This window comes from Lathamus discolor, chromosome 15 (genome assembly GCF_037157495.1).
Source record: "Lathamus discolor isolate bLatDis1 chromosome 15, bLatDis1.hap1, whole genome shotgun sequence".
Classification (NCBI taxonomy): domain Eukaryota; kingdom Metazoa; phylum Chordata; class Aves; order Psittaciformes; family Psittacidae; genus Lathamus; species Lathamus discolor.
In genome coordinates this window covers 2,020,849-2,309,206 of record NC_088898.1, presented here as the reverse complement: position 1 = coordinate 2,309,206, position 288,358 = coordinate 2,020,849, and the positions used below count along the sequence as shown (strand labels likewise).

General features: G+C 47.4%; 3 protein-coding genes across 24 annotated transcripts; 1 reads left to right on the top strand and 2 right to left on the bottom strand.

Moving 5' to 3' along the window:
* Window positions 1-9,391: 9,391 nt before the first annotated feature.
* On the bottom strand, window positions 9,392-41,991 carry LOC136022235 (carboxyl-terminal PDZ ligand of neuronal nitric oxide synthase protein-like). Of its 2 annotated transcripts, XM_065695249.1 has the most exons (11): window positions 41,778-41,991; window positions 37,910-37,981; window positions 17,468-17,560; window positions 16,740-16,798; window positions 15,416-15,524; window positions 15,009-15,150; window positions 14,442-14,596; window positions 12,920-13,087; window positions 12,204-12,369; window positions 11,354-11,711; window positions 9,392-11,274 (listed from the first exon to the last, which is right to left on the bottom strand). In XM_065695249.1, exons 1-11 carry the CDS (start codon window positions 41,880-41,882, stop codon window positions 10,785-10,787), a joined length of 1,917 nt encoding a protein of 638 aa, XP_065551321.1. In that variant the 5' UTR covers window positions 41,883-41,991; the 3' UTR covers window positions 9,392-10,784. The 2 variants fall into 2 exon arrangements, with proteins under 2 accessions (XP_065551321.1, XP_065551322.1); XM_065695250.1 differs by lacking the exons at window positions 37,910-37,981; window positions 41,778-41,991 and adding an exon at window positions 21,983-22,181.
* An 8,957-nt stretch (window positions 41,992-50,948) lies between these two features.
* TTLL11 (tubulin tyrosine ligase like 11) lies at window positions 50,949-113,111 on the top strand. 15 transcript variants are annotated; one of them, XR_010616099.1, is made up of 13 exons: window positions 50,949-51,314; window positions 57,763-57,859; window positions 59,175-59,308; window positions 64,747-65,322; window positions 65,922-66,017; window positions 66,554-66,672; window positions 79,107-79,211; window positions 89,289-89,546; window positions 91,943-92,049; window positions 95,374-95,666; window positions 95,826-97,120; window positions 98,347-98,497; window positions 112,910-113,111. XR_010616099.1 is itself a non-coding variant. In XM_065695248.1 (10 exons), exons 1-10 carry the CDS (start codon window positions 50,988-50,990, stop codon window positions 95,619-95,621), a joined length of 2,067 nt encoding a protein of 688 aa, XP_065551320.1. In that variant the 5' UTR covers window positions 50,949-50,987; the 3' UTR covers window positions 95,622-97,813. The 15 variants fall into 15 exon arrangements, 1 of the variants encoding a protein (XP_065551320.1); XR_010616097.1 differs by having other exon boundaries at window positions 95,769-97,120; XR_010616098.1 differs by having other exon boundaries at window positions 95,374-95,718.
* DAB2IP (DAB2 interacting protein) lies at window positions 106,608-253,501 on the bottom strand. Of its 7 annotated transcripts, none has more exons than XM_065695241.1 (16): window positions 253,117-253,501; window positions 235,095-235,198; window positions 214,175-214,293; window positions 150,178-150,331; window positions 143,830-143,928; window positions 141,114-141,668; window positions 131,805-131,949; window positions 129,434-129,578; window positions 125,291-125,527; window positions 123,528-123,729; window positions 123,144-123,322; window positions 120,716-121,589; window positions 117,890-118,042; window positions 114,516-114,718; window positions 113,258-113,345; window positions 106,608-111,730 (listed from the first exon to the last, which is right to left on the bottom strand). In XM_065695241.1, the coding sequence occupies exons 1-16, from the start codon at window positions 253,256-253,258 to the stop codon at window positions 111,563-111,565; spliced, it is 3,567 nt and encodes a 1,188-aa protein (XP_065551313.1). In that variant the 5' UTR covers window positions 253,259-253,501; the 3' UTR covers window positions 106,608-111,562. The 7 variants fall into 7 exon arrangements, with proteins under 7 accessions (XP_065551313.1, XP_065551314.1, XP_065551319.1 ...); XM_065695242.1 differs by having other exon boundaries at window positions 120,716-121,523; XM_065695247.1 differs by lacking the exons at window positions 214,175-214,293; window positions 235,095-235,198; window positions 253,117-253,501 and adding an exon at window positions 184,666-184,914.
* Window positions 253,502-288,358: the final 34,857 nt, after the last annotated feature.

The window sequence follows — 288,358 nt, the reverse complement described above, 5'->3', positions numbered from 1 at the left end:
TGGAACCTCTCCCATCGCTGGGAGAAAAGGACTGGATGGAGCCTTTAAAAGTGAATCACATTGATCCCAACCATCTCCCTCCCCATCACCGCTCCTGTCCCCAGCCTCCAGCTCTCTCCATCCATCTCCTGCGCCAGAGCTCTGCCCTGCTGCTCCTTCGGGATACTGTCAGGTGTGGCCCGTCTTGGCTTGGGCTGTCAGGAAGCTGCTGACAGCAGGGCTGACCCTGGCCATGTGCACGCAGCGGGAGGCTCTGCCTGTCCCCAGGCACGGCCTCAGGCGCTCGTGGCAAGCCTGTGCTCCAGGCTAAACAGAGGAAGGTGAGGGTCAGCAGCAGAGAGCTCTGCCCAAGGCTCAGGAAGCACATTTTGGCAGAGGAAAGAAATACAATACAAGCAGGGAGGGAAACTCAACTTCCATCCAACCCCCTCCAAGAAGCTTTTGGCTTCCCTACAGCTGCTGGAGTTTTTACTATCAGTTATTGGGCTTTTTATTGTTACAGGCTTTCGTGTGTTTGTTTTCTGTCTTTTACACCAGCGTGTTGTAAACGGGAGAGAGCGGAGCAATACAGGAGTAGCATAGACCAGAGGGTAGAGCCCTGCACTGGGGTACAGGCAACCCGGCTTCCCTTTCCTGCCTGTCACTATCTCATTGTGTGGCCTTGGGGCATGTCACTTCCCTCTGTGCCCTGGCTCCTTGGTGCGATGCGGTGGTTCCACCCAACAGAGCACTCTGCTTGTTTACTCATCTTTGTCCTTGTGAGGAGCCTTAGAGGAGTCTTAGGGGAAGCTCTGCATGGCCATGGCAGGCACAGCCCCATCGCTCCAGGGGAGCTGCAGACCAAGCGCTGCTCCCCTTCCCCAGCGCAAGCAATGGGAGAGGAGTGTTGGGTCCATCACCCTGCCCTTGTTGCTCAGTCCAGTGGCTGCCTGCTGTTTGAAATGCTTTCCTGTACAGACTGCCCTCAGTAAGCACATCAGCAGGCAGACAGCTCTGTGATGGGAAAGGCAGCTGTGCATCTCGCTGTCTGAAGGACAGAAGGTGAGAAGCGTCACTCCAAGCAGTCCTGGATGGATATTCCCCAATTCCAGCCAGCACGGGACCCTCCTGCCTTTCAGCAGTGCCATCACTGTGTGTAGGGAGCCGAGGAGCAAGGGAGCTGGTTACAGAAGCAAGAGTCCCCAAAACACAGGCACTACCAGTGCAGTCTTGTCCTTGCAAACCCCGCTCTGCTCAGCAGGCCGAGCGCTGTCGGAACAGCACTGAATCGAAGCGATTCTTTTCCTCTCCCGTTGGCCTGCAAGGAAATCTTTTTCCATTTACTATAAAACATGGTCCTTAATAGTGCTGAAGTGTTCTACATATTTTAAATAAACATGAGTGGATTTGAGCCCGGGAGGACATGAAAGAATGCAGCGTTCGCGGGGTACCGGCCCGGCACACATGTCAGCAATTTGGCTGCCTTGTGTACTTTGGCTTTTAAAAAAGCATTTAAAAGTAAACAAATGAAGAAAAATCTGGCAGCTGGATTTCCAAGTAAATTGCTTTCAGCTGATATGCCCCATTTCCAGCTTGCTTGGGTAGTATCAAGCCGTACGCATCCAGCAAGGAGAGCGAGCGGCCAAGGAGAAGGAGCGGGGGTGGGAGAGAGAACAAAAGCAGGGAAGTTCTGTGGATTTAATTCTTCCATTTCCTTCCTTTGCACCGAACACTCCCTGCCTGTCACTGCCCTCGTGTCAGACAGGCAGGTTAATGCTCCAGACAGCAAACTGTGCTCCGACTTCTCTTGGCCTCTGTTCTGCCGGGCTCTGCTTCCCTTCCATCAGGCCTGAGGATGGGATGGGAGTAGCATCAAAGCAGCATCCTTAGGATGGTGTCAGTTGGCAGAGCTGAGCTCTATGCTCATCTATGACCTGGGATAGCTCTCGGGCTGCTCCATCAAGCCCTCATCCCTGCTGCTGCCCACCGATGGGGAGAGCCCCATCCCACAGCCCCACATGGCCCCAGACCCCAGAGACCACCAAGAAGAACCCGTCCCTCGAGGGGCCGGTGCAGGCAGGGACTGGCAGCCTGGGGAGGGCATCACCTGCCGCCGGCGGAGGGAAACGGCAGAGATAAGAGAGCCATTGAAGAAGCTGGGGCTGTGGCAGGGCCCCGCTCCTCCGGAAGGGCCTGGAGCATCCCCCGAAGGAGGGGACTCAGCACATGCTGACAGATGATACCGAGGTCCCAGGCTGGACAAAGGGGGAGGTTGCCAAGGTCACGCTTTGGCTCAGCCTTGGGCTCCTTCTGCTTTGACTCGCGTTTCCTCAAGTTTATACAACTTTGTGCGCGTTGGTTCAGCGGAAAGGGCAAAGGAAACTGGTGGGTCCCAAATGCTGGAGGTGTGGGGCCGGGGCAGGGCTGCTCCGAGCCCTCCCTGCACACAGGGAAATGTGCCCAGAGCTGTGAGCGGTGCCCCAGGGGTGCGATGCTGTGGGCAGGGCTGCCCGGGCCTCAGCACCACTGCAGAGCCCAACCGGCCTGAGCAGAGCACAGAAAGCCCTGGGGCAGCCACAGTGTGAGCACAGTGGCTCATATCCCTGTGGGACAGCTCATGGAGGCAGTGCAAATAGCCAGTGGGACCTGCAATGCCTGCCTGCATGGGGAGCCATAGCCACGCTGCAGGCAATGCCCTTCTGCCAGCCATGTAGTACTCCTTGAGCACCCATGAGCTGGGAAATAGGAAGGCAGCAGCAGAGGAGATGGTGTCCCTGCACCTTGCTGCGAGAGCCAGCTCTGCTCTCAAGCCATGCTTGTGGCTGTGGACATGGCTCTGTGATGCTCTGTGTGCTGCTCTATGTGATGCTCTATGTGATGCTCTATGTGATGTTCTATGTGATGCTCTGTGTGCTGCTCTATGCGATGCTCTATGTGATACTCTGCGTGATGCTGTACGTGATGCTCTATGTGATGCTCTGTGTGATGTTCTGTGTGCTGCTCTATGTGATGTTCTGTGTGCTGCTCTATGCGATGCCCTATGTGATGCTCTGTGCGATGTGGTTCAAGGGAGTGATTAGTTGGAATGATCCCCTCTGATGGCTTCTCTCCTCCCTGTAACTCATCAGATGAGCTCCCTTTCCTGGCACAGGACAGAGCCTCTCAGCTCCTGGCAGTGCAGAGGTGCTGCCAGCTGTAAGGCAATGGGTGAGCAGTGGGAATGCAGCCGGGGCTCAGGCAGTGTCCTCGGCACACGCTGCAGCGATGGAAGCCAGCGGCGCTGTGCCTGTGCTCCGTCATTATCCCTTGGCACGGGAGGGCCCTGGCACTGGTGTCGGGAGCTGGCAGCACCCGCACGCACCTGCCAGCACCAGTGAGCTCACCGGCAGTTGCTTGGCTCTCATTATTGTGGCAGAAAGGCATTTTTGGGCCCTTTCCGCTCTGACACCCACCTGGGCTGCAGCACCTGCCCTGGTTACTGGGGGCATTGGGGGCAGCTTCTCCCTTCAGGCAGATTGAGATGAGGGTGCTGAGGCGCTGGCACAGGGTGCCCAGAGAAGCTGTGGCTGCCCCATCCCTGGCAGTGCTCAAGGCCAGGTTGGACACAGGGGCTTGGAGCAAGCTGCTCCAGTGGAAGGGGTCCCTGCCCGTGGCAGGGGTTGGAGCTGGAGGAGCTTTAAGGTCCCTTCCAACCCAACCCATTCCATGATTCTTTAATCTTCTGTTTAAGACGGGCAATTGGATCCTGCCTGGGCCCTGGGGGTAGCTGGGGGTGCTGCTGAGCTTTGCTCCACCCGGGGATGCAGGTCTGCACCCTTGGGTCACACCAGCGTTTAATCACTGCCTGGGTGCTGGTTTTGGAAGTGAAGCAGCAGAACAGGGCCCCCACCTTGTCTCTCCTGAGCTGCAGGGTGCTGGGAATGTCTGGGAAAGCTGCCCCTGCAGCAGTGCTCCCCGGGGACACCTTGTTCGCCCCCTTCACACAGGGTTTGTGCTCTCTCTGCTTGGCCTTTGCTGCCTGCTGTGGCTGAAGCAAAACGTGGAGGTTCACCTCCACCTTCACATCCTCCATGCCAGGGGGTTGTGTTTGGTCCCAAAACGCCAATGGGCAAAGGCAGCTGTGGTGGGTGAAGGGGGGAAATCTGGCGCTGTGGTGGGGTTGATGTGAATAAGTGTGAACATCACCATCTGATCCAACCGCTCCGGGTCCTTTACCAAGGGCAGAGGTCAGACAAAGGCATTGCGAGCAGCCAAGGGCTTGATGCTTCTCCTCCTGATGGGTTTCACCCAGGATTTGGTACAGGGACGTCACTGCTGAGGGTGCCAGCGTGCCTGGATACAGGCAGCTTCCCATAGGAACAGGGAAGGGGTGGCAGAGGGGAATGGCCCCAGGTATGAGGTGGGGAAGCTGCAGCCCTTCTGCAGGGTGGGAGCAACCCGGTGAGGACACTTGCTCCGATGTCCCTGTGATTAACAGCAAGAGTAGGTACATGTATATGGCCGTTGCCATGGTTACCGCAGGGACCCTGGCTGGTGCTGGGGGGAACCGAGCCCCTGGCCCAGCCTGGGTCAGGATTTGCCTTCCCGGTGCAGCATTCACCCAGGGTGCTGCAGCCTCTTGCCAAGGTGGGTGCACCCCCAGCCTGGTCATGGGGTCCCCAGGGAGAAAACACCCTCATGGGAGGGATGTGCCTCAGGTCCCCGAGCAGCAGAAAGCTGGGTGCAACCAGGAGATGAGGCTGAGGATGAGGCTGAGGATGGGGATGGGGATGGAGATGGGGATGGGGTTGAGGATGGGGATGAGGATGGGGATGGGGTTGAGGATGAGGATGAGGATGGGGATGGGGATGAGGATGGGGATGGGGATGGGGTTGAGGATGGGGATGAGGATGGGGATGGGGATGAGAATGAGAATGAGAATGAGAATGAGAATGGGGATGGGGATGGGGATGCGGATGCCCGATGTGCCCTTAACCCCCCTGCTCCAGGTGCACTGAATCCCCAGCTCCACCCAGCCCACATCCCACCAGGCCAAGGAGCAGCTCTCCCCAGCAGCTTGTTTCTGGCTGATCCTATAAAGCTGGGGAGGAGAATGGGCTCCTCCTGTATGGAGCCTGTGCTGCCTCCCTGCCTGCCTGCGGCTCTGGTGAGTGCTGAGGGCTGCAGGGGGTGGGCTGTGCCCCGGGTCACTCACCAGCGTGGCTGTCAATGGGCTGTGCCCCGGGTCACTCACCAGCGTGGCTGTCAGGAGCCCTGGCATTGCGTGTGCTCTGGGTGAGTGCTTTGTGCCCATGCACAAGCATGGTGGCTGTAGCCAGAGGGTGAGGTTGAAACCCGCTGGTGTTCAAGCACTCGTAACCAGCAATCTCCTGGTTACCGGCTGTTTGCACATCTCCTTCCCCCTGTGGGGTGAGCAAAGGGGGTTTAAACCTCTCTAGAAGAAGCTGGTTACTCCTATAAAGCAAGAAACGCGGGAGGAGCGAGTGGTGCGCGGCCCTTTTGGAGGTGAGGGCTGCTCAGGGCTGTCTTTCATGCTGAAAGCCTCTGGCTTTGCATTGACTCTCAGGTTATCTTGCAAACCTGACCTGAAGCAACTCTGTGGTCACTGATCCCCAGCTGCAGCCCCTCGAGGTGCTGCGGATGGGGTAGGGCAAGGCTGCCCCTGCGCCCAGTGCATCCCCTCCTGGGGCTGGAGGGCAGCAGGGGCACAGGGACCCCCGGTCCTGCAGCCCCCTCCCTGTCCAGCCCCCTGCTCCTGCTCCATCCCGGCGCTCACCATTCCCGATGCAGGCGCGCGCGGCCGGGCTCCGTCTGCTCTTCCCTTACAATTTAGGGGCCTTCCTCACATTAATCTTTTTGTTTTTATTTTGACAAATGCGTGTTTCCAGGAAGTTGCTGGGGTCAGAGCAGCATCTGTTGCTCGTTATTCGGGGGGATGCAGAGGGTCTTTGTGAGGGTTTCCAAAGCAACAAGGAATTAAGTGGTTTGTAAAGCAGAGAGCAGGACCGAGGGGACGGGCTGGGGCTTCCCGAAGATGCTGATGAAAATCAGATCAGTTCGCCTCTATTTTCTTGGGAACTCGATCTATTTTTCTTGTCCCGCTGTCAGCCCGGCTCCCGAATTTCCAGTGCTTGGCCACCGCGCGATCCGGGTTTCCGTGCTGGGATTAGCATGGCCGCGGGCAGATTTGCTTCCCCCAGGCCCGTGCCGGGTCGTGCTGTGCCAATGGGGAGGGTTTGGGCTGCGTGGGATGCGAACAGTGCAGGTCCCCTGGTGCGGGTCTGGTGGGGGCATGGGACAGAGACCCCCGGGATGGGCACAGCCCCAGGGATGTCCCTGGTCCCCCCCCAGTCACACCGTGAATTACCCTGTGCTAAAGCTGCTTTCTCTGTCAAAACAACCCGAGGAGGGTCCGGTGCCAAGGCGAGGAGCCCAGGAGATTTATCGCTGAGGAAATACTTTCTCCAGCGAGGGCTGACGGCCGCAGCAGGAACAATGGGAGATTCGCAACGTGAACAAAGCTGATTTCGTTCTTCTTTTTATCAATGCGTTTTCCTTGCGGATCCTCCCTTCCTGGAAGTGGGAGATGCAGCTTCCCCCCGCGCGCCGGCCGTGTAATCAGCAGGAATGGCCATATCCTGGCTGGGAAGCGAGCTGTGAAACGCTGTCGCCCGCTGTGATTTATGAGCCCGTGGCAGCGGCCAGCGGCGGGGCTGGCCCGGGGACAAGGTGCCAGGGCGCGTGCAATATCCATGTATTCTTTCTGCTCCTCGCCGGGTCCCCGGGGAGCCGCCAGAGGAAGTGAATGGCTCAGACACACACGTTCCACTTGGGGTTTTATTTCTTATTGCCGTGTCTTTCCAAATGCCTTTCGCAGACGCACGAGCACAATGGGGCCGGGCGGTGCTGAGCATCCCGGCCGGGTGGCAGCAGCCTGCCTGGAAAGGTCAGCGCAAAGGGTGTTTGCCTGGGGACATGGGGACAGCCTGTCCTGAGCGGGTAGAGCCCTTCCCTCGCAGTGAGGGCTCGCAGGGGCCGTGCTCATTGCCATAGAGGGGCAGAACAAGGTGACTCCATCTCCTCCAGCGCTGACCAACAGCCTTGTTGGCACCCATCGGAGGCAGCCAGCACCGAGCGGGTCTCTTACCACGTCCGGAGCTGTAGCACCATCCCCAGGGATCCAGTGCCCGTAAGAACGGCCAGTTTCCGTCCCAGGCTCCTACCACCCCGCATTATGCAATCCTCACCCAATAGTGAGAATATGAAATAATTATTCCAAGTGATCAGATTTTAATTATGCAACACAGAGGATGATTATTGCGTGCCAAATTGGTGCCGAGTGCTTAGTTATGTATATGCCAAATTTAGTCTATACCATTATACCCAGTGGGTGGCCGTAGACAATCAGGAAGTAATTAGTTTTGCTGGAGGTTGCTCGCCTGCCTGGGTCGCTGTGCTGTCTGGGGAGCGTCTTGCTGCGCTCCGTGAATACCGCGGGCTGCGAGTTCAATACCGTCTTTTTGTGAGGAGCTAATAAGCTGTCTGCATGGCGGCCTGTAATTAGCGCTGTCGATATTCATTTGGAGACGGAGCCCGCGCTCCGCCGGCAGCGCTTCCCTTTGTCGAGGCGCTCGGTCCCTCCGTGGTGATGGGAGCGGAGGGATGGAGATGCGGCTGGTGCTGGATGCGGCTGGTGCTGGATGCGGGTGCGCAGCATCCGTGGGTGCCCGCTGAGGGAAGCACCCAAACGTGAGGGGTTGAGACCATGAGACTGCCTCATCGCCGTCCCTGTGCCGCCCTGGACCCGTGCTCTATGGGGGGAGCTGCTGTTGGTCCCTGGATATGGGGTGTCCAATGGTGCCCTGTCCTGTGGCTCCAGCAGGGAAGACTGAGCTGGTGCGTGATGCAGGGGAGATGAGGATGTGCAGGGGCTTTGGCTGGGGTGGCCATTCCCTTCCCAAGGCCATGGGCTGCTTTGGGCACCCTGAGCATCACTGGGAGATGATGCGGTGCTGCACAGTTGCACCTTTCCAGGCGGCCTGATCCTGCATGGTCCAGGTTCATCTGCTGGGGTCTCACACCTAGAACTGTTGGTGTACATTGACTGGGAGGCCCCCAGGGCATTGTCCCCCAGGATGCTGTTTGCAATGGGTCGGTGTTGTGGGGCACTGGGAATGGACCGCTCCATGGGAGCAGCCTATGGATCTGCCAGGCGGGAATTGTCCGAAGTACGGAGCAACTTTTACCTCTGTTACACAAAGGAAACTTTCCTCCTCTTTTTGTCGGAGATGCTCACTCCATTGAGATGATTGGCAGACTGGAGAGCTGAGAAACTAAATTGTTTATACACTAATGAATAGAAGCTTGATTGCAAGATCCTGTTTGGAAAATTATAGTGCTGAATTGAAGCCGTACAATTACATCCAAAATGCTGCATATTCATTTCATCTGCTTTGCATAGAGATTAACAAGCGAGCCCTAAAGCAGACTCTGAAATTAAAGCTAACACCAGATTTAGTCACAGGTTACAAACTAAATGGCATTGTTTGATGGATGTGAATCTTTACCACCTGCCTGCCTGATGATTGCTAGCAGCTTACCAGACAGCAGAGGAAAAAGTTTCTTCCCATGAAGGAAGCATAATAAGATGCTGGGCTGGAAGTGCCCCCTCCCCGTGCAGGCAGCCCCCCCGGCAGATGTCTGCAGTGGGCCTAGGGAAAGGGCTCCCTGCTCCTGGCTCCATCGCGCTGGAGGCTGCATCCGCTCCATGGAGGGTGGCTCAGGACCACCGCGGAGGCTGTTGGTCCATCCAACACCCAGGGCCGGGCTGGGTCCCGCGCAGCAGGAGTCTCATGGGGTCCCCATCACCCTCTGCGCTGTGTCACCCATGGGTTCCCTTCCTCACCTCAAAGGGGCTTTGCCGCCTGCCTCTGATCCGCCTCCTCCCTGCTCTATTCCCATCCTGAGCGTGGGGCCAGCGGTTGCCTTGGGAGCAGAAATGGGGACAAGAAAGGGCAATGGGGGTGTGTGGGGAGCAGGGGCTGCCTGTTCTGGTGGGGCTGCGGCAGGCAGCAGCAGCACTTGGTGCCGTGCGGCACGGTTTGAGTGCTGCTGGCCTTGGGGTTCGCATTGGAAATGGGCCCCATCCCTGACGGAGGAACCTGTTGGATGTGTGGCAGCTTGTGTGGGGACACGGGACCCACTATGGGGCTGCTGGGAGCTGTGTTTGAACTGGGGCTGCGGATGGGAGGGTGCAGGGGACAGGCTGGTGGCCCGGGGCAGCCTCCAATCACAGCAGGGCTCACTCTTCTTTGGGAATACCTGGAGGGTCCCAATCCGCATCCAAGGGCATCGGCACAGCTTGGGGCTCCCTGCGCGCATCCCCCGGCGGGGCAGAGACCACAGCACTCACTGCAAATTGGACACCTTTATTTTATAGCCTTTAAAAGTCAGTTACCAGCTGCAGTGACCTCATCCCTAGGCTGGGCCGTCTCTACTGCACTAGGGGACAGCCCAGCCCCAGCTTTACAAGCCCCAGTGGGGATGCTGCCAGCTCCCACCCGGCTCCTCCCGGCCATGGCTGGCTTTGGGGTGCGTGTCCCATCTCGTCCCATCTGCCCCCCACGGGAGCAGCACCGTGCCCGGGTCGGGCACTGTGGCTGCTCCCAGGCTCCATTCCCGCTTGGCACGTTCCCATCTCGACCCTCCAACACTTTCCCAACGCCCTCTTGCAACCAACCGAGGTGGACGAGCATCTCCTTGGGTCCCTCCCCAAACCCTGCCCGGGGTCAAGGGGCCATTTGGTGCCCTTCACCCAGAGCTGGGCTTCTCTTTTACACCTTAACTCCTCCCAGGACACTCGCACTTCCGAGACCAAACCCCAACCACACCGCAGCACCCTGAAACCAGCGCGATGGAGCAGCCACCGGCGGCCCGAGGGGCACGGGAGGGCTCTCCCCACCCTGACCCCAAGGCACGGGGTGCACCCTCCCTCTGGGGGGGTCACCCACTGTAGCCCAGGGCTCCAGTGGCCAGCCCTGCACCCAGTCATTGGCCCCAGTGCTGGGCCATGGGAAAAGGCACCTGTGGAGGGAGGCAGTGGTGGCTTTGCCCTGTGGGGACACAGCATGGACCATCCCTGGCACCCACCTTGGGGTGCCGGGTGCAGGAGCAGCACTGTGCCTGTGCTGCCTGCTCCCACTCGCAGGTGACAACCGATGAATGGGGTTATGACAGCATCCTCGTGTCCGGGTGTTCACAGCCCTGCACCGTGCCATGCCCCTGCCTGGCTGCTCCCATTGTTCAACCCCCAGGGATGTTTCTGCTGCAGAGCATCCCAAGGGAATGCTGTCTGTGTGGGAGCCTCCCCAGGGCGAGTCAAACCAGCACCATCCCTGGCTTCCAGCAGTGCTGTCTGCCTGCTCCTGGCCCTCTGGAGCTGCAGGGCAGGTGATGGCACACATCCTGCCAGAGGCTGGTGTGGGGCTGCCTGCAGCCACCCGGCTGACAGAAGGGATGTAGTGATGAATACGAATTGTCTGCCTGGAGCAGGGACTCCGAGCAGCACCCTGCTGTGTGAGCAGGGACAGGACAGGATGGGGCAGCAGGAAGGCAGTGTGAGCTGGTGCAGACCGAGGGCATGAGCTGGCCAGGTCGCATCCTGTGTGGCAGCCCCATACGTGGGATGGGCACAGCAAAGGGACCTGCTTCCCAGCCAGGGCACCAGGACCCTCAACTCCAGTGTGGGCTGGTGGAGCAGTGTGGATGGAGCTGCTGGGAGCCAGCTGCCACCTACTGCAGTCCCACTAAGAGGGGACCCTGGTGGGCCCCAGGGCAGCGTGCGGCTCTGGTTCAAGCAGCTCATCTTCAGAGAAGCTGATGTGCAAGCACGTGTCGTCCGCAGGGGAGAAGGGCAACGTGCTGTCCATAGGGCTGGCCAGGGCAGCCAAGTCCCTGGCCAGGGCCTCAGTGGCTGCAGGGTCATGGATGCTGGCCAGGGGGGACATGTGCCCGCTCTCCCCAGTCCTGTCCTTGCCCAGAACACGCTGGCAGGTCCCAGCTGGGATGGGCTCCGTGCTGGAGGCACTGCTCCGTGCGGGAGTCCTTGCCTCAGGGTCCACGAGGGTGAGGGAGCTGGCAGTGATGCTGGTGAGGCTGGAGATGCTGGGGCTGGGCAGGCTCATGTGGGCAGCGCTCTCGGGCTTCACCTCCACTTCCAGGCTCGGGGAGGTCTTGCTTGACCTCTTCCGTAGGATGGGAGGCGGCGGGTTCAGCTTGGGAATGGGCTGCGGCCGCCTGGGAAGGAAAGCAGAGAGGAGGTGATGGGCAGGGGTGTTCCCACTCCAGCTGGGGAGGTGGTGGTGGCACATCCTACCTGTCCTCGTCCCCTCTGTCCGCGTCGTCCCCCTTCTGCCGGCTGCTCCCATTGAGCAGAGCGAAGTCGCTGACCTCAGAGCCCTCCACGCGCCGGCTGAGCCCGTCCTGCCCCTCCAGCACCGCCAGGCACTCGTCCCCATCCTTGCTGCTGCAGTGGTGGCCGCCCCTCTCCAGGTTGATGAGGTTGAGGTAGGAGTCCCCAGTGCCCAGGGCCGGCAGTGAGCCGGGGGCCACGGGGCTGCCCAGGATGCTGGCGGGGCTGGAGGTGGACGGGAGGTGGATGTCCAGGCTGTAGTGGTTCTTCAGGTTCAGGGACAGGGACTGAGCCAGGGACAGGTTTTGCAGGGAGCGGTCAACTGGTGAGAGAAGGACAAAGGGGGGTGTGAAGAGCTGGGGACCTGCAACACAGCGGCTGCCCTGGACCATGAGGGGTGCAGAGATGCTCCAAAGGCCCCCCAGAGCCTGCTGGGCTTGTACTGGGAGCATCCCAACTGCTCCCTGGAACCATAAGGATTGCAGGGGTGCTCTGAAGGGCTGGTGCTGGGAGCTTCCCACCTACATCCCAGGACCCCAAGGGGTTCAGAGATGCTCCAAAGCCCACCAGAGCTTATTGGGATGGCACCAGAGAGTGCCCAAATTGCTCCCTGTGACTGCAAGTAGTGCAGTGATGCTCCAAAGTGACCCCAGAGCCTGCTGGGAGCATCCCAACTGCTCCCTGGGACCATAAGGAGTGCAGAAATGGTCCAGAGGGATGATGCTGCGCGCACCCCAGCACCCAATCCCCTTACCCCAGGGTGAGGCTGGGCACAGTGGACGTGCCACCCATGGCTTCCCCGCGGTGCACTCACCCGGCTGCCGGTGCTCGTCCCGGGCCTCCAGCGCCGTCAGCTGCCGCACCAGCAGCGAGACGTGCTGCAGCAGGTCCCGGTTGGTCAGCAGGAGCTGCCGCACCCGGGCCTGCGCCTCGATCCGCGCCGCCGTTTCGGCCGCCAGTTGGTCCTTCAGGAGCTGCACCTGCGGGACGGGGCGGTGGGGACCGGAATGAGGGGGACCGGGAGGAGCGGGACCGGGATGAGCGGGACCGGGCGATGGGGACCGGGATGAGCGGGCCGGGGCGATGCGGGGCAGACACAAGGAGCCGCGGCGCTCCGGCGCCCCCTGCCGGCCCCGCCGCGCACCCCACCGGGACCCCCTGAGCCGGTCCAGCGGCGGCCGGGAGGATGCTGCTGCATCCCGGGCCTGGTGGAATAGGATGGAGGGGATCTGCCGATCCCAGGTAACGTGGAATGTCGAGGTGGGGGGCCCGCTCTGATGCCGGTTTGCAGGAAGAAGCTTGGTAGGGATGGCTTCTGAAACTTGGATGAAACGGGAACTGGCGGCTCTGCTGGGCCCCTTGTGACCCTGTAAGCAGCTTGGGCTTATGCATGCAGCCAGCTCCGTGTCCATGAACTCCCTGTACCATTCCCACTGTGTCCCCTTCATCAGCCCAGCCTGGCCGGAGGCTGAAGCAGGGAGAGGAGAAGGGTTGGTGCTGCCCCGGGGAAGGGCAGGAAACAACACGTACCTGGGCCACGGCCACCTGTGTCTGCTGCTGCTGCTGGAGGAGCTGCTGCTGCAGCAGCTGGAGGCAGTGCTGGGAGGCCAGCGGGGTGATGGAGGCCGCGGAGCAAGGGCTGCTGGGGCTGAGCAGCGGCTGGGAGCCAGCAGGGTGCAGCGAGCAGTTCTCAACATCCTGGGCACAAAGGAACAGGCAGGGTGAGTGGAGAGACCAGGCAGGGATTTGGATTGTGTGTCCCCATGGCACTAAGGGTCTGTTGAGGGGACAGCCCTGGGCTGTGTGTCGGGCATACACTGGATCTGTGTGATCCATGGGGGATGTGTTTTGGAGTGAGTCTGCTCCCAGAGAGCTGTGGGGCTGAATCATCTGCGTCCGACTGCACCTTCAAACAGGGAGGGCAGGACCCAGGGAGGAGGTGGCAGGGAGTGACACAGATACCCCATCACTTTCCCCATGATGGGGCTGCCCAGGCTGCACCGTATCCCATTGCCTGACACATTTGCCAATGGCAGCAGTGGCTGTGTCGAGGCCATCAGTGTATTAAAAGTAGTCCCAGCAGTGGAGACACTGGCATGAGAAGGGCAGTGCTCCCACTGACTGCTTCCAGAGCAGCTCCTGACAGCCATGAGCCCCCTGCACCTCACTGTGGTGCTCAGAGCCTGGTGCTGCTGGGTTGGCACAAGGTGGGTGAGGCCCCATGCATGGCACTGGGGGTCTCAGCAGGGAGCCTCCCACCCTGGCAGGGGGTGTTTAGGGACAGTTTAGAGGGTGCTGCCTTTCTGCCTCCTGCTCTCCCTGCTTGGGCAGCTCCAGCCCCCGAAGGAAGCTGCAGGGAAGCTCTGCCTTTCCAGGCATGGAAATGAATCCCATTGAGTGCGTTTCACCGCAGCTGGTTCCAGGCAGGCCCTGCAAGCGATCCGATTGTGTGAGATGAAGCGATGCCATTCAGGCCGCTGGGAAGTGTGCACAGGGGAGCTCTGCAGAGCAGCTATTCATTAGGGTGAAACCACTGCTCGTGCTGAATGCACCCTGGGTGTCTGTGCTGCCAGGCTGGGACCCCTCAGGGATGCTGCTCCCTAAGCCTTGGGGTGAGGGAAGCCGGGTGTCACTGTCAGCAGTCAGATGAGCAAACAGGGGCACAGAAATGCACCCTGAATGGCAGGGAAATGGTTGTCTCATCAGACACCTCCATTTAGTTTCTGCCTGTTGTGTGGATGCTGCTGCAGGAGGAAAGTCCTGCCTCGCCTCTCCCTAGCACTGGGTGATCACTCCAGCAGAGCCTCTCTGCGCCCTGCCCTACCTGTGCTCACCCAGGCTGTTTGAAGCCTGCTCAGCCATGCGCCGTGCCTCTTGCCTCTCTCCTTGTTCCAGCACTGGGACACAGCTTAGTTACAAGGAGCAATAGGGGGATCTGCAATGGGGTCTCCATGAAAGGCCCTTCAAATCAAGCTATGATACAATGACCCCGAGCAGAGGGACCCCAGCAGAGGCAGAGCACATGGACTGTCCCCCAGCCCACCCCCATTACCTGGCAGTTCTTATCCTTTGAGGCTTGCCCAGGTTTCAGCAGGCCGAGGTCCCCCCTGGCACCTGGCAGCTCTCCAGGTCCCCTCTCGGACACACAGATGCCATCAGAGTCGATGCCAATCTCATCCCTGATCTTGGAGCCCTTTATCTGGTGAACTTCAAACGAGACGGACACATAAACCCAAGCCCCCTCTGTGCAGGATCACAGCAAGAACCCAGGGCCTGGAGCAGGGCTGGCAGCCAGGGTGACAGCCCAGGGACAATGGCCAGGACATGCCTCAACCCTCTCCATGCTGCAAAGAGGCAGGAGGAAGGGAACAAGCCAGATGAAGGGCTGGTGTCTGCAGACCCTCAGCGTGTTGGACAATGGGGCTTAACCTCTGTGCTCTTGGTGCCCAGGATGAGAGGGCAGAGAGGGCAGAATCCCCATGCCCCCCATCTGAATGGAACCAGAGGTCTCGCCATCATTAGAGCTGGCCCTTGAAGAACCTGCCACTCTGCAGGTCCCCCCCCAAAGCCCCCCGCTGCAGAGGGGTCTGCCCTTGCCCCACAGGGACCCACACATCACCTTCCAGCGGCTGCTCCTCGGCTGACTTGTCGCTGGCACCGTCCGCCTGCCCGTCGGCGTTCTGCAGCGCGTGCTGCAGGCTCAGCTTGTGGCACACCTCGAAGGCCTGTCCCACCGTGCGCACCACGCGCATCGCCTGGCTCTGCGGAGCAAGCCCATGGCATGCTCAGACCCACTGTGGCCACCGCCACAACCCCCCCACCCCGCTCCCCTGCTCTTGGAGACGGGTGCTGTTATCTCCCTGCAGGATGAGGCCCAGGGGCAGGAGGGGACAGACACCAGGCACGTTATGCTGGGGACATCCAGCACTTGGTCTCTGCCCATGGATCTGCACCCAGTGGTTACTCTGGCTCCCTTGGAGACCTCCCCCCAGGGATGACCTGGCCGTAGCCCCAGGAGCATCCTACCTTCTTCTTTGACTTGAAGACGTTGCACCTGAAGGAGTTGTTAGCGCCATCCCTTGCGATGTAACTGAATATTTTCAGGTCTTGCGAGTCATGAGACACGTAGAAGATTCTGGATGGGAGAGAGACAAAGGGAATTAAACACCCAGGGGAGCCTCTGTCCCCAAACAACCTCAGAGGGACCCCAGTGTCCCCACACGGGCTGGCTTGGCACTCAGGGCTCGAGGCACGATGCGGTGCTGGTGCACAGCCCCTCTTGCAACTGCCAAGCAGGAGGTGATGGATTTAGAGTGTTTCTGCCTTGATGGAAAATCTGGTTTCTGAAGTAGAAAAGGCTTTTTAAAGATGCTGTGGGAAAGCTAAAACCTATAGTACTGGAAAGCTCTCCTGTTCAGGCTGACTCCTTCCCCTGCCTGCGCTGCAAAACCATTTTAAAAGACCTCTTTCTATGTTTGATTTAATTGGGGGAAAACGTGACAAGAGAGTTCAGGTCTGACTAGAGAAGAAACCAAAGGGATTCCTGAAATGTTGTTTTCTTTTACTCTTTCCTGTCACCGGGATTTTTTTGTGTTGAACCTGCAGTTGGAGCAGTTATTGCTGTATATATACCATGTCTTGTAATCATCTTTAAGGATCGCTGGAAGTGAGAGGTAGGCACAGATAATGCTCCTTATCTCCTCACCAAGGGCTCTGACACAGAAAACCAGTGTCCGTGACCCCGGTCCTTGAGGCTGTGGGCTTTGTGCTCATGGGACGACTATTCACTGGTGCAACCTGTGCTCGGAACTGTCCCAGGGGCTACACATCACTGCTGAGGTTGCCTGATGGCTCCTGAGGCATCAGGTTTCCAGGCAGTGTAAGCCTCTGCATGGGGCTTGTGGTCTGCTGAATACTTGGAGATCCCATGGCAAGTGCTGTGGAAAGTCAGTGTTGTCTTACCATGTCCTGCAGGGGTTAATTCACTGTAAGCATTTACACCTTAGAGTAAGGCTCTTCTTCAGAAGCCCACAGCCAGCCATGCTCTGAAGAAAACCACAGGAAGCCTGTCTTCAGAGTCAGAATCAGAGTAATGCGAGCTGAAGGCATCTCTGGGGGTTACCTAGTCTAACCCTGTTCAAAGCAGAGCCAGCTTCAAAGCTACATCAGCCCACCTCACCCTTAAAAATGTATGAGAAGGATCCTCCATCAGCAGCAATTCTGCATCCTCGTTAATGTTTCATGGTGGGCTGGAAAGACAGCCTTGGTGGAGGGAACTCAGCAAGGGGGAGGATGGATGCACAATGCTCGGGGCTGATGGGACCTACTGGTGTAACCCCCCTGCACCTACCTGTACACGGGATCGTGCATCACCACCATCTTACTTTCATCCCAGGTCCACTCCTTCCTCTGTAAACAGAGGGCAGAAACAAAGTTGGTGTGTCAGGTAAGAATGAAACTCCACCATGATGATGGGCAGGAACCCTGAGAACGGTGCCTTTGGCCCAAGCTGGAATCTAGGCTACAGTCTGGCTACATGAGCAATGGCTGTTTCAGTGGTATCTTGGATAAAAATAGATTTTGTTGCTCATTTATCATAGCTGGTTATATGATCCCAGCCTTCAGGGCTGCAAATGGCCCCTAAGATTGATTTATAGCATCAAATATGCAGGAGAGTAACACGTTTTGGGGAAGAAGGCTCTGAGCCAGGGCTTAGGAAGCTCTGCCTGGGCGGGGAGCTGAGGGATGCTCAGCCCAGGCAGTGCAGAAAAAGCCTACTGGTATTAACAAGAAAAAGAACCTATTTCCTGAAAGCTTGACAGTTTTGATGGGAAAACCAACAATATATCCTCTTCCCACAGTGTCATTTCCCTATGCTTTATTCAGTGAGGTTTTGTTATTAGTTTGATGGGAAATGGAGTGTTTTCTTGTGAATATTTGGGGCATTTTAAGAAAATTCAGGGGTTTTAAGAGAAGGCCAGTTTTGGTTTAAAGTGTGACCATTCTGAACAGTGGTGATACCCAGACATGGTTAGAGCCAAGATCCCAGGTGCCCCAGTGGGGCTGGGGAAGTCTCACCTTCTGCTTCTTGCGCAGAATCACCTTCACCCCATCCACGGACACAATGATGCTCACTTTCTTCTTCTTGATGTTCTTGGCTTTGAATTCGTACTGATGGGAGGAAAAACCCAGGTTAGAAAAGAGAGTACCTAGGGCAGTGTGTGCTATTAGTGTTTTCCATTAAAGTGTTGGATTTGTGTTTAGTGCCAGGGAAGTGGGAATTCGTTTTATCCTGCTAAGAAAATCCATGTTGGGAAGGGCTCACTGCCATAGCTGGGATGCTGGGCAGGATCCTGGCTTTGTCAGGAGCATCCATTGGGAGAGGATAAGCATAGCTCAACCCTCTGGACTACACCCAGAGACTGTTAATGCGGATCCAGGAAGAACTTTCCTGATGCATTGGCCATGCCCAGTCCAGCGGGACTCTGCCCCAGAGGCTTGACAGGAGATTGCACTTGCAACAAACACCACGCAGTGATTTATGGCATCTCCAGCGCCCTTGTATGTCAGTGCTGCAGTGCATGGGGAATATGAAATCACTGGTGAACTGCAGGGAGGGCCAGATGGGTGGCAGTAACGCAATTACACCTCAGTCATTTCCATAATCACATTAACCTCAGTGGGCTCAGGAGAACAACCCAGCTCTCACCTGCAGGTGTTCGCAGCCTGAACTCACCTCCGCTTGTGTTAAAAATTAAACTTATGGCTTTTAAGCATTGCTTTTGCTGACAGCCACAGGCATGGCAGAGCCCTTCTGCTCTGGAGACCTGTGCTCACAGCACTGATCCCTACCGGCTCCAGTTTAGGCACTACATTTGGTTTCCAAACACAGCATTTCCATGCCTTGTATTTTCCACGGTCCCTATCAGAAATCCAGCATTCCTGAGCCAGATCCTCAATGTCTCTAAATCAGCACATCCCTTACTGTCAGTGCAGCTACAGGAACAGCCACCATGTATCTATTAGAGACAGAATCCTTTGGATTAACTCAATGTACAGTTCCCATAGTGGAAAAGCAGAGGTTACAAATCCCATTTTAATAGTCTAATACCATCAATGGTGCTGTAACAGAGCCGGGATGTAGCAAATGGGACATCGTGGCAGAGCCGCAGGTAGCAATGGGGATGTTAAGGGAGTCCAGGCACCTCTTTCAGGAGCCTGAAAGTGAAGGACTCTGTGTGTAGCTCCATGTCAGCACTGCAGAGAAGATAACGCATCTCTCCAGCTCCTCAGCACCCATTGTAAGCCACACCAGCATCCCAGGCAGAAAATCGGGTGGCTTTTGTGTTTATCAGGCTTTTGATGCTGCTCATTGAATCCTTAGCACTCTGCAAGGTTTATGGTATCAGAGAGACCCCAGATTAAACCGCAGCCTTTTGATCTCCCCATGAATTATTACTCTGAGACAAGCTCTTTGAAAACCTCTCTCTAGCACCGCTGCGTGTGAAGCCAGGGCTAAGTCTGCCATACACATCTCTATAGGGAGGAGTGAGATGATGGGAGAGGTGGGGGGAGCATCCTACAGGTTGCTGTGGGCCAGGGGGACCCTCAGGAGATGCACACATCTGGGGGGCTGCTGGTCTCAGCACCCAAATGGTGCTGGCGACCCCAGCCCAGCCTCACTGCGTGCTCCCATCTCCACCAGGCTGGAGCTTCCCCCTCCCCTGTGCTCAGCAGCACCAAACTGTTTCTCCCTGTCTGCTTGCATGCATGTCAATAAAGCCGGGATGGATTGTTCTGCCCACTAAAGAGCTATTTATCTTTCTTTATGCACAAATGGCTGGGAAAATACTAGCTGAGCTTTCCAAGAAAGAGAGAGCAATCCAGTTTATTTTCCCTTTGTAGCAACAGAGGTGCAATTACATTCAAACAAGGCTCTTTACTCAAAGGCTTTAAGCAAAGTCCAAGTCTGGGTTTTGCAGAGATGCTTTTTCCTTCTCTCTTGGACAGAAAGGAACAATCGGGAGCAGCAGCATCCCTGGCTGCTGCCAGGAGTGACGGCAAGTCTCTGTAGAGCCAGGGAACTCCAGCCAGCTACCACACCACACCGCAGCCTGACTTTGGGATTGGTACGGAGCTTCAGCTCCAAGCAGAGCCATACAGCCAGCAGGAGCAAAATCATAGCATCAACTAGGTTGGAAAAGGCCTTCAAGATCATCAACCATAAACCATGTCACTAAGGATGAAGGCACTCTCTGCCCTGAGCCATATTGGGGTGGCTGGGGCTGCACATGGGGCAGGCAGGAGCAGAGCTCGGAGCTTCTCCCCTGCCCCAGTGACACACCCCCCCCCCCTTCACACAGCATCTGAGGCAGTTTTGACCCTTGCAATCTGCAGGCAGAACCCTCGGGCTCTGCTCTGCATTGGGCCCTTTGCCATAGCATCATTGAGGAAGGAGGCGCATGAGTTCACTGGTCCTTCTTGCTCCATGCAGCTCATAGCTGCTGCTGCTTGTGCCTTGCTCCTGCAGCCTCATCAGAGCACCTACAAATGGCGAGTGCATGTTCCCCACATGCTGGGGTCCCAGCCATGGGCACAATTAGCTTGGCCTGAAGGTAAAACTGATTGGGCCCTAAAATCCCTTCTAAAGGAGCTGTAGGATGGCCTGGACCCAACTGGCTGCTCAGTAACACCAGCTGGGAGAGCACCATGCTCCCAAGAGCAGGGCTGGGCGAAAGCCCTGTGAGCCCACGCTGCACCAGCTCAGACTGGGCTCTTTCCCCATCTCCACACACAAGAGGCAGATGGGATACAGCTACAGTCATTTAATTGCTTCCTAGCAAGCAGGAATCGGTGTTTTAATTAAATGTGATTTACGTAAGGACAAAAAAGCACATGGAAAAAGGCACTGCAAGGTAGCAGACTTCATGTATAAAAATCTTGCTGTAAAAACCACCATACAGCTGAGCCCGAGCTCCTGGCTAACCCGGCACTGACACAGAGAACATCCAGGCACTGATTTTTGTTCTCTTACTACTGAATTGATGTGATTTTCCCCCAGATTTGTCAAGGTTACCAACAAACCCAAACCCACACAGCAGCGTGCATCTGCTCTGCTGCCTTCTGCGAGCCAGTCAATACTGTCTTGCTGCTTGTGCTATCCTATGGGGAAAAGCTTTCTGGATGTTAAAGGATGTGGAGTTGCCCTCACAAGCAGTGATTCAGCATCAAGCCTGGCAGCTTTCTTTACCATGGGGACAAGATTGGACGTTGTATAAGAAAATGCAGGTCAAAAAAGGGGCAATGCACCTCATCTAATTCAGCAATGTCATTAATTCTCTATCTGACCTGGAATACTTCCCAATTTCTGCTTTTAAATCCCTGTGTTAAAGTCCTTGCCTTTCCTACAGTCCCACACACTGTTGGCATGTAATCTTAACTTACCCAGGAGCTAAAGACTCTATGACTAGAAATGTTAATGGTGCTGCGTGATGCATATTTCATCTGATAATTCCACCCAAGCAGATATAAATTACACATGCAGTTACCAGCTTCCATCTGCTGATGAAAGAGATGGGCTAATGCACATTGGAAATCATATGCAGTTTCTAGCACTAAGAACAACTTGCATGAATAGAGTTATTCAAGGAAGCAATTCTTAATGTGATTAATTACTGAAGGTATCAGGGCTTTCATTATGCAAATGGAAACTGTCATAAAATAGAGAGTTTGAAGGTCTTAAAGGCAGCCTCTGTTTCCCAAAACCGCATTTCCCTCATTGACAAAGAGCAGAAGGGGTGGACTCGGGAGAGCAGCAGAGCCAGGACACGCTCCTGCCATGGTTCAAACGGTGGCTGCTGCTGTGCATCAGTGCTCCCAATCGCTGCTGGGTAAGTACTTTGTGCGCCCAAAGATGCCACAAGCTTGGATATGGACGACTTCTCCCTGCAGCTGTAAATCCTCCAGCCAGCCCTTAACCTGCTGTCCTGCCCCTAACCTCCCCTTGCCCTGTCCCGGCCTGGCAGGCTGCAGGATGGATGTGTCCATAAACAAACCCCAACAATAAGCAGTCCCAGCCCCTTCCCAACCTCTCCCGCTGGACGGACACAGGGAGCATGGCAATGAGGAGGTGGAAATACACTCGGCTCTGCCCCCCGACAGACCGGCTCCGGGCACCCCAGCAGGACCCAGCGCCCCTGCTCCTGCTCCTTGGCTGTATCCCAGCCCTGTGGGATGCATCCTTCCCTCCTGCTGCCGTGCGCAACCTCCGGTACCGTGTGAGCGCCGCTTTAGGAATTAAAGCCAGGATGAATCCAAGTATTTCAAGCTGAGGAATGTAATTAATTTCAAACCCAACTGATCCGCACGGCATGAGGACACGGTGTTATCTTGACTGCTGTTTGAATTACGGATGCTTGGAATGCTGCCGCTTGGAACCGATGCTACAGAAAACTCCCACGTTCTGCTCCCAGCAAGTGCAGCTTGGCCAAGCACAGCCGCCCTGGAGCTGACAAACCAGCGCTGTCAGTTCCCATACCCTTTGGACCACAGGCTGTGGTCCAGCCTCCATCCCCCTTCTGCATCACATCCCACCTTCATGCAACAGCCTTGCGGGCAGTGGCATTCCAGCGGCTCCCTCGTGGCCTCTGGCTGGAAACCGCTGGGTTATGGCCTTGCCTTTGTTCCTCTTGGGAAGCATGTGCCTGTCTGCATCCTATGAACTCCCAGTGCACGCCGGCGGGGCGCACGCTCCCGGGGACATGGCTGGGGTGAATGTGGCCGGGCATAGTCTGGGTCTGTGCTGCAGTAACTGGGCAACACGGACACAAAAGCGACGCAGGAAGCGGTGGAGGCCGGGAGTGCACCTCCTGCCCAGTGGAAAAATGAGAATTTATGATCCTTGGAAACATAAAACTGCCCAGTGGAAAGCAGAAACCGAAGGGGGAGGACAATGGGCAAGGAGAATGCTGGCAACGTACCCAAAGTCCGTTTTTATCCCCTCTCATTTCAATTAGCTCCTTTCAGCATCCAACAAGTTCTCTGTAGATACTGCAGCCCAGTCCCCACACAGGGAGCTGGAGGGGGCCAAGGAGCTATCACAGCCCTGCTGGGTTTCTGGGTGTCCCTGGAAGGGCAGCAGGGAAATGTGACCGTGGTTCATCACATGGGGTTTATTGATGTATTCCCAGTTCCGTGCTCTGGCAGGGCTGCCTGCGGGGCCAGCTGGGACTGAGGATGGTGAGGATGGAAACAGGCTCCCCAGCGAAGCTGTGGCTGCCCCATCCCTGGCAGTGCTCAAGGCCAGGTTGGACACAGGGGCTTGGAGCAAACTGCTCTAGCGGAAGGTGTCCCTGACAGTGGCAGGGGTTGTGGAACTGGATGAGCTTTAAGGTCCCTTCAACCCAAACCATTCCCTGATTCTGTAACTTCTCCAATCATGTGCAGGTTTGTGCTCCAGCTCTGCTGATGCTCTGGACCCCGGCATTTCTGGTGGGTTGTGCGGACACAGCCTGTGGTTGAGGCTGAGTCCTCAAGGAGCACATGGAACTCCCCAGGGACAGCATCCCGTGCCAGAGCCCCTGCATCCGCACTGGACCAGCACTGCTGATGTCCCTTGCAGCAGCCTGACCTGCAGAGATCTGCTTACGGACTAGGCGTTGATTAGCCCTGGCAAGAAAGCACCATGGGATGCACTGGCCACGGATCATTTATTGACAGGGATTACTGCGGCCAGCCTGGAGCTGGTGCCCTGCACATGTGGATCTGCAGGTGGATCTCCTCCGTGCAGGAGCTGGAGACAATTTGCCCCATGGCTGTGATGAAAGGATTAATGTGAAACTCCAGTCTATGTGCTCAGACTCTGCCCATCAGGCCACAGAATCATCTGCACTGGCTTGATCAGGCTTCTCTCACCTCTGGCTCTTCTCACATTGACCAACTGTGAAGAGGTGTTAATGGTCCTGACCAGCCCCACCTGAGGTCTCTCTCCACACTCATAAGCAGAGGCTCCATTTAAGCTCAGGTCTGGGCCCTTACTCCTTTCCTGAGCTCCAGGGTAGGAAGGTTGGTCTCCAGTCATGCCTGGCCACAGACCTGCTCATCCCAACCTGAAGACTGACTTCCCAGCTTGGAAACAGGTCTGTCCCGTCAGCATGGACCTGCCTGATGATGTGGACCCTTGGCTGAGCCTGGCTGCTCCCCAGGGTCTGCTCTGCCCATCCTGCTCAGGTATGATGTGGTGGGCTCCTGGCTGACAAGGGCCATGTTAGCAGCTCCTCCTTACTGAGCAAAGCCACCCTGGCTGCTCCCTGACCCCGGGGCAGTGTGTGGCCGCTGATACTTGTCTTGGTGCAAGGAGATGCACAAACACCTCCCTTATGAGGGATGTGTTGGCCAAACCCTTCACTAATGCCCAAACTCGGTGGTCAGCCCCTCACTGCAACTGGAGGATTGAGGGATGAAAGACATTGGGGGAAATGCAGAAACCTGAAACTAAGCTCAGAAAACATTTATGCTTCTGGAGCCTCCTGCTTGGCATCATCAGCACTGTTTTAATTGGCCTAACCTGCAGGTCTTCTTGGACCTGTGCCCCACAGCCCCTCAGCCAGCATGAGGACACTGGAGCTGTGTTGAGCCAGTCCCTGACTTAGCTTGAAAAGCAGCTTCTTGGAAGTTGCCTCTTAGTCCTGGCTCTGGCTGTGTTTGAGCTCTGCAGAGATGCAGGTGGTTCCTTTCTCTTTTTAGGATGCTCTTTATGAGACAGAGGTTTCTGGAAGAGGTAACAGTAGGAATGATGGGCATGTCTGGTCTGGCTGCTTCCTTCTGCCTCCTGTTTTGGTTGGAGATGCTCTGGGGTCGTGTGTGAGTGAAGACACAAAGTCCAAGGCGAAAAACAGTCCTTTAGGAAGCATCACCAAGCATCACCCTCCTGCCAGGGTTTGGAAGCTGCAGAGAAGCAGCTTGTGAATGACAGGAGAGCATCCTGTGGATCCAGCCTCTCCGGACACTCCTTCTGCAACACCCATGGGGCAGAGCAGAGCTCCTGCAGGTGATGGGAGCTGGTGGGGAGACCAGCAGTGGCTCTTTAATTAGTCCTTTCCACCTCTGAGAACAGGCAGACTGTGCTGGAACAAAGCTGCTCCGGCTTTTAAAGAGGGGTGGGATAAAGGCAGCCTTTTCATTGCCTCCTCCCTTAGAGAGACAGTGCCGAGCTCCATCCCGAGAGGCACAAGGTGACATCATCTGGCCTTTGGTGCCTCTCTGACAAAAGCCCCTTTGTGTGACTGTCACTTCCAGGGAACCCCCGCTGTCCCCAGGTTTAATAGGGAGCTTTCCCACACACAGCCCTTGTCCCACCAGGGCAGGCCAAGCCCGGCTCACAGGGAAGCTGGGGTTCATTTTCCTGCCTACCTCTACTCACTCTGCAGGAGAAAACAAATTACCTTTTCCATCCGCACTGCTCTGGGTGATTAATTGCTTTCAGTAATGAAGTAGTGTCTTGGGACCCCACCCTAATGGAGTTTCATGTACCAGGCACTGAATGCACATGAGCATGGAAATGGTGCCTACCTCAAAGAGCTGCTAGGTTACTGCGGATAAAAAGTGCTAATTTCATTAGAAGCAGGTCAGAGTCACCTGAAATAACCCTTACAAGTGAAACTGCAATTATACACTCTGATACCGGCAAGTAATTCTGTATTTCCCTATAAACATCAGTGTCAAGAGGCCCTGCAGAGAAGGCCCTGGTTTTGTACACAGTGTTCATATCCTCGTTGCCCTCCAGCCTGGATTGTAGGACAGGAGGTGAGTTAGGAGATTGAATTGTTCTAAACCTTGTTCATCAATGTTCAAACAACAAAGCTCATAAGAGCAGGAGCCAGGACTCTGTGGCAGGCTCAGAGCTCTGTCAAGAAGCCTCAGACCCCCTACCTGGCTGTGGGAAGGTAATGGAGTATTTTGTGTCTTGGTTTCTCATCCCCAAAGCAAGGATGTTCGTTTTCTGCTTCATTCATTCGGTTGTTCTGGTTACAGCCAGTCCCCTGCTAAGCAACAGCCACCCAGCACCCAGCCAGCAGGACCAGGCCATCAGATACTGCTCACACAAAGACATGAGCAGGGAGCAACTGAGGATTCCTGCTCATTGTACATTTGGTCTCAACCCACTGAGCCATCCTGGTGTGGTTGTGCAGGTGGAGGGAGCTGCAATGCATGAGATGGGGCCTTCAGGGGTGCTTACTGAGGGCCCTGGCAGGGGCTCACACTGGCACAGCACAGAGATGGGGAGAAACCCTGATCCGGCTGCCATGCTGGGGCTCTGACAAAGGCAGGTACCAGGATTTCAGGCCCCTAAATAATGCAACACTTCATGTTTATGTAATGATGCTATTTTGGTGCTGGTAGTCCAGAGGAGGATGGCAAATTGGAGGTGAAGGCAGCTTGAGAGGCAGGCTTGGGGAGCCATGCTCTGTGTGTGGGGATGGAGAGCAAGCACCAGTGCTCCCGAGGCTGAGAACAGGTGAGGTTAAGATGGAGAAGGTCCACGTGTTCAAACAGGTAACTAAGTCCCAAGAGGACCAGGGGTGATTTACTGTGGTTCTCCACATCCAGCATCTATGCTGCTCTGTGGCCAGGAGAAACTGTGTGGCTGCAGCCTCCTCCTTAAAGCCTCTGTGACTTCAGGATGCGGAGGAGAGTGATGCTGAGCATGCCCACCCGGGGTGGATGCTTATCCAAAGGAGGAGGAGGAATCTAGTTTGCCGTTGAGAATCTGGAGAAGCTACATCTGCATGACTAACACCTGCTTTTGGTAAATGCTGCAGGGAGGGACCATCTCCTGGCTTCTAAACTTGTTATCACACACCATATGCATCTTGGGTGCTGTCTTCCAGCTCTGTCTTGTAGTTTCTCTTAGCCACCTACTAGAGAAATTAGCATTTTCTTTGCCTGTCTACGGCAGAGGTAGGAAGCTGGACTTGGCACGTCTATTTTTGAGCAAGCAGGATTCAAGCTAGAACGAAAACTCAGTCTCCATTTGCATTCAGAAACAGCTTTGATTACAAACTAGACCAGGATGAAGACGGGAGGGATGCTGAGCTGTGTAGTGTGCTGCTATGTGCAGACCAGGTTCATGGCTCATTTGCTAGGTGCAATCAGGCTTTGTTCTCGTTGTTAGCTCAAGCCCTGGGTGCAGCTCAACCTTTCTACTTCTCAATGCCAACAGTTTCCATGAGCTATGAAAGCTATGTACTGGTCTGAGACAGTCAAGGACTGAAATAATCTGCTTTATTCCCAGCCAAGGAGACTTTTTCTGTGCAGCTCTTAATTCCATCGATCTCCAACAGCTCTGCTTGAGAAAACCTTTCTTACACAAAGCCCAGTGACTTATAGCTGACCTCCAAGCGCTGCACAGAAAGGATGTGTCTGCATCTAAGAGCACCAACAGTACAGCAATTCCAGCCTGGAACAGGCCATTGATCTTGGAGGGGGTCAGGCACTGTAGGACTGCAATGACTGTGTATGTAAGGTCTGTTGGTAGACTTGGCATGCAGTACTGAAAGATCCTGCCTTAGTAGAAGCAGCAGAGCCAGGTCTGATATTTGGATACAGCCATTAAGAGGGACTTTTAAAGTACAAGTGGTCCTTGGTTAGAAATCACTGAATGCTAACGAAGTTGCCAATAGACTGTGGTACCCCTTCTCTGGGCAATCCCTAAATCTAAAGGAAGGTCTATGGGTTCTCCTCAAATTGTCCATGAAATCTTACTCAAATTTGGAAACAAGACTATTACTGTAAGAGAAGGAGAATTCAACACTAATTGTGTCATTCCAGAACTCCAGATTATTAAGCAGTTCAAGGACTTTGCTAGCCTCAGGGGAACTACCAAGGTGAGTGAATCATGATGAGAGAAAGAGCCTGGGTTTAGTTAGTCGGAATTATGGATAAAGAGGGGTTTATGGTATTAATATTTATTGTTACAGAGGTCTCATCATCAAAACTGTACCAGAGCATCACTGCCAAGTGCCAAGGCAGAGGCAAGCAGCTTGGACTGGGTTTTCAAGCTCCTGGATAAGAGGCTGCTGGATGATTTGTCAGTTGTTTGCAGGCTTGTGGTGCTGGGCACTGTATGTGCCCATGTCTCCTGGAGGCACACAAGGGTCCTCAGCTGGGTATGCAGCTACTTTATATATGGGTAAATAAAGGTGAAGAACTTGGTACAGACAGCCTCTAAAGCAGCCACAAAGAGTAGCATCCTGCACTGCTCATGTACAGGTCAATGATTAACCACAGTGTTCCCTACCCCAGCTCACAACTGCTCCTGCCCCCTGCTTGGATGCAAGGAAGCAAAACAAGCAGGAGACCAGCAGTGCCCTGGGGGGGGGGGGGGCAACAGAAAATGTGTCTGGGCTGGAAGTTTAAACCCCATAATCATTAATGGCAGGAGCACAGGCTGCAGCAGGACCAAACTGGTCCATGATGGCTTAGGATCACTGAACCCAGTGCTTCGTGAGCTGCATTTGGTTCTGTGCTAGGTACAGGGCATTCAGATGTAGTTGGTCTTGACGGCAAGCACCAGCATCTGGGACAGTTCTACCAAAGGACCCATGTGCCTGAAGAGTAACTGTGTGCCTTACACCCTCCTGGAGCCAGCTGTAGATGCCCAGTCCTCCATCAGACTGCATCCAGTCTCAATGTGTCCAACTGCTCTTCCTCCATGACAAAAATCCTTTGTTTTAGAAAGGAAACCCTGGAGCTCAGAGGGTTTGGGGGTTCCTGGGGGTACACTGGATGTGGCTGTGCAAGTAGAAGGTTGACTTGGGGCCTGGCCAGTGATGCTCTGCATTGTGAGGGCTGCATCCTCCCCCCTCAGCAGACCCACCGCATGGCAGCATCTCTGCAGCAACACAGTGACAGAAGGATGGAGGAAGGGGGAAGTGACTCTGGTATCCTGAAAACAGGCAATTGCCAAATAGTCCAAATAACCCATCTGGCCCAAAAAAAGACCATTTAGAGGCTGTCTAATCACTGCTGAAGGAAAGAAAGAAACCCGTTCTGTAATGCCTTTGAAAAATCCCTTCTCCCTCATCAAAGTATCCTTCCCTCCAGGGAGCCATTCAAGGTTTTGATTCTGTAGATTTATCACAGAGTTATTTGGTCAAAACATGAAGCAGCTTGTCAAAGTATTATGTTAAGTAGCACCAATTCTGTTTGCCTTCAGGCCTCGTTTAGTACAGAGCCAAAGCAGAATTAAGAAAGCAAGCATAGAACCAAGCTATTGTTAGCAAATCTCACTTTACTAGGCAGAATTTTGCTTTCTTGTCATGGTTCCTTCTCAGAACAGTGATCCATAAAGTACAAAGGGCTTCTGCATTGGACAAAATCAAGACAGCATCTACACATCACTGTTGTGGCACTAGATCTAGCCTTCTTCCTGTGTCCAGCATGGACCCTCTTAACCTAAGAACCAGAAAGACCGAGGCTGCACCACAGCTACAAGCTGATATTTTTGTTTTAGCTCTTTCCCTGCATGTAGATAACTTCACCCACAGGATAGCCTTAAGTGTTTGTACTTTCATGGACTTTTCCATTTTGTTCCTGTTCCTGAAGCATGTCAACTTGCTCTAATGGAAATGAATGCATGCACTTGTAGGAGGGTCTCTGCTCCACCAGCATCTCCACACCATGGACAACCCCAGTTTCTGCCCATGCAATTGTCACTGAGATTGAGGCACCTCATCATTGACAAGTTAATCCAATGTGCTCCCTACTACTCTGGTTGCCATCTCAATTGCATTTTCTCAGTAATAAAGCAGCAGCTTTGAGTGGTGGCTGATTGTTCTACACCAGAATGTCACTTGAAAGCCGTTATATTTAATCTCTGTAATAACCTACACCCAGTAACATAATTGGTGAGAAAAGCTACTTTATTTCAAACTAGATAAAAGATCTGCAGAGATCTCATACACTGGTACTTTTGCTACTGAAATCAAATGCTTCAGTAATATAATGATAATACTGTTAAAGCCACTCTGTTTTACAATTAAAAGGTACCTGCCTCATTGCCAAGATACAGCATGAGACAAAAAGCTCGTCTTGTTCTATTTAGTACTAACATTTTAATTTAGCTTTCATCTGTTTAACTGCTGCTTTTATTAGCAGCTTCATCTAAACTCCAATCCATCATGACTCTTATGCAAACCAATATTAATATGCCTCACTATTTCCACCCCCTCGCCGGAGAAGCCATCCAGTTCTCAGTGCACTGAAGAAGGCACTGAAAGGTTGCTGTTGCTAAGAGATGGCACACTGCAGTGAGTGATCCCTCTATCCATCCGTCACCAATCATACACAGCACACACTGAACAGGGTGTAAGAACTGAAGCATCTGTAGTCACCGGTCACTTCTCAAACCTAGGTTGTAGCACATGGATACCGATAGAGTTCCAAGCTGTCTTCTGTTACAGTGGCCTATTCACAGCTGGAACAGTGCCCACTCGTTTCAGCTCACAAGTGGCAGAAGATAACTTATCACTATTGTGTGGCGAGAGTCCAGCTGTGATTTAGGGTTGGGGATGAGCAGGGTGGAAACTTGCAAGCTTCTAAATCAGTGGGGCAGCTCTAGGGCATGACAAGATGTCCCCAAGCAGTGAGCAGAAGGCTGGATTCTTGTGCTATCTCAGAGGTGTTTATTCCTCTCCTCCTACTCAAGATGTACAAGCACAGAGTAGTGAGTCCTCCACCACAGCCACATGATACTGCCTAGAAACACTGCATGATGCCACTACCAAAACATCTCATTAAGAGCTTCTCTCCTTTCTGTTATGATAACACAAAGAGCAGAAATGGGATAAACCAAGCCTGGGTTAGTCTGAGACGTGGCAGGCTCAATTCTAGAGAAGCAGATTCCACACTTTTAAAGCTGTTTCTTCAGCTTGTGAAAATTCCATGTTCTGTAAGGCCAGTAAAGCAGGGTATGCATGAAACAAGCCTGCTAAGGTGACCATGGGCTGGAGAACATGTGTAGACAGGCCTAAGGAGCTGCAACTGCATCACCCATCCTTCCAAATCCAGCCTTCTCCCTTACTCAGGCCTTCATGGCAAGGGAGCTTTGGGAGACACCATCCCACCTGGTGTTTTGGCTGATTAAGGTTGCAGGGAATACTGGGAAAGGAGATAGGATATAAAACTATGGGGCAGGGTAGGAAGCCCTTTCTGAAGGTAGGGCGGGAGGTTGCAGCTCTGTGGCTCTGCCTATTGCAAGAGGAGGCCCTGCAGTGCTAAGCTGCTTGTTTTGCCTGGAGAAATGGATTCCTGCCAGACCTTGTCCCAGAGGGCTCATCTCTTTCCTCAGCACCCGTGCTGCAGAAAGGTAAGACCCATAATGTGTCTGTCATCTCCTAATGTGAGGTGGCTTCCCCGCCCAAGGGCATCTCTCTCCGGTCCGTTATCTTCTCCGAGACCAGCAAACAACCTGTGGGAACCAAACCCGGGGGCTGTTTGCAGTGTGGAAGAGTTAAAGTCCTTTTCAATAGGGCAGGACACTGAACAGTAGTAGCTTCAGTACTGCCTGCCCTTCTTAAAGTCACTGACTAGCCCTGGGGCATGGGAGATGGCAAAGAACCTGCAGTGGGGGCTGAGGTGGTGAAGGTTCCAGCAAAGGTGTAATAGGAAGAGATGCAAAATCCACTGTATCATGAAAATGGGCTGATGTGTGTGTTGGGCAAACCAGAGACCCTGCAGAGCTGCTGCCTAGATGCTATTTAGAGCATTGAGGTGTAAGGGTCTCTGTCTCACCCAGGGCTCCTCCTGTTGAGAAGGAGATGGTAAGAGGCTTCCTGATAGGACCCTCACAGCATGCTGTAGGACTCTTCTGCCTCCCAGGAAGCCCACCCTGCTCCCCATCCTTGTGCAGGAGCCTCTGCTCTAGCTGCAACAATTAGAGGAAAACAAACTAATGAGGCATTAGGGCTAAACTTAGCTGCAATTAACACTTAATTACCAACCTGAAAACACTTGCTCTATTTTGCCAGGGCCTGGAAAGGTAGAACCAATTAGCTTAATCTTGTGTGGTAGAAACTTTCAACTGGCTCAGATGCCTGTCATGGATAGGACCCTGAGAGTAACTGGTGGTTGAGACCACAGTGCCTGGACCTGAGCAGTCCTGTATGTGGCAGGTAATGGGACACAGCCCTGCCTGGGGAAGAGAAGGGCTGTATGGCAAGGATGCCCTCAGCCAAGTCATCTCCTCTGCTCTTGATGCCCTTGTGCCAATCTCTGTTTTCTTAGCCTGCTTGTCTGAGAGACTGTTCTCTGCCTATAGCTTTGTTGTGTATCTTCCCTTCAAGTAGACGGCAGGTAAGGTGGGCTGCTGGACAGGGAGACAGAAATACAGAGAGATCTAGAGAGTAGGCAGAAGACAAAGTCACCCATGCTTGCCTGTAAATCTCCTTCCGAGTCACTAGTGCAAGTTCCTCAGGGCTTGTTTGGGTAGGCTTGTATGCTGTGCTGAGGGCTGACTATAGTCTGATCACGCACTGCCTGTGTGAAGCTGCATGAGCCTTTCTTAAGCCTCTGCTTTGGAGAAGAGCCCAACCTGATACCAGAGTTTCTGCAGAAGGTGTCAGAGCAAGTTTGCACGTGCTCATGTATACTTGGTTTGTATACCACTGCTCTCTCCTGGAGGCTGCAGGCTCTGTCTAATACATATCGGTGTCAGCAACCCTTGTGTGGTTCTCCAGAGAAGCAGGGAAGGTATCCTTGAAAAAGATGCTCTCTCGAGCATACTTTGTGGTAAATGCATAGTCCTTTTGGTATGGGGGAAGAGGAACACAGAGACTTGCCTTCCTCTCATCTTCCCACAAGGCCTGGTGTATGCTGGTCAGTATGAATGCTGATTGGACCCATAACTGCAACATGTAATAAATGAGATTTGGTTACCAACATTTCCCCCCCACCGTGTGCTACCAGGTCAGAGCAGACACCTGAGATGCTTGTGTCTCACACTCCAACCACATAAGAACTGTCATGTTTTCCTTCACCCTCCTGTAAATGGAAGGAAGGTGTGTGGCATTCTGAGAACTAAAGAAAGGTCCACACCAGCAGTGTGAGGACTGATGAAACATGTTCAGATGCTGGGATTATTTCCTTTCACAGCCCAGGGCTGTCATTTGCTGAGCATTTGGATGCTCTTCCGAGGAGGCTGGAAGGAAAAGCCCTCCAGGAACGGCAGCAGAACAAACTCCCATCCAGTAACAACAGACCCTGGCATGGAGCTACCAAGGCCTGTACCAGGGCAAGTGCTGCAATAGTTTGTGCTCCCACATTTGAGCCTGTGCCTCAGCTGCAGAGGACCAAACAATGTCATTATAGTGGGAGAGGCTGTGAAGGCTAACCAAGAACCCAGCAGCTGGGAGCTCAGCTTCTGTCTTGTCTTAGTCCTGATCACAAACTCCAGCCCAGATTAACATGAAGCTGGCAGGAAAACTTAGCTCCAAGCATAATAATAACAACTCAGGAAGGGCTTACAGGCAGAATGTATGAGAGGAATCTGTGCAGCGGTTAGCTTGGTGAGCTTCTCTTCTGTAGTAGGAATGCTGCCTGGGAGAACTGAAGGAGCTGTATTCTAGAAGGATCTCATGAACAAGTCTATTACACACCTCTGAAGTCTGCCACACAGTGATAAATTAAGCTGAGATGGCTGAAGGCAGTCACCCTGCTCTGTGCCAGCTGTCTACCTGGTTCTTCTCCTTCTGTAGCAGGAGCAGATAAATGATACCTGTATTTGCTCCTGAATTGTTGCAGTTTATAGCCTGGGCTGGCGTTAAGTGAAAGCTGCTGCATGAAGCCAGCCCAGCTATCAGACTGGCTGCAGGAGAGTTCTGTCGCTGCTGCCTCTGCTTCACATGGTTGCACTTGTAGGACTGTAACTTTTACTCATCCTGATTTAAACTGCTGTCATGTCACACTTCAAGACTACCAGTTGATACTTGGCAGTCCGTGTGACTTATAGTGTGGCTAGATTACACCTCCTCACTGGAACACCATGTGGAGAAACTGCAAAGAGGTGAGGCTCTGCTTAGGAGCTTACATGCAGCAAGAATGATCAGGATAGGAGGGAGGCTGAAGGGAGAAGCCAGCTCTAATGCCAAGGAGAACTCGGGCATTTCAGATGCATCCTGTGCCAAGATTCAGGAAGGTTTCTGCTTCTCTGGGACACCAACCTCTGAGGAAAAAGACTTCTCAATTAAGTAAAGCCTAAGAAATGTGGAGGTAACAGAAGAAACACATTAGTCAAGATGCCTCCCTCTTGTTTGTTCATCCTGGTGCTTGGATCAGCAAAGCACCAGTCGGCTGTTCCCTTATGAAATGATTTAATAATCCAACATCTGGCTCCTTTGAGTGTTAGTGCTTGCTTAGGTCCCAGCTAGACCTTCCAAACAGACCTCAAACTTTTAGGCTTTGTCAAATCTTTAAGTGCAAATTCCAGGGAAAATGATTCTGTGCCTTAAAGGTAATTAAATGGAGTGACTTGGGGATTGCAGTCAGCAGGCTGGCTGTGGGGATGACAGGCTTTGACACTTGCTCCTGCAGTGTCCTTGTACAACTCACCACTCAGAACAGCAGCTTTTCTCTAGGGCTGTTTGGCTCTGAAGCCCTGGGCTGAAGGTTGTGTTGCTTGAGGAAGGAAACAGCTGACTGATTCTCCTCTGATCAGTGCTAGCTCTGGGGAACAGATGCAGGATGTGTGATGTTAACCCTTCACATAAATAGGACAAGGGGTAGTGGGTTCAAACTTAAAAAGGGGAAGTTTAGGTTAGACGTAAGGAAGGTTCGATATAAGGAAGAAATTCCTCCCTGTGAGGGTGGTGAGGAGCTGGAACAAGTTGTCCAAGGAAGCTGTGGCTGCCCCATCCCTGGCAGTGTTTGAGGCCAGGTTGGATGGAGCGTTGAGCAACTTGCTCTAGTGTGAGGTATCGCTGCCCATGGCAGGGGGTTGGAACTGGATGACCTTGAGGTCCTTTCCAACCCGACCCATTCCACAATGCCTCCTATTCCCTGGTCTCCTAGGGCAAGATTTCCCAAGCAACCTCAGGAGCTTTGTGTTTTACAAACCCCATCTTTACCCCCAGGCTTGTACCCATAGGCATCTTTAGCAAAGCTTTCCTGTTACTGTTTCCAGGCTGTGTGGGCTCTACAATATCTTTCCTCTTAAATTGCATGAGAGCCTTCACCTGGCTAAGGGGGGAGCTTGGCTAGTTAGCTGTTCACAAAAGGAGTTGTGTGTCAAGGGAAAGGGTGACTCTGCTGAACTGAGGAGCTATTTGGACCCTTGAGAAGGACTGTCACGTTCCTCACTTTAGCTGCCACTTATGCAGGAAGAAAAACCTCGTGTTGTACATAAGCTCCTTAAAACACCTGCAGATGAATCCACTTCAGCAGAAAGCCAGCTCCACCAGAACACTGGCTGTGAACACAGGAACATGAGCTGCCTGACACCCAGACCTGGATGGCCTCAGGCAGCAGGAGAGGGCAGACTGGCTTCTCCCTGGGAGGTGGAGGAACGCCTGCCTGCACAAGGAGTTGGGCTCATAAAGAGCAGCCGGACGTGCCTGTCAGAGCACACAGTGCTTATCCAAGTACCAAACTAATTTCATCACCTCCCCTGCCAGGGCAAGAGGAGTAGAGGGATTAGTTTGAACTCTGATGATCATATAATAACAAGCTGTATGCAGCTGCTAATCCACTGGAAGGATTAGCAAACTTCAAGTTGTCTAGCTGTGCATAATGGGCAGCGAAGAACAGCAGCTTCCCTGTTGTATCTATTGAGTCTGCATTCCCTTCGGTGGAAGCATAGAACATGATGAGACAAGGTTTTCCAGTCTGTTATGAAATGGGAACCTAATGTATGACTAATGGAGTACTGCTAGCGATTCTACAAGCGTCCATTCAGCCAGGAATATGGATTTAAGCTTTATTGTAAGAGTGCATCTTAAATACCTACCACAAAAGAGCAGATTGATTTCAGCAGGCTAATGTTAAAACTTGTCATTTGAGGCTCTCTGGGAGTGATGTCCTACAGCCTATGTGCTCTGCATGTCCTCAGTCTCCAAGTAGACTGCTCTCCTAATACAGAGTGAAGAATACCACTGAACCTCCCAGCTTCCCTGGCATAATCCATATGCAGCTGGCAAAAGAGCCCAGTACAAAACACAGGACAGTAATATGCCAAGGAGCAGATAATAGCAACTGGAGTTGCTGCTTACTGCCCTCTCTCCTCTCAAACTCCAAGAACAACTCTGAGTGCTAGATAGCTCAAGGTTTTTTCCCTGGGAAAGCCAGACTAGAGACCAGAATCAGACATGGTAGTAAGAAGGCAGTTTCAGGGCTTGCCTCAACTTACTCATGAATAACTAGAGTAACCAGCCCTGTCGGAGCCTGGAAAAGAGAACTGTGACTCCTCGTCCTCCTCCCTGGATCCCTTCTAGAGTAGCAGAAGCAATGAGTAACAACCTGCCTGTGCTGGCCCCGTCACCGACCGCTCCAGTGGTGGCTCATGCTGCCTCCTCCCATGTCGCAGGGCACTGAGAGCAGCATAGGAAATGTTGTGCTGGGGCTTGTACTGGGCGACTTCTCTTCCGCTCCAGTAGAGAATTCCAGTGGAACACTGGAGTGCACAAAAGATGAAAGCTTCAGCACAACGTGCTCCTGCCAACACTTGGCAGGGCCACAGGAGCTTTCTTGCTCTCGCAGTGCAAACAGGCACTACCACTCACAATAAGATGGTAGCAAAATGCTAGTTTCCACCAATAGCTTCTTCCACTGTTTCCTCCCAGTTGCAACTGGTGCCGCTGAGAGTCCATGGGAAAAAGCTCTAGTATAGACAAGGCCTCTGCATGTGAATGAACACTACATAAATAACCCCCATCTTCCCTCAGTTCCTAGGTTGTGTACTCTATGCACCAGAATTCTCTTCAAAGACCTCCCAGTTCATTCTTTATGCTCTAATTAAGGATCAGTGCCAATTAACTATCTTCAATAGAGAAGCATCTTCCGCTCAGCAGCCAGGAAGTGTCTGAATAAGATCCTGCTGTACAATACGCCCATGAAAAGGGAAGCCCTCCCTTTTTGGAAAGGGCTTCCAAGATTAAAAACCCAGTATAGAATACAGGATGCCTCCTTTAAAAATATTGTGTGATAAGATTAACCAATGGCATCCATCAATGCAGAGTGGTTTCTTATATGCTTCATATAGCACTCAAGCATGCTATTGCATTGCCAAGGCTGAGCTAGGTACCATCATGGCACTAGCAGGTGGGAAAATAGAATGCAAGACTTTCTAGAAGCTGATATTAAAACACTGTCTGCTTTTCGTTCCAAGGGTGTTATTAGTCAAGATCAGCAGTGCAGCGTCAAATCTGATTGTAAATATTGATTCAGATCAAAAATTACCAATAGTTATGCCAGCTTCTAAACTGCCCTGGTAGTCATCACCTCCTGCCTTTCCTTGCTATAGCTCTTCACCTGTTCCATAAATAACCAGGGCAATTTAGATTGCTGCTGCACTGTGTTCTGAGCAAGAGCTGTACTAATCGTCTGAGCAGGCAAAGGCAGGGAAATGTCATTTCTGAGCCTGGCTGGAGATGAATACATCAGCTCCCCAGCCAGTTACAGGCTAAGTTTAAATAGCACTATTCTAAATGAAAATTAGATGGGTTAAATACTATGGGGGGAGGGAGAGAAACGGGATAATCCCTTCAAAGCTTTAAACGGAAAATTCTCAAACCTGCTTTAGCTGCTGTGAGACACAGGAACAGCCTCAGCATTAAGACCCCTGCAAAACTTCAGCCAGGCACAGGAGCTGCACTGCCTTTTGGGGTACATACACTTGAACTGGTTATACGTGAAGCAGATGTAAGTTAGCTCACCCTGCTAATGGTAGCTCAATCTGGTGACCATTCACAGCCTGTTCTGAAGAATAAAAGGCTAGAGGAGGAACAGTGCAGACTTTATGATGAGAAACAGGAACTGTAAAACTATACTGGGGGTGTGGGAGAACAGCAAATTACTCCATGAGCAGCAGAATCCACAAAGTCTAGTCTGATGGGATTTACATCCATCACATCTGCCAGGTAGTTCAATATATAACATATTTGGAACTAGCAATGAATACAGCTGCTTTTGTGGAGCACATTGTGTGTACATCTCATTTTTCACACACATAAAAACCCAAACAGGCTAAATAAATCTCTTAGGTTCAAGGAGAATCCCCATGCCTGCTCAGCACAGGCTAGGGTTTGCTATTTGAGTTTTCCTAACTGATCCCTTTGCAAAGAGCAGGGGATGGGTCTATCCTGAGATGCCTTGGGAATTTCTGGAGTAGCTTGTTACAATCCTGATTGTGCTGAGATTTGAGCTCCAGACAGGAAGGCTGGGGAAGGGCGATGTAGAACAGTGCACTGCAAACAAGTCACTCCAGTGAATGTAACCTTTTATTCCATGTGGGTTCAGCTCTTTTGAACTTACCCGAATCCTTCTCATGGCTGCCACAATCTCCACGCGGCTGTTGGGCCTGGGTACGTCCAAGCTACCGATGTACTGCAAGACACAACAGTGAGATGTCTGTAAAGCAATGCACAAGTTAATGGTGTCGGCTTCTTCCAAACAAACACCACCTCTCATTTAGTCCTTGCTTGGCTAGGCTCTCTTGACCTAGGACACAACAGGAATATCTGTTGTGGGCAATGTTATCAAAGTCAGGGAGAAGTTCAAGGATCTCTAATGTCAGGTGTGAGCTTCTGACCTCATGCAGACTCTGGATGCTCCTTTACCAGTGCTCTGCAGGGCAATGCCTGTTGCTGATCAAGTCACAATTCTGTGGGTCTGAAAATGAGACTGTCCATCCCTTGTCATTCCTCACTACACCTGCTTTTACAAGACTCAAAGCTAAAAGCACATAGGAGTTGGGAAGTTGCCGGGATGTGCAACAACTGCCTTTCCTGGAAAACGCTCATGACTCTGGTCCTTCTGATCTGGACCACCTTCCCTCCGGACACCACTGTCTCTGCTCGGTTGGACCAGCTCAGCTGTCTGCAGAATCCTGGTAAACCCACTCAAATCTGCATCCTACACCAGCAGGTTTTAACTATGCTTAGGGGAGCTGCTATGCTAAACAAGCTGCCTGACTAAGCTGTGATCGCACTGCCCTTGGCATTGGGTGCTGCACTGAAGTGAGTGTAAGCATCAGTCCTAGCAGGGCCTTTTACTCAAAGGCTGAGACATGGGCAGATGGTGTGTTCTCAGCACCTCCGCCTCTACCACTTCACTACACCTACAGCTTCTGCCAGCCGGCCGCCTGTTCTCTTCCATGCAATGGCTGTATGCGGCTGATGCTACTCGGGTTGTTAGGGAAGACCTGCAGGCAGGCAGCTTCCTGCTGCTGCTGTTTCTCCCTCCAGTGTGTTCTTCCCTGTGCTGCCCGTACTCCCCCCTTACGCTGGGTTGTAGCGCTTGTGTACCAAAGCAGGCTCTGGTTGTGCACTTGCTGGCAGGAGGTGGTACTTGTGACAGCACAGATGCACAGAGTGCTGCCTGCACCACTGCCAAGTGGAGGAGGCACAAAGCTGCCAGCTCAGCCTTGGGAATGAGGAAAACATGCAGTGTCCTGGATGGCCAGCTCATGTGTGGAGCAAAAGGCCATTAATGTTGTGAAGCTGTGGCTCACAGCTCTGAGGAAAGACCTGCATGTCAGAGGCATGTTGGTGAGGGCAAGAAAAATGCCTTGTGAGTGAGGTGGTGAGTGGCCCGATGAGAAACATCACTGTCCTGCCAGCACAGGCTGGTGCTGAAGGCAGAGTGCTGGACTCCTTGCTGGTGGATTCCCAGGGGAACCCGTCAGCTCCCTCAGTGTAACACAGCCCATCTCTGCATGGCTGTCACAGGCAGGTTACAAAGCTTGGCTTACAAATGCTCTCGAGCATTTGGTTCATGAATCGCATCTGGGTTTGAGTGTGTGGTTTCCAGTTGGGGAGTTTTTGGAAGTTGTTCCCTATGGAGAGGGGAGGAGGAGAAGGGGCAACTGATCAGGAGGCCCTTCCAAACACTAAGTGACAGACACACGAACAGAGATATAATACTTCCCCAGAGCAGCCCCATTGCCATCACTGTTCCTGACTTAGTTCTGGTTTTATTTCTCAAATGCTTGTGGCTTGCAATGTGTTTTATCTTTAAAAACTTCTACTTAAAAGGGCTTTCAGAGAAGAGTTCTCCCGGCTCAGTATTTACTGCTCTTCTGCCTGCCTTGAAATAAACACCACAAGCAATCTGAAAGGTCATCAGGCTTTCCTGATGCTTCTGTAAATGCCTTTGCAAAATGGCATTTTTAAGAGCAGTTAAGTTCAGCTATAGCCTTTGGTAAACCACAGCAGAGTCAAACCGCTCTGACCATGAAAGCTTGAGGGCAGTGGGGAAGGGAGTGACTGCGCCAGGATTTCCCTCTGCCCTGGTGGTGAGGACATATCCATAATCACTCCCCATCTGAGGTCTCTTTGGTTGGCAGGCACCTCCTTCCCTGCTCCGCAGTGGCTGTCAGTGCAGACGCAGGTAATTCAGATTAATTTAGTGTGGCTGGCTGGCTTTTTGTCTGCGAACAACAGGGCTGAAGTGGGGAGCAGGCCATGCTACCGAAGATAAATTGATAGGTTGGGACAAGAAGACATCCTCCAAACCCCCCTGGCTTTGGCCTTGCTGCAGTTTGGGTCCTTGTGCTCCCGTGCTGAACCCTTCCTGCTTGTGAAGCATGGCACAAACAGGCACCTCTCCACAAGCAGCTCCCAGTACTGACCTCCTGAAGTTTGTCCCTGAAGATTATAGGGCGAGTAAGGCAGTTTGGTATGTGGAGATTAGAGACTAAATGTGGTCACTAAGATTGCCTGGTGCGAGACACCTGGCACTGGTTACAGCCCTGTCATTGTCAGTTGTGGCTGAGTGATGTGCCCACAATGCACGTCCTAATTGGAAGAGTCAGATTTTAGAGCAGAACTGAGCAAGCATGTTACTGAGGTAATGCAAACCCCATCTCAGACCCACACGTCTTAACAGCGTGGTAGCCACTTTCTGAACAGCTCTGGCTGCTTGAAGCTGTCAATCTGAAGAAGCCAGCTCCACTCAGTTCAAGGTACAGTTGCTTCATGTGTTTTAAAAAATCAAAATGAGGAATTTTCTTCCTCAGCACAGCAAATCTTAGTTTAAAATAAAGAAATCAAAGATAAATTGTTCTTCTCCCCTAAGGAAGAGAGCTATTATTAAAATGTGATTAACTGTCCATTCAGATCCATCCTCCAACCTGCTTAAATCTTACAGCTCTTAGCAGGAAAACCAAACCACACAAAATCCTCATTTCAAAGCTTTATTTGAATATATATGCCCCTTCTCTGCAGCTCAGGAGACAGCAGGCATGAATTCCATTTCTAATCTGTGCTAGGCCACCTGCAAAGAGGGAAAGGGAACCCTAGAGTTGCTCCAGCAAAATGCAATTCTTCTTGTCAGCTGAATTATAAACCCCGCACCGTCTTCAGAATGTCAGTTCCAATGGAGTCACTTTCTGAGAGTGATGCTGCCAGACCGCTCATGATCAATATGGAATCAATTTATGGCTGTTCAGTGTTTCTGATACCTGAAGACTGCATTTAAATGAGGACCTGCACAGCTTCCCATGCGATGAGCAGGTTGGATGGAATAAGGCACTAGCATGGTTTTAAGCAGCACATAAGAGCCTGCTGGTTTCCAGGGGAATACAGAGCTGTCACTCACTGCAGCAGGAACACGGTCCTACCCAACTGATGACAGGCACCAGGTCGAGCAAGGACATGCCACAAGCAGTGTCCATTGCGCTGTCAAGAGGGGTCTTTCCAGATCAGTTCTCATATGAAGCGCACAAGGCAGCTTATAAGGATAAACAGATGGAAAAATACTAGGAGAAAAGCAAGAACCTGTTTGATTGTGCTAAAGTGTAAGGCTTTGCTAATTTATTGATGTTTTCTTTAGAATTCCTTAAACCTGGCACCAGAGGAGCTGAAGAACGCACAGTGGGCATAGCTGGAGGGGGCACAGCAAGCCCCGGGCTGAGCCTATGGGGCCATCGACCCATGGCCAGCAGGTACCCAGGACAGGACCGGCCCGGAGGACCCAATGCCCGGGGCTGATCTGCAACGGGCGAGGGCACGGAGAGCCCAGCACTGCAGGGGCTGCCCGGGGAGCCTCTGCCGAAGCCCCCGGAGCCCGGGCGGGACCATGGGCTCTGACAGCCGGGGAGGGAGCCGCGCTGCACCCCCAGACTGACGTCCCCACCGTCCCCGCCGCCGCCCGGGGCTGGGGGAGCGCGTCCGGGGCTCACCTTGGCCTGGAAGTGGATGCCGTGCTGGAAGGCCTCCTCGTTGTGCAGCGGGACGCGGGAGTCGCAGCCATCGTCCACCAGGTTGTACCGGTTCTTCACCGGCATGGCGGCGGGCGGACGGGGGCCGCCTCAGGCCGCGGCCCCCCCGGGCATAGCCGGCGGCGGCGCCCGGCCCCGCGGAGCCGAGCGCGGGTTCGGGTCCGCGGCTGCCCGAGCCCGGCCGCGTTTTGAATGAGCGTCCGCGGGTGCGAGCGGGGCCCCGGCCCTCGCCGCGCCGCCATTGGCCCGAAGTTCCCTCACGTGATGCGGGGCGGAGGGGGGGCCGGTAAAGCTCCGCCCCACCGGCAGCCGCGGACCGGCGGGCCGGGCCCGGCGGAGGTAGCCCCGGGGCACCGAGCCGACCCGCGTTAGATCGGCCGTGGGCCGGCCGCCGGGGGCGGCCACCCCGAGCGGGCCTGGTGGAGCCGGGATTCAGCACTGGCCTGGGCCCGCTGGGAGAAGAGAGCCTGCAAGGGAGGTTTTGCCTGGGGGAGTTCTCTGTGGGTCTGACAGGGAGCGCCCGAAACACCCTGCTGAGGCTGAGCTGGTGCCGGGCTTGTCTTCCTGCGTGTCTGGGGCTGTCCTGGCCTGATGGCTTTGATGCGGAGGAGCAATGCCATGTCTTAACTTCCGAGGGCATAAAGTACCAAGCCCTTGTTCTCGGTTGTAAATACACCGCAGGGAAGTGTCCGACTGTATTCTGGAGCAGGTGGTGTTCCCTTGGGTGTAGTGCTGTGCTCCCGGTGCAGGGGCCACGGATGGAGTCACACCTTAATCGAATTACTTGCGGTTTTGGACAGTGTAAGTGATGCTGCCTCAGGTCAGCAGCACCCGCTCCATTTCCTGTGTTAGAGGACAGTGTACACCACGATCTAGGATCTCACTGCAGCTCCTGCACAAGAGTAGTTGACTAAACCCATTGCATATGTCCAGTGTTAATGTGACCGCTCTGCTAGCGATTCACATGTAAGCTTTGTCAGAAGCCGGTTGCACAGCTGATGCCCACTGTCTGGCTCAATGCTGTGAGGATTTTGGGTGCTCTGTGCACTCAAAGTCTTCTTTCCTTCCAGCTTCATCTTGCTGGCATGGCCCCACCAGTGTGGAGTAAGGTCCTTGTGGATGCTGCTCTGGAATACCCACCATGCCTGAGCGTGCCGTTACCAACACAGGTAAGGGATGAAGCACATGCACAGTGGTGGTGTTGAGACCCAAAGACATGTCAGTAAGTCCGTGCTCTTTGCCGCTTACAGGAATGATCAGAAATGTGAGTTGTGTAGGATCCAACGGGCCAAGGCTTATATGTGCTCCAACCGACCCCATCTGGGTTCCCCTGATTTAACTTTTGAGTGATCAGTTGTAACTTTTTGTCACACAAATAGCTCCCAGCCATATGCTTGAACATTGTTGGACACCACCTTTTATGTGGCTTTCACATTATCAGGAAAGAAAGTTGTGGCCGCAGGCGGACAGTGCACAGCTCCCTGTCTCCATCTCAGGAGCGTTATTGTCCTGAGTTTCGTGGCATCTCTGAGTACTTGGAAGTCAGTGGGAGACTGGCAAGAGCCAGAAATCCAGAAACTTATGGGAGGGAACAAAAACCCAAAGAATTCCTCTTGGTTCACTGGCTGTGACCCTACATGTTCAAGTACTTTGTGGGATTAGCAGCTCATTCTGGCACCTGAGCTGGGATAGGTTCTGTGGTCAGCCTCCTCTCATTGCTAGGTTTTGTTTCCAGGCAGGCTTCTCTTTTTTTTCCTTCCAGTATTGCATTACCTTCCATTTAAATATTCCCATGCTTATGCTGATACCCCTTTTATAAAGCATAACTCAAAATAGGAGTTGTTTCAGGTATGTAAATACACACATTGGTTTCTGTCCAATATGTTAGTCTAGATACACATCTTGCCTGCAGATTCATCAGTTTAGCTCTCTGTTGGTGATTTTGTGTGGTCTTCATGCTGTTTAGCATATACTTAGAACATTGCATGGTGCTTTTCTTATCTTGTACGAATCTTCATTTAAAAGTATCTGTTGACCTGAATGAATAACCTAGATTTTGTGTGCAAATGTCCTTGGATTGATTGAGCAAGATTCAGGTCTTTGGTTCTCCTAAGCCCAAAGAGAAGGAGATGCCACCCAGTCAGCCTATCCTTGTGCTTCTTTTGATGCTAACGCCAGCAATGCTCAACTAGTGAGGGGAAAAACCCCAGCACAGCCACTACTGGTGAGTCTCTCCATTGATTCTGCAATACTGTGTTTTAACTGGGGCACGCATGAACCTGCCAGGGTGCTGAGCTGCTCAGAGTTTCTCCTCGTTACCCTCCCATTCCCACAAGAGCATTCCTATATAAGTGGGAGCATAAGGGCTCTGCTTTGGGTAGTTACATTTTTTAATCTCATAAAAAGAATAGGATGAAATAACAAGAATGGTCTTTTTATTTTTATCCTGGTGCTCTCCAGTATCCCGCAGATTATAAAATCCTTTGGGTAGGGGGAAAGGAACATCTCATGGGAATCCTGAGAAAAAGAAGGCAACTGTGATTTAATAAAGCTTGCGGTGCCAGGCTGTGTTAGATCACAATTGAATGGAAGTGTTTAATATTCCATGTTCATTAACTTCCATGAACTTTTCATAGGGCTTAGCTCTTCTAAGGTTAATGGTTTGGATCTGTGTTTGAGAATTGAGTTTGAAGGCTGCTAAACTTAAAAAGCTGTTAACTTTCCAGTCTGCTTGTTAGACAAAGAAAATGCTTGGACTCCACTGCAGGTAAGAAAGCTGTGCCTTTTCTTTTGGATAATAAAACTGGCCAAATACGTGGAATTAAACAGTTTCACAGTACATCATCACGGATTTAGTATAAACCCCCACTAGCATTATCCCTTCTTGAAGCAAACAGTTAGCCAAACTTCATAGTGGGTGTTTGCATCAGATGGAGGGACTGTGCTAGTTATTCCTTTGATGTGCAGAGCACACATAGAAAGTCCCATTTCTCTGAACACAGTAGGAGTGAAGTACCAAAGACAGCTTCTTGGCACATAGCTTCAAGTGTTTTTGCAGAGAACAGGTTTGTATCAGCTTTCTTTTTCAGGCGCAGGCTACCAAGATTTCTTCCCTTCTCTTTCTCTCACATGGATGCACATTTGTGACTGCATTGACATTTACTCTGCATGGAAATCCCTCTTACACAGATGTGGATTTTTAGAGACCTCAAATGTGGTGTAAATTGGACAGTGCGTATTATATGCAAGGTGTTCTTTAATCCTTTTGTCAGTTGGCTTGCAGGAAAGGTACCTGTTGCTCTATCTGATACTGTCAGGTTTCTTCCAAACCCACCTTCACAACTCAGATGAAGGAGTTGCAGAGGCAGTGTGTGCTTTCCACAGGAGATCTGGTCTTGATGCCAAGGAATTTTCCCCCATTCTGCACTTATTTCAGCACAGCAGAGCTGCAAAGATTTTAAGTGACAAATAAGATGTGACATAGCAAGAATGATGAGACAGACAACCAGTAATGGCAGTCAAAACCTCTGTTACAGGAAATCACTTCCATATCATACTTTCAAGATCTGAGAGATGTGTGCATGCTTACTATCTTAGCAGATCTGGTTTTGTCATGCAGCTTTATCAATGTTGTTAATACTTATTTGTGCTGGTGCAATTCTTAGAGTAAAGCCTCCAGTGTGCTATCATGCTGGCAGCTTTGCAGTGTGCCAGTGGACACCCCTTTGAGATTTCACAGCTGAATCCACTTGCTATTCTTCAGGATTTCCAGAACTTCAGACACATTCTCCTTCCCTTACAATTGCTGTCCTCAGGGAAGGAAAATTAAGCAATACTAGAAGAGAACAAAATCTGTTAGCTTTTTTTGGTATCTTAAGACAATTGGTGATCCAAAGTTAAGATGCAGACTTAAGGGGAGCAGCATGTCACGAGATCTCCACAACTGTGAAACATTGTCATATGAAGCTATTGCAAAGTTAGAGGGTTCTGTATGTGTTTTTCCTCCTGTTCTAGGAAGCTGTGCTCTCCCCTAGTGAAAAAAAGATCTGGAAGCAAGGGGAGGTAAAGAGTTACATTCCCCAGTATGTGGCTGCCCAACCTTCATTTAAATGAATTAATCTTGAGCTTCCATTTAATTGAAAAAATGGGAACAAATCAGAAATCCCAACTGTTGCCAGGTCTGAACTTTTCTGTGTAAGCGAATTAGCAAACTAAAGTTGAAGTAGTTCATGCGTGTGTTTTGACCTGCACTGCCTCTTGTTTGCTTTACATCAGATAACTATCACTTGTGATCACTAGGTGATAAACTAACATCTTTGTTTAAACAAGCAAGCCCGGGGGCACCAACTCATTTGTGACATGTGGAACTGTCCTTATTTCAGCCCCCTCAGTGTCATATGTGTCCTTTGCAAATACAGGGTCTGCTCAGTTAGATGGTTGTGCCAGATTTGCATTGCTCAAGAAGAAACAGAAGCTTAATGTCTTGAAGGTTCAGCTCAGCAGCGTGGCCAGGCAGCCTGCCTGTTAGGGTTGCAAGCCTCTTTCATGCATGGCCAGTTCCAAAGCTCTGTGCAGCAGGACTCGGGAATGAAAAATGTCATCCACAATTATGCATATTTTCATCATCTTCTGTCATGTAAATCCCCCTGCCCCAAGTGTGCAGCAAATGTTTTGTTTGCATATGTAGGTCAACCACAAATATTCAGTGGTCTAACATAAGCATTGGAAGCATAGGTTGATGTATATAGATTTAAACCTGGTCTGAAGCACAGCACCACCACGGACGTTTTCCAAGTGGAGTATGTTTACTCGATATGTTTTCTTCTGACTTTTCATTTTATAAAGCATTGCTTGCTTAATGGTTTGTGAAAGCACAACTGACGGAAGATACTCGCCATCATTGCAAAAGGAACTATTAACTTCAGACACAGATGGATGGTTCTCAATGAGTAACTTTTACAGTGATAGCTTGAGAAGCGTGTTCTTTTTCAGAAATACATTAAAGTGTTTCTGCAAATAGTTTTTCTTTTGCCACTGGCAGGAGGCCAGTGCTATATGATTTTAAAGAGATTGCATGTTCTTTTTGCACATTACATGCTACTTAGTTTTTCTTGTCTTGGCTATCTTAAAAGAAAAATACAGAAATAAATACGTTTATTGTCCTTGTGATGCTAGATAAAAGCTACAAATTCTGCCTCAGTAACCAAAAATCAGGCACATTTATTATTTAAGAAAAATGTTATCTATTAAATTTAAAAGCTTGTTGACTTCCCAAGTCTAACTCCTGAATTCTGTACACCACGAGCTGGCAGTGCCGTTCCCCTCCAGTATGAGTTGTGTGGATCAGCCCTGATGTGAAACTCAAACTGCTCAGTTTACTTGTCTGGGAATGTGTAATTCTTAGAATGAGGTTTTCAGTGAGAATATTCCTGCAAATACATGTGGAATGTCTGCTAGCACAGTTCAGACAAACAGGTTGATGTCTGCAGTGGTACTCCACTGGTGCTCTGCAGCTGTGTAACAGCTTTATTACCAAACTCCCCCTTGGATCTGACCATAACAATACACATCACGGCAAGGTGTATATTTGCACACGCAAACATCAGATTAACCATTTCCTGGTGTAATGGCCCAGTAAGTTTTGATTTAGGATGAATAAGAGTGAAGTTGTTGGCTTAAGAGATGAGTAAAATACTGTACAGTATCCTTCCCAATTCCATAAAATCAGACTGGCACCTCTGCTAGATTTGATATCCTGAATTTAACTAATGGAGGTATAGGGACACTACATTAGGAGTCAGATCACGGCTCTTACAAGGCTGGAATACTGTGAGATTGGAATTGAGGTATTTCTTGAGGGTATGTGATACTGTGCCAATAACGGTACATGTATACCGACCCTTATCAGGTTCCTTCCTGTGTAGGAGCGCACACCTTGTTCTGTCCCGCCTACAAACACCATCGCCACTGTGATGCTGAAAGATGATTCAGAAGAAGCAAACATTGCTGTTTTCCCCAGCATAGCTTTAACAGATGCACAGTTCTCCTCGACAGAACACACATCCTTGGTCATTATTATCACCAGATAACAATTCATTCTCATTAACAGCTCCCTCTGAGCCAGGCTCTGGGGAAATAGGCTTGTGTTTAAGAGCACACAGTAACTTTAAATTTCCCTTCTCCTCACAGGGGACAGATGATCTAAAGTTTCCTATTTCTCTCCTGCTGCTTGCAGTATTCAGCAGGATACACTTGCCTTCTGCATTACCTTGCTACCTTATTACTGCTCAACCTATATTTTACTCCCCTACCTTGCTGTACCTGAATACCACGTGCAGTCTGACTTCATGCTGCACACTGCAGACCATCTCTATTTATCTCAACATGAAATGAAGGCTTTACCCATACAGTACAGTGCAAACCATGTATCTGGTATATCACAGCTTCTCTGGTAGAGAAACTACTAGTACCTTATTAACCTGTAAGAAATGTGGCTATATCATAATTAGATATAAAAATATTTCCCCTTTGCAATCACTTTGTTTGGTATTTCTTATGTTCCAAAGCCTCTCAATGCCGTGGCCCATCTTAGCTGTTTCTCTGGCTTCTTTTGACACTGCTGACATTGGTGAGGATGAATCTCTAATGTATGTTAGTTAAGAAGTGCTCATCCAGGGGCCTGGAGGTAAGATAAGGGACAGTCGGAGTCAGGGCACCATTTTAAATCACACTCTGGTGGCAGACACCAGCAGCCGGTGGTGGCTGGGAGACAACCAGGCTGTGCCCTCAGTGATGGACACAGAAAAGGCAGCACCAGCACAGCTCATCCTTGCTAAAGTCACCGGCTCCTCCGAGCTCCTGCTTGCATGGGGAAACGCTCCCAAGTTTTTAATGATGAACCATCTCAGCTATAAAAACCCAATGCACATCATTCAATAGCAATCTTAGAGCAACAGAGAGCCAGCTCAGCCTTCCCGGGCACTTCACACCACTGTAATTCATTGGTCTTTTTGTTGCCTGCACGGGTGAATGGAGGAAGATGGGTGACGCACTGAAAACTATGGGCAGTGTTAGGCTTGCGGGTGAAGCTCTGGTTTGCTGTTGAAATGAGGCAGTATCTTGGTGATGAAACCTTCTTTATAAACTACTGCTGACTCGTGGAGAAGGATCCGCGTGCACAGAACCACAGATACCAGCACACTGTGTCTCATGGCTTGGGTTTGTGAGATACCAGTGAACACGTGAGGAGAGAATGAGAAATTAATCCTGATGTTCCTAAAGCCTCATGGCGCCGGGCAGATCTGTTCCCATCTCCTCCTAGTCCCAGGAGTTCCACAGGAAGGAGCTTAGCCTGGACATGCCCTTTCCATTTTAATGTGCAGCTAAACTTTTTTGCTGCATTTATTTAACTTTTCCTTTCATTTAAACGCTTTCTTCTGCTGTCCTGTTGCGGTCGTGCTCTGTACCAGGAGCACAGCTCCTTCACACAGCATCCTCGTTATTCCTGCCTTTCCCCGCTTCCCCAGCCTCTCTCCTCGGCATTCCCCACAGCCACGCCGCATTTCCCAGCGTCCAGCGCCACCGCCTGCCCGTGCTTCTTCAGTGCCATAAACCCGCTCCTGCTGCCCTGCGGTCAGGCGGCAGCGCTCCCGTGTTCTGCGTTCCCTCCCCTAAGGAACGCTGAGGCCTCACTGTTTTACACTGCGAAAACAGGTTTTGTGTTGTAAAGAGAATGATTCGTGTCAGGAACTTGGCAATCACTGTTACCAATGCACCTGTGACCAGCGTACCGTGTATGGGATGTATAAAACCGACTTTGATTACAACAAATGTTGCTGTCAATATAATGGAGAGAAGCAGCAGCAAAGGAATAGAATAGTCTTTAATCATTTTTGACTGTTAAAATAATAAGGTTTTGTTTTACTGCTTCAGTGCTTTAAGGAAGGGGTTTGTGAAGCCTATGCTTTGACTAAATACCCATATAAGGATAGAACCAGGGCAGTGATTAAGCTTGTGATAAACGATTCTTTATTAATACATTACCAAGGGGTTCAGTTCCTCTTCCAAGCAGTTTCTTCACCGAAAAGCAGACCTCGGCAGCAAGAACAGGACAATGAAAAGGGGCCGCGTCGGCATCCGGGCACACATGAAGAAGGGACTGGCTGAGACCCAAGACCAAGAAGTATAAGAGACTGGACCCCAAAGACCCCGGCGTGCGTCTTGGTGGAGCAGAGACTCCCCTACGCACCCAGCGCTGCTTGCTTATTGCCTCTCGATATGAATCAATTGTAATAAAATCATTAAATCAGACCATGGCCAAGATGGAGTTTTTATAACAGCGTGTCCCGGCTGGGCGTTTGCCTCCCTCGGGCACTGTGAGTGTGTAACTCCAGAGAGATGCTGGCAGCTGGGTGTTCGGCTGGAGCTCTGCAGGCAGCTCCATTACAGGACACAAATGTACTCCATTACAGAGGAATTGCACTGATGGTGGAAGCACCTGCCTGGGGAGGCGTTTCCAGCTCACCCACAGGGTCTGGAGGCCCAGGGCCCTTTGGCCAATGTGCCTTACATGGCCCCTTGGAACGAGGAGCCCAGTGCTGCTCTGCTCACCCCGGCAGGGGCTTTCCACTAAGAATAATTACGAAAAGATAGAGAAACTCGTCCAACCACACGGCAGGCATCAGTCCACGGTGTTAAACTGGTCATTATGGGACAAGCGTGAGGAAACTTGAGGAGCTGAGCCAGCCCAAAGCAGAGAAGCAGCGCTTTGTCTTGGCGTAACGGCTCCCACCTCACATGAACATCACCCCACCGCACGATAAGGCGTTGATTTAACTTCTAAACCAGCGGGCACGGGTTTCGGTGCAAGGACAGCGGCTGCCACAGCCGCCCCGCCCGCCGCAGCCATCACCGCCATAGCGGGCTGCTTTCCCGCTTCCAAGATGGCGGCCGCGCCCCGCGCCGGGCCGTTCCGAAATGGCCTCCCCGGCAGAGGCCGGCGGCGCTGCCCGCACTCAAAATGGCGGAGGCGGCCGCAGCGCGTGGCGCCGGCGGGGCGGGGCGAGCGGGGTCAGAGGCCGCGCGGGGATTGGCCCCTCGCGCGCCCCGTCGGTCGCGGCGCTCTCATGGCAACGGGCGGGGGCGGCGGCCCAGCGGAGGCAGCGCCGCGGGATGGAGCCGGCCCGGGAGGCGGAGGAGCCCCCGGGGTCCCCGGCGCTGCCCGCCGAGGAGCCGCAGGGCGGCCGGCCCTCCGGGGCGCCGCCGGCAGATGGGCCGCTGCCCTCCGCTGCCGGCCGGGGGCGAGGCCGCCGCGGTGCCGGCCCGAAAGGCCCCCCCGGGCGGGCGGTGCGGGGCAGGGGGCGGCGGGCCCCGGGCCGGCGCGGAGGGGAGGAGGGCGGCCGCGCCGGCCGGCGGCCCCGCGTCACGGTGGACAGCTCCAAGGCCAAGACCTCGCTGGAGGCGCTGAAGATCAGCCTGCGGCAGCTCCACTGGAGGGAGGTGAGCGCCCGACCGGCCCTCGGGGGCCTCCTGGGTCTCAGGCCGGGCCGCTGCCCCTTCCCCGCCGGTTCCTGCAGGGCCCACCCGGCCTGGTGGTGACCGCATCCCGCTGCTCTGCCGGCCCGCCGCGGCCTCCTCTCCAGAGCAGGCTCGGTCATCCCGGTTGGTGTAATCTCCTCCATGGGGTTATTTCTAATTAGGTTTCAGATCTGGAGGCTCGTTTGATTAATGATCGAAGCTGCCATCGTCAGTTATGCAAGCCAGAATAGGGGTAATCGGATATTATGCTTCAAAGCTTAAACTGGTCGCTGGAAAGGGCAAAAAAAGAAACCTACCGCTATGGAGAAATTGTACTGCTTATATATATATATAAGCAGTATATATATATAAGCAGTGTTTTCTCCATATATATATATGGAGAAAACACACTGCTATGTTGTTTTGCATCTTTCTATACACCCTTCCCTCATAGTAAGGGTATGTGAAATAAGGCTTATGACAGCAGACATCTGGCGGGTATCACCTGATACATCAGCTGTTTGATCTGGTGGCAAAGCCTCTGCGTCACAGGTTATCTAGAAGGCATGTCAAAGAGCATTGTGTATGAATGAATATTAAACCACTTAACAAAGCATACGTGACAGGCTTTACGCTTCTAAATCAGTGCGTGCAGAGAAGGTATGGCCTCCCCCCACCTTCCCCTGCAGCTTGAGTCATCTGTTTTCTCTGTTCTGTGTGAGGAGTTCAGTGCCTGCCTGTCTTTGCTGAGCCAGAGTCATGGCAATATGGGAGCTGGCACAAAAATGATGCCTTGGAACTCTTTATTTAAATCCTGAGGAGATTTCTAATATCTATCTTATAGATGCTGATTTGTTCTTAAATTGTAATGACTTTCTTTCCCTGATAACTTTATAGAAATGGAAGGAGGATGGAGTGGCAGTAAATGTTACCTGTGTTAATTTATAATGTCCTAAATACTTAATACCACAAAGACATTTACGCTCATTGCCAGGAAGAGTAATGCTTCCTCATCCTCTGGCTGCATAAAATTTAATTTCAACATTTTTAGTATTTAAATCCAGTGGGAGAATGTCACAATCTCATTGCACAAATGCTCCAGTTCTCAACTCCTGCTCTTGCAGCAAAGTCATAAGGAAACTCCAGAGGTGTGAAATTAAAGCCTGTTACTCTCTTACTCCTCAGTGCCCCTGTGCAGTGTCTGTCAGCAGCCTTGCGCTGTGCTTTAACTGGTGACATACAGACCAAAGGGGACTTCACACCTAATTTCTCTGTTCTTATGGTTAAGTTTTATTTTCAGAGCTCCTGGTGCCATTGCAGGGACTGTTGCTGAATTACTGATAGAAGTTAGCCTCGCAGATTACACTGGTAATGAGCCATTCGTACTGGTTAATTTTGCCTTGTCTGTTTCCTGAGATTTTACCGTTGTGCATATCTGCCTGGCACTTGATATTCTGTTCTACAAATCATGTTTCACATGCTCTTGTTCCTCTCTTGAATTTCTGCACTGTGTTAATCAACATCCTCCTTCCTGCTCTGCATCCCCCAGCAGCAGTTGCTTCTGCCTTTGCTTCATCTTTCTTTGCTTACTGCCTCCTTCAATATTCTTTCTCTTCCATTCATTAGTTCAGTCGATATTTTTCATTTAGTCTGTTGCTTCCTCTTCTGGCCCCTTTGAATAAAGAGGAGACTTAATATGGAATTTTGTGATGCTTGACTTTACCATCTAGATGGCCCATAATTCATTCCCTGTGAACAAGTCACTGTAATGTATTCAGCTTATAAATAGGTTGATAACTGTGAATGTGATGTTACTTTTTGTCAAGGAAATACTTTCTTGTACCAATGTATGTGTGATAGTCAGTTTTCTCTCTTTTTTTATTTCCCTCTCACCCCCCACCCTGAAGGGGAAAGAGTAGGGAAAGGGGACCCAATATTAGCTGTGACTCTTCACTGGTACTGCTGACATGATGGAAAATATGAAGGTGAAAGTCTTCTAGGATGGGAGCAGGATGAAGTGTTGACCTCAAGCTTGCAGACTTCAGTAGGCACAGAAAATCAGTAAGCAAGATCTTGTCTAGAGTTGAAGGAAAAAATACCATTAAGATGAGGAAAATCCAAGAAAATATCTTTTCTTCAAGTTATGTCTAATTTTGAAAGCTCTCCCTTTCAAATGTTTAGAAAAACAGCACTAAAATATTTGTTCAGACAGCTGTCAGTGATGACCAAAGAGCTTTGAAAATCGGTGCACTGTTACAGCAGGCCCAGCAGAGGGAACACAGATGTTGTTTCTTGTAGGATCCATGCGAATAATGCAGAAAGAAATAATCTTGGAACTAATAATGAAATGAGTGTATTTTAAATACTGATGTTTCAGGGGCTGGTATTCTACTGTCACCCCTTGTATAACACTTTTCAAGGTGATTGCACCTTGGACTCTGATTTCGTGTATTTAATCCTTTTCCCTCATCACTTCTTTTACATTTTTTCCCCACTGCTTTGTTTCTGTTCTTCTCTCTGTTTGCTGCTGGATGTGTTGGCTTGAATATTTTGTTGGGCAGGAGATGCTATCACAGGCTTTTTAAAGTGGTCTCATTTTTGTTGATAGCTTTGTCTAATGCATAGTATTACAGACTCATACAGCCTTTTGGTTTGGTCTGCTTTTTGTTTCAAGTTGTATGTTCTGAAATCTGCTCGCTGTAGTTACCCTCATTTGCCAGAAGAGCTTTGTTTCAGTAACAGCCTATCACTGCAATACACTCCCTGATAATGCATAGAAGTAAGTCATAATGCACTGTGTGATTACAGAATTGTCCACATGGTAGTAGTTCATTTTAGTAAACTGGCATATGGGAAATGCCATTACAAGACACACACAAAAAAAAAAAAAGGAAGAATACTCAAAACATGGCTAATGCTGCTGAACAGAGTTTATTCTATTGCACTGGTAGATGAGGAAGAATGAAAGCATCCAACAGACCAATTTAACTATTGAAGTTCTGTTATTGGAAGCAAAAGACAGAAAAAACCCTTCTTTTTTTTTTTTTTTCAGCTGTGGCAATTCTAGGTAAATTAAATTATCACCCATGATAGCCCTGTCTGGAGTAACACACATGGGGGACCTTTTAAAAGCATTGCAGGACTCTAATGTGTGTGCCAGTGAAGCAATTACTCCCCTGACTAGATTGGACTATCTGATTCAGTGTGTCACATTTTTTAAATGAACATGATATGCCAAATGAAATAATGGGCACAAATTGAGCTTGCATCCTGAGTTTATTCATCACTTAATAAATTATTTCTTCACCTAGCTTTCAATTACCAGGGAAGTGGAAGAAGCAGATGTCTCAGGCATCAAATATCCCAGCATTAAGCGTTTCATTTGTCTCGCTGTTCAGTAGCTGGATGGAGGCGTAGAAATAGGTTGAAATTTTACGCTGGGACAAGCTGACTAGAAGATGAGTCATTTAACTTGTCATTAAACATGATGGAACAGACTGATGTGACCCGTGAGACAATTTAAATGATTTGCTTCTAATCAAAAGGTAGGATTGACCTGTCAGGCAAATTTGACCATGAAGGATTATTAGTTGTGTCAAAGTGGTGGAAACAACTTTGGAAACAAAGCTCCTTGTGGCTCCTTGTTTGTTCTGACAAATACACCCTGAATCTGAATAGAAAAAGATTTAAAATGAATTGTTCAAAGAGTTAGTGAATTGACTGCAACCTTAAAGTTGTTTGCAGTGATTGATCCTAGGGCTAGACTCTGGTTTTCTGCACAGGGCAGTCATGCAGTGACAAGGATGGCTCCAGTCACATTCCTGACCTCCGCCCCTCTGTGGCTGTGAGCACCTTGGCTTTGGCATTGGTTAGCGCAGATCTGAGGCTATTCCAGCTGCCACAAGGTAGATGAGATGGAAGCTACTTCAATTGCCCGCCTTTCCTTTTAGCTAGTCACCTGCCCTGGGAGCTGGGAGGCAGCAGGAAGGGCTCTTCTACCAAAATCAGATTAATTTCTATCTGCCTACTGCTGCCAGAGGGACCCAAATAATTGAACTTCCTTTTTCGTTTCCAAACACTATTCTTAAGTAAAAGTTTAGTGCAGATGATAAAGAATCCTTTCCAGCTCATTCAGGAGGTGAATTCGATCTCCTTGTTGGATAAATCCAAATAATCTCAATTAGTCAGGAGTAGGGAAGTTGCTGTGCTATCTGAACCGCTGGTGCGGGAGTGCAGTGCTTCCATTTTCCAGTCCAGAGCTGCTCACTCTTCATCTGTTGTGAAATGATTTCTGTGTGGTGTTTGTAAAGTGCTTTGATATCCTCCATAGATGAAAGGTGTTATATAAATGCAAATTCCATTCCTTTCATTTCAATTTCATTTAATAAATAAATAAATTGCTGAGATTTTAGTGGGAAGGGCGCTCGGAGACCCAACGCTGCATCTGTATTCCGGATATACCTGCAGAGAGAGGTTGAGGCCACTGATTGTCTTTTGGAGCCTAACAGAATTAATTTTCACTTGTAGAAAACCAGATTTTGCAGGCTGAATAATAATGAAATAAGTGAGGAAGCCACTGGCTCTGTTAAATTTGGTATCTCATCCCTATGAGTGAGGAAACAGAGAAAGGATGCGTTGCTCAATTAGCATTTGAAATTAAATTTTTCAAGGCTATTTACTGAGGAAACTGAAATTTTAATTAAAATAGCAAATAAAATAATTCCCTCAAAAGCGTTATGAGAGTCTTTTATTTTTCCCTGTCATATTGAAGAAAAAAAAAATCCAGTGCTTAAAGAAATGTTTTAAAGGAAGAAAAAAGACATTTGGAGTAAAGAAGATGTTTCTGCAAAATAGGATGGCTCTTTCTATGAGTGGTACTGAAGTTGCTGAGTGATGGGGGTGATTGATACGTAATACAAAAGTGTCTTAAAAATGCTGTGGGCAGAAATACAGCATGTTAATCTGAAAAGGATGCAGCCTAATAATAGAAGGGATTCCTGAGAGTGTGTTCCATATGGTGTTAAAGCACTATCTACATGGAGTTGAAGATAAAATGGGTGGTGTTTTTGACTGGTAAGTGGGTCTCTGTCTGAGAGAACAAGCATAAAGGAGTTCCTTTTTTACATAAAACTTTATAACATGGTTTACAAATGCTTGGATTTTAACTTGGGTTTCTTTTTTTGCTCTGAACTGTTGATACTGCTAATTCATGGGGCTTTTTGTTCTTACTGCTGGTAGTCTCAATTTAAACCCACTTTACTACTATTAGAAGCTGTTGCCATTGGTAATTGGCAGTGCTGTTCCAGAGCTCTTCAGGCTGCTTTAAAAAAGGTTGATCTTTGATAATAGGAAACTCTATCGTTTTCCAATTTATGGTGAGATCTTGTATGAATGGGAAAAGAAGCTGGAATTAATATTGTTGAAGTAATTGCCTTTGTTCTCAGTAGTTGAAATATTTATGTTCAACAAACCATTAACTGAATTGCAAGCTTTTCTTTTAATTACAGGCTACTAGTACCAGAAAAGGATTAATACTGTAGAAATGAATACATATAACCGAATATATATAAATGAATAATACACTTATTTCACTTAAGTATCTTTGAATATCCATTTTGAATTTATTGGACACCACTAAACCAGCTTGCTTTGCAGTTACAACTTACTATTAAGTTACAGCAATCTTACTAACCCCATGTATTCCCTGAAACGAAGTACTAGGGAGCAGAAATGCTTCATGCTCGTGTGAAACTGGAAGGGAGCACATGGAAATGTTATATGGTTGAGGGTGACCATGGGAATGGGTGATAGCTGGGAAAGGAATGTGGGTGGCCAGCTTGCAGAGATGGAGCAATAACAGCAAGTCATGGGGCTCTAGTGATCTTTGGAAGAGCAGGAGCAGATTTAGTAACCGCCAGTAATGATAATTTCTCCAGGATCTCTCCTGTTTTTTTCCCTTGATGGTTGCTTATCACCCCTTAAACTGAGGAGGAAAAAAACCCAACCCAAAGCTCCATCAGAGTGTGTTTACTTCCCAGCTGTAGCACTTGCTCTTGCTGTGTCTTCATGTGCCGGAATTAAGTGCTGCTTAATGAAATTTTATTCCCTGTAATAGTATTTTAAATTACAAATGAGTCATGCCTTAATTGTGGTTGATAACAAGCTCGGAGTTTCTCCATACACATTATGCCTCTCAGTCATTTGTTTTTAGTTTCTGGAAACCTTTCCTGGCTTGTTAACATCTTGAACTTGAGAGTGTTGAACCCATCAAAATATTCTTAGTTTTGCAACCAAAATACAGAGTGTATTTCATCTGACAGTCAAAAGACTGTTCTTGAATGGTTTGTGTTTAATACGAGCATTTAGAAAAGTAAGGAATGAATGAGTATTGCCAGATTGCTTCAAAACTTGTCTTCTATCTCTTTTCCAGTATCCTTTTGGCAGACGCTTGCCGTGTGATATCTATTGGCACGGGGTATCATTTCATGACAATAATATATTCTCAGGTCAAGTCAACAAGTTTCCAGGTACCTTACTTCTGTTTCTAGTTTAAACAAATGCTTTAAAAATATGATTATTTTAACCTTTTCTGTGCTTTGCTGTTTTTTAATGTGAATTATCTGCCTAAGCAGCTGATAGTATTTTCAGCATGTTACTGGTTTTTGGTAGGTGATTTCTGCTTAGGGGGTAGGACTATCAGGATGGGTGTCTAACAATTTTTTATCTAAGATTTGTTTTGAAGAGAAAGGGTTTTTGATGAAAAGAATACTTCATATGTATGAATTTAGGAAAAATAAGTGTTGGGCTATAATTTAAGGGAAGTCTGTAATTGTCAGTTCTGTAGCATTGATAACTGTGTCTTTGGATTTGGTTTTGATTCAAAGTGCAAAGAATCTGTTCTGTTTCGTCCTCTGGCCTATGTTGGGGAGAAGCTCAAAGCAAAGTTCCTCAAATGAATGTTTTAATATTGAAGAGTTCATGGCAGCCCTTGTTTGATGATGACTCTTCAACTTTTTTAAGCTCTTTTATTTATTTTTCCCTCTTGTTTAATCCCTGTTGAGATGTGTCTAAATAAGAGCGAAGAGCTTAGGTACTGACTTACCTAAGCCCTTTACTTCAGATTTATTGCTGCCGTTTGTATGCTGCGAGAATAAGAGCTCTCAGACATGTAAATTTATGCTTTTATTTACCCTGACTTTCTCCTGTCTGTGAGAAGTTCACCCTCAAGTAGTGGACAGTGTAGTTTTCTGGTGGTTTAAACCTGTGTTAGATGAATGTTACCCTCTGTGTATTCTGGCTTCTACCTGGTAAGCAAGTGCCCTGCACAGCTGTCAAACCCAGTCCTTCAGAGCTAGACCTGATTCCCAGGAACGTTTCAAAGCTGCAGGAAAACAGCAAAGTTGGGCTCCTCACAACATTCTGTTCTTTCTGACATAGTTACTTAAATGAATGCAAAGTAAAGACAGAGTGGTTGGTTGTATTTAAATGACATTTTTTGCCTGTTTCTGGAACGATAGCAGGCTAGGGCCGTTATTGTGGATTATGGCAAAGATAGTAGTTACTGTTTGACTAAAGCTTTCCCTCTATTATTGTGTGCTGTATTTTTGATAATTGATTTTTTTTTTCTAATGTGATACAGTAATACCTATAATATGAACTACGGCAGGGGAATGGTCCAAATATTTTGTCAGCTTTTACCTTTTAAAAGCTTTTCAGTTTTATTAAAGCAATGACTAGAGTGCCTTACCAGTAGCATGAGTAATAGTATAACAATTTACTTTTAGGATGAGGCTTCAGTGCAGGTTTTACATGGCTTTTAGACACTGTGTGTTCGTTTCCCAGGTATGACAGAGATGGTACGAAAAGTTACCCTGAGTCGGGCAGTGCGAACAATGCAGGATCTATTTCCTCTTGAATACAACTTCTATCCTCGATCCTGGATTCTGCCAGAAGAACTTCCCCTCTTTGTGGATGAGGTAGATTGCCTTTCCTCTCAAAATAGTATTACTTGTTGGTTGTTGTCACTATGGCATTCTTTACTTCTTCATACCTACCAGGTTGTTTAAAATCCCACTTGGGTGCTGGGGATGACATCTTCAATGTGAGATCAGGCATAGTTTGGATGAACTGCTTTTGTTTGTTACATTCTGGAATAAACTTAAAACCAATTACACATCTTTCCAATGCCAGAAGAGATCTCTGAATAGTAAATATGGTAGAACCATAAGCCCTTTCCCTGCATTTTCTTCTGAGTTTAAAAGGGCTGAGGAAGCTGCAATGCAGTGTGTGGGGTGTGGTACTTCACCAGGTTCATTGTCACTGAAGTCTTTTTAGTCCATCAGGCCTGTTCTATCCAAATCCTTCAAAAGAGCATTTTGTACTGTGCTCTGTTAAATACACTCACACCTTCCTGAAAAATTGTTTGACTCTCTCACCAGACTGTAGTTGTGTTGTTTAAATATTCAGAATGTAATAAAATGCCATTCTTTTTCATCTGTTTTGAGAAGAATTGGTGCTGTGTTTTGGTGTTTGGTTGTTGTAGCTATCTTTAAAAATATCGTATGTGTTTGTTTTAACCCTTTCTGACCCACCCAGTGCATTCTTCTGTTCCACAGTACGCTCTGCTTGGAAAAATGAGAGAAAAAGGTATGGACCTTAATAGACTTCTGCAATGTGTGTTGCTTTTTAGCTAATTACTATATCCACAATCCAATTAAATCCATGAACATCCTCTAATACATACTCTTCAAGTGTGCTGGGTCACTGCCGTGGCACTGCCACTAATAGTAAAAAGCAGCAAAATCCCAACAGTACTTCAGCCTTATTGCTTTAGAGGCAGGACCGGTTTGTAAAAGGAGGGTAAATTATCCAATCAGTTTAGCAGTGACAAGTAAATAAGTGCAAATGACTTGGATGTAAACTTTCAGAATGGTGCACTGGGGGTTCTGGTGATGGTTCTCCTGAGAATCATCCTGGTCTTGGTTGCAAGGCGCTGATGAACATTGATGAGCATTGGTAGCAGCGTGGTCTGTACCTCAGGTTCCACGCACAGACCTGCACTCTGTCACCAGGTGGCACTGCAAATAAATACTTTTCTCTGGTTGAACGGTTGCTGGAGTGAAAAATGGTTCGTTTTTTGTTCCAAGAATAACAGATGTCCAGTAACACACTCCTAGGAGTTTCCTTTGCATATGTTCTTCCATCTGTGTTTGAGAAAAGCATAGTTCTTGTTATCAAACATATTTTATGTTGTAAAAGTTTATGTTCTACTTAGCGCAAGTTTGTAATGTAACCCCTTCAAAACAAGAAAAACTACAAACAAGAACATTCCAAATCACTGTGAACCATAAATGGTTCAGAACACTTTTCACTTGTTCCCTGAGCTATCAGTAGGAGCTCTCCAGTCTGTTGTGTTGTTTACTTGTTCATATGTAGGTTTGTTTGCTTTACAACCAAGGGACCTTAATGCTGCGGAAAACATCAGCTCTTGGAGACTGAATTTTCAGCTTATTCACAAACGAGTACAATACAGCATTGGCAGTGCCTGTGTGTTAGACATAGCCCCATAGGAACTGGCATACACTTGACTATGTGAATGTCGTGTACATATTTCCCTGAGCACAAGATGATTTAGTCATCTCTGGTACTTCTGGAAGTAAAGCTGTGTTGTCAAGGGCTGCAGCTACTGTGTATATATTCTAGATGTGTCATGCTCAAGCTAGTGTTGCTGTACCTTCACTATTACTAGTATTCATGTCCTTTGGGGCACAGTTAATTACTGAAAATAAATTCTCTGTCAGTGTAGGTGTAGCTTAGACACGAGAAGACGGTTTGGTGCTGTCTGTGGTATAGGATTTTGTCCCAAAGGGCTGGGCTGAGACATGAACACCTGGAGGCTTTGCCTATAAAAGAAATGACAACTGAAAGATTAAACTCTTGAGACCTTAAATTTCACTGCCTCCTCCTGAAGCACTGTGACATTTCAAGACAACTTCTCTCTCAAATGTTCTTACTGTGTCTCACTTCTGTAAACAGGATCATGAACTATTAGCATACATTTGTATCAATAACTAATCAAATGCTGTTGGCTTTTCCCACTTTCCTGTAAATCCAGGTGGTAAATGGTATGGCTAATCTAATATTAATCTTCTGTGCCTTAAAAGCCAATAGTTGTTGAGAAAGCTGTACTTCTGAGCTTGTGGATGACCTTCATTTGGGAAATACCAACAAAATGGTAGTTCCTTTAGTATCATTTGTATTGGAATGAAATGGTGATTAATTTCTATTGGAATGAAATGGTGATAGGTGTTTTTCGTTATTCACCTATTTTTTTACCTTCTAAACCATTTTATACTGATGTTTCACCATAACAGAGGGTGAATTACAGATAAGCAAACTGGTCAGGTGCTATGGTAACCACCCCTTAACTACCAGAGATGAATCTGTTGGAATCTGTGTGCTAAAAACATATTTCTAATAGGAAATTCCAATTTCTGAAAAGCAACTATCTTGGGATTCAAACCAGGGCCTTTACTGCTCTCATACTGCCTTCTTTGTGTTGTCTGTGAGGATGATGAGTAGGCCTAATATGATTAATTTTTAATAAGAATCTAATTTGGACAGTCTGATTTCCAGCACAGCATATTTTTGGTGGTTTAATCAGGTTTTCAGCTTTTGGATACCTCTTAGGCATTGATATGAATATTCGAGTCTTTGTGCTGTCAAATCTTATCACCCATTGTATGCATGCTTTTCAGAACGCTGTGTGCATTCAGCCTGTGCTTCCTCACCAAAGGCAAACCTGCAACTGGATCAGATTTTCATGCCCTTAGACATCATACTCCCCTCTTGCTGTTGACTGTAAAACTGTTAATGTGCTTTTAAAGATAATTTCCTTCTGTCAAGCTCAGTACACAGAAATACCTCATTTTGTATGAATTAATTTTCTTATATGACTGAATTCTCTGTATCTGGAGAAGCTTCCTCGTAAGTAGACCTTGCAAGAACATAGTTGAGGGGATTGTGGAGAATTTGAAGGTGACTGTCAGAAATTTCCTTGAAGATGAAGAAACCATCTGCTTTCTTCAAGAGAGTCGATCTGCTCAAAACGAAACTGATTCTGGATTACTGTTACCCATTTCCCCAGTGTTCTGTGTTCATCTGCCATGTGTAAGGTTTGGACTTAACCTGGACTAGAAAATGATGGAGGAAATTATTTCCTTTCCAGCTAAGTGGAAGGAGTTAAGTATGAGATCTATGAGACCAGGGATTGTTACGCTGCAGTGCTTCAAAAGCAGGCTGCTGTTGCATCTGTAACAATAGTTCCCAGAAAGCTTTATCTCTTTTGAAAAGGTGCTGCTGTAGCAGAGCAGAAGTAGCCTGAGGCGTGAACAGCAGAAGTGAGAATGGGAGGCAGATTGCCCTGGCTGGTTTCATAGAGGTTCTTTATTACTTTCTGCCCTCATAGACCATGATTGGCACTTCATGCATACAACTAGAGTCATAGAAAGGGTATGTTTAGTCATGGAGGTTTAAGATTAAGCAAGTATCTTTCTGAGATGCTGACTTTAACAACCAGAGAAGCTCCTCGAGTATGCAGAGAAATGTCATGTCAAGGGAATGCTATTCTGCAGTGGTAAAAAGACTAGGGCATAAATCCTGCTATCCTTCTTTGCACATCTAGGTCTGCTAATCTACTCAGACCTATTTATCCCCATGCAGTTTATGTAGCCTGACCTCCACTGTGGTGTTTGATCCCTCGAAGTGACCTGTTGTGAAGAAGGATCTTTCACTGAGTTAGTGTGGCACTTGGCCATGGCAGAAATCCTAGTCTAAATAATTAATCTTGAATTTCTGCTGTAGTCAATAGAAAGGCTTTTAGCAGGGTGATTCTCAATGAAATAAGTAACTGGATAGGATAGAGCCAGAAGTCCTTCAGGCCTTGGGAACGTTGTGGCTGGCAGAGCTCTCGTGTGGGTCTGCAGCCTGATGTAGTGCAGCAGAAGGTGCTGTCTGAAAATCACCATGATCTCGCTGGTGCTCAGCTTTCTCCTATCTGCTGATTTCTTCTCTTTCATTCTGTGGGGTCAGGGCTGATAGTGGCAATTGATTGGCTTTTTTCTTTGTGAGCTTGTATCCTCAGGCTTCTTAAAGTCAATCTCAGTTGTTGCTGGCAAGCCTCAGGCTTGTGTAAAACCAGATCACTGCCGCCGTTCAGCAGTGTCTGGCTGAATAGAGAGAATAGCAGCTGCAGGTCTGGTGCTGTAAAACATGTGAATGCAAGAAAAGAGTGATCTCTGCTGTGACATCCCTCCATTTTGAAAAGAACAGATTTTAAGTGCTTTATTCTTTCAAATCCCATGAGTAGCTGATAAATGTATTAGCCTGTGTCCTGCGTTTTCTGTAGCTGTATTCTTTGTTAGGGCTCCCTTTCAGTGCTGTACGGCAGTTAGGTTCTGACAAACCCCAGATACTTCCCCATCACTCTTACCATAATTTCTGTCAGTGAACCATTTAAACCTTTTCCCTCATATGTCCCAAGAATCTAGGGCACAGTGTGGAAAAAAACCTTGAGATATGGGTATAATGGCTTATACTGTACTCATGGATATCACAAAGCACCAAGAGAATTGGATAGACGAATATTGAGGTCCACGCTGCTGTAAACAACACAGAAATAGGTCACAGAGTCCTCCAGCGACATTCTTACAAAGTATTAAAGTTGACTTTAACAAACAGAGCTCTTTCATGGCAAGGCACTACAAACAATGGAAAGAAACTGATCCTGAAGGCTACTGGTTTGCTGACCTTTTTCCTCCTCGTTTTTTCCTCTTTTCTCCTTTTTCATGCTGTTTCTGTGTCTTGTTGACCTTTATACACGTGCTCACAGAGTGTTAGTAGGTGTCAAAATTTCTTATCTCCTATTGCCTTTCTAGTGGGGGCATCTCCCATCACCCATGTGTAGTAAGTTCAGTTGGTAATGTATCTCTTCAGGGAAAAAACCATTTCTGGAATGATTCTATTAATTTAACTTGTTAGCAGTGATGAGTATTTGACAGAACTCTTTAAGAGATCTGTGAACTGGACGCACTTCTCTGTGCAAGAGATATACAGCATTTCAGTGTGTAAATTGGTATGTAACATTAAAAAGTTCTTGGCGTAGTTTATACAGTGGCTTGTTAAATAAAATGACCTTTTACCTGTACTACTAATTCCCTACTCATGATTTTTGGTTTGTCTCTGTGCTTGTCAGCGCTGTTTATACTCTGCCTTTTTTTCCACAGTGTTTACTGCTGTAGTGATGTGATCCTGTTATTTTTGTGTCTTTCTGTTTATAAATGCAATTTGTTGGTTTTCATCAGCCCTTTTCCCCTTCCTCAGTTAATGTCTTTCAGTGTAATCCTTTTCCTTCCAGGTTCGTATGATGAAAGACAGCGATCCATCCTGGAAGCCCACTTTTATTGTAAAACCTGATGGAGGGTGCCAGGGGGATGGAATCTACCTCATTAAAGACCCAAGTGACATCAGGCAGACAGGGAGCATCCAGAGCCGGCCAGCTGTGGTCCAGGAGTATATCTGCAAACCACTGCTCGTTGACAAACTGAAGTTTGATATTCGTCTTTATGTCTTACTGAAATCTTTAGAACCCTTAGAGATTTACATAGCCAAAGATGGACTTTCTAGATTCTGTACAGAGCCCTACCAAGAACCCACGCTAAAAAATTTGCACCAGGTTTTTATGCATTTAACCAATTACTCACTAAATATCCATAGCGGGAATTTCATCCATTCTGACAATGTGAACACTGGCAGCAAGAGGACTTTTTCCAGCATTCTATGCAGGCTGTCTTCCAGAGGAGCTGATGTCAAAAAGCTGTGGTCAGATATAATTTCACTGGTGATTAAAACAATTATTGCACTGACACCAGAACTGAAAGTTTACTATCAGTCTGACATACCAGCAGGAAAGCCTGGGCCAACTTGCTTCCAGGTAGGTTGGAATTTCTGCCAGGAATGCTGCTGTTTCTGTGCATGGATTAATTTTCTGGATGTTTAATTCCTTTTCTAAAAGCTTTCTCTATTTATGCTGATCACTGGTTGGGTGTACTGCATACACTGAGTAGCATTGCATGAGCTTGGACCTTAGGTTCTCACCCCCAGGTTTTACCTTACAAATCTCTGTCTCCTGACCTGTGTTACTACTAGGCATAAACGTATATGGAGAATTTTCAATGGGTATCATTCGTTAATAGCAGTATTCACTTGTTTCCATCTTTTAGATGTAATAACTATGAAGCTTTGGAGCTTCCTAATGCTGCTAAGATGATGTAAGTTGTAAGACCCACTTGTCATAGGTGCTAAGATTCCATGTTGACAGATGCAGTATTCTGAGATGGGAGTAGCATGAAAGTAGCTATTAATATTGAAGACAAGTGGCTTCAGGAGTTGTTCAGCCATTTGGCATGTTTCTTAGTTATTTCTTTTGTCCCTCATGTTTCTTCCTCCTGATCGTTGACATATGGATGACCATGGCATTCTCTAGAAAAGGACTGAGTAGAACTGAAGTAACACAGTGCTTGTTATGTACAGATTTTAGGGTTTGACATTCTCCTGATGAAAAACTTGAAGCCGATGTTACTTGAAGTAAATGCAAACCCCAGCATGAGAATAGAACACGAGCAAGAGGTAAGACCTCTCAAAATGACAGTGATATTGGAATGAAACTGTTTAGATTTGGTTTGCTGGTCTTTTTTCCTTGTTTGAAAGATGAAAGCTGTCTACTAATACGAAACTGCCAAGGTTCTCTGTAATTTTCTGCTTTGAAATCATTGCTAATCTTATACACTAGAAATATGACTTATTGGAATTGTGAAAGCTCTCCATCATCTTTGTCATGAATACATTTATTCAGCATCCCCTGCAGTTGGCTTAATTGTGTTTAGGGGATTGCTAATAATTTTTTTCATGTTTGTATACACAATATAAATGGTAACATTGGCAGGAATCTGTTTCTTAATACTTCAATTTACTAGAGAAAATTGCCAAAAAATGTTATAATATCATACTGAAAATACGAAGGTATTTGTGTATCCTGTTAGAAGTATTTTGTTGTCAGTCACTGTGTATTTAAAACATACATGACATGCATGAAGTTTGAGGAAATGTGGAATAAATAATCTTCAGGTCCTTGTTGAGTAATTGCATCCCTTTGTAATTGAAAGCTTTCTCCTGGAGTATTTGAAAACGTCCCAAGCCCCGTTGATGAAGAAGTAAAAGTAGCTGTTATCAGAGACACTCTTCGTCTGATGGACCCTCAGAATAAAAAGAGAGAAGATACCCAGTAAGTGTGTTGACTTTGAGTTATTTTGTAGCAGTACCTTGTAGTAGTTCTAAAAGTGAACTGTTTTCACCCAGTTATGTCAGTTTATCCAGGATGATGACTTCCCACTGTCTGTGTGACTCCTGCATCCACGGTGGTTACTCTTTCAGAAAGGCTTGTAGAATATGGATTGGTGGCATGGTGCAAAAAGAGTATTTGGGTTTGTGGATCTGCCAAGGGAAGGTCAGGGAAAGAAACCAATTTGTTACACTCTGTGTTTAGTAGCAGCAAATCCCCCAAATGGGGGTCTCACAGCTTGGCTCTGATCACTTCATGTGCTGCTTTCTTAGAGCAGTGGTGGAAGTGTGCAGGGAGCCATGCAAGTACTCAAGGAATTGAAAACATCCGCAAACTGGTAGTAAATCAGGGTTTATCAGTTCCCTTAGAATATCTTACCTTTGCTTCAGAACTGGTGCAAACAATTTAGTAACTCAGATTTATTTACTTGTACTTTTACTTGAGGCCTCTTTTTCATTCCGAAGTCATGAGATGTAAATTTTGTGTGTTAATTTGCTTGAAAGTCACCAATTACTCTGAGTGAATTGCCCCACTGGAGCTGAAGAATATAAATATTGTATTTAGAAATTGCTTGCTTGATCTGCGATAATAAATATAGTTAAATCTATGATCTAGAAACGAGAGGAACTGCCTGGAGCAGCTTGCACAGCACTGCTTATGGTGGGGATCAGGCTGAGGGAAAGGGTGTCTTCTTTTTTGATGAAATGCCTTGTTTTAAGCAGATCCTCGGAGATTTAAAAGGGAGATTTCTTTTTTTCCCCTAGAAATTCTTGCTTATAGGCCTGCCTTCATACTAAAATATTGATCTTGTTCTTCTCTTGGTGCTTAGTGGCAACCTTAAATATGGTATTCATGTTCTGTAATGATTTCAAGCACAAACCTGCTGTCCTTTTGTAGACAGAGTCCCAAACAAGTCATGAGACATGACTGATACTACAATAATACAGATTTTTTTTTAATATTAATACTATAAGATCAAGCTATTCTTTCAGAGGCAGTGCCACACAGAGAGGTTGCTGTGGTCTGTGTACAGAATGTCTTGCAAAGCAATCTGTACTGTGTGTGGCCTGTACTTAACCTTCACCCTTAAGATTCCTTCAGTGCATGGAGCTGAAAAAAGATCATTTTTAACCTGTAATTATGTAACTAGTCATGTCTTTTTTTTCATGCTGAAGTTATGTCAGGCATTCATTAGCTAAATATTAGATAGGGAAAAAAGGAAAGTGATAACTACAAATAAATTCCTTGAGAACGCTGGTGTGTGTGGAACGTTCATTCTGCTGAGGGTTCTTCTCTGATACATTTCAAGTCCTGAATAATTTATAACAGGATTAGTGCGTGATGAGAGAAACTGTTGGCTGGTCACAAGAGGAATTCGTCAATGATGCAGCTTTTTTTGAGGATACTCTGGTTAACAGAGCATCTTGTTGATGAATATCTGCCGGTTTTCACCATAAGTCAGTCCTGTTTCTTGCTGCAAAGGGCAATCTTCTGATAATGTTTTGTGTGGATATACAGGAACTCATGGGTGACAGCTGCCCCCGCCCTTCAGGTGAGAGTTACCCCTTCTACTCCCAAGTGACTATTCATTGAACTGGGGATGGTGCACGCAACTTTGGGAGAGACACGATCTTTGTGAGCTTCATGTAAAGGACCTCATTCTGATTGCCTATGGAGATTTACGTCAAAGACAGGAACTGAGCACCGGTTGCTTTTGCCTTGCCTTCACTAGCAAAGGTTTTGCAGTGCTTTTGCTTTGTGTCCCACCTCTCTCTTGTTTTGGTGCATTTCAGCCGGTTCTGATGTATGCTCCCACATTCCCTCTCCAAGCACTCCTACAGGTAACTGCAGATAAATGGCATCATTCCTCTGTCTGCAGGCCAAAGATAATAACTCAGTAATTGGCTAGAGATAGAATGCTGGACACTAGTTCACCTACCCATTGTAATCTTTTTGCTGGTCTAATTGTGCCTGCCAGCAGGGAAAGCAAAATTTGGCCTATTAATAGTAAAGAAATCAGAAAGAATTCCTGTTTTGACAGCTGACCAGCAGCAAACATTGCGGACTCCAGTTTTGATGCTCATTAAGTAATGGACATTAATCTAAGTAAAGTTTTAATGATATCTATAGCACTGGGTTTGAACACACAGGGGAAATACTGCGAAGTCTGAGCTGCATCTCAGGTAAACATTCTGCTGTAGAGATGGATTTGATTTCCCTCTAATTATCTCCCAGATTAAAATAAATGAAGCATCTAAATGAAAGCGAGTTTCAGGAGTCATCCTCAAGTACTTCATTATCAGGAAAGATTAATAGCTCAGAAATATTCTTAGTTTCATTTTTCCTATCTTTTAGAGTTTTGATGATTCCCCCCCCCCCTTCTTTTCATGTGATGTGTGATTCTGAAAGAAAGTTAAGTTGAATAAGACCAGTTTATTGTGCCATACATAACTCTTGGTTTTTAGAACACAATTCCAGTCTCTACATGCCCCAACCACTGGTAATTTCCTTTAGTCATTGAAAATCTCCAGTGATCCATGTTCAAATGAAGATACTTAAATATACTTAGTGGTTGTTGTTCCACATATGAATAATCTTTTCTTAGTTGTAAGAATTTGCCCAGGCCATTTAAGTACTGAGGTGTACGTGGTTAATATTTTGTGCATGTAACATGGTTAAACAGAAACTTTAAATTCATGCAAATATTTTGATTTTATTTTGAAATGGAGGAAGTATCTTCTGTTGTAGAGATGAGGGAAGGTTTTGTGATTTTCCATGATGCAAAGAAGATAAGGAATTAAAGCAGGATAAAAAGTGACCTAGGCACGTGTGACCCTTTTGGGAGGGATCCTGAAGTCAGCAGGCATCCTGATGAGCATTGATATCCTGCTTTGCTGCTTTAATTTTCTTGTTGCTTCCAAAGCCTTTACATTGGCCTGATTTTAGCCAAAGTCTGATGACAGCATAGTTCCAAGTAGCTATTAATAGGGAGCTTTGGAGCCATGCACTGCTCTGCAGGGTGAAGATGTATGTCAACAGCTCAGAGCCCCACAAGAGGAGAATCTGAAAGCGGCCCTGTGGGTTACTTTGTTAGCCTGTTTTCAAGCCATTCTGTAACCCAGAGGGTGAGTGGTGCCTGGCTCTGCCTGCCCAAGCAGAGCTTGGATAGCCCTTTGGAATGAAAGGAGGCAGCTCATCAACTGCATGGTGGGTGTTTTGTTTGGTTGTTTTTTGCCCTTTATAAAGGAAACAAGAAATCAGCTGAAGATGGATGGTTATAAAAAGAAATGCAGGGTCCTTTTTGCCCTAGCTTTGGTTTCTAGACTTGTCCTCTTATCCTTAGGCATCCTGAATTTGGAACTCAAATTTCACTCATAATTAAGAAATTAATAAATAATTTGGAAGATGCCTACTCTTTGCTTTTGTTTGTGTGGCAGTGCTGTTCTCATGGATTGTAAGCCTTGAGCAGATCATTGCAATCATCCATGCTGATGACACGCTGGAACAAGCACAGTCATTTGTGGCCAAGCTGTTTTCTTGGAAAGGTGGAATTTTAAGCTCTGTAAATCTGCAAATATTGCTGAACAAACCTTACTTTATTCTAGCATCACTACAGAGTGAATTCAGGGGGTAGTGATAGCCACTGGTCTTGATTTCTGTTCTGAACATCTGCCACTGCTCATTTCAGAGTTATCCTGGTGTTTTTTCCATCTAAGATTGGGGTTTTCATCTCTTTTGGTTCAAATTTATGACCTAGCGAAGACTTTCAGCACTGCATGAGCCAGCTGATCACTGCAGCATCAGGAGGGAGCTTTCCTCCTTGAGTGAGAAATATAATGTAGAAAAACGAAGGCAGGGAACGTAGTTTCTTTTTACTTAACACATTCAAAGCATCGTGTATAGCAGGGGTGGCACGTGTTCCCTCACAGGATCACAGTATGCATTCAGCATCGTCAGAAAACTTGGCTACACCCAGCTTGAAGAGTGAAATCCCTGTCACAACTAGTATAGTGTAAGGCTCTGAAACGTGCTCCATAATGTTTGTACAGAGACAGTTGTATAAGTCTTCCAAGTAACTATTTTCCTCCTTACATTTAACTCATGTTAAGATTGCAGCTTCTTTAGATGTCTCCTGCTGTGCTTGTGACCAGTGGGTCTAACCTTGTCTGTTAAACTGCAAGAGGAATGTGGGTCTTTACTTAAGCTTGTATAGGATTAAATTTGCTCTGGGTTTACTTCTTGTAGCAGAGTGCTGTTCACACCCTGCTGAAGGTGGGAGGAGGCTTCAGCTAAAGGAAATGTGCACGATTAAATGAGTGGTCTAATGACACCGAACAACATTTAAAGTAAATCAAGGTTACTTATGTAAACAGCAGTTTAATTAAGATAATCACTGATGCAAATCATTGTTGATGTTGCACCTCCAGCAGAAAATCCATTTTAAAAGGCTTCACAAACTTCTGGGTTTCTGTGCTTGATTTTGACTCGTTATAGCAGTAAAAGGTTTTAGTTTTGGTGTTTAATTATTAGCAATTAATTCCTTTTAAAATTCCATTAGATTTGAGGAGCAAAAAGGAATCTCAGTCTTGTATGCAAATACTGTATGTTCGCCACTGGATGGTAGATGTAAAGTGTTTGACTGGTGGTATAATTGCAAGGCGCGAGTATCATTTGGAGCGGGTCTGCTCTAAATGTCTTAGGAAGATCATTTATATCATCTCATCAATGCTAATGACCTGCTTTCCTGTGAGGAATGTTTGCACCCGAGTTTATTTATCGCTGGATTAATTAGCATTGTAAGAGACTTCTTTGTATTTGTGCTGCTGTTGTTTATTCTGTGTCCCAGTGTGATCTCTTGCATTCACATGCCTAGTTTCTTACATATTTCAAGACAGAAAGTAAGCATTTCTTTCTCTGGACAAAGAAAGCATAGTATTGTGACATGCTTGTAATTAGAAATATGAGTTGCTCATGGAATAAAATCTGCTTTTTACTTGCTAGAGTTGAAGAAGATGCAGCACTCTAAGTGATAGAATGACTTTTATTCAGCACTGAAATAGCCATTGACAGAAGAAAGAATTGAAACACTTTGGAAATGAAATGTAATTTAATCTATGGCTATTACAAAACCAATCAAGTCATTGTGGCCACAAAACTGAGTGCTTTTGGTTTATTACCTGTTACGGCATTCCGTTTCGTTGCTAGTTTATCTTTCCTTGGGTGCTATTTGCTGTACAGATCGCTTCTCTATTTGAAGTCAGCCTTGAAATTTATGATATTCTGATTATTTTTTCCTTCTGTTAAATATATGTCAGGTACAATTCTCTTCTGTGGAGTGCGTGGCTCTCACAAATGTCGAGTGTGATTAACTCATTCTCTGAGCAGGAAGAACCCCAATGTGGTGTCTCTCAAAGTTTTGCAAGATCAGCAGCCAAATAATGGCGAATGTCACTCTGTTCAGAGAGCACCCTGTAAATATTAATGTATGTCAGTTTGACTCTTTATCTCCACGTGTTATGTAGTTAGGAAGAAATTCCAGTCAAGGGCTTGTAGAACTTGCTTCCCAAGAGATCTTACTCTTTTCTTGCACAAACCAAGATGGTTCCTTTTTTCTGCTGTGTGGATTCTTCATTTCTTGCTATTGAGAGGCAATTTTGTACTTTCTTAAAGGTTGGGGTTAGGGTTCTTCACTTAAAGAACGGGAAAAAGTTAGGAAATAACCTGTGCAGCTGTATTCCATTTAGCTTCCAGAGATTTTTTTATTAAATTTCATAACTTCCCCTGATGTTTGTGTCATGTTTAATGGAAATAGGAAAATACACTTTGCAAAGATGTCTCGAGTGTATGATTGTCCTACATTTTGATGATGATAAAGTCATTCTTGCCATTGATTACTGTGTTTATCTCACTATACATATTCTAAGGTTATGATTGTGTGACAGGGGTTGTTTAAGAGGGTCAGAAATTCAGTGCACAAGCACATGGAGAGACTGAATGGGAGAACGCTGCTGTTGCAGCTATTGCTGATCAGAAACTAATGTAATGTATCTTAGTTTCCACTTCTGTGTGTAACTGTACTGTATTCCACAGGGATTCATTTCTCAGGGTTGTCAGTGCTTTTTGCATTATACAGGCTGTTTAGTGCTTATAAAAATAAGCACGCACTAAACCTGGCTGTGGTAGTATCAGTATTTTGGTTTCCATTTGCTAATTGACTTTATGAGCTGACTGCTAGAGCTTTAGGTTGATTCCTTATCCCTTTGCTCTCACTTGGAAGTCTGGTCAGGTTTTCAGCTATTCAAATGCTTCTCAAGTACCACCTCTTCATTCCAAGCCTTATTTCTGCCTGAGAGTGTATAAACTCATATGTGTGGCTTTCTTGAGATTGATCTTTCTGCTGTGGTTCATTTTGGAGGCTGACACAATTTTTTTCTCCATCAGTCAAAATGACCCAGCATTCATATTCAGGATCATTCTGCCAGAGCCTTTTGAAAGCACATTGAATTAGACCCTTTCTCTTTCCTAGAGGGCTTTTTGGTTTATTCCTTCATCAGGCAGTCTGCCAACTTCAGAATCAATTCTTGTCTGTTACATTAGCCCATGCGGCTTTTGATGAGTTAGACATGTGAGGGAGACTTTTAAATGTGGCGTTTGTCAATGTAACTTCAGTTCAGTTTATTGAAATGTTTGTTTTTCTGTAGTTGGAGAGTATTTATTTCTACTGCTATTTCTCATCCTGCTCAAGAACTAGCTTCAGCTACTCCGTTCAGTTCTGTGAAGCAAATGGTACAGGTGCCTTGATCTTTGCTCTCTGTTCTTGCTTTTCCAATTATCTGCTTCATCCTTCAGAGCTTTTAACCTTACTTGTATTGATTAGACAGGCCCTGTTGGAAATTCTACCAGCTACAATGTGGGATGTCCCTCCATGAAGGGAAAGGAAGGATGTGGTAGTGCTTGACTCACAGAACAGATCTATGTTGGTTTTAAGAGCCACTTAGAGGAGAGTGCCACAAGAGTGTTTAATACAACAGAAAATAGAATACAGGGTGCAGAACAGTAGCAAATAATTTGAATGTGCTGTGGCAGCAGTCCTAACATGGAAAACAAAATCTGCTGATAGAAAGGTCAGATCTTTTAGTTTACAAGTAGCTTGTAATCTGGAATGTTTTAATTGCCTACTAATGCATAAATACATGAGCAATAATAATGTTTCTTCAAAAATAGCTAGCACCATATCCCTACATAAATACAGCAGGAATTCAGTAATTCACTTCAACGTTTATCAAACCATTACAGGGGAAGCTGGTTTTGTGAAAATGCCTCTGGACTAGGACATAAAAGATGCAATTTTTGTTCCTGATTCAACCAGTTTTACTCTGTGACCTTTAGACAAAATATCTTCCTCCTGTTACCATTTTCATTCTGTGAAAGGAGGACGATGTCTTGCTTCTCCCATGCACTGGCAGTCTTTCTAAGCTAATAACATTCAGGGTATGGCCTGTTAGTAGTGTATGAGGTCAGTTTATGTATTGTTGATGTATAAAAATATTACAGAAAAGCTTCAGTTTTCTTCTCTGGAAGACTCTAGGTCTGATTCTGTGTTTTTCAGTAAATACTCCTGGTCATTGCTAAGGTTTGCAAAGCATTCTTCACCTTTTGCCAACCTTATTGTCATTATTGAGCTCTTTATCTTTTGCTTTCTCCCATACAGTGTGTAGAGCCATTGCGTTTCCTATACAACATAGGATATATATATGGTGCATGGTGTGCTCTTTAAATATTTGGGATGTTAGGATTTTAAAAGGGATTTTTCTTAGTGTCATTCTTTGGTGTTATTTTCATCTTCTCGTTTTTACAGTCCTTTGCTAATAAAATGGAGAACTCATGGAATATCATTGGTATGCACGCAAACATGACACTAAATGACCCCATGCTCAACAACAGATTAATGTACAATTATCCCATTTTGTTATTCACAGTCCAGGTTTGCAGGATTGTCTGTGTTTGCTCATGTATTGTATTCTAAGCACCAACATCTTGAATGTAAAGACTATATTTTAGCTTCCACATAAAGAGTGAATTCAGTCTTATTTTGTATCTCTTGAAATGACCCATATTAAGGGACAGCTGGAAGTGCTTATAATGTACTCCGCAAGCGAGTTGATGACATGACCAGGTTATTTAAACGTGTTAATTGATATGGGCTGAATAATTTTTAAAGGTTTCATTTTCAGCCTTGTGAAATGAATTAGTCCAAAGCAACCGTTGCTTCTGAAGTAGCTGGTGTTATGTTACCAAATTAGCAAAGGAGACTAGTTTGTCCAATTAGGCTTGAATCGCCATGTTTTGAGATGCAGTTAATCTAATTACACTTTTATTGGCATCTCTTTCTTTCTTCTCTTTACAAATTCTAGTGAGCAGTAGAGGAAGGATTGGAAATAAACTGAGGAATGTGACCTGTCAAGAGTGTTTCCATAAAATCTGAACTTTCCAACCATCCTAATATATAAAAGCAATTACATCTCTTAGAATGTAATACTATGTGAATACCTGTGTTGATCATTAAGAAGTCTTTCTGGTTTTTTTTCTTTTTAGGATTATTAAATGAAAACCTTTGTAATAAAGTCCAGCAACAAAGAAAGTTTTGTCAGAATATGTCACTTTCCTCAAGTCTTTGTAGTGCAGCCGCAAAAGTTGCTGTAATCTTCAAGGTTTGCTCCAGGAGAAGGGAGGTCAGGAATAAAGTGGGGTGGCTGCTTAGTCTCCTTCCAAATGGTCTGACTGGTAACAGAGTCTGCCGTAAGGCACGCTGTATTTTGCATCCCTCATAGCCAGCAGTAATGACTGGGGCAAGAGGCTTCACCGATCTGCAATACAAAGACTTTGCTGCACTGGCAGCTGATCAAGCCTCCTTCTGTATCTGACAGCATAAATGTTGGAGCTCCTTTGGTGTGTGCTCCTCCTTTGACTGAATTCTAACTGAGTAAGCTCCTTTTGTGTTGTGTTGGTTTGGTTTTGTTTTTCTTTAAACATGAACTCAGGAATACTTCAAAGCATCCCTGGGAGATTTGCTGTGTACAGTTGTTGGCTGTATCCAGCCATTGCAGATGGCAGGCTTCAGCTGAAACCAGTGAAAACTTGCATTAAGCATGGTCAGAAACTTGCTCAGTATACATTGGATAGGATATAAAACAAATAGCAATTTTCACCTTATTCATAGAGTACTTAAGTGCATAGTTAAGTCTTTTGTGGAGTTAGCCCTTAGAGGGTGAAATTGCTGTAGTTATGGCTGTTCGCTTTTTCCTTTTACCTCAGAGATGTAAACTGGCTTGAAAAAATAATATGGTAGAGAAGTCCTTGATGTTCTTAGATGTTATTTCCACTATTCAGGGCTTCTTGTATGTACTCTTTAAGGCTGACATTTCTTCAGCCTGAAAAAGGTTTGTGTTTTTGTGTTGGACAAGGGCTTAATTTCCAACTAATTTTCAGTACTTGTCTCAGGTTGTTTTGCGCTTCTCTGCCTCAGTGATCCAGGCATCCATCCAGCTCTGCAAGTGCAGTACATGTTGTCAAAGAGTGTTAATCTGAACTAACTCTTGAGTTGAAAACCTGCCATGTAGTAAAAGCTAAACAAATGTGTTTGTGCCTAGTGAATCCACTGAAGAGAGTACAGGGCAGAGGAGGACATGGTGTAATGTGCTGTCTAACTGGAAACCAGGCTGTCCAGCAGCGCTCTACATAAGGAAGTAACTTTCTGCTTATAAAATTGATTTGATTGAAACCTAATTTGTACCTCATATAAGGAAAGAAGTTTATTCTGTTTTCTGTACACATTCTACAAGTGCCATCTCCTCTCTTGCTCTGCTTGACTGCATTAATCTCAGCCCGTCTAGTGCAAAGAGGAGGAGGAAAATGAGCAGTTGTCTCCTTTGTTGAGAAAACTGCTTAGTTGTTTTTAAAGTACATTTTTAAGTGATAGTACTCCATCTTCTTTCTTTGCATGTGCTATAATTTCCTCCTTTATTTTCAATACAGGAAAGCTCTTGTGATTTGAACTTAAAGCTGCCTTTTTTCTCTCTGTCTTAAAGTATAGGGTAGAGGCAGCATATGTGTGAGCCTTCTCTGTCCAAGTGGGTTCACTGAATTTGGATGTTCATACAGGGAAGGTGATTAGTAGTTAGGCTGGAGTGCAAATTTTTTTTGGCCTGACACTTCAATATGCTAATCATTAGAACTGAGTTTCTGCTATCAGCAAAATAATCTTCACCTCTGCTCACCCTGTAGCTTGCTAACATCATCTAGTCTTTTGGGTGATATCTTGACTTACTGCAGGAGTAGCAGCACCACCCTCACAGGGAAGAACTTCCTAAGAGCTCATCTCAATCTCCCCTCTGGCAGGTTAAAGCCATTCACTTTAACCTGTCCCTACAAGCCCTTGTCAACCCCCCCCCCCAGGTTTCTTGTAGCCCCTTTAGGCACTGGAGCTGCTCTCAGGTCTCCCCTTCAGGAGCCTTCTCTTCTCCAGGCTGAACCAGCCCAACTCTCTCGGCCTGGCTCCAGAGCAGAGCTGCTCCAGCCCTCGCAGCAGCTCCATAGCTTCCTCTACTCGCTCCAAGAGCTCCATGCAACTCCACTTTTAAATTAATTTTTCCAGTTGGTTTATAATGTAAACTTCAGGAAATTCCAATTTTCTGTAATCTTTCTGATACTAAATTGCTTCCCAGCAGATAGTTTTCATGGAATATGTGTGCAGGTATTTAATACAAAAATAAATGGTAGTATACCTAATGCGTATTTGTATATATGTCTGTATATGCAGCATGCCTATGTGTGTATTTGTACCTAGTATAAAAATGTCTCATTTCTTACCTGTCTCCTTGCCATCTTTACAATCTGTACATTACGTGTACCTAAAACTACGACCAACTGTAATAGCTTTGACAGCGTGAAATCTGTGGGGTGAGCCTTGAATACTTTGTCTTGGTTTCCAGTTAATATCTGTAAGTTCCTCATGTAGCTGCTGAGCTGCAGTGTATACTTTATGTTCTCTCAGGGATGGCACAACCCACGAACAAATTGATTTAAAAAAATAAGATTTCATGCAAGCAGGAAGATGTTATAACAAATCGATCAGCCAAGGGCATACTAAAGTACATCACCTTCCTAATAAAAGAAACAAATTCCTGTGGAGTAGGGCTCCTGGGCCACATAACAGTGTTTTATTAAGGTAACAGTAAAATGGAATAAATGAATGCTAATGCATGGATTATATCCCTTAACACCAGTGGAAAATTCATACATGCAAATGCCTTCTAAGAGTTATGTTTTTGCAATGTTTTGAGATGTCAGGGTTCAGAATGGGAGAACTTAGAGCAAATAGTTGTCAGTGTTGGTACAGCAGTGAGTTACAGAGCAGATTGAATGATCCAATTACCCCATGTCATTATAAGAAATAACACAGTTCATTTCTGTATTTCCATTTGATGCAAACCATTAATTCACTGCACTGGAACATGAAAGCCCAAGTTTGGAACTGTTAGTTTGAACAAAGCACAATCCTTTCTTTTCTTATGGCAGGCTGAAGTAACTGATGGGACCTTTCATTGACTGCAACGTGTGTCTCAGCCAGCAGGTTTCACTGTCTTGGGTATGTGGTTTGAGGAGAACACTGAAAAAAGGCAGCTCAGTTCTGAAATTAATTGAATTTCTTCTGATTTGAAAAAGCCCTCTTATTTCTAGAAGGCTGTGAGTAAAGCTGTTAAGATATGTGGAGGGAGATAGAAAAGATCCTTTTCATTACAGATTTGCTTTCATGCAACTGAAATTGCTGAGATCTCAATTCTTTTTCATCCTTTGGAGTAAAATAAAGACTCCCTAGATTTTTCTTTACTCAAATAAAACCTGAAGTGGGATATCAAAATGTGATGTAGGAGAAAATACCTTCTCAAGAAAATACCAAAGCAAGAAGGATTAGAGGCTTGATAATTCCTTAACAAGTATGTCCTATACATGTAAGTTGTGTGACAATCCTTAGAGGGGAACCATGAGGAGGGAGAAGCAAAATCAACCTAAGGGACCACAGAAGTTGAAGACAGAGATACATGAAAACAATAGATTTCTTGAGGTAAAACTGGATAGACTAGGGAAATGCATGAATTTCCTATTAACTCAACTTTTCCACATGGGCACTTAACTGAACTTGTTCCTTAGATGAATTCAGTGGCTAGAAAGTGCCAGAGTTTAAATGCGTGTTCCTAGTTTGTGACAGTGAACTTCACTCTGCCTTCTTGTGATTCTGTGTTTAAGTGCATTCGCTGTTCCATGCTTTGTACGTGGGTTGGTGTGGTGCTACATTACACGTGTGTTCGCTGTTCTAGATCTGGAGCCTTGCCTTGCCTGAGCAACTGTCTGTGCTGCCTGTTCCCCGGCCATCAGGGCAGTGATCTGTGGCAGGATGGACCCAGTCAACGGCTGCGGAACAAGTATGTCAGAGAACAGAGCCATAGAATGGGTCCAGCTTGTGCTGCTCGTGCTCAAACTGTTCTGCTGCTTTACTGCAGAGAAACATCTATAATTTATACTCACAATTTAATATAAAGATATAGCATTAATAAGGTTTTTGAGGGTATTTCTAATATAACAAGGAGGTTTTAGGCCTGAGGAAATGATTAACGATGTGTGTCAGACATTCTTACAAGATACTTGATACAGTATTGGAGTTTAAATATTACTGCACTGCTTTTACATGTTTTCGGTATTATTGGTTAATGCGTAAATGCAAGTTGTTCTAGGGAGACTTACCCTTTTCAGAAACAGTTTTAGATTAAGCACTTTTGTTTTTCTTTTGCCACTTGACTTCAATTTATGTTCTAGGTCTTCCTCCCTCCATTCTGTGTTGCTTGGAACTTCCATGGATTTTTCCAGTGTGTGATAGTATTCCTGAACTGCTTTGTAATAATCTCTGGTAGCTGCTTTCCTTCCTGGAAGAGCATCCCTTTAAAATAACATGGATATACATAGCAGCTGGAAATACCATTCTTTGCTGTGTGTTTTCTTGCCTTGTACAGAAATATTGTGATTTGTCGGCATAGGGTTGGCAATGATCTGTTTTCCTGGCAAGATGTTTACTCTTCAAGACTTTTTTTTTCCCTGCTGTAACTATAGGGTAAATGCAGGCATTTATTTTGGTAACATTTGGTCTTAGATGGAATGGAATGAGAAATGGAGGAAAAATTTATATTATTGCTTTGTTTTTTTTGCAGGAGCCTTATTACTCTCATTAGCTTCAGGCCATCAGAAAGTTCTGTATTGTCAGATACTGTGCATAATGAGTATGAATATTAGATCATAACCATGTCTGAGAACTGTTTGCTTATTCCCCTGTTTGTACTCACATACTAACGGCGAGGGAGTGCAAAGCAGGTTTTAAAGGGACAGCAAAATGAAGGGCTTGGAATTTTGGTTTGAGTTAAGCAAAGGCATTGAGCAGGAAAAAAAAACGTTTTCCCTCTTACAGATATCCTTCAGGTGTTTGTTCTGCAGGATCCTGGTTTTATTACATCAATCACAAGCAGCTTAAGGCTTCCAAAAACATAGTCACAGACAGATGTTGAGCCTGTCTGGGGATTAGAAATATCCTCTTCCATTAAGTATAAATTAACTTAATCACCAGGTATGAAAGATAAGCAGCATAAACATCATTCCCTGAAGCTTTCATTAAAATTAAAGTTCTATTTAAAACTAGGCTTGTACTTTCTATGACTTGATCCCCCTTCAAAGAGATTATATCTATCTGCTGTAAATTCTTACAGTGACAGAGTGACAGAAATGAATGTATTGGGGGCAGTGATGTTCTCTATAATTTAACTTCTGCTGCCAGTCATCTTTTAGCAGGAGAGATGATTGGCTTATTTTTAAGTAATAATTGGTCTCTAGTCTCTGAAAAATGAGAGAGCTGTAAAACTGCCTAGCACCCAGTTGCCACAGAAGGAAAGCATAAAGCCACATGACTTAACAGGAGCATAATCACCAGCAGTGTTGTTTTGTGTGTGTGGAATTCACCTGCTTTAATAGGAGGATTACTGCTGATAGAAAGCAATTGCACTGCTGCTTCCTACTCTGTTGGATGACAGGGTAAAGCTCCTTTTCTATCCTACCATAATCACGACTGCTTTCTAAGAATCGTTTCCACAGGGGAAGAAATTCCATGGGGTTCAGGTTTTTTTCTCTTCTGCTCTTAAGGCATTTGGTGGTCTAATGTTGGTTTCAATACATCATCAGGCTTTACAACTGGTTTGCCTTGGCAGTATCCTGTATTACTACTTTTAAGGCACACTTTTCTAAAGAAACGAAGGAAACTCTGGAGGAGTAATGAGGCGCATAAGTACCTTAAAAGCAAATAGTGAACACAAATAAATCTACTAGGAATAATAAAAGCTACCTCCACACAAAGTAAAGTATTGGGGACAATACATAATGATCTTTGTTCTATAATAATTCTTTGCTACAGTGGAACGAAGTTTTTCGATGCAGGTTTTGCATTGCTTATCCATTATTTCATTGTAGTAATGCTGTGTTTCTGCAGCACTCAGACTAGATGACAGGTAATAGCACAAGCATTCACTGTTTCTGTTACATTGAAAGTAATAAATCTTTAGCTGATGCAGACTGATATTACCATTATTCTTAGAAAGTTGGAAATAAAGAATCTCAATTAATAACTAGGAAATAACTTTTTTTTCAGCAGTTTGCATCTGAGACTCCTCAGGTGCATTTCTTCAGTGATTTAAACTATGTATTAGGGAGCTCTATAGAAATAAAAACAGAGCTCAAGTGCAACTATTACATGCAGTTGGATGTTCATCCCATGTGTGCAGTATCTGCTTTGTATCTCTAAAGGATGTCCCTTCTCTCTATGGTGTGCTGCTGCACTGATTCCAGTCATCACCTAGTAAGGTAGGAGTTTAATGAAACTATTTAATCACAGTATCACTGTTGCGCACTTTCAGTTTTGGTTATGAAGTTTGAAATGGTTTATTGGATTGAGCTTTAGTTTAAAATACAAGGGAATTAGCACGGCCTTTCTGACTTCTGATTTGTTGAAAACCTAAGCGCTTCTTTTCATACATGTTTCTCAAAAACTCCTCTGATCCATGATGATTCAGCCAGGAGAGCTCTGTACAACTCCTTTGAAAGGGAAGTGTTAGTCTTTGAATAGTACTTGTTGATAACTGCAGTGTCACTGCTTGTGTGGCTGTTGGACATTATCTCATACAAACTTCATTTCTTTCCAGGCAAAATGTGTAGGACAGCACATGAGTTTGTCTAAGGTTCTGAGTTTGAAGGGTGGCTCTAGTCTTCTCTGCAAATGATATGAAAACATCAGAAGTATTCTCATCCATCACTTTGTGTCCCTGGTGTGGAGCAAGTGAGGATCCACACAACGTTTCAACATCTTGCAAACATTCATTAGCAATGTGTTAAGGTGTCAGACTTGCACAGTCTTCTGTTTTCTTTCAAAAGCTATTTAATCTTTCATGAGAAGTGGTTATTTTTATAAGAAACCCACCCACTCTGAAGAAGCAGTGAGCCATCCTTCTCTGAAAGAGGACTGATGTCTGTGGAACTTAGAGTATGATATGCAGTAAACAGATAATACTCCTGGGATGGCAAATGGAAAGGCTGCAATGAGCAGATGGCTGGGCATGAGAGCTGCTGGGATTGTAGATGACAGGCTGCAGGGGCTTGGATTTAACTTCTTCAAGAATCTGATAAATTATTTTGCTTTTGTTAAGCAAATGGCAAGGCGATGGAGTACATTCTCAATTTGTCCTTGGAGTCACCTAAAATGTGTTTGCCAGCTCACAGACAAACTTAGTGGGCTCCACTTCTTTCACCCTTGTAGAGTGAATGCAACATTAGGCCTTGAAAGTGCACGCAAAGTTAGACATGGTCATGCTCACAATAAGGTTAAAATCTAAGTGATGTGATTTATTCCTTTTGAGATACGGATTCTTTTTTCTTGGAGAGAGATGGAAATTCTAACTGCTTCCAGGAGACAGGGCAGCTGCTGCATTTTCAAGCTGTGTTTTGTATGATGGTTATCTGCCAACAACATGGTGATTATCAGTCCTTATTTCTGATGCGATGGATTCTGCTCTTTGAAATATGGACTCTACTGTGGTTGCTTTGACTACCTCAAAGCATTCTCCAAATGTTGAATAAACTATGTGGAAGAGCAGTAATGCTTCTAACATAACTTCCAAAATCTCCTTACTCTCTGGGGTTTAATCTTCTTTTAATACTTTTATCTTTGCACTACTTTATTATTATTTTGAAAGGAGGAAATGCCTATTGATGGTTTTTACTTTGCCAGAGGGCAAAAGAGGAGATGAATATTCTGTTTCTTTAATGAAACTCACAAGTGGCCAGGACAAAACAAAAGATGCTGATTATTCACACAAGATGCTGTCAAACTATGGCACTTCTTGTTGTCACGTACTGTGAGGGCTGGAAGTCTCTGTGCATTAATAAAAGCAATGGGATTAGTTTGTAAGAGAAAATTCATGAATGGTTGATAATGCAGAGCCACTGCTCTGGCTTTGACTTAGTTTCCTAAATGATTTGTTTCCATGAATGAGCACACAAACATATTTCGTACCTCCACACCCCAGTAACAAAGACGTACCTGTTTCTTGGGAGGTCCGTAGACTGTGGTGATAAATGGGTGGATAGATAGATTTGTCATGCAAATTATTCTCTGTTTTTAACTATGTTAACATAGTTCTTGCTTTGAGAATAGAGGCTCAGCTGAGGGAATAATTATACCTTCAGAACCCAGAACATAATATTTTCTTTTATTAGGTAAGCAGTCGTCAGCTGATACCAAAATTGCTTAATTTATACTTCTAGCAATGCCCTAGATGTTAAATACACCACGTGAGCATTCCTAAAAATATGAATATTGCAATTCTTACCCAATTCTACTCTGAACTTGGCAGGTAACTTTATATACAAGCAGACAAAATGCTGTGAATTCTGAAGCCTTTAATTAGTAGTTGCAGATTTGTTTGTCCCTCAGCAACTCGTATTTGCATAAAGATTAAGGCTGGTCAGAATGAAAGGGATAAACCATAGATGGAGGAAACATTAATAAATTAGTAATCATGTATAAAAGATAAGTAGTCTTAGATGTCATTTCCATAAGCTTTATTAAAATTTAAATTCTTTTTTAAAGATGCAGTTAATATTTTCTCCACAGTTGATCATTTCTAAAGAGAGATCTGTCATGAGCTGCAGAATGAGAGAAATTAATGTATCGGGGTCAGACATTAGTATGTAAATGAAGCTTTGCTTTTATTCTGTACAGCAACAGAAGCATTACCTTATGTTTGACCTTTCATTCATTTAGCCTGACTCAGCTGTGTCAGTCAAAACAATTAATTCTAAGGAGCAGCTCTTAAGTGTGGGGCTCAGCTTGCTTCTCCTGCCTGTGCCTGTAGGGAATCCCTGGAGAGAAGAGGTAATGGAGGGGACCAGTGCACGAGTCTCTTGCTGGAGGTTTGGATTTTCTGATCCCTTCCCCACAGCTGCACTGTCCATAGACATTTTGCAGGGTATTCAGGGAGAACCCTGGGTGTTGTACCCAAACTCTCAAGGTGAAACCTTGAATGAGACAGTAAATAAGATGTGCGTTGGAAGTCACTTTCTGGAGTGAGAAGGAACTGGATGGTAAATATGCATAGGAGTTTTCAGCAGCTCTTTGAATCTGACAGGTAACATTACAAAAAGGTGAACTTCTCTGTTTTCCTATTGTCCAATGAGTTAATGGTAGAAAGGGAGGTGGAAATCCCCCTTGCATTTTTGTTGTTGCTGGACCTTGAGCTGTATTTCTGCTTCTCGTAGCTGTTCTGCCAGTGCTCATAGTGGCCTTGGATTGCATGACCCTTGGGGAGTTGTCATCCGCTTCACCCTTATGGTGTGGTGATGGCAGATGGCAGTGAAACACAGCAGAAAATGTAATGGCGCATTGCAAGTGAGCGTAATTCAGCCAGCACTAGGGCAAAAAATAGGATGTGCACTGTTCCCTTGCAAAAATGTGCAGCTCACAGTCAAATCCTGCTTTTATAGATCCTGAGTCTGGCTGTAATATCCCTGAGCTAAGCAGCTTTCCTTAATGAGTCATGTTGAGACCACGTAGAGATTTGGTGCATACATGTGTGCCCATAGATCTACAGGAAATAAACTTTTATTGAAGCAGTGTCTCTGGTAGCAGTGGAGAATTACAGTCAGAGTATAGTCAGTGTAAGTGCTTGCAGTTAAGGTGAGTCTGCAGAATGGGCGAGTCTATCAATTCAGTTTTACAGATAGGGACAAGCTCTTGTGCAGGTTTGCTTTGGAAGGAGGTAGTTCTTTTAAAATTGCAGAAGGTGACTTTCACTGTAATCCAGATCATGATTAAATTATATGTGCTTTAGGAAATTAAACTTCAGGAAATCTTGGGGGATAGGGGCTAGGCTAAAGAATGAAAACGAATCATTAAACTTTATAAAAGCAGTAAACTATAAAAGCAGATTAAAGAGTACATTCTCTTTTTTTGCTTAATGGAAGTACAAGATTTGGCAATGCAGATTGAATTACATTTTTCTTGTTCCGATGTATATATTTTATGGACTTTCCCAGTATATGAGTGGAAAGGAATGAGGCATGCAGTAACGTACATGGTTTTATTTTTAAAACACCTTTCTAATAAGAAACATGTTTTTAAAAGCTATTTCAGTAAAAGTTTGGGATGCTGGTTTTGAGTTTTTATCCATGACCTCAAAGGCAGCTGTAGGCTTTTCTCCATACAAAGGGAAAAAGGAAGTTCTCGGTGATAATTTAGAGCCTCTGGTTTCTTACATTCAACAATATAATTTTTCTTTCACCATAATACAGTTTTTTTTTTCTACAAACACAGTTTTCTCTGACCTTTATACAAACCCAGCATAGTTCTGCTTAATAATTTGACGTGTGTCCATTGTGTCCATTTGGAATTGTGCCCATTCCCGCTCAGTCAAGGAGACAAGAGTCTTTTGTGGCTCCCATCACTAATGTGTCCAGAGTATTTGTTAGTAGTTTGGGTGTTCTTTTCATGGCCATTTCACATTTCTTTTGAGGATGGTTTGAAAAATGGGAGGCTGGAAACCCCCCTTGTTTAAACTATTGCACTTCCTCAGAAATTCCAGGGACTGTTGCTTCAGCAAAAAGTCCTGTGAGGGTGCTGAGGCGCTGGCACAGGGTGCCCAGAGAAGCTGTGGCTGCCCCATCCCTGGCAGTGCTCAAGGCCAGGTTGGACACAGGGGCTTGGAGCAAGCTGCTCCAGTGGAAGGGGTCCCTGCCCGTGGCAGGGGTTGGAACTGGATGAGCTTTAAGGTCCCTTCCAACACAAACCATTCCATGAAAGAGGTATGGATTTGTGAAAGAAGGACAGATTTGCAGATGAAGACTGTGGTGAGAGATGCTGATCCCCAAAGTCAACACTCCAGCCTCCTGCCTTGGGCAGCATTCGCACCAAAGAGCACTGGGGCTATAATTAATTTATCTGAAGCTGATCCCTTTAGCAGTCTCTTCAGCATTTTCTGTAAGAAATGTAATGAAATTTCCTCAGCTCTACTTGCACCTTTTAAAGCAAAGCTTTGTATTTTATTAAACTGAAAACATTAAATGATGAATGAATAATGTACAATCCAAAACACTCTGGAATTTAGAATGAGAAAGGGCTTGGGGCTTCCAGGCATCATTAAAATGAGAGTTACATTACAAAGAACACAACCTTCTCTCCTCCTGGGTACAAGGTTTCACATTTGGTCAGGGTCTAGCTCAACTGGCTGAAGATCTGAATTTTTAAATTAAGGAACAGACCTTTTGAGATTAAAAATAGAAGCCTGCATGCTTACTGTTTCTTGGCTTTATGTAGTCTCAGTTTTGGTAATCGCAGGGTACTTGAAAGCAGTGAAACACCATCCAGTCTTACATGAGAACCCCCCAAAACTAATCATGTATTGCTTTAAGCTTTACTTAACTAATGACAGAAATAACGTTCTTTTCCTTGCTATCTGCAGCAAAGAGGAACATTATCACAGCACTACTCAAGATCTGCATTTATTCTTTAAAGACTTTTTAGAGCCTTTTAGCTCAAAAGTGATCGCATTTATTTATTCAACACCACTGAACATAAGTGTGGATGCTTTTTACAAAGAACTGTTGCAATGGCTGCTAACATTCAGCATCTAAATAAGCTTGGAGCTGGCATTTGGTGCAGGGAGATGTTTCCAGCCTCAGGTCTGTGTGAAGTGGTCGCGTGTGGTGTCACATATGGGGGGTGCTGCAGTGAATGGTGATCCCCTGCCATTTGAAGGTGACATCTGGAGGTATGAATGAGTTCAGAGCCCAGGTTCAAGCAGGGTTGAAAACTTGGGTTCAAAAATGTCTTTTAGAAATCAGACATCACGATTTAGTTCATACTAATTAAAACTTTATTGCTTTCCTTGCAATTCTCACTTCTTTTTTTCCGGTAAGGGGCCTTTGTCTTGCACTTGCTGTACATTTGTTTTCAACATACCTCTCTCTAGAAGTTCAAGGTATAACTTTGAAGTACTCCATACTAAAGGGGACGTAGCGTGGCAATGGAGTAATGTCTTTCAGGGAAATGTAGTAGAAAAGAAAGTCTACAAATCCATGGGGATATTGGTTTTGGTTGAGTGACTACAGGCTGGCTGTGAGAGGGCTAAGGAAATCTGCTGCCTTTGCAACCGAAGTCGAAGGTACAGATTTACTGGAGATTTGACTTGATAAGTTCTCCGGTGCTATGGGTGGATAATAACCATGTTGATTGTTATCCCCTGCTGGAACAGAACTTTGTGAAGGATACTAAATCTGCTCAGGAACACAAAAGATCAATGGAGTAAAAGCACTAATTTTTTTACTACCTAGTGTGAATTATGCTTATTCTCCATGATGGGTAATTAGAAAAATGACTGGAAAGAAAATGAAAACCTGCATATGCTTATGTGTGTGCCAAATAATCACCGTCAGCTCTCAGACTTCCTGAACTTGGGAGAAGAGCAATCTTTAATTTTATCTGTGTATGTCAAACACAGACAAAGAAGTAAAACTATGTCATGCTGAATAAACATGTAACATCTATTTTGGAACACCATTATCTCGATCAGCTTTATTTAGAGAATTTGGCAACAACAATGAAGATGAAATAATGTATTTTGACAGGATGCAGAGAGGATTTGAAGGCAAAATAATGGGATTGCCTAGAAATTGTCTCCTGAATAGTGCCAGTCTGCATTTATATGAACAGTATTGCTTCTGAATGTATCATTACAATTTCTTCTCTGCAAATATATCTTGCTGAACTTTTTGTACTATATTTATCAGAGAAGGTAAAGGCTTCTAATCATCAGTGGGAAATAAGTTTAGTCTTAGATTATTACAATCTCTAAACATTTCCCATTAAATGTTCCATGCAATTCCGTGAAACTCATCTTTTTCTACATACCTGAATTTGTTTGATGCTGACAGTAACTACACATTGGTGGTTCCTTGTCTCTGGGGAAGAATTGAGCCTATTACTTTCCATGAGGTTGTAAAGACCTTTTGAATATGGATGTTCTGCAGTATCACAAGGGATCTGCATTGAGGAGAACAGTAAGTTATGGGGGGAGATTGAAATGTGTAACTCCTAATGTTTAACTCTGTGGACTGAAACCAATCTTCTGCTCTTTTAGATAAAAACAGTCTGGTGGGGCCTGATTTTTGTTGAGAATTCAAAAAAAAAAGGTGATGAGAGAAAAATACTGTTCCAGATCAGGGATGCAGAAAGGAGCAGTGCAACCTGATGTCCATGCAGGCTTTTTGTTACTAAACTAAAATGTCTTTATCGGTGAATGCACTATAAATGTTTCTATAGGAAAGGGAATTGTAAGGGAATCAATCGTACAGGCATATCTTGTTACTAGTGTTTCAGTTTTGAAATGTTTTAGATTAAATAAGTGGAGGGAGTATGATTTTCAGGAAGGACTGAACAGTCACATCAAATGTAATGTCTTAAATTGCCATAATTTGAGGTTCTAAAATCACCCATCTTTTAAAAAATACTCATGTATATAATCTGGTAGCTGGGTTGATGGCCATCCCCCTGAGTTTCTGAACTCTTGAGATGTTTTCCATCTGTTTCTACAGCTGGGGCTGTGCCCAAAAGGCACACAGCTAGAATGTGTTGCAGTTTAATACCTGTGTAGGAAACTGATGACCTCTTCCTAGGACAAAATAGCCAAGGGTCTATATAGAGAGAACCACACAGGGTGATTGTGCTGTTGCGACCAGGGGATGGTCATCTTATCCCTTGAACTCTTAAAACATGATTTCGGCCTTAGGGAACCTTAATATTTGTTCTTGATTTTTCATGATTGTAAAGATCTCATAATGTTTTTACTTAAAATCAGAAAGAATATTTAATCTCTTAAGACGAAGGTTAACATAAGATAAAATTATTCTATGTGCTGCAGGTGTCAGACTTCAGAGCATGTGTCGGAAGCAAACGAAGACCTGCTGGACATAGGACCAGCAGACGGCCCAGAACACGAGACCACCAGAACTCTGGAGCCTGAACTCCCGTCTCTCTGTCTCAAGCAAGTGTTCCCCAAGTACGCGAAGCAGTTTAACTACCTACGGCTTGTGGACAGAGTGGCTGCGTTGTTTATCCGATTTCTTGGTGTGAAAGGGACAACAAAGTTGGGGCCAACAGGTTTCCGGACATTCATAAGGTCAGTAAGGTGAAGGTTGCTTTAGGAATTACTTAATGTGTAGTCGAGAAGTTACAAACGGGTCCTGCGGAGTAGGACTGCTGTCCCTGTGCTTACCATCGATTCTGCTGACTAAAAGCAGGCCCTAACAGTAGTACGTTTTTAGTTGTAGGTTGAGTAATGCTTTCTAAAGAAACTTTTCCCTGTAAGTTCCACTGGATCGTTGCAAATTTTTTATAAAATAGATAATTTTTTATCATTCTGAGCTCCCAAAATACATGACGTGTGAAGCCGTGTCTAGTAGGAACCCGGGTCTTTATTCTGCAGCAGCTCAGTGATACACTGGGAGATACTATTTGCAATCTTTGTCAGCATGTCATGTTCTAGTAAATTGTAGAGATATCAGTGTGAGAAAGTGACAACTGAAACTGGGTCACTTCATCTGGTTCTGTTGGCTGTGGGGCACAGCCATCTGCCCCAGGCCACCCGAAAGCCTTTCCAAATGCCAGTTGCTGCTGCATTGTGCACTAAGGATTTGCATTGTGAAATTGCAACTTGCAATGGCAAGGAACTCTATTTATTTTTTCCACGTATTTTTTATTTGTGAGGGTTTTCTTTTCATTGTTTTTTATGGATAGATCTGTTCTAGTCATGGTACAAATATCTCATTTTCTGTCTTTCACTGGCAGCGACAAAAGAAATAAGCAGCAGCAGCAGATGTACCCTTAAAATACGGATCCTGTTTCTATGCAGATGCATTTAGCATTCAGGAATGAATATAAACAATTTGATTTATACAAATTATGATATATAGAAAATGACTGAAGGCATCTGCTCTTTCCATAGACCAGTACAGGATTGTTTCCAATTCTGTATTTGCTATTGTTTAGTCCAGCCTTAATTTGGCACTTATAAGAGGAACACAGAATAAATGCCAACATTTTAAGAATGTGAAAATAAATTGCCATATCTCAATGCAGTAGTGTTTGCAGCTTCTTAATGCATGTTAAATGAAACCTTTTAATATTGGCAAATATGTTGTTTATTTTTCCCAGGGGATCTATAGCAACTATTTGGCCCTTCTCTGAATGCTGACATTACTGCTTATTTCAGAAATAAGGTCATGATTCTAAGAAGTGTTTTGTATCACTTTTCAAGAAGCAAGTGTCACACAAGTGTGATTTTGGGCGTATGGCAAGTGGTTGCGGAGACAATCCAGTCAACTTTTAGCTAATCACAATCTGTTCCCCTTCAATAATGTCTTCATTATAAAAAGTAGCTCAAAGAAAAGCACTGATGGTGGCTCCAGTCCTTGCTTGTGTTCTGCCTAAGATTTCTTTGGGACTATCTAGGCCAGACCTTAACTTTGTTTTAAGGGAGCTCTGCTTATGCTATTAAAGAGTAAGACTGTTTTAGATTATCCAGGTTTTGGGGGGATTTGTAGGGGTTTTAGGGTATGTGTGTGGGGTTTTTGTTGTTGGGTTTTTCTCTTTTCTGGCTAGAAATTTTGGCCCGCTCTTTGGCATGTGTTCTTGTTCCAGCCAGGCTGCCAGACATCTGGAAATCCTGGACAGATGGCTAATGCTCAGAGACTGATCAACACCACTGCAGGCTCAGACCACACAAGTGTCAGATCTCCTGCATGTGCTTATCACTGAATGCCCGAGATACATCCAGAGATGCTGCTGTTTTCCATGCAGCCTTCAGGAATGCACAGGGCAAATCTGCTCAGTGTTCAGGCATGAAGAAGTAATTCTGTGCTTGAAAGCTCTCCTCCAACCTTTTTCGACCAGGATCAGTCAAATAAGAGAGCATTTTTCTGTGCAAACTGCCTGATGTTGATAGTCTGTGCTGATTTCTGTTGGGTTTTCCAGTGTACCAATGAATTCCAGTCTGTTATGGCCTCAGAAAGAGTGCTGGCAATAGGTGGGAGAAAGTAGTGTTATAACAGTTAAGTCATATTTTTAATTGAAATATCCGGGCTTTTCTCTTTTTTTCCTGCTTTGTTGCAAAACCCAAATAAACCAGATAATCTATAATCTGACCTGCTGCCTTTCTGTGGCTAGAGACTGACATGAGATTGCACATGGAAATTGGATTTAGGTGCACATCTCTGAGGGGGATACTTCTCTTGTTTAGGGTCACTTCTGGCAGAGGTGGTGCTGGTGTGATCTGGACAGGCAGGAGGACAAGGCACATACAAGAGATGTTCTGCACATGAAAAATTCAGGCCTGTACTATTTCAGATACATATGCTTCATAGGTGCTTTATTTGACCAAGCATGTTACAGTGTGTACACATGACATGGGTAAACTTTTCTCCCCAGTGTTCTCTCAGCTGCCTTTGCAGAATTTTTCCTAACTTGGAAGTTTGGATGTAATCAGAATTTCTTCTTTGTTTGGTCTGTTTTTAACAGAAACTGCAAACTGAGTAACAGCAATTTTTCAATGGCTTGTGTGGATATCTTATATATTGATATCACAAGAAGGAGGAACGGCATGGGAATTGACCACAGAGAATCAGGTAACAGTGTTCTGTATTTGAAAACTATGGAAGCTGGGGTTTTCCTTGCAATTTTGGTAGCTCAAGCATATCCCAGACATTCAGGGCCTTTACTAAGGATGAGTAGCAGTGCTACAACCACTCCTTGCTGTAATTGTTTTGTTCATACAGCAGCTAGGTCAATCAGCCAACCCAGCCTTCAGCAGTGAATTACCTCCCCATCTGCTTTGGTCACATTTTCACATCTGAGACAGTAATCTATCAAATAGCAGAGTTCAGGGATTATTTTCTTGTTATTTTAATGGCCTAAGTACACCATTTATTATATAACTGAATTTCTAAAATTCCTATTACACCTTTGTATGAAATTGAGTGCATAAATTTGGCAACTTCTCCAACAGCTTCTGTAAAATGTTGAACAATTTCAGCTGCTCTGATATTCCCATCTCAACCAAAAAGAAAAATGTGTCTGACAGCAGTTTTTGGAGCCATTTATAGCAGGGAAACAGCAGCTGGAGTATTCTGGAAGGTTTTATGTCACTGCTCCTTGTGGCCATCAAGGAGGATTGTCAAGGTTCCATTTAAATCAGTGTGGGATAAAGAGATGCACCTTGATGCTGCTGGTATAACTAGCATGCTGGTCACAGAGCTGCAGGCTGGCATCTTCCCAGAAACTGGTTCAAAATACAGTTTAATATAAGAAGTTGAACACGGACATGGATCTATATAATCATGCTTTTTTTTAATGCTAAAATAGCAGAAGAATCAAAAGTCTCCAAGTAGAGACTGACTTATCCCCCCCCCCCAAATACATCTATAGTTCCCTTCTGCATAAACATCAATACATGTACCAATTTGTGACAGCGTGGTAAGGTGTGACACCAGGAAAATTAGTTGTATATAACCTTTTTGAATATTTGAAGGTGCTTCAGAAATGTTAATGAAGCTTATATTTGTATGAAATAGATAAGTATTATGCGTATTACTTGAATATGGGTATCCTACAGTATAGAGTCTGTGTATATGAAGTCAGGTAAGATAAGGCAAAAAGGGAGTAAGTAGAATATAGACTGTTCATGCGGCTGACAGAAAGAATAAATCTAGACCTAAGAATAGAAGGGAGAAAATGAAGGTATGGTGCAGAGGAGACAGTGTGGTTTATTGTGCGTGAACTCCCATACTACCTTAAGTAGGTTTGGGTCACCTTAGTTTCACAGGTATGTAAAATCTGAGTATTTGCAGTTAGCATTTCAGTGTGGGTAGAAGCCATTTATGTGGTGAGCTGATAGAATTCCACGAGCAAAAGTAATAGAAATGCAAATGAACCTTCAGGCTTTGAGAAATTAAAGAGATTTGTTGATGGTTTCAGCAAACCAGATGTTGTGTTAAAACACAAAATACTCTCCATTTCTGCTGGCTCTGTGTCTGGCCCACTTCCAGCTGTAACCAGTACAGAAACTCTAGCTGTTGCTCTACAACACCAGCTTCTAACTTCCTCCATTATACGCTTCACATGAGTGTCACTTCTGGGGGAGAAAGTGCGTGTGGTACCAAAGGTGCTTTCCCTGCCTGCAGCTCACCGTGACTGATAAAGTAATTTACTGAGCTGGCAGCTGCTGCTTTCAGATAACAATTCCTTTGCAAGCTCTTTTACAGGCAGGGTTGTAAGCAACCCCACCTGCAGCCTGAGTGGAGAGAAATTATACTTCACAATGTAATTGTAATATTCTGAAAAGGTCCTTTCCTGCAGCATCAATGAGCCAACATCCAGTTAAAAAAACCCAAAGCTTTCAACATCTCATCCTAAAATAATCTCCTTAAAGTGTATGTTCAGACTGGGAGAGCCAGTTAAAGCACAAAGCAGCTATAACAGTTCCTGTTGCTGGCATTCTGCAAACCAAATTGTGGTCTGGCTTCTTAATTAAGAATTAAACAGGTATTACTTCAAGGGTTTAAATACAATAATTAGTGTTAACATGCAGCCCCTCTTTCCATTGGCTGTGGTAGTGGGTTATTAGTAAGATGTGATCAAACAGCACCTGAAGAGGCTGTACTGAAGCACATGGTTTCTGCAGGGGACTTTTGTTTGTGAAGGGGCAGAGCAGAGTTCTGTTATAGCAGAGAAATGTTTTGGCACTTGCCCTTAGTACACACTTCAGCTGTTTGTTTTTCATTCAGTTGAAACAAAATTACTAGTGCAGAATTAATGGGTATGGCTGAAAAATGGCTTCTTCACCTGCAAAAGGAGGGCTGAGGATTCGTACCCACCACAGTCTCTGCAGAAGGGAAGCAATACTTCAAATAAACTCACCTCTGTGATAAGGTGATACTTGGTAATGGGGTTACCGCTGCAGTGCTGCAGACTGAAATAACAAACTGTTTAAGTAGTTCTGCATTTGAACTTTTGGTTTAGGTCCATGTCTCAAAATACAAGGTTTAAATGACCCAATTCAGTTGCCAATAGAAACTTAGTTTTTCTCTTCAGGTGGATTGTTTTCCTGGAAGCTCAATATGTTACTGTGTGTCTGACTTGGTTTCTACTTAATGTTTGAGGCAGCAGAAATTGAGGCTGATATTATATCAATTTATCATAGAATAATAGAATAGTTAGGGTTAGAAAGGACCTCAAGATCATCCAGTTCCAACCCCCCTGCCATGGGCAGGGACACCTCACACTAAACCATCCCATCCAAGGCTTCATCCAGCCTGCCCTTGAACACCGCCAGGGATGGAGCACTCACAGCCACCCTGGGCAACCGATTCCAGTGCCTCACCACCCTCACAGTAAAGAATTTCCTCCTTAGATCCAATCTAAACTTCCCCTGTTTCAGTTTGAACCCGTTACCCCTTGTCCTGTCACTACAGTCCCTGATGAAGAGTCCCTCCCCAGCATCCCTATAGGCCCCTTCAGATACTGGAAGGCTGCTATGGCTGCAATTTAATTGTACAACATCTTAAAATCAGTTGTTGCTGTACCACTTTGCCTCCTGATGCCAGGCTGTTGGATAGGCTGATGTCTGATACCAGGAATCCTCCATCACTGAGGCTACCACCTATCTATAACCCAGCCAGGTCTTACCCTGTACTAAAACACTAAATGAGCTTTTGTGTGTTACGTACAAATAAAACCTTTCCTTTTGGTCTTTGAAGGCCAGATGGTTTCTAAGTGAGCATTCTAGATGGTCCCTGTGTAAATGAAAAACATTAACTAACACTAACCCAGCACATACACATTTGGCCTTGCTGCCAAAAGAAACAAAGAGATAGTTTTATGCTTAAAGAACATAGTTTGCTAGGAAGCAGTGAGCTATGAATCTCCCTCCTATAAACACCTTTTCCTTGCAGGAATGTGTTTGCAAGCCTTTGTGGAAGCTTTCTTCTGTCTGGCTCAGAAGAAATACAAGTCCCTCCCACTCCACCAGCAAGTGACATTGCTGATTGATTTCTGTGAGTATCAGCTCGCTGTCCTGGATGAAAAGCGCCGAGCTGTTTGTCACGCAGATGGACCTCACCTCACACCAGCCGCACATCCATCCCTCCTGGGTCGCTCAGCCTCAGCTAGTAAACTCTCAGATTATAGAAATCATCGTTAGTAACAGTGCTCATTCACCAGCGCAGAACTGAGATTTAATCCCCAGGTATGTGCATGTACTGCAGGAGGAGAGACCGACTCCTGTATCCCTTCAGCTGGTAGGCATAGTTACTTATTTCAGCTTTTCTTATTTATGCTCTTCAAAAAGCCTCCTGCAAGCTCCCATTCTCAAATAACAACCCTGGCAACGGCTGTTTATTTACAGCTCTGTTGGACCTGCAGCACACCTCACATGGCAAACTGTGCATTCATCTCAAGTATATAGAAAACCACGTCTGAATACAAGGACCAAAATACAGCGGGATAATAACCAGCATCATGGAGTTGCAGTGACTGAGAGGTACCCTTATGTCAAAGGAATTACATTGCTCTGTATACACTGGACACATTATGGAAACCAAGTGAGGAGCTGCAGTCTCAAATACCATTTGCAGACTTTGGAAAACTGAAGCCTGGAGTTAGGTTTGTGGTCAGACTTCAGGCTTTGACTCTCTTCTTCCGGTCACTTGGACTGTACATGTTGGAATCAGTACAGATTTGGTCATTGACTTTGTACTTCTTTTCTAAAGTTGGTCTTAAAACACTGAAATGATATTTTGGCTTCTACTCTTTGTACGTGTCTCTGCCATGACAAGTACTGTTAATTTTTTAAAGAAAACCTAAAAATATTTATCCTTTTGCTTCCATAGAACTGATAAGCTCACACTTAGAGGAAAAATGTACTTCATGAAGTCCGATTCAGTGAATCAAGCGGTGGTTTTGTCTTCAGGTACTAAGCACTGCTTCTGCAAATAGCTTTACTGTGTAAAGAGTTCATTTAAATTCCAGTGAAACCAATCCTGTCACTGACTTTAGGCTGAGCTATTGTATTCTAGGTTTGCTGATTTTTTTGCCTTTGCATGTTTGTTGCCCTCTCTGGACCTGCAGTAACATCTAGAGCAGATTTTTCTTTCGTCTTTGCACATATTCTTCATTTTTTCCCCTTAAATAACTGTATAATTCTGTAAAAATGAGATCTGTATTATTTAACAGGATATTTTGTCAGGAATGCTGGGCTATACCACTGCAGTTGTACAGAAGTGGTCTTTATTTTTCAAGGAGGAAGCCATGACATTGATAATCCCACTCTTTGGAGGGGAGGCTGAGCACAATGTGACACTGTCTGGAATGACAGGAATAACTTGGAACTTCAGGGCTGTTCAGTCAAATCCTTTTCAGTCTCGTATTATATTACAAGAATGTATGTCTACATCCAAGTTTGATTTTCCTCCTTTGCTCTGTTCTTTAATGTTAATGAGTCTGCTTATGTTCCAGTGTCCCTCATGCTGTCAGGAATCACAAATGGCACAGGCATTTAGCTTTGGAGAAAATTACCCAAGCTCGAGGTCACAACGTTCCAATGGCTGGTGTGTTAGAGGAGTGACGTTGCAGGAAGCACACTGCCAGTGCGAGGAAGCCCACCCACTTAACGCCATGGACTAAATGCACACACCGTATCGAGTGAGTTGTTGCTTCAGGAGAAGTTTAGAGTTTCTTTCTGATTTTTTTTTCTCTTAAGCAGCATGGCACTACAATGCAGAAGGCAAGCTGAGCCCATAAGAAAGTAATACGTAGCATGTGCTAATACCAGATGTGGGCATCCCTTCTTCTCTTTGTCTTTTCTGTAACACCAATGAAAGCAGCAGTAGATGATCTTTCTCAGTTCAATGGCTAGGCTGCTTCCCATTTTATGTATTGTGCATAAGAGGCCAACTGCAGCCTAATGCCACTGCCCTCAGCCTGGTTTAAGTTTCGTAAAGATTATTGCAGTATGAAGATAAAATGCCAAACTCTAAGGTCTGGCATCTGTCAGAACAAATGAAGCTGAAAGGGCCATTTTTTTCACACTTTCATTGTAATATATTTGAAGACATTCACAAGGTGAAAAATGGTTACTTCTTACTTGGGGACATCTGACATTTGTCTTGCGATTGGCAGTGTGTTACTAGAAAATAGCTTACAGTTTCTCTCATCCTGTGATTGATGTCCTGTAAAGACAGAGTTGCAGAAGAGTCGGATTTGAAATGCTACAACTGCGAATGCCTTTCCTTACAGCTTTCTTTAGTATGATCTATGGCCTGAAATACCCACAGTTTGCTATTGTATAAATTACCCTTATCTCAGTGGAATAAATTAATTATTGTATATAACGAACATTAATAAGATCTCTCTCTGTTTTGGAGATCTTTATATTCTCCGGATCTAACAGATTTTTACAGCCTGCTGCATGCATAGGCTGGCTGCAGTTTGCCCTATTTATCTCCCCCTTCAAATATGAAGGGTCCCTTGTAGAATAGTCAAGATATTCAGTTATCTGTGTCTAGTAATCCAGTGTTCATGTACTTACATAATTGGAAAGCTGAATGCCATATTATTCTCAGGGGAGGGGGGGAGATAAAACAGGAGTGTACTTTAGAGACTTAATGACAAAGTCACATTTCTCTTCCCTCCCATCTAATGCAATTTCCTCTGAATATGATTTAACATCCAAAGTAATTTCACATAGCCTTTAAGTCACCGGTCTGCATGCACACACCAGAAAAATGACCAGAGGCACTTTATTCAGAACAGGAAGGCTAATGCACTGTAATCTATTAGTTGTGAGGTACCTTTTTAGCTAAAGAAACAATACATGGAAGGTAGTAGGTGTTGGTTCTTAATAGTACTTTTCTATGCATTCTTTGCAGAGAATACAACAGCATTCACTATGCTATTCATGACATATGATATGGACAGTACACACCTGTGCAATCTTTCTCATTATCAGATACACTGGACCTGGTATTCCTCTGGATATAATTCAGAGTAAAACACTTCATCATCTAAGGAAGATTTGAGGCAAGTGAGTCCAGAATTTCAATCCAAACATCCCCCTTCCCTGCAGGCTTCTATCCGGCCTGAATGTGCTCAAACTCACTCGGTGATTCCTTGTTTGGTTTTTCTTTCTCTGCATAAGGTTGTTGTAGGCTAAAACAACTGAAATTCATCTTCTGCTCATCTGGACTGGGCTCTTGACACTTAACTGCCCTCTGCCCAACTCTCCCTAATACAGCTATGTATCTTAGGAATATTTAATGTGCACAAGCAGATCACTTCACTTGCCACATACTTGTAGCTGCTTTCTTTTCATTTAAAACACAGCTGGAAAGGGAGGGCCTCAGCTAATTGCAGAGATTATGCTCAGGTGAGAGACCGAAGTCCACCTGCTTCTGCATTGGTCCTCTCAGCTGCGGCTCCCCACCCCTATGCTCTGCAGGTGATCCTCATTTTCTTGCTTTGCCCTCGGGTTGCATCAGTCTTGTGTTCAGCTCACTGCTGGGAGGTCAAAACCCGTTTGGAAACTCCTCATGATGAAGGATTTAGTTCTCCTCCTGCAGTTCACTGGACAGGGTAGGTGCAAATCCTCATGCTCTGGGTGCCCAATTTGGAAGGGGCTGGAACCTCTGTGATGATTTTGGGGGGTCACAAGGGCATTGCTTGTGCATTGCTGGGGGTGGGAGCCATTGAGGGCTGTGCTAGGGGTGTAGGAAGAGCTGCTGCAGGAGTAGCTGCTGGTTGGGCCCTAACTGATGCCTCAACTCTCCACTTGCTTACTTATGGCATGAATTATTTTCATAGTCACCATCACAGCTTCTTATTTCTAGCCACCGCTGTGTCTGACCTCATTCAGATCTCTGTCTGATGGACAGTGGCAACCTGCTGCTAAATATTACCCCGTTCCCTCTGATTTGTTTTCTTGTGATCGTGCTTTGCTGTGTTTCCTTCTGATTCCACAGTTTTGCTTCTCAGCTTGCCTAATAAACTGGTATGGTCAACTTGCCCAAATCCATTAGTTCAGCTCCCTGTGTTGCTGTACAACTGTTTCTGTTGTACAGTGTTTCCTTTTTGAAGGTGAATGTATCCTGCACCGTCTGTCCGAGGTGTTGCCATGCATCAGACTTTGCCGAGTCGATGCATCAATTTGAGCTTTGCTGTGTTGGTGGCTGGAGGATTGATCTCTGTGGTGTTCTCAGGTGGATGCTGGCCCCCCAGCCTGCCAGCCCCTTTCCTCTCAGCCCCACTTCAGCTTCACAGAGGGGAAACATGCAATCAAAGTGGCAATAAATGGCAACTCATTCAGGTCCAGCCCTACCACATAGAGCCCTATGGGCTTCCTTGGAGAATCGCCATGAGCAATGGCCATGCAGGGTGGCGAGGGAAGGGGTGGCAGGGATGTTGTAGAGTCCTGAGTAAAGAGGTTCCTTTTCATAACAATTGCTGTTGCTCATTGTCAAAGAGGAGGAATTGGATTGTGGGTCCTGCTTGGGCTTTATGCTGTTAGTGCCTGATGAGCGTGCCGAGGTGCTGCTCTGCAGCTTGAAATGAGGAGATGAAGTAATGGGCGCATCTGTTGTGAGTTGGGCTTCTGTTTCTGATCTCCACCATCCACAGGGGGTGGATCAAAGCCTCCCAAAGCAGGGAGTTGTGTACGGCATCATCTGTTAGGGTGGGCAGGGGGATCCTCTCCTTTCCAAGGTCCTCATGAGTGCTGGGAGTGAGGGCTGTGCTTACCATGGGCTTTACTAATATCATTCAATGACTACTAAATGGACCCAAGTTCAATACCAGTTAATAAGTATTGTTAAGTGCATCAGTACCAAGCCCTGGATGGATTATGCCAAGATGATGTAGATGTGGAGATGAAGAGTGTGGGTGTCGGCTGCTCCCCCAGCAGCTGGGTGGGAGCGCAGGCAGGGGAGCAGCAGGGCTCCTCGGATCACAGCAAGCTGGAAGAGCCTGTGAGCTTTAGTGGAAAGCAAACAGATCTTTAGAAAAGTGATCTTTCTTTTCTTCTCCTTCCCTCTGCTCACCCATTGCCCTCTGTTCTGATCAAAGAGCTTCACTTCGTTTATTTGACTTGAAACTCTTGTTCCTGCAGCTTTAAACTTTGCAGTTTTACCTTTGCTTTTCCCTTTTATCTTCTTACTTTTCCCTCCCTTATTGTCACGATGGATGTGAGATCTGAACTCTCTCACCTTCCCTCTCCTGATCCTGGGTTTTTTTGGTGTTATCAAGTTAGATCATTGAACTCTATGGTTCTCATTGATGTTGCTGTTTGAGGGAGAGTTGCTTTGCAGGGAAGTTTTGTCTGAAGAACCAGGATCTCCCAGCCGCATCCCAGCTCCCCAGTCTGTAGTTCAGCCTGTTCTGTACCTGTCTCTGCTCCTAGTGCCGAGCTCCCCCTCCTCTGTAGCAGGCCGTGTACCCTTGTAACCCTTGTTGTGCTGTGTGTGGCTGCAGAGCAGGGCTGGAAGTCAGCACAGACTTTGCACTACCCGATGCTGTTACCTGCAGCCTTTAGGAGGTGGGAGAATCTGCCAGCATCCAGAGTGTTTGTGGCTGTTCTGATGTCTGTGCCGAACAGGTCTGTGCACAGGGACCTTTGTATTATGACTGTAAAAATCTCGATAGTGAAGTCAGCACTTCAAGCAATGGTATCAAGGGTTGCCTTTTAAAAGTGTTGAGCAATAGGTGTTTCCCTGCGCTTCTGGCCATGCTTTATATGCAGCCCCATGGCTGCCATCGCTGCAGCAGTTTCCCCATGGCCTGTCTTGTCAGCTTGCTGTCAGGAGCAAGCCTCATGCTCATCCTTCTGCTGTGCTCACCCGCACCTCGCACCAGCCTGTTCTGCCAGCACATGAGCCCATTTGCTGCAGGTGAGCTGGTGAGGCCAGGATCCTGTGCAGCAAATGGGCATTAACCAGCTTTATCCTCCTGGGAATGGCTCTGTTTATATAGCTGTCACCTCCCTTTGGAGGTGCTGCCTGGCAGGACTGCTAATGTGCCTCTGCCTGCAAGTGCAGCAAACACTCAGGTATGCTCAGTAATGAGAAACCTGTCCCCAGAGCTGTGAGTGCTGTCACCACCCATCTCTGTGTCTGTGTCTGGCAGCCCTGCTGCTCCATTACTGGGTTTGTTACCCGCCTCTGCTTTTAAACTTGGTTTTGTGTGGGAGAGATATTTATTTCCCTTTTCTTCTGGTGCGTAGTTTTGGGAGGAGGTGTGAGAACACTCTTGTCTTCTGAGTCAGTTGAGTGAGCAGCAGAGAGTGGGTGTGCAGAGATGTAGGATACCCAACAGTAGCAAGGCAGACAGACTAGCGCAGCTGAGACACTCAGCAGTGCTTCGCTGTGGCTTTGAGGAGAGCTCTTTTCTGTGCCCATCATTTCTCACTGACTATAGTGATCTGGACGCTCAGGTACATCTACAGTGCTTGGAGAGAGACCTGTCAGTCTCAGAGGCTGCTTTTGCTGTGTGGTAACAGTAAGGGTTGCCTGTAAAGAGATGATTCTAGCAAGAAAAGATGTGATCTCAAGGCCTGGGCTGTGTCTGTGTCCGCTGCTGTGTTCTAGGTAGTGCTGGTCAAAGGCCACAGGAGCTCTTAAACCATTTCTAGTGCAGCAGGGAACTTGAGCCCCCAGCTCCACTTCTTGGCTCTGGGAGGGAGTCTGGTTCCTGCCCCGTGGTGCAGGCTTCTTGGCCTTTGGTTGCAAGGTACGAGTGTGCAGAAGGATCTGGTTCTTTTCCACCCCTGGCGTGCTACCTTGTGAAGGGTGGTGCTGGGGAGATCAGGATGCTGCTGGCGGGGGTGGGAGGTGGTTGTGCCGTGCCTGGCACTGAGATGGATGTGCCTGGACAGCAGCAGCATGGTTTGGTCTTTGTATGCTGTTACCATCAGCTACTGCAGCTCGCTCACATCCTCTTGAAAGCGAGGGTACATGCGGGCGGGCAAGGGGGATGGCATCAGCCATCTCACGCTTCCCCAGGGAAAAGAGCATCCTGAGGCTAGCATGGGGATGAGGTGCGAATCTCAGCTGTCTGCAAAGGAGGAATGAGCTTGTTCAGAGCCTCAGATGGTTTCTGCCTTTCATGTTAGTGGGAGGTGTGTGTCACAGAAGCACCCAGGTCTGCGCAGAGGAGAGGGATGTTTGTTGTGCACTTGTCTGATCTGGCTGTGTCTCCATCTTCAGCCCACTACTGAGATTTCTTCTTCTTGTCTCTTTCTTTCCCGTTGGGAGCCTCATTTTCCTGTAGGTCCTTGCTGGAGCAGTGGTGTTCACTCTGCCACAGGCACACGGAGTTGTCCTGGTTTGGCTGGGATAGAGTTAATTTTCTTCCTGGTAGCTGGTACAGCGCTGTGCGGTTTTCGATGTAGTGTGAGAATAACATTGATAAGACACCCATATCTTAGTTGTTGCTGAGCAGTGCTTACAATGGGTCAAGGACTTTTAGTTTCCGATGCTATGCCAATGGGGAGATGCACAGGAAGCTGGGAGGGAGCAGAGCAGGACAGCCAACGCGGGATATTCCATACCAAGCACGTCATGCTCGGGATAGAAACTGGGGGAGTTGGTCAAGGTCAGAAGTAGTTCTGTTTAAATCAGCAGTGCTTTGTGAGCATCCTCCTCCTCGCTTAGTGTGTTCCAGCAGCATGAGGTCCTGAGCCTCCTGCTAACCCTGATCCAACCTTCTACAGCCACACTCATGCTTTTCTCTTGGGTTATTTCTGCCTTCCCTACCTTCACTTCACCTTAACCACACCAGGAAAAAAACCTCAGCAGCACTACCCAGATAAATCCATCTGGTCTCTGTCTCAGCCTCATTTAACCTCCCATTGAGGAGATTGTATCACATGGTATTCAGCCGAAACCTATTACCTTGCATGCCCAAGCATATCGCATTGAATTACCTTCACCCACAGGCCCGGAGTGTTTGCTAATAGCTAATGGCACCTCTTAAGTTTGAGGTGATTTATGTGAACGCGGTGTTCTCATGGTGCTGCAGTTGGTGTTTCAAGCGGGGCTTAGCAAGGGAATGCAAGGCTCTGCAGGAAGGTGAGGAGCTGGAGGCAGCCTGGCCTTGCACCCTGTGCTGGCTTTTCCCAGCGTTCCCATTCTTCACCACTGCCCCTTACAAAGCAAGAGTTAGTAACTGGGACTGGCTGCTCCTGGCTGCACGGAGAAGAGGTGCAGGAGGGCTCAGTGCTCTGAGTGCCTGCTGTCACCATCTCTGGGTGCTGGGCAGTGTGTGGTACACCCGGAGGGTCAGGAATTCCCTGGGAATGATGTGATGCGCCACGGGCCGCATGCCATTCCCTGCCCTCGGCCGTGCCTGGCTCTGGGGGATGGTGATTTCCGATGGCAGGAGCAGGTTCGCTTGTGTCATTGCTGGTTTTTGGCGATTTGCTGCAGGTTCGGGTAGAGCTGGTATGAAATTGCTGTAAAGGACAAAATCAGAAGCTGATTATGGGGATGTGGTGCAGCTTTCCTCTTTCTACGCCTCATCAGTGGAAGTGTAACAGCCCTTCTGCAGGTCAGGGTCAGATGCGCTAACAGGCAGCAAGCCAGGCCGGGATGTGATCACAGAATCATGGAATGGTTTGGGTTGGAAGGGACCTTAAAGCTCATCCAGCTCCAACCCCTGCCATGGGCAGGGACCCCTTCCACTGGAGCAGCTTGCCCCAAGCCCCTGTGTCCAACCTGGCCTTGAGCACTGCCAGGGATGGGGCAGCCACAGCTTCCCTGGGCAAACCGAGCACGCTGCTCTCCCTGGCGTGGTGAGGGAGGGCTGTGGCTTGCAGGAGGCAGAACAGTGACCGCGATGAATCAGTCGCTTGGGAGTTCTGTTATTCGGGTTTCATTCCTTGACACAAGAAAGAGCTGGTCGTGGTTATTCAGTCACCGCTCGTGCCACCAGTGGGACATCTGGTCATGTAAGGAGCCTGCATCAACATTATTTATGTGTGCAGGAGCTGTGCTTGCTGCCAGGGGGGAAGCGGCAGAAATCCTACAGGTGCCCAAGTCTTCCTCTCTCTTCCCCTCACCCCGTTTTTTAATAACTAACCCAACGTGATGTCTCTCTAGGATCAGTAATAGCACGGGGCAGGTAATGACAAACCAGAAAACATGAAGGAGTGTGTCTCAGAACAGATCTGTGAGCAGCTTTCATCCTCTGAAAGGCAGAGGTGGCCTGGCCCGGTCAATGAGCACAGCGTGCAGCCTGCTCCTGCTGCCCTCCTGCTGCCCCAGTGACTTTCATCTGCTCTTTCTCTGTTAACGTTGCTCTTGGTCTCTGTTTCAGGGTCAGGTCTGGGAGCTGGCTCCTGTTCAGCAGCCTGCGTTCCCAGCCCTGTGCTGCCCTCGCTGCAGGGATACAGCGCTGGCCAGGAGCCTGATCCCACACACTGACCCATAGGAGGGGGTGCAGGTCCTTTGGCTGTGCGGGTAAGCACTGGAAGGTTAAAAACAAGGGGAGTTTCTTGCTGGGACACTTGGCGTGTGTGTGTTCTCTTCACTGTGGTGTCCACATGGTCCTAGGCTGGTCCTTGCTGCAGTGGGACCAGGTTGGAGCATCCGACCACCTGCATCCCAGCCTGGCTGCGGGCCCAGCATCGCCAGTCCTTTCTGTGGGATGTAGAAGAGTGTGGGCAGTCAATAGACGTGGATAAAATAAAGTTGTGAGCAGCAGCAGGAGCTGCAATAGCAACATCAATAGCAGCTCCCAGATAATGATCTAATTAGCACAAACAACGAGCTTCCACTAATGACTCTTGTTCTTCCAGCCCCTTCCTTTCTGCTCGCCTGTCGTTACTGACTCCTCTGGCAGGGAGCAGCTCCTCTCCGCTGTCTCCAGGGCCCAGGCTTTGGAGGGCTGTTTACTGCCTGGCTTTGAATGACTTCTCCAGAGGATGTTTGCTCTGGAGCCCTGGCTCTCGCGCGTGGGACGGCTGCGTGCGGAACGGGGCGGGAGGAAGCCGGCTCCTTGGCTTTTGGAGCTTGCTGGAGGCCTTGGGAAAGTTGTGCTCTGTACAAATAGGGCTGCTGACGTTCGCTCGCTGCTGCAGAGGGTGGGGGCCGGCTGCGTGCGAAGGGCTTGGGGAGATGTGAGCGAGAGATGCTCGACAGGAGCAAAGATGAGAGATGGCTGCAGGAGCAGCAGAAACCAGCTGCTGCTGTCTGAGCTGTGAGCCTCATCCCTGCGCATCCCTGCCTCTCTCCCACTGGAACAGGCTCTTTCATGCTGCTAAAGCCCCAGCTAGACGTTTCATACAAACCAAGGTGTTCTTGACTTAACCCCTCCTTGCAGCAGCTTCTGGGTGCCCGAGTGTTGAATTTCTGTGCTTCCTGAGCTGTTTAATTTCTTTCTCCCTCCCAACCTTTAAAATCAACCAGGTTAAACCTGGAGGCTCCGAGCTTCCCAGCCCAGCTGGGAGCACCAGGGAGCGTGGAGGATGCTCAGGGCTCTTGCAGCCATGGTGGGAAGGGCAGCAGGAGCACCTGAACACTGGGAGTTGCTGCTGCCCGGGGACCCTGAGGTGGTGCAGGGAGCAGTGTGAGTGCAGGAGAGGCTGCCTGCACCCTGGGCATGGGCACCACGGGTTCTCTGGTCTGGCTCCTCACGGTGCTGGACCCCAGCAGACCCCAGCCTGGGTCTGGAGCCACCACTGCAGAGCTGCAGCTTGACACAGCAATAGCCATGGGTGCTCTCGTCCCAAGCCATGATGCTGCTGCCAGCCCGTCTTCCCTCATTATGGTGATGTTAATGAGGCAGAGGTGCTGGTGCTGCCCGGGGTTTAATGACTCTCCTCCAAGCTTCCTGCTGTTGCAGACAGCAGAGGGGTGGGTTGGAGGCAGAGGCGGGTGCAGGCAGCAGTGGATCTGCCTGCTGCAGCAGCCTCGTGCAGCCCCAGCACTGCCATTAGGGCAGCTCGGTGGGTCGGTGTGTCCAGGCAGTGGGAATGGGCTGGAGAAGGCTATTCCTGGGATGGGCTGGTGCCAGGATTCAGCCTGGGACAAGGGGGATCTGTCTGGGGAGACGGGGAAGAAATATTTGTGTGCGTGTGGCCAGTGTGTAGCAGGATGCTCTAGGAACTAGAAATGACTTCAGCAGAGGTGCTGGAGCGCTTACGTAAAATATCTAAATAAATCTTTAATATTTCTAATTGCAAATGTACATAAATTGCACGGCCACATCATTGCTTTGAACACCAACAACTTTCTCTGTACATTATTACATAGTTTAAAAGGAGCTGAAGGAGGTTCAGCAAACACTTCCACTTTGCTTGGTTTTTAAACATACTTACAAAAGAAGATTTGTTTTTCTTTATAAGAGGATATAAAACATAGTGACTGCTTATCAGGAACGAGTATCAGCCTAAGCAGATATACAGAGAGAGGTATATCTTAAGACACAGTGATGTATGATAAAGGAATATGTGAGCATGGAGGCTGCACTCGGGTACTGGTAGCTGATGCAGAACCACATGACATTTACTGCAGTGTCACAGCTCGGGCATCTGTGGAGGTCAGTGCTTGACCATGACACCCTTTTCCCAAGCATGGTTGTTCTGGATGTTGTGCAACGCCCTCGAGGTTGGATGTGGTTTGTAAAGCCCAGGAGCTGTGTGCTGATGCGCTGCTCTGTGCTCCCTCTCCCCCATGTGTCATTCCCCACGGGAAGAGAAGGCGGCAGCAGTTACCTGTGCAGGGCCGGAGCAGGGCAGGGGCCACAAGGCCAAGCCTCGGGCACAGCAGCCGGAGACCTACTTGGAGATGGGAACTGCCCTTCCCATGGCTACTTAAGGGATCTCATGGTGGCCATGAGGCCACGTGCTCTGCCCCACGCCAGGTCCCAGTGGGTCAGGCTGGGACTGCTCTGAGCGCCGATCCCAACAGTGGCTGGGGTGGGAAGGGGGATACAGCAGGGAGCTCACCCCAGGGACGGTTGCTCCCTTTGGACTTTCTGCCTCTCTTCCTCCAGGCAAAGCTACGTGTTATGGACAGAGCAGTGGCCAGGCTGGACACTGCTGGTGGTAGTGCTGCTGACAGCATCTCCTGGGGGCCACAGGGCGCAATGAGCCCCTTGCAGGTCAAACCCATGGACCACACTGTGGCTGTCCTGGGTGAACACATCAGAGCATTTCCCATCTCCTGTGATGAAGAGTTCTCTCCTTGTTCATCAGAGTAGACCTCAGTGCGCTTCCTATTGCATCTGGGTATGGATATTGGTAACAGGGAAAAGCTGAGAGCGCTCTGAACTTGGGGAATGATTGATTATGTGCCAGCTGCTTTCCTAGGAGAGCCTGTGATGCCTTGCATAGGGCCAGCACGTCCCTTTGCCCTTTAGGAATATCTGTAGTAGCAGGACCAGTGTCCTGCACCCTGCAGCAGCCTATGGGGCTGGCTCCCAGCCCCAAGGATTCAGCATGTTCTCACAGTGCAATCAGTGCTTTGCAACTGCAGAAGCAGGAAACAAACCCAATCGGATGCAAATGACAGTGCAGTGATGCAGGACTCTTTGGATGGCAGCAGGATTTGCTTAAACTGGTGCAAAAGGGGCTGGTGACTACACTGTAGTATTAGTTGGCATGGGGAAGGACTTGGGTCCCTCCGATCTTTTGGCACTGAAGCCATAATCCCTGTCCACAACGATGACGCTTACACTCTGCAGTGACCTTGGGATACCGCTCAGTCCATTTCATCCCCTTTACACGAAACTTTGCTCGTTTTTGACAAGCATTCACTACAGTTTAACAACCCCCAAATCAAACCCCTTACAACAGAATCCTTGAGGTGGGCCAACCCCAAATCTGGATCCCTGGCTTCTCTCCCTGCCCCTTCCCTCAGATCCCCAAGGGAGGAGGCTGAAATCATAAACCTGGGTGTGTGGATCCAGATTTGCTAGCTTGAGTCCCCCCTCTCCAAAACAGCGGTGAGATACAGCCAAATCCTGCCCGAACAAGCAGCACCAGCGGTTACTATGTACACCTGTTAGTGAGATAGATACGGTACAGTCAACACGGAGAACATTGACCCCAAAATATTAAGACTTGTATTAAGATAAAAACCCGAGTGTGGTCGTGTCTCAGTTACGCTCGGATGCGGTTGCACTGGAACAGCCTCTTACTGGAGGAAGCACAAGAACGAGAAAGGAACCGGAGCCACTCAGGAAACACTCAGGATGGAGCTTTGCTCCAGAGCTGCGAACACCACTTGGGCTTGCCTCTGGTAGTGCTGTGCTCGTGTGCACGCACACCCCACACACGTACATGTAACAGTCGGTAAGGAACAGCAGCACAAAGTGAAGTGACAGAACTGAGCCTGGAGCTGCAAACCTACCCCAGAACCTGCTCAGGAGAGGGTCACGGTTAGGTCCAGGTGTTGGTAGTTGCAGGGAAGGAGATGGGAGGGAATGGGGAGGAATGGCAGGGATCTACTGTGAGGAGCCTTTGTCCTGATTGGGATTTCTTTTCATACTGGCTCAGGAACCCGAGCCACAGCTCCCGGAGGTGCCGGCACTGGCATCTTTAAGGTTCTAATGACGCGCCGGGGCAGGGTTTAAGCGTTCCTGCAGGTTCAGCAGAACGAAGTGTGTGCAGTGCCCGGCACGTCCCAGTTAACCAGGAGTTTGTGATAGATGGGGCGGGGGGAGCAGGGCCTTGGCTTGTGGTTGAGGAGATGGAATTGTGCGGTGCTGAGCTCCAGGACTAAACAAGTGTTTTGTGGGCGGTTCTTTGTCCCACTGACTGCATCCCAACATCGCATCCGTGTCTGAATGGAAACGCACCGCCCGCCCCGGGCCCTGCCGGCGTTTCCATTCCTCGTGTTCTTTCTCTCTCGGCAAACTCCCATCTCTGCAACACGAGTATTTGGATCTCAGACCCCGTCAGCTCTAAACGTACATCTCAGGGCAACAGTGGCTTAGAACAGTCGCTTTTTTGCAGGGTTGTTACCATGTATTTGAGACAATGGCAGATGTAAGTGTACGTACCCAGCGGTTCGCAGTACCCTGTGTGCTCCTAACCTGCCTGGGGCTTTCTCCAGTTGGAGCCTTGTCAGTTTGGTGCGGTTCTTCCAAGCCAGCTGTGCTAGGCTCCAAAATTCATCTGTCATAAATACTTATTCCTGCTCTCTGAGGAGCTCCGGCTGGGGTCTGCTGTGACCGCACCACGCTGCGGGGCTGGCGGCGCGCGCAGCCCTCAGTGCACCGCGTCCTCTCCTCCATGGACCAAACCGCACCCGGCTCGGCCCAGGGCTTCCCCGGAACAGAGAAGGGTTTGGGAACAAAAGGCATCATCTTTAGCTGTGAAAACAACGGCATGTGGTGAATGCTGTGAATGAGCCTGTGGGGCAGCATGGCAATGCAGAGCTTACTGGCAAAGTGTCCTGCTCAGGCAGCCTAGGTGGGGTGAGGCTGGAGACGGTACCTGAGCTGTGCAGAGCTCAGTGAGCATCCTAGTCCCTTTGTACATTTACACATGGCAGGAGGAGCTAGGAGAGGCGTTGAGCAGTGTAATAAACCTTAGTGGGAGGAACAGGCAGAGGTCCTGTACACTGTACACTGTCATCCGTATCTCAGAGAGAGCGCGGGGGCTCTTGGTTACGAGTGACCTGCTCTGAGAGTGGGAGTCATGAAGTGCTACCTTAGAACAACCACAACCCAACAAACACACCGTGGCGGCGCGATCCCCCGTTAAGGAGGTGACCCCTCCGCTGAGCACAACGGGAATGTGCCGGGATCTGCGTCTCAGCAGCTGGGAAAGTCTAATCCTGGCTTATGCCTGCACAGTGCTCCTGACAAGGGGCCTTTCGGTGGTGGCTGCTGTTCTTGGTGGTTACTCCCTTATGACCATGTTTTACATTCTTCGAGCCGGTTAATTTCCATGCAGTGCTCATTCCCAATTTAAAGAGGACAGTATTCCAGAAAATGGGATCTTTTTTTTTCTAATGCATACTGTGAAAGAAAAGAAATACAATTACCGATCTTCATGGTTCTTCAGGGCTTTTTTTTTTTTTCTTCTTTGTCTGTTTTTCTCCCCAGAAACAGTAAAAATCTCTGCACAGAGCATTACACCCCCATACGAACCCTCTGGCACACAAGAAGCTGGCGAGTTCACACAGCCCCTCACTCCCCCTCTACCACACCGGGCACAGGAAATCCAGCCCCTGCTCCTCATTCACAGCTCGGGACCAAGCTCAGGCAACGTTTCTTTATTCTGTGGCTAGCGGTGTGTCTGGGCAGGGCAGGATGGCAGCGCCCCGGGGCTATCGCTTACACAGGCTCTTCCCCATTACTTGTGCGAGCAGAAGCTGTAGAGAGGCATCGAGTCGCTGTTCAGGTGCCAGCTCCTCCCTCCACTCACATGCCAGGGCCTTGGGCTTGCTCTGCTCCCCTGGGCTGCCCAGGGACCCCCAGCAATGCCCTTCTCGCTGCCCTGCAGCCCCCCTTTGGCTGCTCCAGCACCCAGCCTGTGCCCTGCCCTCTCATCTGGACCGTGCTCCCTCTCTGCTGGAGTTAATTCCACACTAATCCTCCTGCAATGCCCCTGTGGGCACTCTCAAAAGCCACGTAAGGAGGCTGGGCTGGGCTCGGGGCTTGCTCTGGGAGAGGGCTGTGATCCCAGGGGAGTCACAGGAGGAGCGGGTGCTGCATCCCTCGTACAGCTACATCCAGCAGCACCCCTTAACTGGACTTTACTGGGCCCCTGCCTGCTGCAGGCTCTGCCCAGCTCCCTTTGTGTCGCTTACTGCAATGACAAGGACGTTACTCCTTGCTGGGAGGGGTGAGGCGTATCCTTTGGGCAGTTTAGAAGGAAAAAAAGGTAACTTTTGTTTAAACATTAAACACTGATTGAAATCCAACAGTGACAGCAATGCTCAAATATATGTTATTTCCTTATGCCACTCATCTCACACTCGATCTTTCCGTCCCCTCAATGTGCTGGCATTAGCATCTCCCACAGAGGCTCAGTCAAGCGCCGTCCGCAGTAAGGAGCGGGGTCCTCAGGGGGAGCAGCCGTTCTCTGAAGCTCACGCCTGCTGCTGCACGGTCTCTGTGGCCTCCTCCTGCGGCTCCCTCCGCGGGTTAACAATTACTGCTGTTTCTGAATTCGCCATTCTCTGTAATCTGCAATTTAGTTGGGTTTGTGGGGGAGATCCCATTACGTGTCTGCATGCTGTACCTCTCTTTGAGCTGAGTAAGGGCACTCATTAACCGTGCGTTGGCAGCATCCAGGGAAGCAATGCGTTTCTCCTGCAAGCAAAGGGGCAGAGGGGAAGGGTCAGTGGGCAGGCATGGAGACACGTCCCTCTGGGATGCCCCTCGGACCAGGACCTTTCGCTTTGGCATCCGGAGGTTTTAAGGGGTTTCTAAGTGCTAGAGAGCGTTTCTGGAAGTCCCCTGCTTTAGTAGGGACACAAATGGGCTTTGCCTGTGCAATGGGAGCTGAATTCCTGTCAGCATCCTGAGGACAATGGAGGTAACACAGTTTAATTCCTCCGTTATGCAGAAACTCATTGTACTGTTTGCAGCTGTTAAAAGGTGGTAAGATTCCTTTTCTAAACTCAAGCTCTCCCAAGACAGTTATTCCTTCAGTGTTTAATTGACTTTGTTACCATAAATTAATGGTTTAAATGACTTGTGCTGTCCCAGGATGGCTCTGATGGCAACTCCTACCCATCACGGTATTGTAAGGATGGGAGCAAGAGCTTCTGTGTTGCAGCCTGGTTTTGCTACTCCTGTTCTTTGCCAGTGTCATCATCCTCCTCTGTCTGGCACTGACAAAAGGGAACAGAATTGACTCAGGAGTAGTGCTTCTGTGTAACTTTGAAGGTCCCTCATGTATGAACATGTCCAACACTATTGTACAGACTTAGATGATAAAAAGAGACCCATGCAGGATGTGCAGGGCCCATGGTAAGAGCCTCACATGTAACACAGTGTGGCAGGAGGCAGCACAGCGGGTCCAGAGGTGCTGTTTGCACAGCTCCCACCTTACAGACCCCCCTGTATGTGCCAGGCTCCGGGGAACAGGAGCATTTGCTGGCTTTGAACACCCTACAGAAAAACAGCGATTCTTGCACCAAAGTTACCCCTGCCTCAGCTCCTCTTTAATTAGCTGTACCGTGAATTAGTCATGGGCAGTGACGCACAAGTGATTAATAGGGCTGTTAAGAGTAAGCCTAGAATATAGTATCACCTAGCCCCAACGTGGCGGAAGGCCTGCCTGCTGAGAGGATGCCTAAACAGATCACAGAGTGTGTTTTCAGGTTCTCTTTTCCAAGCCTGCTGTTTTAACCCATCATCTGATGCTCCTCTGCCAGTGTACTCCATAGCAATAACGGAGCTTCCCGATCCTCCAAACCGCAACCCAAAGGCTGAATAAACCACGTTCTCTTCGCTCTGACCAGGCTCTGTGTTCCTTGTACCCAGGTCCTGCGATCATTACTGGAACATGAAGCACCAAGCAAAGCTCTGAGGGCCTCAGGACATGGTCCTTCCACAGACTGAATTGTGGGCATGATCCTTCCACAAAGTGCCACCCCCCACATCCTCCGTGTCACCTCCCAAGCTCCGCGGTTGGAAGCCACTGTATGAATGTGAATGCTGTGACAATAAACCAGTAACTGCTGAACCTGGCTCTGTCCCTGGCTGCAGCGGGGTGCTGACTCCCCCAGTGCAGTCTCGCCATGCCTGAGCTGGCCCTGCTGCAGGGCAGGGGGCTGCACGGTGGCAGAGTCACCCCGCAAAGCGCTGCAGCCCCTGGCAGTGGGGACTCACCTGCGCATCGATAATCTTCTGCTTGGAATCCACAGCAGCCTGCATTTCTGCATGGTCCTTCTTTAACTCCTCCTCAACTGACATCAGCCTGGTCAAACAGACAAGAAAGAGCATTACATGTGCTGGGCTCTGCTAAGCCCAGGTATTAGCCTCATACACATCTGAATCAGCCACCCAGAGTGAATGATACAAATGACATCCCCATTCAGGCCCTGACACTAAGGAAGTAAAGGGGTGATGTACGTCTCTGAAGCACACAGGAAGAGATGGGAACTCTCTCTCGGAGAGGGACTCTTCATCAGGGATTGTCGTGACAGGACGACTGGCAATGGGTTCAGTCTTAAACAAGAGATTTACTTTGGATATAGTAAAGAAATTCTTCCCTGTGAGAGCGGTGAGGCGCTGGAAGAGGTTTTCCAAGGAAGCTGTGAATGCTCCATCCCTAGCAGTGTTTAAGGCCAAGTTGGACAGGGCTTGGAGAAACCTGGAGTAGTTGAAGGTGCCCTGGCCCATGGCAGGGGGTTGAAACTGGATGATCTTAAGGTCCTTTCCAACCCAAACCACTCCATGAGTCTATGACCTGCAGTTGTGCATTTGAGCATAAAGGAGGCACAGAGTCATTGGCACTCACCTTTTACACACAAACCAAGAGTTTAGAGCCAGTCTTTTTTCTGGCTCTTCTCTAGAGCTCTCTACAGCACTGTCCCAAAGCTTAAGTGATACAGAATGGTGAGGGCTGACCCATGTATGATGGGTCATTACTAGCACTAGGTTGGCCTGGCTCAGGTGAAGGCTGCACTGAACATTCTGTGTCCCAGACAAATGTAAACACCACGTCCCACTGGGCGGAAGAGATTTATAGCTAGGAGGAACGGGATGGTGATGAGAGCTTTAGCTAAACACCAGGAAAAGAACATTTTGATCACCACATCTGCTGCTCATCGGACAGAGGAGCAAACCTGCCAGATCCTCTGGGAACTGGGGCAGGCTGCCAGCAATCCCCTCATGAAGTTTTGCCTTTGTGAATCAGGGTTTTCCTTGTCCAGGTAACACTGATGGGTGGGAGGGAACCCAGAGAGTCGGGGCTTTAAACTGCCCCTGGGAGCTGTAACCCAGGCAGGCAGGAAGTGAATAAACTGTGGAAAACCCACATGGGAAACCTGCCTGCAGCTCCAAAGAACCCAGACTGTCCTGAGCTCTAACGCCAGCCAGGCTGCCTGCATTACTGTCACCTCCAGCGCTCCCATGTCCCCTGTACCTGCTGATGATGCCCTTCATCTGGATCTCCTTATCCTCCTGCTGCCTCCGGAGCCGCTCCTCGCTCTCCTCCAGCCTTGCCTGGTATTCCAGCATCAGCTTCTGCGTCGTCTCCTCCTGGCATTTGAAGCGAGTCTCATATTCCTCCAGCTTCTTGTTGGAAATGCGCAGCTTGTCCTGCAGCACCACTAGGTCCTGCTGGTACTACAGCACGCAAGGACAGACACAGGAGGAGAAAACACATGTGGCACGTTACCCAGTAGGGCTTTGCCCTTGCCGGGGTTTCCCCATGGCCCCCTCATGCCCCTCTCCTTGCACAGGACTAGCTGCAAACCCGTGTGGGACAGCCCTGCTTGCCGACACCTCCTCTTCCGTCTTCTCCACTGCGCTAGGAGCGGCGCCGCGTCCGCTGGCGGGCGGTCACTGCCAGGTTCAGAGAACGGGACGTTAGCAGAGCCTGGCGTTTCACAGGGGGATGCAGGTTAGAGCGAGCGAGAGGAGAACGCAGCCGGCACCGTCCGCACGCTCCCGGCGCCGCGCTGAGCACAGGCAGGAGGAGCTGCACTGGTGGGATTCTGGGTTTACACAGGAGCTCTTCAGCACAGCGCTAAACGTGGGTGCTTTGCACATGCTGGAAGCCAAGAACGAGCAATCAGTGCTGCCTGTGCCCTGCCAGGAACCAGGCTCTGCTCTCTTGGCACAAAGAGTCCACCCTTATCGAGGTGAGGACTGGACTGAGTGGGGCAGTGAACACCACTACCTTTTGGGGCCCAGCATGTTAAACACAATCAGGTGTCAAACCAGGATTCAACCCGAGAAGAGCTGCTGCGTGAAGCCAAGATCCCACAGTTGTTCTGTTCATTCAGATGAAGCTAAAATCAGCAGCAGAAGAATCACAGAGAGCAATTAGAACACGGAGAGCGTTTAACTCAGTCGAGCTGGTTCAGCTCCTGCGGAAGCTCAGCGGTCGCTGCAAAGTTGCTTTGCTAAAGGAAAATTCAGCTGTAAAAAACCCAACCTAACACAAAGACCTTAATGTAAAAAATTAGCTTTGGAAAGTCCTGAACCCAGCCCCTGAGCTGGCACAACCTCAGGGTACTGAACACGCTGCTGCTCATGGGACAAGCTGCTCTGAGAGTCAGATATGGTAAACGACTTCATCTGAGTCAGAAAGTCTGCTACAAAGCTCCAAGTATTATTCGTGAGCTGACAGAAATGCACTTACGCGTGTCCTGAATTGACCAGCTGAAAACACAGCCTTCCCCTTTGGCCAGTGCCACCTGTGTAAGCACCCAAACGATGGACATGGTTGTGTCCCAGCGATGGGGAGTCCGCCCAGCCCATGTCAATCCACGTTGCTGTCCCGGTATCACTCCACTGACAGCAGAAGGAGCTTTAACTCCCAGGGATTGAAAATTTATGATGCTGATGGGCTTCCTGACCTGCCAAAGCACTCGAGCCATGGCTGGCAGATGGGCAGGAGCCCTGAGCGCCTGCTGGGCAGGGATGGGCACAACACATCTCTGATCCTCCTTTAGCAAAGCTTTTACTGCGGCACTGGAAGGACACAGCTTGCACACGTAACCTGCAGCGACGAGGGAACACGAACGCCCATACAGTGACACAGAAGCACTGAAGTCAGACAGAAGGGAGCTGCTTGAACAGGAAAGATTAAATACCTACCCTAGCCTTACAATAGGAGCTGAAATGATAGCAGGAGAGGCCTCAGAGACTGAAGGAGTCGCTCCTGTCTCTAGAACACTTGTCTCATTCTCCGTTACCATTCACATCTTACAGTAATGGGGAGAGAGGTTATGCTAATGGTGATCTTTAATGTCAGTGACTGATGTGACAGCAAAGTAACAAAAGATGCTGCATGGGAATGAGACAGCAGGCTCCTGGGCGGGGGGCTCCTGCTCAGCTCGGGACAGGGACGGGTTTGCTGCAATGCCCTCGGTGCTCAGCCGGGCACGCACCGCATCCACCCCGGAGGGACAGGAAGAGGCCAGCACCCGATTCCTAGCGTGTGCTCCTGCAGCATTTCACCTCAGCCTGGTTCCGAAGCTTGTCCCTGTCATCCCTATTGCAGACTCAAACCTCCTTCAGAAGCCCTGCAATGACTAAAAGCAGCAACAACCCAGTGCGTGATGCACCCGTCTGACAACGCCTCCTCTCTGATTTGTGCCTGTGGGTGTCTGTGCTTAGGAGGTAGCCAAGATTTCTCTACCTCTGCTAACAGCCTGCTGCAAGGGTACCTGGGTCAGCTGCTGCCTGATCAGTGCGTGTCTGTATTTCCAGGAATACCCAAGGAGCAGAAAGCCAGTGAGAAATGAGCTGAGCTGTCACAAAACTCTGCCATGGTCTTCCTGGGGCAGCTGGAGCTGCCAGTCCCTATGGTACCTGCCTTTGGAATATCCCGTAAGTCACCAGGTGGCAGTCCCAGTGATGCAGCACGGCAGAAGGAGAACAGGAAGGGGATTTTACATGAACAGAAACACGTCTGTGCTGGAAGAGCAGGAAGGAGGTCGAGGGAGGGGGTGCCTCAGTTCTGAGGCACCGGGCAGTGACATGCGGCGGACAGAAGAGAAGCACATTGAGGAACATCCCAAATACCAACAGTGCCCAACTGCAGGTCCCGGCAGTGCCAGGCTGTGAGGAAGCACCTTGCAGAAGCAGCCACCAGCAAAGATGGGATCTTCCCAGCTCCTGCCTCCTCTTTTCTAACCCTCCTCCTTCACCCCTGGTCAGGCCTTCTCTGTCCCTTCCCTGCTCATCCCACCCGAGCCTTGTCCCTGTGGACTGTGGGCTCCAACTGAATACTCTGGAACTGACCCCTGGCAGAGCCCCAGGCTCTGTGTGACACAGCCCTGAGCTCGGGGCAGCATCACTGCACCATGGAAGTCACCCCAGTGCTGCCTCTGAGACCAGGATCTGCTCACAGGTCCATTCTGACATGGAAACTGCTTCTTGCCACATGTCCCTGCTGTGAGGCTGCCTGCAGCTCGCTCTCATCTCCTTTATAGCTGTGTTTAACTCACTTTCTAAGCTTTCCTCCCCTGCAGATGGGAGCAGCAATGGGGGAAGTAACAGGCACTGTCTGGCTCCAGAGTCTGTCGCAGAGCAGCACCAGCACTTGATTCCCAGCTCCTGTTTTTCTTACTTGCTTTATCAAGGCTAATTCCAGTCACTGAGTGTGTGAAAACCTCCCAGACCTTCCCCAGAAGTGCCCTGTGAGGCTGAGCAGGGCAGAGAAGGACCCGCTCCTGGCAGGGACCTGCCACACAGCCCACCCTGTCCCCAGGCTGCTCGGATCAAAGACATTCAAGGAAATCCTCTCTCTATTTAGACACTTGTTTCAATCCAATCAGGTTTTACCTTTTCTGCTTGGCTGAGCTCGTCCTTATTCCTGAGCTTATCCCTGTGCTTGGAATCTGGGTCAATGCTTTCATCTTCTAAAAACTGCATGTTCATATTCAAAAGCCAAGCGGCAGTGCGGTCCAGGGCATTGGGGTTCACAGGAGAAGGGGCCTACAATGAAACATACAACCATAACAAAAGAAAAACCTGTAACAGAAATGGTCGTGAAGCTGGAGAGAGAATTTGCTTCCAAGCCCTCTCCCATGCTGCTCCAACAGCATCCAACAACCTGAGCTACCGGAGCGGACAGGGAGGAACAGCTCCTGGTCTGTATCTGCACATTATTTTAGGTCGAACAGCCTCTGACAGGCCAAATTCTTCCCTGTGCCACCCCACAGAACAGGCGTAGGACACGGTGCTGCAGTGCAGCTTCCTGCTGGAAGGGCCCAGGTTTCAGGTCCTGTCACCTCTGAAGGACATGACCTGAGAAGGCACTGAGGGAAACAGAGTGGCTTGATGTGGTCTAGGCACTCCACAAGCAGAGATTTCACTCTTCAGCTTCTTCCACTGAGCTGCTTTCTGCTTGCTGTGGAGATTCCATACGGATAAAACCAGAGCTACAAAGTGAAATGCTGCTTCTGGTCATTCAGGTGCCTTTCTGGAACACAAAGGTTTCTTCTTGGCTGAGACTACACTTAGGATGCTGAAGAGGTCCAAATGCTCCACATCTTGGTAGTGTCTCTCTAGGTCTGCTCATGTAGCAGCTCAGGGGGCAGTTCCATGGTCACTGAGTTAGAGCCACGGCTGCTGTTCAGTGCTAGCCTGGGCAGGGACTGCAAATGGAACTGCCTGAATATTTTCTAACCACATAACAAGGCTGAGGAAGTCAATGTCCAGCTATTTCTGCTCCATCCTGGCTCACTGTAAACCACAGTAAACAGCTTCTTGGATGAATGCAAATGATCTGGATGACTTGGACACGGGAGTACAAGTTAATGAGTCAGAAATGTCGGGGACTTTCTCTTCATTCCAAGCTCGGGACTGTGGAGAAACCGAGCCACCAGCAAGCAGCAGAACCGAGGTTCTGTCCTCGGGAGGAGCAGGGTCTGGTTTCATCACCTCACGGGGGTTGGAGGCTTCCCTGTGCTGTCTTCTGCTTCCACAATTCCAAATCAGAAGTCCCAGGCTCGGCTCATGAAATCCCTTGCTGTAAATCCTCACCTTTCTTGCATCTCCAGCTTGGGCACTGCATCTGTGGTGGCTGCTCAGAATCCGTGGCTCTAAGGAGCAGTGGCCACGCGGCTTCAGCTCAGCAGTGTAAAGGCCACTGGTAAAGGATGACAATGAGAGCTCAGCTCGCTCTGCACGGGTCCTTCTGCCTCCTCCTTCCTTCTCTGAATGAATGAAAAAGGACATCTGATCTCTAGGACAGCCTGAACCCAGCTCAGCAGATGAACTTCAGTAGCAGAGGAAGCGCTTCTGGGTGCCAGGAACGAGGTTCATGGACTTCTAAAATGGCCACCAAACACGATTCCTTTGTTCTCAGTGTTTAATACCACCACCTACAAGCAAGCAGCCTCATTATGGTTCACAGATGGTGCTAATACCCAAGCAGGGAGAGGCACTCTGAGGACTTCAGGTCTTGAGAGAAGCTCTGAGAGGACCGGAGGGGCAGGTGGAGGATAGATCTGCACACACAGCTTGGCCAGGGCTTCCTGAGGGTCACCCGCAGGTCACTGCTGCCTGCTCCCAAACAGGCTGCTCTGGCAGAGCTCTGTGCCCTCTGTCCCTAACGAGCATTGATCCCCACTGCACAAATGCTGCTACGCGGCGTGCTTGCTAATGTCAGTGCTCCTGAATCGATACCGTGTGCACCGAGCAGCTCCAGATGGGGCTGACAGAATAGCCTTGAACGGGCACCAGTGCCAAAGGCCTCCACGGCTGCCTTGTGAAGGACAGGCAGTTACACCAACTCTGTTCAATACCACACTGCTGAAGTGGTGCCTTAATACTGTGCCTGGGCTGAGATGCAGCGAGCTCTTGTTGTCCACATCCTCTGGGTTTGTGGCACTCTCGCTTTAGGCACTCAGAGGCCCTATGGGGTTGGTTTTCTATAGGGTTACTTCTGAAATGCAGAATGAATAAATGAGTCCTAGAAAACCAGTTTATCCTTGCCAGGAACACCAGAGGGCCCTGGGTCTGTGACCTACTGCTTTCTGGTTTAGCACCATGAACAGTGAATTTGTTTCTGTGCAGACCAGCACGTGGCAGGAGCATCACTCGGTGGGGAGCACACTCCTTCCTTCCTGCTCTCTCACCTCCCCAGAGGGACTTACAGGAGGTTATCACAGAGCAAAGAAACGGGAATGTCCAGGAGTGCTCTGGCTTCACTGGGACAGGAGCAGCAGCAGGGACACTCTTAGTGACAAGAGATTAGGGCCTGGTCCAAGCCTGGGAGATGGCGCGGGGTTGACTATGGCATGGGATGAGAGCCTGGGCATGGAGAGGCAAAGCAGTGACGAGATGGTAGCGCAGGACAGAGGCACGGCTGCCACTGCCCTCGTGTCTCTGCCACCTACTGTCCTGTGGCAGTCACACACCAGCACAGGGAGCGAACACCGATCTGTGTCCGCATCCTCTGTCTCAGGCCAAGCTGGGTGCAAGAGCCAGGGTACCTCCACATGCAATGCCACCACGGGGCTGGCACTGATGCGGTCACTCAGAACCACAGCGACATCCCCTCCCACTGCAGCGATCCCCTCTTGGTCACCCTCTTCTCCAAGTCCACGCTCTGACCCTTCCTGACCCCTTCATCGCCCGGAGCTCGTCCAGCCCCACACTCACCTGCTTGTGCATCGTGCGCTGCTTCATCTCGGGGCTGTCACCCTTGGAGGAGGACGACTGCTGCCGGAGGCGGGCGCCGCTGCCGGGCCAGTCGGGCGAGGAGGACATGATGGTGCCGCTGGAGGGCCGCGGGTACTGGACGGTGCTCAGCAGGGAGGGCGGCGTGCGGCCGCGGGTGGCGGGCGGTGGCGGCGGCGGGGGCTGGTCTATCCGGCGCTGTGGTCCCGCGCTGTTCTGCCGCGGCACCGTGGGCTGCCCACCCTTCTCGGTCAGCGAGAGCTGCCTGCGGGCCAGCTCCCCGGTGCGGCGCGCGAAGTCCTCGCCGGCGGCGGGCGCGGCGAAGCCGTGCTTGTTGGCCGTCAGCTCCTCGCTGTTGCTGTGGGAGCTGAGCGAGCTGTGGCACTCGGAGCCCGAGTCGCCCAGGCCGCGCGGGGACAGCGGCAGCCCCGCTGCCATCTGATAGACGGGGTTCTGGAAGGAGAGCGGGGCCAGGAGCTGCGGCCGGCCCGGCGCGCTCTCGCCGCTCGGCGTGGTCGGGGTCTGGCCCACCCGGCGCACCGTGGCCATGCCCGTGACGCTGTTCTGCTGAGTCCGTGTGGTCCATACGCCCTGCAACTGCCCCAGGGATGACTGACTGTCATTGAGGGAGTCAGCCGTGCCAGGCGCGTTGGCCCCACTGTCCAAGAGCCGATTGTCCTGCAAGTCCACCATGGACAAACTCTTGCTGCCATTAGACATCTGCACGTCGGGCTCATTGGCCTCTGAGTAACTGGAGCTTCGGGCAGGCGAGGGCTGGGCCCCAGCAGACCTTGTGACAAAAAACAAGTCCTTGTTTTCAGGGGTTGGAGATGGTAACCGTGTGAAATCTATCAGACTGCGGGGAAGGCAGTGCGTAAGGAAGAGGAAAGGAAAACAAAACAAAAAAGAAGAGTTGTGAATGCTGCACCGGAGCAGGAAAACCCCAAATCACTCAGAAGAAATCAGCGTGGCACAGCTGGGTGGGACGGGGCCAAAACCCAGGCCCTGGGAAGCAGGGACAGTGCAGGGGGAGCAGGGGGATGCGGGAGCCCTGGGCAGCCCCATGGGAGCAGGCAGGAGGCGCAGGCAGGGGAGCCAGGGGTGGGTGTATGCGTGGGGAGCGCTGCGCTGTGCAGGATGCATCCCCAGCTCTGCCTCCCCAGCTGGACCTGCTCATCACTGTGTGTCAGTCACCCTTCTGCTCCCAGCTGGCTGTACCTGTGCTGCTCCCATGTGCCCTGCTCTGTACCCAGGCAGTCAGCCCCTGAGGGCACACTGGCCAAATCAGAGAGCATGGAATACCATGGGAGCCTGATCCACACCACGCGTTCAAGGATCAGAGACAGAGCTCCAACAGCAGAGCTACAGCCCAGCAACCGAAGGTTATGCACCCAGACCTGCTGCAACATACAGTCATGCAATATTGATTTTCTTGGGGATAGGAAGAAAGAGCTTTGCAGTAGATTAATGTGAATATACACTGATCAAAGATGGTGCACTGTAAGCAAGTATTTGGGTGAAAGCATATTGTCAGACATCCTCCATAGCATTAGATTTAAATAATTGCACCTCATGCTGGGAAGCACTAGAGATGAAAACTCTGATTAGAGCCAGTCCAGTGCCATTGCTGCCTTTCGTTCCTAATTAAACTGTTAAATATTATGTAGTTTCCACTTACAAACTATTTTACCACCTCAGTCTTTCAATTTGCGTGGGCTCCATTTCATTTTCCACAAACAGAAGCATTACAGGTTTGCAAGTCATCTTCTCCATGAATGAAACTCCTTATATAATGAGCCCAGAACGCATGTTAGGTGACTGTGTCTGTGAATCACTGCTCATCATTAAAAACACCCAGTATTATAAAACTAGACAGAGTAGACTGGAATGTCTCTGTCAGGCCTCTACAGCTTTGCAGCTGCTAAAGAAATGTCAAGGTTTGGGTCTCAGTGAATTCAGCACATACCCTTATGTCTTACAAAGATGGGTAAGGCAAATCCTATAGATCATGCATATCCAGTGACCCAACAAACTTAATGGCAACGCCAACCACTTTGAGGTTAGTGCAGACAAGCCCTTAGCTCCCCAGAGGATGAACATTTTGCTTCTGCAGCCACATGCCAAGAGCTGAGAACAGAGATACCAAGTTCTTGTTTCCCAGACCACATCCCAGCTTTGGCTCTCAAGGGACGCAGCATGGAGCCGTGTCCTTGCACTCCTGCCCACTGCTCTGTCCAGATTCAGAGCTGAACTACAGCCAGTACCAGTTCTGTGACCAGAAAGCCTAGTGAACGGATCAGCCACATCCACACACACCCTGCCCTGCCTGTCCCTGCAGGTGCTCAGGCTTTGGCAGTGGATGGACATTCAGCATTTCCCTGGTCTGTGGCCAGGCCCTTCATGCTCTTACCCAGATAAGTCATTCTCTATCACCATTTTCTGGAGCCCCGCAGAGATGCTGTTGCCAGCACTGGGTGTGGATGCGGTGTGATCGGCCATGACCGAGACCTGCACGCAGGCTGGGTTACTGAGCGCAGAGTTGACATCCCTCAGGATCCGAGGCAGAGGCCCAAGCTTCGTTGCAGTGCTCTGGGTAAAAAGAGAGCAGAATTACTACCAACATCTTGTGGTTTTGCTAGAGAGCCACGGTCCTTGATTCATTCTCTTCAGTGAATCACATTTATTACACAACGTTCATTTTCTCCATCATTTACCCCCACCACTGAGGCTATGAGAAGTCCCAGCACATGCGGCTACAGAGGCCAAGGGCTGCCCCTGTGATTCCCCTGGATACCTGCTCCAGTTGAGAAATGACTTCCCAGAGTAGCGAGTGCAAAGTGGACAGTTCCCGGCCAAGGTCAATGTAGCCTTCAAAGCCAGCAGTGTTTGAGATGGTTTCGGGGTTGGAAATCTCCAGGAGAAACCTCTGCATGTTAGTCCATTCGTGTTCCAGGAACTGGTTCATAAAGGACATGTATTCCTCTTTGCTGCCAAACCTATCAAGACAGCAACAGGGATTTCAGCTAAATCCTGTAAACAGAGGTACAGCCAACAAAATGTGTAGGTACATACGCAGGTAAGGATGCCAGAACCTTCCTCTCCCACCTGAATCCTTCAAAGCCTTTGGGATGCCTGGGTTGCTAAGCAGGCACCTGGTACACCTCACTGATCATGGAACCAAAATTAACTCCAGCCTAACCCAGATATGTCCTCATCAGCGTGGGATCTCCACAGCAGAAATAAAGGTGAAAGCTAGAGAAACAAAGCTGTTGTTGGTAACGGTGTGTATCTTACTGCTGGGTCAGGACACAGCCTCCAGAAATAGGACCTGTCACTGGAAATACATCATAAAACCAAGCACCATCAACTGACTGAAGCCCATGATGGTGGCAGGAATCCTGCACTCTCCCTGCTCTTCCACAAGCACTGGAGCTAACCCCAGCCACTGCCGCCCCAGCACAATGGCTCTGGGATCACCCTGGAGAGCTATACGTGCAGCTGGGCCAGCCCATGTGTCCCCTCTGGCTTCCTGCAACCTCCTCTGCCCCCGAGCACTTCCCAGATCCCCCTCTAGGTTAGATGTCTTATTTAGAGCACAACAGGGAGGGTCTCGTGGTTCAACTGTACCAGCAGTGGTTGGTGCTGTGCCAGTGCCAGTGATGCTGAGGCTCGGCTGTGTGCCAGCTGCGGCACAGCTCAGCTCCATCACTTTGACTGACTAATGTCAGCTTAGTTAAAAGAGTCTTTCCTGCAAAGTGCTGAGAATCTGAAAACCCTTTAGTTAGGGATTGGTCAGGAATACAGAGAATTGCTGTCATCAAGTGTAACACACTTGTACATCTTCCATCTGCGTCTGCATGCCTGCACGCTCCTGACGGCGAGCGTGTGTACTAAGCTGGATTCCAGATCTAAGAAGCTTTAGACAGAAACTGTCCATTCATGTTTCGGAAAGCTCATCATTTTGTTATCAGAGCTCAGGGTAAGTAGCTCAGAGCTGCAGCCAGTGGAAAGATTCTCAGAAATCTCTCGCTTTGTTTCCACCACACCAATGGGTTTAGATAGAAACTGACAGGATTTAGTTGGAAACGGATAGTGTTCCCTTCTCCTTTCATACCCTCCCAGTTCAGACAACTGCATTTGAATAGCAGGGAGGGTCCTAGAGCTTACAGGGGGGAAAGACCAGCTCCTGAGCAACAAGCTGCTGTTGGGGGTCTGGTCCTGCTGGTGCCCCCGAGAGGCCAACCATGCCATGCCAGGACAACGTGCCTGGCTGTGCCGGGGTGTCCCTGCTGCCAGCCCGCTGGCTCCTCTGTGTGCTCAAAACAGCTCCTTTTCCTGCTCATAAAACACGTCCTGTTTTGGAAACTTCAGTGATCTCCCTGACCCTGCAGTGAGGGAATGGGTCCCAGAGAGACGTGGGGGAAACAGCCAACAGGAAACAACCAGACCCCTTCCATCGAGGCAAGGAGCAGGCAGCGTGGGGCTGCGGTGCTGGCGCCGGGCTCTGCCTGCACACCCGGCGCCTCCTGCCTGCTCCCATCCCGGCTCCCGGCTTACTTGGCAAAGTTGGCGAGGTTCTGGGTGACCTTGGCAATGAGGGTCAAAGTGCGTGCAGTGCGGTCATCCGGGTACTCCTGCAGGAGGCTGAAGAGGGACGGGGACATGATGGCCGGGCACAGGAACCGCAGGAACAGGGAGGCACTGATCAGTCGCTCGCTGATGTCCGGGCGGCCACGGTTGCTGCATTCTTGTCTCCATGAGGCAAAAACTTCCTTGAGCTCCCTTGGGAAGACACTGGAACGAGAGGAGGACATTGCAGGGATGGCAAGTTCAAGGCTAGGGTGCTCAAACTGCCACACAGCAGTAACTACATACGGTGTGTATCAGCTGCGGGGTACAACACCCAGACCCAGACAGCGGTAGAGCCCTCTCACCCTGCTGATGCACAGCAGCACTACCACCCGCATCGCTCACAGCCCTGTGCTTGTTTTTTGCAGTGTCCCTCAGGACACTCAAGCCACACAGGACAAAGCAAAGCTGCTCCATAATGTTGTAGGAGAAGCAGCTTTCATCAGACTAACGAACATTGTCTGGTTGTGCTGGGTGTTAAAACCCTGGACAACTGGGAAGATGGAGATATGAGACACCCTGTGCAAAGCAGCTCATCCCAAGCCAGTTGGCTGTCTCTCAGGGTGCTCTGAACTAGGGGAAGCCCAGCCACCAAGGGGGATTGTGTCTCCTGAAGAAACACAGCATCAGGGACCCCCTCAGCAGGAACATCCGTGGTACCGGGCTCACCAGTGTGGCTGTGCAGGTTGTAATACTCCTGTTCAAGCACACGGATCAAATCCTACTGTGACCAGTACAAACACGGAGCCCCACTGGAGTTCCTCCAGCCTTGTAGCTGCACAGACTCAGCCTCGCTTTCCTGGATACCAGAATTCCCCTGGCTCCAGCAGTCGGTAGCTGCAGCAGCCCTTATCGCTGGACAACTTGCTGCCTGTTTCTGTCCAGCCCTCCCCAGCTCCCTGCTCCCACCTTATCCTGTTCCCAGCATGTGTTATTTATTCAGCTGGATACTCCCACTGCCTGGAGCAGGCTGGCAGCGGGTCCCACCGCACTGCCCTTGGTCCCCTGGGTCCCTGGGACACAGCTCCCCACCCGCTGGAGGCTGCCCTGGCCAGCAACCACCTCCTCTGCTTCAGAACCAGAGCTGGATGGTATAAAACCAAACTGAAGTGAGGTCAGACTCCATTTTAGACCATAAATCTCCTTAACAAACAGCCATTTCAGAGGATGGTTGCCCAGTTTTGGTGCAGGGACTATCTGGGAAAAGCAAAACAATATGAGCTTGGCTCTCAACAGCCTGCCCGGACTGACTGCAGAAGGGAAAATCTTGGGAGCTGCATGGCCAGAGACACCATCCACTGTCCAGCAACAGCAAGAGCCAGCTGGGAGGCTCCAAAACACAGCACTGCCAGGCCTCCAGGCCAGTACAAGGTCATTCCTCCTGCTGCCAGCACTCCCCATCCTCCGGCCTCTGCTTCCCAGGACTGTGGACACTCATTCCATCGAGCCCAGCTGACTGCTCCTGGCCACACTGCAGAGACCTATGGGGTTTGTGGGTACCCTGCACTGAACAGCCACGGCCTCTGGCTCTGCAGCCATCCTCTGAGCCAGCAGCATCCACACTCAGCAGGCAAAGCCCTCACCCCTCATTTCAACTGCAAACCCCTGTTTCAGGTCTGTGGATGCTGCTGGTAATCCCACCAAGGGCATCCCACCACACACAGAAAGGCCCATGCATCTGCACTCCAGGTTTCAATCCGACCTGACATGGGTGGTGACACTCCATGGAAGCGCTTGGAAATGCTTCCATTGCGTTCAGCTTCTGCTCTGTGTTGGCTTCATGCTTTCACATCCGTGAGCTTTAACCCTGTGCTTTATAAATAACATTAGCCAACGTCTCCGGCTGGGTAAATTCTTCTCTGTCTTTGATTTGATCCACACAATTGGACAAAGCCCTTCTACTTCATGGTATTTGCCCAGAAACAGGAGAATCCTTTAAGCAATTTAAGGCTTGACTGATCAGGACAGGTTGTGCCGTCACTGCGAAGCAACCCCTCGCAATGCACGCCCCAGCTGCACGCAGCCCCCGAGCTCTGCTCTCCAGCGAGGGAGACCACAAACCTTCAACTGTGCCCCAGCGGATGGAGCTCAGTTCCCAGCTCCGTGGGACAAACGGGCCCGGAATTCATCACCCGACTTCCCAGTGACGAGCGCCCGCATGCTGCAATTCTGCTTACACTGAAACTTCCCAGATGTCCAAATTATGTCATAATTATAACAATTTTCAGTTATTGTAAACCTCTTTCCTCTCTCTGGCTCTCTCTGCAGATGAGCATGCACATTCTGGCACTCTATTTAAAGCAGGATCGTTAGCTCTCAGGATACCTTGGCCAATCCTGAACACTCATCATCCCTATTAATCCCCAAGAACAACTGAGCACAAAGGAGCAAGGGGGAACCACTCAGAGCAACTGCTTCAGCCCTCCTTGGAAAGGCAGGACTGGAGGAACAAACTTCCCGTGCATTCCTGACTCTCCTTAGGTCACTTTTCAGGCCTATTTTTAGAGTGACCTTTTAGCGCTGCTTTGGGTATTTTTAGGAAGACATTCATTCAAACAATTGTAATCCATTGGTGGCCAAAAGCAGTGAATCCCTCCTGGGAGAGCCGGCAAACACCATTCCTGAGTCAGTTATTAATCAGCCCAGGACAAGGTATAGGATACCTCTAAAGAAATCTGCCCTTTGCTTATTTGTCTGAACGAGCCTCCTGCTGCTTGTTTTGTCCCTGAACAGGATCTGGAAAAGCAATTCCCTTCCTGGGCCTGCACTCACAATCCTGGGAGACTGCATATCATGAGCTTTCAGACCTCAAGAGAACAGCTGGGACAGGAGAGAAAATGAGAAATCCTTATTATCAAAGACTTCCTTCCTCCAATATTATCCTGAGTTGATGTTCTGCAACAACACTGTTGTTACTAAACACATTAACACAAACTAAGCCCAGACTCTGAAGCATGATGGCTGCAAACCCAGCAGTAAGACAAAGTGATCATTCTCTCATACAGATCAGGTACGTTAGGAAGCAGCAGAAAGCAAAGCCTTTTATTTCTCCAAGTAATGAGAGTCACAAACCCATTTTCCCCCTTTTCAGGTCATCTTTGCAGACAGCATCTCTAAGAGACCCAGGGACTCCTGGCTGCCAGACCCCAGGGCTGAGCACAGGTCACACCACGAGCCTGACAGCCTCCTCCACAACAGGATGCAACTACCTTACTCCAGTCAATTTTGCATATTCAGGCCTGTCCCAACTGGTTGCAAGAACCTTTACCCTGAGAATAAACAACCAGGAAATGCCTCAAACTGCATACCAGGCCTTGGGCCAAGGAGGCAATGGGCTCCCCACCTCTGCCTCAGCAAGCACCCCGGGGCTGGGAGACAGAGGGGTTAACAGAGGAATGCAGGATGCTGAGCCAAAGAGCAAACCAAGAGGAACAGCAGCATCCTCCTGGGCTATAGCACTCTGCAACAAGAGAACATCTGCCTAAACAAAAGCTCCCTGTGCTGGTGCAGCTTCCGTGCGGCAGAGAGGATCTCAGAACTTCATCTGAGACAGGCAGAGTGCATCAGTCTGATCCAGACTGAATCACTACATGGGTAGGAGACCCAGGCCATACATTTCTGCCCTTTATTCCAGACTTCCACACACAGTTGGCATCAAGTCCCTCTCTGAATTGGCCACCCTTGCAAAGGCATTTCATGTTCCTTGACTCCACTGCCCTGTCCCCATGTCTGTGCACCAGTAACCCTTCAACACCCACTGAAAACAAGCCTGATGGACAACCAGTGAGGCTGTTGCACTCATAGAGCACATACTCCATACTTTGAGCAGGAGCTGCTGTCTCACCCCGTGGCCATCCTCACTCTTGCTCCTGATCCCTTATGTACCACAGGATGTGAGCAGGGCCCTGCAGCTCCCCCTCCAAAGCTCTCTGACAAGCTGCCCATCAGCACAGCTAAGGGATGGGTACCAATAGCCTGAGGATGGGCTGCTGCCATCCTGTCCCTGCAGCTGCATCCGCTCTGTGCTAGCCAAGGGCATGTGGAGGGGAGCGATGCTCACAGGATACTGACCAGTAGGAGTTGATGATCTTGCAGAAGGCCAGCTCACAGCACATTTTCAGGTTGCTCTGATGTTCAGGAAGGTCTGAAGATGAACACTTACTGGGATCCACCTCGCAATTCTCATCTGATTCATACAGTGCCTTGATAAATTCCCCTGTAAAACAGACAGTTGGTGATGGGTTCTAGAGACACGAGAGATGCAGCCTGCAAGCAATTCTGTTCACAAGCCCAAGCACCCTAGCAGTTACCCTGCATCCCACCACGCTGCCTGAACAGAGTGGGTACAAGAGCTGGTGGTGGCTCCCAGGGCAGGCTGCGCCCCACCAGCTCTCAGGATCCCTGACCAGACCCAGGCGCACCCTGCAGAAAGGCACCCATATTCCCAATGAGCACATTCCATCCCTCCCACCCAGCTGGCAGCTCTGCCTTGTGGCTATGGGCTATTGCATCAGAACTGAGCTGCCAAAACACTCGCTTCCTCAGCCTGCCCTGAGCCCCCATTACACCGGTTCCAGAGACGCTCCCTTGGGCAAATCCAGTAGGAAGTATGCTGGCAAGTTCTGTAATTATTTGTAGGATGGCTGCTACTGCAGCCTGCGCCCTGGCATGGACAAGCCGCTGTGATTCACAGGAGAAATGGGTAATTAAAGGAAAGGAACCATTTACTGGGTTTATTTTGAGCTGAACATCACACAAAATTGAATTAAAACATTTCTCTGAGCTTCCCTGCACTCCTGTTTGTGCCTGGCTGCTCCTCACACCATGGAGGATCACACCATGGGGCTGCTTTGGAGCTCCTCACTCTTGTGCCACCTTTCACCCTGGGTGACAGAACCCTGCTGCCCGAGCTGATGATGTTCCCACTGCTTGGACCAGTGTCCAGTTTGGGAGTGGCAGTCACCCATCCCAGCTAGCACACAGTGGTGGCTGGGGGTGGGATAATGAGGATTAGAAGGCAATATCAAGGGATCTGCAGAGCCAGGTGATGTTCTGGAGAAAGGCTTGCTTTGGTTTTCTTCTAATTCCGGTTGGTTTGTTCATCTTCTCATTCCTGACCGTCTTGGATTTTCCCATACTCCTGGTTTTGGCTCACTCTTGTCTGCATTCCTCCCCTATTGCCAAAACAGATTTTAATTACACACTGGAGAGCCTCTCCAATGTATTTTCAGCTCTGCCAGGGAGCTCTGGAGCCTCTCTGCTCGCCTGCAGGTGATGCCTGCTGTTATCATCCAGCCCTATTACTTGCTTGTGCTTCATGGTTTAAAGGAAAACACTATCTTTTACTGTGTTACCTTGTGCTGTATGGTGTTACCTGGTGACACACAGATGAAACACTTCACTCATAAAAGGCCTGACACAGGACCAGTGCCCTGACCAGCAAGCAGGAACCCAAGGCTCCACCTGCACTAGCTGGAGATGGCTTGGCAGCATTTGCATTGAGCCCTGAAAGGGGAATGTTTCAGCACTCTGTGCCTTCATTAATCCCCTGGCTGCTTAGAACTCGTATGAGGTAATCTCCTCACAGACTTGCCTTCAACCAGAAAGCATTACAAGGCAGAAATAAATACTATTCCTTTTCCTATTCTTGTGGGCTATGTGTTGGTTCGACTCCACGATCTCCCCTTCCCGATGCTGACTTTATTACTATTATCTTAATAAAGTATTTATGCTTCTTTGCTCCTTGCTAAAATTACACAAATCCACTGGTAGGAACCCAACATCCTGAAAAATTAACACTTCACTGGGAGCTCTGCTGAGACGTGGATCCGATCTAGCTGCCTTCGGCTGAGGCTCAGACATCATGCTTCAAAGGCAGCCTCTCCCCATCCTCGTGCAGTGCTGGCTGCAAACAGCAACACAGCAATTCCTTCCTGACCTGCCCAGAAGCAGAAGCTCTAATTATTTTCATTTGCATCAAGAGAAATGTTTTTGGAGCCACGAACATCGCCAGCACTTAAAATCCAGCCACCAGGAGGGCTGTTCCCAGCGTGGTCTGGGACACGACTCCCTCATCACTGGGACTTGGGAGATTGCATCTGACTCTCCAGCGCTGCAAGGAACTGAGGGAGCGTCTCTGGTCCGGGGGTGCCATCAGGGGAAAGGTTCAATCAGCTGCTGTGACACTGACGGCGCCAAGACAGAAGCCGTGGAAAGCAGCATGATGCCTTCACATATCCATTTATCTCCTTTGAAAGTGGACTGAAGCACTAACGCAGCGGTGACCTTCACCAGGGAGCAGAGAGCTGCCTGTTGGGTCATCGCTGTGCCCCTGGCTTGGACCAGTGAAACCCTCTGACAGGTATCAAGGCTCCACCACACAGCACCCTACAGCCTAGAGGAGGACTCCTCTGGGTGAGCCTTGCCAATGATCTGTACGTACCTAAGGCATCTTGCAAGTATTTCTGCCCCACCAGCTTCAGGTATTCTTCAATTGCTTTGGTGGCCAGTGTGTTCTCCCTGAAAATGAGATGCTCATTCTCACCACAGCGATCAACTTCAGACATCATCAGGTCAGTCAAGAAATCCTGGAAAGCAAAGCCCATGGTGGGTCACCACGCACTGACACACGCTTTGTTCAGCAGAGCAGGCAGCCTCCCCTCCTCTCAGCTTTTGAGACACAGGACAGAGTGGAGGAGCTGCGGGTGATCCTGGCTGTCCCATGCTGAGTTGCTCCCAGCCCCACTTCCCTCCTGTTCCAACCTCATAGAGGAGAAGAAAAATAAGTCTCTGGAAAGTCTCAATTCTCGCACCACAAAAAACTATTCAAAAATGACCCCAAAAATGATTCATTTCAGACCTGCACCACATTTGCCTCTCCATCAGTGCTGGTTTCCAGCTGGGTCTTTTATCTGCCTCACATTTTAGGACGGTCACGGTTGGAAAGGACCTTAACAACATCTAGTTCCCATTTTGTGGGTGAAACGTTCTGTTTGCTGTTAAATGTGGCTGTATTTGTTGTCTAAGTGACTGGATGCAAACCAAGGGCATGCTCGGATGCCATGAGCTGTGCCCTACAGTTAATGGCTGAGAATCAAGCCTATAATATGCATCAAGATACTCAAGTGTCCCATTTCCTTAGTACTCATGGAAATAAACAGCATTGCTACAGCACAGATTTGGGGCCGGATGCGCACACAACCAAATCCCACGTGAGCTTCTCACCCCCTGGGCTGCAGAGCAATGGGAGGGGTGAGCAGGAGCAGGCCACATGCTGACAGCTGCCCCGTGCTTCAGGCCAGGCTGCTGAATTACAAAACCTAAACCAAAGCCAGTCCTCCAGCCCCAGCTCCACGGCTGCTTCAGCAGCAGCATTAACTGAGCAGAGAGCATCACACAGGTCCTCATGCATTCTGCTGAGACTCCACTGCGTGGTGTGGTATTTAGTGTGCTGCAGCCAGTGTTAATGCAGGAGAAATGCCATGCAGATCTCAATGCTAATATATATTCAGCTTCTGTTCACTGCACTGCTAATGGGAAAAGTAGCTCTGGGCTCCTGCCCAGCTCCTCACTGTGCTGGCTGCTGGAAAGGTCCATCCCCTCCCACCCTGTACCACTCACCTGGACGAAGGGGAACAGGCGCTGTGTACCTCAGATGCATTAAAGCGCTCCCTGTTTCCCAAGCAGGAGACAGACAAATGTTGACACACACATTCAATTCCACAGCCAAAGGCCCCTTTTTCTAAACTGCCTTCCCCTAGAACAAAATCATCAGCTTGGTAATAACCTTTCACTAAGAAATTCCCCTTCATTTGTCATGACCGTACCAGAGGTAACCTGTTCCTGGCAAGGGCACCAGGAGCATCCCACAGCTGTCATGCAGAGACCCAGGTCCTGTCCTTGCCATTCCCAAAACGCAGCTTCCAAGCACCATGGCCATGACCCAGCCTGCTCCAACCCAGGTTCAGGAGAGGGGACACTGAGGTCCCATCCCTGCCAGTAGCTAGCTGGGAGATTTATGAGAGAGGCGCTTAGCTCCATTGCATCCTTCATATGGACATCTGTGCACTGAGAGCTTAATCAAGGTTCAAACAGCACCCAACGGCCCCATCTCTCCCACCTTCCCACAAGACTGGGACCCATACACTGTCCTGACCTTCCCAGAGAGCCTCAAAAAGAGCCAGAGGAGCTTTGGTTAAAAAACCAGAAGTCGCTTCCATTATTTCTTTACCCTTCCTGAGATCCTGCTATGTCTGCAATGCTCCTGCAGCTGCAGAGGCAAAAAAATCCCTCCTGGAAGCAAAGCACGCGCCTTCCCCCACTATTTTCTCTCATTTAGCCCCTTTTATCAGCCGGGCTGGAATGAAACTTTAAACCCCTGCTCAATTCCCACTAGCTGCTATCTGGGTAACTCCATCACCTTTATCTTCCTGGGTCTCTCTCGGGGTCCGTTTCAATTCTAAGCCACAGCTCAGGCTGACACAAGGTGCTGATTCTTAATTAGCAGCCACTGACCTTGGCTTTGCTCGATTCTCTTTCCTGTCACTTTCCCAACATACTAATTATCTCAGGAATAACTGAGTTTTACAGTTTCTCTTAGCCAAGGGTTTGCTTTCCCCTCTATTGCTGGCCAAGGACTGGCAGCCGTGGGATGCTGGTCCAAGCTGTGATGCACACCCCAGCTGGAGCCAAGGCTGCCAAGAGTGGGATACCCAAAAGACAAGGTTTAGCCACCGATAATGTCAATTTTAATGATTTTTGCTAATCCAGAATCCACCAGAAATTAAAATGAGGCAAAATTCCACTGTGGGACTCAGCACACAGCCAGAAAAGGTTGCTCTGAAACCTCTGCTGTGGTCATTATCCACTACGGAGCACCTGCAGCTTGACAGCTGAGGAACAACCTCTGGTCTCCGAAGTGGGAAGGAAAGCTGCTGAAATCCCAAAGAGCTCCATTATGGCACAACACCCAAAGCTGGGACTTAAATGTGGTGGGATCCAGGCTTTGGAACTGACAGAGGGATGGAGGGAAGAGCCAGAACATCCACCAGCATCCCGCAGGCAAGGCCTGCTCAGCATCCCCAGCAGGTCCAGCCTCCCCAGGCTGCAGGAGGCATCTTGCCAGGCTACGAACCAGCCCTGGGGTGCATCAGGGACCACAATACCCACAGCCAATGTCCTTGAGTGAGCTCCTCTGCCTCTGGGCAGCCCAGCGGAGCTCTGTTTGCTGCGGGAAAGGAGCCTCCTCCATGGGTCAGTTCCCATGACATCCTGCAGTTCCTGTCCCAGGGCCATCTCCAGATCCTGCCTTCCCTCTGCACAAAAAAGCCACATCGGCTCTGGATCACACGTCTGGTATCTCTGCCTGAAGTACGCCAGCAGCCAGCACTCGGAACACACAAATGGAATGCAAATCCCTGTCGAATCCCTCCGGGGGCCTCACTCACCCACATACAAGGCTCTGAATAAAATGCAATAACTAAAGCCAATAAAACTCCCTGTTTCTGAGCAGCAGGGATCAGCAGGGGGTTGTTTTCAGTTAGGGCCCCTGGCAATGGAAGAAAATAAGATGCTTTATTTCATTACATGGGAGTCGAGAGGGGAAGGAAAAGGTCTACAGTAAAAATTAAGGGCTGTGGCAGTGCTCTCCAGCCTTGTTCCCCAGGTGGTTTTCAGGGTATTCGCTTCAGACTGGACATGGCTGAACCCGTGCAACTTCAGTCACTGTCCCTATGCTGACAGAGAATCAGAGAATGGTTTGGGCTGGAAGGGACCTTCACGCTCACCCAGTTCCAACCCTTCCGACTCTGTCAAGAAGAGCAGCTCATAAATAAATCAACCCAGTGCGCTGGTTCCCAGCACTTTTCAACCAACCAAGCATGAACCCCAGCAGCGTGAGCTGCGCTAAGGCAGCTCCTCCAGCCCTCCAGAAACACACACAGGAGCGGCAGCCATCTCCCTGGAGCACAGGAGCTGTGGCTGCCCCATCCCTGGAAGTGCTCAAGGCCAGGCTGGACAGGGCTTGGAGCAACCTGGTCCACAGGGGCTGGGACTGGATATCTTTAGGGTCTCTTCCAACCCAAATCATTCCATGATTCTGTGCCTGAGTCATCCTGCAGCTGGAATCCTTGATGCTGCCATGGAGAATCCGCTAAACCTTTGCTTGGGGAAACTGGAAGGAGAATCTGGAGATGGGGGTGATGCCCCGGAAAGGAGCACGCTGTAGCCCGCACGTGGTCCCTGCACAGCTGTTGGCAGCTGCTGCCCTGGGGGTGGCCTCAACTGGAAAAGGCTCATTGAAAAGTGAAATCCACTAAAAGAAAAACCAACACCTGCTCAGGAACAGGATCCTTCACTGCCCATGTCAATGGGGCAAAGGAAGCGGACTAATTGCATTGCTCCAACACAAAAACCAGGCAGAAAAAGCTCCTTCACAGGGGACAAAGCCAGAGCAAAGAAAGCTAATCCAGTCACACATCTGATCAGTCGCTGACAGCTCAGCCTCCAGCACCCCTCAGCCCTGCACATCCCACAGTGCTCCAAACTTCCAGTGCTTGCACTTGCCAAGAAAGCCGACCCTGGTGAGGGGTCTGTCTGCATCAAGTATCCCTGTGCCCGGGGGGTGTCACTGGGCAATGTCAGCCCCCTCCAGCTCCTGAACCCAGGAGGCACAGAGATGGAGCCAGCAGGGTGCCTGGCCCAACTCTGCTAGGAGCAGGAGCATTCCCTTGGCAAAGGGAGCCAGCAGGGAGCACAAGCCTTGCAGGACCATCCTGTGCGCACCCAGGGAGGAGCCTGCACTCGCTGTCCTGCGGGAGGTCCTGCAGCCCCTCAGGATGTGTCCACAATGGAGCACGTGGGGTGTGAGGGAGCTGGTGAGACCCACGGCCCCGCACACACCACTTGGAGCACGCAGCCCCCGGGGCTGGAGCTGACGGTTCCCAATACTGTAAGTGACTGATGGGCAGATTGACTTTGAAATAATAAGGTTCTCCACATCATGAGCCTGATTAAGAGGATTGACTTAACCTTAAGAGGATTGAATTGATAAAGGTAATAAGATTACTGCTAATTTCAAAGACTAGCCCAGAGTCCAGCCAGGCTTTTATGCAAAGGTGAAAAACACCAGGGGTTAGCAGGGCTGTAGGTTACGGGTGGACCAGTGTCAGCACAAACCTACGTGTGTCAGTGCTGCAGTGGCAGAGAAACACAGCACCTGATGTGCAAGGAGAGTAGTGGAGGGCAGGGACTGGGCTCTGGACACAGGGTGTGAAACCAGGGATCCCAACTGCCAGTCATTGACTCCTGACCCCCACAGATCCTCTGAGGAGCTGTGCTGGACATTTCTGCGCTAGGAAATGCAATGATGCTCCCTCCTGTGAGTGCTGGAGCTCGTCCTCAACGCTTCCGGCATTTTCCAGTTCTCCTTGGGAAAGGAGGTGAAGCAGCAACGTGAGGGTAAACACAAAGGAATCTGCTCCCATCACCTCGCTCAGGGCAATAAGAAACCTTAGGGATGCAGTAACAACACACTGAGTGCCCACCAACCTCCCCGCGAGGGCAGAGAGGCTGGATCCCACACAGGAGGCTCAGAAACTGCTCACCACCCCCCCCAGAGGGGTAAAAACTCTGCGGGTGCTCATAGAACTCATTAAAAGCCTTATTAGTTAAACTATAGCTGCTATAAAGCATTATCAGAGAGAGAAACTCCATGGGGAAGAGGACCTGGCTGCTGCAGGCTCATCTATGGCTGAACTTGTGCAGCATCCGTGCTTCCCTGTGCACTTTCCCCGTGCTCTGCCCCAGCTCCATGGAAGGAGTCACTACATCTGCTTAGCTGAGCTAATCCTTGCAGCACAAACAGGGACACATGTTTATTCTTCACTCCATTCACAAGATGATAAATATTTATTTCAGGGGGGCAGCTGGCTCCTTCGAGCTCTGTCTGATGCTGGCTTTGAGCTACCAACCAGTTGGACAAGGGAGGGGTGTTTTAGGTATTTATAGAATCATAGAATAGTTAGGGTTGGAAAGGACCTCAAGCTCATCCAGTTCCAAGCCCCCTGCCATGGGCAGGGACACCTCACACTAAACCATCCCACCCAAGGCTTCCTCCAACCTGGCCTTGAACACTGCCAGGGATGGAGCACTCACAACCTCCCTGGGCAACCCATTCCAGTGCCTCACCACCCTCACAGTAAAGAATTTCCTCCTTAGATCCAAACTAAACTTCCCCTGTTTAAGTTTGAACCCGTTACCCCTTGTCCTGTCACTACAGTCCCTGATGAAGAGTCCCTCCCCAGCATCCCTATAGGCCCCCTTCAGGTACTGGAAGGCTGCTATGAGGTCTCCACGCAGCCTTCTCTTCTCCAGGCTGAACAGCCCCAACTTTCTCAGCCTGTCTTCATACGGGAGGTGCTCCAGCCCCTCATGCCCCTCCTCTGGACTTGTTCCAGCAGTTCCATGTCCTTTTTATGTTGAGGCCACCAGAACTGCACACAATGCTCCAGGTGAGGTCTCACTAGAGCAGAGTAGAGGGGCAGGATTTATGGTCATGAACTGAGCACCAAAAGCTGTAAGAAACAAATCTAAGCATGGGAAATATTCTGGAAGCATCTGAAGTCGCAATCATTGTCGTGTTGGGAAGGATGCAGCCACAACCACATCACACGGGCCACATCAAGCAATGCTAATGGCAGGGGTGAGCACTCCTGGTAACACCAAGTATGGCAACAGAAATACTTGAAGTTATGACTTTGTGTCTCTGGTCTGTGGGTTGCAAAACACATGGAAATAATCAGGCATCTCCACGCCCTTAGAGGTAACACTTTATCGGTGCTCTCACTGGGGAGACAGAATCACGTAATGAGTCAAGGAGCGATGCTGAGAGCCCGCATCCCTGTGCTGAGCCACAAACCCGACTCCCTCTTGCCTCTTCCCACCCCTACGTGCCATAGAGAGAGACGGTGAACAGCCACTGCGTGACGGAGGGAGCTGGTGTAGGGCTGCATGTTTGTCGGGCTTCCCAGAGGGCTGGGGCAGATCCCTCAGCCGGACCATCTGCACTTTTACCTTCATCAAATTGCTTTTCTCCCTCCTCACTGCCTTGGTGGCTGGTCAGGAGGTTCCAGGCACACTCTGATGCGCACCAAACCCTCACACAGCACTGCAGGGCGGAAGCTTTTCCCTTTCCCAAACAGGGATCAAAGGAAGCATGGACTCTCACTCCCAGCCAGGACACTCTGCATCCGTTCTCCACCTTTTAATCTACTGTGATGCAGTTGTGAAGCCCAGGAAGAAGCAGGTATTTAGGGAGAAAACTCAGCTACAGCCCTTGTCCCCCTTCTGCTGCAGCTCTGCGTGCTCTGCACGTGGCATCACCCGCACAGCACCACATCACCCCTCTCCTGCACACAGCTCCTGCAGCGTGGCTCTGGGTGGACACAGGGACCCCATGACCCTGCCTCGTTAAGGGATTACACCATATTTACAGCAAATCACTACAGGAAAGCAGGGCCTGAAACACTGCACGAGCAATTAACTGCTAACGAGTCTTCACAGATAATCTGCCGGACACTTGTTTCTCGGGCCAACTGTTAATTGCTGCTTTAGCATCAGCTACAGCAGCCAAGATCAACAAAACCCCCTTTATCAGCAAAACAAATTGGTGGCTGCCGAGTGCCACGTCTGCACTCTTCAGGGCAGGGGAGAGCTCTCGAGGTGGCTGGAAAGGCTCTTGGCAAGGCACAGGGATGCAGAACCCACCTCCAGCTTCAGAGGTCCCAGCAGGACAGAGCCTGGAAGGGGGGTTGCTGCCCCGAGGGTGCTCCTCACCCAGCAGAGGCTGGATTTGATCTTGATGTAAGAGAGAAATGTTATACATTTAGAACAATCAATCCCCGGGAAAACCTCCCCAGGAACACGGGGGTCCCCATCACTGGAGGCTTTCAAGATACAACTGGACAGGGAGCCAGCTAATCCCATCTAGGCTGCCTTTCCCACAAAAGGCTGGACCAGATGATCTGAGGTCCCTTCCAACCTGGGCTGTTCCATGATTCTGTTTTACCTTCCTGCTGCTTTTCCCCTCTCTCTGCTTGTCCAACTAAAGCACACACCACCTGGTTCCCATGCTCCAATAACTCCTGTTGCTCTGACAGCTCCCTAAACCCTGTGCTAATGCTGATGGCAGATGACAGGCAGGCAAAGCAGAAGCTCCATTTTAGGGGGAAATTCATCAAGTCTGTTTACTGTTTGCCATGTCCCCTGTGTAGAGCCTCTGGGACCTCAAGCACTGATGCAGACACATGTCTGGAAACACACTTGCTCTCTCTGGAGCCTCTCCAGTACCGAGGAGAAGAGGATAAAAGTAGGAACAGTGACAACAGCTCTCAGCCATGCCAACACATGATCAGTGGTGACTGAGATTGGGGCAACACTTGAAGCCTTCTGCACCAGAACCGTGTAAGCCATGGACATGGCCCTCCAATAGAAGGCTATTCCAACAAGAGCCCTGGCACTAGCGGCAAGAGGCAGCACAGCCCATGGCTCCTGATGAGATGTGCCAGCAGAACGCAGGGCTGTGCCCAGAAACCACACACTGATGTGTCTGAAGCCCCGGCACAAGGAGTGAGGAGGGGACAGCTACGATGCTCCCCTGTGTAACCACGGAGCGGATTTCACAGGCTGTGAATCACTTCTGTCACCTCTGAGGGCAACAAAGCCAAGGGGAGCAGGGCTTCGGTCCTTCCCTGTGCTCCTGGGGCCTGACACTGCTGCCTGGGGTAAGGAAGGCTTTAACAGCTATTTTCTCTGCCTCTGCAGCAGCAGGCCCATGGCTGCGCAATCCTCTCAGTGAGCTTTGCCTGCCCTGAACCAGATCAGGAGGCCAAGCCACTTCTCTGTCCAACAGAAGGTAATTAAATCTAATGCATGAACCCTGCTGTGGTCCCAGGCAGCAGTGGCAGCTCTGGAGGAAGCAGAGCCTTGTGATTCCCCCTCAGGTGAGGAGCTCATGTCTCCTCAGCACTGCAAAAGCTTTGGAAATCCTGCTCTTTCCCAGCTCCCCCCTGCAGAGTTCAGGGAGATTCCAACAGAGAAAACACTGATGCCTTAACTCCTGCAGTGCTGACACTGGCCCTGCTCACCACGGCTGCGCTGCGCCACCCGGGGATGCAGGATGCTCTGCAGCAGAAGGGTCACACAACTCCATGTTCCATGTGCTGGGGACCTCAGTGCTTGCCTGTGCTGTCCAGTAAGGGAGTTCCCAGCTCTGCTCACCCTGCCGGTACCCTCACAGACCACAGCCAGGAGTAACTCCCACTCTGCCTCCCCCTTCTCAACCTGATGTGGGATTCCCAGCTGTGAGTATGTTCAAAGTGGTCCACATAGACTGAACTGCCCTGGGTGTTCACTGCAGCAACACCCAGCACACACAGGCTGCTTAGCTTAAGCCAACATTGCTTCCATTTCATCCCTGAGAACTGCCTTCTTGCTTTACTTTCACTGCTCATAAGGCAAGAGCCTGGCCCCTGAGCCTCCAGAATGGAGCAAAATGACTCGGTTGGTATCTCGAGGTCCCACTGACCTCTTGCTAATTAAGCAGTTTGCAATTTGCTAGCAACCTGTTCGTAATTAAAAGCAAAATTAGAGTGTATGAATGGCTAGGCCTGAAGCCCAACTCATGTGGTGATTTCAAACCCTAACACAGGAGCCTGCTCTCGATGGTGTCCGATAGGATCACAACGGGTCTTACCTTGGCCTTGCCTGTACTCTGCAGGATGTGCACCAGCGCAGACGCCATCTCCTCTTTGTTCTTCACGCTCAGCGAGGGCTCCAGCACCGAGCACAGCACCATGTAATTGTTAGTGATGTACTCAGCAAACTCTTTGTACATCTCCATGGGAAGAATGCTCATACTCTGGTAGCGCGACTTGATGCGGATCATGGGCCCTGGGGACTTGCCCTTGCCCGGGTTGGGGCTCACCACTGGGTACCACTTCTCTACGAACTGCCGGCCCGTGACGGAGCTGACAGGGATGTTCACCTGGCCAATGAAGTTGGTCTTGTCCTTCTTCTTCTTCTTGTCAGTCTCTTTGTATAAGTGCACCGTAATGTTTTTGAGCGATGGGAGGTTATTAAATTCAAAGTGCTCCCCCCAAAAGACATTATCAGTTTTCAATTTACAGGTAGTTCGTGCATAAAGAACGTCATCCAGGCATAATTCACACAAGTACTTCTTCTTAGCTGGCAGGTCCTTGGCTTCAATAATCCATAACTTTAACATATTCTCTACCCTTCTGCTGTTGTCCTGAAAAGAAGATGCAAAGAAAAACAGGTCACTAAAAAAACCCAAACCACAAAGCCAAGCACAACAGAACTGGAGATAGGAGTTAATTATTTCGGATGTGCTAAATGAGCAGAGACTTAATTACATTTTATTTTAAGGAAATACTGGCTCTCAGGAATCTGCATAATAACGCTACTTATGTTAATTTTCCAAATATCACCATGCTCTCCGTGTCTGTCGGTGCCAATTAATATAAGGAACAAGGAAGATAAAACCCCTCCAAATCATAAATGTACCATTTCCCATTCACTGCCAAGAGGGCCTCAGCAGAAACCAGAACTTCACTGATCATTACTGGCGTTTGCAGAACAGAAGCTGTGTTTCAGGTATCTCCCAACCACCTCCCTTTTTAGTACAGCAGCACTGGAGTCTGTTTTCTTTACTGTAATAGAACAACAATCAAGGGATCTGAGCACACACCCAGAGATCACCTCATCCATGGCTGGAATGCAACCACCTCTGGCAGGGAAAGAAGCATTTACAAAACCTCATGGTATTTTAGGGCTGATGTCCAGAGCACCCAAACTACAACATCAGGAGACAGAGCAAGTCCCACAGGAGAATCATCACAATCCAGAAATAGAAATGTGGCTTGGATACCTTCTAAACAACAGCAGAGCAAAGGGCACTGTGGATCTTTAAGAGCTCCCCAGTGATGCTGATCTCATCCTGGAAGAATATCCAGGGGCATCTGTTGCAGGAGTGACTTGAAAGATAAAGCACTCATGGCTGAACCACTGCGAGGGGCTCTGCAGTAACCTGCTTTGCTTGGAAACCCCTCACTGAAACAGCCACCACAGTCCAAGAGTCTGGGCAGGAACGTTTCTGCTGCAAGCCCACAATGGGGTACTGTAGGTTCAGGAAGTACATGCAGGAACTACACAAGAACACTGAATTCCTGACAGAAATATCAAGTCAGATACTGAGAGTTCATTGTCTATGACCTCAAACAAAGATGGAAAAGTAGCCATCAGTTAATTGCATGTTTTGAGATAAGGGCACACTTCCAAATGAATTTCCACTGAACACTGGCATCTCAAAGCCATAAGTGATGTGCCCAGCCCCAGCACATTCCCAGGACTTTTCCTGTGGTGAATGTGACCACACAAACCTTACACAGCTTTTTCAGATCATTACTACCAGGCTGCTGCACTTGGAAAGCATTGGAGTCGCTGAGCTCCCTGTACGGGAACTCTCCCCTCCACTGCTCCGGTCATGATATTGAAGGAAACCTTTTATACTGGCATTTGGCACTGTGCTGGGAACAATCAACTCCAACACAGAGGGCTCCTTCAGCAACCTGCCAGCCCTGGACCTAACTTGCACGCGGTTATGTGGCTTTGATGCCAGGAATAAATTCACAGGATCCCATCATTTGTGTTTTCTCCGATCAGCAGAAAAAGACTTGTTGATAGAACTCATCAGCTGTGAAATCCTGCAGCTGATCAATCCTGATCAATCTTTGTTCCCCAACTCCAGTGCAGAGAGGGAGAAGCAGTTGTAGATTTCAATTCAGCATGGACTTGGTCCTAGTGAGCCATAAAACCACATACTGGGTGTCCCTGTGTTCTAGTGAAGAGAAGGATTTGTTTCTGTAGGTCCCTAAGGATGACTTTGCCACTCAACTGACTGGAGAAGGGAAAGGAAGATTCCACTACTGCCTCAGAGAACTCGCTGTGAGGGCAGCTGAGTTTCTCCATCACTCAAGCAGACACCACAAGCACTACCGGAGTCAGGAAGTGTGCTCTGTGCACTCTCCAGACTACTCAGACTTGTCACTTTGCTGGCAGCTACCCGAGAGCTTCCTGAGCTCCTACAAGTGGAAAGTCCTACGTATGCAGCAAGTATCATCAGTAACAGAGCAAGGCTGAAGGTTCCTCAGGTCTGATCAATTCTCAGCAACAGCTGAAGCAGCAAGCACTGAGAAAAGAGGGGAAGAAGTAATTGGCACTTGCCTGTAAATATAATTGTGGGAGAAAGCAATACGGAAAAAGGCTGACCCACAGTTACACTTACTCACTGTGTAATGACAATACGTCCCCTGCTGCTACTATGCACTGGGCTATAAAATGTAATAACGAGGAACTGAACTCTAACAGAGGCAATTCCTCAAAGCCACTACCTTATTTGGGTGCACGGCACGCCGCAGGTTTTCCATCCATTTATCTCGCTCTGCTGCGGAACGACACGAGAAGCACTTACTTCCTGATGAAGTCGTCACCTACAGGGAAAGGAACAGGATTATGTCTTGACCAGCACACTGCAGGCTGCGATCTGGGGAGCGAAGGGGAGTTAGGAAAGATGCTAGTGCATCTCTTTATGTTATGTTTTATTTTAAGTAAACAGCTTTATCCAAGCATGAAGCAACAGCCCCTACGGCTGGCGGAAAAACAGGGCAACTCTCTCCGTCACAGAAATAATCATGGAAGCAAATTCCAATTACTTCTCTTCTACACTGGAAAACAGTACATCATGGGCCCCACGCATGCGATGCTTTAAACCACCAAGTTCCACAACTGAGAGTACAAATCCTTACATGAACTAAACTGCAACCACTTGGCATTCCTCCAGATGCAGCCCAAAGCCTGTGACAGTAACCACCCATTCCTTGTTTTCTGCAGAACCCCAGGCCTGGGAAGGCTGATTTCCCACCTTCCCCCTTTGTGCTCTGGTGCTCCCTAAGACCACGCTGTGAAGAACACAGGGACAAGCACATACACCCCGCTGCTGGCAGCAATACAAGCAGCACTTGCAGCTTGGTCAGAGGCACTCCCACTCTCAGAGCACCTCATCCCCAGCTGGGCAGAGCCAGGCTGGGGCTCCTGGACCTGGAGATGGGTGGTGAAGTGTTGCTGAACCCTCCTCTCGTGCTTCCAAGGGGTCTTTCTGCAGGATTTGCATGACTTTCTCTGGCCACTGGGATTCCATAGCCACGTTCTGAAGAAGCATGCTCACAGCAGTGACATTTCCAGTGGTGCAAATGCCCCTCATTCCTTATCACGCCTGTGCTCCCACATAGAAATGACCCTGTTGAGAGTACACTAAAGCAACCGCTGCCCAGCAGCTCCAGTATGACAGGCACCAAGCATTTCTTCCTATCCATCACACCAAGCCCCCTTGGCATCAATTACTGAGCCAAGGTGTAAAAGGCCAATAGTTCCCTGCATCTTCTCACATACACATATTCCTCAAGCCCCTGCCTCTTCCAGGCCTTGCTGGGAAGCTGACAGCCTGTGACCATGGTACCGTAACTCTGTGCTGCCCATAAAGCCCTCCACAAGCTCTGCCCTTCTCTGCATTCACTGCTTTTGGTGATGTTCAGTAATACTCTCTGATGCAGGCCAAATGGACCTGGCTAATACGTTAAATAACTCCCCTTGAGCTTCATTTCCACCAGTCTCAAGCTACAGAATTACTTCTGAGTACTTTATCATTTCAGAGTGCTTGTGTTTCCACACTGCACACTGGGTTATCTGCTGCTGAGAGACACAATCTCCTTTAATTTCATGTATCTCCCAGAAGCCTAACCTGTTCTTACAGCAGAGCTGGCACTTGCTAGGATTTGTCATTAGCTAACCTCAATGACAAGCTGAAGGCACCCTGCCTTTGAACACAGACATCTTCTAACCCAGACAAAATGAGAAGAGGCCCATCCTTGTCTTTACACAGTAAAGGCAAGAAATCTTCCCACCCTTGATATCCCAGAGGCTCTCTTCTGGGATATCACTCTTCCCTGTCCTAACATGCTTTTATCTTCTCCCCTGTAAAACTACATACTCTTCTGAGCACAAGCTATCTTCTACTTCCAAGACGACTCCAAATTAGTAGGTACAGCAGTATGATCTTTTCATCATTCTTTCATGCTTCGGTGTATTTCCAGCTTCTACAAAGACTCCCATAACAAATCCAGCTCGCTCCATCTCCTGTTTGTTGCTGTGGATGCTCATATGAACCTCTATCCCTGACCCTTCACAAAGGGACTTCTGGTGGCAAAAGAGATGTCCTACTTGGAAGACTGTGCCCATGGTGTGTGATCCCTATGCCTTGACTCTGCCAGAGGGTCTGGCAGTTCTGCATCTTCATCCTTTTCTTGACTGGGAATGATACCTAAAGAGCAGCAACACACAGCTGATGCACTGCTGGTGTGGTGCTGCACCACCTTAACACCGAATCGCCAATACAAAGATGCCCAAAGGACCACTTAGCAAGTGTTCAAGATGAGAACTTACAGTGAAGTAACACAGGAGGTGAGCAGCAAATGAGCACTGCTCATGGGCAAACCCTCCTGCTGACATTCTAAGGTCACAAAATTCAGTCCATACCGAGTGCTTCGAAATCAGTTAATAAAGATGGAGTAAGTCAAATACACCTTCCAGTAAACTACACCATCAGCCCATTACCTCAAAGGCCTTTTCTCACCTGGCTTTTTGTTCAGCTCTTTAGTTCTGATGGGAGTTTGATGCACAAATGCATTTGAAAACAATGCTCTTGGATCTAGAGAATGTGGTAGGAAACCTGGAAGCTCCACCAAAAAAGAGAATTAAGACTTCTCTGATTGCTGTTGAAAGATGCTCTCTTAAAGGCAAGTTCTCCTTGGTGACACACACAGATCCCACAGCTGCATAGAGCGTTCATATCCAAATAAACAAGCATGCAATTTAGCTGTCCTTTCATTGAATCTGTTCATTAAATGTCATTTTTTACCAGCTCTCTGTTACACCGAATATCTGGTGTATTTTCTTGCCACACTTAAATCAACATATTATCACCCAGTTATCATGGTAAAAATTGTGATTCAACACCAAAACAATTACCAATTAACTAATCACTCAAAACCCCAAAGCCCTGTAACTATCGTACTTCAGCGAGAGAAGAGGAACATCCTCAGATATGAAGCCCTCTTGATCTGATGGGAATTGAAGGTCGTAACTACCACGTGTGACCAAAAATATCATTTTACCCAGATCAGAAATAACATCCCAGCTTCAAGCTGTGACCTAACCCTCACATGGCATTAGTGATCATGAGATTTTGATTACGAAGAGAGTATCCTGATCTCAGGAAGATTTTGGATATGCTAGAATACTATTAATGTACAGGATAAGCTCAATTAGTAAAACTCATTCATTTCTAAATTCACATCCACTATCCACAGTCCTTGCCTGGGTGATCTCTTAAGTCACGCAGAATGCCTTAGGCACAGGATGGGTTCCCCAAGGCACAGATGAAGGAATCCCACAGGAGTAACCACAGTAACTGAGTTACTGAAGCTGCTCAGCTCACAGTGTTCAAAAGGAAAAGCTGAGGCTCAAGCCGGTCAATGCCACTGTGGCCGAGCACAGAAGGACAAACCAGCCCCGCAGAGCTGCGTTGGCTGCTCGGGGCCACGCGAGCACCAGGGAACATTTGCGCAGCTGGATTAAATTTAGTGGAGCTAAATTTATCTCTGCTAAATTCTCCCTTGCTCCAGCAAGGCCAGGGTGAGGCAACACGGTTCCAGTCGCATTGGAGCAACTACAGTTTTCCTTTCTGCTGCTCTGCATCCCCTGCTATATCCTGCGACTGCCCAGACACGAGTGTTGCAACAGGGCAAGACCTGGGTCTGCCAAGGCAGGAACGGAGCCCTTCAGTTCTAATCCCTCTGCCTGGCCCAAGTCACCAGGACCCCACAAATAGCGGAGCCAGGAACAAGCTCTGGGAGCCTGAACTCCGAATCTGCTTCACTGGGCTAAGATGCCCACTGTGTATTTAGCACGCGCACTGGCACTAGCTGGTTATGCTGACTGGGAAGTCTTATAAGGAGAAAGAAGATGATGCTGAGTAACTTTAAAATAAAAATCAATCAAGAAAACAAGTAAATACCAACTGCCAAGTACTGAGACAGGAAAAAGCAAGTTTCACAGAACTAAATAAGCAGGAAAAGCCAAATGCAGCAGTTGAAAAGCTCTGCATTACTGCTGACTCCTTACCGAGGCAGAGCCCAGCTGAGCAAACAGCTTTAGCACGTCTTAATGCAGGTTGGTTTTGCTAAAGAAACAATCCCACTGCACCTCTATACAGCCAACTGCCTCCAACAGAGCCACTTGGGCTTGTTCCACTGCAGATGGCTTTGGCACCTCTCGCCTTTGTCTCCCTTTGGGTGCACTGCCAGTTCCCGCTCTGAACCTGCCCTCTCAGCGCGACTCCATCTGCAGCCATCTCAGATCTTGCCATCTTCTTCTCCAAGCCATGAGGCTGCTGCGGCAGCTCAGTGGAGGAGGAGCTGTGGTGCACTGCGCCTCGCACGAGTGAGGGCTCACAGACCTCAGCTGGTGATGGGGGCAGCTTCTCACCGTCCACTGCCCAAGAACCCCAGCGCAAGGAGAAGGTGTTGAAGAGCTGTGCCAGGCTGGCACTGCCCAACATCAGCAATGCTTCACTTCTCACTTTGAGACAGCAAACTTGGCCATTCCTGACAGATGTCCCTAGAGAACAGATCCACAACAGCCCCAAAGCAGAGCCAAGGCACTGTTACCAATCGGCAGCAGCTTCCCAATGCCCTGTGCAGAAAGTGTCTTTGCTCCTGTTGTCCCCATGGAGGCTGGCAGGCCCCTCTCACTCTACGTTTCTTGGTGAGGGCTCCTTTTCCGGGGCATCAGCTGAGCTTCTCACTCTTCAGTGCTCCCGTACTCAGCAGTGTGAGGGCTCTTGGCCATCAGCTTCAGTTTTCAGACTCGTGTGGACTTCAGGCAGAGCTTTCCCAGTTCCAGGCTACAGAAACCACCACAGGTTTTACTGTTCTTTGCTGAGCCTCCACTGAAGGGTGGCAGCAGTCTTCACCAAGCCTTGCCTGCACTCTCAGATAAAGCAATGCTGAAGGACTCATGATCACAGGCCATAGATGGGACCCTCAGGACATACTGATAACTGAAGGCAACATCCAAGCACCGAGGTGGTCGCTGCCTGCCACCCACCAGGGATCCAGGAGATCTGCAAACCCATTCCAGTGCTGACCTCACTCTGGATTTGAAAGAGGCTCTCTGGAGATCAAAGACCAACACATTATCACAACATGACATTTAGCTCCCACCTCGGTCCTTCCCGCTGGAGCTGGCTGATGAGTAACCGTCAGTTACAAATCAATGTCCCTTTTGTTTTCTGGCATTCTCCCTTTCCCCTGCAGGATCTGCAGCGCAGCAATTAACATGTTCTCTTTTCTGTATGACTCTTCTTTACCCAACTCACTTAAAAATAAAGATTTTCTTCTTCCTCATGAGCGCACGACTTGTGCCATTTCCCTCTCAGTCAACTTTCTACAAGTACTGTTCACATCCCTTCCCCTGCTCTTGTGCACCGACCAGAATTGGTAAATAACTCTTCTATTACGGATGTCACATCTATTTTCCATCTAGCTTCATTTTCTCTTTCTGGAGTGGAATGTAATAGAGGCTATATAATTTACAAAACTGTTCTCCTCCTGACCTGCTGTTCAATTCTACAGAGCATGAACAGCACTGGAAAATTTATACCTCAGCCCACTTCTGAGTTGATGTTGGGGGCTGGTTTCTGCACGACTCTTTGTGTGTTACCTGCTTATAGTGCAAGAGATGGAACTTTCAATTCGTTTCTTTCAGTGTGCTAATGTCAGTAAAGAATCTTCACCTCTCCAGCTGGACTCCTCTTGGACACTTGGACAAGGCTGTTTTCACCCAGCACTGCCCATCCAAAGGAAACCTGCAGTTCAATCCAAGCATGTATCTGCTTTTCTATGACTAAGTACAAAGAAGTAACCTTCCCTTCATGGTATCGCCCACCTCATTACTGTAAGAAAACCACTTCCCACTTCCATACCCAGCCACTGCCATAAGCAATACTACTTTGCATCCACAATGCAGGACAAATGATTCCCAAGGCATACTACACTGAATTATCCAACAACAGACTGGTTTGTACGTGTCCTACTACCTCCCACTAGTGCAGACCCAACCACATGCCACAGCAGATGTTAAAAGAAAATTGAAATACTCACAGATTTTTCTATTTACCCAAACAAGCGAAGCTTCAGTTTGCTTGCCCAAGTCCTCAACACTCCCACTGACAACAGAACACCAGCTTTGTGACCACGAATAATGTCTTTGTGAGCACTGAGGAGGGATTAGCACTTTCTCCTATCTGTACGAACATGAACTACACATTTCTGCTCTGCTAATACACAGCCTGAAGTAGCTCAGCACCTGTGGTGGCAGCAAGCTCTGCTGCGACAACAGGTACAAAGCAAAGAGCTTATTGCTCTGATTTTGTGGATATGATCCCCCTTGGAAAGACGGGAGTAATTTTCTGCCTATGAAATGGCCTCTGTGTAGCAATTCAGAGGAGTAATGCTTTACAACAGAGAGAACCCACACTCCAAGCCCACACCTGGCTCCCCAGACAGCCCCACCACAGCAGGAATGGCCCCTAGGATGGCCAGACAGACAGAAAGGCTCCTTACCTCGAAGCAATAGTCTTGTCCCAGGATGCTACTGTGGACCGGCTTGATGACCACTTCCTCCTCCATACTGAGATCCAGAGCCTCAACAGCACTACTGGGACTGAGCAAAGACTCGTGGGAGCGCGATTCTTTCAGCCTCGGCATTAGATGGGATCTAGAGGAAAAAGGGAACGGGATCAGTGGATGCTTTCCTTCCCAGAAATATAGTCCATCTGTCAGCAACAACTGCGGAATATTCCTGGGAATTTTTTGCCCTGAGATAACAGGGGGCCAGAACAGCAGGGACTGCTACTCTGCCCCATTTATAATGTGGTGAGCAGGCTCTATTCCAGGCTGTTTTTCCAAGCCCTGATGCAGCCAGGACTACGTTATCAGAGGTGTGCAGGCTGTGGGGCTCTGCACAGCTGAGCGTGTCTCTAAATGTCTGTCATGTCCATTGTTTCCAGGTGGGTTGTAGTTGCCCCAGCAGGTACCACTGTGCTTGTCAGTCCCACAGCTGGGTCTGCAGCACCTGACTGATGGGTCAGGAACGGGTTTACACACACGTGGAGATCCCATTAGCACCCTACTGCGCGTCCTGCTGTGCATCCTGCTGTTTCACAGCACCCAGACCCTACTGACAAAAGCAAGTTACCTGCAAATGGGGAGGAATTAGTGACTTTAGCCCATGTAAAACCCCAGACCCATTTGCTCCCTGCCTGTAGAACATGCCCAGAGACCAGCATCTCTGGAGTTTCCGTGCACAGGAACCCTTCTCCCTACCAAAGCTCCCCTATCCCTCTCACTGCTGCAGCTAGTATCTGGATCCACACTCTGCAACCAACACCACGAAGGCTCGTGTGTTGCACACCTGGGATGGGGACAGTGTGGAAAATAAGGCCATGATAGCCCTATCGATTGATCTAAATGCTCTGGAGTCCCACTGGCAGCATTTAGCAGCAGGGAGCCCACAGACAGCAAGCAGCACACCATTTTCGAGACAGCCAATACAATCAATGGTGCTGTAACTCTTAAAGCAAAACCAGGGAGCTTAGGGGGAAAAAACACAGCCAGGTACTCCCAGGGCAAACAGCAAAAGCAGAAAGCGGCAATGGGAAAATAACTGGAGAGCAACAGGAGCAGCGGCCTCCTCTATAGCCTGCACCATGTAAAATGGTCCTACTCCAGCCAGCTCACAAAGCTCTGATCCTGGTAACTCTGACCTTTACATGCTCTGTAAAGCACTTTAGGGTCTTCCAAAGAGACCACGTGTCCCTCTGCCTACACAGAGAGCACAACATCTTCTTCAGAGGCGCAGAAGGACACAAATAAAGGGAGTCTGAGATATTCCCAGCATGGTTTTAGTGAGCGAAACAACAATGCTCCCAGTATGCTCTCAGCCTGCTTTGTGTGTGCTGAGTTTTGTCGTTCTCCAGAATAAAGCTGACCAAACCACAGAGAAATGTCAATTGCACATGCAAAATTCATAGCTTGAAGGGGATCACACGCCAGGCTGAACCTAGGGACCAGCCAAAGGGGATGCTAAGATAAACAGCAGCAGAAGATAAACAGGTGCTGCTCTAGATTCGCCATTAAGATTCATGCAGTGGATGAGCCCCCAGGTGATAATGGATCAGCCTGCAGCTGGGTTCTCCAGCTGAGCGTGCTAAATGCATGGCTTGGAGCGGGATAACCAGCCTGGGGACACGCTGCCCAAGGGTGCCAGGACAGCACAGCCGCCAGGCACCTCCCTGCATCCACAGAGGCCACAGCCAGGACCAGCCACGGTGGTACCTGTGAGGGCATCTGCAGAAAACCAGACTCATTCCTTAGGGGACAGCCCCCGGCCCTCAGATGCTGAGAGCCCGGGTTAGAGCAGCCCAGTGCTGGATCAGGAGCCGTGCCTTTGAAGCAAAAGGCTCTCCATCCATTAGCGGTTCTCTAAACTGCCCACTCGCCCCAGATCTCTGTGGTGAATAAACTGATGTCTAGGAACTGGGCACAGTCGTTTCCCAGCACTTTGTGGTGATTTTCCACTATTTTCACAGAAAAGGGTCCACCACCATTAGGGTGCTGAGGCACTGGAATGGATTGCCCAGGGAGGCTGGGAGTGCTCCATCCCTGGCAGTGTTCAAGGCCAGGTTGGATGAAGCCTCGGGTGGGATGGTTTAGTGTGAGGTGGCCCTGCCCATGGCAGGGGGGTTGGAACTGGATGATCCTGAGGTCCTTTCCAACCCTAACCATTCTATGGTTCTATGATTCTATATCCTTTCCCTCAGAATGCTAACTCTAATACAGGCAGACAGATCAAGTTACCTCTGGACACAGAGAGCAGAACTAATATCCAGCAGCTCGAGAACTGGCAATACAGCCTGCTCACCAAGCCCACAAGCAAGGCATTTAGAGTAAATCTTATTTCCATATTTGAGATGTGAAATTACAGAATGGAAGTCAACAAGCTGAGACTTGTATCCTCGTGTGGACAAAGATGAATACGGATAAACTGCACCCGCACCTCAGGAGCTGTGACACGGAGATGTACATGGCTCAGCCGGACCCCTGCGTGCTGGCTTAAGACTTTTTGTTAAAACAAGTTTCTTTTTCATGTAAAACTCCTGCAGCTGCAGGGCCCCGGGGGGGAGGGCAGATGTGCAAAGATGAAGAATTACCAAGGGAGAGCTTCTCGGGACATATTCTGTTCTCACCAGAGTCAGCAAATGCGTATTTATATCCCTCCATACTCTGCCATATGCCTCTGGGAATCCCAAAATTAATGGGACTTTCCTTCGGCAGGAGGCTGTTTGTCAGGTTCCTGCCTCGGCAGGACCCACTCCCACGATGTCTCTTATTCCTGAGCGCTCAAATCCAACCCAGGTCAGCAACAGAACCATTTTTCACCAGATGCTGCAGCGTACAGAGGGAGCGCTGCAGGTCTCCAATCAGCCCTAAAAGGCTCAGCATCTGTCTGTGTATCAAGAGCTAAATGGGGAGATGTCATTAATTAGAGACTCTGGTTTGAAATCCCAGCAGAAGGGATGTGCCAGAGGCAGCCCTGGCAGAGCAGGATGAGAGCTGTCTCTGCAGAGCATCCTCCCAGGGTGACTGGCCCCATCCTCTCTCCAGCACCCCACAACCAGCCCTAATGCTACGGCACTTAACCCACGGCAGTCCAGGGGGTCTGCAGACATCCCAGAGTGCAGGAAGGGCCACACACCACCAGTCTTCAAAGGACACACAGTCCTTTCATATTCATACCCTGTTGTAGAGCAGAGCGCGTTCCTCGTGTCCTTTGGTAACAACATGACATTTGCAGCAGGAGGCCATTTACTGGAAGATGTTTGCAAGTCCCTGTCACAGCCCCCACCGACTTCCTTTTGTATTAACAGCAAGAGAAAGGTCTTGCTAAGGCCATAAGCTGCTTCCCTGACCCCGAGGGTGGGAGTACTCTGCTTACTGGAAGGACCACTCAGCGTTGCCCCACTTTGGACAAGGAAAACATGAACCCGCTGTGTTTGCGTTACACTGAGCAAGAACTGTACTGTATCAGGCCATAAAAGATGTGGAGAGCTTCATCCAAAGATAATTTACTGGGCAAGGGCTAGAAAAACCCCATCAATTCCACTCACTGATGAAGAAGTGCAGAAATACCACACACACGATGTGACAACCCCCTGGGCAGAACAGCAATACAAGCAAGAGGTGGATACTCCTCAGCCCTGCCTTCACCCAGCATGGGCAGGGAGCAGCACCCACGGCAACAGAGGTACCAGAGCACTTGTAAACTCGTGTTCTTCCTTAACCATCCAGCATCCTAACAGGCAAACTCACTTGGAACATCATTTGCTTACTGTGTACGTACACTTCCAAGGTGACACGGGTACTTTGCTCAAACTCATCTCTCTACCATCACTTTTCAAACGCTGCCCCTGGGGCCATCCACTCTCCTGCTCTAATAACTCGCCGTGTATTCCGGGTCCCATCCCAGCTTACGTGAGCTGATCAGATTCCGTTCCTACACTTCTGTTTTAATACGGTGGGAACGGGCGGCTGCCCAGCGAAATCTCACAGCAGGAACCCCTCCTTCCGAACAGCACGCTCAGTTCTTTTTGCCACGGGCCTTATTTTAATCCCTTTCTACTTGCCTGAAGTTCAGCTGAAATGAAGGAGGGGGGAAATCTCATAAAAGACCACATTAGTTCTAAAGAGAAATAACTGCTACCGGCGCTGACCTGGAGAGTCCTGCAGAGAGGCAGCCAGTCTCTCGTTATTAAAGAAGAGGTTTACTGCCCACGAGCAATGACAGAGGATTGTTGTTCTAAATAATGAAAGTCATAAACCATTTCCATGTGAAGGGATGCCAGCCCCCTCCGCCTGCTCCTCCAGAGCAGCCAAAATTAGGGACGTCAAGGTTTATCAGGCTGTGACAGCACACCTCATCCAACCAGGAGCTTGTGGGCTGCAGAGAAACAAGCTTGGAGGGACAATCCATTTGCTCCTCACCAAACTCCAGGCTGGATTTGGATCAATGGAGGCAGCAACCAACCCTCTGCAGCAGCAGCACCACCACACACACTGCCCCGGGTCCAGGCTCGATGTTCTTTCAAGAACAAAGATGCTCTGCTGAGGCTACAAGGGAGGTGAAGATGTAGGGCCTGTCTACACAGACTGCTTCTGGAATAGGTCTTGTGTGTTTAAACTCGTACACTCTTATTCCAGAATTGCTTTCTTGTGAAGACAAGCCCTCAAAGGGACAACCCCATACGTTTCCATTACAGAACCTCACCTGCCTGAAAGCACCCAGCTGCTGCTTCTGTGGTTTGATGATGAGAAATTTCCTGTTATTTTGGAGGGAGAAACAGAAACAGACAGGGAACCTAGCTGGGGAGCCTCAGAGGGATGGAGCAGACACTGAAACATGGCGAAGAAATTAAAAAGAGCCTTTCTTAAATCTCTTACTGTTCGTCCCATTAACACCAGCTGCAGTCAGCCTTTGCAAAATGCATGCCTCCCTGCTGTCAGAGGGATGCGATCCCCCCACTCACACGTTTGACTCTGTGACATGTCTCTCGGTCAGGAAATGATCCCTGCATTCAGCTTTGCAAGGGCTGACAGATCTCTCCTCTGACCAGCTGGGAAGAGGGTCTTTAGGGCAGCCCTCAGCCCCTCACCGGCACACATCCGCTGCAGGGGTCCTGGATGCACACAGTGAAACAGCCGCTGAGATCCACATGCAGCATCAACAGGATTTAAATCTGCGTCCAGCCTGGGGATTAGGTTCTGTTCTGGCTGAGAACAAAGTGGACAACTCCCCCAAAATGATTTGCAGCATCAGATGGGAGAAGGATTTTAGCAGTCACAGATGGGAGTAAATCACAGCCCATCCTCTGCCAGCTTTACCAGGGCACACAATCGGGACAGGCTGTCCCACCCCAGGCTTGGAGCGTCGCTGCTGCTGGTCACAAAGTGGGACTCTGCTCTCTGCAGAGCCCAAACCAGTCCGATTGCTGCGTTTCTTCCTGCAGTAGCTGCAAACCAGCTCCCCTGCCCAGCAGCAATCCCCACATCAGCACCGCGACTCCCCCTGCCCAGTGCTGACTTCTCCCAACCTCCTGACCACTGCTGTGATTCTCACCCATTCCTCCCCAGTGCCTCATCCTGCTTCAATTTAACAAATAAACACAAAAGTGATGTTCTGGGAACAACCAAGAACACCACCACAAGAGCACGTGCACGCTCCCAGAGGATGACAGAATGTTTTCCTTTCCTGTAGGACAGGATGCATAGACGAAGTCTCAGCATGCAGCACATCCCTCCCCATGTTCCGCTAACCTGGGCTTTCTCCTGCAGGTCTCTAGATGCCAGCAGCTCCCTCTGCCCTGGCAGGGCTATGGTGGGCTGAAGCAGAGGCGGATTCTCTGCAGCCTTTGGGGTTGCAGGTGCTGGGAGACACCACTCAGAGCACTAACGACATGAACCTGGTGCCGCCTCTTACCCTTCCTAACGCAACACCTTGGCTGAGCCACACAAAGGACATGTAATTACACTAAGTAACACCTGCCCTTGTTTTTAGGCTGTTCTCAGTTTTAACCAGCAGCAGAATTAATTACATTCAAAAGGACTCTCTCAGCCCATGCCAGATTCCAAACGTTGTTTTTGCCAACCCGGAGGATGATTTTACCCCGTGACATCCACCTGAGCTTGGACATTTGTTTGTTTAACATTGTGCCAATGCCAGGTTTGGCAGTGACAAACCTGCCAGGCCAGCACAGGGTAACCAGCAAGGACATGGGCTCTGTTTGTAACACGCAACATGAAGGAACTGCAAAAGCAAGCAAAATGCATCAAAAGCAAGAAGCAAAGGATAGTCAGAAATATACCTGAGTTTCAATGACCACAATGTGAAGAAGCTGAGGGAGTAAAACTCCTCCCTCTTTCCCAAGAGCAGGCTGGCCCCACCATCTCGCTTTCAACAGAAAGCAACACTTAATATAAAAGAAAATTACCTTTTCCTATCCCATCAGCCTAAACCAGCATAAACAGTGCCACATCTGTGACATCTGATGCAGACAGCAGCCACAGACCCAGCGCTCCAATCTGGAGTTCCAACCATAACAAGGCTCAGAGAACCAACACCAGCCTCTGGGGTGAGCAGGGACTGCAGAGCCCCCAAAACACCCGGGGAACCTCTAAGGAGGCACGGGCGAAGCCGGGAGCCCCGGAACCCCCCCCTACTCCCTGCCATGGAAACCCGGGGTGCTCTCTGGATGCACCCGGGACAAGTCTCCATGGAGGGGGGATAAAGGGGTTGATTTTTATCACTGAGAATTCTGCCGAGTGCAAGCCTGGCAGCAGAAGCTGCACACGGAATAAAACACAAGGCAGGGTCTCTCCCCCTGGATTAACCGTAAGGAACCGGAGCACAAGCCCCATCTCCCGCACTACGGCCAGGGGCGGCTGCCCGAGCCTGCGACGACGCTTTAATAAATAACGATGCAAACAAATTCTTAACGCACCGCATCACGGCCGGAGCGCGGCTAAAAATAAGCGAGGCGACGCGGACCGGGCCGAGCGCGGCAGCAGCCGCAGCGGCCTCCCCCCGGCCCCGCTCGGGGCCTCCCCGCACCCAGCCCCGGTGTCCGGTGCTCCCCCCCCCCCCCCGACCCCGCCCGCTCCAGCCCCGCTTCCCCGCCGGGCAACGTGCGGGTCCGGCCCGAGACCGCGGCCGCCGGGCCGAGCGCTGCAGCGCGGAGCTGGCTCCGTGGGCGCGGGGCGCGCACTCGGGGGGACGCGGACACTCACCCGCAGGGCTCCGGCCCGCTCCGCCTCGGCCATGCCGCGCTCCGCCGGCCGCGGGCGGGCCGCCCCCAGCCCCGCCGCCCCGGGCCGGCCCCGCCGCCGCCGCCGCCCCGCCCCGCTCGGCAGCCGCGCCGCTGCGGGCCCGCCCGATTGGCTGCGCTGTAGCTGGGCAGAGCGCCCCGGGCCCGCGCCCGCTCCCCGCTGCCGGCTCCGGGGGGTGCGGGCCGGGCTCGCCTGCAGCCGCCGCCCGCCCCGGGGCGCCGCGGAGCCGCTCACCCCTCGCCGTGATGCCGCCTGTGCCGTGCCCGCGTTCATCGCGCTGTGCTAAACGCGGGGGGAGCCCGGCTCTCCTCAGCCTTCATTCCCGCAAGGGCTGCGGGAGGGCGCTTCTTCCCTCGCCGCTCCCCTCCTGCTCGGCCCGGTGCGTCCCGCGGGACCGTGCCCGCCGCCCGCCCCGCACATGCCATTCCCGTTTTGGGAAGCCGAGTCACTGACCTTCGCAGCAGCGCAAGCCAGAGCAGGGAGTAGCGCCTGCAGCAGCAGCCGCCCGCTCCTGCGTGAGCCATGACCCGCACCCCGGCCCCGCATGAGGCTGAGCGGCGAGGCTCAGAGCCCGACCGCGGGGCGGTTTAAGTGCAGAGTCACGACACACGGTGCCCGGAGCGGCAGGTAAGTGCGGGAGGAGGAGGACGCGAGGCGGTGGAGAACAGAGGGGATGGCTGCGCAGCATGGTCCAACTGTCCCGATTGCCACCATCCTCACCCAGCCCACGCCGACACGTTCCCAGAGCCAGACTGCTGCTGTCATCCTGGCGTATTCAAATGCCTCCATTACTCATCAAGAACAAAGTAGGATATCGAGTAAATGAAAAGCCACCACATGGCACCGTCCCCTGCCTGCTACTTAGGGCTGCTTCCTTCTCCACTTTTCAAAGGCTGCCGTCCATGTCTGCAGCAGATCAGAAATCCTCCAGCTCGGGCAAGGCTGCTCCGGATCAGGGAGGAAGCAGGTACCAGGGCTGCGAACGCTGGTCAGCATCGGAAGGGAAAACAAGAGCAGAGGTACATATCCCTGATCGGGAAGAACACTCCAGGTTTCCCCACATCAGAGCGGAAGGAAGCAGGTCCTGGAGTGGGATATAGGCAGGTCCTGCCCAAGGCAGCAGGCACAAGTCTTGCCTCCTCCAGTGACTTCCAAGCCGGATTCCTGCCCGGATTGTCCCTCCAGCCAGCACCACCACGCACAGCACTGACAAACGGGTCAAAATCTGCAGGTTCTCTGCCCAGTTCCGACACTAACTCCCTGCATATCCTCTGCTCCTCAGCCAGAGAGGTGGGCAGGACCCCCTCCCAGCTCCAAAGGATCCAGGAAATGCGGAGGACCGGCAGCATTGCTGCTGGGCTTCAATAATCAGGAGCACTGTCTATCACCTAAGGCCACTGGAGTCCTTCCTTCCATGGTAAACGGGTCCCCACCGTGCCCGGGGACGATGGCATCAGCTCAGCAGCCCCAGTCACTGCACTCCTTCAGGGAGCACTGGCAGACCCTTTCCCCTTGCACTCTGCAAACAGTGCTCTGCATTTAGCATATTTTACCTCATTTTTACCTCCCCCCATTCCCCCCAGCAGCGGTTTGAAGTTCTCTCACCCTTTGCTGGCAGCTGCCACGCAGAGAGACAAGCTCACTGTCCTTGATCTGCTTTTCAGGGCTTCTATAAAGTAGGGCACCAGCATCAACCCAGCGTCAGGCTTTTGATACATTGCTGGAGTAGCCAAAAATAATAACAGGCAGCTTCAGTCAATCTTTTCTTTCTGCAATCTGCAGCGGCAGCAGCACAGGGGTCCTTTGTGTGCCGGAGCAGAAGTATGGTGCACACCGGACTGAAATCCCGCTCAGCATCCCCCAGCCATTCCAGCCTGCGAGCCGGGCTCCCCGGCAGAACCCAGGGAGCGCAGCCGGGTCTGCACCAGGGAGCCTTTGCCTTGTGAGGTCCCCTCTCCTACAGCCGTACGTTGTTCCCCGTGTTTCCTTTAGCACCTTATCTCCCTCGCTGTGGCGGAACGCTAAGGTCAAGTTACAGTTTTACCAAGGCTGTTATCTTCCTGGCAAGGCAGGAAAAGGCAGAGCCTGAACTTTGGAATGAGCCCTCAGAGAGGCAGCAGGACAAGAGAACCACGTTCTCTGCAGCCCAGCACTGGAGTATTCTCTGCTGCACATTCAGACACAGCATGAGGACAATCTGGAAGGAGGTACGGAACCCAGTAAGCACGATGTGCTGTTGGCCTGCCTTCCAGCAGGAAGCAGGTAACACTGGGAATGGTGGCAGCTCCAGCTGATGTAAGGACCCAGCGCAGCTGCACTGCTGCTGCCAGCTGACATGGCAAGATCCAACGAAAGAGCTGGGAACTGCCCAGCTGGATTTCCCCTGTTCCAGACCTGAAATTCCAGAAGGTCAGTCCGTGCAGGACTGGCACAGGAGCCTGCCACTGGGAGATGAAGTAATGTGTGACGGTGGAGCCCACCGGCACTCTGTGTATCCTGCTGCTCTTTCCCACCTCCACAAATAACAAGTGTTTCCCTGCCGTGGCCCTGCCCGAGCCATTGTGCTGGGCTTGGGTTTGTGTTTAAAACACACAGCTCCTTGGGGCTGTGGGTCTGCATGCACAGGTCAGCCATTCCCCCCTCAAACCTCTGCAGACCAGAGCCTTGGGAACAGCTCTTTTCCCCTCCCGATGGAGTGGGAGACCATAAAGAAACCTCACTCCATTGACTCAGTGTTGAAATACAGCTGCAGCGAGCATTGCCACCACCAAAAAGCAGCTAATTTTGTTCCAAGGCAGGGTTTATCCCAGCTTCCTTCAAGCAAGCTTGTACCTCATTCCTCATCTGCACAAGGCGGTGTTTCCCTGCCGACTGTTCTCCCCACAGGCGGCTCTGAGGGTGATACACAGGTATACAACAGTTAGAGCTATTACTGCCATTGCCAACACCAGCATCCTCCCAAGGCACAGTACGTGACCTTTTCCCCTCCTTCACATTTGCACCTCCTGTTCCTGTGGGATCCCAGCACCTACCCAGTGACTCACTGTTTAAGAAGTAGCACTTGTGACAGGAAAGCCCCTGCTCTTCATCACAGGGCAGGTAACACAATACCTTGGATGTGCTATTAGAGCCGTTTCCATTCACAGTTAGTTCAGGGATTATTATCTGTATTATTTCTAGCCCTCTTTCTCTGGGTTGCTTTTCCTCCTTGGTCCCAGCCAGGCCTGGGTTATTCCCTTTCCACGGCTGGATAAAGGAGGATGGTCAGACACTGCTTTGCCTCCAGTCCTCTGGGCAATGACCTTTCCAAACCCCTGCTGTGTTTACCCTTTTGAGCTCTTAAACCCAGGTATCTCTCACTTTTTATTGACTGTGAAGCCAGTGCTTTATCACCAACACTATCACCGGGGAAAAAATGAATGCCCTAAAACCCGTGAAGAGTTAGCAGTGGAAGGGACTGCGATGATCCACATTTATTCCAGTTTTACAGTTAAGATCAAATACCTGGTGATGTTGTAAAAAGCAGTTTGAACAATCCCATATTTCAGCCTACCTAACATGAAAGGACATGTCACTGCAGAGCTGGCTGGCTGTTAGTGGGGTGGCCACGGTCGTCATTGTGGGGCCTTCTGAAAAACTCTCCAGTGCCTATACCACAACCTACAGCATCATCAAGCAACATCAGATTTCACTGCAGGTACCATTAAACTGGCTGTTGGGACTCCCAGTGTTCCTCCATCAAACCACACATTCACATGGAGCTCAGCAGCCTGAACCCGTGGCTGCGTTTGCGTGTGTTTTGTCCTTAAGTTGAGTTCCAAGCAGGTAATTTGAGGCTGAGGGCACAGAAATGCCCCAGGCCCTGCAGCCAGCTTAAACACAGGGATTATTAAAGATTCCTTCACCTGCTCTGTTCCGATGGGCTGGATGCTCACAAGAGCCGGGCTGCAGCCATGAAGCAGAATTGACCTCTGGACTTCCTAAGAACCAGGCACCGTGTCCAATAGTATTTACACTGAAAGAATATTTAACCTCTGACTAATGCTGCCTTTTACACCGTATTTCGTAGCAGCTGGGCACTGGGTCTGGACTGGCCAATTTCTCTTTCTGCTTGTAATTAACTTCACTTTTCTGCTCTCCTGAACAAGCATTAGGCTTTCCTCGAGGAGTATAATCCCAATCAACAGGAAACCTGTCTTTGCTGGGATGCCACTCATCTTTCCGGGAGGTTTTATTTAAAACCCAACATGGCTATTAGCAGCAGATTTTAGAGAGCTTTTTGTGAGGTGCCATTCCTGCAAACATTCACTCTCATTTTGGGCTATTAGTCTCGCTCCGGAGACACCGCTTAACATTCCACGACAGTGTGAGCCAAGGAGCATTTGCAGGAGTCAAGTTTTGAATTTCAAATCACAAGGGTACCAATGCCTTTGAGCCTGACGAACACAAATAGATGTTTTAGCATCTAAGCTACATTTTATTTTGATTTGTCCTGTCTGACAATATTGGTGTCTACATAATAGCACCAGTGTAATAGGTAATAGCTGATTTCAGAGACTGAATGACAAAATGATGTTCTTAAACAAAATGATGTTCTTAAAACCCAGCATCCAATCAATGGAAAGTCAGAATAAAGTTAGGGAAATGTTCTGCTGCTGCTGCTGAACTTCTTCCTTAAAAAAGGGAAGAAAAGCTCAAAGCCTTTTAAAGTTTGTTTTGATTGCGTGCATTTTATCCAGAGATGGCACCAGGATACAAAGCTAATTTCTTCCAATTGCTATCTGCCTTCTAGCCAGATAGATTTTAGTGTCTTCTAGGGATATAAAGCACATCCTTCTCATGGGAACCTTCTTTTCAGATGGAATGAGAGATTCACACCAATGAAGCTGGTGATTTTTCTATGGCTTTCAGAGCTGTAACTGTAGGCAATCCATCCTGAGGAGCACACACTATCTATCCCCTGCTCCCCTCTGCCTCCGGCATGTTACCGGGCACAGAAGCCCTTGGAAGACAGAGTGGTTTTGCACTCTGGCGTCCGAGCATACACTGGCAAGGTAAAGGGCAAGCAGAACACACTAAGGAACGTGGAGGGCAGATCCAGTGCCTGAGTGGGAGCACCAGGCCACAGGCAAGCACTGACAGAATGAGTAACACTGACACAGGGAGCACAGCACCTCCACAGCCAGCCCCATCCTGAACACATCCCCAAATCCCTGCGCAGGAAGATGTGTCTGCAGGATCCGTGCAGCAATGCCTGACAGAAATCCCCACTGCAGTCCCCATCTTCCCCAACGTACAGGTAGGAAAAGGAAAGATACCTTTAGAGATCACCTCACTGGTTTTCCCCACTCTCTCCACATCTCCTTCCTGACTCACACTGATAACCCATTTCCAGGAATGAGCCGTCTGCTTTTCGTGGAGCACATACAACTCTGCCACCCCACTGGGACCCCGACCCTCTGTGACCAGGAGTTAAACCGTGCAATACCAGGGTGCACAGCATCACTTCTCCAGCTCATGTTTTCAAGCACAAGTGTCACCCCTGCAGAGTTCAGGCGATGCCAGGACAGTGCCTTCCAGAGCTGATGTCAAAATGGTTATTAAAATTGACAAACTGTGAAAAACTCTTTAAAAAAAGCCCAAATCCTGGCACTGCCCAAAATTAAATTACAGGCACAGCCTGCTCGGGGGGTGTGGGTGAGCACGGAGCCAAGCTTCCATGCAGTCCTTATCCACAGCCTACACCTGCTGCTCCCTTCTGAAAGTTTAACTAATGAACACAGTGTACAGCCCAGAGGATTTAAGATAAGGGAAAGGTCAGAGCGAAGACTCTGGAGTGAGGCACAGACTGAACAGGGTTCATAAATGACAGCACTATTTTAAACCTGAAATTAATTCTTTTCAATAAATTAGGGCAAGAGAGCATCCCCCCAACCCAGAGAGTGCAGCTCTCCCTGGATATAGGCTGCTGGCGGGAGCAGCAGGGCACGTCCACTCAGGAATCAGTGCTAACACCCTAAAAAATTAATCTCTGACAATTACTTCAATGGAATAGAAATGATTTTATATAAATCTGTGTATAGCAAGAGCTGATAAAGTATCACAGTGATACTTGGAGAAAGTCCAGACTGAAAGAAGAGGGGTTTGTCTGTTTTACTCAGGGTTGGTGTGGTCTCTCTGCCCTTTTGTGCCTCAGTTTCCCAACTGTGGACATGGGTCCTTATATCAGTGAATCCAGTAAAGCTGTTGGGGTCTATTAAAGCTGGTTATGGTTACCCAGGGCTGAGGATAGGATGTGGCTCCCTGAAGATGGAAACACAGGCTAGTCTGCTTCAAGTGCGAGTCATGGTTTGTGATCTCAAAATGTAGTCAGGATGGCATTCTCCAGGGAAGGGAGGGACAGCTCTTACCAGTAAATGTACTGGACTCAGAGGGTGTTCATGAATGCAGATGTGTTTACACTGTATGCCCTGTGGTACCTGCAGCACAGATCTGGCCTTGGTGGCTGTGTTCTCTGTGACACACATCGGCTCCAACAGACCTTCCAGCCTAGAGAGCAGACAGGGTGCAGGAACCTCACACCCATCTTCTCTTCAGGGGGTGGAAGCTCAGCTCTGTATTTGTTCTTGGCTCTCTTGTCTGTGACAGCAAAAGAACAAGTTTGGCTTTAAAAATGGCTTTAACCTGCCCGAGGGGAGACTGAGATGAGCTCTTAGGCAGAAGCTCTTCCCTGTGAGGGTGCCGAGGTGCTGGCACAGGGTGCCCAGAGAAGCTGTGGCTGCCCCATCCCTGGCAGTGCTCAAGGCCAGGTTGGACACAGGGGCTTGGAGCAAGCTGCTCCAGTGGAAGGGGTCCCTGCCCGTGGCAGGGGTTGGGGCTGGATGAGCTTTAAGGTGCCTTCCAACACAAACCAGTCTCTATGATTCTCTATGATTCTAAGTTTAAAACCCTCTAACTGCCATAACCAGCACACGAGCTTCCAACAGAGAGGTCAACCAGCACTGGTTTTCCTAACATTTGATGGCTGACTTCTCTGAGATTAAATTAGACCCAGTACATCACTGTGACCAGAAACTCTTTCTACCATCTTCTGGACTGGACATGGAGATTCCTGAGTGAGCTCTGTGAGCAGCCCTGGCTGATACATGGGTATCTCCATCCTCATCTTCTACACAAGGGAACCAGAGGGGAACTTGACCAAAAGTTTCATATGCAAGAAGGGAATGGAGGCAGCAACAGGGACTGGTCTGTGCCCTGATTCAGTAGCTGTGCAGTAGGAACAATTTCCTTTTGTAACCAAGTTATTTTAAATCAATCTAGTCAGGCAGATGCAAAGCACTGACAGAGATGCACTGAAACTGGTTTGATCCTGGCCTGAACAGGATTAACTTGCCGCAGTTATTAACCAAATTAAACTCCTGCTCATCTTCATTGCAAAAAGGGCTGCATTTTACACTGAGAGTTGTGCAGAATCTTTATAGAGACAGTATCCCGGAGGATTTTCCTTTGCAGTGGGTATCCAGGGTCACTGCACAGCTCCTCACAACCTGCCTCAGCCTCAGTAAACTGCTGAGGTAGGAGTGTTTCTGTCTCATCTGCAGTTTTACTCCATTCTTAATGTGCAAACCTACATGTGAGGCCATCAGCCTGCACAGATCACAAGAAGAGTTAAAACTGGACACACGACACAAAGAGCCTGAGCTGATGTAACTCGACTGCATTCAAATAAGCATAGTGCCATGGACACATCTTCTGCTGCAGATCTAGCCCTGGTTCCACTGCTTACACCCAGTCCCGGCTCCTGCCTTTTCCACTCTGTGGTTCCTCAGTTCCAAAGGGTTAAAGCTGCACAGTGGAAAACAGGAATTCTTATTTTGCTTTCTTCTAGAAAATTCAGTATGTTTTGATCCGGGAAGTCTGGGGTTTGATCTTGTTCCTGCATTTAATTTCCTAAAACACTGATTTCCACAAACAGCTTTTCTTCCTGTGCTGGAAAATAAACCCCATCCCTCAAGAGGGCAGAGCCTGCACCCCCCCAGCCCCGCCACCCATCCTCTGAACTGCCACTGTGTCAGTGCCACTAAACCACTTTTCTTATCCTGACAGATGCTGAGCTTAGGTCAAATCCCCGGGAATACCCGGGGCCAGCGTATGTTCTCATCAGCAGAACTGCAATCTGCTCCTCAGCTGAAGAGCCTGCCCTGGATGTGCTCCATCGCAGCTAAAGCCGGACTCCGTTCTGGAGGGGGGCATGCCCACGGGCACGCATGGCTGATGCTGGAAGAGGGCACTGCACCTTCTCTGGTGAGGAATTAGATGAGGCAAAGAGAAGGGACAGAATATCATAGACTCACACAGTCACGGAATGGTTTGGGTTGGAATGGATCTTAAAGCTCATCCAGTTCCAACCCCCTGCCACAGGCAGGGACACCTTCCACTGGAGCAGTTTGCTCCAAGCCTCATCCAACCTGGCCTTGAGCACTGCTGAACTCTTGTGGTCCAGCTCTGCAAATTCCTTCCCAACATCCACCACCCTCGCTTTGCCTGTCCCCAGCCCACTGCCACCTCCTCTGCTCGTTCCCTATACCTCTCTTCCTGCCCAAGACTCAACCAGATGGGAACGCAGGTTTAAGAGGAAAACCAAGCAACTAGAAACCCAGCGCTGCCCAAGAAGAAGGGACCTGGGCCTGCAGCATCCCCAGCGTGGGGAAGGGCGGAGGCTGGAGCAGGCTCCCACCGGGTACCAGAGCCTGCCCTCAGCTCCCAGACACAGCAGCCCGCACCGGAGCAGGGAAGCCAGAGGGAAGAGTGGATGGTGCTGCCGGGTAGGCACGGAGCAGGCAGTGCCAACGGGATGAGGGGACTCACCTGGCCGGGTGGCAGGAGCCGCTGGCTGGCGGTGCCGCATCTCCTCCCCGCCAGCCTCGGCAGCACCAGCCCGCGTGTCTTTATATACCGACCCAGAGGAGCAAAACCGAAAGCAGGAGCAGCGCAGGTCCCAGAGGAGCGCCGCACTGTAAACACGGGAAAGCAAAGTCCAGCCCAGCCCAGCCCAGCCAGTCCCAGCTGCTTTCCACCTGCCGTCACCAGAGCTGCACAGCGAGCACTGAAACCTAACATGGCTCTATGAAACAACTGGGAATGATGTACAAAGGGTGGCCCTGGATTGTCCCGTCCCTCCTTTCCAGGACACGGCTGACCCCAGCCATCTCCAGGCATCTCTGTTCCAGCCCTGGAGGCAGAGCAGGGTTCATGCAGGGCACAGGCAGGACAGGTGATTCAGCTGAAGCTCCCAAACCAGTTCAGGTGATGGGCAAGCTCCTTTCAGCTGAGCTGTGCCCCCTCCCCAGCCAGAAGACCCCCCAGGAGCCCAGCCACTGTCCTCACTGGGTGTCCCCTACCCAGGCCAGGTGGGGCTGCAATGGGGAAAGGCCTTGGGGGACCTCATCCAGTGCCACTTCTCCATCGCTTCCCTAAAGCACAGCTGCCCATCTCAGCGAATACTGGTTTCAAACTGTGAGTCGAAAAGCTCCATTTGCTGTTATCAGCCTCCCACTATTACTCCTCTCTGCCCGTGCTGTATTTGTAGGTCCCTGACTTCATCTTCCAGACCAGTCCAATTGCTGCCTCCTTCCGAAAGCTGGGCACTCGCTCACACACATACACCCTCAGGAATGGTCTCACTGGAGCGTGATTCGCTCCAGCCCTGGCTGCAAGGCTGTGCACATGCCTGTGTGTGAGGGCTGTCTTTCCATTAGGAAATCAACAGCTTGTCAGCAGGAATTACACAAACGGACCCTGGCTGACCATGAGCAATTGAGCACACTGTGAGTAAGTCACTGCCTGACCTCCAATCCTATCTCATTTACAGAGCGCAAGGCCAATTCAAATTGCTGGGCTCATGTGTCAGCAAAGGGGTGGGACATGGACAGTACTGGTGCCGTGGTGACTTCTGAGAAGTTAAAACAATTCCCAAGTGAGTAAAATGTTCCACAGTTCCATCCCTTCTTCTTTGAACACTTCAGAAAAGCCCAACTGCTGAGGATCAGGTCGGCTGCTGACGGGGGGTAATGCAAGGATAACACAAGCTACTCTTCCCCCTGTGCAGAGGGATGGGTTCAATGTCTGCAGTCTCCAACCCGCATCTTCTGCACAAACCAGCTGCACCACAGCCGCCAGCAGCACATCCACAGCCTGCAAAGCTGCCCAGCACCCCTCTGGAGTGCCCACAACACACAGCCATGTCCAGAACCGATGGCATCAGAACCCAGATTTCTTGTTTACTTTTGTTTGGTGTTGGTTTTCACAGAGATGAGAGGCGGTGGCAAGCGTAACCCCCGTCCCTGGGCAGCAGGCAGTTCCGGCTGCGGCTGGCAGCAGAGTATGTGCTTCCTGCAGTGGTTCGCATGCATCGGGCTCGGCCCTGCTCTGATGGGTTCACCTCGAGGAGGGAGAGCCAAGGCTGGTCTCCACTCTTGTGTCTCCCACCCCGCTCTGCTGACCCCACGGGGTGACGGTGCCAGGACAAGCACTGATTTCCAGGGCAGACACCATGTATTTAGTCCCAGCCAGAAGCACAGGTCACTCCCGGCACAGGGTTCCCTTAGAGCCCTCCTAGTGGAAAAGGACGCGGCCGTTGGAGCAGTCGGGTCACTTGGACAAAGCACATTTTCCTCAGCAGACACATTCCTGCCCATGGTGAGTTAATGAAAACCTTTAGTGAAGCTGCTTGGGAAGATGAATCACTTTACTCCCCTTCTGTTTTTACTTTAATAACGACCAATGTGATTGTCTTGACAAAAGGAAAGCAGCTGGGAGGAAGCTCGGGAGAAAACCCAAACTGGTTCAGTGCCTGCCCGAGACGTAACGTCAGACAGTGCCTGACCCAGGCCCTCCTCCTGCTCAGACAGCGAGATGCAGCCAAGGGATGAATGTTAAGTCTGAATGCTATTGTTTGGAAGACAGCAATAAAACCCCCTGCGTTAGGTTGATGTGCCATCCCTGAGTACAGTCCTGGTGCCTTTGACATGTGCCTCCCCTTATGATACCCTGTAAACACTTTATTACCTTCTGCACTTTAAGAAACAAAAATGCTTTTCAGCGCCTTTGCCTGTGGAAGTGTGAAAGCAGCTTCTTCACAAATCCAGTGACATCCCAAGTGCAGCCAGAAAGCACAACTTGAGCTGTTCACCAGGAAGACTTCCACGACGTGAATTCCTGTGTCTCTGAGGATGGGAGATGTGCCACATGCTGCAGTTCGGACTCTGCAGCCCTTTTATCTAAGTTGTTTTTTAACTTCATCCTTGTCTCACTCCGTGACAGTTTTGAGATTTTTGGCATCCTAACTGCAGCGGCTTGTCAAGCTCACCATCAACAGAGCCTTTATATGTACGTGAGGAATGAGAATAGAGACAAAAATAGTTATTAACTCTGCTTTTAGAATACTAAACAAGCAGAATGGCTGTGTTCCGGGAATGGGAGGGGTCTGAACCATTTCTGATCCACATCTGTTTAACACTGCCCAGCACTGCTGGCTTCAGTGGAGTCGCTCCTCAGGCTTGACAGGAGGGCTTTCCTGCTTGCACTTCTCCTTACATGACCACATTAGCAGGTAGCCCAGTACAAGAGGAGCAAACCTGAAGCAGGAAGAGTTGGTGCCCTGTCTGTACTCCCCAATCCTCTCTGGACACTGACATGGACCCTCTCAGAGACCTCAGCCTTCCGCATGCGAGCAGGAGCAGCGTCCATCCCTCTTGGTGCTCGCAGGGCTGCGCGGAGCCTCTCGTGCTTCCAACACGATGACGCTGCCTTGCTCTAAATCAGATCCAGACAAACTGTTTCTCAGAGACCATCCCAGCTTGCTGCAAACACTAAAACAAGTTTGGAAACACTGGGAACACTGGACTCCATTAAAAAGAGGCGATCCATGCCAAGGCTGAGAGAACAAGAATGTGACCTAGCGGGACTGCCTTGGCTTGCAAATGGCTCATGGACAAAGCTTGCTCTTTCTCCCTTGCTTTTCACTATTGCCAAGCAGCGCCTCACTCCCTTTATTCTGGCAAGTGTCTTAGGTAAAATGTACAAGAATTTATCTCCATGCCAGTGAATTTTAGAGCAGAAGATGGAAAACGGCGCTGGGTGACAGGCCAGAGTTCAGCAAAGTGCCTGAGCAAAATCCTGTGCACAGGCCCAGCAGAGAACGGACAAACCCTGCAAAACTACTGTAGTGAGGCACCAACATCAGGGCCCGGCACTGCAGAGTGCTCTAAAACTTGTGCTACCCTTGTAAGAGATGTGAATTATAACGGGGAGTAACAGGCATGGCACAGATACCCACCACATGGTACTTTCCCCATACTAATAGACCTACCAAAATCAGAGCTGTTCAATGCCCATTGTAAGAACGCTAAAACTCCAGCTACTTGGGCAATTACTGTAAAAGACTTTCAGGCAGTTTTTAAAGGCATTAGCAAGATAAAATGAGGAAAAGACATACTGCTGTTAAAAGGTGTGTTAAACACTCGCCTTATCATCCAGCCACTTTATTTTAATGAGGTTTGGTTTACTTCTTCTGGTATTTGCTTTGTGACACTGTGTGAGTCTCAGAGTATTTCTGTGTGAGATGAAGGATTCTGCTTGAGCAGATTGGGGCTGGCAGAGCTGCAGGAGGATGCTGGTCAATGCAGGCACCACTCATGCCCTGTGTCACCATGGGCCAGCAAAGCCTCTGCTTGCATCCCCCAAAAGCTTTGAGTGCTGTGGATCAGCCACGCCAGGAGAGAGCCCCATGCCCATCCCACAGGCAGGAACACAGCTCCATGGTTTTTATTTATGGTGATATTAAATATGCAACAATCACTCCCCAACATCAGAGTAATAAACATTGCTGCTCCATCTGATCTGGAACCAGCAAGCATGCTCCTCACATTCGCAGAGAGACAAAACGCTGAATTATTTATGCTTTGAATAGGAACAAATACAGAGAAATAAGTTAATTTGGTACAATGCAGCCGAGCAGATTCAGGGCAGATTATTGTACATCCTTCAATCAAAACGTACTCTCTCGTTACTCTAAACTATTGTTGCTCCTCCAAAAGTGGGTTAAAGAATTCTAATTAAGGGATCAGCAGAATCATTTCTGACAAGTTGTTTTAGCTCTGACTACACATGTAAAACCACCGTCCCTGTAAATCCTGGCGCGTTTCCTGAGGTACAGCATCAGCCTGCACAGAGCATTAGGAAAGCAGTGGCTGGATGGCTTTCCGGAGATGAGTCGATTCAGTTGGTTGGTGGGAGCAAGCCTATTCCCAACTCTGATCTACAAAACTCCTTCCAAAACAAAACAATTCCATCATGGTAACCAAATACCAACGAAGTGGAGATAAAAAAGAAACTGAGCTGTTCTGCTCCATAACTGTACTCCTTATCACTAATCCTACCTAAACAGACTTTTCAAAGCCAGTATCTGTCCATCTCAGCAGTGATCTACACTACTGCCCTGTTCATTACAGAGTGGAAATAACCCTGCAAATGTCAGTTATAGAATCATAATCACAGATTGGTTTGAGTTGGAAGGGACCTTAAAGCTCCTCCAGCCCCAACCCCTGCCACGGGCAGGGACCCCTTCCACTGGAGCAGCTTGCTCCAAGCCCCTGTGTCCAACCTGGCCTTGAGCACTGCCAGGGATGGGGCAGCCACAGCTTCTCTGGGCACCCTGTGCCAGCGCCTCAGCACCCTCACAGGGAAGAGCTTCTGCCTAAGAGCTCATCTCAGTCTCCCCTCGGGCAGGTTCAAGCCATTCCCCTTGGCCTGTCCCTTCAGGTCCCCAGTCACAAGTCACAAAGTTGTCACACAGGGTTTCAACAGTGGCAGGGTGCTCTGGTGATGCTGGTGCCACATTGACCCCCTGCTTCCAGCCACTCTCTCTCTGATCTAGGCAAGTCCTTGTAAGTACAACCAAAGTCTTTGATCCAGGGTCTTCACTGTACCTGCACGAGTTTCTTTATGTTTTATTCAGCATTTCCCTGCCCATACAGAAGGTTGTAAATACCAGCACGTTAATGAACTCATATTATACTCATTATAGCTATTAACCAAGGAGGGCTGTGAAGTTTCGGGGCTGTTGTGCAAGCCTGCACCCCGGGGAGCAGCCACAGTCTCATCCTCATTCCCAGCCTCTGCTGTCTGAAGCAGAGGAAAAGATCTCTGATCTTGGGGTCCTGTTTGGCAGTGCTGGGCCTCAGCCCTGCCACTGATGGACCTGAAACATCCCAGAAAGCCCAGTCATTAAATGAAGGAATGAAAGAAACTGCACAGCTGCACAGAAACCTTCCTACTTGCCATAGAAACGCAGAATCACTGTTACACCTTCCACCCTGCCCTGAGACCTACAGCCAGCATTAGCCAAGTGTTTGTCATGCCCTGCTGACATTTCAAGCTCAACAGGAATGAAAATCCAGAGGGAAAGTGGTGCAATTGCAGGAGGAATGACAAGAATTCTGGGACAGGAATGCCTTCGGAGGCTGATTTTTCATCAGTCACATCAAGCCCTCTACTACCCATGTGTGTGTGCATGTGTTAGGGAGGGGGATGAGATGAGGAAGAGGGGATGAGAGCTGCCCTTCCATTTCTCAACAGTTTAACTTCAATCCTTCATTCTGAGCATAAGAACTAAATCAGGCTCAAGGAAGGAAAAACTTAATTAATCAGTGGTAGCCAAGTTCAAAGTGTGCCTGGGGTCAGCCTCATTACTGCCCTTCCCTTTGGAGGTGCAGGCTTTAGGGATAATCCCTGGCTGCTGCAGAATGACAACTGGCGCCTTGTGTTTGTAGCAGTAACTGAATTTGAAAGTCTCTTTTCTTTCCACTCATCTTTTTAAGACTTCCTATTGCCACTGCAATATAACTGAGGGCCATATATAGCCCAAGGGTTTAAAATACATGCATGGTGTAGGTGACACCATGGAGAAGCTCCATGTTGTACCTTGCAGACTCCCCAGACAGAGGCTTTTGAACATATGGCTTACACTGATCCTAGTGAAACTGGGATTTACTGGAGATGAGGGAAGGCTGTGTGGTACCGAGCAGAGGTAACAGGCCAAGGAACCTGCTTATTTATTATCTCCACATCCACAAATCTGCTGTTCAATCCCTGGAACTGAATCATCACAGCAATTTATTATCTATGTGGACAGAATCACTCAAGAATTTAACCAATACCAACAGCCAGCAATCATCTGATTAAACACCAGCAACATCAATGCCCCTCAGATCTGCAGAGTGTTTTGATCGGGCTGAGTGCTGGGTCCCAGCCAAGCTGGAAATGTTCCCACTTCTGTCCCAGAGGACTGACCTGAGTCTCAGCGCAGAGGGGTGGAGGGATATGATACCTCCTGGTTCGCATTCAGGTTGATGCTGGAGTGTTGTGACACTCAGCCTGTTCAGCCTATAAGAGACTGCAGGGCATGAGGACTGCACGTCCTTGAGAAAGACAAGAGCTGCTCAGGCCACAGGGCAGCACTGGGGAAAACAAGCGGCTAAAACCTGGCAGTGTAATAGATGGAGACTTGAAAATCAGAAGAGGGCTTTTAACCATGAGAGAACTGAAATCTGACATTAGCCTTCCAGAAGGAGGGAGAATGAGGATAAAACCTCCATGATGCTAAGACAGAGATAACACATTTATGAAGGATATTCTAAACCACTGTTATCAGTAACAGAACAGCTCTGGATCTGCTGAACAAAGAATTCCTTCTGGTCCTTTCCTTATGGAAAATGACCTGGGTGGTCTAACAATTTCCTAGGAGAGTCTCTTCGGCATGCACCGAGATGTACAGCCCGTTCTTAGATCTCCTTCCTGGAGGTCTGGTGCAGAAGGACAAGTTGAGACAGAGGTATCCAGCATAATAACTGCTCGCAGCTACGGCAGCGGAGCACAAATTAGGAGAGTCCACGAGGCTGCGGTCATTTAGTCTCGATTAGCTCCCGTCTGTCCCACAAACAGGAACATCCACATTGGACAGAAGGAACCACATTCCCATCAGCCCCACAGCTGCCCGCTGACCTTGCTTGGAATCTAACTCCATGATGCACAAGGGCTGAACAGGAGGAGCTGGCTGGTCCCTGGCCAGGAACGGGCAGGTGCCGGGGCTCCCCTGCCATGGATCCAGCGCCTTCCAGGGAAACATTTGTTGGACCCGGGGTAGCGAGCCCTACCCCATGCCTAAATAGTAAAGCCAGCATTTAGTTCCTCCATCTCCACACCAAGTATCTCATTTCAATTTAATTTCACAGTTGTAATGGATTTTTCAAAACTATTCCAGAACATATTTACTTTCCAACATCTTATTTCCTTTCACATTTGAAAAAACTTTCTATCTAATCCCCTAAGTCATCCTCCAGCCTGAATAATTCCAGGTTTTTAATCAATAGCTGTCAGACTTGTCGAATTACTTTAGGGACCACAAAGCAATTTTTAAACATTCATAAACCCTCGTAGAACAGTTAAGTGCACTGAATTCCAAAAGAAAGGGGAACTGAATAACACTGATCAAATAGGATTATATTCTGGCAAATTATAAATTAGGTTTTTATGAATCCTCTCACATTTACTTATCTAGTGTCAGGCTTCTCCTGCTGCAGGAAGGAGAGACTCTTCACCTCTGGAGAACGAAGCCTTTTCTCTTTTGCTTCTGACCCTGCTAAGCAGGAGCAGGGTGCGATGCTTTTTTGCGTTGTCCTTTCTACAAGCATCATCGCTATCCAGCATTGGGGCTCCCTCCATCACGCTGCTGCCTAGGCCAGAGATGGTCTAGGAGCTGCTGCTCCAAAGCTGTACAAATGCATCTTGGCTCCTGGCATCATTCCCAATCCAGTCTTTGCTTCCCAGTGTGCTTCTGGCACAGGGATCTGTCTGACATGTCAGTCTAGAAATGAGGGAGGCCAAAAGTTCTCGATTTATTGGACATCTGTACCCAAACCGCAGCTTGAATCCTTTATGGGGATGCTTTTCCTCACTGCACTGAGTCAAGCTATGAGATGAATGTGGGAGCCTGGGCTGCTGTCCCCTGCTCTGTGCTTGTTCTAGCAATAAAGAGAGATCAAGAACGTCTGAAGAAGTCAAACGTGTTTATCCAGAAGTGACTTTACACACAGCAGTCCCACTTCATCATCGCAGCGTCCTTCTTAAATTTGAGGGATGTGGCCTGCATAGGGGGTTAAAAAAGGGAGCTTCATAGCTACACCAGGAATGTTGGAAGCCTTCCAGGGACAAGTATGGTTCAGATCAAAGATGGGATGAAGGAAGATCAGAAGAAAGGAACGTTTCAGCTGGCCACATGCAGACTAACAAGCCCAAACCCTCTGCCCTCCTCCTTCCAGCTGAACTTACTCTTCCACTGCCTCCGAACCACCCCAAACATACCTGCACTTCTCTTCCTGTGTGAGACTGTCTCCCTCTGGGGCAGCCTCCTTGCCATCTAAGCAGAGGAGCTGAGCACAAGCAAAGAGCCCGTGCAGAGCCTCAGAGGCCACACTGAAGAAGGAGCTGAACCCTGTCTGTGGCACTGGATGCACCATGGCACCAGGGAAATTCCTGTTCCTTGGCCACTGAAGACAGGATGGGGCAAGACAGTGTGTCTTCATGAGGAAAAGCTGCTGGCAGATGGATTATAGCTCAGGTAGGGGCAGGGCTGGCAGCGCCATGCAGGACACATCCTGCCTGCTCCAGGCAGGCACAGAGGGATGTAGGACGTGCTGGGGACACACACTGTGCTGCAGCATCACATCCAGTACAGACACAGCCATGAACTAGGGCACAGGCCTCCACGGTCCTTTGGAATGATTTGCCTTATCTTATGCCATGTTTCCGCAGTGTCTCCCTGCCCTTTCCCAGCGCTCCGGCACACACAGGTTCATGGATGCAGCCAGCACTGTCAGTCCTGCACGTTACACTTCTTATCCCACACACTGCTCTTTAGTGAGGAGGTATCAAATACATTCCCTGGCTATCTGCATCTGCTACAGATGTCTTCTGCCAGAGATGTGCAACTTTATCTGTAAAGCCTCTACATACCAAACAAAGGCTGCTTGTAACCTTGGCGCTGCTTTCTGGTGTCCCAGAAGACTCTTGCTGTTGCCATCTTCATCAGTGCTGTACTGACAGCAACAGGAGAGACCCATCTCTCACAGCCGTGCTGCTGTGTGCAGACAGCCCACAGTTGTCATACCCTCACCCAGGCTCCCATGCCCGGAGCAGGGTATCCAGCAGGCACAGACTCTGAGCCCCAGCTGACCTAGCTGTGACAAGGGTTCCATGTCTAAACCATCACTCTGGAAGCTGAACCTGTCCTGGCTTTGGGAAGCCTTGATGTGAGAGCCCAGATGGCCAACATCTGCCCAAGTGCTTTCTGAGCCTTTAGCTGGGGTCTGGAAATCATTAACACAAACAGCTTGGAGATGGGAAAGGAGTGCATGACCCACCAGCTAGTGCAGGTCAGGAGGGAATGTGGGATTGTCTGATTCACAGAGTTGCTTTGCTTTTGTACTTCAAACTGAAGCTGCAAAAATATTTCTCGATGATGAGAACATTTCAGCAAGTTCAGATGTTTTTTGCTTTACTTTTCTTAGTGAGGTGCTTAGTGGCTTTGTCAAGCTACACATCACAGTCATGAAAAGTCTTTTATTCTCTTTCAGCTTCCCCCCTGTTTAGCTTATTGCCCAGTGGAACAGAAAACCAAACATACTTAAGCACCCTGTGCTACCATACAGAAGCTCATACAAATGTGTGTGCAACTACACATATTGCATGTTCTAGGCCAGAACAAGAGCTAATTAAACAGTGAAGAACTTTACAGGACACAGAGCTGATCAGTTCAGCATCAATGATGGAGCTAACTTTTCCTTTCAACTTGAGTGATTAACCCCCGGAATTACACTTGACAAGGATTCAAGCATTTCATTACTTTGCTTTAGTAATAATACAAAAAATCAGAGTGCTTTTTGTCAGGAGATACCCTGCCCAGGGATTTGTAAAGAGCATTTAATTACAGGGTTATTTCATTAAATGGAAAAATTGAACTAAAGACAAGAGGCTGTGATTTTGGGGAAGAAGAGTGACAGTGAAAAAGAGGCACTTACAGGGCATGAAAGTAGAGAAAACACCCTAAAAGAAGCACTGAAGAGCAATATCTCCTTATATTCAGAGAAAGGACCCCGATGGCCTGGTTCCATCACACGTGGCAAGGGCAGGACTGTCGCAGGCAGCCCAGGACCTGCATGGAGCTGGGAAGGACTGCCCAGCACTCGTGCTTATTTGCTTGGCTGTAATTCAAAGGATTAATTGATAAATAACATTAGCTACATGGGGGCACTGCCAATATGGAACTACTCTGAAGTCACGAGACCGAGGGGTCTGGGCTCAGGGTTCTGCTTTCCCGTAAGAGGCACAGGGCCTGGTTGTACTGACAAACCGGAGAGAACCCGACTGAACAGAACACTGGCACACAGATAAGGGGGAAAAGCTCATCAGGTGAAGAGAGAAAGAGGAAACAGCCACTCTGAACACGGATTTTAAGTTGACTGCAGTGTCCTCAATCTGCTTCACAACCAGCTGGGTCTATCTCCATCCCTAGGAGGGTGAACTACAGGCAGCACGGAGGCAGGAGCTGCCTCCCCACCCGCCGGGTGTCCCACTGCAGGCAGAGGAAGGGTCAGGAGAGAGCCCCGGTGTTTGGGTTTCAACAGTTTGCGCTTATCTGTGTTTGTGGAAGCACTTCAGAAACTCCCTCAGTGCCTCAGGGAGCGGTTTCCTGATCTGAGCGCTCTGGGAGCCAGGAATAACCCAGGAACCAGCCCGGGCGGTTCAGCTCCTGTGTGCAGAGCAGTGGGAACAGGTCAGATCTACCTCACTTCAGTCCCAAGGTGGGTGGGAGGAGAGAAAAAGTACCAAACAGGAAAGCTTAGATCTGTATGAACACATTGGGTTCCTCTTATCTCAGGCTGTACCTTTTCTGTCCAGAACATCTCCCTCAAACTGCCAATGCATGGGGTTCTTTCCCTTTTAAAATAGAATCATAGAATAGTTTGGGTTGGAAGAGACCTTCAAAGCTCATCAAGTTCAATGAGCAGGAATATCTTAAACCAGGCTGCTCAGAACCACATCCAGCCTGGCCTTGAATGATGCCATTTCCAAACCATGCTTCCATTACTTCCAAAAGTGAGAGTTTCTCCGATACGAGAAATAAAATCCATCCTGGATGAATGTTAACATTAACAGTAGCCCCAAAATCACTTACTGTCATGCTGGCATCGTGTTATTGCTAAATATACCCAACAGGCATTTAATCTCTACCTGCCAGCCCAAGCCACCACTCAGAGCCCAGCTGTGGGATGGGACTAAATGGACTCTTGTGCTAACACTGGTGCTAATGGCCAGAAACACCCTCTGCTTTCACATCCCTGAGTGCTTTTCACAGCTGAGTAACTCCAGTCACCATCAGCCAGGCTTAGAGCTGTATCAGTAAATAAGAGAGAAAAACCAGCCTTTGCCTCCTAAAAGTTATATGCTTGTCACCGTCTTTCAAAGGATGCTCAGAATACAGAGCAATGTATGAAGAGTATGAATACATGAAAATTGAGGCAGTTTTTTAAACTCCACTGAAATGCTCGCTGATACAGGAAGGTTTGTAGGTGGAAAGTGGAGAAAATGCCATAAAGTGCTAGAATACATGGTCAGTGCTGCTGAGAGGCTTTGGCACAGCACTGCCCAGCAATGTGAATGGTTCTGGGATGGGTTTTGGAAGTTCAAGACCACAAGAGTTCTACTGTATTACAATTTATTCCTCTCATTAAAATAATAAATCTGGCTTAGCAATACAGTTCCATATAAATACCAAGAGATCTGGCCTTAATACACTCAGCTTTATAATTAACACCAACTTTAGTGTCTACGAAGGCTAAGAGGTCTCTGGGGTTCTTGATCAGGGAATAAATCTATTTAAGGCCTAGATTTATGGTGTATTACAGCTGTGGATTTAACAGGGGCTTGGGGCTCCAACAGTTCAAAAGTGCTTCAAGGGGATCTTCTGCAGCACAGAGGGATGCAGGAGCCCGTCCCTCAGGTGAGCAGTGAGGCTGCAGGGCAGGGTGGAAACTGGAGCATCATTTCCAAACAGCTCTTGACTAAGCAGGAGCAAGAAGCAGAGATGGAAAATACCCTGAGGTTATAAACTGGTATGTAAAAGGAGAAGTTCCATTGAGAACCTACTGCTGGGGTTTGATTTGCTGCCATTCCCATTGGCATTTCTGGGAAATTTCCCCTTTATAAATAAAATCTATTTTAAAGTAAAGCGCCTTGCTTCTGGGTTTTCTGGTACAACCCAGTGAAGAACCCTGCACAATAGCTTTGTAGAAAATAAAGCTCAATTAGCTAATGGGGCTCGGATCTGTGTTGCAGTCATAGAGAGGGAGATCAGTGCCCCAAGCAACAGAACTGTGCAAACACATGCAATGAACAAAGCCACAGAGACTCACCGTTTCAAACATGACCCACAACAGTCATCCAGCCACTCGACTTTTGCCACCTCTGAAATGGGGATGTGGCCTATAGCAGCTTGAGGAGCTCTTAGGAGGACTTACACAGGTGTAATGCAAACATATGCAGTATTTTCTAATCTATGTGTTAGACATTACTTTTCGAAGAACATTTTGCTGTAAGCTGCTGGAAGACCTGACTCACTCCATGGCCTTTGGCAAGAGGCTTCTCTTCTCCATCCTTTCATTTATGTTTCTAGCCCAGTACCCCACAACAAGCTTCTCGTCTATCTAATACGGTATCCTGCCTCCAGCAGTAGCTAATAGCTGGTGTTTCAAAGGAAGGCAATCTTGTTAACAAAGGGAAAGTATAGTTCCTGACCCTTGAAGGCAGGCAGGCAGAGCCCTGAAACTTTTGATTTATTCTTCCTGCTGATGTTGGTTGCTTAGCTACAAATATTCTCAATGCTCATACAAGGCTCTCCCGTACTCCTCCTCACCGCCACGGTTTAAGTCCGGCCACAGTTTATTTTTCTTGAAACCAAGGTGATGAAATTGCATGTGGATGTTACATCTGCGATGCAGAATGCGCTGCTCCCTCTCCAGAGCTGGGTAATTGCCATTAGCGTTAACAGGAGCAGAGGGGGCTCCATTCCACAAGTCACCTCCAGGACCGAAGATGGGCAACAGTGCCCAGCTTTGATGTAAGAGAGCTCTTAAAAGCGAAATCAGCAAGGAGAAAAAGTGAGAGCCAAGCCTGGTGAACCAAACTGAACCTGCAGCTGAAACAGACCTGCTGGCAGCTCGCTGCATGGACCTGTCAAGCGTTCAATGCAGCACAGCACTCAGCCTCTGCTGGCACAATGTATGTAGCCGGAGGGTCTCTGGATGCACCATCCACAAGCAAATCAGGCTGGATGGGAGCAGCTGATACCAGTCTGCCATAATGAGGGGCAAACATCCCGACCACCTGACAGCATCCCTATGGATCTCCCCATCCTCTTCACCTGTGCCCTGGGCTGCCTGCAGAGCACATGGCTGCGGCCTCATGGCTCCACTGCTCTCTCCTCTGCCGGAGTCCTCCTGGGGTTGCTGTAGTGTGAGTGCTCATTAAACCTCAGGTCCAGACATCCCCATCTCCCACCCTGAGCTGCACTTATGTGGGGACAGGAAGAGGCCACCAGCAGGTGACGTGAGTCAATAGGAAACAATGGTCTGGTCTCAGTCAGGGTTAAATAAAATCACTGCAAAACAATAATGTCTTGGAGCTACCCGTGGGGAAACGAAGAGAGCGGGTCTGGGTATGAGCACTGGGACAATCGCTCGCACCAGCTGTGTGGCCAGGGCAGGCAGCAGAACTCAAAGGTGGCTTTTTTCCTGCCTGCTGAAATTAGAGAACAATGAGAAAGCCTCCCTGGTAGGAAAGGGAAACAGGCGGCCCCGGCCCCACAGCCGGGCTTTGAGATCTCTCACTGAACACAGCCAACAGAGATCATAGCATCACAGAACCCCAGAGTGGCTTGGGTTGAAGGGACCTTAAAGCTCCTCCAGCCCCAACCCCTGCCACGGGCAGGGACCCCTTCCACTGGAGCAGCTTGCTCCAAGCCCCTGTGTCCAACCTGGCCTTGAGCACTGCCAGGGATGGGGCAGCCACAGCTTCCCTGGGCACCCTGTGCCAGCGCCTCAGCACCCTCACAGGGAAGAGCTTCTGCCTAAGGGAAGGCAGATCATTATGTGACCCTGAAGTTACTGCTTAGGAAGCAATGGACAAGCGTGGGGAGCTGTTAGTGCTGCTACATTCTGCTGGAGCAACTTGAGCAGTAAAAAGCACCTTTAGAGCTAACAGTGCCTCGTGTTTGGTGAGCAGGTAATAGAGGAGACAGAAGTGCTGGGAGTCAAGGGTCTCTTTATCAAACTCGTTTTTAACTAACAACCTTGCACTGATGCCAGGAGAGAAGCAGAAAGCTCCCGTCAGCACCACAACCAGTGATTAATCTGTTGCACGGCGCTTTGCTTGCTCGACATGACAGAGCTCATCAATTCTCATTGTTACTGATGCTGTCCTGGCCCAGGGGCCGGGCAGGAGCTGCCTTGTGCTGCAGGTGTCCTGGACAACTGCCTGGCCACGGTCAGGGAAGCACAAGCAGCCTGACTGCAGATAACCCCCATTTATCATGAACACATGGATCTGAGTGCCTCCATGTGCATGGAGGCACGGACACACAGACACACACAGAGGAGGTGCCACCTCACTCTGTGCAGCAGTTCTCTGCCCACAGTCGGCTGCAAGCTGCGGCACCGTGGAAGGGCTGCCACGAGCATCGCTTGGAGCACTCTTCATCCAGCCCCATCCCCTGGATCCCAAACTGAACTGCAGTGTTCAGTGGCAACACCCTCAGGAGCTTGGTGAGGCCAAGTCTGTGTCACTCGCCATAAAGCAACAAGGACCCCTGTCAATAGAGTTAATATCTGTGCTGTGCTTTGACTGGGAGAGATCAGGTCCATTTTGGACATTTCTCTCTTGGCATGGTCTGTGCAACTTACTGCTCTCAGCTCTACTCATGCCCATCACTCCAAGCCCCACTGACTGCTCTCCTCACTCTTGTATATGTTGTCTCTATATCATTTGTCCCTTGGTGCTGACTGCACCAGGCTCCAGCAGGAGAAGTCCCTAAAACATGCAGCAATCCTATGAGTTGCAGGGAGGGAAAGGGCAATCCAAGAGCAAATAGCACTAACAGGAGGACTGGTTTAGTGGTGGCCTTGGCAGTGCTGGGTTAATGGTTGGAGTCCATGATCTTAAAGGTCCTTTCCAGCCAAAATGATTCCATGATTCTGTGAGTCTGTTCTATGAATCTCTGTGCTGGAGCTTTCTGCTCTCTCCCATGGGAGCATCATGCTATGCAACCCCTTCAAGAAGGTTCCGGTCCAGCACACCAGTCAAGAACCTCGCAGGATATGACAAACTGCTTGGAGGCCTTGTTAAAGCCTTATTTTAATCATTTTATCGCTCTAATTCTTGTTTTCATTGTCTTTGCTGTAAATCTACTGGCTGCAGCCCAGTCTGCATCCTGCTCTTTCCTGGGAAATGGAGTGTGCCAGACCTGCCCATTGCAGCAGGGCAGAAAGAACCAGTGCTGGGGAAGGGAGACAATCTTGGAACAAGGCTGTATATGCTAACATGTTCCAATAATATATTATAAGCCTATACATGCTAATGCTAATGCATATGCTATACGCATAGTCACTGACTGGAGCAACTGCCCAGCATTTAACACATCTCCATCAGACATCCGTGCCCAAAGAGCCTTAAAACTGTGTCTTCAGCGCCTAAAATCAGGAGTGAACAAATCAGTGCCTTTACGTTTTGCTATCGCAGGTGGTAGAGCTCCAAGTTCCTCGAATAGCTCTTCTCAACACAAATGACAACTGTATCTTGTATTATTAAATCTGTCATCAAATTGCATGTCTCTGAAATGGTGAAAGTCAAAGAGGATCCACGGAGGGGGGTGTTTCTGCACAATACCCAGCAGAGCTGAGGGAGCCTTTTAAATAAGAAAAGGTGTTATTGCTGTCACTGTCAGCAGAAGGAAGCTCACAGAACCACTGAGTGCTCTCTCATCCCACTCACTGCCTTCCCAGCATCCCAGCCATGCACCCTGGGGCCACAAAAGCCTGGCACGCAGCTGAGATAGAACCCCAGAGAGGCACAGGGCTGTGGCTCAGGCTGGGTGTGAGTGGAGTACCTGTGCTGGGCAACGTCTCCTGCTGAGCTGGGGCTCCCCTTTGTCTACAGCACGGCTCTGCTCACATCCCCTTTTCTAATATTGTCACTAGAGAGGCCAAAGGAGCCTACATTGTATTTACAAGCCCCACGGCAGCCCTCTGCTCCCCATGGCTGCTGTCATGCCTGGGGACACCTCCTGCTCCTTGCCGTGTAGCGGGAAGGATGGTGGCAGGAGCCCTGGCACTGCACTGCAGAGCCACAAGGCAATGGGTTCTGCTGGAGCAACCTGCTCTAGTCAGAGGTGTCCCTGCCCATGGCAGTTGGAACTGGACGAGCTTTGAGGTCCCTTCCAACCCAAACCATTCCGTGATGGCTGGGAATCAGAAGGGAGCAAGGAGAGTCACTCAGTTTACCTCTGAACGTTAACATGACTATGAATTACCATTCGCTACATCAAGCATGATTTAAAGAGAACAAACACAGATGCAGCCTTGACCTTCTCTCCCTGCCTGCACTCTCCTTTTCTTATCCCCTTCCTACAAGCCACAATCCCTGAGCCTGGGGCAGATGCTCAATGCTGCTGCTGGGGCAACTCCTCACTGTCTCCAGCTCACAAGTCTGAATGAGGCTTCTCTTGTTATCACACTTCACTGTTTTCACTGTATCTGGGTGTTCCCCTAGCTGTACATTGACTATAAACATGCTTCCTTTTCCAACAGTGATTATTATTTGCTGTATTTATTGAGTAGTGAATGGCTAAAAGTCATTTTGCTGCTGTTTATGATACTGGAAGCAATACTGGTCAACCCGCTACTTTTGGGGGGAAAGATGGGAGGGAGGAAGTGTGCCTGCAGCCTAATGAGGACGCAAGTGCTTGCCAGGCTTTAACTTGAAATACTTTCCTTCTTTTCAACAATATCCTTTTCCGCTGGGCGCTGGAAAGAGCGGAGCTGGACAATTGCATGGGAAGCTGGGAGAGGCTAACAACAGAGGAGGAGTGGAGTTGGGAGTGAAACCAGTCCATGTCCTTTGACTCAAAACGTGAAAAGAAACAAATTGCATGAAGGATGGCTAACAAAGGCAGCTTTAACACTCGTTTCAGGGTTTGTCTTTTCAGGTTCACAGCACGGAGGCCAGGAAAGGACATTCGGATTCCTACATTACACGAGTTTCTGTTCATCTCCCTTTAAAGTTGGCTCTGCTGCGCTCTTACCACGTACACAGCCGCCTACACGCACCCTGCTTGCAAACACACCCGCCCCAGCCTGGCCAGTGCTGTTCTCACAACCATACACAGCTTTTACAGCCGCTTCCAAAACTGCACTCATTCCATAGGCAGCACCATACGCTCCACTCCTCTGCATGTGAGGGAATTGCTTCCCTGGGCCCTGTGCTCCCAAATTACGGAACCCCTTTATCCGGAGTACCAGCGCTCAGAGTAAACACCTTCCAAACAGACCACTCACCACTTGATTCCTGCATCTTCCCTTCTCTCCCTGCCAATGTCCAGAGAAGGCACCGAGCACTCCTTTGCTCGGTGGGTGATTAAACACAGAGGTTGGCTCCAGCTCAACCCCCCCCGGCTGATTCCACAGGAACAGCACACACATCTGCACCGCTGAACCGACTGACAGACCTCGGGAGATCCCTGTTCAGAGCAACGCAGCATTTGAACACCAACACACTGCGGTGCTGGAGCCCAGCAGTCCCACCAGCTGAAGCAAGGCACTGGAAGGTCTGTTTCCTCCGTATCTGGCCCTTTTTAAATAGCAGCATATGAATTGAAAGGATTTAAAAGGTCCAGCTTCCAGAGCAAGCTCACGAAGGTGCAGGGAATACTTTGTCCATTGTAATCTGGCAAATCCTAGCGAACCACTGAAAAGGAAGGTAAGTGGAAAACTACCAGACACTCACCCCAAGCTTCCACGGGACAGAGAAATAAGATCAGGAGAGATCCCCAGTTCCGAGGTGCCCAGGGAAGTCAGCTCCTCTGCGAGCAGCGCGAGCCCATCTCCTGCCTGTCCCTCTGCTTGGTGCCTGAGCGGGCTCTTGATCTGCTCCAGACTCCGGGACCGCCAGACTTCCTCTGCAGCTGATAGTGGGGTTATGAAAGTAAACTGACTATTGCCCTTTGTGAGGAGGTGGGGGGCTGGGAAGCTCAGCCCCTTCCCTTCCTTTGTAATTCAAACCCTTCCTTGAGGCTCTGCTCTGGAGGAGAGGCATCTGCTCCCAGCCCCTTCCCTGCTGCCTGGGAGCTCCCACAGGTACTGGCTGGGATCCAGGCTGAACAAACCGCACCGCACTCCCAGCTTCCATGACAAAGCAGCTCATTCCTAATTAACCTTCACCTAGCATCCTTCTCTCTCATACACAATCAGTGCGAACACACAGGTAAGAAGGGAGAGGAGCTGCACAGGAGAACCGGCTCCTCTGCACCTCAGATCAGTGTGAACATTTCCTCTTCATTTACTCAGTATCAGGCTCCCATCGCTTCCAAAATGTTGTGTATTCACCATCCCTACCTGGGGCTCTTGGCTGCTGAACACTGGGAGCTGCTGGGTGGATGGATGCTGGTGGCATCAGAGGAGGGCAGGTTTCCCACCCTTCCTTGCACTGCTCCCCAAGCCTGGCATTGCAATGGCAATGTGCTTTCCTAGGCAGCTGCATCGGGATCGGGCAGCCCTGATCTTTATTACTTCCTGAAGGCAGTTAATCTTTAAAGCTGAAACTATAAATGCTGCCAGCTTAGCTTGCAGCCTCCTTCTACGGGTATTTACAATTCACATTTAGAATCGTAAAGAAGCCCAGGCATGCAGGGATGTGTCCACAATGCAGACATACAGGAATTAAAGGCCATTCTCCACAAATCCTCTTGAAATCTAAACTTTCATTATTAGCCATACGCAGTGTGATGATAAACTCCAGTCCGACAGCAACACACACATCTCGCCTCACTGTGTTTCAGCATCACAATACTCCACAAAGCCCTGGTAAGCAGGCTCAGTCCGACAGATTTTCCTTCACCCTGTCAGTGGGAAAATGCTGGCACATTACAGAAAGGAAAAAAACCCAAAACTGGGATATTGTGTTGAAGTTCCCACAGCTCCCGGTGCCTGCCCCCCTTTCCCGAAACATCCTCCTTGAGCAGTGGTTTGTGCTCATTTCTGACAGCACATGTTTAGATTCGCTGCTCTGGTGATGACCACAAGCAGTGGGGAGGGTCACATTATCCATCTCAGCTGTTTGTACCATTCCCCGAGTTAATGAGAAAGGGAGCTGAGAGCATCTGCTGTGATCCAGGGCATGTTCTTGCACCAGCAATCATGCTGTACCCCAGACTGAGGACTAAGAATGAAAATGGCTTTGCAGTGCCTGTGATGGAGCTCAGGTTTGGAGTCTTAGGCCAAATGCCACTTCCACTGCAGCCCACTGGCTGTGTTCTCTGTTCTCCTTGATTTACAGGAGCAGGATTTGACTACAGAGCCGCTGTCCCAGGCTATCTGCAAGCCTCCCGTTTCCTGGGATCCCTCCCATGCTCACCCCAATCCCTGGGTTGGCAGACAGGCACATCTTAACTTATGGCCTTAGGGCATTAATAGTAGGTAGATATTAAATGACACAATAAAACCACGGACAGTCTGAGGCTGGTACAAAAGAACAGCTCAGCAAACAAACCAACCCCCAAATCTGTGTGTCTGTGCTGTTACGAGAACACAAGGAGCTTGCTTTTCTTCTGTATTACACTGGGTCAAACTAATTCCACTCATTTATTCTCTATATACATGGGCACACTAAAATAAGAATTGAGCTAGCATTGAATATTCCTGTCTTAGGAATGACTCCCAGCTGCTAGTAACACAGAAGGTCCACGAGAGCCTGGGAGCATGTATCCATATGCATGCTTATCTCTTCATTTCAGGCCATTCTCTTCCTTTCAGACCATTCATCATTCCTTGCCTGGAAGCAACAGTTAATTTACAATAACTCAATGTCGAGATTGCAGTTTAAAATCCTCTTGAGGATTGCCCTGGGAGAAGATTTTGTCCTGGCTCTCTGCGGCCACTGATTCAGCTGAGCCTCTTCTGAAGTCACTCACTCCTAAAGCATGATAGAAACAAAGAAAGAGAGACCTCCTGGCTGCAGCCAGTGCACATCCAAACCCAATGATGGATCATCTCTCCAGAGCATTCTTTTGGGATTTCAATAGCAGAACTGAGAGGCAGAAAAGAAGGATAAGGCCAGTCACAAAACCCTGCATGCAGTGGAGACTATTCCCTATGGTTTATTGTTTTGTCCAAATATAGATCTAAATAACATATGAGTCTTGCACAGAGCAGGAAATGCTTTCAACCTAAGAAGGAGAAGATGGAGGAGAAGGTGCCCCTGTGCTCACATCAACAGATTGGACCTTTCTGAAAAAGCCATGTCACAACCAGACCTGCTCCCCACCTTCCAAACAGCAATCCAGATAAAATCCATGGGAAAGATCCTTGGAGCAGAGCTAACTATGGACTGAGTCTATATCCTAGAATCATAGAATCAACCAGGTTGGAAAAGGCCTTTAAGCTCACCCAGTCCAACCGTGCCCAGCACTGCCAAGGCCACCACTAACCCATGGCACTGTGGCCTCGTCTCCAGGGTGCGTGAACCCTTGCAGGGACAGTGATTCCACCACTGCCCTGGGCAGCCTGTTCCAATGCCTAAGCACCATCTGGGGAAGGAATTGTTCCTCAGCTCCAGTCTATCCTGTCCTCCCCTTCCCTCTCATATTTGCTTGGACTCAGCTTTATCTTTCCATTTTAAGGACTTTGCCACCTCATACCAGCTTTGATGGCTCTTGCCTTTTAACAAGCCCAAAATGCAGCTAGAATTTTGGAGAGCAATTATTGAAGCATCTTCAGGTAGCGCTGCAGACAGTGCCTTATGTGCCATCTATGGAAATCAGAAGGTGTCTAAAGAGGGTGTTTACAAGCAGAATGCTGCTCAAAGTCTGCCTCGGTTGCAGATAACAAGGCTGAGACAATGACAGATCTCCTTCCCCTGGCAGCCAAGAGCAGCTCCCTCTGATTGGCTTTGCTGTGTTTATCCAGGATGCTGGGAGAGAGCAGGCACCAAATATGCAATTAATTGGCAGTTTGCAGGAGCATATTGCCTAAAGATAAACAGAGTGGGTGATCCTGGCGCATGTAACACGCTGAGCGCTGCAGAGGTAGTGCTGACCCAGTTAAAAACCAAACGAGGGTTCCTTGGTTCTCTTGGAACATAACTGTATTCAAATGAAGACTTTTTGTGCGTGGTCCCTCTGGCCTTTGGGTGCTCTGTGTGTGTTTAAGCTGTTCCACGGTCTTCCTTAATCTGCAAGTACTTTGTAAATGAAGGATTTGCTGAGAACTTCTACTGCTGACATGAGTGGATAGAAGCTGTTCTGTGCAGGAGCAGACAAGTGACTGCGAGGCGGTGTTAATGGCCTCTGCTCTTCACAGCGGGTGATTTGCAAGCAGGAAGAGAGGAGGATGCTGGATCTAAGTCCAACCTGGCATCAGGTGATGTGGGAAGGAACAAAACTCCCTAGGACAGACCCACGAGTGAAAGGATGAGGTCTGGAGGAGTAGAGGGGAAGGAGGACCTGGAGCAGGGGATGACCAATGCTCAGGAAATAGAGGGTGCGTGGAAGGGACAGGCTACAGCTTCTAAACAGAGGTGTTGTCATAGGCACAAAGATGACATAAAACCCAGTCAGGAAAACAGTAAGGGAGAAGAGTGAATGCTCCTTGGAGGTCAGGGTACTCACTGTGGAAAATCTGCTGAGGCTGGAAGGGGAAAAGCAACTCAAACGTGATGCCAGACAAGCTGGGAACCTTGAGAGACTTCAGGAGTGGGATTCGTGACATGATCAGAGCAGCAGCCCAAACTGGTGGATCAAGTGCGAGACCCAAATGCTGACAGAAGAGCCCTCACTTCAGCAGAGAGGATGCGCATTAGAAGAGAAGTCCTCGATGAGGACTTTCAGACTTAGTGTTCTGCAGAACAAAGGAGAGGCCACACAGCTCCTGTGTGCAGCAGTGACAGGCAATGAAAATCACTGACCTCCCAAGACAAAAGGACATTTGCCTTCTCATCTTTTATACTTAGTGCTATAAAACTAACGATTAAAGCATGTGACAAATCTCTCACTTCATTTTACTGAGGCAGCATTGACATTTACCAGCACCGTTCAGATGGAGCAAGAAAACAAGCCATGACCTGGCAACCTCTCTGTGAGGGACAATGCACAGAGATTGTATCTGGCCTGAGCAATGTGATGACTTCAAAATGCCTTTACAGGAATTACTGATCCCCTGGGGAGAGTTTTACGGCATGCTCTGACTTGTGCTTTTACTTGATGCTTTCACTTTGCCCTCAGCCTGGGCTGTGAACGCAGAGTGGATGGTTTCACATGCACTCTGTGCTCCACAGACTATGTCCTTCCTTCTTCTATGCTAAGGTGATTCCAGGTCAGTTCCTCATGCAGGGCTCAGTCCAGCTTCCATCTGCATTGTCCTGAAGGCCAGGCCTTAACCACATGCCATGGAGTTCAGTGTTCCAAAAGCATGGCAAAAATTCAGCAGTGTTTTAAAATACCTTTTACTTCTGGATCAAAGTGCCTGCATTTGGGTACCCAAAATTAGCAAGCAAAATAGGTGACATTTTATTCAGAGATGCAGAATTTCCATTGATTTTAATGGATTCAGCATCCCAGAAAAGTAGGCCACTTACTGATGTACCTACATAAGCATCTTCATGCTGACTTGAAGGAGCCAAGTTTGCGAACGATGATGACCTCATGTTTTAAAAATCAGGAGAAAACTCTGCACCCATCAGTCTGCAGTTCCCTTTATTTCTGTCAGCAAGTCTCATTCAAGCTGTAAATGTGCCTTTAAAGTTCCCTGCAATGAAGTCTCCTCTGTTCAAGAGAACACTTGGGTACAAGCTAATGTCTTCCCGAAGAGAAGCACTGCGGTGAATCAAGGCTAATGGCTTCCTCATATCCCCGTGGTGGAGGTGGGAACGAAGCTTAGTCTCCCCACAGAACAGTTCTGATCCTGATGGGAATGGCTCAGCAGCCTTGGAGACTGTTTCTGCCTCATCACTTCACCCAAGGGCACGGTGGCATCCTACAGGACTTAGTTCTTCAAAGCACAAGTACACAACACTGGATAAATGGCTTCGTGTTCTGGGCAGGGTGGAGGAAGGAGATGGGGCAGTGAGAAGCAGCAAGACCTTGAGCAAGAGGAGTTCTGGGGAGGGCTATGGAACCAGTGGAGCACGATCCTGTGCTAATGCCCATGAAGGAACTCCTCAACCTGCTGTTTATCTTGCAACTTATCTATTTTAACCTCATGCGACTGAAGGACTATCAGTCCTGCCGTCTGTCAGCTGAAGGAAATAGCTGCATAATTGAGTTCTGATTGTTTAAAGCACTTGGCAGGAAACAATAGATAAAAGCTGACAGGACTTTCACAGTTAACAATACACACTAATGAAGTGAAATGCTGCTCAGAGAAATATTGTGACGGGTATCCGTGGATTCAGATGAAGGAAAGGAAGTGTCAGGGTGGGTTCTGCGCTGCCCTCCCTCAGTCTTGACTTTGATGAAGAGTCATCGGCTCCTCCTCCTCTCTGTCCACTCTTCCATCACACTGCGCAGTCCCACAGCACTGTCAGCAAGGTTGTAAAGTGACACTGGTTTAAGAAATTCCCAGACAGCATCCACAAGTGAGCTGAGCTCCCATGGACTTCGGCATTCCTATGGCTCTTACCAGCAGGATTTCACCTGTGGAATGCCACAGACCATCGAAGGGAAGCGATGGGGGAAACCCCTGAACCCGGATGGATGCACAGGCAGCACTGAGCTTCCAGCGGGAGCATTTGGGTGCAGGACTGTTCACAGCCACAGCATGACAGGAACTCAGCACGTAGCCAGTGCAGGCAGGGAGGGCTCTGACTGTCCAACTTGCTCCTAAAGGCAATTGCTGGATATTGAACTTTGGTAGCAGGAGTCACTGCCACTGCAGACAGCTACAGGCACTTCTTATTGTCCCTTATCTTACACATTGCAGCTCAGAGCCTGAATTATTCAAAGCAGTCTTCACTGACAGCTTCTTGAAGCAGGAGGCACACAGACACACAGATGGCGGCTATAGTTTTCCCCTGTGCCTGGAGTATCCCAATTCCCACGTGTGTTGAACTGGACAATTAGTGCAATTTGTTAAGCAGGCAGCAGGCAGTGAGGTGGAGCACACCGTGCTGTGCTCTCAGAGGGTGCTGGTCCACAGCCCCTCTCATCTTCATGTCATCAGATGTGCAGACAGGCAGCAGCCAACCTGCCCTGACTACGACTGCAATGCACAGTGTATTGGGTTGGTTGGCTGTGGTTTCAACCACTGGCTCAGCTAGAATGACACTAAAGGCCCCAAAGAAACTAATGAGAGGCCCCAAAGAAATCAATGATCAAAAGCACTATGGGAAAGGATTTCCCTGTTGTGTTTCTTACTGTAGGCACAATAAGATTGTCTTGGTGTGCTGCAAGGAGGTTCCATGCACAGAAGTAGGATCAGTGTCTATTGTGACTATGATTAATCTCTCAGATACCTCCTGAAAAGCAAAGTTTCAAAGGCTCCTGGCTGCATCCAAGCTGTGACAGTTCTGCTGGGGCACTGGGGTGTTAACGCTTCAAACCTGACACTCCTGAAGTGGATGACAAAGCTCCACGTTGACTCAAGGGTGAAGGAACAGACCTCGGAAGGCATGGATGTGGCCTGAGTTTCCTGGCTGAATGGTGCCGTCAGCTGGTTTGCTGTCATGGAGGCGGATTGTCCCTTATCTTGGGAATACCAGAGGCTGTTTACTGGAATGAACTCAGCAGCTGGGAGGGATCAGGGACTCCTGAGCTCCTGCACTGATGTGCAAAAGCAGCAGCAGTGGTAACAGACTGAGTGGGTACGAAGGGAAAATATCAGTACAGCTTTCTCTGAGCAGACCTGTGCCTCTGTGGTGCCTGCCCATCACCGTCACTGGCTCACTAAACACCCAGGATGCACAAGGAGAGGGTTGGGAGAGCCCTGTGGTGTGAGGGTGGGATCCCACAGGCACTGGGATCAGATGTGGTGGATGCTGGACAGTGGCTGTAAGAGTTAAGCTGGAGGCCCCAGCTAGAGGCCAGCTCACCACAGAAGCCATAGCGTCAGTGTTAACCTATTCTCACATTGCAGGCTCAGAGAGAGACCGAGGGGTGTCTGTGACCAATATCTACTGTGATTTCCCCAGGGGAGCTCAGGAATGCCTGTTTTTTCATGTGTTGTTCCAAATTTAATCCCTGCTAATAGTTCATATAAGTTCATATAAATATATCCCCATACAACAAGGAAGACCAAAACTACAGGGAGTTAAGCCCAGAGTCTGCCTAACGACTGCATTATCTTCCCAGTAACTCCGTATAAGCTCAGAGCTTTCCTGCAGTCATCATAACAGAACCATCACTACTGTGTCCTCTGGATGTCATTAATAAATAATAAATCAAACCACTCAGGAAGAGGGAGCAAAACCACATCTTGGATTTTTCGGAGCACACTGAGGTCAGTAGCAGTGACAGGCAGGAAAGGGAATGTGTAACGGGACAAGCCCTGGGGAACAGCAGCTTTGCAATGTCACAGGGACAGGTAGGAAGAACAGAGGATGCTGCAGGCACAGGCAGTGCCGGCAGCACAGCCCAGGCCCCATTGCCCGCAGGCACCAGCAGCACAGGAACAAGAGTGCCGTGCTTCAATGCCAGCACCAGCGTCTGCCAGAGAAGGTCAGTGTATTTTTGCTGTCAGCTTCTTGGGAGGTTTCTTTTAACATGGCTTAATTGGGTTTTAGCACTGGTGAAAGCCCCGGAGAGAGAGAACTCGCGCCTAGTCACAGAGAGTTACGAGCCCTGACAATGGCAACATCCCTCTTTGCACAGTCAATGTATGAACAGTTCTCTCCTCCCTCTCTGCAGTCAGCCCTGCTGAGATCCAGGAGTCAATCCTCCCTTCTCTTTCTCTCTTTTTTTCCAGTACACAGCACTGTCCATCCCCAAAGTTCCTCCTCTCACTCTGTTGGCGGTGAGACAGGCGGGTGGTGTCACCAACTGGTGGTACAGGAAACTTACTGGTCCTGAAGAAACTGCTCTAGCGGAAGGTGTCCTTGCCCATGGCCGGGGTTAGGAGTTGCATGAGCTTTAAGGTCCCTTCCAACACAAAACAGTCTGGGATTCTATGCTTCTACGAGTACAGGGCTTGGAGGATAAGCTTTGACACCACCCACTGCTCTTGGGTCAGCTTAGCCCATGCCAAGCTGTCAGGATGCCCTGCATCCCTGCAGCCCCGTAACTCCACCAGCATCTTAAGGAGTAATACCTGGTATTGTCACTTCCACAGATTTCTCTCCTTACCCCTGCTCTTTCTCAGTTGCCTCATACCCACCCTGACTCACAATTATCAGAAAGAAGAAGAGAATGAAAACACACAGCAAGAGGAATCCCCCTTTTTTAAAGGCAAGGAACAAACTATTCTTAAAACAGCTGCTTGAATATGACCTAGAAAAGGAATCTAACCCCAAAACAGAGGCCAGTGAAACACACCCTGTCGATGGGAGAAAAATATCTTCATCATCCTTTACCAAGTTAATCTTTTTCCCAGGTGTGCCAAGCCAGCCAGAGCCCAGGGAGGGAAAGCGAGATGCTTTCCATTTCCTGAACACTTCTTAAACTATGGAAGGTTCAAATCCATCATCTCAAACATGGCTCCGACCATTTCTCTCCTTCTTGTGCTCTCTCAAAGAGCCTCACTCTGCTGGAACTTCATTGTGGCCATTTTCCTCTTTACAGAAAGCATTACTCTTGAGACACACTCAGTTCCAACGCAACACACGGGTCATTCTCACCCCCACACATGTAACAGTCAATGAACTGCTTTAGTTTACTGCAGCCTGAGATGGGATTTCAAAACGTGTAGGATCCTTCCAAGATCCTGTTCCTGTTCCCACTCCCTGCCCCACCCTTCGCTCTTCACAGGGATCCTTTGGGGGATGCTGAAACCGAAATCCATTTGCTTGCCAAACAGTTTTCCTTTTCGCCACCTACACTTCCACTTGGGCTCCCGTGAGGCCCCTGGGGCGCGCCGCTGCTGGCACTCGCTCCTGTTAGCAAATGGACCTTGTTTGATTGGGACTGGGTGGAAGGAATCTGCTTCCCATCAGATGCGTGAGGCTGGGCTGTGGGGAGGGTATTATTCTGTTTACCGGCTGGGGATATTTGGAGTGCAGTCATTTGTTGTTGTGAATTTGGATTAGAGGCATCTCCTGCCTCCTGACAGTTGCTGGCAGCATGCTGTAAAAATATGATTAATTAAAGTGTGACTGTGAATCCACTCAGAGCCTTCAGACTTTCCTCCTCTAACATTAAATGGAGAAAGGGCCATTTAAAAAGTTCAGACCTTGAAGCAGATTTCAAAGTGCACCGCAGTTCAGCTCAGCACGACGAGGTTCAACCTTCAACATTTAAAAGCCATGATTCCTCGGAGAGAAGAGACTTCAGCTCCTGGCCCAATCCCAAATACAGAAATAAATAAATAAGAGATAAATAACCAGGCCATGCTCAGAAAGGACTTCAGCAGAAGCACACTGATCACCTGAGGGGCTCCTCCGTAGCCTACGTGGCATTTTTACCTTTGTAGACAGCTCAATCCCAGAATACAGCCCTGTTGCGCTGAGATTCCACATTAAAACAACACATTCTGGCTCGGTGAGAAGCCACTGGAAATCCTGGAAGACCTTCACAAACAAGCAGTGTAGGACTTGTAAAAGAGACACCACTTGATAAATTGGGAAATGTGAATTTGCTAACAGGGATGTAAAAGGTATTTTAACTGATGTGCAATGGCTGCAGCACAGGCACGGCTCAATCTGAGCAGGGCGGAAGGTCTGCTTTTGAAGAAGTCAAACTTGAAATAAAATAAGAAGAAAAATGTCTGCTACATTCCAAGGTCACAAAGGGTTCCCTGAAGCTCCGTATCCCCCCCGACTCTGCCTTCCTAAATGATAGTCACTTGTTAGTGCAGAGCACCTACTTGAAACGGAACATAATTAGCAGGGAAAAGGAAAAGCATGTCAGACTGAGAGAGGATGTCTGTAACAAGAGGTTGTGAGGAGCAATGTGCTGCACATTCACAGGCAAAATGAGCTATTTATTTATTTCAAGAGCATTGCTTTTAAGCTTGACATGTTTTAAGCAGTTTGGTATTCTACAGCCTTCTGACTGACTGATAGCTTGGAGGGAAGGATCAAGAATGGGAAGCACAGGCTTGTTACGCAGTGCTAGCTGTGGTAGCCCACTTTTCCAAGCTGACTCCCTTCCTATCTCCAAAGCTCAATATCACGGTCAGTTCTCACAGGCAGTCCCTCTGCCTAACCCCCGCTTGGAATCACCACCCAGATACTCCACAAGTGAACCAGTTTCTCTGAAGAGCCTTCATGAACCAAGCAAACCCCTGCTTTGAATGGTGAGTATTGTAGGAGATGACCTGCGGGACAAAATGTCCCATTTTAACAGGTGCAGGCCACGAGGAGTCTCCAGCACACGCGAGGTTTTAAAACCAGTAACTTGTACAACAGCCCGGAGCTGGTGTTATCGATGCAGAGCTGCTGCCCGAGCTCCGGAGGCCAGCAGCTCACCCCACTGTACACACACCACCCAGCCCTGCTCTTGCCAAGGCTACAGGCAAAGGCAGCATGAAAGAAATAGGCATTTGCTTCTGAAAAAAGAAAGAAATCAGTAACTCTGTTGTTAGGCAAGAGCACAGGCTACAGTACAGTCTCTGAACAGGTAAACTTCGGCACAGCCACACTTACAGACGGTGCAAGACTAGGAATGGAAATTTAAAATGAAGCATTTGAAGTTGGGGTGAGAGTAAAAAAATACATAAACTCTTTGAAAAGACAGTGATTATTCGACATTATAACTCTGCGTGCTAATGTATGTGATTCCCATTGACATTTTCTTTCTAAGTCAGTTTGTATTCATTTTGTTGCACACAGGTAAGTTCTAGATAAGAGCATTGTGGTGTGTGGAAGGTTTAATCCAACAGAAACCCCCTAACATGCAATTTAAGGATCTCAGGTTCATTAATCCTACGAGCAGCTTGTTTAATCTAGTTTATTTGCATGGGACTGAGCGAGACAGGGTACAGCAGACACTGCCTTCCCTTCAGAGACACCCTTTGGGGTCTCCATGCCAGGCATGGAGCTTCTTTCTCCATCCTCTGTCTATTGACTGGGCCAGTAAAGACTGGACAGTTCCAGAAAGGTCTGTTTCCAACAGAGATTCCAGCATGATCTGTCCTCTCTGCAGGCCTTCTGCTAAGAAAATAATACCCACTCTCCTCCTCATGAACCCATGAGAATTGGACTAAATCCTGAGAAGAACTGCTCTTCCTCTGTGAAACAAATGCATTTTCCCCTTAGCCCTGTGCCCTATGGAACTGCTTCCTTTTCAAGGAATCCAACTGTAAGAAAGCCTCAAATTTCCTCCAACTCTGTATCTTTCAACTGGGATAAGTCCCTGTTTTGTAGCCATGACCAATCTCTAGCTTTGCCCATCAAAGACAACAACTGAGGCTTATACAAGAGAATTAAAAGGAAAAAACAAAGACCTCCCACAGCTAACATCTGCTGGAGAACAAAACAGTGCATCCGGGCTATGGCGTTCAAACAACGCACCCCAACCCATTCTCCCCCTCTTCCCCCCAGACCCTCCTTTCCCCCATAAATCTCCCTCCTCTCAGACCCTGCTTGGGATCCTCAGGTGCTAATGGAAAGAAGAAGAGACCTGTTGGGTGGTTGACTCCTCCAGCACATCCTCAAGGACCGTGTCAGTAACTGGAGAGCTTTCACTCCTCCTCCAGGCAGCCCGCTCCAGCCTGACATATGCTGCATGCGGCTGATTTCCCGATGCCTGGATGCCTGCATCTTCCCACCTTGTCCCACGTCTATCTGTCAATTATCCACCCTAAATTCTTTCACCTCCCCACTGTTGACACCTTTTAAATACATGGTTATGAAATCCATCCTCTGTTACCCTGCAGCCGACCTACATAACAGACCAGGCTCTGCTCTGCGCTCCCATCAGCTGCTCGAGAGCTGATGCAGACAGAGATGTTCCCAACTACCAATCTGATCCCACCGAGGGACTATGTTTAGATCACACACCAGGGCCTCGTCAGACGGCATCCCAAAGAGCATCCATCATGGCTCGATTCTACTTTGCTGCCTCCGATGTAGCTTGTTAACTATTCCCAAAAACGAGTGTGTTTTAATGACTGTTTTCTGAGAATTGGGATTATTTTCCTTCTAAATGTTTTCCTCTGATTATCTCCAGGATGAAATTCATTTGGTTAATTACCATCCTTTTAATTTGTTTAAGACTGTGTTTCTGTTTCCTGTGCTGTAACACCTCCCTGCCAGCTCTGCCTGCATTTATTCAGTGTCTGACAGACTCTCGGTTTGGGGAACAAACAGAAGATTTCCATAAAAACACACACCAAACAGGCAGCCCTGCAGGGAAAGCCTGAGATCCACCTACAATCCAAGGCAGGAGAGAAACCTCATTCAAATGGGCACATTTATAGCTGGTGTTTATTACTGGAAATCCTGTCTCTGTGCCCAGCCAGGTTTCAGCCTCCCGCACCCTCTCAGCCTCCAATTCCACTTCATCTCTGGACACGCAGTCCAAGCTGTCCTCCTGTCAGACACAATCTTTTATAACATCTCCTTCATTTGCCAAAACCCATCAGTTTTGTACCTAATGCCTGGCTTATTCCATCATCATCCTATTACTACCCTGAAACAGAGGTAGATGAATTCCAATTTCATTATCGAGCTCTCAGTTCCAGTCAGTGATGCACATACTGGAAGAGCCCTCCTCTAATTTCATTAGTTTTCTAAACTTCCCTAATAATAACAAAAAAAAATATCTTCCATGGATAATGCAAATGAGACCAATGGAGCCATTAGGAGACATTTCAAGTATTCTAAAGCCAACGGCAGAGCCACCCAAAAGGAAAGGTCGTGGCACCCAATTAAATTACATGCACAGACTTGAACTGCAGCAGCACTGAAGAGCATCCAGTGGCTTGGGAAGAAATTCAGAGCTGTACACATTTACCATCACACGTACAACACCACAGCCCCTGCTTCCCGGACATGTACTTTGCCCTCTGTTACCTCAGGGAGGACAATTCCCCTTTCAGCTTACAGGAATTCTATCCAGCAGCTCAGGATGTTCTCCTTGAGCCCATGCCCGTGTCCCAGCACAGCCCCTGGTGCCACCCCAGCCTCAGCTGCACCCACTGCTCTTTTCCATGCCAACATATTTCTATCTCATGCAGAAAGCTGTTTGTCCCTTAATAAGGGCACATTTTCCAGAGAGCTCTGTTGTTCTGGAAATTATGGGCTATAAAGAATTAATGGCTGAATATAAATCAATTTAGCTCACCGAGAGAGTATGTGTTTTATGTGGTGGAGGCTTTCAAAGAAAAGTAATTAGTTGATTTGGCATTTTAATCTTCAGAAAAATAAAGAAGCTGTTTTTCTGCTGAGAGGATGTGTTTGAACACAGAAACATATGCTGTGCTTTCTGAAACTATAGTAAGAAATATTTATCTGCTGGATGTGGCATAGCTGATAGTCACTTCTATTGTCTCAGGAAGATCCCTTGCGATAAAGACTTCAACACAGAGACTGCATTTTACTTCCCAAAGTGCCCAACTAAAGGCTTTTCAAAAGGTAGGTCTGCTTTTCTCCCAGGTAGGTTGCTTCTAGGGACTGCTACAAGGAGATAAACAAACGAGACCAAGTTGGAGAAGAGAAGGCTCTGGGGAGACCTTAGAACAGTCTTTTAGCACCTAAAGGGGGCCTGCAAGAAATCTGGAGAGGGATATTTGACAGGGGCCGGTAGGGACAGGACAAGAGGGAATGGCTTTAACCTGCCAGAGGGGAGACTGAGATGAGCTCTTAGGCAGAAGCGTTTCCCTCTGAAGGTGGATGGGGCTTGGAGCAAGCTGCTCTAGTGGAAGGTGTCCCTGCCTGTGACAGGGGGCTGGGACCGGATGAGCTTTAAGGTCCCTTCGACCCAAACCCATCTGGGATTCTATGATTCCAAGGATGATTCAGAGCGACTGACCCACCTCCCGGGAATACTGGATAAGATACTGCCCTCTCTATATCAGTGTCATAACAAAACAAATCCCTCCTTATTCCATTTGCTGCATTTCTCCCATTAACACCTTTGGTGTGTTTAGCAGAGACCAACCCAAGCTAGCTTGCAACACATTTGAGTTGCTTCCCCCCTGCTCCCCACTAACAACTCATTTAACAGCAGCCCAGCAATTAGAAAATCAATATTCCATTCAGACGCACACACTTCATCTAGAGCATTACTTAAGGAATGTCTCTTGCAGCCTTATCTTTGCTGGACAAAGGCTAGGGCAGAAAGGACACTCTGAAGGTAGGTTATCTGACTGATTTAAGATGATTTCTCTTAAGGCCCACGCAGTGTTTGCCAAATGTCTGAGGCTGGGTACAGCCAGCATGGATACGACATTGTACTAATAAGCATCTCCGTGCCAGGGAGTGTGTGTCTGAATACAGTTGCAGGGAAATGCAAGCTTGCGTTATTGTTTAATATCGTACCACCCACCTGAGTAAAACAGAGCCTGACACATGTCGTAAGGAATTACTCCAGGAATGCAGGGCCCTCAGGCACCAAAGCCCCGTTTGTATTCCAGTTGTGTTACCCCAAAATAAAATAAATAACTAACAATCACATCTTCTTTCCTATGAAAGGGTTTCCAGCCATTCAAGCACTTACTACATTGCTGTTACAAGCTCCCTTGCTGGAAGTGCAGGGGCAGCAAAGGGGAAGAAAAGCAGAGACAAAGCAAAGAGGAGGAATCACAATGGAGAAATGACTCTGATTTGCTGCATGTGAGGCCCTGCTGTATGCCCCCAACTCCAGAATTAGCATCAGTGGTTGTTGAAGCAGGATTCAAAACACTGCCCATCTGCAGAGGCCGGGCTGGGAGCAGTCTGCTTCATTCTCATGCTATTTAAAACAAGAGCTGGAATTGCCAATTGTTGTGGAAAACCACTCCCTTGCATGCAGGCGAGCAAGGACGGGAGACACTGTGGATTCAGGGAAAGTCACCACCTTTCTGAGCCATTAGAGAGTGGCAACAGCAGAAATTCCCTGAGCTCAGAGCAAGCCCCTCCACCTTCCTTCCCACCTCCTCCCGAAAAGCGAAAACCCCATCTCTGTGTTACTAAATTAAGTAGCAGGGATTCCCTTTGCGGGGAATGCTGGTGGTGAAAGCTGAACAGCGCAGACTTCCCTAGTCCAGCCTACATGCAATTCCCTGCTCTGTTTGTGTGTGTTGTGTAAGCCATAATTATGCAATCTCACAATTTACCATGGAGCACATTCTCAGCGTGCGACAGCTCAGCAGCAGCCTGTGACCACCACGGGAAGGACACGTTTTCCTGCAAATTCATTGACATGGAATAATGTGACCTGCTGTAGCACGGAAAAGGGCAGCGCAAAGATGAGCTCCAGGAAAAGGGGCCGCTGCTGACATGAATTCCAAGCAATGTACTCGGTTCTCTCTGTAGTTAATGCAAAGTCAAGCTGACCATGGGAAGGGCATGCAGAACTTTTACAATAGGTGTGTGGGGAGGCTGCTGTGAATTGGATGCTGTGACACAGAAAAAGCTCTGTGACCTCAGAAGAGGTTGACAACAAACAACTACACAGAGCCGGACACTTGACTGAAATGGAACCTTTGCCAGGGCACTTTCTGATACAAATGGGGGATAAAATCACTGGATGAAACAGCCCATCCAAAGTGGTCTTCACAAAAGGCCCCATCTGACTGGTTTGGGGGTTGCTGTTTGGTTTGGGGCTGGTTTTTTTGGTAATTTGCCACTTGCATCGTTTTTCAACACAAAAATAAGGAAGAATCCTAAGTCGATTTTTCAGGTGAGATAAAACCTGGATCATTTTTAAGGTTTTCAAATCACTGTAAACAGTGAGGAGATTACAGGAACATCTGCAATGCCCGATCACAACATTTACTAGAGAAAGAGTCCCCTAATCACTATTTCAAACAGTGCCCTAATACGCAGAGGTGCATGAGGGGTTTAACTCGATAAGGATGAACAGTTTGGAGGGGTCAGTTACTCCAATGTATTTCACTGACACCAGACAGGGTTATTCGTTATGTACCAAACACCAATAGCACCAATCCAATTTAATTCTGCATTCTTTATGCACTGACATTTCTAGCAAGAGAAAAAATAATGTAAGAGGAAGAAAAGTGTCCAGAAAAACTACTCAGAGGTGACTGATGCTTCTTCAGCTTATTGGTGACAAGGTCTGTGGTTTTAGTCCATCACACAGAGCAAATAAAAATGCCAGAGAGGCAGGTGATACAGCACTCATCCAGCTCTGAAAATACTGACACATTGCTCTATTCTGTAAGCTGCTGGAGTCAGGAGCAAGAATGCCTTGTGCTGATTGGGAACAAATTAGGATAGTGTAGGAGAATAAAGCTGGAGAGGGGCTTTGGACAAGGGCCTGTAGGGACAGGCCAAGGGGAATGGCTTGAACCTGCCCGAGGGGAGACTGAGCTGAGCTCTTAGGCAGAAGCTCTTCCCTGGGAGGGTGCTGAGGCGCTGGCACAGGGTGCCCAGAGAAGCTGTGGCTGCCCCATCCCTGGCAGTGCTCAAGGCCAGGTTGGACACAGGGGCTTGGAGCAAGCTGCTCCAGTGGAAGGGGTCCCTGCCCGTGGCAGGGGTTGGAGCTGGATGAGTTGGAAGGGACCTTAAAGCTCATTCAGTTCCAACCCCCTGCCACGGTCAGGGACACCTTCCACTAGAGCAGCTTGCTCCAAGCCCCTTCCATTGACAGTCTCCCTGGGGCACGTGTAGCCTGAAGGAGCAGTGAGGGACAAACGTGTTGTCTGGGAGGCACAGGGAAAGCAGCCATGCCCACACAAGCTGTAGCTGTTGTGAGGGCAGAGCAAGGAGCTCCCCAGGCTGTCAGTCAGAGCTGCATTCATACAGAGGAGTTTTTTCATTTCTAAAAGTTGTTATTGGAAAATGTCACTATTCATTGCCAAGAGGTGTCGTGACGCAGGAACTCTCATTACACCTAAGCCCTCTCAGCACAAAATAGCCACACACTGATAACCTGAATATATCTGCTGCAGCTGCTGTTCCATAGACTGCACTCTTGCACAGTCAGGTTATTTTACATGCTTATTAGCCCCATTATTTTATAACTCATTCCTCTGTGTAATGCTGACTCTCTATCACTTCATTTTAACAAAAGGATATGCTCCTCCGAGACAAGAGGGGATGACGAGCCTCCGAGATGGAAAGGGAGGGAGGGTGAGTGAAGGCAGCAGGTTGTGCTATGCCTGGGCTGAGGAAGCGCCTGGCAGAGCAGGAGGCCTGGAGCCTCTGTTCCCATGGGAGCTCTGGAGCCTCTGCCTCTGCTGCTGCTGCTCTTCCTGCGCTGGAGAGCTCTGCTCTGGGCGAGTGCTCCAGGGGAAGAGGTGAGAACGATGCAGGAGGGAGGCAGCCAGCACCCTCCCGGTTCTAGCAAGGAGCACGGAGCTCGCAGCAGCACATCCTCCATCTCCAGAGGTGCGGGGTTTGCTTGAGCCACGCCACTTCAACCTGTCTGACACACACAGAGCTGTGGTATCCAACACAGACTGTTAGAGCCATGGCACGAAGGTCCCCAATGCTCCTGCTGTCAGCCATCAGCACCACTGATACTAATGGGGGGGCCTGACCACCCTGGATGGATGCTGACAGTCCACAGTCTTTGTACTGCTGCACACATTGCTCCAAGCGGGTCTCCTTGTAGCGCTCAGTCAGTAACGCTCCCTGCTGAGTGTCCCAGCAGCCTGTTGTCTCCCTCCTCCTCCAGCACAGAATTTCTCTTCAGGTCCCAAAAGTGTAGAATCTGGATGCTACCAAACCCCCATCTTCACGTTCCTCATGTTTCCCACCTGCAGCACCCCTCAGACACCCATCCTGCAGATGCACACCACATACATGCCAGTGCTTTCAGGAAAAACAGCAGTAGAAAAGGCGTTTCTTTCAATGGTGTGCTAGTGTACCCACGCGATGTATTTATCAGGGAAAACCTCAAGTGATATAAACCATGGAAAACAGTCTAAGGGAGGCTCTTCAGCTGGAAAAGGAGGGATGACATGACAAATGTCCCCTTAGCAAATTATCAGCAAATAATGCATGGTAAAATAAGAATAAACTGTCTGTTTCTAGTTACTGTCTTTTACTAAAATGCCAAGAAATAGATATTAAAGATGAAAGATAACTAACAATAGATTAAAAAATGCTGGTGGCACACGTTATGTATCACACATCTCACTGCCTCTATGGGACTCACTGATACAAGATGTAATTGTGAACAAAGGCTTCACACGCCTCAAACAGGACTATTATTATTTTTTAAGGCAATGAAACCTTTTATACCATGCATCAGAGATAACCAAGCTCTCGAGCAGGGAATAAGCCAACCATGAACTGGTGAGAGCCTCAACATGAGTGACTCTATCTGAGCAGGGCAAGACACCCTGCCTTGCTTTATACAAAGAGAGAGCTTTCTCTATAAAGGCATCAAGTCAGAAACTTCTCTTCAGTGCACATCAGAATGGATACAAGAGGGCCACGATAATGAAAAAAAAGACAAATAATTCTGTGCCCTTTTCTTGCAGGTTTCACTCAAGGACCTGGAATTGCTTTATGAATACATATCACAGAGCCGCCAGCAGCCTGGGGAAGCGGCAATGTTACACAAAGCTCATAAGCCACACTTAAGAGATGACAGTTCAAGCCAATGCAGAAGTCAGCGGATGATTTCTGCTAAGTTACATGTTCTGTGAGAACATGTTAAAATAGAGTCAGAATTATTACCCACTCGGTAGGGCTCAAATGTCTGTGTAAATGAAGCCAGGAGTAACTAGTTACAGGAAGAAGGATTGAGGAGATTAATATTAGCTGGACCCACTTCCCTAGATGGCTCATAGAGTTTCTAATAGAATAGAGATGCAAGAAAGCAATTAAAGGCCCTAACTTAAAAAAATCTCTGAGTGCTGAAGGTCTGCCAGCATCTACCTCTAAAGTCTGCAACGCAACTGGGCCCCTTCCTCCAGGGACCTTCTAACAACCTCTCAGACATCAGGGTAATTATTGCAAAGTGGGACCCAGACTGTGGTTACTGGTACGATCAAGGAAACCCCTGGAGGTTTCACCACCAGACACGCTCTCACCAGAAGTGAAGCAGACTTTCAGCTGTGGGCTGGCATTTCTGTAATGACTAAACTCAAAACCCCATTCGCTGTGGCTACTGGTGCTCCGGTGGGTTGGGGTTGAGGCTGTCTGCTCAGGGGTGCTTCCAGACAGGCTTTGGTATCCAGCATGGATCCACCACAGCCATAATCCCTGAAGAAGACTCCTGGCAAGGAGCACACTCATGGAGTTAGAAAGAAGACAAGGGAGATAATGGATGGAGAGAGACAATACCTAAAGAGCTTTGGGTGACATGGTCTAGTGTGAGGTGTCCCTGCCCATGGCAGGGGTCGGAACTGGATGATCTTAAGGTCCTTTCCAACCCAAACCATTCTATGATTCTATCATCACAAGGGTAGCACATAGCCAGTGAAGTGTCCCTGCTCTGGCAGGGCACCGCTGTTCCCCTGCAACAGTCTCAAAGCAAAACTTGCACCCCTGATGTTTCAACTCCTCCAATCAACCGGGTGTTCTGTCTCTTCGGGGAGCTTAAAGACTGTGGTGGATTTGCGAGTTTCTGGTGCACAGGGAACTTCCACTGCTGGGGTATAAATCCACGCTTGGTTCTCACATGTAATCTCCAATTTAAGCAAACTGGGAGTAAGGAAAGAAATGAAATACTAATTGCAATCCAATTGTTCCATCTTCTATCCACCCCCTGCCAACTTCCCTCCCTGCTCCCTAATCCATAAGGTCTGCGTGATGATCAGTGAATAATTAATTCTGGGTGAGCTGGAGAGGTTCCATGCAGAGCCTCTTGCAGATGGAGCCAGCTCAGGAAAGGCATGGCCAGTGTTTGTTGCTTCCCTGTTGGTTCTGCTGGGCACCAGCATCCATCAAGGCACTCCCATGGGTGCTAATGGTACTGCGTTGGCCAAGCCCTCTCTGCTCACCAGCAGAGACATTGCACAGACACATCTTTCCATGTTTACTTAGAAGAAGTTACAGTGAAAATGATGCAATACAGAGTAATAGTGAGCAGTGCCATGTCAGTGACTAAAATACGAAGGTAGAGCATTAAAGCAACCAATTCAGAATGTACCAAAAGAAATAAAAGATGCTGCAGTGCTGTTTTTTAAAGCATGCAAACCTGATCTTCTGAAAGCACATGGGTTAAAATGAAAGAGATCCAAGTACCACCGAAATCAAGCAACTGGCAACTGGAATTCGAATTAGCTTCTCACTGGTTTTTAGCAATAGTCAGGACTAAAATTGTTCCTATGTCCTTAGGCAGTAAGAAAGACTTTGTATTCTGATTGAAAATGCCAAAAATCTCACACACACACACGAGTCAATTCTCTTGCGACAGGAAAAAGACGATATAGAAATTCTTCTCTCTTTGTATATATATCCATATAATTTAAAGTGTTTTTTCTGTATAGGAACAAACACATCCATAATGGAACAAATCTCCCCACACAGCAAGAACAGCAAAATATTAATTATTCAAGGTACATACAACTGAGTTATGTAAATCATTTGGTAAGTACTTTGCAGAGGGACTCCTATGGGGAAGAAGCTTGGAATGGTTCGAGCAAGGGACGTGTGTAATCTCTCATGTCCCAACCATGGCTATTGCACAGGGCCAAAACAACCCCAGAGACATCTGTACCTGTGAGCAAAGGGCAATGGCTGATAGAATACCTGTGGCTTGAATAATTACTAATACACTGATATCATTTTGTGAATGAATGCCACCCTCCTGCACACCATCAATCATGTGCAATGCATGCCACATCCCTTTCTCATAGAATTACTTACATAACACACATGGATGAAAGTTAAATTCATATTTTTGGCTTCAGTTCAAATCTGTTTAGTGTTTTAAAACAAATCGTATTTTAATTCAATTGGAAGTGCAGTGCTTTCATTCAATTAAAACCAGTTCTTGCTTCTTTTCATCACACCTGACCTGAATTTTGCCAGGGAACATGAAATATTCTGTAGTTGTACTGAAACTTAAAATTATGAACACTGCCAACCAGATAAACAAGATCATAGTATCAGTATCCTAAGAAGACATCCATATGTGAATGAACCAAATGATATCTCCCTAATAATCATGTAAGACAGGGCTCCACATCAGGAGGCATTATTAAAGACTGTGGTAAGGAGGAAGGACAGAGGAGTGTATTCTTTCTCCGGTCTGTTTTTTCCCTTCCCTCCCAGCTGATGGATGAACTTCACAGAGTTATTTTATATTCACAAGTCTCGAACATCATTACACCCAGTGCTCCGTACAAGGAGCTGCCAGCAGTGAGCTCAGCGCACAGGCTGCCTCCAGCTACAATCAGCGCGTTTCTGTGCACGACCACTGCAATATGAAATTGGATAACAAGATACCCACGTCAAACAGCTGCGTCTTCCAGCTCCCGAACAAAGGATGGCAAACCCTGCCCAACATCAGTTGTTATGTGCTCACTTACAACTCTTTGCCCTTCACATGGATTTTTCAATCAAGGTTTTGCAGAGTTTCAATGGAACGCAGCAAAACTTGGTTTTAAACATTTCCTCCTTCCAAGACAGAGACGTTTATTGCTAATACTGATTGCCAATAGAAATGACAGAGTAGAGGACAGAGAAATCAGATCCATCAAGCAATGTACTTCTCCTACGAGAAGGGAAATTCCATTCTGGAAGATGGAACATGACGCAGATGCCAAGTGGATATCTCTCTCCCATGGCTACACACCGAGAGTACAGTTTGACATTGTACCTCATTAAATGCAACTGCACATGCCATTGAAAGGAAAAGTCCTTTCCTGCCATCTCCCCGTTCCTCTGCACTTAAATGAGTTGGTTCAGCGCCCTGGTCAAACAGAAAATCATCCCCTAAATAATAATCTGCCATGGAATCAACTTGCTGACCTTCCTGCGATTGCGTGATGACTGGATCTGCTGCACAGGGAACACATGGCCAGGAGACAGGGGCCTGTGGAAAGCAAGACTGCTCCTCTCAGATTAAAGTCAAGTCTTCATCATGAGCAGTTTTCACTGTGTGCCAGAGTGTTTCAGCCTGGGATAGAAGTATCTTAGTTCTTACTGTCAACAAATAATAACTAAGCTAGCAAACAGAAGGGTCAAGAACTCACAGAAAGTGTCTCCTGGTCTAAAAGCTGCAGTGATGGCATTTCCCTTCTCTTCCCCCCCCCCCCCCCCGAAGTTTATTGACATGAAGAGTAATGCTAATGTAATTGCACTGAAATTCATGCACATGAAAATCTCACCGCAGCGAAGCCAGAATAAATCCTGTGTTTGGAAACAAAATGTTAATGGAGTAGCAGAATCTGTCTTCGAGCTGCGGAACAGCAAGACACCATCAGCCACAATGCAACTGAACTGTCACCCTGACTCCAAGTCTTTGCTGGAAGGATAGGAACAGAACTATCTGCTTGTAACCCTGAGGTGTACACTGATGCACCACAACATCGTGTCTGCCAGGCAATGGCCAAATGAGTCAATAATGTGTATTCAGCCTGTGAGAAGAGGAAAATGAAAGACAGCATCCTTCCATCCATTAATCAACCTGCCCTGCCGCTGCCGACACAAAGCCTTCCGATCGTCAGCAGTTACCAAACATTCTTCAAACACTAACCATCTGCAGCTGGAATACAACGCTTTGATTACAAACGTCAAAAAGATAGAGCATAAAATTCACTTCTCCTTATTTAGTAGGTTTGGAGCACTGTGGCTTCACGCTACACTAATTCAGTGCCCTCAGTATGAAAACTCCCCATTATGATGTCTCGTCAAATTAGAGGCAACGATACAACGCTGTCATCTCTCCCCTCACACAACACTATATTTTGTAATTAAGCAGGACAGTGAAACAATGGCCTTGCTTAGAGAGAAAAGGTCAGGAATGCAAAACATATTTTTGCAAGCTAATTGTAAGATGCATGAAGCCAATTATCCCAATAGCGCCGCATATGCCGAGGCAGGAAGGATTGTTATCAGTTTGCTCCATGACTCGAAGTGGAGTCAAAGCGGTAGCTGCACCCCATGGGGCACAGCACCCTTCGTTTGGACTGTTAGGGACCTGGGAAGAGGAGGAACATGAGGAAGGCTGCTAAAATAATTCCAGCCTCTTAGCCCTTCCCTTAACAGTTTCCTATGGCCTGAAAAATGTCTAGGAATTAACATAGTTGGTTACTGAAAGATATCAGACATGACCTCCCTATTTAGTTAGGAAGTTAGTTTGGATATGTAGGATAACGGGAAGTGCTTATGTATGTCTTTGAGAAAGTTGAATACCTCGGCCTCAGATATGAATCACGGATTCACATCCACGTGCAAAAGCCAATTTAACAGGAAGAATAGTTGAAACCTTGCTGTTGCCTTGGGAGAAGCTGGAAGGCATCAGGTTGTTCTCAGTCCCTCTCAGGGTTGGAGCAGCTGAACAGGGCTTTAGAACAACTATTTCTGTACCCATGGGCTGGTGAGATGGATCTGCAACCTCCCAGATTTACCAGGAGTTCTACTTCCCTTCCTCAAGAGCATGTAATGCAAGGAGCACTGACCAGGGAAGAGCCTGAGCTTTGCCAAGGCTCTGCTGTATGAATATTGGTCTTTCTTCCATATAAAGGATTATATTTGTTGTTTCAGTGCCTCCCCCATTCCCCCTCCAAAATTCCCTCTTTCCATTAAGAGTATTATCCTTTTAAAAATATATGAATACCAGCTTCTAAACTTCCTAATACCATAAGAAGATGAGGAACAGAACAGTTTCTGGGGAGAACCAGGAATTTCCTCCTGCATCTCTCCTTCAAAGCAGTTCTCCGCTTTTACTCCAGCCTCCTTACACAGCCATTAATTAGAGATCAGTAATTAACTTTCTGGTTCAAGAAATATTTTGCAAAGGAACCCCATTAACAGACTGATTTGTATATTCCAGGACAAAGTAGCCTTGATAGAAACGCAGGTGCTCTGCGAGGCCGGGCTCAATCATGGGCCTGTGCTTGAATCCTTCAGCTACCGATGCTCGTGCCCTGGCCAGAGGTGGGAGCAGAGACTGCCCATGGTACCAGACCTGCAGGTATTCCTGATCCTGACCTTGCAAGAGCTTCATTCTGCATTTCAGTGATCGACACTGACAGTGCCGAATGGATTCCCAATACAAACTGAGCAGTGTTTCCTCACAGTATTTTGATTATCATTAAAACCAGAGGCCACCGCACCATACTGAATACGCTGTGTCACCCTTCACCATGCACACCTACTACTGCAAGTCTTCCTACTTAGAAAGCTTCGCTATGAATGCCATTGGAGTAAGGAGGCAGAAGAGAATGCAAGCTCTCCAGTACCATATCCACATCAAACTTAAACACTTCCATCATGCCTAAAAATACTTGGCATATCAAGTTTGCTGGGAATAAACAAATGATAATGAGACCTGGAAAGAACTCACACACTAAGTTGACTGCAAGAGCACAAACGTTCATGAGTTATTGATGCTCTCCTATTGCATCAAAATCAGCTTTACGCACACTGAAAACCCACAGGGTGGTCTGCAGGAGCACCAGATGAGGAGTTAAATGCGCTGCAGGACATGACTTGCTCACTTCCTCTTCCCTCTGTGGATTCTTAGTAAAGATTTTTGATGGGATAAAGAAACAAAGTGGTTTGAAGAGGAAGTCGCAGGAGCGCAGGTCGCTGCTGTTACTATGGCAGGGCTGTACCCCTTCCAAGGCTGAGGCTCATTTAACAATCAACCATATGCTCAGACTTTTGTAGTGCCAAGAAAAGCTGAAATAGAATGTTATCTTCTGGAAATAGGAAAAAAACCCTGCAAAATTATCACAAATGTTAGTAACAGAGTCCCTCAGCACTGAGTGAATTTGAGGAATAGCATCCCTAGGAATGATCTACACTGGGATCCCATCAGAACATGGAGCTCTAGAGAGCACCCATCTTCCACAAGATCAAGGTAGTCTGAAGGTGTATGACCCATGAAGTGATGCTGTCCTCCCAGTGCTAGTGTAGCCTTTGCCTGTTGCTGGGGAGATAGGACCAAGTCCATGTATTTCGACTTAAAAACCATTCCAAACCCCATACAAGACCCACATAAACCCGCTCTTTAGATTCCTGACAAACTGTCAGAAATCAGGTTTAAAAATATCATTGTAACTAAGTGGCAGCAGGGCCTCAAAAGGTCACTACAACAAGAGAACAACCAGAAAGGCACTGACCACCATCATTAACAACCGCAGCAGAACAGCCTTCGCTCAGTTCTCCCTGTGTCCAAAGCCCAACCCAGAAACTTTCTCCATCATGAATTTTGTAGGAGAAATGTGGGTCCAATTAAGGAAAATCCATCTGCCAAATGCTTGATTTGTGGCTGTTTCCAGAGAGGCTGCTACAAAGAGAAACATTCAGGCTCCATGATAAAAACTTGCTTAGCTGCGGTAATAAATCAGGCCGCAGCAGACATTGTTAGCAAAAGGCCACTTTTACTGAACCCTTTTTAGGTTTAATGAGCAATCCAAGCAGCCAACAAATGGGAATGAGCACTTGGTCCGCAATCCTCCTGGAAATCTCGCATTTACATAAACTGATGGTACCCGATGAATGCACCCCTCACGCAGAATTCTTGTTATACCTGGTCTGATTTTACTTCTTGTATTCACAATCAGTAAATTTATCACTGTTACAGTAACAGGACTCCTAGGATGTAAGAGACTGTCAAAATCTGGTCAACTACATCATATGAACCCCACAGTCATTTACTGAAGTTAGTGCAAACCCCTTGGTCCACAAAAGGTCTCTTCTTGGTCACTGTAAAATCCAATACCATGAGAAACAACCATGTTTCTTCTGCAAACATAAGCTCTGCTTGGCTGTAATCAGTGTATTTTTCTAACACACCACTTTGGCAATCCCCCAGATGTTCTCTATAGCAAAAAAACGGCTATCCAAGGCTTTCCAAACCTGGAATTCTCTCAGTTTTCACAGTTGCTCTGAACACACACACACAGAGCCCATGACAACCACTAACATCTACCTGGCCACGGCCAGGGGAACACTGGTGGATGGTACATCAACCTGAGATGGAACCCCCATTTCTGAGCTGTCAGCTCCCCCCCAGCACACAATAACCCCATTTTAGACAAGCAGCTCTGTGAGACCCCACTGGAAACCTGGCTGCTCACTTTGTGCCATGGCAAGGTATGAAACCAGCCCTTACGGGCACAAAATCAACAAGGTGATTCCCAACAGCGAAACATTCCGTGACTTTTCCCATGTTTCACGTTATTTCCCTGTTTTCCTTTGTCATAAAACTCACACTGTACAAATTTCTCACTATTGTAGGAGATAACAATTTTCCATTTTAAATTTCCATGATGTATTTAAGCGCATGCAATACTCAAACACAGGGTAAAAAGCACAGATTTGTTTCTTTATATCTTATTCTCTGCTCTACCCATTCCCCCAGTCAGCTGCCTGTACATGTACATGCACATTATCCATACGCATCTGCTGTACATAGCAGGATAACCAGGACATGCAAGAGAAGGGAAAATAAAGAAACCAAGAAGCACGACACAGTACCAATTTAGATGCGCAAAAGCCAAGTCACAGAATCATTTATGATCTGCTGCAGGTCAGTATTTCAACCTGGAGTGTTCTGACTGCATTTATTGCACTATTTGTTTCTGCTATGGCATCTCCTGCAGAAATCCTACACAGCTCCAGACCAGAGCACTGTTACAATGGGAATATCCACGAGCAAAGGAGCGGGCTGTGAACACTCAGCTTGGATGCAAGATGGAGTCAAGAATCAAATATTTAAGAGGCAAATATTCCAATACCAGATGCTTCCTTGAAACAGTTCTTGGATTTCAGGAAAGACAAGGGAGCACGGCAGAAAATGCAGGAGAGGGATCGAAAGGACTCCAGCCCTTTCACACAGAGAAGTGAATGCATTGTGCATTTTAGCAGACGTGGATGGGAATGTTCAGGAAGATAAAATTATCTCCTGTAACCCAAACCCTCTCTGCATGGCTGAGAAGCCCAGCTGCTGCTTTTCCTTCACCTCTCCAAGAGCAACAGGATCTAAGGCCAAGGTCTTCTGCAGAAGGACACTCGCTTACATTACAGACCCGACACTACTATGAGAGCCAAGGGTCTAAATCTTGCTGTCTAAAGCCATCACGTGTCAGATGTCTTCCTCCACATCAGGGCATGTCAAGGTATCACAGATACAGCATTTCTGACTGACACCTGCCTGATGGAAGCCTTTCATTTTCGGTTTCTAAATACTGATATAAGCAAATCTTTGGGGTTTATTCAAGGCTGCCAAATGCTACCTCTCCTCTAACCCACCCTTTTCAGCTCTACACTGGAAATGCTCTACAGCCATTCACTGAATCCCTTTAAAGAAAAGTTGCAGTAAATGTGGCTTTCCCTGAAGGACCCTGCCCAGCAAGCTCCAGGCTCTTGTGCTGGGCGGATAGGGAAATAACAAGGCTTAATTTGGGAAAATGATTCTGGCTGCAGGGCTGGCCAAAACAGTTAATTCCCATGCTCGGTGCTGCCAATGCACAGAAAGAAACAAAACCCATCTAGGCAGAACACAACACTGTCTGATGTGCCTGCTCTTTGAGGGAAGCAGCAGCACTGGAGGCACATCCCCGGTTCCACTGGCTTGTCTTCCATACGGAACACAGTGCCCTACTTTGAGCATTTGTGAAAACTGCAGCACACAAATCAAATCAACTCTGTCTTCCTAGATAGCAACCCCTGAAATATTACTCTGCACTGACCAGCACAATCCTTCTGCTTGCACAGTCCAGAAGGAAAAAGCTTAGGAGGCTGGAATAGGTCAGGTAAGGAAAAATCCAGATTAACTCTCATCATCTGTGGGCTTCAGAAATTCACGGCCCCTCCGGTGAGTAAGTACAACTAAACCAAAGTAAAAGTTGTCATTGCTTTTAAAAGTGAAACATTTACTTAATGGATTCTAAAGTACCCTCTTGATATATGAAAATGCCACTACTACAAACGGTTACATCAGTGTATGTCCAATTTGGCATCCTTTTCAGACACACACTTTACTTGGCATTTCAGTACTTCTGTGTCATTCCCCGAAATGATTCATGTAAGGTTGAAAGCAAGCCACTAGTTTGTTTCTGTGTAATGGAGTCTGTCTTACCCAACCATGACCTTGATCTGCATGTGAATTTACACGTAAATTTACCTAGAACGTGTGCCTGTCTCACGCACACACTGACATAAATCTGCACGGACATAAATAGATACAAATTCACTACTGAGCCTCTGTACTTTCTAATTGAGCTGAGGAATAAGACCAAGGTCTCATTTCTCCTTTATATCACCTGCATCTGCTCCAGCACTGACCATCCCATGTCAAATGCTTCATCCGATCCATCTGCACATTCCCCGCAACACATCGCTCCTGGACTGAAAGATCCTGTCATGGCTCAGAGAGAAAAAGCAGCTTCGGCCACATGCCGAGAATCCATCTCAGTGTAATGATGGCAGTGAAGGGCTGTGCTGAAGATGTGTGTGTGTGTGTGTGTGTGTGGAAAGGGGAGAGAGGGATTTGGGATACTACGGTTGCTATTGTTCTATGTTATTGTTCACACAATGTCTAATGTGATGTTCAGTGTAGTCCAGTGTGTGAGCATCCTTCCCCTCCCTTCCTCACCTGCAGCAGGCGGCTTTGGCTGCTGCATCTGTGTGCTATTTATATGCTGGTGCATCAACTTAGGATTTATTGGGGAAAAGAAAGCAGAGCAGCCGGGCTTCTCTGTACATGTTATTTAGCCTGAAAAGGCAGGGCTTGCACCGTGTACTCGCCAACAGATTAAAACTACCTCTCTCGGAAATTAAGCAAGTCTACTTCTATCACAGATGTGGCCCTAGCTCGGAATAAGATAAGCAGAATATTAACAAGACCTGGTAAAATCAATATCCTCATTCTCTTCCACACCCCCTCCTCCCCACCCTCCGAGAAGCGTCCCCTTACCTTTCATTGTCCACACTCCTGAAGCCAGGTAAAATGTGCCGGAAGCTGCTGTTCCTATCAAGCTTCGGTTGGCTCTTTGTCCTTTTGATGGAGCCTTTGAGCCGCCGGCTGAGGAACCCCTGTGGGGTGAGACAAGAATACTAAATTACAACCCAAAAAGGGAGAAAGGGAGCGCGAGCCCTGGCCCTGCTCTCTTGCAGCGGGCGCAGCCAGGCAAATGGTTCTCTCCAGCCGCCTTCATGTGCGGCCGCCAGCAGCGCAGCTCCTCGCAGCCAACATCTGCTCCCAGCGCTTGACGGGGCCGGGCGCTGCGTCGGCGTGAGACTCCCCGAAGCCTCCGTTTCCGTGGCAACCATCAGCTCCCATAAAAATACTGTCTGAAAGACAAGACTCGCACATTGCAACTCCTGACGGGAGCAGAGGCTGACGCCGGGCTCCGCCGGCCCAGCCCGGCCGCCCCATCTCGCAGGCTCGGGAGTGAGATGCTGCTCGCTGGGAGACAGGCAAGAACTTCGTTACCTGATCGAAAGCCTCCAGGTTGTCAGCCATGGTGGCAGGACTGCATTCAGGTGTTTGAGCTACACGTAAAACTATTCTATAGAGGCTAAACACAGCATCCCGGCTGGGCAGCTATAGGCACTGTCTTTACGGAGGAAGGAACTGAACGCAGAGTGCCTTCTTCTCCGCCGTGCCTCCTCCCTCATGGAGCATAAGTCACGGATCCCGTAGTGCTCCACAGCAAAGCCAGCACTAAATGTTTTAATAGCAAAGCTTCTAATGTCTTATTTGCTTATTGTTAGGAGTTAATGTTCTACATAATCTGAACATTACATTTAATCTCTTCCCTAAATAAGGCAATAAAAGTAGAATACTACTGTAGTGCCCAGTGTTTACAGTGCCTGGGAATAGTCTTTAGTGGGTCAAGCATAGTAGCTGGAAAAAGGGGCAGCACTTTAAAGAGAAACCAGGATTTGGGGTGAAGTGTTCCTTTTATGCACATCATACCAAAGAAATCAGCTGGATACAAACAACTTGGCAAATCCCTGCACAACCTGAGGTTCTGCATGCACTGCTTCCCTTCCCAATCCCCATCAAAGGGCATAAGACATCCCCTGGATCAAGCACAGATTTTGACACGTATAAGGAAAGAAATATGAGAAGAATGGGTATCTTTCCACTGGGTACTATGCCAGCATCCCAGATGTACCCACAGAGCACTCCTCCACTCCAGGTGGAGTTTCGGTAGCTTCTCCAGTCAACACTAAGGAATGGATACAGGTCATGTAGCCTTTAGTAGCTCCCTTTTACAAATTAATACCCTTTATATGTCTTGCAGGAAGATAATCACAGTCTAAGTTACATCCAGCCTGTCATTTGTTCATGCTATTTAAACACTTCTTCCCCACCTAGGACATTCATGGGTCACATTCTGTTTTTCTCAGGTTGCAAAATTCCCTTGGGCAGTGTGCACGGCTCTCATTATGGAAGTGACTTTCCTGTTTGTAAGTGCACCAAGAATTCAAAACATCTAACCAAAGGTGTTTCACAGTTATTAAGTGCCACCTTCCTTACAAATGAAGTACGTAACACACATCCATGTGAACTGACTATTTCTCCAGGAGCCGTTTCCATGATTGAAATAGCACGATGTATGTATGTCACCATCAGGTGACACACACTGCGCCTTACACAAAGCCAGTGCCTAAGATAACAAAGGCCTTTTCAGAAGGCTTTTGTCCATGAGAGATTCCTTTAGAGAATTTTTATACAATAGAGAAACATGACAATGAAACAGCGAATTTGAGGATTTGCATTGTCTGGAACATTGCTAAGATATTTCCCTCAGTACTCAGACCTTAGCCAGCCTTGTACTCATAATATCAACATGATATCAGCCACATACTCATGTTATTGACATGATATCACCTTCTTACTATGAAATCGACCTCATACTCCTGTTATCAGCATGATATCAGCCTCACACTATGATATGAACTCTTCATGCTCTTGTTCCTCTGGCTGGATCAGGTCTCTGGTTGCTTGCTCTGGAGATTATCCAGTATTTGCTGTGAAGGAAAAGATCTAAAATAAGCAACTGGCCAATAATGCAGGAGCAAGAGTGGACTTCCTCCATCACTGCAGCGTAGTCACAAATGTGTCATCGTGTTACCAAGCCACCTCTTCACATTCAGTCACAGCTTTGAACTCTGGATCAGGAATTGATAAGGAAAAAACCAAATACCTTCTGCAGCAGATGATGATCACAGCTTTCTCTCATTACCTTGTATTTCACATCTCGACAACTGTTAGATGATTCGTGCAGGATTCAGAAATGAGAATTTAGGGCTGCAGTAAGACATTACTTTCCTTCTGTTTCCCATTGTTTTTACATTCCCTGCTACCAGAAGAAGATCACACTGGGCAATTTTCAGCTTTCTTTGCTAGCTTCCTTGGGAGAATGAGATGTCAGAGATTTTAATGCTGATAAATGATGCTGCTATAGCAATACTTTGCACCTCCATAGTGCATGCCAGGGATCAGAAAGTCTAATGTGTGAATTACAATCTCCTGTAATTTTTAGAGGGGATAAGAAAACAAGAGAAGAGTTGGTCTCCACAAAAACAAGAGAGAGACAATCCGACCTGGGGTGTGACTGCTGTGCTTTCCTGCTGAGATCATAAGAACATCATCATCAATTTCTTCTTCATTTATGACTTTAAAGTACATTTGATTCTGATCTCCAGACAAATGAGGCTAATCCTACACAATGAACATCGCCTGCTCCTCTAGCCTAGCTGCATTCTTGTGAGTTCCAGTAATTAAAGTAGTGCCTTTTCTATTATATGTTCTTTAAATGCTTGTAAGTTTGCACTGAGAGCTGTCTAGGGCAGAATTGTGTCTTCCTATGTGTGGGCAGCATACACCAACAGTAAAAATATCTTAGGAAAGATTAAACTACTAACTCAGGGAGGTTCCATTCAGAACAAGTTAATAGACTCTGTGAAATGACAATAAATAGAAACCTGTAGAGCCCAAGCATCCCTTCAGAATCTGCCACAGCAGAAAACCATGAGATGCCCCATCCAAAGCCCACAGAGGAGTGTGGCACAGAATTTAAATAGCCTAGCAAGAAAAAGACAGTGCAGTGATTTCACTTGTTGAAGTCAAGGGCATTGCTTTTCTTGTTGTGTTCCTGCAATTTTGACTCTGACATCCTCAAGTCTGGAATACAATAGCTCTAATCAGAAGAGCTGACTGAAGTTATATGAAGATACAAGGAATGAAGGCAAAAAAACCCAAAACAAATCCTTTTGAGGAATGGCTTAATAACAATCACTGCTACTTCAGCTAAAGAGGAAAGCACAATTCAAACCAGGACAATTCAGTCTGCTGGGATCTGGGTTGTTGTTTCTTTTAGACTTGGACAAACCCTTCTTGCTTGCCGTCATCTTGCTGAAGACGGAGGAAGGTGGGACTCCCATTTAAAATTTTCCTGCTTATCAATCGTGTCATTTCCAAGTACTCGAGAACCTGGAAATAATCTTTTATTATAATCTTTTGTTATATTATGATATTTGAATATTTTTAATATTATATTACTTCCAAAGCACATGCGCAAACTCATCAGAGTCATATGCCTCTGAGGTGCAGGAGCTATGTACTTCCATGCACCCTGGGCCAATGATGAGCACACTAGAAAGAAGAGAGAAAAGGGAGGGGTGCAGAACTGAGCATTAATGAGCAAAGTCCTGAGCTCTTGTTTTATTAAAACTGAAGTACTGATGCAAGTCTGGTATCTGGCACTGACTCCCACACCATTAATGTTCATTTGCAGTGAACCCACATGATAAAGTTTGGAAGAAAACAAGTCAGCACCATGGAAACATAATATATATGAAATTTAAATATATCAGTAAATCAAGGTGGATGCATCACAAGCAGCTTCTTTTGGAAAAGCCCTGGCAGCTCTCAGCATGTCCTGAGCAAGGAGAACAGAGGTTGGCCAAGCACACATGGGAAAGGGTGAGGGCTGGAATCACGAGTTAGAGTACTCTAACAAGAGCACTGGAGAAGCAGACACAGGTCCTGCTTTATGCTCTCATCCAAAGAGCACACAATAAACAGGGTATCACAAGAACGAGTGAACAGATGGGGTTATTTTCATAGTTCTTCCATAGTCGGTTTTTTCAGTTCAAGTAAATCAGAGGACTTGCGAGGATGTCAGGAATTTTTTCACTACTCATAATAATGAAACTGCCACAAATAATTACTTGTGAGTCTCAATGCGTAAAGCAGTATTTTGTATCTGACGTCCATTTTTTTGTAGTGTATCAGGGATAAGCTTATAAATACAAAATCTGGAGTAAATGTTTTCTCCTAGAGCCATCCTTATTTCAGGCTTTAGAAGTTTAGTTTATGTTTTTATATTAAACTTAATTCTGGAATCAGTTCTTTTCCTGCTTTTGCTCTTCCACCGCACATGGGAATAGCCTTTTACTGAGGCTCCACTGAATGGATAATTAATAGTTCTATTTGTGACCCAAGTAGAGGCTTGCCAATGCTAAGCATCCTATTATAGCCATGAGTGTACAAAGTGAGTTTACCTGTCTTTACAATTACCAATGTTAGCCTGAGCTTTCAAAATAAAATAGGAACCTTTTTGGGGCAGCATTTGATACTGTTTGTTATCAGGTAAAGACATCGAAGTGCCCACCTCTACTATTCTCTGTGTAGAACATGACTGCATTGAGCTACAACAAGAAGTGCACAGCCCAAAAAAAACACTGAGTTTAGGAATCAAATGTCTCTCAAAGCCTAGGAACAGCAATAATCCAGCAAGTGGTCTCCTGGCACTAATACAAGGAAGGAAGGGAATTGCATGTATAGTGCTGACCTTCATGGATCAAATAGTTTTTATTTGCTCAGCGTATAGAGGCATGTGCATGTAAGTATATGTATCCCTTCAAAGACTTCATATATCATTTATTACTGTCAGCTACTCTGAGTTGAACTTCCAAGCTATAAGTTGTTTTCCCACCATCCAGTTCTCCTCCTGTCAGACGTGATCAAGGGCTCTATTCAGGAGGTCCCCCAATGGACAACCCTGGTGATGTCCCTGCCCCAAAGAGTGCACTTCTAGTACATGCAATATCCAGTTCTACCCCCTGCCATGGGCAGGGACACCTTCCACCACACCAGGTTGCTCCAGGCCCCATCCTACTTGGCCCTGAAATGCACATGCTGACTAACATTACCCCTTCTGTTCAGATGAGGCTGAACACATGACTTGGTTCAAGCAGGTGAAAAGTCCTCGGTTTCTCTTTCTCGGTTTCATTTCAAGATCTCAGGACCCTCCCCAGCCACCTTTTGAGCCCCTGAAGAAACACAGAGATGAGGTGAAGTAAGGAACTCTCACGTGTGAGAGTAAGAGCAAGTGACATCCATCCATGAACCACCACTTCCTCCGACTGATGTTACTCTAAAACACTATGCTATCAGGATACGGAAAGCCCCTCTGAGACACGAGTGTCTTGGAGTTAGGATAAACCCCAAAAGAACAAAACCCAGCTGCAAAAAACATTGCGTGTCCAGTGAGAGACGGCAACGAAACCTCAAATCCTCCCGCTCCACACGCAGGGCTCAGACTTGTGCTCAGGCACCCAGAGTTAGAGAGTAAACACAGAGATACAGGACTTAAGTGCACGAGAGGGTATGTGTGTGAGCCAGGCTATAAAGCAGTCCTGGAATGTGAGAAACAGCTCGTGTTGGTAAGTGCTGCTTAGCAACACTGCCCTTCTACGGCAAAGAGATTAATCAAATTTGCAGTGTCGTTGGAAACACTCGGTTCAGTCCATTTGTAAAATCAGATGGAGATGCACTGAGGCCCACAGGTCACCAAAGGGACAGTGTGGGTCTCTCTAGGTCACGAAACCTGGAATTACGTCGAATGAGAGGCACTGAGGGTTAATTATGAATCCGGCAAATCTAATACATGGAAGTATCAGCACATCACAGACAGAAGAGGCAATAGCTTCGGCACGTAACATCTCATCCTTTTTCCACCTCAGGCCAAAAGAGGGTTGCTGCTTATGGTCTATTTTTGTGAAGATTTTACCTATCCTGTTGAAAATGTCTCGGTCACAAGTTCTTCTCCCATTGCACGCAATGGCAGCTCCCAGTGCTGGGCAGCTCAGGACACTGCCCTATGTCCTGGTCACAGGTTCTTCTCCCACTGCACACAATGGCAGCTCCCAGTGCCGGGCAGCTCAGGACACTGCCCTATGTCCTGGTCACAGGTTCTTCTCCCACTGCACACAATGGCAGCTCTCAGGGCTGGGGAGCTCAGGACATTGCCCTCATATTCAGCTAAATGTTTCTTGGCAGAATTTCCCTCTGCTCCTTTTCTAGCAGGGAAAGACTCCACTCCAGGCTCTGAAAAAGTCACCCCCAGCCAGCACACACCCCTCAGTCCCTGACCAAGAGAACTACCAGAAACATTCAGGCAAGCCAAGGCCTTACAGTAAAGTAACAGAAAACTTGGGAATTCTCCATCTGCAATTCCCAGCCAGCACCAATGACTTGCATACAGCATGCACATGGAACAGGCAGGATGAAGGAATGCAACTGCCAGGAAGGCTCCAGAACACAACTGCAGTTCAACAGCCGTTGTTATACAGGGATCACCTAATTCTCCAATTTGGATTCCTTTGTTCACCTATTAAAACACAACCACACCGCTTTGGAGTATTTGTTCACAGTTCCATAACTATCACACTGTCAACATCTCCCATCTGAACAAGACAGATAAATATTCCGTAGGAAGACAGGAGCAGGGTAATTGAGCAACCAGGGATGAATGATGCAGAAACAGAGACACAGGTAGAATGCAAGTAACTTTGAAGAACAAAACCAGTTGTTTACCCAGAGAGAGGAGCGACTGGGAGAAACCTGCCTAGATGAAGCCAAGTGAGGATGTCACCTGGATAAGGATGTCAATGGAGTGAAACAAGTTTCCTATTTAACCATCCCAGAGGACAAGCTGCTCATATAAAGAACTTTGCCTTTAGTGAGAACAATCCTGATGGAATCAGAGCACCTCCTGTGCAGTGCTGGGCAGCACCAGCTCCCCAGTGCTCAACAGAAGTTAGACCAGGTAACACCTTGCAGGAGCTGCTTGCCAGCTCCTGGAACAAGGCTTGCTGTGGCCATCCCCAGATTCTGCTTCTCCTTGGAATGCTGGAAAAGAGACTCCGAGCTTTGCCTTCCTCTGTTCTTTCTCTCCTTAGAGAACGGTGCTCAAATTATGTTCCTGAGCATCTTTAGTCCCCTAGAACAGAGCTGTCACTGCTGAGCAGAAGTCGAAACCAAGTGCTGGCAACCACCATGGCAGATTGTAATTGCAGCAGAGGAAAAACTGTGTCCTGACAGCCTCAGGACTAAGCAAAGTGCCTGATAGTCCCTGAAGATCCCAGTGGTGCCTGGATGAGAAGAAGGATTCACACTGCACATGAGCCTGCTTTCTGCTGCAGTTGTGCCAGTCATTTAGAGAGCAAACAGAATGCTTCACTTTATCCATATTCTGGGACCTGTTACTGCAAAGAGGAAAAGTGAGTAACGTAAAACCACAGACAGTTCTCTATGTGAGGTTGTAAGAAACAAACTAATCCAGCCACAGTGAGGGTCATCAAGGAAAATTCGAGAGAACATCCCAACATCTACGATCTTTAGGAGAGAGTCGCTCTTACTAGTACTTATGAAAAGAGAAAAGTAAGGCATTTAACCTTAATGGTTAAAGCAGGCTGATCTTATTTGGAGCTTATTTGGATCAATTTGGGGATTGAGCTTCATACAGCCAGGAAGGAGAATACCAACATTTAACAATATACCAGGGGTTGTCATGACTCCATTTCCCTTTATCATGTAACATTGGGAAGCCCAGAATCCTTTTGGTAGAGATGAATTGTGCCCCTTCAAAGCATCACAACCAAAACGTGCTCATTTCTCCAGTTTAGGCTTAGAGAAGGGTTTATTTTCCTGCAAAGCTTAGATGTTTATTATTTGGTTTACTGCAGGGAATTGCCTGCCTGTTAAACCAAGTCTCTGGAAAAGATGGCTGTCACATACATACCGTGCTCCATTCAGGTCATTTCCGAGACAGTATTTTAATGGCTTCTCTCTGATGTACACCCTTGCTCATGCAGTTCAGACCATGGAGCTCTGAAAGGAAGCCTTGCAGGCAGTGTGCATCTGCAAAACCTTCCCCGGGAGCCTGGAGGAGCTCTGCTCGTGCCTTGTTTGCACTCAGAAAATGCCCATTCTCACTTGAGGGATGGCAGACACGCCTGCAGTGATTCCAGGTGCAGCTTCTCAAACAGCACAGCTACTACAGACCCACAGCCATCATCCTGCTGGGGCAAACACCCAGTTTTCCAGCAAATATCCAATGCAGGATAGAAGGGCAGAGGTAGAAAAGGAATTTCCACATTTCTAAGAAATCCCACAGCAATTTTCTATGCACTTTCAAAGAGAACCATCATCACTGGATTAGACTCATGAGAGTTTAAGTGACTTCAAACACAATCTCCACATCCAGGAGATACACATCTGAAGTGTTACTTCGCACTTTGAAAACCCATCCTATGAGTACACAGACTTCAATTGGTTATGATGTAGTTTTCAGCATTTGACTTTCAATAAATACAGTGAGTTTCACATTTACAGTCTCCCATGCGCTCTACATGCAGGAGCTTGATTTTACAACAGAGAGCAACAGATTCTAATGTTTCTGAAACCTCAGGTATGGGGAGAAGGAGTGCCTCTGAGATTAAAAGAGATAATCCCCAGGTGGCAGAAAATTATTCACACTCCCATAAAGCTAAACTTTTACAGTGCTTTTTGTAGCATAATAATGACTTAAACACTTAATAGCAGCTGTGATCATTACATTCATCCTGCTTTTCAAATGTAGCTGTGATTTAGCTGAAGATAACGTAAAGAATTAATGGGACACGGTAGCAATGTATATCTGGATGTCTGGTGATCCCATTCAGGCATGGAAACCAACCAAACTCTGCAAAGATTGATAGTTGCCATCAATCAGACTTTTTATAGGAGGCATCCAAGGGAAAACACCTGCAGGTTCTTAAGACTTCAAGCCTGTGCATAAAGTACTGGCATATAACTACATAAAGGGACCTGCTTGCTGTGATGAAGTAATTCAGTGCAAGGCACATGGCCATAAACATCCAGATCCACAGTGCCTTGGTGCTTCTGCCATTGTCTAAGAAGCCCAGGAGGCTTCAAAAGCTGCACTTTGGAACCTTTACTGCAGGCAGAATTTAGCTCAACACCTTTATACCAGGTACAGAACCTGTGTATGAATAGTTGGGATAAACCAAGCTGCTCTTCGATTTCAGGAAAAGAGGGTATCTTTTCGCATAAAGCAGATTAACTTAATTCTTTTACAATATCAGAAACAAGAACGTGCCATTTAAAAGACAATCCATAGGAAGATCCAAGCCTCAGCAAGCTTACTGTCCAAGAAGGGACAGAGAACTGAGGGAATGCAGGTAGAAGTGGAATAGCAGGTAGGGAATACTGTCAAAATAGATTCTTTTGGCAGGTCCCAGAGGAAAAGGAAGGAAGAGGTGTCTAAGTGACTTGCTACACTGACTATACAGCAGATAAGCTGCAAAGCCAGGATTGCTTCTCCAGAATGCTTCGTTCCTATGCCAGCAGTATAACCAGTCAAATGCATTGCCTCGTGTAAGAACAGGTATCAAAGATGAGCAATAAACACGCAGGGGAGACGAGAAAGCCATCTCTATAAATCTGTTTGCATTAATGTTCTCTTTTAAAGTCCACTTTTCCTATTTGATAAACTGTTTCATGAGCGTGTTTCATATGTGCTTTCGCTGCTTTGATTGATGGCCCTGGAGCAGCACACGGATGTCATGCTGTATCTAGTCATCAGGCATCTCCCTCCTCATTTCCATCTGAAATCTTCAGAGCAGAGCAAACACTGGAGGAGATAGCCCCATTTTCCACAATATTGATGACCAACTCGAAGTCTACAGGAAGGCATCGACAGCAAGCCACTGCATTTTCATTGACAAATCTTGTGTGCTTTTAATAACACATTTCCTAGCAAACCAGCTGCCAGGCCAATAAATCTGCAAAAAGCAGTTGGTAGATGATATGTTTAGAATAAAAAATTATTATTATCCTTTGAATGCAGGGGTTCGTTGTGTAATTTTGCAGTAAGAGTTACTCATTCAAATATGAAACTCATGTTTCAGGCAGATGCTCTTGGCTCCAAAGCCTTTCACCACATTTCTGAAGCTTAAATTGGAACATTTGTATTCAGCCATAATTACAGCTGCAATCAAACAAAAATGTTAGCTTTGGTAAAGGTATGGGGGATAACAACTGTAACACATCAGTCGTGCTTTTTTCCCTATCTACCTTTCTAGACAACTTCAATTCCAGACAATGGGGAAATACTTAAGATGAAGCTCATTTGTCCTAACCTCACAATTTATGAAATGAGTATTTCACTTTGATTCACTTGCTTGCAGCTTTGGGCAAAGGAGAAAAATTACAGGGAAGGGGTACATGGAACACACGCACGGCACGTACAGGGGTTACACCAGCCTTGCTCTCAGGAGTCTTTCTATCCTTCATGGCACATAGATCAGACAGTATTTTGATTAAGAAAGCTGAGGACTGTAACAGGCAATCACCCTTAGGAAGGGGTAGAAAGAATCTTTCTATTTGAAATGATACCACCAAAAAATGAGAACTTTCGGGTGGTTGTATAGATCTGTAAAAGAGTTCTCAAAATCTCCAAGTCCCCTCCCAATTAAAACAGAAACCAGAGGCTGGAAATGCTCACCCTGCCCTTCGAGACTGGAAGCCTCTCCCTGCCCCTCTATGCAAAATAGAACTGAAAAGCACCCAGCAGCTTTTCCTGCTCCGACGAAATCACAAATATTCAACCATCAATTTAAACTGAAAAAACCAACACAAGAACACTCCCTGCTGCTTTTCTCCACCTTTACTCCTTTCCTTCTCCTCCTAACCTTGTACCTTGTGTCTGATCTTTGGGTTAAGGTGGTGAAGAGTGTGGCGTGGGGTAGCACTGAACTACCCAGCTGACAATGAGGTTGCCTGGGACACTCACATTGAAAGTTTGCCAGGGATATAAACCCAAAAGAATAGCCTGCAAGGACTGGAGGCAGAGTGAAGTTCATTGCTGCTTATCCTTCAAAATAACAAGACAGACACTGGAAGCAGCAGACCCTAATTTTGGGTCTTAGCAGTGATTATTTCTTGCCTAATTATTAGCAGTGGATTTACTATCTTTAAAGCGGAATATTGTCACCCAGCAGGAAATTTCAATTCTATCAGGCAGCTTTAAGTCTTGTTCATTTATTCCTTAACAGGTTTGGACTCAATTGCTAATTATCAAGGAAAGCTTCACCCAGAGCAGGTCTGAAACCAGGAGGTGAGCATGGCCTCTGTGCTGTCCCTGGTTAGAGCAGCTCTGTGCCAGTCGTGCAGTGCTCTGAGTGCCATTTCCTCCTCTACCTCCTAATATTAGCAAAGCTTCGATTACTATTTGTAAATCTTTTTAAAGTCTAGACTTGACAGGCAGGTACAGAACACCAAGCAAGGTGCATATATAGGGAAGTATAGGGGTGCATTTCTGACCCTGTTCTTCTGAAAGGGGCCTGCAGTGCTCACAAGTTAATGGCTGCAGGGATATGGGGCAGCATTACTTGGACATGCTGATATTCCATCCCATCTTGTTCCATACCACATGGCTGTTCCCCAAGGATGTCTAAAACCGTGGTCGTGTCTGCTCCCAGTATTAAAGCAGATAATCAACTACTAAGTAAGATCAGTACAGACAGGAAACCAACCCCAGATTCCACCCACTCCTGCATAAGGCAGATGAACACAGACCTGGGCTGCACCTTTCCTTACACTACCTGCATGCCCGGGACAGCGGCTGCGGAGGTCAGTGCAGCTCAGGCAGACACTGTCGTGGTCCTGGCAGGAGGCAGAGTGACAGTGCAGCCCCTTAGGGCTCCAGCTGCTCCCTGAGCATGACACGAGTCAACAGAGCCCAGCACGTCACAGCCTGGAGCACACACTTGGGCAAAGCTCCCACCAGTCGCAGAGGCGCGATGGGAACCTGAGCCTTTACTGCAACCGGGCCAGGCTGTCACATCATGGGAAGCGTGTGGATATGATCCTGTGAGTGGCAGGAAGGGAGGGAGGAGACCCTGGCGAGCAGGGGCAGGTCCTGCTGATCCCTGGGAATCCCGTTCTGCAGAGCTCCATGCATGACTACACAGAGCGATGTAGGAAATAAAGAGGTGATGAGTTCTGCAGCTGATTTCCGTGTGCTTTGAAGAATGTTGCAGGTAAGATATGATTCCCTGTAATTATGTGGGAAGATAAAGACAGGAAAGTTGCTGGCAGAGCACCAGGCCCAGGAACACCTGAATACCTCAGGAAAGGCTTTGCAGCTTGTATCATCCCTCTCCCAAATGATCCTCGATGCCTGAGCCATGACTATCACTGTTCACAAGGAATAAGAGAGTGTGGGGAGGACAAGTACGGTGTGCTTATCAGTGTGCAGTGCTGAGGAGAAGTGACAGCATGAAGGAGAAAGTGAGGCTGTTTCCATGGTAACTAAGTTTGGGAAAAGTATATAGAGATCAGTGTTATCCCAACATGTATGTTTACACACAGACCCACAGCAGTAGCCAGTTTTCACCTGCAAGTATCATGAAACCATGTAATTAATCACCATGAGACCACCCCAGACCCGCAGCTTGAAGAAGCTGCACTTGGTTTGGAACAACAGTGTCCCCACCTGGAGAAACACTCTCACATGAGGCAGCACCAGTTTGGGATGCTGACGGGAGGAAGAAAACCCCAAAACAACTTCTAAATGATGTAATTTAGCAGCAAGTGCCATAAGCTTTTCCATACCTGTGTAAGTTGTCAGACACTTCCAGAGGGTGAACAAGGCAGCCAAGATCACTTCCAAATGGAACAGAGCATTTCCTACACAGTCTCCTGTCACAGCAGCCTAAGTTCTTACCAAAGTACGCAGCCATCTATCACACTGCAAGGCCAAATAGTTATGGCTCAAAAGATGGTATACTATATAGATATAATATACATATATTAGTATGGTAATAGTCATGGCTATTAAAGAGAAGGGTTTAGTCTAAGTGAGAAAAATCTGCCTCAGAAACTAGGTTAAAACTTGGTAGAACACTGTGTTAACTGTGGCAATGACACACGTTTCTATTCATTCCACTGCAATCAACTTAATGTCTAAGTTATTACCTCACCATCCATGAGCTGAAGCAATACAAATTCCCAAACGGAAAAAGTTCAGAGATGAAGGTCCTGATTGAACGGACACACTCGTGTTCTACCAGAGCTGTCTAAGAGATTCTTAGCACACTGTATATATTGGGCTTGTTTTCTGAAAGCACAATATCACTGCTATTGAAAGCAGGAGAACGGAATGTGTTTATTATCCTCCCTTCTGTAGCTACGGTACAATTCTCTATCTGTGACCCAGAAACAAATTAAAGGCAGACTGTCAAGTTGTATATTTTAATGGGCTTTTCTGTGGGCTCGCAGCAATTTGAGAGCTCTGCAGTGCCTGGAGCTTGCAATAAATTAAAGCTTTTGTTTGTTTACTTTCTGCCTTTCATTCTTCCCCCAGCAATGAAACTGGGCACATCCGTTTGTGTCCCTCCAGCCTGTTCCTTAGTAAAGGGTCTTTGCATTTAGACTTCCTGGGAAGGGTTGGAAATAGCACCACATTTTGTGTTGTAGCAGCTTGGAGATGAGCAAGAGGAGGGCACTGCTGTTCAACTCGTCCTTTGGAAATGGGAGACTCTAAAGAACTGATAACTATTCATCCTGCTGGAAAAAGCAGTGGGAGTTTGAGGCTGTTTGTCTGGTTTTGCAGGGGGAATCCAGACAATTGCAACGTAAAATACAACAGAGCACCTGAGCATGTATTAAATGGTGAAATCGCCACAGAAAATGCCAAACTCAGTGTTTCAGAGTTAAGGACAGTCATGTGGACAGTTTGAATCACTGCCATCATTTTAAACGATGCCTTGAGTTGTTTCTGTTCCTTACCAGATGACCAGCAGCACTACTATGCAGTCACACCTCTTTTAGACAGATTTAAAGTCATCTCATCTTTCCATGCCTCAGTTTCCCCATTTATTTGAAGGCATTATGATAAGTTGCAACCCCACAGTGAGTGCAAGCTTGAATTCATTCAGATTGACAGAACAATTTAACAGCCTCAGATGAAAGGTGCTATGGAAGTGCCAAGTACTGTCACTGTAATTATCATTCAGTACCACACTGATCAGAAGAATGAAACGGGAATCAGCATTTCCTATTAGCCCCGCTTACAGCCTAAAATATTCTTCTTGTGGGCTCTACAGAACTGCTTCTACAGGAGTGGAGGAATGGAGGGATGTAAAGAGTAGAAACATCCTGAGAACAACACAGGTTTCTCCCACAAAAGCTTCCTCAGGCTTTCCAGGAAGCTTTCCTTGGAGCTCACTCTCACTCTTTCCCTGTCTCCAGTCTCCTTCCTGGTACAAGGATGAGACTTTCTGTCACAGCTCTAAAGATGTTTCCAAGGATGTTCTGCCATCAGCCTCTTTTGCACCCTGAACAAGGCTCCTCTAAAGCCATTGGTTTTCATAGCCCCAGTGGGGTGAGGACGTGCAAACATTTGGAATAGCTACACAGAATCAACGGAATTGTGTTAATTTGCACTCACTGCAGAGCCAGACAACGCGCTGAAATGTTTGTTTTCCCCTTCCTCACCTGGGAACAACGCACTATTTGACTTGATTTTCCCTAGAAACACAAGCTCCCTCTTAATCCACTGCCCAACAGTGGAGGCAAAAAGGTGACTTTCTCCCCTAGTCCTGGCAATGCTTCAGTGGTGGCTGGGGCACAGCAATTCAGTGCTTCATGGCCATTTCCCTCTTGGTGGAAGCTGCATCCTGCAGATTAAAGAGGTTCTGATTGCACACTGTGTGGATCCTCAACCTTTAGGAGCCAACCAAGCTCTATTAGTTCTTCTCATACAAAGCATCTAACAGATGCTAACAATACCAGGTCATCTCCCATCCCCTTCTTCCTGCCTTGTCCCAGCGTCAGCCTTGCTGCTATCTCTACAGCCCCTGCAGAGCCCTGCAGCCTTTGCTGCCCAACCATGTCAGTCTGACAGCAATCAAAAGCAGCCCAACACCATGCTCCACCCCACAAGAACTAAAGCAGGATTACTAATACTCTTAAAGTGGCCTCAGTGTGTGAATGAAGCTGCTGTGGGTGAGCCCCAATGCCTCTTCCATTCCGTAAACGTGTCCTTCAGACAGCTACAGGCTCTGAAGAGGAGACAAGAAGAGACCTCCCTGGAACACATTCAGTTCAGAATGGGGAAAAAATCCATACCCGCCTTGCTGAGCCCTTTTCAGTGAAGCAGGTCATAGCACCATGTCTTTTATCCTGTCATTCCTGTCTCCTGCTTGATGCACATAATAAATCCACAGTGGTTTGAACTGCAGCTCTCTGCTGAAATCTGACAACCCCACATAGCTTTAACTGTGCTGCCTTCCAGTGCTCCCCCAACTGGAACCTCCAAGTTTCCTTGGGAAGTGTTCAGTCTACAAGGTCAGACTCAAATAGCTACACGTTTTGTATTTACAACCAGTTTCATTTTCCAATTCCTGTGCTAGGCAGCAGTGAGTGTGGAAAAAAAGATGACCTTTTATCTCTCTTTCATGCTTTAACTACAGTTTATCCCATGTCTCAGAAGGTACAGGCAAAAAATTCAAGAGCAAAACCACCAAGAGATTTACATGAACAGGATGACTAGGAACAGTAAGACAGAGAGCTCTAATTTTAATAACAAGCTATTGAAAATCTGACATAGGGTGCTGGCAGAGCCAGTAAAGAGCCAGGCACGTCTGACCTGGGAGCAGTGACTTGGGAGGCCGGAAAACCACTTACTCATTTTCACATGACAGGATCAAGCTTGTGAAGAACATTCAATTCTCTTGAAACTGAAGGAGGATTTCAGAGAAGTAATTAGGAGCAGCTTAGCTCGTGGTTAACACCAGGGCTGGGAATTAGAAATCAAGAAATTCAGCTCAGGACATATTTCCTGCCTTCGCTGCATGATCAAATTGAAGTTACTTAACTTTTCCCTACCTCCGTTTTCCCAGCTGTAAAATGAGGGTGCTAATAAAGAGCCACCTTTATGGAGAGCCTGGAAATCCATCGGCACAAGATGCTTTAAGAGCACGAAGTCTGCATGACGTTGTTGTACCTGACACAACAGAATCTGAGGGTCAGGTTAGAGCTCCTGATTGAACACGGCGAGATAGAAATAGCTCAAAATGAGCTCGTTTTCCTTCCAACCCAACACTTCCAAGCGTGTCCTGGTCCAGAAACAGCGGCTGAGTTGAGAGATACATTCGCAAAGTAATTTACATCTTTCTTACTGCCACTAACACTGGTTACCCAAATTCAGTTGACAGTTTAATGATAATAGCTTTAGGTTTATATATCATCTGTGATAATGTTCCTACGCTCTTTAAATTCACACCCTGGAAAAGGGGTATTTTAATGTATGCAGCCACAGAGCAAAATGACAGTAATCTTCCCTTCTAGCTGGAATGCTTTAGTAAACAATTACACTTCAATTAAAGATGGGGTGATCACACTGAGGAAAGCACCATTCAGCTCTTCACATAATACAGGAAGACAAATTCTCTAAAGGAAAACTATTATAATACAATTTATATGACTGCTTTTGGGGAATAAAAGAGGGAAATGGTGTGGATTATGTGCAGGCAAAATCTTGGGAAAAAATCCTTCACTATCTTGTCCACAGCAGCTTGAACCAGGATCCCATTATTTGGGATTATGTTCAGTGGAGAGCAGTGCTAAAGGGTCACTCACTCTCATCTCTCCAGGAGTTTCCATTTGCTGGTTTGTCATTAGTATTTAATACTTCATCTATCAAGGATTAAAAACAGGAGAGATGGAGGAATGCCTTAAGAGTAGCTTACAATGTATCACTGTGAATTCTGCTGTGTACCCAACCCAAACTGGCAGAAAAGCTGCTGGAAAACAAGTTCACATTCCAAGCAGAAGAACTGAAACCTAAAATGATTTCCTATTTCTTTGCCACTATAGAACCCCATTATTGACGGGCCTGAAAGCAGCACAAGGACTGAGCCACAAAGGGAAGCTCCCGCTGCAGGACATCACGCTGAGGTGCACAACAACAGACAAGAAGCAGACAATGGAGGAACGAGAGAATGAGGAGCCGATACTCCTTGTCATGACTGACGATGAGCCAGTGAAGAGGGTTTATACCATTGGGTTTGGCATTTGCATCTTCTTCTGAGAACTGTTGCCCTTCCAATCCAGCTTGCACCATCCATCAATGGACAGCCTGAGCACGTAGCTTTAACCGTGGTGTGTCTGGGTTTTGTTTTGCTGGTGGGTTTTTGTAGCCAATGTGGCTTCCACCAGAAGCAGCACAGAAGTGTTTCCTGAGATACTGGGAAGCAAATGATTGATACCAGAACTGAGGATTAAAGGTCTGGAGAGAAGGAAATCCTAAACTCCATCCAGCATTTCAGGGTAAGAGAGAGTGCACAGATGCTTCCTCAGACACAGCTCTGTAAGAAAGGCAGAGAGCCATTCGAGCTGTTTAAAAACATTCAGACTACACACGTTAATGCTCTCTGTTTGGAAGGATTCTCCTTGCACAGTCAGTGAGGTAGACTAACAGCAAGAAATCATTCTGGTTTCGTGATCCAGTCCCTCAGTCCAACTCTTCTGCACAAGTTCTTTGGCAACCTGGGCTTCTGCTTGGCCAGCGATATTGCAGAGAGAGCTAAATAAATCAGGCTTTTAACAAAGCAGTCAATAGATGGCAGTACTCTAATGAGATGGGAGAGAAGTCATCCCACAGCAAGTCTCCGCAATCCCACCCTTGCTCTGATTCCCCTGCAAGGTGGGCAGAGCAAGAGGATTTAATTAATACCCAGTAGAGTTTCTCATCTTCTGGTCCCTGTGTTTGATAAAACACAACACATGCTTCAGGATTAACCCAGCTCACACCTTAAGCTATTTGGATTTGATGCAGAGAGGCTAAAAGCTTCTCTGTATTCTCCTGAAAGGTAAACATCATTCAACAGTGAGGCTTTACTGATTGTCCCTTGGGCATGGAGGAGAGTCCAGCATTTGCTCTTGGTTCCACTGATGTCTACAGCTCCTGAGCATTATCAGCTCCTGCCAGTTACCCATTCTCAGGGCGCACAACTCTGGGTGACTACCTAGGAAGGCAACATTTAACTGACATCTCTTGCTAAGTCAAGCCTCTGTCTTCCTTTTTCTATCGTTAGATACTGACTTTTAGTGAAGCACTTGTTAATTAGGTCTCTTCCTTCAAGAGGTGGAATCATGACAAAGACAGGTCCCAACAACACCTTTTAACTCTGAAGATTTCTCCTGCAAACATGTGCATCTCTTCCATAAATGTATGAGATACAATAAATTCATTAGAACGAGAATTTCCCTGCTTATATGGAAGTTTGATACTGACAGGCACCAAATCTACTGATTTAGGCACTAATGCAGCAGTGAGAAAGGTTTCTTCTAATCCATACAAAGCAACTGGAGTGCAACACTCTCAAAATAGCTGAATCCAATGGCTCCTGAGCTTACGGGTCCCTTGGAGGCTCAGAGGCAGAAGGATGGAGATGTCAGGGAAGAACAATCAGCTGTAAAATATGAAAAGCTTACGACATCAAAACCTACAACAGCAGGCTCCAAAGTAATAATCCCATTACCACTAAACTAAAGCACTAATTACTATTCCCAGTGGCTGGAGTGGACTGACTGCTAATGTTCCTCTGGTTAATGAAGGAAGGTGAGGGAGAATATATTTCTTAAGTCAGACATCTGCTGAAATCTGGGCAGCCATAAAAACTGTATGTAATGAAGCCATTCATACTAATGGCAATAACATTCAGAGGGCTGAGCAGGAACAGAAATGAGATGATAGTGGATTGTAACTCACAGAAGACAAATGCTATGTATTATCCATGTGAATAACATTATCCATACTGAGTAACAGAGCCAGTCAAAGCAAGCAACCACATTCCACATAGGCTGTTTCACTATTCAGAGCTAACCTGCTTAAAGACAGGACTAACATCTCTAAAAACACAAAGGAGGATATATGCCACCGGGAAAGGAATAAACAGCATTTTATTTTCACTGGCTACAAGTACACTAAGAAAAATGCTCCCAAATCCTCTGTCTTGTGAAGAATCCAGATTTTCCCTCTATTCTTTGCCTCTTTCACCAACAAGTAGTACATTGTTTAAGGTTCAATGATACATGTTGACTAAGATGGATAGGTTGTGATAAATGCAAAGCATGCACCAGAAGCCTATCCAGGTAGCTTTACTGTGTGTCTGCCTGCTATGCTGAGTTTTGGAGCATATGTAACTCATAATCAATTCAGAGAGAGGGTGTATGGCTTGTGGACCAAGGTGGGTAGGAAAAAAGATCATTTTCCCTCTTGGCATTGAAAAAGATGCACCTTGCTTAGCAAAAAAGGTGGTCCCACAAGAGGAATCAAACCAAAGAGGATCCCTCTCTGCTTTGACCTAATAGAACAGGGAGCTCTTAGGAGAATAACTTTCATCCAGGAGAAGAAAAGCAAACACCACCCTGCAACAAATGCTTAAATACATCTCATACCCATTGTTTTTCTGTTTGTCTTCAGTCTTTGCCCCATACTGTACCCACTCCTTCAACACGGAACTCGGCTCCTGCCATCCACTCACTTTGTTCATTACTTCACTATTCAGATAAGACAGTACCAAAACACACACTCTCATATTTTTAGTAGGTGTTTGCATATCATGGCTAGAGAGTTCACCTCCACAGAGAATGTGAGGCATGCACAAACTTCAGGGCTTACAGAACTAAAGTAAACTCCTTGAACAAACTGCTGTTGATGATTCATTCACCCGTGCAAACGCTCTCAGGTGAACTGGGTGTGCTCAGATTTATTTTAGATTGCACCATTGTCTTCCCTTTGAAATTCTGGTTCTACCTATCCAGGTTTGTTATGGAGTGCCTGAGCCAGGAAAGCAGGTGCGGCCTGCAGAGAAAACCCACATCCAGCAAAGCACCTCCAAGGCTTCTTCTCTGAATAAAAACACCTCTGTGCAACCTTATTGCACACATATAGCAGACACTTTCCTCTTGACAACATGTCGCTCAGACTGGGCAGAGACATCTCCAGCTGTGTGTACTTTATGCTTGGACTTATGTTTTTAAACCTCTTAACTAGATTTCTCTCTTACTGTTACTGGAGGTTACCTTAAATGTTACCCAAGAGACCTTTGTAACTTCAGCTGATTACAAAGCATCCCAAGACTCTATTGCATGAACTGTAAATGGGTTCAGGCTGATGATACATTAGAAAATACTCTCTGTAGGAGTGTGAGGACATACTGTACAGTTACAGATCAGTTAATATACCCAGGAATACACTGCACTACCCTAGGATTCACAAAGGGAACCTCACCAGGAAAGTCTTCCAAGTGAACAACTTACCAAAACCTGTTCCAGATTCATATCCGAATCTTGCTGCTTTACCAAGAAATACTTTACAGTCGCTTGCTGCTGGCAGTCTCTAACGCCACCACATTTACTGTGAAGTAAGCTACCAGGTAGTTTCACACTCACCACCTCTCTCTTCCCTTCCAGCAAACCCTCCCCACCCCCAACCTCTGGGATGGGGACAGACACGTACCGTGACGCGGAAGGGCGTTGTGGCAGCAGGCTCCATGGTGGGGTTCTTCTCGGTGACCCCGCTGGGCATGCTGCGCCTCTGCCCGCACCTCTCCGGGGGGGACTCTGCGGATGGAACACAAACCAAAGGACAATTACAAACACAGGAGCCCAGGAAGAGCCCAGAACACCAGCAGGCCATGCAAAACGGGGCTTCTTCCTTGGAGATGCTCTTGCAAATGAGCCAACACAACAACCTCACTGTTTCCCACAGAACGGCGTTCAATCAGCAAGACTCTCACCTTCGACAATTAGCATTTTTTATACAACTGTAAGCCCCAGATAATGCCTGACAGGCTGGCATTATCATTACTTCCAGTCTGCAGATAGGTAAACAGAAAATGGATTGAGCTGAGTGAGAATTATATGCAAAGTACAGATCCGTGCACTTGTGGACTTGGTACTCCTAAGGGAAGCTGCTAATGGGGTTACAGGCACAGGATGCTGAAGTTGCCTCTCTAATTCCTCCAGCAATTTGCTTTGCAACTAGGAAAATTTGTTAAACCCTGCATTTATGAAAGTATAAAATGTGGATACTTACCTCCTTCCCTGCAGGTGAGGATGGGAGGGAGCTGGAAAGGCTAAATTAGCAAATATACCTAACACTGAGAAGATTTAGAACAATATTAGCTAAGGTCAGCAGCAGTATTATGAGCTGGTGTTTCCTTGGTTCACAAACCCTCTTTGAAAGCACCATGGAACTCATAAAAATAGATGGATTTCCAAGCTGCCATTCAGTGGTGCTCAGACCTGGTAACAAGCTTCTTTCTCAAACCATGCCCATCCTGAGCCTCAGCAATCTGCAGTTTGCTGTCATCAGGTCTTGGCAAGGAGGGCTGTCCCCTTAGTGAGGTTCTCCCCTTGCCAAAACTGCCATCACCCGGGATCCATGAGGAACAACTAATACCTGCAGTTCCAGTCAACAGGTCCTGAGACATATCTTAAACTATTCCACAAGGACAGACTGTGAGATTCCACCCATGGACTGGGCGAAGTGTTCAGGGACATCTTCCTTGGTTGCAAACCCTGCCCATAATCCCTCAGCAGCAGCCACGCACCCTGGGTGAAAGCCAGACAGCCAAAACCAGCAGTTCACAATGGCTTTCACAACTTCCAGCCAAGCCTTCTAATGTCTTGGCCACTTTCTTTGCAGAATGCTGCTCTTTGAACCTCAAGGAGGCAATAAATCCTTCACACGTCAGCTCCTTTCACACTTGGGCTCCTTTGAACAGTGGCCACTTTTATTTTTGGACTGTCATAAACCCCTACTTGATTACAGCGTTTTGAAAGTGAGTTGGAGATGACAAAACAACTGAAGAAGCTGCTTTGCATTTTCCTAATGACTAGAAAAATAAACACTGTTGAAAGCATTTCTCATATACATGGCTGGAAAACAGGAACCATGGGGTGAGGTGAAAAGCAGCTGCAAGAAATGCCTTTCCCAGGGGCCTGCAGCCCAGTCCTGGAGCTTTCTTCCTCAACCCAACACACCTTTTGCCTTCAGCACAGAGGGCAGGTACTCACTGCTCCGTGTAGGTGTTGCAGCACTATGGGTTTGCACCACTGTGGTTTGTCAGAGCAAAGTGCGCAACGGTCTCACTTTCAGTGATCTCCCAATCTTCTTCCTCCTCCCACCACACAGGTCAGGGAAAGGGAGAGTGTGTTATGGCCCAGAGCTGATCAGCATCTGGGTCTGACTGCACCAAAGTCACAAACCATACTCTTCAATTCTTACTTCATTGTTAATATATACCCAAAGCAGAGCAGCAAACACATCAGTTTGAGCCAGACCAAAACAAATGATGGGCTAGAACCTAAAGCTCTCTGTCATCCTTAAGCTTATGGTTCATCAAGTGGAGTCAAACCTCCATTTAGCTTAGTTCAAGTAGTGTGGGTATTGCTGGAGAGGGGAATCTCTGCAGGAGAGACACATTACAAAGCTCTTTAGGAGGAACCAGAAATATCTCACAGGAGGGTTGGGTGTGGGTGTTTGGGGTGGGAGGGGGGAGATGTTTGTTTTAAAGGGAAGTAAAAATAGCTTACAGGTAAATGAGTAACTCCTAACCACAGAAGGGTACAGCAGAACAGTTTTACATAGCAAATAGTATGAATATATGAAGGTTTGAACTGCCCTGTTTATTTCCTCAGCGTTAGAGGAGAAGTCTTAGGCTGGGTTACTCTGCCTGGAGATGGGCATTAGCCACGTCTGCTATGTAGCAAGTCAACAATTAAGACTCTCTCCATAGCCACTAGAAGCTGAAAAAGAATGGCTAACCATTTACAGCAGAAGATATTTAGGTTAGCCATTGGAAGAAGTCTTCTCTTGACACGTTACACACTGGAATTGATCTTCTGGAGAGAGTAATGTGTGCTCAAGCCTATCTCAAAGGTTTCTGTGGCAAAGCTCTCCCTGTCAGGAGAGGTTCAGGTACAATGAGCTTCCTCCCTCCCCTCTTCTGGGGCAGATGGGACCAGACGATCTGATATCAGATTCAGTATCTGACTTCAGCCTTTTCCTCACAACCTCTGATGCTTCTTCCTCCTGTCCTCAACTCTACTTCTGGACGGACTCTACAGCAGCCCATCACACCCTCAATAGCACGAAGAGTCCAGGGGCCTACCCTTTGAAATTTTAATGCTCTTCATGAGATTCACAATTGATAAAAACCTGGCAAACCCCATGGGAACACTGCAAGGTTTCATTAATGAATATCTGCAATCCACTTTGTATCCCAAGATAAAGGATTCCAGAATGAGGAACAGAATTACCACAGGCAGCTAACCACAGAATGACATTTCCAGAAGCACTTAGTATTATCAGATAACATCCTCACTAGACAGTGAGTTTCTCTGTTAGCTTAATATCATCCCTCGGCTCATAGAAATTCCAGGATTATACCTTCATTTGTCCATTTATTTGCTCTGTATCAGATTTGATCTGAGGACACAGACACACAGTATCTAAAGACACTATTTGCTCTCCCAAAGTCCTCAACTTGTTATGAACTTAAACCCTCCAAATCTTTCTTTTATGACACAGAGGCCTGAAAATCACTGAAGTAACAGTCTATTAAATGAGGATTATAGTGCAGGAATACCAGATCTGAAAACGGATTCCTTGGGTGTAGTGCAGAAAGCCACAGCACCCACAGCAGAGATGCCAGCATACAGGAACAAATGCCCACAGACAGGGATGGCTTCCTGATTCCCTGCCACTTGCACCAGCCCACAACACCCAAACAAGGGATGGGCTATATACAGATGAGCAATAAGAAGCTGACGGACAGTTGAATCAGGCAGACCCCCATAAATATATTACCTGGCCCTTTAGGAGCTCTTAAAAATCTCAGATTTGGGCTGGAAAAGGCTCATAAGTCACAGTGAGAAGCACCATGGCCACTCTGACTGAAATTCCTTGTTTAATCTTCTCCTGACAGCATTTTCCCTGTACTTCCCTAAGCCTGCCCAATGCTATCCTGGCATTTCCACTCACCCTCCCTTTGACTTTCCCCACTGCAGAACCGTGCCCCTGAGGAGCCCTCCAGTTCTCTTTCACGAACATCTTCTGAACCTCCGCACAAGCAGCACTGTTCAGTGTCTGCCACAGAGCCACGCTGGGCTGGGGCTCATCTACCTCACGCAGTCCCAGAAGCAAGAACAAACCAACCCAAGTGCTTCCTGCTCTCCCAGATGTTTACAGAAGGCTGCAATGTTTTGGCTTTTCCCCAGTGCAGGATAAGATCTTCAGAGAGAAACTTCCTTGAAGTTACTGAACCCCCTGAAACCTCTCCCCGGTTGCCACACAGAGCTGGGTCCAAAAGCTGCTTGGGCTGTAATGCACCAGGATGGTTTTTTAAGCCACCAGGACACACAGCACTGTAAACACGGCACCTTAATGCAGCACGTGGCAGGGCTTGCGAGCGTTCCTGAAACTGTTTCTGTACAGTGAGAAACACATTTTAGTTGTTAACTAATTCATGGCACCCGATCTGAGAGAACAATTAATCCGTGCGACACTCCTCCATGCCTGCTCTTCATGCTGTGGAATCGCTACAGAGCAGCCCAAGGCTCCCAGGCCATCGGCAGCAGAACAGCCTGTGAGGAGCTCCTGGCACCAAAGCTCTTGTTTAACCCACTCAGCATCACTGCCTTCCTTGTTGCAACTTCTCCAACACTGCTACAGAGCAGGTCATCGTGTGTAACAAACACACAAAAAGTATTACTACTGTTTACTTTGCACTTAGCAAGTGAGATGCTTTACATTTGCATTACCTGCTCTTGTGAATCACAGCTAGTCCGAAAGATCATCAGGATTACGCTCTCATTAGTGGGAATGAATTACATTAACTCCTGTTTGTTCATCTTACTTCACACTCTCCCCCTCTCCTGCTCTCCTCTCACACACAATTCCAGGGATCACCATGTGGAAGAGACAGTATGAACAAAAGCAAAGAGAACCAGCTGGAAGAAATAACTAGCAAGCAGGCACTTCCCACCAAGTTGATTTTCTGCTACGAAACTGTTCCAACTCCAGCCAAGAAAAGGAGGTACAAATCTGAACGAGAGAAGTTAGCAACGGGAAAGCATCTCCTTCAACTCACCAAAAGGAAGCCGTGCTTGTCAGCAACACACATGCCATGGCACTCCGAGCCAGCCAGGAATAAGAGAAGTAGAGATGATGACTTCATCAGAGGCAGCAAGAAAGAGAAGTATGACTGGAATGCTGGACAGGCCAGCAGCGGGAGGCCAGGTCCCTGCCCCGTGGCACAGGGACGTGCTTTAAGGAAAGGAGACTTTAGAGGACAAGACTTCCCCAGGACGTCTGGAGGTAATGCAGAACACTAAGAGCTCATCACAACCCGCAGCTGGTGGAGAGGATCCCGCAGGAGCCCTGGGAGAGGTGAGGCTGGCTCCGGAGCTCAGGAGTGATCTGCCAATGGAGTTGTGCTCCTCCCTGTCCTGCCCCATGCACCGGGTTAGTGCTTGACATCTCCGAGCCTGCCAGGGTGGAGTTTCTGTGAAACCAGAGGGAACAGGAATTACTGGTCTCCTGCTCACACAATTACACTCTGAGCATTAATTTTATTGCTTAATGAATTTAGGTGTTATTCCTCTAATTTCTGCATTATCTAATAACTCCTTACTACAAACTCAACAGAGGAGAGGAGGAGGCACACAGTGACAGCAGTGATTTAACACGGCTCACGGTAGCAGTTATGAATTAAAAGCAGTCCCTGGAGAGCAGGTATTTATAATGTCTGTGTGATTCCAAACACTCAAGAGAGGCTGCAGGAAAATCTACATTTCAGACAGCTTTAGGTGGTCACCTGAGACCAGGAGGAAAGATGGATCTTTAATCTGAATCCAAAGGGGTATTTAGAAGCTGCTGTTAGAATAATAGTGCTGTTTAAAAGCAGAATATTACCCTGGGAATAAATGATGACAGAAAATAACAAACACTGAGTTCAGCCAACTTCCCCCTTCATGAGGCATTGAGGAGGGGAGAGCAGAGATGCCAAAATGCCTGATTTCCAATGGACAAAGGTCCATTATGAGCCTGGCGGGTTGCAAAGCCCTCACTAACCTCTCCTGCTCCCGTCAGCTGGGCTGGAAATCCAGTTTCAATTGAACAGTTTCAATGTTCAATTACCTGGAGAACTGTTGATGGGAACATATCACCCAATGCCCTGGTGATCCCTGAGTGAATTCCAGTTGATCCCCTACAGCAATATTAGAACCATTATGCTACATGAAATTAGTTAAAAGTCAAACCTTTATTAGGCCATAAAATTGACTTTTAAATGAAACTGGTCATGAAGCAGAGGTTTAGGGCAGGTAATGGTGCCCTCGGAAAAACCAGACTCGTCTCAAAGCAAAGCTAATGAAGGCTCAGAGGGGTGTTCTGGAGGCTATAACAGTTTGTATCACCACTTTTTGTGTTAGAATACAGTTATTGTGCATCTTGGCTTAAATACACTTCTAGAGAGCACAGCAATCCCACTGGCTGTCCCCGCAGCTCGGCTGCAGTAGGCTCAGTGATTTACTCCCCAGTCATTTAAAGCTCTAAGCAGAAATAATGCCACATTTTCGCATGCTCTCACCAGGCTTTCAGACAACTGAGGATGCTGTTTACAGAACTATAGCTTGTTAAAATAAAATACTCTCACTTATCTGAGCATTTACATACAAGCCAAACTGGGAGCATTACTTGCCTTTTGTGCTACACTCAGGCACAAAACATTTAGACTTAAACAATAAGAGGCTGGTTGAATGCCACAGTGACTACTCCAAAGGGCTCCAGCTTCTTGCCATTACCTTTGTTGCCCTCACAAATGTCTGAAGTGTGTTACAAAACCACTATATTCAGTTGAGCAGGGGGAATGAAACCTCTGAGTCAACTGTGTCCCTGCCTGAAAGCATAGAAGGCCCCTGAAGCACCACTCAGAGCCATACAATCCTCTGTGGCCACAAGGATGGTGGCTGGGACAGTTGTATGAACTGAAGAGCCTTATTTGAAATGGCTGGAAAACAGCAAACAATTCAACTCTCAGGCACATCATCCCATCAGCTAAAAATGATGACATCTGCTCTCAAAGAGGGACTAAGATCTGCTGGAAGAAGAGCTTTTCTTTTGTTAATGATCTGAAGTGACATTGACCTTTGCCATAGCACGCTGTGCACTTTAATGGATCTCATCTCTGTGTCAGGTTCCTGGATATTGTGGGCTCTGTAGTATTTAATATTCCTCAAAGTGCTCCTGTGCAAGTGCTATTAATGGCTCTTGAATCTAGTACTGAAAAAAGCTGTGCTATTTTTCAGTGTACTTGATATGTATCTATTCCTCTGTCTTCTCTAATATTACCTAGGAAGATAATCCTTTCGCCAGCAGCACATTGAGGCGCTGTTTGATGCATGCAAAGGGACTTCAGACCTTTGCTCTTGTCTTTCCGTGGGCTTTGGCTGCCCAGTGCTGCAGCCCCTTCTCTCCTGGACAGCTCAGGCAGACCTCCCAGCCTTCAAAGCTGGAATAAGCTGTGTTTCTATTTTCACCTAGGAGTCGGGTGAAGCCAGTGTTGTTCTGATACAGCACAAATCCAGCTGCCTCACTAGAGGGAGCTGAAGCCCCTCTGATGGCCACCCTACCCCAAAGCACTGACCCAGCAGGATAAATGAGATGCGCAGACCTGCAGTGCCTGAAAGAAACCTGCCTCTGAGACAGCGCAGAGGGGTGGGATTTCTCTCTGGTGTCTTGTTTAGTTGACCTTCAGTATCGCTGGCACCTAAGAGGCCCTCCCCTGTTCTTCTCTCCGCAACTCCGCTCCTTTCACTGCTGTGGAGTTCGCATCTGCACCGAGATGCTGCCCTGTCTGGACACAGCATCTGTTCTGTGGCTTGGGGTATCTAGGGCAATTCTACCCTCAGAGAGACCAATGGGGAACATAGTCTTTACCTGAGGAGACAGACTAGATGTATTTGTCAAGAAAAAACTACTCTGAGGGCAAAAAGGAGAGAAGAAAACAGCACAAATGGGAAAGGAAAGCTTAGCTAATTCTCAACATGAGGAGGATGAATATGAACACACTGACTTCTCAGTCCTGAAAAACTGAAGAAATGGATCAGATCCATGTCCAAAAGGAAGGCAGAGCTGCAGGTGCCCAGACCTGGTGCCAGAGAGAGAATATCAGGCACTGAGAAAATCACCCCCCTTTCTAACAATACATAGCAAATCATGCTGATTCAGCAGCCTTTATTACAAACTCCATTTTACTGCCTGGTATTTTTTAATTATATATGTATATACTTGGTATTTTTAGCCTTTATTTATCAGTCTCTGAAATAAAATATATGATATTTATCTTTCTTTGGATGCTGTCTAGAGAACAAATTCATTTTTGCTAATGGCATAGCATTAGGAGCCTTTTCTCCAGGGTGAAGCTGAAATCAAGCACAGGCTTAAAAAATACATCAGAAGAAGCTGAAATTCCAGCCTGGTTGGGGACCAGATCATGCAGACTGCTAATACCCTGGTTAAACTGGAAAGGATGATGAAGTGAAGTGTAACATCAGCTTCTTCCTATGTGATGATAAAGACAAGCAACAAGGAGTCTGGAGAACAAGAAGTGAGCTCTGGGGAGATTTAAATTAGGTTCATCCATCATGCTTAACATTTCTGCAAAGATTCAACGCTGTTACTGGGCTGCTCTCTTGCAGCACTTCATCAGCTCACAGGGGCAGGCCAAGGCAAGGGACAAACTGCTCCCTTCTCTGTCACCTCTGTCACTGCAGGGATGGGGCATGAACAATATAACCCTCTCCCACTGGAGGCTGTCAGGAGCCCCTGCGGGCTGCTGCATCCACACAATGTGGCCATCAGCACGTGGTGGTGGAGCCCACAGGTATCACACAGCCTTTGGCTCAGCTCACAGGGTCCCTGCAGCAGGATGGCTGGAGCACGGATGGGTTCCTCTGCAGCCGGGTCTCTCCCAGGGATCCCAGCACATCAGGCACTGGTCCTGCCAGGCCTCCTGTGGAAGTGCAAAGGGAGCTGGAAATCTCACAAGAACAGCAGCACGTTGGCTCTCTTTACTTCCAGTTGCAGAGAGAACTAAACAGTAGAGTGGCCCATAGTGCCACCATGGCAACCCCTGAGACAGGAGCTACACCCAGATTGCAGCAGTGTTGGTGTCTCCCATCAGTGAGGTTTGTTTCATTGTGAACACGTTCCCTTTGGTCTGGGGCTTTCTTTACAGCTGATGTGGGCAGGTGAACTACAACCGCTTCACAACAGTTTACTTTGAGGGTGAAGCAGCAGCACGGTGTAAACGAATACTGTGTGCTGTTTAATACCAGGCCATGTCTCCATTCATGCGTGGTGGTGGCTGCTCTAACAGGTCTGTACTGGCAGAATGCAAATGAAATAAATAAATACTTCATTTATAAGCATGATTCATCAGAGGTTTCATCTTCTACAGCAAAGAAACAGATGTTCTATTGATGGCACTTCATTAGAGAGATAAATGGGGTCACATACATATCTCCATTCACATCCATCTGCATAATAGACCAAACATTAAGAGTTGAAATTCACATAGTACATGCAGCTTCTGCAGCAGCCTGAAAGAGTCTTAATGCCCAGAGCCAATTAATCCAAGTTAGATTGCCTTAACACAGAAGGAACTTTAATACTGTTTGAGAAAGCAGAAGGTTGGGATTTAACACTGGATGTTTAGGATTCAGTTTCTTTGGAAACACTTCCAGAAGAGTACTGGATTTTAACCAACTGGATAGCAGAAAGTGTTGGTAGCTACTGGACAAAACACAGGATCTCTCCTGATGAAGCAATTCAAAGGCAGTATTGAAAAGCAGCAGTGATAGATAGGGAGAGCACGCACAGGCAGGTATGTGAGGACACAGCACATCTGCAACACATCAGCCATCTCCCTACGTGCCTACGTGCCCAGAGTGCTGCTGACATCGCACCCTGTCCTCCTCACTGCTGCTCCTCACACATCTCCCTGCCAGCCAGACTCTCTCAGCAATCGTTTCACATTCCATTATTTCCAATTGTGAAACAGAAATCCTAATTTATTGTGACTCAGACTTCTCCTTCCTTTGGGGGTGGGTGGGTATTTCTGCTTCTCTCACACATACACACTCTGAGAATACTTGCAGGTATCAGCTGTTAGCTTTCAAGCAAACATCCTCAGTGCCAATGAAAGAGATGATAGAGAAAACACTAAAAGCAGCCACAGTTTCTTATTTCATATAAATGATGGTGTGCCACAGATGGACATACAGAAACCACCATTCAAACTGATACACTGCTTTGTGCAACCAACCCACAGCAATTGTGTTGGTTTGCGATGGTGTTGCCATGCTTTATTCAGTTTACCTACATGTGTAGTAGATCAAGGGCTCTACCAGGGCTACAGCATTTGTACATCTTCTACCCTATTTTTGAAGCAGGAGAGAACAAGAGAATGTCCTTATCTACACTAACCCCAACACTTGTGGTTTCCATCCTAAAAAGACCCACGGTATGTGTCAGGATTCCTTCCTGCACTACTGAACCAGTCCCTCGAGGAGCTATATGCTCTGTAGCTGCTCAGCAGCACACTCAATGCTGCAGGACAATTCAATACACATTATGAACCACACGGGCTCTTCCTGGGCAGATCAGTGCATTGCACCCCTCTCAGAAACTCAATTTTGGTGTTCACCCCAGATTCAGCTGGTTTTAGAAGTAAAGTTATGTAAATGAACACCAAATGTTCTCACTTTAACTATGGCTGCCAGATCAAAATCTGTTCCCATCTAAAGGTATGAAGGTAATAACTGTTAACCTTTGACGGCTAAAAATGTAAAGGGAAAATATCTTTCATTTAAAACTTGCTCGTTTGGTTACCATGGACACTGCTTAATCATGAAGGATGACTATTACTTGTTACTATGGTAACCAAGAAGCTTAAGAAGCATCCTGTAATTTAACTCCAGATGCCAAATTTTACAGCAGTCCACCTATTACCACATTTGGATACTTCAGAACAAGCCCAGGCTTGATCTCTGACTCCACAAGAAATTCACTGAAGCAGAAGTACTGCAAGAAATCAAAAATGTGAGCACATAATGTACAAAGGAAACTTGCACTTCAAATAAATTGGCTGCTTCAAAGAAAAACATCAAGTGCTCAGCATCTGAGGATTCCTCTTTCAGTGTAAATGTTAATGAAGCAAAACTTTGGCTGTCTTTATCTTGTCAATGTTTCTCAAAGTCTATACAATTGCAGGGCATGTTTTTACCCAAAGTGAACGTTTTAATGCTCAACTGAAAGTGAACTTCTGAAGTAATGTGAGCAGCCTCCGAGAGCAGGTCAGGAATCCCAGCCTGGCTCTCAAGAGCCTACAATAAATCCATGTGTCCCTTATGCAGGCAAGAAGCAACGGTCAGGACACACCTTCCAAATTCAGACAAGCCATGTGCTGCTCCAGACAGCCTTTTGTAGTCTTTCTGCTCATTAAAACCAACCCTAGCCCTTGCCAGGAGTTACTCATCACCACAAAGCTTTACCTTCAGCACTACCAGAGACACTTTAGTGAGGAGCTTTGTCTCCTGCAGGTCTGAGACATGAGGCTGGGGAGAAATCCTCTGTGGCTGATGCTGTTTCTTGACCCCCAGCAGCTCCACATGGTGCCTGAATTCCCAGGTTTCAAAAAGCCATCAAGTTTTACGCTTGCTTATTTCCAAAGGGGCCTGAGGAAACCTTGGCAAGCCGGACCCCACGGCTGCACTAACAGTGAAAGGGGTGAGTGAGTTCTGGGGTTTGTGAACCGTTTTTAAGACGCATGCACACACACACACAAGCAATTCATATCTACATTTAAAATACTCTCTGCAGTGTTTAAAAGGAAAGCAAACTACCCCCAGCCAGTGCTGAGCTCAAAAAAGCAAAACTGATAATGCCCAAGTATGGGAAGTGACCCAGCTCATTCCTGACTCCGTTGAGAGCAGAGTAAATTAAAGGATTATAGAGCGCCTTCAGTGCAATAACTTAAGGGATTAGTGGCACACTGGAAGACCTTCAAGGGAAATATAGGTTTAAAAGCTTTAAAAGGCAGCTCTGTGTCTAAATTGTTTGGATTGCCATAGCTGTAAGGAGACAAACTTACTCTAATACATAAGCGATCATGAACAGGCTGCTGGAACCCCTCTAAGCATGCTTTTGGAAGCAATTCCATGTTGGACTCAGACCAGGCTTTTTAACCTCTTTCTCATTTATTACCTACGGCTTTTAGATAAAAACTCACACTGCATTACTTGGGAGCAGCTCTGCTACTTACTTCCTTTCAGAGCAATCAGCCCCTCTTAGCAACACCGTTAAGGGAATGTGAGGTTACTACTAGAAGAAAAGGCCTTAAAATAGAGCTAAAATGAAAGGTGAGCGCAGAGAGACACGAGTCAATCTTCAAGTTGCCTGAAAGCTGCTGGTACAATTTCCAAATTTCTGTCACAGCATTAAATAAGCTGTTCCTTAGATAGTGATTTCCCTGAGTTACTCTTAGGCAGCATTGACAAGTCCCACAGTGCCATCAAGACTGATGCTATATTTAGTTATCTCCAAAAGATGCATCTGCTGGGACCATGGACGTTGAGGCATTGGGTTATGGTCATGATTTCAAAGAACATGGGAGTCAAAACTCCTCCTCTTACCTTAGGGAAAAACAGAGAGTGAGCTGCTGGCGCTTGTGCCATGACTGTGTCATTGCGCACCCCAGGACCTCCTGCAGGTTATCCCTGGCCACCACAGTAAACAAGAATGGATCAACCTTACAAGCTGCTCTAGTGGAAGGTGTCCCTGCCTGTGGCAGGGGGGTGGAACTGGATGAGCTTTAAAGTCCCTTCCAAGCCAAACCATTCCATGATTCTATGATTCTAAGAATTCCTCTATCACGCAAGCTATTAGAGTCAGTGGAGATTTTTATTAGACAATTAAGCACTGAACAAATGTGGCACATTCTCAGCTGGAGCACTGGTGCTAAGAATAGCACGGCTGCCACTGAACAGTTCCTACAAAGAGCACAGCTTAAAACATTTTGCATATCTTTTCTATGGGCATCTGTCAGCCACACTGTTAAAATTTCAATGAAAAACTGCACGAGTTCAAATAGAAACCGAGTGCAAAGAGAAAATGCCACTAAAGAGACTGGAAAAACAAAGCAATGGTCATTAAACACTGTGAAGCAGGAAGCTTTCCTTTTCCTGGCATTTAAAAGACACCACCCTTGGAAAAAAACCCTATCACTCACATTCATTTCTGGACTCTTCACTTGCTGCTCTCAGCCCTTAAATGAAAAACACTCTTATGCAATATTTTTAATAACTATTATAGGTATTCTAAGGCACAGGATTTGGATTTTTCAACAAATCTCACATGCAGGTACCCCTTTGGTTATGCAGAACGTAAGGCCATATAACATAACACTATATAATTGTACTATTGATTGGCTACTAAAGTGAGTAACTTAAAACTTGCAACTTCAACCCAAGCGAATGATAAATGAACAATGGGAAGTGTGATTCTCAGTTTGAAATGACCCCAGTGCTGCCTGCTGAGGCTCATGACCAGAAGAAGATGGCCGAGCAGGGCAGCCCATGGTGGGGCTGTCAGACAGACAAAGGCACTGTAAGTGTGGGGAGGCGTTCTGTTGGGACAGCACATGATAAATTACTTATTTGCTTATCTATTCATTAGTTAATTACGGTGCTGTTCTTCTGAGACTGATCTGCTCACTGCTGAGCTATCACGTTTGGGGATGATGCACGGATTCTAACATCCAGGCCCTACCATGGCTAGAGATACCTAAGCTAAACCTCATTTAGAGTGAGTGCAAACAGAAGACACACACTGAAACATCCATGTTTTCCATGATCTGAAAGGCATGGAGCTACATGTAATTCAAGGGAAAGTTAATTGTGGGTCATGAAAGAACAAAGTATTGTTTCAACATTTCATGGGAATGAATGAATTACTTAACCCTGAATCTTACTTAACAATAAAGTGGGAATTTTCAGTAAGGGAAAAATTTCTAATCAGAATGAGAGAGATCCTTCCCTCATGCCATCCAATTCAGTCGTGCGTACAGAACAAAGCCCTGCAGAGGTGGAAAGGGAGAAGTTCCACGTGGCATTCCTTGTTGAACATCACGTTTGTTAACATGCTACAAAACAGATTTTCAGCTGGGAAAGATTAGAGCGAAACGTGAAATTTCAGTTAACTTTAAATCTAATAAAACCCCCTTTGTTGTTATGACGTTCTGTTACATGCTGCGACAATTTTCAAGTCTCTGCGTCCCTCATCCCAAGCGAGTGCCTTAACCTCTAAGGTATTGGCTATTTGGGTATAAGCTGATCTCTCATTTAGCACTTTAAAGGTTTTGATTTCATCAAACATAGAGAGAGGAAGACAAAATTCCAGCCGTTTTCAAGAGATGTGTATCTGAATAGCCTGAGCTGAGAGAAAACCAGTCTGACCTTCGGCTCCGAGCTCTCAGTGTTTGGTGTGCTAAAATACCAAGCTTTGCTGAAGATCAGTCAGTTTTCTCTTCACAGCAGCCATCAAAGGAAAAGAAGAAAGCTTGTTTAATAAAAATCCTTTTTATAGAACACCTTGAAAAGCATCTGGGATAAACAGAACTTAGAGCAAGACATTTCTGTCCGAGGAGCTGACGGAGCCAAAAGTATCAGGAACACTAAACCTGCAAGATCAGGAACTCCAAATGTTCTCCAATTCTCAGAGCTTTGATGACAACTGACTACCTGCAGAGTTTCACAGAAGAAAGACCTGAAGCCAAAGCTGCATCTGCTCAGATATGAACGTGTGAATGGAGCATCCGTGAGTAGTTTCTATGAGCAAACTGAACACGTGCTGCTGATCCCCATTCCTTCATTAAGCCCATAATTAAGTAGCAGCAGAGATACCATGAAGAAAGCCACAGAGTACTGCAGGCAGGAGCAGGTGCTGCTTTTACTGACAATTCTCCTTCTACCCTCTCTGCCTCCCAAGTACCTTCCAGTACATTAGATGGATCACCTGGTAGTAATCATAATTACTGCCATGATTCCTCGTATCGTTACACACATCTCTGAGCTGAACAGATGGTCCATGGAGGAGATGGGGTTTCTGCAGTTAGGGTTTTTAACTAACTAGTGTATACCTGCAGCGTGTCCCGAATCCCTGCAGAGAGCAGAGCCAGGAGATTGCAGACATTATCATCACTCTAACAAAGATGAACAGTGGGGTTAAACGTCTCTTGTTTATCCACTGTCAAACAGCACATGGGAGGCTTGACCCCATGAGGCTCCTGACAGCATGCTGTCCTCTTCTGGTCCAATTCACCCTCCCCATCATTTCCACTGGTCTTCCACTATTCTACCCCTGGTCCTCCCACAGGGACAGGCTGGCAAACATACTGAAACATGTAATGCATGTTAAAAGCACCAGGGCTAACCAGAGAGCTCTGGAACAGAGAGCACCACCACATGAACCATCACATAAACTGGCTGTCATTGTGAAGAGCTCAGTCCTATACGTTTTTCTGCATGCCACAGCAGACCGTCTGCATCTGGAGTCCCAGCAGAAAGCAATCCCCCCTCGCCTTGGATACTTGCATAGAAAATGCACATTCTGTTCACGTCGCCTATCTGACGTGCTCAGCAGAGCTCTCCTGAGGGAGCAGCTGTTTCTACAGCCTGCCTACCTCAGGAAGCAAGCCCTGTTTCCCAAAGTCAGTCTCAGCTGCAGCAGCCTGTGACCATGCCATGGCTGTGTGAGCTGTAGCCCAGCCTGAGGTGGGATGCTGGTGCTGGCCAGGCTGTGCTCCACAAAGGGCCCTCAGGGAGCAAGGCAGATCAGTAGGGTGAGTGTGATCGGTGGCATTGCCCCCTCAGGGAGGGATAGGAGGAAATATCAATGTATAAATGTAGGCTTTTAAACCCAACCTCTTCTGTACGCAAAGAGACTGACACAAACTAGAGAGGGCGGAAAGCAGCTCTCTGACCCAGAGCAAACCGGAGCCTGCTGGCAGCAGATGGCAGCACCTGCAGCTCCTGGGTGCTCCACTGTCAGCTCAGGCATCAGGGATTTATCATCCAGGACTGATGCAGAGCAGTGAATGATTCCAGATGGGGAGAGGGGGTTTCGTGCCAGCAGAGACCTCCTCCAGCCTGGTAAATGGGTAACACCTCCGTGTCCAAAAGCATGGCGATAACCTGCTGAAGTGACACACCGTGGAAAAGCTCAACTTCCAGGTATTGCTGCTCCTCCAGCGAGGGTCATGGGCTACCTGGGCCGTCTGGGGATCCTGGCAAAGGGTCTGGAGTCTGTAGACAGCAAAAAGCTGCCAAGAGGATGCCTGGGAAAGACACATGTGGCCACCAGACCATGGCCAGTTCCTGTGCAATAACTCCAATGGTGACCTCCTGCTGAGGATTTCTGATGTCTGAGTACTGCAGATCACGCTGCACATCAGTGTTTGTGGGACCCTCAGCTCCTTCCTTCACCCGGATTTGTAGGTTTTGGAAATTAACATTATATCAAAAACCCCTCAAACCTTATTCTGATTCCTGCATTCTTCATAGCTCCCACACCTCTACAGCCTCCTGCACACTAACCTTCAGTGGGACCAAAACTGCCAAGGAAGCATTTCCTTTGATGTACCCTGGCACTCCCTTCCCACTGTCCGTACTGGCAGCCAAGGCACAGGAGCCAAGGAAAGGACTCCACATTCTGAACCGAGCCCCTCCACAGCCTCAGTGCATGGCCTTGCTGTGTGACACCAAGGATCTCTTACCAAAACATGTCAAAAATAAAGAGAAAACTCTCATCCAGATTTACAAATCCCTCTAAGATATACAGACAAGAAGAGCTCAACTAGTGCTGGGTATTCCAGCAGGCAGGAATCTGACGGACAACGTATGACAAACACCAAATACCCAGGGACAGATCAACAGCAAGAAGATTTCCGTTGGTTCAAATCCAATTCCTTACAGACATTAGGGCTGAATTCCATTTCCATCAAACCGCCTGTATATTCCTTGTGTTCATAACATATCACGCCATTAAGTTCATAATGGGTTACCTAAATGAGACTCACACATTTAGTTTGTCACAGTAACTGAAATGACAGCAAACTCTATGGGTTTGAGCAGCATCAAGGAGGAAGAGGAACTGTTACATGCTCTGGAGTTTACAAACACTCCTCCCTGACAGGCAAAACAAAACCAAACCATGGAAAGAAAACCACTGTGTGCTCAAAGGAAAAGCCGGAGCTCAGGGACTGATTCAGCTTCCTATTGTTTTCACAGCGATGATTCAAAATCCTTTAAAAAGTCCTGAATGTCAGGAAAAGCAGAAAGAGGACATTGCACTGAGCTGAATCTTGTAGTGCTAGAGTCTACTTCAAAACCCGCTTCATAAATCAGGATTAACTCCAGTGATTAACTGCATCTGCACAAACACCTGATGCAGTGCTGCTTTTTATTATGGCTTTTTACTCGCACACTAACAGCAAAAGGTCCTTTTCAGCTAATGGCTCTGATTAAGCTCCAGACATTCTAAATGTGACCGGATTGTCCCATTAGAGGCCAAACACAAACCTCTCCCCTCCTTTCTGAAAGACAGTTCAGCAGCGAAGGGACCCGCAGCCTCCCGCCTCTTTGCCTGCTCCGAGGACAGGCATAAGCATCAGTAAACATTTCTTTCACACTACAAGAGAAAGGCAGAAAAGCTGATTTTTAAAATGCAACTGGGTCAGTAGCTGCCTCCAGTAGAATAAATGGGCTGCATGAGCGAGTATGCCCTAAAGAAACATTACTCCCTGGACCTCACTCCTGCTGATGAGGACAAATAGGCCCTTTTAGAGCAGGGGTTTTAAAAGCACAAAGTGATTTGGGAATACAAGTCCCACAGGTTTCTGCAGTGCCTCTGGAGCACAATCTTCAGGCTCTTTTGAAAATCCCACCCCTAAACTGCACTCGGCTTTGTAATTTCAAAACCCCTGGTGATGCTCAGCCCAGGAGGAACAAGAAGTTCCAGCAACGCATCTTTGCAGATAGACACCATCTCTTTATGAAGGATTTTCACACCTCTATCACCATCAGTTAGGCCTCCAAACAGCCCAGAAAAGTAGTTACCTTCATTATACACATGGAGAAACAAGAACCGTGAGTAAGTGAAAGGACTGGGTTAGTTACAGCTACATAAGGTGTTAGAGCCACCATAAGGAACAGCCCAAGCCTGACTCCCCAAGCCCTTTAAATCAAGCAATTCTCCCTCCCCTGCAGCAGACACGAGCACTGTCCTGTGAAGCTGAACACAGCGCACAGGTACACTTACACATCCTCACACCGGTCATTCTCATCTACAATAACGAAGCAACAGCACCTATGTCTTTGCAGTGGCAATGGAAGAGAACGGGTGTTGCAATTACCCCTACTAAGCGGCCTGTTCCGGCTCCGGGATCTGCTTCGCTGTCTCTGTAGTCGTGACCTCCGGAGCAGTCGATAGTAGTAAGAAGGTCTCCCAGAACTTTTCCTGCTGTTCATTGACATTTTGGTATCTATTTTACACATAAACACATGCAGGCACAGGTTCACTCTCCCCTCTGGCACAGCAGCAACAGCTCCAGCAGTTAATTCACTGGAGGCTGGTTCTTTGGAGTGGAAAGGGAGAGGGGGGAAGAGGAACTCTTCACTTTACACATTTAAAAACAAGAAGAAAACATAAAAAAGAGAGAGAGAGGGGAAAAAAAAGATCCCGGCACCAGAGAACATGTCTCAGCTGAGGGAGGACTTGCAGCAAGCGAGATAAACTGTACTAACAATTCCTGCCCCAAAAAAGATAAGCCTGCTGGAGTTGGAATAGGAAGCCAGAGTTAGCCTGGGCTCTTGAAACGTGAAGAATAGGCTGGAAGAAATCCTGGACTGGATCCTCTCTGCCAGACAGCAACATCTGATCAAACTGCACTGGAAAAGCTCAAGAGCTTGCTGCAGGAAAGCGCTGGGGAGCCTCAGGGTGCAGCTAGTTTCTACCTGCCCCGGCCATCAGATCATTTCGGAGATGAAGTTTCAGGCGACTTGGTCTGCAGCAGGAGGAATCTCCAAAAGACTGGCTTGGGGAAGGGTATAATGATTTCCTGGCCATGGGACACATGTTAATAATCATCATGGAGCAAAAGCCCCGGAAAATAAAGTGAAACTTGAGAGGGGAAAACTTTAATTAGAAGTTGAATGAACAGAGCTCCAGACTCCCCTGGAGGCCCATTTCCTTTCAACATTCAAACTGAGTTATAGCACATCCCACAAATTAGAGAAAGAGCCTATTTACCATTTGGGTTCTGGTGGCAGCGAAGATTCCGCCTCCGGCTCATATTGCTCAATAAAACCACATTTCAATGGGCAGAATTAACGCTTTAAGCCATGGAGGAAAAGAAAAGACAAATAAAATAAAAGAGACTAACCAGATAAAAAATATCACTCCATATTGAGAGTTTAAAAAGGTCAGAAGTGGATTATCCAGGACCCGTCACAGAAAGTGCTCTGAAGGAAGAGCCACAGACATTTGTGAAGGCCAAGAGCTTCAAGTGCTGCCACTTCTTCACACGAGTGGGCAGGCAACAGGAACACCTCATCAAGTGGGATGAAGCACAGAAGGACACTTGCACAATCCCTCTCTGCTTTCTGTCCTAGTTCTGGTGGCAGTCTCTCCTTGGGGTGTCTTGTGAAGCTGCAGCATGAGGCAGGTTTGGCTGAGGACAGGCTGTGTTCCCCAGTTAGAAGGAGCATCTTCAGAAGCTTCACGGCTTCCCTGGATTATATTGTGTGGTACCTCCAATAATAAGAGGCAGAAATGATCAGACTTCAGCCCCCTCAGCATAACAAGTCCCTTCCCTACCACCAACCATCCGCCTTAATTTTAGCATTTCATAACCTTGTGCAGTCATGGAAAACATCAGAATTCCACAAACCCTGGATTTCCTTATTCTCATACTGAGTAGTAAACCCATGATGCTTATCAGCTGAGAAAGGCCCTTCCAGGAGGAAGAAAGCAGGTCACAATCTTCAGGGAAGTCCATGCCTGGTTTTGAGGCCACACGTCAGGAATTCAGCGCCAGCTTTTAGGCAGAGCAGGAACAGCCAATCAAGAGGGCAACGCCAAGTTCAGGTCAAGGAGGCAGATCCCAGCTGGACAGCAGAGGCTCCCTCTGCCCCTGGGAGGGGGATGCTGCACAGGGACATTGCTCTGTGCTTCCACCTCATGCACCATGGCTTCCCACAGCCCCACATCGGATGCCAGCATAAAGGGAAAGGCTTCTGTTACTGCACATCTGCCCTCTTCTTGTTATGCAGGGTCATTGTATTTTTTCCATATTTAGATTAAAAAAAGAAACTAAAAAGCACAGGAACAACTATAACCACTTTCCAGATGAGCAGAGACTCATCCTGTGCAGGGGATTCAACTCAAACAGAGCTGAGAACATCTGGAAGACAGTGATGGGGAAGTCTGAAATTACTGAGGTTCAGTTAGAGATTTACTGTAGACAAGAAGCCAAGTATTCAGGTTCATCTCTGCATTTTTGTGTCTTAATAACTGAGCTGGTAGCTCTTAAAAGAATCTTTTACAATTACGCTTTTATCACTGGGAATGAATTTAAAGCAGCCGATCCAATTTAATTTTCCTTTTGTCATTCCCAGCAGTACAAAAGGCACTGATGGAAATGAAAGTTTAAACAAAACTGTTCTAAAAGCTCCTCTGAGCGCAGACAAGCTGAAAGGGAAGGTTCATGTGTGTTGGTAGGTGACTTATCCTCACACTAGCTGGGATGTGGCAGACCGGGCGCATCCTTTATAAGCAGGTAGAAGCACAGAGGATGTGCCTGCGGGCACGTGCCTTCGCCCGCTTGTGCTTCAGCTGCTGGACCATGTTAAGGGATTTTCATTTTAATCAAGCTGTCACCTTCAGAAACGCTCACACAGGTGACCATGACCCAGGAGAAGTTAATGAGGGGCTATAAACTCTCCTGACAAGAGAAAGCAGCTTTGCTATAAGAGCAGAAATGGTTGGAGTTTTGTTCGTTTTCGCCAGCTTGCCTCTGTCTTTCTCACCTCAACAATGTTTTTGAAGACCTGAAGTTCAGCTGTTACATAGCAGCAGGCAACAAAATGAATGACCCATCTGGGAGGGAATGTGACTGGTCTGGACCTTTCCAATTAATCCAGCTCTTGATTTTCTTGCTTTTCTTTTTTCTTTTGCTCTTTTTGCTTTTTGCAAGCCCCATCCTGACACAAGAGCTCTTTTGTACAGCAGAACCTATAACGTGCGAACGTCAGATATATTAACTGCTCTGGAGGAAAGCAGACAACATTAAAACCTCTATCTCTAAAATAACACATCACAGTCAGGCTGTTCCCTCCCCAAGCAGGAGGATGAGCTCTGTCATGGGGCTCTGCTGAAGTGCTCAGTAAGGGCAGCAAATGGAGCCAAACCTGGCAGTGATTTTGGGGGTGTTAACTCCTCCTCCCCAACATCAAATATAAACCTAACCCACCAAATTAAGCATCTACCAAACTGTAACGCCTCAGTAAAACACCCATTTTTATGCACTGTTGGGCTTCAGAGGGAAATCAGAGCACCCACCACTGACCTGGTATTCCCATCCTCTACTGCTGTTAGCTGGCCACCGAGGCTCTACAAACTGGATTTATTTCACTCCTTTACCAAAACTAACAGCATCAGCACCAGACCAAGCTCTGGGCTGCAGAGTTACACAAACATGGGCTTGTTTGCTTTGACAGCAAAAAGAGCAGGCTGCTCAGCTGCAGCAGAGCTGCAGGGCCGGGGTATGGCTGATAGAAGCCATGTATCGTGACAGGAGGCACATGTCATGACAGGAGCCATGCCCATGACAGCAGCCTCCCCGGGGGCTGACACTCGCCTATATTAGCGTTTGTTTATTGCTTTGTGCCTGGAAAATAATGACTGTACTTCAGACCGCATGTTCCCGAGGCAGCCCCTAAGACCTCTCGCTTTCCTGCTTTCCCAAAGGGCTTTAAAGGGAAACAGTCATTCCTCTTAACTCCCTCGGATTTTATGGGGAATTCCTTATTCCGAAAGTGAAAGTTCCCATGTTCCGTCTTGTGGGGCCCAGTGTGGCCCCAAAAGCTCTGTGTGTACAGGTATGAGGTACAGTGATGTGCCCACACACGTATTAATGGTCCCTGAGTTCAGCCCTCCATCTGGAAACAACAGCTTCATGATTTCATTTCTGTCTCCCAAAGAAGTGAAGTGAGGCTTTCAGAAGGCCAAGCAAATAAGCAAGGAAAGGTTTTGCCTGGGCAGCAGGGAGGAGTGGTGGGTATCGGCTTAACTTCTGATTTGCATAAGGTCCATGAACTACAGGAGGATCATAGAGAAGCTGAAAACCATCAAATTGCAGCCCAGATTTCCCTGTCAATGTAACTGCTCTACCTCTGAAAAGCGATTATATTCCTTTCACAGTCTGAGGCAGAAGGAATAAGGGAATAATCTCTACAAAATACCTGTCTTTTAAAAAGTAAAAGAAACATGAGAGTGTTCTTGTCAGTGATCCCAGACACTCTCAAGATGCGCCTGCTTGAATTTGCTCATAAGTCCTTTGCAGTCTGCAGTTCAGCACACTGGAAGCTGGAAGAATTCCAGGCTTATTGCCTTAAGGCTACCAGGGATACATAAACTCATACGCAGAGCCAGAGGAAGGCAATTTCCGCTGTGTAAGGATAACTTAACTTTCAATTCAGCTGCACCCATAGCAAAATCTTCAGTGACATATTTGTTTGAAGACCTAAAAAGGAATGTTTCATACACGCAATTAAAAATAAACTACATCTTATTAATATTTTAATGGAAAACTATGATTATTTTATGACTATGCAAAGGGAAATTAATTTCCTTACCACCTTAGCTAGAATGTAGCAGGTTTTTGACAGCCTTGCGCCGAGGTGGTACAAAGATTAAGGATCAAAATGAGAAATCACAGAATCACAGAATCACTGAGTGGCCTGGGCTGGAAGGAACTCAAAGCCTCATTCAAGCTGGCCTTGAACGCTGCCAGGGTCAGCCACAGCTTCTCCGGGCACCCTGTGCCAGCGCCTCACCACCCTCACAGTAAATAAACATTTACATTACATTTAAGCATCAAACTCATTGCTCTCCAAGCAAGGGGAATAAAACTGAAGCCTAGAGATTCTACCTCTACTTCCCAGGAAGTCTATCAACACACTGAGCTTCAGCCCACATTTGCTCTGTGCGTACAAGCAGCAGCTTTTGGACAGTGGGAACAGAGTACGACATTCCAGCTCCAAATCAGTGCGGAACAGGCAAACAGGAGGGGGACAAACGTTATTCTCTGCGCTGGAAGGACGTGTAGTGCTTTGTGAATAGCACACGCAATGATTCCCATCGGAAGGGCTGCTGGGTCCCGGGCAGGTTACAGTAACACCGAGGAGAGTCAGTGTGTCTGAGAACCCGACCCGCGCTGCTTCCTGAGCCACGCAATGAGCTCCGGATTGCAGGGAAACAGGGAAGAAACACGCGGACCGGCCTCAAAGCAGGACATGTTTCCTGACTACTTCCCAGTAGAACAATAGAGCTAAAGAACAGAAACGTTTTCAAACCAGCTTTCAGCTAGCTGGGGAACCCAAAATAAACCCCAGTAACTCACTCTAAACTTACTGACGTGCATCCCTAACGATAAAGAAACGCTACTTGGGTAAGTTGCTTTATAACCTGACTGGAAACGATGCTAATAAAATGTAGAATGTCAAAATCTATCTGAAGATTTGTGCTATGATTTCCACACACCTAATGAAGTAACTAAACACATGGAGTCCCAACATGAACTGAAGAAGAAACTCTTACCAGAATCCAACATCCTGTGCCTCAAACCAGCCTGTGCTGCTTCCAGCAACCCAGGAGAAACAACCCCATGAGTGGCAAAGTCTGCATTGTATAGCAACAATTCCCATATCAAAAAGAAGTATCTTGTACGGAACCCAACATCAACCAAAGCTGCTCCTACAGCAATAGGAACTGTACAACACTGCTAGCACTATACATCTCCATGAGTAGCTGCTGGGAGGAAACGTTTGTTTAAGCCTGATTATTCCTTAGAAAAACCTTATTACTAAAATCAAATGTTAACAAAGATTCATGGAATGATTAGCAGAGTAACTTCAGCTCTGGGCTTCCAAAGATCTCCCATTTCTTTCTCCAAGACAAAGCAAAAGCAGTTCTGTGCATGGCCTCTGTGAGCTGACCCATGGGGCGCTGTGGGAACTCAACCTACAGCAGCTCAAGTGTGCTCATTGAAATGCTTTTACTCCTCTGAGTAGTTGAACTAACACTGCTATTTACAGGGGTCACCTCAGCAGCCAGCCTGAACCAAACACATTCCCTCTTGGCAGAAGGACCCCCTTATAAAGAATTTCCTTGGACAACGCTGGCACCAGCTCCTGCTCAGTGCCAGAGCAGCAACACAGCAGGCACTGGCTGCACCACAGGCCACGGTTGCTCCAGGGATTTCTGTCAATGGGAGAATGAATGGGGAAAGTTGTATGGATTGCTCAGAGGTGATTCACTTCAGTCTTGTAATGCCACTGTCCGGAAATTTGTTATTTACAGTAATACACTATGATGGCAATTTTTTCCCAGATTTGGGTTAATATTAATCCTGACATTTACCACATGGAGTGCAAGTTTTCTCCTTGCCCTGACAGAGGGGAGACTGAGACCAGAAATTAGGAAAAGTTCTTCCTTTGAGGGTGGTAAGACATTGGCACAGGGTGCCCAGAGAAGCTGTGGCTGCCCCATCTCTGAAAGACACATATCCATCCTGACCAGATGCAGTCTTCGTTACTCACAGTAAATAGCAGAGACGTGCAACCTGTTTGGTACAGGAATCATCAATCAGAGTCACAGACCAGCCCAGGTTGGAAGGGACCTGAAAAGATCATCTGGAAAGGGAGCTTAGCTGATAAACTGCTATGACCAAAGAATACTTCAACATTGCAACAGGCAGCACAGAAGACAAATGGGCAAAGACAAGTGCTGCCAGCCAAGCCTTGCAGAAAGCAGCAGCCAGCAGAGTGCTCTGTGCCAGTGAGGAGGAAAGTGCAGAAACAAAGAGGGAAGTCTAAGATCTAATGAAGGGCTGCACGTGGGACTCTGATGTTCAGTTATCACTAGTTCTTGATGTTAATACAATAACACATTCACACGCTGCTCCCTACTCACGTGGGCATGAATTAGACACTGATCTTCTCTATCAGCAAATTTAAATTAAAAAAACATCCCCTTTAGGTTAGGAATGTAATTATTAGATGTAATAATAAGTTATTGTAATAAACTGTGTATTCTGCATGAACTTGCATCCAAATACTCATATAACAAAATAAATTAACTCCTAAAAATATTTACTCTCTAATTCAGTACTGAACTTGCTGGGGTTTTGCTGCAGGGAACAAGCTGATAAAAGTTTGGCATCACTGGCTTCCTATGCCAAATTTATTAGTTATTATTAGCAAAAGTCTCAGCTATTTATTAAGTGTTCTAATGCACCAGCTTGCCAATGTGGTGTGCTAGAAGGTCAGAAAAACCAGCTGAACCTTTCTGAACGTTGCTGCAGGGCATCACAATCCGCGCTCACATGAAGTCTGGTCTGGTTTAACTCCAGGTGGGAGACGAAACGGGTTTTACAGGTGTTAGAGCTAGTGACTCACTCTGTGCACAAACAACATGTACCTAACCCGAGGAACCCAGTTTGCTTCAAGGAAGCAGACACTTCCCTGCTCACCTCCTGAGGCAGAGCTAGCTCCAAAGGACATATGGGAGCTACACAGCTGTATGAATCAGCACTTGGGGTGCTTAATCTCATGATAACATCACACTGAAAGCAGCATCTATGTTGACAAATGAAATGAAAGATGAACTTGATTCCACGTGCTGTGTAAAACTTACTTCCTGATTAATTAATAGATTAGACACTTCCAGTTCATGTTTAAATGCCTGATAACGATCTTATGCTCCTAGAACAAATCGCTGATTTATATACATACAATCCAAACTCCATTTTTCATATGACAGATTATTTTCTTCCTTTCCTTGCCACATAATTTGCAAACTACACTACACATAGAGTTGCTTGTTTTACTTGCTTTTTGGCATCAGATTACTCTTCCAAGGAATATTTTGGCAAGTATGTTCTTTAGCCATCTTCCTTATCAGGCTTCCATGACAGTTATCACAGAAACACTGTGTATTTTAAAAGAAGACCCTCATAGCAAGTTAGAACACGAAAATGTAACAATTGTTTTTAAAGACCGGTTCACAAAACCAATTGGAAATCAGTTTTTAAATACCATTGTGCGGGTAGTTTCTGTTATTTTACATTCTTCCTTCTGGCACCACACCACAGTGCTGATGTGAGAGAAGTTATTGTCCAAGTGCAGCTGATTGCAAAGAGTGAAGAACCTCCTTGTAATAACAGAAATACAAAAGACAATGTGAGGGCAATGCCAGGGACGGGATGTTCTGTGTGGGAACTTCGTGGAAACAACTCATATGTCCCGTCTTCCCCTCTGTAACTATCTGTAACAAGAGTAACAATCTGGTCTACATGTACCCATTCCACTAATATACCCATCATATTTTCAGAGGGAAAAAGCTACAGCAAAACCTCTTCCTACTGAGTTTCTACTCTTTATTCTTCTAATACTCTCTCTTTTACTGGTTTAACAACTCTAACTTTTCCCTTGAGCACCCGCAAAGGGTGTTCCAGTGACAGCTTGTCTTCATGGTCCTCATACACCCATGTGGCAGCAGTCTTGAATGGTCTGGTTTTCAGGGTTTGTACAACTCCTTAGTCGAAATGACACACTAAAGCAAAGAAAGCAAAGCTTTCTGATACCTGTTTGGTGTTCTACTTAAAATAGCTGGGTGGCCTCAAAACAATCTTTGTAGGAGAGACAAATAATAGTTCCCAAGTGACAGAGCACGTGCTTGCTTATTAACTGCAATGCAGGAACCATCACGCCATTTCCTTCTTCTCTACCCTAAAAAAAGAACTTGCCATTGACTCCTGTGCTGAACCTCCCAGCAGGGACTTCTGAAGTAAACACGGAACTCTTTAAACAGAGAGCTAACACCCAAACAGGGCAAAGAACTGAGCCATACCGTGACTGCGCATGAGCACTCTACATACATTCATTAGGTTTTCATTACAGAGAAGAAAATGGGAACACCTGCAATGATGCAAGATTGCAAACCAGATTCTACAAAGAATGAAGTGTTCAACGTGATTTTGATAAAAATCACAACTGGGTCTGTAACACCTAAAAAGTGCATACATATATTATCCTTCTGCATACAGCAGAAGGAGACCCTCCCACCCAGCCCTACCAGATGCTGTTTCCCAGCTCAAACTATGCAGTCAGTCTTTGCTAGTCTCAGTCTAAGTCAAAACTCTACTTATCTTTTTCTTTCTAAATCATCCCCAGGATAAGAAGAGAATCTCTTTTGAAATGTAAAGGCTCTGTAATAAAATTTAGGAACAACATATGGTACAAATATCAAGCATGAACATCTCTTCCCATCTTGTACGTTTCAAAGACTGTGCAAACAGCACTTTTCCCTCGTTTTGATCCTGCAGCCAAAATGAGTCATCTGTGAACAATTATGGCTCTGGCAGGGGCCTGACTGTTTGAGAATGAAAGGAAACACTTTATTATTGAAATGAACAGTATGCAAGCCAAGAGGCAACTGCAGAGCAACGTTAAAAGTCTTTTGTCCTCCTTCAGCCAGCAAAATCGAAAGCACTGGATGCAGCACTCTCCTCTCAGGAGCCTGGTAACACCTCATTTCACCAGGGGCAGTGTAAAAGCATAAGGAAGTGTGAGCTGTGGAGATGAGCAAGTACAGCTACAGCGGGGAAAGAAACACAGAGCACCTTAAAGCAGGAGGCCTGGCTTGAGAAAGCGTTGGTTATTCTTGGCTTAGTTCTCCCAGAGGAGCTGTGAACATATTAAAGGAACTTACAGTCAGAGGCCATAGAGCTGAAACCTGAAACTATGAAAGGATGTTTGTTGGGATTTGGTACTGGCTGAGTTTAACAGGCTCTTCTGAGTGGGGTGAAGGGAATTCCCCTTGATGAGAAAAAAATAGCATCATAACAACTTACTAGGAGCACTGATCTTCCCATGTGCGGCCCATTTCCAGCACTGATACTGCTGCATCTGGTTTTCATGCCTACTGTCAGGAGGGGAGAGACACCTCTGAAACTGTGAGGGTAACTGTGATGCAGGCTGTGCACTAAGAGGTGGACAGGGCAGGTAACTGGGAAGGTCATTGGTTTGATGGACTTGGAAATAATACAAGCAGGAGGTGATTTAAAAATTGGACTATGAACTACGTATGAGCAAATAATTTCCAATTCATCCTTGTCTTTTCTTCCATGAGCAGCTTGCAGAGGGAAGAGGAACAATATGGTAACCATCACCCCAAGCCTACAGCCTATTTAAAGGCTGTTAAGGTGGTTGGGATGCCAAGGGACAGCAAGGGAGAGCAAGGTACACACAACTGCCAAGGAAGAATCTGTGAAGAGTGCATTTTGCGTTCTGAAATTGAGTTCCAACCCCCAACAAAAGAGATGTTTGAGGAAGAACTTAAGATTCACATTCTGATAGTAGGACCTCTCAGGTCAGGACACGAGCTGAAAAATACTCCTTACTGTTTCTGAAAGTCTGAGCTTTGAACACCAGATTACATGGCCATGACCACAGCCTGGGCAGCACTGATCCCCAGATCTAAGCAGAGGGCGCTGTATTGCACATGGAGAAAGCTGCTGAGCGTGCTCCTGGAATTGCAGGGATGTTGGAAGGTCCCGTTTCACTCATTACACAAATGTGGTTTTGCTCCTTACAGAACTCACGAGGGCCAGGGACACAGATTTCCTTCAGGCCAACATCCAAACAAGCCAGTCCGGCAAACGCTGTCAAACCTGCAGTGGTAAAACACTTAACAGCAATGCTGAAAACAGACATCAGGAGCAGGCATTTCCCAAAATGCTCATTCCTTGCAACTCCACAGAGCAGCCTCTACCTTTACACAGTATGTGGTAATACTACACGGCAGGCATCTTGTTACAACCCCAGTCATCTGGAATCTAACCTTGGCAGCAACTGGAGTGCTCTTTTGGGTAGGTCATGTCAGTCATAAACTCCATCCCATCACACACATAGCTGTGTATAAATCAACACAATGCAGGGTATTGTACAGCTTTTGCCAGCGGTGCCTGGGCTTTGCTCTGCATACATTAACTGCACACCTCTATTCACTTTGTCCCAACTCTTCTGAGCATTCCTAAGGAACAAACAAGCCCTCAGAGTCCAGCAATACTTTCACTATTCCAACGGAAATCAGGCAGTTTCAAATTAAGCCATATAAAACAAAGACAACTTCAATGCCTCAGCTCTGGGCACATAGAAAAGACATTTGTATGCACCAAGCACAGGGTATGGAAGAGGAGGGAAAGCCTGTTCAGCTGAAAATGCCAGAAACCCGGAGTGCCATGTCAGCACTTTTAAGCCTAATGGAATACTGTTATGCTCCGAAGACAGACCTGTATTCTAACACCGCTTAAAGGGATGTTTTCCCTGTCACACCAGACTCTTTCGTAACACGTCGACACTTGGAGAAGAGCCTAACGCGCTATCTTTAACCTTGCGAAAGCCACCCTTCCAGGTAAATTCCTTCGTTACCACCGTGCTCTAGCCCGGCAAATGAACACTCGGGTTTTCCTTCACAGCAGCTCCCCGCGGTCTTTGTCTCCCCATCGGAAGCTCTTGGTGCAGCAAGGGAAGACAGCGGCGTGGGGCCGGAGGTCGGCGCCGGGCCGCTCCGCACGGCTCTGCTGCCGCCCGCAGGCAGGACGGCGCCGGCTCGGCTGAGCCTCGGGACTCGTGGGTTGTACCCGGAAAGTCCCGCCCTGGCGATGGAGATGGGTCCAAAGAGCCCACATTAACCAAGTACACAAGCGGTTAGGCTTCCTCCCGAGAGCTGTTCTCCCCTCAAATCCTTTTTGCGGAGTGCAGAGAACACACACACATACCCCCAACCGGGAACTGAACCACCATGGCCAGGCCTTTTATACTTGTTATTTTAGCTGAACAAACTTTGCCTTTGGCATTAGAAATAGCCTAGGAAAAGAAAATACAAGGTCACACTCTGCAGTTGCTGTGTACAGGCGTGTTCAGGCACAGGTGCCAAAGAACATTTAAAAAACCCAAACAAACGAACAAAAAACCCCACATCCATTTTACTCAGTCACAAATGCCAGTGAAGAATTGGAGTGAGTTCCTCAAGGCTCCAACACCAGCCGGGAAAAGAGAAGGCTCTGAGGAGACCTTAGAGCAGTTTCCAGTGCCTAAAGGGGCTACAAGAAAGCTGGAGAGGGGCTTTTGACAAGGGCTTGTAGGGACAGGACAAAACCCAAACCAGAAGCCCTTCTGCTTTGGACTAGTATTTCAATGAGACATGAAAGGCAAAGAACTAGTGCAGGTGAGGTGGCTGCAGTGCAGCTCAGCAGTAAAGGCAGTGGCAAACCAGCAGATTTAACTATGTGTGGGCCTTATTGCGGTTGCTGTTAGTGATAACAGCACTTGGGGTGCTGTATCTGAGATCAGGGTGTCCAGACCTCACGTACAAAGAGGTAAAAACGGGGGTTTTTTGGCTTGTGCTGCGTTTTCTATTGCATGAAAAAAGGAGTCAATTGGGTAGGATGCGGAGCAGCCTGAGGTCAAACCAGCACAACTCTGTCACACGTGCTTACTTCCAACAATATGACTAAATGAAATCTAAACACTGTGGGTTTCATTACTTCCATCTGTAGCAGCACACAGGCCCAGGTACACTCACATTCTTTCACCCGAGCCAGTTCCTGGCCAGGATGAAGGTTTTACAGCACTGCCTGGTAATGTTCCCAGCTTTCCCAAGCTGCCTTTTTCCATGGCATGCTAAAAAGCACACATGAACCTAATAATTGCTAATCCAGTGACTATATTACTTTACTGCACAGAGCTGACTTAAACATGCCAGCAGCAAACAATCCAGAGATAGAACCGAATGTCTGAAATACATCTCTGCTTTCCAAAATACATCGGATGCAACTGACATGAAACATGCCCTGTGCCCGAGGCAGACTTCTGACAAGGAGCAGTGTGTGACTGAGATGAGAGCAGAGGGAGACAGATCTGAGTTATGGTGTCCCAGCCTCGTCAGAGTCACTGCAACACTCGGAACAGGCCTCAGGTTATCTGTTTTCCCTGCTAAAAGGGGATCAGAAGCGTCTTCAAGCCCACTTGGAGTTAGTTACGTGGCTTATTGCTGCACTGTAAGAGCCTTGGTGTGAACAAGGTAAGAACCAAGGTCTTGCTTCCGCTTTTTGAGTTACTTCCCAAACCCACTGTGACCTTATGCCCATTCCCAGCCAATATTCCCATTGTTCAGTGGATGTGGCATCAAGTGGTGCCAATACAGTCAAACAGGGTCACACAGAGCGTGGGGTTTGCCATGGCTGCCATACCTCGAGGGCTGTTTTACAGCTCCTGGCCTAGGGGCACAGCCTCCCTCCCTGAACACACAGAGCACTTCCACAGCGTGGCAATGATGACTAAGAAGCCTCGCCAGGAGGAGAGGAGAAGGTGGTGGGAGCTGTGGGCTATCTGCCAAGCCTCTCCACTCTGCTTTCTCATTTTTAGGTTCTGCTCTGTGCTGGAAAGTTTCTACTTCTGCTCCGGTTTCCGTGGCAACCACATTTCTTGCCTTTCTTCTCCAGCATTACATTTTTTATTTGATTTCCCTCCTTCCCAAGACACGACTTTCTTTTCCTTTTGAAAAACAAAATTAAGTGTTGGCTTCCCTTTGGTTGGGGGTATTCTTAAAGGAGGTGAGAGAGCCTTGACTCTCAGTCTGATGGAGAATCTGTGTATAAGAAGAACAGAGAGGCAGATCTTCCAGGTAGGAATGTCAGGGGATTCAATTGCAAAATCCCCATTTTCCGTTACTATCTTCCATGTAGTGAGGCTACAACATGTAAGAGTTCCAGATGCTGTGGGACCCAGGCTGGTTGTTTCTATGAGACCAGCTCTGGCCATTTTCTCTACAAAGTAAACATGCTGTATTTGATGCTTTAAAGCATTACTTGCAATTGCTGAGCAGTGCCGGGGGAATACCTACTGGTGGAATGATTGTAACTGCACCAGGAACGCGCTCTTCAGTCCAAACTGTACAAACATTTTCACACGAGCTCCTCACATGGCCGGGAGCAGTACGAGGGTGGGTGCCAAGGTGAAGGGCCCCTGCCCATCCTCACACAGAGCACACGAACCCCTCAGAACTCATGGAGCAGAAGGTAATGAATTTGTCTTGCCCTTACCCTGTCAGGACTGAATTAATCTGACAACCTGAATTCATTTGACAATGAAACAAAACTCATCAGGACAGCAAAGCTGGATTTGATCTAGTCGTTTGAGTTTTCCCAGCTTTAGGTTCACCATGGACAGAACTGGTTTACATGCTGCAAAGCACTAAAATAATACAGGTCTTCATCCCATTTCCCTAGGAAGGATTCTCTCCCCATCTAAATTCTCCGGCACGTTCAGGCCATAAACTGACCCTCCTGTCGGGTTGTAGATTACAAGGTTTTAGTCTTATCTCTGCCTGGTGGGATTTCACAGCAAATTCTTTCAGGACTGAATAATTAGAAGCAGCAAACCCATGGCATTTGGCTCACTTGGCAACACAAACAAATCTGTCCACGGGTGCTATCTTGTTTGCAGCACATGTGCACAGATTTACATGTAGGATTGAGGCTCAGTGCTCTGTTTGTTCAGATTTCTCATTATTCACTACCCCAAGCATAAGGTAAATTATGTAAAGACAGAAACTGGAACAACTTTAAGAGTGAGCTGACCTTAGGATCATCCCAAATGAGTTTATTAACCTCACTTTGCATGTTTTAGATTCTTAATACTCAGAAGACATAAAGGAAATGAGCAAGAAGTGCCAGTCCAGTCTTCCATGCTTGGGTCATGCTTCCCTCCTCTCGAATTCCCTGCCTCAATGAGTATCTAGGTCAGGAATTGACAGGATCTTATATAAATCTGGCAATGTTCAGTGTGTTTAGCAGCCAAGCTATTTTAATTGTCAAATATTAAATATAAGTGCCAAGATTTGTGTTGTAAAATCCCATTACAACCTACACTGTGCATAAACTCCCTAGCCATTGGTTTAACTGCAGGCTGGATCCCCCAGTTTGAGAAGAAGTTGGGAGGAAAGTTTTACATTCCTCAGTATGGTCTCCTCAATTTCTATTCTTTGAGCTGACAGGATTTGGGATTCAAAGAACTGCTTTAAGTGTAGCCCCCTAAATTACAGCTATAACGTGTCTTTTATGTGGCTACGGACAGGCTCCGTGTCTCCACTGTTTCAATTCCCAGAACAGGGATTGATTTAGACAGACAGCAGCTTACTCAGCTGCTGTGCTGAGGTGAGAACATCCAGGCAGCCCTTGCTCATCTTTGCTTGATTTAATGGCTTGCTGGCCAGACTACAGAGAGCAGCTCAGTAACTCACACACCAGCGTGGCATGATTTGTTGCTCGCTGTTCCTCATCTGTAATTAAAACAAGAAATGCTCATCAATCATTACAGCCTTCCAGTATAATATTTTGAGATACAGCAATGAAGAGGCTTCAACCTGGCGTGTCTTGTTGAAAACACGCTAATCTTGCAAATCAAGATCTGAAAGCTGCTATCCAAAAGAGGAGCCTTAGGAAAGCTGAGAACCACTCACCACACATGCTCTCTGTCCCTAAGGTGCATCACCACTCTCTCCATGGAAAGAACCAATATTCCTCCACTTAGTGCAGGGGCAAGAAGAGGCTGCAAGTAAAATCTGCTGATCTCTGTTGCTGTGGTCATTAACATCCAATGCAAGTCACAGAATCAAAATGTTTCTGGTGATGGTGCTGGTCTGATTAATTTACTGGTGTCAGAGGATGCTCCATTCATCCTACTGCACTTCCCATTAAATATAATCCTTCTCCTTTATCACCTTTTAACTACATGACAGTACAATCATAGCCAGCAAAGACCCTTTCTAAGGATGAAAGTGCCAACTTCAGTTGCTGCAGTTCCTGGTTTTGTCTTAAATGATGCAGAACTATAGTTTGACAAGAAAATGGCCTTTTCACAGTCTCTCTATCTATAGAGCCACGTGAACACCATTACAAATGATTCCTCACCTCTGTGAATACAACCTGAAAAGCATCATCACTTTGTTCTGTGGGCCAGAGAAACCCCTGTCAGTATAAAGCAGGGCTGGGAGGGGATGGAGCTGCACTTTGTCCCTCTTCAATCCCTATCACCCTCAGCCAAAATTTAGAACTTTTCTCTACCTGTGCTGCTAGCATCACACCTTCCCCATAACATCCACATTGGAATTGCTCTCCTTAATTTCCTGCAGTCTAATAGAATACAACACAATTTATTAAGACTATTAAAATTCAGAAAACAAGCTTCTCTGTGCTCCATAAAGCACAGCAAATTCATCTGCTGCACTCAGTAAAACTGCTGCCTGAAGCCGTGCAGTAACTCAGCAGAGCCTGAGCAGTAACTGCAGGACCCCAAAAGCTGCATGCTGCAGATAATCCATTAGTGCTGTGCTCGCAGCCATGGGGCCCAGCTGCACACACACACCACAGCCCGAGGTGGCTTCTACACCTGGAGAAGCAGGAAAACACATGCACAGTATAAAAATGTAGCAAGAGTTTGGAGAGTTTAGGCTGTTGCATTCAGTTGGTAGACACCACCTTGCTCTACTGAAGACTGGCTGCCAGGAGTGGCTTGCTGAAGTCAGCAATGCGGCCCTCAATGCTCTTGTGGGAAAGTCAAGTTCCAGACCTCTATAAAGCTGCATACTCCACACTCAAGCCTTAATGCATACATTTATTCAATAAAATCACTTTATTCAAAACAAATCACCAAAAAGCAGCTTGCATATAGACTGCCTTGAAGAAGAGATGTCACACTAGAGATTCTTCCAGTTACTTATAAAACACTGAGTTGTTTAAAGTCATCTGTCTTTGAGAGGTAATTATTAAGTGAATGTAGAATATAATTGGTCTGAATACCAATAAACTTGTGTTAGACACTGAGTAAGCACTACAGGCAGGTGATGAATTGCAAAAGTAATGCTACAGCAGAGTGCAACTTTCTGCTGAGCCACCGTTTCCTGCTCCAGCATCGCACAAAATAACCTGCTCATTTCTAATACACCCCAGAATTAATTACTCAAAATAAAAGAGGCCTTGAAAGTGTTCCCAGACCTTGCACCATGCTGGCATTCATTTGGCTTTTGTCCCCTTTCTTTCACCTAAAAGGGAACCTCAAACCCATTGCTAGTTACATCTTTAAAGTCAACTGCACTACACGGGGATTTCTTCCAGATTTCTTCTCTTCCTAAGGGTGTCCATGACCTGCAGACTGCAGCAAACACTCCGGTCACGATACTGCTGTTAAAATATTAAACTGATGGCCAACAGCACTTTATATTTCATGTCTCTGAGTGGATTATGATAAAAAAATCGTTCAGTTTTGGAGATTCAGTCAAGCAATGGAAATATTTGAGACCAGGATCCAAATCTTTCGAACATGCAGTGCTGGGATGGAATTCTCCAGGGACTTTCAGGCAATTCTGCTCCAGCTCCAACAAGACAAATCCTCGGCTTGTTATTATTAACAGCTGGAAATCTTTATTTCCCTACTCTACAGTAAGGAGGATTCCAGCTCCTTCCCAAATCTTGTCTTTATGGAGCACGTCCCTGCCCATGGCAGGGGGTTGGAACTAGATGATCTTAAGGTCCTTTCCAACCCTGTTCAATGATTCTCTGCAGGTTTCGCCCATGGGACAGCTGTGCACTGTCCACATTTCACTCGACAGCTCTCCGCAGATTTCCATCAAGACATATAGAAATCACACCAAGTTTCTAGAGAAGTTTAGCTCATGTCACGTTTTCATCACTCCCCCGACGAGCTCTGACAGCAGCTACCTGCCTCCTCCTCTGCTTTCAAAATAACCTTGTCATGAGCAGGACTAGCAACAAGCACAAACCTCCTCTAGAGAAGGACCAACACAACTGACAAAGTTTGCACCAAATCACGTCCAGAGTATTTTAAGCCTTCTGGGCACAGGTACAGCCCCATTGGCAGCCCTGCATTCATGCAGAAAGAAAACATGGGAGAAAGAGAAAGATCCAAGAAGCACAGGAACCATTCAGCAGCCAAACAGCTGCATGCTGAGAGCAGGACTCTCACAGCACAATTCATTTCCAGTCAGGCCATTGGCACTGCACAGCCCTGGACCTCAGACAGGCCCGAGCATCACAGAGAGAGCCTTGAAACCTCGCTGTGCCTTTGACAGATAATCTGTGTGGCCATGGGCAACCCCCATTAATCTCACTGACCTTTAGTTACCACTTTGTCTGCTATGAGAGTAGCTCTTTATCACCTCTGGAGCGCTTTGCCAGCTGTGGATGAAAACAATTATGCAAAGAGGAGGGTTTGGATGGCTTTTCTAATTGTCAGAGACAGTCTGAAAGGTGCTTCATCTCCCTGCCACTGTGCAAGAACATATTTGGTCTGCAGTGCTACTGCAAAGTCAGTTTCCCAGTTCTCTGAGGCAGAGTATGACAGGTAATGAAGGCAGGATTCAGAGCGTGGGATGAACAGTCTTATGTGAGAAGGATCAAACTGCAGAGGTGAAGCATTGCCTAATTTTTATCCTCATGAGTTAATTTTAGAATCCCACTGCAGAGGTAAAGCACTGGCTATATCTTATCATCCTGGAGTTAAGTTTTTAGCTAAGAAAAGCCAAGCTGAGGACTGGCTCCAAGGATCACACAGTGTGTGGTCTCCCCATGTGAAGAGCTCTGCGCGGCTCTCACTCATGTTACATGAATTACTTTAACAAAATTAGATTCAGAATAATATTTATAAAGCCAAGATCTGCAGAAGGTTTTGCCATCACCTGGGTACAATCCCCTCATTCACAAGAATGAGCTCGCAATTCTGCTGCTCAGTGACACATTCAGAGGATGAAGAGGGGTTTATTGTGGAATTTAAAATGGATTCCCCACAAAGAAAAAAATTGGGGAGATAGAAAATGGCAGAGTTTCAGCGAATGTTCCTTTTAAATCTTACTTCTCTGTTCTTGCCTGTCAGGGATACAAAGGTTAAAGTGCTGTGATCAGGACATTTAAACCATGTCAGTTTTATTGTGGGACCCCTTTCACCTCGCCACAGTGACTGAATGTACCGCTGAAAGGCTCTGCTGAACACAAATGTCATCCTCAGCACGCACATGAAGCCTAAACACAGGGGCTAGAATTTTGCTCGAGATGACAGCTCTGTCTCTGAACCAGTCCCTTTGTCTACTACATTACCACTGCTCTGTCTTCAAAATAAACCTTCTATTGCTCTGTGGTTTTAATGAAACATAAAGTTAATCAACACAAGGAGATACAGGTTTTGGTTGCTGTCCTTTGGGGGTAATTTAAACAAGTATTTAGCTTTAGCCTACTTCTAAGGTATATTTCAATCAGTGGCAAACTCCTGTGTGGTATTCACGTAAAACAGGACCTGCTGAGCACTTGGTACTCCTAGCAAGCAAGAGGTAGTAGATAGCGCAGTGATAAAATACCATTATTTGTTGAGTTTGTGGTTTTCCTTCAACACTTGGTATGTAAGAGCAGAACATCTGACTAACCCTCACAAATGAAGATCCTGCACCTCAGGTAACTTACCTGTTTTTACAGGGAGCTGACACACATTTAACTTCAGAAGCTCTTTTTCCACCTACCCAACATGGGACCTTCTCTGACCACTGCTCCCACTACCCCAAGGAGCCAAAAGAAGTCAGGAGAGCAGAGCAGGGGAGGAATAGTTCCCATATTTCAACTCAGGTTCTGTACTGAAGTACAAAGGCAGCACAGGAAGGCAATATCCCATGTGGTTTTAAACAAATCACAGGATTTGAAGTGCAGGAAATCCCATATTAGGTGTGACATCTGACAACTTTTATTTAGGATGGATGATGAGAAGTAAAGAGGAGTAAATACCTTCTCTAAAGGCACAGAACAAAGCACGGCACAGACAGGGTGAGGCTGTAGGACACAGACCACCCCGTTATCCATGTGACTGTGTTTTCCATCTGTTCTTGCATTGCCCTGTCTTTTCTAGAATCAAAGCACAGTGTCATGGGTTTGTATAAACACTGACTGACCTTTCTTGCTCAGGTTTCTCTTTAATCAAATCAGATTTTGTCACTCCTGCAGTTCAGAGCATGCACTGCACTCTGCTGTTGACAGCACTTGACCAGGTATACAATGAGAACTACTTGGAGGCTCTTCATTCGACCTCTTTGTTCAGGCGATGACAAGTTCAGACTCCATGAAATGAAAATCTGCTAACCAGAGGCTCTAACACTGAATATCCAGACTTTTCTGCCATTTAAACATTTACAGCCCACCCCTTCTACCCCTAACACACTCCTAAGGGCTCTAAACCATTAGGAATCTACTGGTGTGTCGATTCTCTCTTGTTTCCATGAGATTATTTGCACAGACATCGCACAGTGATGATTCTTGGGACACAAAACTCCATTAACAGGAGTGATGTGCTGTCTAAATTTAACTCTCTATTTGTTTTCTCTTCAGTTTCTATAGAACAGGAGGAGTGATGCAGATGGCTGACAGCAGTGAGATTATAGCGATAGCTGTAAAATTTGATGACTGTTATCAAAAGCATCGTGTGGCTCATGGGAGCAAGCGGCAATTAAAAGAAAGGAAAAGGAAAAAGCATTTCCAAGCTTATTCTAGGCTGGAGTTTGCAAAAGCATTTTGTCACCACACTCCACAGATTACCCTTACCAAAATTAAGTTTCAAACCAAACATGAAGCACTGATGCCCACTTCATGTAAGAAATAAATACCTTAAAGGAATATATCTCAGGGAACTCCCTGTGCACTAAGGAATAGCAATAGCAAAGGGGGGTTTAAAGCCAGTTTCATACTAAAGGATTTATTCAAATAAGAAGATCAGTACTTCAAACCTTAACTGATACCGGTTATGTGAAGTAATACCAGGAATAAATCTGTGAATGGAATCAATGTGCTGTGCACAGGCCTGAATCAATGACTAAAGCTGCTAACCCCTTCTTCTTGAATCTTCTCATTCTACTCATTAATAAGTCTTATTCACTGTCCTGAAAATCTGGCTGCTGGAACATCCTCTTATTCCACATTTTCCACAGCTACAGTGTTACTCAGCACTCTCAGAAGAAAGTTGGTGTCATCTTCCGATAGTGGCAGTTCTTCATCTGAGCAGGGTAGGGGCTGGGAGGGACTTTGTTTTTAGAGACAAAGCCATATTGATAAAATGAGAAAAATTTGAGGAAACCACATGCACTAAGATAGGAATCTTTCTAAAGGAATTTCTTTTTTTAATAATAGACTTGTTCTCTCTTACTCCCCCCCCTCAATTCACCCACACAGACTGTATGAAAAGCACAAGCATGCATATATTATGAGTAGTCTCCATTTCTTTGTAATCCTATTAATAATTATCACCATTTCCCCAATTAATACTAGGAGGACATTCTTCTCTATAAACTAGAGACATCCCCAGCAGCCATTTCATACAGTGCAATTGGGAAAACGCAGTCTTCATGTAAACCACATCCTCTTTTTTCAGTGAGAAGTATTATGCCCATTGAAATATTCATCTCCTCAACCCCTTCTCTGCTCAAAACACCTATTTTTAAACCTTGACTTCACACATTCACTGTCCATAAACCATTTAATCTCGGTTCTCATGCAGCTGCAGACTGAAGTTATGCACAAGCCACCTCCAACTGACAATATTCTTTGCCTTCATTTCTGGGTTGCTTAAAAACTATTATCTCAAAACAAAAGGAGGTTCTTGTCCTGCTGAGGTCAGGATCAGAAGCGAAGGACACTCCACGGAACTGCAGCAAGACTGGAAATGTACAGTTTGGAATATTATGGTTGGCCACCCCTATTAGATTTCCTCTGGTATATAGGGATAATGCAGTCTAATATAGTGTATATCACACACAATATCTACAAATATTTATTGCTTTAAATGTTAAGGAATCTTATCCTTAAACAAGACCTTTAAAAAGTAACAGCTTTATATTCCCACACTGCACTTGGGGTTTAACCTACAGCCTTTACTTGAAGTCATGGAGTTCTGTGGTTATTCTGTAGTTACTCTTGGAGGAAAACACCCACACACGTTCCAGTTTAGAGAGCAGCCTTCTGCTTCACCATGCCAACCACAGCCAGGCAAGTGCAGGAGGCCAGCAGGTAGCACAGGGCATGTTTTGGAGCTGATTTGAAGCCCAGAGTTCAATGCAATGATACTTCTGCAAATTACCAAGAAAAACATGCAAAACCCCACAAGTTTTGAGCAAGTTTCATGTCTATGGAGCAGTTAACCATGTTAAAGCATTCACTCTAAGGGATTAAATGCTGAACTCATAAATTCAAAGGAACATCACCACTGTCTGATACTCTTTCAGCAGTAGAAAATACTGTTTTATTTTTATTCCACATAGCAGGAATTGCTTTAGAAATTATGAAAGTCAGAGTAAGACATTGTAACTTTGTAAAGAAATACTATCTAAAAAGACAAATTTGGAGGAAGAAGACATGGAAAGATGAAATAAGCTGCATTTTCTTTGGGAAATCATCTATTCTGTAGAAAATCTGATTTTGATCATTCTAAAGCTTTCCATGTAACAGTCATACAGCTCTGGCTACAGCTTTCCAAGACTAAATTCCCAGGACTGAAGAAACAGAATCTGTTCATTTTCAGTCCCTGTGCCAGTCATTACACGTAAGATGTTTGGGATCCTGTGTCAGGGGAACTAAAGATAATCCACTCCAGAGCAAGGTACTTGCACGGTCTCCTGTGAGAAAAGGGCAGATGTGGGCTGAAATACCCAGAGGGAAAGGACTTTCAAAATTTCCATGAGGAAATGAGAAGTCAAACCGACTTTTGCCGATCTCCACTTCCAGAGCTGCTCTGCAAAATGGTCTCACAGTGTCTGAAACAGAAACCAGGAATTCACTGGTCTACTGTGCTTGCCACCACACTGTCCTGGTTTCTCTGAAGTCCTTCTCTCCCCATTAATGCTTCTCTTCTGTTTAAAGCACTGGCTTCAACCCTTCATCTGACCAAACCAGAGGCAAGAGAGCCAATTTCCATCTTGATTTTGTTGTCTTATCTTGATTTTCTCTTGATGGTTTAGTCTACTGGCAAGCACCAGGAGCGATGAGATCATTGCAGGAGGCGGCATCTATTCAGAGGAGCTCAGAGCTCCCAAGAACACAAAAATAGTTCCTATTACATTTTACTCTTTGGCAAAGCATTATTAGATTATATAAAAGGCAACAGAAATAGCTGGCACAGATGCATGTAAAGTACTTTAATGTTAATGGCAGTGCTGCATCACTCTGGTTCTTGTCTGGAAACCTGTATTCTAGGTAGGTCACATTTGTCTTAAGCTGAAGTTCACTACAAATACACTTATGTAGGCTCCAGGCAGCAAGTGTGGCAGAGGGAGCCACACTCTTTGTGAATTAAGTGAGATGGAACTGCCAGAAGAAGTCTGGCAACTGAGTCAGGCAAGAGGAGAAGAAAAATCCATGTGGATTCCTGAAATTCAACTGTAAATGCACAACAGTGTGGTCGCACGGTCAGAGTTGCCATCGTACCAAGAGAGTTCTCTTTCCTATAGTGAAAATGACACAAATTCATCTTCAAGGAAACAAATACTCTGGGCTGTTGAAAAAATCCCAGCACTGAGATTTTCCAAATGCCTACAGACATGGCAGGTGGATAATGGGATAATGCTCTCCACAGCAAAGTGACAACTGTCCTCCAGCTGTTTCGTCTTTTATTTTTTGGGGGGCAGGGAGGGAAGAAGAAAAGAAGAAGAAAGGGAAATGGGTAAGGAAGACGACTGTGGAGCATGCAGAACGGCTGAGGAGCCATCTGGGAACACAGAAGATCTAATGCAATTACAATACAATGATAAATCCTTCCTGTGCATGACCCTGGACAAGTGACTTTCAAGTCGGCTCCCCTTTCTACGAGCACAGCAATAGCAACACACGTCCAGCTGACATGAAGATACCTGGATTAGAGAGTTAAAAACACTTCAGCATTGCAGTATTGATGGCCATACTGGCATATTAGTCACAGACAGGCAAACAAGAAGTGCTTTGCAGACACACAGATCACATTAAAAGGAAATACTAACCAGCAGTAGCTGTGGAGCGCTTTCTGGAGGGATCTAGCAGTAAACCCCTACAGAAAGGTTCCATGTTAAGTTCCTAAACAAGAAACTCTACCCATGCAAAATCATCTACCGCAGTTAGACCATGAGCCAAGTGACTACTTTTGATGAAGAGGAGGTGTAAAAAGCTTGTCCACTCTGGGCGAAAAATAAACCCACTTTTACAGGCTGCTGGTGTTTGATTTGAATGTGCACGTGTACATACCACTGGATTAAGAAGCTCTGATCCCACTGCAGCAACACTATCTTTTACTACTGCCAATGGCTAAAACCCCTTCTGCTATGTCTGGAATGGAAGTGATCCTCACCTCTGGAGTTCAAAGTTCAGAAGTTTACTCCTCATGATGTCTGGCCCAATGACAGATCAAAAAAAGGCACCTGGGAAGTCTACCACTGACAATATAATTCCACCAAAAAACACACAAGTGACCATTTACTGTTATTATCAGTAGCAATGAATAAGAAATACTTCTTCTATCCCCAGAAATTATGATAATGACTGGAAAACCCATTTGTACTGGAAAATGCATGACTCTTCAAGGTTTTTGACATACATAAAGTGAGAGATATACACTTGGTTTGGACCAGGTACAGTGAGAGTTCAATCCCTGTACCCTACATTCTAAGCAAGCACAGTGGCCACCAGCCAGTGGACTGGGCTGCACTGGTGTTGCACCTCTGGGCCATACAGGCATTCCTGTGCTGGCTTGCCACTGCTCTCCTCATTCAGGCATCAGCAAAGTAAGTTTTGTTCTCATTAAGAGGCACTTCTGGTGACCTGGCATTCTGCCATGGAAGTGACTAAGAGAAAAGATGCCCAACTGTTAACCTTTCTTCTTTTAAAAGTGAAGCTGCAGACAGCAACAGCCCTTTTCTGTGTCACCACAGCATCAGCTCCAGAGGCCTGAGTGTAAGCAGCATGCTTGATGTCACATCTTCCCTTATTTAAAATGGATTCAATATGAAAAGTTTAGGTGAGATCAAGTATCAGTTACATAAATCTACCATTCCCTAACTTACAGCTACTGTACATTTCTCTTAGCACACATATAAGTACACACAACTTACACACTTACTAGATAGTTACAGTTAACACACCAACATACAACAGAAAGCTAAAAACCAGGTATTTGTCAAATTACAGTGAAGCCTTCAGCAAAGTCCAAGGAATCTGCTTTGCAGATTTCTCCTTGGAACAGACAACAGCAATTTGAATAATGTGACTCACTGGAAGGAAGGCTGAGATTTTGCAAACCATCAGTATTCCATGTCCTCCCTGAGCTAACTTTGCCTTGTGCACATAAAGTGCCTGACTGAACTGAAATATAACTATGTTTTAAAACAGGAACATCAGAAAGTTAAGTATGTGCTAACAGTAATGGGGGAGAGTGGTGGCCATCAATCCTGTTGCTGTCAGGCCTGTTCTGAGGAATGGCTCCAGTTTTCTCTCTAGTGACTGAGTCTGCACCAGCAGGTCATTAGTGAGCAGGAATTAAGGGGCTCACAAACTACGTCTTCTCTTCCTGAAGTGGAATGCACCATTTGACCGCAAATCCAGCCTGCTGAAAAATAGCTGTGTTTCGTCTGAGATAACAGGCTGGAAAAGGGATTCCATAATCAGGGAAACCAGAGTTGAAAGAGTTTTCTTCCTAAAGATGCAAACTGAAAAATACATGCTGTCTTGATTTACAGCTACACTTCCACTGCAGAAAGTTTGTATTAAGACCCATTACAAAACAATTTCTATACAAAAGAGCAAGAGAAAAATCATTGTTCCAACCGTGCTCATTTCTTCAGGCTCATTAAAGAAATTCTGAGACAAAACAGTCTTTGATCTCAGGGATTGCTACAAAGCAATTGCACGTTTCAAAAGAGACATAATCATTCCTAAGGAAACAAAACCTCTGTGCAAGGAGAAAGTCAGCCCCTGAAATGGAGAAGCCTCAGTGCTTACCTCTTTCCGAGCAGGTCAGATTTTGGGAAGTAGTTTCTCAGAGCACCTCAGACATTCCATGTGAAGTGTTGTGCTGCAGGAAACTGCTGCAAAACTTGCTGATTTATTCCCCCAGTTGGTGTGCATGCTGAACCCCAGCAGAAATCCCATGCAGGCACAAAAACAATAATAAAGGACAAACAAGCCCAGAAGCCACAGGAGAAGCACCTCAGCCCTTGAGCAAAGCACAAAAAAGTTCAACGGGGAAATACAAGGGAAATCCAGCAACAACTAAAAGTTTGGATAAGAAACAGGAAAAGCAAGCTTGCTCCCTGCCTGTAGTCCTGGCTAAAGGTGCCTCTCCAAGCAAAATTCACGGCGAGCCCCAGCTCCTCGGAGCAGATGGTATTCACACATTATTCCCGAGCAGCAGCATTCCCCAGTCCAATCAGGAGGCAGCACTCAAAAGCCAAGCGCTTCCCAGACTCGGTTACAGTTTTCAATAGCTATAGCACAAGATGAATGACTCAGAAAATGAATAAGCAGGGAAAATAAAACATGCCTCTCTCCTAGGCAGAGGCACAGGCAGCCCAGCAGCCCCGAGTGTGCTGAGCACTGGCTTCACGCTGAAGGCACCTGCTTTTTATCCCTAAATCCTAAATGCTGATTACATTTTCCGTACCTTTAATTTGTAGGATCTAGTTCATCTTGGGTTTGAAGGCACAGTAAGAATTAAATCTTTGCTTTTCTTTTATTGTCTTAAAAACAACAAACATTTGTAAGACCCATAAAGAGGATGAACTGCACATGTGCTCTTCCAGACAAAAAGTTCCTGATAACTCAGTGACACTTCTCATGCCATCTCTTACTGGATACATACGCATACATCCAAGATGAAGGCCTAACTTTACAGATCCTGTTGCAAATTACGTGAAAAGAGAAAGGCTGATTTTAAACCTGTGTCTCCTGAACAGATTAATGCATCCTCTGGTTTTGCCTAAAGTTTACCAGGAAACTTCAAATTACAATAAACAAATACAACTAAGAAGCGAATGAATGAACCTCTGCCAACTTTAAAGTGAAGTACAACCATTACCTGCAAACTCGCTAAACAGAACCAGTAAACTACTCCCAAGTGCTTTGCTTGGCTTATAGACCATTGTGGCTAGTTCACCCAGACAGCACTGCTAAATACAACCCCTCTGCTCACTGCCTGGCTCCTTCTGACAGCTGCAGGCCAGGTTAAAGGATGATATGTGAAACAAAGCAAGTTCCTCATGGACACAGAGCTGCACAGCACCAGCAGATTTCCCCCTGGAAGTGCACTCAGGAGCTTTCCAAAACATACTGAAATTCCCTTTAATTTTCTAACAGAAGAGGCTGCAAGGAGGTGACACAATGTTTAACGTTCCTATACCAGCTCTCCCTGCTGTCTACATGCAATGCTTTTACTGCTGCCACTCAGAAATTAACTCTGGGTTGGTGGAAAACACGCTGCAGGTCAGACAAGTGGAAGCAGTTAGATCAGCAAAGCTATTTGGGGTGAGCAGCATTCTCCCAGGTCCCCCCGGACATTTTCAGATCTTTGTCTGTGGCTGTAAATTGATCCTTTGCATTCCTGTCTGACACATGAACTGTGAAAAACTCTTCAGGGATATTCTCTCTGCCATGAGTAATGCTCTGACAGCGTTCCTGCAGAACAGACGAGCAGTTGTAGACACAATAAAATATCATGAACTTGCATCTAACTTTTATTAAGTCTTTTTTTTTTTTCTTCATTCTACAACATAGAAGAGAACTCTATTAGCATCTTACTCTCCTACTTTCAAAGCACGAAGGATCAGGCTTAATGGCAGGACCTACACTCAGAGCCACGCCATGCCCACCCACTGATTAAGCAAACAAACCCACACACACAGCTAGAGCACAGAGAACACCGACTCGTGTTACTACATCTGCCACAGCTGCCCACCAACTTCCCAGCTACAGCTAGAGAAGTACTTAGAGGTGTCAAACCAAACTAGAAGTGTATCTAGATCTGGGAAGAAAACAAACATTTCTTGAAACTTCACTTTGGCAGACATTTTCTGATCACTGCATTAAGCTCAGCAGCCAAAATCATTGACTACTGACTCACTTAGCAAGGCATATGGTCGGCCCCTGAGCCTGCACCAGCAGGAGCAACACTTTGCAATTACATCTTTCCATGTGCTAGTTCCTTGGAGATGCTCAGAGGAGAAGCACTTCTAAATGTACACATGGTTACCGTCATGCTCTAAATGACATGATAACCACATGTAAGCACTGAGAAACCTCCTGGGCAAACATCCTGATCAGGCATAAGAAAACATTACAGTGAAGTGGCTGGAGGTAAGCAGTTTATTCTTTCTCTCCCTGGTGTGCAGCGCATTTGTGAGACACGGATGTGAAGCGGCTCTGTCGGTCATTCCGGGCATCACCAGAAGAGGAGGCTGCTGCGCAACATCTTCCCTGTTACATGTATGTGACCACAGGAACCCTTGATTAAAGCTCTGAGAAAAACCCACTTGACCGACTCCTTGTCACAATGTGAGGCCTCAGCTCTCAGTAAGGACTGACAATTCCTTCTGTGGCTTCTCCAGTTTCTGTTACTTACTACCAGAATCTTCTGAATTTAAAGGCTTCTGATGCATTAGATGTACGCTTTGAATTCCTCCCCATCTCCCATGAAATCCCTTGTCCCCTATTTTCCAAATCAGACACACGAACAAAACGTTAGAAATGTTTGGGTTGGATCTTTCCATCGTTTTCTGTAAATTCTACTGAAGTCACCAGATAGAGCTTGTGGGTTGGTTCTGGTTTTGCCAAAGAGTTTTGGTGACAATAGAGAAGCCCACTGAAATTCAAAACCTCTTTCCCCATAAAAAATTATTAGCTGGCTCAGACTTGCCTTTCAGTACAACATAGCTTTCCTGTGAGTTACAGTTAGTACCTCAATACCATGTAGGTTAAATGGAGAAAATATAGAGCAAAACATAAAGAAAAGGGTTGCCACCAAGAACATGCCTACCACTGTTACCCGCAAACCACAAGGAATGCAGTATTTGTCTTCTCTAGGTAATACACTTTCAATTTTTCCTACCATCAAGCACATCTTTCTTTATCTCTCTTTAGTCAGGAGCCACAAAATAGACATGGGGTAAGTATAATGAAGAAAAGAATGAAGCATCATTGTCCCAACATTCTATAGCATCTTCAGTACATAAACTACAGTACATGCTTCAATTTAGAAGGCAGGGCTTCAGAGCACTCCACTGAAATTAGTGTAATCATCCTATTTTCCTTCTTTTTCTCATTACTAGATGCCTAAAATGCACTTCTGAAGCAGCAATGCCACAGAATTTCCTCTTGCATGGGGAATTCCTGGATCACAGCCTTCTCTGGGCAACTTTCAGAAAGACACCTCAAAATATTTTACTATTTTTCGCCTTATTTTTAGTCTCATCTTCATTCTCTCAGAGAACACCATATTATCATTAAAAGAATATGAGGTTAAAAATACATATCTGTTGCCCACTGGATGAGGTGTCCCAAACTACATCATCTGCCAAACCCAGCTCAGTAGCAATGTTTGTGGCATTTCCCATTCTACAGCTGATCTACTCTATCTCTTTGAATAAAAGATCAGACATCAGTCTAAAACATCAAGTGAAGACATCAGTCTTTACCTGCAGCAGCGTCATTTGCTGGTCTCATGTTCCTGCACAACTCTGCTAACAAACCATGTCTAATCTACAAAAAATTCTGTTTCTTGCTTCTCTTCTCTCTACCAAGGGTGATTTTTAAAGCACAAGTCATAGATAGTTTGTACTCAAAAGTGTTTACACAAATACAACATCTTCTCAACCTCCACTGGCTTGCAGAAAGCTGCTGAGCTGTCATTTATTCTTGTAGCTGCAAGTGGCTATAGCATAAAAGTCTGTAGCTCTGATATGTCATCCCTCTGAAATGGGTAATTTAGGGTTATGGTTTCAGAATCAGCACATTCTTCAGCACTTTTCTTCCAAGAAAAAATTTTTGTGAAAAGAGTCAAGTAAAACCATGCGAGTACATTCAAAAGAACACATCGACACTCCGAACCAGGAGCCGTGGTGAACTGACAGTCATCTGCCTTTATATTCCTGCATTTCAGGAGAGAAAATAGCAGGGAGGGAGGGAAGAAAGAGAGTGCTTAAGGATTTTTAAACTCCTTACAAGAACCTCCACCTTTACGTGAGCCTTTCTCCTAAGTACAGATGGAGAAAAGTTACAGAACTTCTATCTCCTTTCCCAAACATCAACAGCATCTTAGCAAGCTGGTGTCCAGAGTGGTGCCAGCACTACAGCTTAGGGACGAATAGAAAGAAAAACCCCAATAACCCTTTCACCCACAGGTTATGATTTCATTCCAGGCTCTATTAATCAAGGCAACAGCTTAAATGTCACTTAAAGCCCCCAGATAAGTGAGTGGTCCTTCTCTGCTGCAGTTACAAGCAGTAATAAACGTATGAGGTATCTCCATAAAAAGTTGGCAATTTGATCTGATGAGAAAAAAAAATCTGGGCTGAGAAATGAGACACCTTCTCAGCCTTGAATATTCCCCTACCATCCTTCTGGCTGATTTCATACATCTCTGTAAGCAAATGAAAGGGCTGCAGGAGGCAAAAGAGCAACTCTGCAACTGAAGTATATTATTGGCACATACCCTTCAGAACAGCTTTTACCATCATTAAGGATCTATTGATTAGGCTGCCAATAAGCAACTAAGAATGGAGTGACACTGAATTTTAAGGGAGATGGTTACCCAATGCAGACCACCAGGTACAGCAAAAATTAAGTAACAGTTCCCATTCTGCTGGCAGAAAAAAGGAATTTGATTTGGCATTCTTGAAGGTAAAAAGCACTTCCACAGTCAGCACAGATGTTTCAAGTTCTGGTCACTTCCCAAGGCATTAATATTTGTCACATGAGCAATACAGTAAGATAAACACAACAGTTACCAGTGTGTTCATAGCAGTTCATGAGCTGTCTGATAACCAAAGGGGCTGCTTTAAGAATCACAGCTACAAGACCAGGATTTATAGAGTTACAAAGGGGAACTACGGAAGGTTCTACAACACCTAGTACCACGAGTGCTCACTTATCTCTCATTTCCCAGTTTATGACCATTTCCACAGTCTGCCTACTTATTCAAATATTTTGTAGGAAAACAAGTTTTTACACAACATGACAATATACTTTATATGTCTAAAGAGAAGAATGGGAAACCTGTGTATCTTAAATATGCATTCTAAGCTTAGTGAAACTGTATTTCCCACAGAACCACAACACTCTCTGACTCCTAAAGTCCAGATTCTAATGTTGTGACAGGCACGGATACTTGCTTATATGTTTGTTAACATCAGCCCAAACTATGATAAACCTATAACCTGTAACTATGTAAAAACCTGTAACTATGATAAACCCTGTAAAGAATAAAATCAGATTTAGTTCTCTGTTCTAGTGGTCTATAAGGGGAATAGGACATGAGAAGTAGATGCTGTTCTTCTAGAGAGAAATTAATATAACTACATTTGAAAGAGAGTAGAGAAGTGAAACAGAAAGTGTGATCCCACTTCATCTTTCCATATAAATATTATCATTTGAAACAACACTGAAATCTGCCCTTGATTGTTTTATACAGTTCAACTTCAGCATGGCACAGAGCCCAAAGTAAAGCACTGCTGCCTACTTATATCTGCCCAGTCAACTGTCCACATAGTTTACATGTTACTTCATTCCCTTAAGCACATTCTTTCCATACAGTTTTAGGTCTGCTGTGATATTAACACTGCATTTATGCCATACTTGAAGCTCCAGGTTATCAGCAGAGCCTATGCTGTGAGAAATACATAAGTAGTTCTTGAAGAATACATACGCAGGAAGTAGAATTCTTTGCAAACTGTATCCACAATAGTAACAAATACATATTAAAGAGCTGACAAGCATTTACTTTAAAAATCACCGTCTTTGTTTTCATAGATGTAAACATTTTGTTGTCCCCAATGCAGCCAATTCCCTCTGCTAACAGAGAAATCAGACTTGCAATTGCAAACAACTTTTTATCCCAATTTATGCCTTCTAATCAACTAGATACCAGAACATCAGCATGTGGAATGCTATAAATCCAGGGAATAGCTGCAGTTTTAACCATGGACTTAAACTCCAGGGTGAATTTATGTGGTCCCTAGCTAAATATATCCTTCTAAGTAAATTACTCATGCAACTGCCTGTAGGAAAGCTTTCTGCAGATCAAGAAACTGTTTCCAAATGCGACGTTTGACAGCACATACGGCATAAAGTTACATTCTTTTCTTGCTGGCAATAAAGACCCCAGACTGAATCCTGTAGAATGCACAGGTTCCTCTCCTCTCTGCAGACATTGCCCAGGAGATAGGTTAATGCTGCGTGATTACTTCTCCTTGCAATACACTGTATGTATCAGTTTACTCTCTGTTTATCTCCAAACCCTGTAAACAGGGTGATTTCTAAGCTAACGTGAAGCACATTCCCACATTCATTTCTACTTATCCATGCAGAAGACAGTAAAAACACATGCCTAACCCTGCACCTTTAGTAGGATGTGTAACTCAAACACTCTTTCACTATCCTTTTTTCCCTTTCTTTTCTATGTTTTCTACTTCTTACCATTGGAGTTGTCCTGGTCCAAAGGATAATCTGGTTCCATTACTTCAAATAAAAGCATCCAACATGCAGTTCTCCATGCAGCAGAGGCATAAAAACACAGCAGTTGCCTAAGCTGATTCACCTGATTTATGAATTAGTGCTGCATCCATAAGAGGCTGTGTTTCTTCTTTTGTATTACATCTGGCTCCTTTTCCAACTAGATGGCTGGGTATTACAGCATGCAGGCCTTTTTCCAGCATCCTCCTAATGCATTATATTTAAAGTAGCAGCAACCTTTTTCTCCCATCCCCCAGAGTAAGTTACAGCAGTAACTAGGCTGAGCTGGCAGAGAGCAGAGCTCATTCAGAACAGGACCTGCAAGGCGTCCTCCGATTCGTGTTGCTGCATAAAGAGAATGATTGATACAATCAAAAGTAAGTGGGGTTTGACACAGTGCAGTGTGCGCTGCAGTGAATGCCACCAAACCCAGCACAGGTCTGGAGGGCTTGGGGGAATACGGTGCTGAGGCCACCAGCATGCACCCCCTCACACACAAACACGAATTATGTCCTGTTCCCTCCACCTCCTTCCCCCCCTCCACTACAATCTTTTATAACCCTGGATCTCCTCCAGCAATAGGCTGTTCCTTTACTCAGTTTATAATAAACTCTGCCATTCGCTTGTGTCCCCAGGGCTCTCTTGGAAAGGAAAGAGGCTGTTTGCAGAATGAATAGACCAGCCAGCGCCTAACAGGGAGGCAGCTCAATGACTCCACACTGGGTAGTTGTAACTTGCTGCAGCAACAGCCTTCTGCTGGAGACCTTGTCCTGCATCCACCTCCTCTGCCAAGCCAGGAGCTGCTGCTAAGTTGGAGTTTTAAAAAGCCTCTGGCAAATGAGTTGAAGGAGCAAGCACCAGCCTTGCTAGACTCAGATGGGAAATTACACCAGAGTCTGCAACAGAGACAACATTAGCTGACAGATCATTAGATCACAGCATTAGAAGTCAGGTAGCCTTCATTCCCCTACTGGGTCTGCCACTAACGCCCTGAGACCTCACATAACTCATAACTCTTCTCTCTGCCTCAATTTGCTGTGCTACCAACATTGAAATATGTCTTATCTCACAGGAATACAGCTGAAACCTCCCAGCCTTACATGCTTCTAACTTCTCGGATAAATGATACAATGCAAGGACTGGGGAAGAAGACCTAGCACCTAGATGAGGAATGAAGATTCTATTTTCTCTGAAGACATGCCCACAGAATAACAGAAAAAGATATCAATGTGTAACTATGCATCAAGATGTGCCTCTGAAAGATCAATTCATATTGCTGTTACAACAATCCTGAAACAATCCTCCAAATCCAGACTTTCAGGATCAATTTTACTCTGAACTGGCAATTCAAACTCTTTCTTTAATGCTCCAGCTAAGGCATTAAAACATCTTAATTCAAAAGGATGCTTTTGCCTAAATTTAAGGCAAGGCTCAGGCTAAACATCTCCAACAGATTTAGTGCATTTGGGTTTGTCATGGCTGATGACACAGGATCCTGAGGCAGGCAGGGGTTTCTATTTTGGTGCTCCTGGGTAATGCTTCTGCCTTACTCGCTGACTCTTACACCGTCATGTAACTGCTGCTTTAGAGCTGCCTGTTCACACCGGGTGCTACAAGCTGTAGGCGGACAAATGAATGGCTGACTGAAGGGAAGCAAACATGCGGTGCTGTGTGGAGGAATTAACCTACCAGGTTGATGTGACTCTCCTGTAATTGTACCTTGCAAAAACATTTTAGTTCTCTTCCTGAGGCTTTGGTATATTAATAGAAGAAAATCTCATTTCTTTCTATTTGTTTTAAGTTTTGCACAGTATATAGCCTCTATTAAGTAATGTTCTGAGATCTCTGCCTTGGTCTAAATTACAGAGCTGCAAACCCTATATTCTCTCCCCTCGCACCCTACGCTCCCGATGTTCTTTACAACTTCTCTGCTTCTCCCACACACTGAAAAAAACAAAAACCCTCCGTCTTCCCACCTGCCCCCCAAACCCACCTACTCAGTGACTACAGGAACATGGTACTCATCCTGTAAACAGCCCTCCACCTGAATTCCGAATTTTGGATCATCCATCCAGTCTAGGAGTTAACATATGATAATTATCATAAGCATAGGATAGGAAAAAAGTCTGTTAACTCTTGACTGATGCATTAAAATCATAGAACCCCAGACTGGTTTGGGTTGGAAGCCACCTTAAAGCTCATCGAGTTCCAACCCCTGCCACGGGCAGGGACACCTTCCACTGGAGCAGCTTGCTCCAAGCCTCTGTGTCCAACCTGGACTTCAACACTGCCAGGGATGGGGCAGCCACAGCTTCTCTGGGCACCCTGTGCCAGAGCCTCAGCACCCTCACAGGGAAGAGCTTCTGCCTAAGAGCTCATCTCAGTCTCCTCTCTGTCAGATTAAAGCCATTTCCTCCTGTCCTGTCACTACTCATCCTTGTAACAAGTTTCTGGATTTCTTGTAGGCCCTCCTCAGGTACTGGAAGACTTTTTATTATAAGTTCTTATTACATCCCTCCACTCTGAA

What these genes read in the sequence shown, in the direction of transcription:
- DAB2IP (XM_065695241.1), bottom strand. Translation starts at nt 253,258, where the DNA reads ATGTGTAAAATAGATACCAAAATGTCAATGAACAGCAGGAAAAGTTCT. An exon ending in ATACTTGCAAGATGCCTTAG is followed by an intron (nt 129,579 to 131,804) that starts GTACGTACAGAT and finishes TCTGTTTTACAG; the next exon opens with GGGAATTTATCAAGGCACTG. An exon ending in AGCGCACGATGCACAAGCAG is followed by an intron (nt 118,043 to 120,715) that starts GTGAGTGTGGGG and finishes GTTTCATTGTAG; the next exon opens with GCCCCTTCTCCTGTGAACCC.
- LOC136022235 (XM_065695249.1), bottom strand. Translation starts at nt 41,882, where the DNA reads ATGCCGGTGAAGAACCGGTACAACCTGGTGGACGATGGCTGCGACTCC. An exon ending in CAGCCATGAGAAGGATTCGG is followed by an intron (nt 17,561 to 37,909) that starts GTAAGTTCAAAA and finishes TCCTCCCATCAG; the next exon opens with TACGAATTCAAAGCCAAGAA. An exon ending in CACAGGTGGCCGTGGCCCAG is followed by an intron (nt 12,370 to 12,919) that starts GTACGTGTTGTT and finishes CCCGTCCCGCAG; the next exon opens with GTGCAGCTCCTGAAGGACCA.
- TTLL11 (XM_065695248.1), top strand. Translation starts at nt 50,988, where the DNA reads ATGGAGCCGGCCCGGGAGGCGGAGGAGCCCCCGGGGTCCCCGGCGCTG. An exon ending in TTCCCCTCTTTGTGGATGAG is followed by an intron (nt 59,309 to 64,746) that starts GTAGATTGCCTT and finishes TTTTCCTTCCAG; the next exon opens with GTTCGTATGATGAAAGACAG. An exon ending in AGTCAACGGCTGCGGAACAA is followed by an intron (nt 79,212 to 89,288) that starts GTATGTCAGAGA and finishes TATGTGCTGCAG; the next exon opens with GTGTCAGACTTCAGAGCATG.